Source organism: Diceros bicornis, chromosome X (assembly GCF_020826845.1).
Source record: "Diceros bicornis minor isolate mBicDic1 chromosome X, mDicBic1.mat.cur, whole genome shotgun sequence".
NCBI lineage: Eukaryota > Metazoa > Chordata > Mammalia > Perissodactyla > Rhinocerotidae > Diceros > Diceros bicornis.
Window position 1 is genome coordinate 126,465,835 of NC_080781.1, and position 243,793 is coordinate 126,709,627.

The following is a 243,793-nucleotide window of genomic DNA, read 5'->3' on the forward strand; positions in this document are numbered from 1 at the left end:
AGTTAATTCCAGTTGTAAAATGTACAGCCCAGTGGCCATGCATGCTGAATCCTCAGGGATAATAAGCTACGTTCTAGTATATCCAACCACTCTGGTTTCACCACTAGGCTGCATGCATACTAACTATAAGTTCCATTTATTCCCAAATCTGTTTATTCAAATTTTACTTATTATAATTATCAGATTTAATTAAAATATTATTTAAACTAAATAAAAAGAAATTCAGAAAAAAAGGTAAGCTGTTCTTTGTGTAAAAGTTAAGCCGAATAGCTCTGGGAAAGACAACGTCAAGAAGATGAGAAGACAAGCCACAGACTGGGAGAAAATATTTGCAAAGGACACATCTGATACAAGACTGTTATCCAAAATATACAAACAACCCTTAAAACTCAACAGTAAGAACACAAACAATCCAACTAAAAAATTGACCAAATACCTTAACAGATACCTCACCAAAGAAGATATACAGATGGCAAATAAGCATATGAAAAGATGCTCCACACCATATGTCATCAGGGAAATGAAAATTAAGACAATGATGAGATCTCACTACACACATATTAGGACGGCCAAAATCTGGAACTCTGACAACACCAATTGCTGGTGAAGATGTGAAGCAACAGGAACTCTCATTCATTGCTGGTAGGAATGCAAAATGGTACAGCCACTTTGGAAGACAGTTTGGCAGTTTCTTTCAAAAGTAAACATACTCATCACACGATCTAGTAATCATGCTCCTTGGTATTTACTCAAAGGAGTTGAAAACTTACATCTACACAAAGACTTACACATGGATATTTATAGCAGCTTTATTCATAATTCCTGAAACTTGGAAGCCACTAAGATGTCCTTCAGTAGGTAAATGGATAAATAAACTGTGGTACATCCAGACAATGGAATATTATTGAGAACTAAAAATAAATGAGCTTTCAAGCCATGAAAAGACATGGAAGAACCTTAAATGCATATTGCTAAGTGAAAGAAGTCAACCTGAGAAGGCTACATACTGTACGATTCCGACTATATGACATTCTGGAAAAGGCAAAACTATGGAGACTCTAAAAAGATCAGTAGGTGCCTGGGAAGAATAGGTAGAGCACAGAGGATTTTTAGGGCAATGAAAATATTCTGTATGAAACTATAATGATGGATACATGTCATTGTGTATTTGTCCAAACTCATAGAATGTACAACACCAAGACTGAACTGCAATGTAAACTACGGACTTTGGGTGATTATAATGTGTCAGTGGAGGTTTATCAGTTATAACAAATGTACCACTCTGGTGGGGGGGTGTTGATAATGGGGGAGACTATGCACATGTGGGGGCAGGGGGTAGATGGGAAATCTCTGTACCTACCACACAGTTTTGCTGTGAATCTGAAACTACTTGTAAAATAAAGTCTTAATTTAAAAAAAGTTACATTGAATACTTCAGAAAGACTTTATAAGTGTAAGTCACTGTAAAATTATATATGAGCATGACATCTGTGAAATAATGGAGAGAATCCTAGAAGGATTCTGCATGCAGTTGCACTGTAGTGTCATTATCAAACTCATTGCCCAGTTTAAAGAAATACAAACTGTAAATGTTAGAGGAGGTATGATCAGTGCAAGGAAAAAAACTCAACCAGATGTTAAATATAGATGAATAATGTACATTTTTTGTTTAAAATTAAAATGTTAGAATTTGTATGTAAACATTTTAATTAATCCCCATACCAACTGTCATTTAAAAATTAACTAGTCAAACCACACTTGAGTATATCATTTTCAAACTGATGAAAACCAAAGATGAAGAGATTCTTAAAAGCAAGAAGAGGAAAACGACACATAATATATAGGAGAACAATAATGCAAATGATACCCGGATTCTCCAATAAAAATAATGGAGGCCAGAAGACAAAGGAATAACATGTTTTAAGTGCTGAAAAAACATCACAAATGTTTCACTCAAAATTCTATATCCAGAAAAGCATACTTCAATAGTGAAAGTAAAAGGACACTAAGTTAAGTGAACTAAGTCAGAGAAGACAAATGCTGTATGATCTCACTTATATGTGGAATCTAAAATAAAAACCAAACTCATAGACACAGAGAACAGATTGGTGGTTGCCAGAGGTAGGGGGTGAGTGGGTGGATGAAATGGGTGAAGGTGGTTGAAAGATACAGACTTCTAGTTATAAGATGAGTAAGTCCTGAGGATGTAATGTACAGCATGGTGACTATAGTTAACAAGATTGTATTGTGTATTTGGAAGTTGCTAAGACAGTAGATCTCAGAAGTTCTCATCACAAGAAAAAAACATTATAACTATGTGTGGTGATGGATATTAATTAAACTATTGTGGTGATCATTTCACAACATACACATATATCAAAGCATTATGTTGAACACCTAAAACTAATATGTTATATGTCAATTTTATCTCAATAAAAAAATAAAAACGTTTAAAAAGAAAAAAAAGTGAAGGTAAAATAAAGATATTTTCATATTTAAAATAAAAAGTTGAGATTATATGTCACCATTAGACATATAGTTCCTCAGGCTGATGGGGAAGGGCACCAGATGGTAACTCACATCTACAGGATGTAATTAAGAGCACCTGAATTAGTAAATATGTGGGTAAATATAAAAACTATACATTTTTCTTCTCAAATTTTTAATTATTTTGTGGTGTTAACGTACATAGATGTAATATATATGAAAACTATAGGACAAAAGACATGAAGCTAAATGGAACTGGGCAAAGTTTCTTATATTTTATGTGAAATAATGCAGTATTAATTCTATCTAGATGACTATATGTTAAGGATGTATGTTGTAATCTGTAGAGCAATCATTGGAAAATAAGGAAAAGAGGTAAAATTTAAAAGTCAACAGAAAAATTAAAATGGAATACTGGAAATATTCAATTAATCTCCCAAAAGAAGGAAAGGAGAAATATATGGAGAAAAAGATAAAAGACAAATAGAAAACAAAAAGCAAAATGATAGACCTAAATCCAAATAGAGAAATAATTACATTAAACCAACCGTATTAATAAACACATTAAATGCAAATGGTCTAAACCTACCAAATAATAGTCAGAGGGGGACAGATTGTATAAAAAAAGCAAGACTCAACTATATGCTGTCCATAAGTAAATCACTTTGAATATAAAGACATAGTAGGGTTAAAAGTAAAATTATAGGGGCCAGCCCAGTGGTGTGGTGGTTAATTTTGCGCACTCTGCTTCAGCGGCCCAGGGTTCATGGGTTTGGATCCCAGGTGCAGACCTACACACCACTCATCAAGCCATGCTGTAGTGGCGTCCCATATACAAAAAATAGAGGAAGATTGGCACAGATGTTAGCTCAGGGACAATCTTCCATAAGCAAAAAGAGGAGGATTGGCAACAGATGTTAGCTCAGGGCCAATCTTCCTCACCAAAAAAAAAAAAAAGTAAAATTATAGAACAAGATATACCATTCAAACAGTAGTCAAATGAAAGATGGAGTGTCCATATTAATATCTGACAAAGTAGGCTTCCAAATAAGGAATATTATATAGTATGTGGGTGGGTGTGTGCATGTCCTGCAGATAGATATATATAGATCCAGAGAGATGTAGAGATAGAGAGAAATATAAGTAGATAATGATATCTATCTATGTCTCTCTCTCTCTCTCTCTCTCTCTCTCTCTCTCTCTGAGAGAGAGTGCAAGTACAAATGGGGCAAAATATAAACCGTTGATGGATCAGGGGAAAGGATACATTGTACATGGTAGTTCCTTGGACTATTCTTGCAACCATTTTGTATTTTAAAAATTTTCTCAAAATCAAAATTTAAATGAAATAACTGACCAAACTGCACACTCCCAATGCACTGGAGAAGAATGTTCCTACCACAAGTTCCCTTCTCGGGAGGTAAAGCACTAATATGAACATGAGCCACCATTTGAGAGTTACATTTTCACTGTAAATTAATAGATTGATTTCCTAATTCTCAGTCTGAGCTTTGGTGCCATAAACCAGCTTTCCTAGAGCTAAATCATTAAAGAATGAGCTGCTCAAGGAGATTGTGGATCTCATTCTTTACTCAAACATTTCCCGAGCACATTCTCTGTGCAATACGCTGTACTACTTTGGCTCTGAAGCCGTCATTCACCCATGAGGCAGGGCCTACGTTGCTTGGCATAATACATCCTACCAGTCTCAACCATCTTTACTAGACAGAATCCACCTCCTCACTCCATTTATTTGGCAAAAGACAAAGTGATATCTTGTCATTTGTGTTTCTCACGTCTTCAACTGGTTGCAAAAACAGGCTCTCCCAATTGGCAATTCTACAGTATCAATTGCCAAAATATTTTTTTGCCACATGCTCTGTGTTGTAATATGCTGCTGCAACTTTGTTTACTCACTGAGTGATTTCTCCTGTTACCACTCAGAAGCCCCAGAATTCTTTTTGAGATCACAAAACTCTCAGAGGAGTATCACACTATAAACCCTGAATTTCCTCCTTGTACATTTGTTAACCCTGAAACTAGTCCTTGTGTTTGAGAAAGCAGGCAGCAAATGACCAAATATACTAAACCTGTTTTGAGGAGAAAGGGGTGCGTGCATGTATGCACACATGTAATGACTTTTCCTCACCTGGCACAAAAATATGATTGTGCTGTGGGTGGCAATTTGTGAGAGATTGTGCTATGCCCTTGTCTTTGATTTTTTATATGCTTTACTCTTTTCTTCTTTAATTTCTAAACTGGTATGTGGGCCCATTGATTCCCAGATACTCTATCTAAAATAGTCCCATAGCTTATCATCCATTTTTCTCTATCTTCTTCACCTGTTGCATTTTTCTTTGTATCACTACCTAATATCATAAATATTTGTTTGTTGTCTTTCTCCTACCCAGTGGAATTAAAGCTCCATTATGGAAAGTAAATTGTTTTCACTGCTGTATCTCAGGACCTAGAAGAGTGTCCAATATATAGCCAGAACTCAATAAATATTTGTTAAATGAATGATTAGATAGTGATAGAGCCATACCTTATGTTATCACTGCATATTATAGGTCAAAATCATATCTTTGTCCAATACCTTATTTGATCCTTATAATAAGACCAAGAGGTAGACAGAAAGGGTGATGTTATCCTTATTTTATGAATCAGGAAGCTGAATTCATATACCATATAATACCAGAAAAACTAGTTATATGCCCAAGTTCATAGAGCAAGTCACAGGCAGAGTTGAAATACATACATATATATACATATATATATATATATATATATACATATATATATATATGTATGTATGTATATATATGTATATATATCATGGTTTTCCAAGCTTTGAGGCCAAGTTTTCTCTACCCATCTACTGTGCCTTGCATAGACATCTGTAATCTCAGGGTAAACCTGGAGGATGGGTGGAGATGAAGCAACCAGGAGCCCTAGGATAATTCTTCCTTCAAGTAACTAGGTTATACTATCCTCTTCCACCTGGGACCAAATTTCCCCCTCAAACAGGAGTGAAATGATGAAGTGATGGATGAGAAGGCCATGGCTTTTGCCTCAAATCTAAGCCATGGTGGTTTGTCTGATTAGAGGGGACTAGGGTTCCTTGGGAGAGATCAGGAGCTTAATTTTTTATTGAGTAGCAAGTTTGGGTACACCTACCATCTCAGAGCAAATTATTATGCCAGCAGAAGTGATTCCTAGGAGAATTGGTGTATATATTATGACAGACTCTTCTTTCGTCACAAATATAAAAAAATAAAAATTCAGAATATTTTATAACTGTATATGGTAACATCTCAATTATCCAACACTATCTAGAAATGACATATTCAAGATGGGCAAGTTTTCCACATAAGCAAATATGACTCCTTTAAACCTCAGTCTTAACTCTATCTAATCACAGTTTGACAGAAATAATTCCAACATCCATTGCATATTTTCAGGCACTCTTAAATTAACATAATTAGTGATTTATTAAAGAGCTACAATCATTATTATGTACAACATATTTCAATATTGCTGTAATTAGATTCATATAATAATAACAAAAATAGTAGTGACAACAATATTTTTGTTGAATGTCATATGATATGCCAGGTGCTATTCTAAGCACTTTACATGTATTAATTTATTTAGTTTTCACAGCAACCATATGTAGTAAGTGTCACTATTAGCACTATTTTACAAATGAGGAAACTGAAGAACAGAAATGTTAAAAAACTTGCCCAAGATTACAATAGGAAAGCCCCTGATTTAAATCCAGGTGTAAGGACAAAAGGCAAATACATGGCCACAATGTATAATTTCACGACCAAGTCCAAAAATATCTATTTAAAAAGAGCTATGTTTTTTAAATAGAGATTTAAAATATTTAGATAAAATATGAGATAAAAATGACACTGGCTATTCCCTTGTCAATAACACACACACACGCACGTACATACACACACACAGAGTTCACCTGTCCTGTCACTGATATCCTTTTCTTTCGGCATCATGCTGTCTTCACAAGTCAGGTTCCCCACTAGCACTGAGCTACTCACTGTTCCACTCTCCTGTGAGACTGTCTACCCTCCTCTTCCATGTTACTGCTTTTCATCTCTGCTATTGCCATTGGGCCCTCTAACTCCACAATGTAGAGCTTGCTGTCTACTGTTCTAGTCTCCCTTTTTTTGTGCACCTTTCTTTCTTCTTATCTCTTTTGTAGGCTGTGTTTTCCCCACATTTCTTAGGTTTTTCATGAAATAGCTTTGGGTTGATATTGCCAACCAACAGGGCCACTACTAGGGTGCAGCAAACAAGGCACTGAGGGCACAAATTCTAGGCACCTTGCTTGCCTCACCCTAGTTCTGGCCCAGCCACTCAATAAGAATGTTCCTTTCATCGTTATTAGGAAAAGGCATGAGCTCTGATTCTAATTTCTGATATTTATTTCATAATGAATCATCTCCATTTCTTTTCCTTCTGCTTCTAGCCCCAAAATTCCTGACACAATCATATTATAGCCCCATTTAGAAGGCTATAATCTATATAAAATTTCAAGAGGATGATCCAAGTGTTTAATCCGATTGTTAGATTTGGGGAACTCCTTTATTGGCTTGTGTTAAAGGGGCTGAAATAGAGCAGATACTGCCACTGGGTATGGTATAGAATTATACCTGGGATCACTGGGATGAGCCCCGGGCATCTCCATTTCTACTGAGCTGTAGTATTTTCTCCACTCACACATTATATATCTAGTGCATCTTGAATGGGTCCTACTTAACCCTCCAGTTCCTCTACTAGGACTAGAACCTTGTTCAAAGAGTCAGTCCACTTGATTGAGATCTGCCAAGTTCTTGCCAACCCCTCCTCCCTTGTGCCCCATATATCCAGCTCGTGACTCTCTGGGACTCTGTTAAAAATAGATGGGTCACCTAGAATTGTAACACTGATTGTAACTTCATATTGACTATTCCACTTCTTGAGATACCAGATGTCATGGTCACTGCTATTCCACAGAAGCTTGACCTCACAAAAGACTCTAGAACAGCGCAGACTGCACCTCTGGCTACTACCTTCCTTTCTGACCTTGCCCCAAGTTCCCTCAGCTCCAGCTTCCTATCCATCACTAAATTCCTGAGATGCCTCCTAGCTAAGCTCATCCAAGTTAAAGCAGTAAGCACCCTAAGAACACACTTGAGCACAGTTTGGAGCCACAAAAGGGCAATGCTGTGAAAGGAGAAAGTTTTATTCAAGCGCAAAATCATTAACTGAAGAAGCAATTTAATCTAAGCAGTTCAAGGTTTCTTAGACCTGTTAGCAAGTTATTACTTGTATTAGTCAGAGTCCTCCAGAGAAAGAGAACTAATATACATTAGATAAAGAGATTTATATGAATTATTGACTCACACGATTATGGAGATTGAGAAGTTCCAAGACCTGTAGTCAGCAAGCTGGAGACCCAGGAAAGCCAATGAGATAGTTCCAGTCTGAGTCTGAAGGCCTGAGATGCAGCAGACCCAATGGTATAAGTTCCAGTCCTAATTCAAGTCTGAAGGCAGGGGAAGACCAATGTCCCCGTTGGAAGACAGTCAGGCAGAGATAGTGAATTCTCCATTACTCAGCCTTTTAGTTCTATTCAAACCTTCAAAGATTTGGGGAGGGCAATCTGCTTTCTTCAGTGAAACTGGGGGCCAACTTGCTTTAACTATGCTCAGTTATCTGTTTCCAAAAGTAGTTAGATAACTCATTACTAAAACCCACCCTACAGATAACATCTCTGATGCTTAGGTCACTATGGTAACGAGTAGGGTACTTAAGTTTTTCAGGAACTGAGAGTTGACTCCTTGTCCATTGCAGACTAGTTAAGACCACTGACTCATCAACTGGTGACCCTTTGACATCAAGGAGCTGAAAACTCCACCTTCAGATCATGGTAACACCATCATTTTGTGAACATGTGTCCTAGGAACAGCCATGAAGCTTGACTATGCTTGTGCAGATCAGCAATTACCACACCTCTCCTCTCCTCTAATCATCTATCCCCACACTTCAGACCACCCCGCCCCTTTATCCCATAAATATCCCTAATCCCCATTTTTTGAGGAGGCAGATTTGAGATTGGTTCCCCCGTCTCCTCACTTGGCTGCCTTATGATTAAACCCTTTCTCTTTCCAAACTTGTTGTCTCGGTGATAGGCATAATCGTGCAGCGGGCAAACTGAACTTGGTTCAGTAACGTCAGTCTACCAATTCAAATGTTAATCTCATCCAGAAACACCCTAACAGATGCACCCAGAATAATGTTTAACAAATATCTAGACAACCTGTGGCCTAGTCCTGTTGACTGATAAAATTAACCATCACAAGTCCACCTCTTGTCAACCATATGTACCTCCTTAAACCACACTTAATCTCCAAATAAAGCCAATACCAAGGTCCTAACTCCGCCTAACATGATACAACTATTTGCATACAACTAAAAATGCACTAATCCCTTCCCCAGAAGAGAAGTTAAAGTCCTTGAGTGATGTTTACTCTTATCCATGATATTCCATAACTTAAATACTATGACGTAAAATTAACAAGAATAAATACTATGATACAAACTGAATATATTTTATGTTACATGATAAGGGAATAAGAGAAGGAAGAAAACAAAGATTATTTGCTTAGTGTATATATATGTATATACATATGTATGCACACACATATATACACATGTGTATATGTATACACATGTATACACATACAAACATATTCATAACAAAAAAAGGAGAAAATACTGATATAATTATAGTCCTCATTTCTGTAACTGGTCATGTGGTCATAACTGGTATTTATAACTACCTTCTTCCAGTACCCAATAACATTATACATTTTTACCAGTGTACCCAGGTCTTTCCTCAATGTGAATTGGCCTCCCCTTCATTGAAGAGAAGGGTCTGTAAACTGGCTCAAGTCTGGGAAATAATTGAGGGGCCATGACTCTGTTTTTATGATTCAGGTTAGACTTTTGTTCATTTGACCTAGAACTTTTCTGCTTATACAGATCAAGTAAGAATTTAGTAGGCTTCCACAAAATCTCAATGGCATATAACAAAAAGACTTTATTTCTTACTTATAAGAGTTTTCAGTCAGCTAGGGTGGTTTTTGTTACAAGCTACAGGTAAAGTACTGATATGTCGCGTGTGTTTCATTAGGGAGTCCAGGTTAGAGGGGAAGCAGCTACCTGGGTCATAATCTTCTCATGGCAGAAGCCAAAAGCTATCAAAACGGCAAGGAGAAACGTGCAATGCCTCTAAGTCTAGGCTTGGAGCTTCCACACTATCAAATTCACCCATATTCCATTGACCAAAGCATCAGGTGTGGAAGATGTTTGCCAAACATTGACCTAAACTACTACACACTGAATGGATTCCCACATCCATCTGTGATGGAGTAACAGAGAGGTATTTACACTCCTACTTGAAACAACTAAGAAATGGACAAAATATATGAAAAAAACTATTTCCAAAACATTGGAAATTAGGCAATAAAGAACAGTGATCTCTGCAATATGTAAAACAAATGATGAGCCCTATTATTTCCCTGAGTTGAAGAGACAGAGATAAAATCTGGGGAAGCCAAAAGGGCAAGTTCATAGGACACAGTAACAAAGAGGAGAGAGCTGCATAGAGAGAACTCTGAAGATCTGTTGAATCTTCAGCTGAGTATTCAGCAGCATGTGTGTGTAAGGAAACTATCCAAGACCAGAGAAGGAACCACTCAAAGCAATTAGAGGAAACAATCCGCAGTTCTCATACAGAGGTGATAATAGCTTCTATTCCCACAAGCCAGAGTGGAGACATAATTCATGGGGCATTGGGTAGAGTACTCAGAAAGGGTTTTCCTCAGTAGTAAGGCAAAATAAGCCTTAGACTAAATGCTGCTCTGGTCCTGCCTACCAAAACTTAAAAGCAAGCCCAAAAGGATCAAACTGTTTCTGATTAACTTAACTGTGTTCCAGTATAAAACTCAAGAATATTTACAGGAATATAAAAATATCCCACAATGAACAAAGTAAAATTCAAAATGTCTGTCACCTTTTCAAAAATTACCAGGCATGCAAGAAAGCAGGAAATCAAGACCCAAAATTAGAAGAAAAATCAATCAAAAACAAATGACACAGATGATAGAATTAGTAGATAAGGACATTAAAACAGGTGTTTTATAACTGTCTTTCACATATTCAAGTAGCTAGAGAAAATACTGAACGTGATAGTAGAGACATAGAAGATATTTTAAAAGACCCAAATCAAACTTATAGAAATGAAAACAATAATGTTTGAGATGAAAAATACACTGGAGTCAATTAAAAGCAGGTTAGGCATCACAGAAGGAAAGATCAGAGACTATGAAGAAATAGCAATAAAAACTACCATAAATGAAACACAGAGAGCAAAAAGATTGAAAAAAAATTGAACAGAGTGTCAGTGAGCTCTGGGACAACTTCAAGTAGCCTAATATATGTGTAATTTTAGTCTTTGAAGCAGGGAAAAGAGACAGGGACAGGAGGTAGAAGAAATATTTGAAGAAATAATGAGTGCAAATTTTCTAAATTTGATGGAAACTATAAACCAACAGATCCAAGAAGCTCAATAAATCCCAAATTCCAGAAACATGACAAAAACAACACCAATGCATATAACAGTCAAATTCCTTAAAAACAAAAAAATTCTTAAAAGCAGCAGGACAAAAAAATACACATTACTTACAGACAAGAATATAAAGATTACTGCAAATTTATTGTTGGAAACAATGTAAGGTAAAAGACAGTGAAGCAACATCTTTAAAGTAAAGAAAGTAAAAGGTTTTACCATAGATTTCTATACCCAGTTAAATTATCTTTCACAAATGAAGGTGAAATATAGACTTTGTCAGATGTACAAAAGATAAAAGAATTCATCATCAGCAGGCCCACACTATAAGAAATATTAAAGAAAGTCCTTCACACAGAAGGGAAATGATACCAGATGAAAATGTGACCTTACACAAGTAAATGAAGAGCAGTGGCAATGGTAACTATGTAGGTAAATAGGAAATTATTTTTCTTATTATCTAAATATTTCTTTAAATAACTTAAAGAAAAATAATAATACATATTTTACAGTTTATAACATATATAGAAGTAAAAAATATGGCAACATACTGGCAAGACAGGCCAGGAGGTGAAAAACTGAAGTACACTGTTATTAGGCTTTTATATTATGTACAAAGTAAAATAACATCACTTGAAGGTAGACTGTGACAAGTTAAAGATGTATACTACAAACTCTAACTCAACCACTTAAATAACAAAACAAAGAATCAAAGCTAATAAGTTGACAAAGGAGATAAAATGGAATCATAAAAAATACTCAGTTAATCCAAAAGAATGTAGATAAAAGAGATAAAAGGAATTGCTGGGAAGATGGTGTGTAGGACTCTGAACTCACCTCCTCCCATGTACACAACAAATTTACAACTACCTGTGGAACAACTACCTCTGAGAGAGAACAGGAAATTGGCTGAAAGAACACCCACAACAAGGGACAACACTGACAGAGGCAGAAGAGGCAGAAATACCTTTCTGCTGAGGAAAAAACCACGTTCTAGCAGTGGCACTTCACGGCCAAGAGCAATCTTAAGGTACTAAGCTTTCCCTAGAAGATCAGGGGATCTGAGTGGGAGATCTGTGCCACAATAAGCAGCCTTTGAATTCAGCATAACCAAGACGAGTACCATAATGCCTGGCTTTGTTAGCTATTAAAACCAACAGGGAATACCCCCAGAAAAGCTGTCAAATGTAAGAGAAAGAAAAGCCTGCTCTTAAAGGACCCACACACAGATTCACCCATTCCAAAACCAACACAAAATCACCATAAAGAAAAGTGCATAGTCCTTTGGTAAAAGAGACTCACTTGATAAGCTCTGAGCACATCTCAGAGAGGCAGGAGGCAGCTAGGCCCACCTCCCCAGGCACTGAGACACTGGCAGCAGCCATTATTGTGATCTAGTATAGGCATGCTGACACAGATGCTGGCAAACACCATCGGAGTTCTTCCTCTGGTCTGTTATCACAGGGGGTTTGCTCAGCCCACTAGAGCACCAATTTAGTCCAGCTCAGCCAGGGCAGGCAGCCCACTCTAGAGACTGGCCCTGCCCACCAGCAAGTCAGTAGGGAAGGGAACTTGTGGGCCTGCATAGATGGAGTGTGTGCAACCTCTGGAGTGGAGCAAGTGGGTCCACCTTGGCGGGGTGGGGCACACGCATGGGGCAGGACTGCATTGGCAGGATGTGTGGGCCCGTGGGCAGTGAGGCTGGTCAGCTGGAGCAGATTTGTGCCACCGGCCTTGTCAAACAGTCACATGGGGGAGCTGCCCCACCTTCCAAGGCATGAAACGAAAGTGTGCTGCCATACTTGGGGCCAGCACCACCTAGCTGCATTCCTAAGAGAGCTAACAACAGCCTCACAGGCTGGATGCCTATAGCAACTGTGAGCCCCTGAACTCTAGCAACCAGCCACACTGGGAGCTTACTCACTTAACAGAAAAACAGCAGCAGGAATGTGCTATTAGACCTTGCAGCCAGCTGTGCTGTGCTACCCACCTCCCACCAATAAAGTGACAAAAGTGACTTTAGCAGCCATACACAGCTGAGCCTTACAACCAGCTGGCCTGGGGGACAGCTTAACCTACCCATGCACCCATAGCAAAAGCAACCCTGCCGCAACAGAAAGACACACATAGCCTACACAGGGGATACTCCTGGAACATTTGGAACTGGTGATGAGAGGGAAGCACATTGCTGGGCCCCATACGGCATCTCTTACATAAGGCCACATCTCCAGGATCAGCAGATATAACTGATCTACCTAATACATAGCTATAATCACAGAAAGATAGGCAAAATGAGGAGGCAAAGGAATACGTTCCAAATAAGGGAACAGGATAAAACCTCAGAGAAAGAACTAAACAAAACAGAGATAAACAATCTACAAGACAAAGAGTACAAACTAATAGTCATAAGGATGCTCACTAATCTTGGGAGAAGAACAGATGAACACAGTGAGTACTTCAACAAATAATTGGAAAATACAAAAGAGAACCAATCAGAACTGAAGAATACAATAATGGAAATGAAAAATTCACTAAAGGGAATCAACAGCAGAGCAGATGACACAGAAGAATGGATCAGTGCACTGGACAAAAGAGTAAAGGAAATCACGCAAGCTGAACAAAAAAAAAAGAATTTAAAAAAATGAGTACAGTCTAAGGGACTTCTGGGACAACACCAAGTGTACTAACATTCACATTATAGGTGTCCCAGAAGGAGAAGAGAGAGACAAAGGGGTAGAGAATCTACTTGAAGAAATAATAGCTGAAAACTTTCCTAACCTAAGGAAGGAAAAAGACATCCAGATACAGGAAGCACAGAGAGCAACAAACAAGATGAACCCAGAGGCCTACACCAAGACACATTATAATTAAAATGTCAAGAATTAAAGATAAAGAGAGAGCCCTAAATGCTTCAAGAGAAAGGCAACAAGTTACATACAAAGGAAACCCCATAAGGCAATCAGCTGACTTCTCAGCAGAAACCTTATAAGCTAGAAGGGAGTGGCACCATATATTCAAAAAGTGCTGAAAGGAAGAAACCTACAGCCAAGAATACTCTACACAGCAAGGTTATCATTCAGAATGGAAGGAGAGATAAAAGAGTTTTCCAGAGAAGCAAAAACTAAAGGAGTTTATCACCAATAAACTGGCCCTACAAGAAATGTTAAAGGGACTTATTTAAGTGGAAAAGAAAAGACCACAAGTAGGAATAAGAAAATTATCAAAGAAAAAAAAACACTATTAAAGGTAAATATACAGTAAAGGTAGCAGATCAACCACTTATAAAGCCAATATAAAGGTCAAAAGACAAAAGTACTAAAATTATCTCTTTCCATGATAAGAAGTTAAGGGATACACACACCCAAAAAAGAGGTTAAATATGATATCAGAAACATAAAATGTAGGGGGAGGGGAGTAAAAGTGTAGGGCTTTTAGTAAGAAGTCAAACTTAAGAGACCATCAAATTAATATAGATTGCTATCTAATAAGTTATTATATATGAACCTCATGGTAATCACAAACCAGAAACCTATAACAAATACATAAAAAATTATGAGAGAGGGAACCAAACACAATACTAAAGAAATCCATCATATCACAAGGGAAGAGAGCAAAAGAAGAAAGGAACAGAGAAGAAGTATGAAAATACTCAGAAAAAAAGTAACAAAATGGCAGTAAGCACTTACTTATCAATAGCTACTTTAAATGTCAATGGACTAAATGCTGCAATCGAAAGACATAGGGTGGCTGAATGGATCAAAAACAAGACGCATATATATACTGCATATAAGAGACACACTTCAGACCTAAAGACACTCACAAACTGAAAGTGAAGGGATGGAAAAAGATACTCCACGCACATGGAAATGAAAAGAAAGTTGGTGTAGCAATATTTATATCGGACAAAATAGACTTTAAAACAAAAACTGTAACAAGAGACAAAATAGGGAACTACATAATGATAAAAGACACAATCCAACAAGAGGATATAACACTTGTAAAGATCTATGCACCCAACATGGCAGCACCTAAATATATGAAGCAATTATTAACAGACATAAAAGGAGAAATAGACAGTAATAGAATAATAATAGTAGGGGACTTTAATACTCCACTTACATCAATGGATAGATCATCCAAACGGAAGATCAATAAGGAAACACTGGCCTTAAATGACACATTAGACCAGATGCATTTAGATATATACAGAACATTCCATCCAAAAACCACAGAATACACATTCTTTTTGAATGCACATGGAACATTCTCCAGGATAGATCACATATTAGGTCACAAAACAAGTCTCCATAAATTTAAGAAGACTGAAATAATACCAAGCATCTTTTCTGACCACAATGGCATGAAACTAGAAATAAATCAATGACAAGAAGAAAATTGGAAAAGCCACGAATAAGTGGATATTAAACGAAATGCTACTGAACAACTATTGGGTCAACAAGGAAATCAAAGGAGAAATCAAAAAATACCTAGAGACAAACGAAAATGAAAATACAACATGCCAAAACTTACGACATGCAGCAAAAGCAGTACTAAGAGGGAAGTTTATAGCAATACAGGCCTACCTCTAGAAACAAGAAAAATTTCAAATAAACAATCTAACAGTGCACCTAAAGGAGCTAGAAGAAGAAGAACAAAGCCCCAAATCACCAGAAGGGAGTAAATAATAAAAATCAGAGCAGAAATAAATGAAATAGAGACAAAAAAAAAAATAGAAAAAAATCAATGAAACTGAGAGCTGGTTCTTTGAAAAGATAAACAAAATTAACAAACCTTTAGCTAGACTCAGCAAGAAGAAAAGAGATAAGGCTCAAATAAATAAAATCAGAGATAAAAGAGGACAAATTACAATGGACACCTCAGACATACAAAGGATTATAAGAGAATACTATGAAAAGCTAAATGCCAACAAATTGGATAATATAGAAGAAATGGATAAATTCTTAGAATCATACAACATTCCAAAACTGAATCAAGAAGAAATAGAGAATTTGAATAGACCAATCACCAGTAAGGAGATCAAAACAGTAATCAAAAACTTCCCAAAAAATAAATGTCCAGGCCCAGATAGCTTCCACAATGAATTCTACCAAACATTCAAAGAAGACTTAATACCTATCCTTCTCAAACTCTTCCAAAAATTGAAGAGGAGCAGAAGCTTCCTAACTCACTCTATGAGACCAACATTACCCTAATACCAACGCCAGATAGGGAAAACACAAAAAATCAAAATTACAGGCCAATATCACTAATGAACATAGATGCAAAAATCCTCAACAAAATACTAGCAAATCAAATACAACAATACATTAAAAGGATCATACACCATGATCAAGTGGGATTTATTCCAGGGAGGCACAGATGGTTCAACATCCACAAATCAATCAATGTGATAGACCACATTAACAAAATGAAGAATAAAAATCACATGACCATCAATAGATGCAGAGAAAGAATTCAACAAGATACAGCATTCACTTATGATAGAAACTCTGAATAAAATGGGTATAAAAGGAAAGTACTTCAACATAATAAAGGCCGTATATGACAAACCCACAACTAATATCATACTCAATGGTGAAAAACTGAAAGCTATCCCTTTAAGAACAGGAACCAGACAAGGATGACCACTTTTGCCACTCTTATTTAACATAGTATTAGAAGTACTAGCCAGAGCAATTAGGCAAGAAAAAGAAATAAAAGGGATCCATATTGGAAAGGAAGAGGTAAAACTGTCACTGTTTGCAGATGACATGATTTTATACATAGAATACCCGAAAGAACCCACCAAAAAACTATCCGAAATAAAAATCAATACAGACAGTAAAGTTGCAGGATACAAAATCAACACACAAAAATCAGTTTCATTTCTATACACTAACAACAAAATAGCAGAAAGAGAATCAAAACAGATAATAAAATCCAATTTACAAAAGCAGCAAAAAGAATAAAATACCTAGGAATAAATTTAATCAAAGAAGTGAAAGACCTGTACACTGAAAACTATAAAACATTGTTGAAAGAAATCAAAGAAGACACAAAGAAATAGAAAGATATTCTGTGTTCATGGATTGGAAGAATTAACACAGTTAAAATGTCCATACTTCCTAACACAGTCTACAGATTCGATGCAATCCCTATCAAAGTCCCAATGACAGTTTTTACAGAAATAGAACAAATAACCTTAAAATTTATATGGAACAACAGAAGACCCCAAATAGCCAAAGGAATCCTGACAAAAAAGAACAAAGTTGGAGGTATCATACTCCCTGATTTCAAAGTATACTGCAAAGCTATAGTAATTAAAACAGCTTGGTACTGGCACAAAAACAGATGCACAGATCAATGGAACAGAATTGAGGGCCCAGAAATAAACCCACAAATCTATGGACAGCTAATTTTCAACAAGAGATCCAAGAACATAAAACGGAGAAAGGAAAGTGTCTTCAATAAATGCTGCTGGGAAAACTGGACAGCCACATGCAAAAGAATGAAAGTAGACCATTATCTTACACCATACACAAAAATTAACTCAAACTGGATTAAAGATTTGAATGTAAGACCACAAAAATTCTACAAGAAAACATAGGCAGTATGCTCTTTGACAGTGGTCTTAGCAGCATCTTTTTGAATACCATGTATCAACAGGTAAGGGAAACAATAGAATAAATAAACAAATGGGACTATATCAAACTAAAATAATTCTGCACAGCAAAGGAAATTATCAACAAAATGAAAATACAACCTAACTATTGGGAGAAGATATTTGCAAACTATATATCTGATAAGGGGTTAATATCCAAAATATATAAAGAACTCACATATTTCAACAATAAAGGAACAAACAACCCAATTAAAAATGGGCAAAAGATCTGAACAGACATTTCTCCAAAGAAGATATACAGATGGCCAATAGGCACATGAAAAGATGTTCATCACCACTAATTATCAGGGAAATGCAAATCAAAACTACAATCAGATATCGCCTCATGACAAGAAATAACAAGTGTTGGAGAGGATGCGGAGAAAAGGGAACTCTCATACACCGCTGGTGGGAATGTAAACTGGTTCAGCCACCATGGAAAACAGTATGGCAACTCCTCAAAAAATTAAGACTACCATATGATCCAGCTACTCCACTTCTGGGTATTTATCCAAACAACATGAAAACATGAATGTGTAAATATATATACACCCCCATGTTCATTGCAACATTATTCACAATAGCCAAGACTTCGCATCAATCTAAGTGCAAATCAATGGATGAATGGATAAAGAAGATGTGGTGTATATGCACAACGGAATACTACTCAGCCATAAAAGAAGATGAACTCTTGCCATTTGCAATAACATGGATGGACCTTGAGGGTAGTATGCTAAGTGAAATAAGTCAGAAGGAGAAAGTCAAATACCATATGATTTCACTCATATGTAGAAGACAAAAACAACAACAACAAACAAACACATACTATACAGAGTTTAGATTGGTGGTTACCAGAGGGGAAGGGGGGAGAAGGGTGAAAGGGGTGACTGGGTACATGTGTATGGTGATGGATGGTAATTAGTCTTTGAGTGGTGAACATGCTGTAGTCTACACAGAAATCAAAATATAATGATGTACACCTGAAATTTATACAATTTTATAAGCCAACATTACCAAAACAAAAAAAAATTTTTTTAAAGGATAAAAGGAACAAAGAACAGATAAGACAAAGAGAAATCAAATAGCAAGATAGATTTAAACCCTACCATGTCACTAATCACATTAAATGTAAATGGTCTAAATCCCTCCCCCCCAACAAGGAAATAGAGCTTGTCATATTGGATAATAAAGTAAGACACAATTATATGCTACCTAAAATAACTCATTTTAAATATGAAGATACACATAGATTAAAATTAAATTAATGGAAAATAATACAGTCATGAATCAGTTAATGACAGGGATACATTCTGAGAAATGTGTCATTAGGCAATTTCGTTGTTATGCAAACTTCACAGAGTGTACTTACACAAACCTAGATGGTACAGCCTACTACACACCTAGGTTATATGGTCTAATCCTATGGGACCACTGTCGTATATGCAGTCTGTCATTAACCAAAACGTCACTATGTGGCACATGACTGTTTATCATGCTAACAATCATCAAACAATATATGGAATGGTTATATTATTATCTGACAATGTAGATTTCAGAGCAAAGAATATTACCCAAGATAATCATTTCATAATGAAAAAGGAGATCATTCATCGAGGACATAAAAATCCTATTTGTTTATACAAATAATAACAGACTTTCAAAATACATTAAGCAAAATTGATAGAACTGTCAGGAGAAGTAGACAAATGCATAATATTAGTCAGAGATGTTGACACCCTTCTCTCCATAATTCATAGAACAAGAAGAGAGAAAATCAGTAAAGCTCTAGACTTCAACAACACTATTAACCAACTTGACCAAACCAACATTTATAGAACTCCACTAAACAACTACAGACTACACATTCTTTTCAAGTGTACATGGAACATTTGTCACCCACTGCCTTAGTCCAGACCTTCGTCTTCTTACACTTGGGCTTTCATAATAGCCTTCTACCTGGTCTTCCGAATCCCAGGCTTTCATTCCCTTCCATTTTCCATATTACTAACAAAACTATGTTTCCAAAGCACTCACCTATTGTATGTTTTATGCTACTTCTCTGCACTGAAACCTTTTATGGCTCCCTAGTGCTTATAGGATGCAGTATAAACATTTTTAAAGAAATAGTATAACATAGTGGAATGAGGATAGGCTTTGGAATTAGACCTTGTTTTAACTCTCAGTTCACCACTTACTATCTGTGTAACCTTGGATCAGAAGTCTGATCTCTCCAATAAAACTCAATTTCTTCATTTGTAAAATGGGTAATAATATCTGACTTACGTGGCTGACATAAAGCTTATTGACAATGCATTGAAAATACTTAGCAGAGGGTGTAGCATATTATAGGAACCCCACAAATAAATTTTCTTATCACTATTTTTATTAATATTATTGATATTATTAACATAGCTTAAAAGAGTGTTCATAATCTTGCCCTGAGTTTCTATCAATCATTTTTCCCACATACATTTCTACACTCCAGCCACAGCAAGTTACTAACTATCCCCTAAGCATATCATGCAACTGTACGGTTTTATGCCTTTCCCTGAATTCTTAGCCCCTATGCCTATACTACAGCCCTGTTTTCTTGTGAGAAGATACCATCTCTTCTGTGAAGGTCTCCTATAACACTCCTAATAATGTTGTGACCCCCTCCCTGAGACTTCCATGGCACTTTGTACTTGGATCTATGATAACGCTTCTTAACCTGGGGTGCATGGATGGGCACATATATGTGCTTTATTGTGTGTGTGTGTGTGTATTTGTTTGAAAGAGAGCCATAGCTTTCCTTCGATTCTCAAAGAGATTTATCACCCAATAAAGATAGGAACCGATGATTACTAGATAGAGCACCTGCCACAGCAGATTTTAATTATTGGAAAGTTTGTGTGTGAGCTTCTCAGTGCTAAGAACCATTCCTTACCCATCTTTATGTCCCTAAATACCTAGCATGCTGCCTGGCACATTATCAGAGCTTAATAATTGTTGGCTAAAAATGAGTAGGAACATTCTTAAGCAGGTATAAGAGGTAACTTAAAATCTGAAGAATCTTTGATTACTTCCTTTCCCATGTCCATTCTTCCAATTCCCAAATCTAATAAATCACTTCTCCAAATCTGCCCTAGTCATAGCATTACATCAATCAACTCCTTTTTCTCCAAGTATCTTAGATTTTCAAAGTATTATGTAAATTTTCTACTTGGTTTCCCTTAGTCACACCTCTGAAAATACTGCTTTGCAAATATCATTCTCATGCTCAGCAGTTTCCTACAAGTAAGGTCAAAAGACCTATGTTAGACATTCAAGATCTTCCACAATCTAGCCTCCATTTGCTCCCCTTGAGGAACTTTCCAATTCAATCAACTGGATCCAGTTGTGGTCTCCTAAACATGATTAACGCATTCCCTCATCCAGGGTGTTGTTCACTATATTCCTTCTATCTGGAAGGAGATGTATTCTCCCACCATCTCCCCTTAAATAAGCTCTAACTATCTCCCATGGTTCAGCTCAAGTGCTGTCTCCTCCATGAAGTCGTTGTAGAGTGTACAATTCATTGCAAGCCTCTATCTCCCATCAACTCCTAGAATACTTACTGAGAGTTCATTCATTTGAATCTTAATATGCCACACTGTAATTTATTAGTTACTTCACATCTATATGTTCTACATTTCCAACTAGATTGTTAGCTCTTGAGAGCCAGGATACCATGCCTTATGCTCCTTTGCATTTCCAAGACATTAGCTGTTGCCATTTACACAGTAGGACCTATAAAGGTGGTCGTTGATGACGATGATGAATATGATCATGACAATGATGATGATGATGTTTAGGATCCTTTCTTCCTTGTGCCTGCCAACCTTGAAAACAAAGCAGTAGGTTTTTTACTTGTATGCAATTTAGGAAAACCATTCATATAATTTTTCCTGAAAAGACGACGTGATACTGAACAGAAAGAGGCACATTAATGTCAAAGAGATCAGCTTTGTCCCATAGAGTAAAGGGAGAATGTGAATGAATATGCTACAGACAGGGTTAGAGGAACCTAGGAACATGGCTTTATTTCTTCTTGCTTAATTTTGTTTAGACATGGAGTTAAACAGGGGTCCCTGATGTCTGTCTATATTGTAAAGAGCCCTCATAAGATTAGCACAACCTCTCTGCCCACTCCCCTATAGCTGGCAACCCTGCAGTGCAAGAGATACCTAGGGCTGACTAAACTGTCTGATTTTCCTGTGCCTATGAGTAAAGGTTATATTCTTCATTATAGGAAATCCTGGAACTTTGGTATCTCCAAGTTTAATTATGTTGCCTTTGCTCTAAAGCAGTGATTTCAAAGAGTGGATTGCACTTCATTGTCTCATTCACACAGATGCTGTAATCATCGCTATGGTACCAATTTGATTAGGAGACTTAGGGACTAAGAACCAGATGCCCAATATCATAAGATGAAATTGCTATGGGAAACCAGGTCCTCTCATTGAACATCAAATTCACTGAGGTCCCTTTCATATCTGCCCAACAATTTTTTGCTTGTTGTCTAAGCAAGGTAGGAAGCAACAAAACAGAGACAGTTGCCTTCTACTTCTGGAAAATATGCAGAGTTCCATAATTAGAGATTTATCAGACAATACACCTTGTTGCTTGTCAAATTATGCCTCCATGTAGGCAGTTTTAATGCACCTTAGATAGTTCTGCCCTGCCTGTTTTCCAGTAACTGTATCCATTTCCTAGGGCTGCCATAATGAAGTACCACAAATTGGGTGGCTTAAAATAACAGAAATTTATTCTCACCTAGTTCTGGAGGTCAGAAGTCTGAAATCAAGATGTTCACAAGGCCATGCTCCCTCTGAACCTTCTAGTAAAGGACCCTTCCTTGACTCTTCCAGCTTTTGGTAGCTCCAGGCATTCCTTGGTTTGTGGCAGCATAACTCCAATCTCTGCCTCTGTCTTTGCATGGCCATCTTCTCTCTATGTGTGTTAGTGTCCCTTCTCTTCTTATAAGGAAACCAGTCATACTGGAAAAGGGTCCGCTATGCTCCAGTATGACTTCATCTTAACACGATTACATCTGAAAATACCCTATTTCCAAATAAGGTCACATTTACAGGTACTGGGAGTTAGGACTTGAACATATCTTTTTGGGGGGCACAATTTAAACCATAACAGTAACTAAGATGTATATGCCTACCACTCTTTGCTGAGAAAAGTAAATCACAATTTTATAACCTGATTGCTATTTAACATGACCATGGCATTTTCCTTGAGACCCCCCCCGAGAGGAATATTTTTGTGTATAGGAAACTGTTTGGAGTCATTAAGAGTGTTTTACAACTGTAATGAAGTGCCAGATAACCATGTAGAAACAGGGTCCCAGGACCTTTTCAGCTTACTAAGAAAACACATCTGAGATAGAGGTTAGGACATAGCAAGAGAGAAAACAAATTAACCCAGAAAATAAGAATATTTCATTAATCCTTCAGTTTTAAAGTCCCAGTTCTTGTCCAAATAAACTTTTTAATAATATGTGTTTTTCTTCAGAATAAATGAATCTCCCCCTAGCTGAACACTTTTGACAGGTTAGTCAAATAAGATCAAAGATCAAAAGGCAAAAAAAGTGATGACTGCACCAATAAAAGTGTTTTCAGGATGAATTTTTTATATAAGTTGTAATGTCCACAGCAATATCTGTGATTCCCAAGCAGTACCAATAGCTGTCCGACATGAAGTTACTTTCTCTTAGACCTGATGAATATGAACAGTGCCCTTAAAAATCCATTTTTATAAATCCAAGGGATAAGAAATTCTGACAAATTTACCCTCCTCATTCTTTACCACTTGTCTCTTCACTTATACCCACAATATATACCTGGAAGAGATTCTAAGAGTGGAGATAGACTGCAATCATGCCAACTGCTGTTCCAAAACTTCCTTACCACTGAACACAATTTGTCCATCATGTTAATGCCATTTTACACTTAAAACTAAATATCCACTGCACTCCTTTGCAATGTTAAAAGGTAACCAACAGTCAGAATGGTCTATAGTCTTTGCAAGTTAGATCTGGCATCAGAAAATTACAGAGGATTGTAACAGAGTAACCCTGTAGGCACATACATGTTAAATGAGGAAAAGTCAATTGAGAAAAAAGTTAACAATGAGTTTAATTAGTTGGAAGCAATGTTGTTAACCATAAACACCCAAGTACATCTCCCCAGGAATTAAGTCAGGATTCAACTGCGAGTATTTGTTAAATGAAACATAGTACAAATACAAGTGTGCCAGACCAAAGGCAATGGCTTTACCCAGCAGGATGAGGGAAACTGCAATCTAAACATTGTTTTTCCAAACTAAAGCAATACTTTTTTGTTGAGTGAGTAATGTTCTAAATGGCTGATTATGAGCTCCAGACAGAATATTCAGACAGAAAACTGACTAAATGTGCCCTCTGAGCAGTCATTGTTGCTCTGCTAACTGGAAAGCAAGAAGATACTCATATTTCCCAGATGCCCAAGAATGCTCATGTCAGCAAAAGAAAACCCTTCATTGTGCAGAACAGGCTACGAGGATCAGTTCTCACAAATGAGGAAAGGAGCTGTGATCTGAATCTAAAGGAGCTAGTGTCTTACCTCTTCTCCTTGCTGAACACATAAAAGAAGAGTCGAGGGAAAGAATGAAGCCAAAATACAATGAAAAATAAAGAGATTATTTGGATCCATTGGGTGCTCTTATAATTTCTACATTCAGAAAATCTATTGTTTCATTTGTGAAGTCAGTGAATTCAATTCAACACATTTGAGTGCCTACTAGTGCCAGACCCTGCTAACATCTATCAGGATAGTCCAAGTAAAGGGCAACTGCAAGCACAGAGCCCATGGGTAAGAGTGTGCCTGGAATGTTTGAGAAACAGTGAGGAGGCTAAGGGGGCTGGCATGGAGTGATCGAGGGAAAGAACAGTAAACTATGATGTAAGAGAGGCAACAAGGAACCAGATCATGTAGGGCCTTGTGGGCCATTATAAGGAGGTGCCATTGTAGAGTTTCAGTAAAGGAGTGTACTAGTAAAACAATCACTCTGAGACTAGACTGAAGGGGGCAGGGTGGAAGAAGGGAGAACGGTGAGGAATCTAATACAATAATGTAGGTAAAAGATGATGGTGGCTTGGATGAGGATGATAGGATGAGTGATAGGAGTGAGAAAAAGTTGTCAGATTCCAGAATAAAAGAAAAAGAGAAAAGGGAAGGTGACAGGGAAGAAAGAATCAATCAATCAGGGTAAAGTCAACAGAATTTTCTGATGGACCAGATGTGCGGTATAAGAGGATATGAGGCAGAGAAGAATCAAGGTGAACTCCAAGGTTTTTGGCCTGATCTAATAAAAAGGAAGGGTAGAGTTGGTATTAAATGATATGTGAAAGACTGTTAGTGGAACAGGTATGAGGAGTGAGTGAAGATCAGGAGTCCTGTTTTCAACATGTTAGTTTTGAGATGGTTATTAGATATCCAAGTAGGAAATTGAATATGCAAGTATGGAGTTTAATGGAGAGATTCAGGCAAGAGATATACATGTGGTAGTTGAAAGCACATATAATGTATTTAAATCCATGAGACCAGATAAGATTACCAAGGGAGTGAGTACAAATAAAGAAAAAAAGGTCTAAGGACTAAGCCTGAGTCATGCCCAAGTCGAGAAGTCAGAAAATGATGTGGACCAAGCAAAGGAGACTGAGAAAAAGTGGCCAGTAAAGTAGGAGGAAAACAGAGAAAGCAGACTGTGTTGATCTAGAAGCTAACTGAAGAAAGTGTTCACAAGAGGAGGAGGTGATCAATTGCAGTAAATGCTGCTAATAGATCAACTGAAATGAGGACTGAGAATTGACCACTGAATTTGAAACAAGGAAATCATAATGACCTTGAGAAGGGCAGTTTAGTGGAGTGGTGGGGGTGAAAGCCTGTCTGGAGTGAGTTTAAGTGAGAATGGGAAGAGATGAATTAGAGTCAGCCACTGTAGACAACGCTATGAATTCTTACATAAATGGGAGACGGGAAATGGGATGGTAAGTGGGGTCAACAGAAGACTATTTTATACTGAGAGGACTAACAGTATGTCTTTATGCTGACGAAACTGATCTAGTAGAAAAGGAAAAATACATGAGGGACAGGGTAGAATTGTTGGAGTGATGTCCTTGAGTAGGTAAGAGTGGAGATAGGATCTAATGCAGAGCAGGAAGGGTTGGCTTTCAAAGCAATGTGAGTTCATCTTTAGTAATCACATAGAAGGCAGAGAATATGAGTGCACATGAATGTATGTGGGTAGATGTTTTGGTAGGAGTCTGCAGAAGTTTTCTTCTGATGGCTTCAATTTTCTCAATGGAATAGGAAATAGGAACACCATCTGAGAGAAAAGTTGAGGGAGGAGGTGTTAGGTGTTTGAAGAGAGAGGAGAATGTGTGAAACAATCATCTGGGATAGTGGGTGCACAAATGGACTAGGGAAAAGTAGTGAGATTGTTAGACAGCACTAAGGGCCCACTTGAGGTTCATGAAACCAGTCAGCAAAGCTGTGTGTTTTCTCAGCCATGTCCGGTTGCACAGGTGAATGCACAAAAAGGCAGAGTTGGACTTAGCCAGGATTGTGGTTTTGCTGCATGAGAGATGGAGGCAAGAAGATACTCCAGCACTGAGACTATAGAAACCAATAGCCAGAGCTCACACTGTACCTCAGCATGGAATTGGGATTTAAAAGATTTATCTAGAGGGGCCGGCCCGGTGGCGCAAGCGGTTAAGTGCGCGCGCTCCGCTGCGGCGGCCCGGGGTTCGCTGGTTCGGATCCCGGGCGCGCACCGACGCACTGCTTGGTAAGCCATGCTGTGGCGGCGTCCCATATAAAGTGGAGGAAGATAGGCACAGATGTTAGCCCAGGGCCGTCTTCCTCAGCAAAAAAAGAGGAGGATTGGCGGATGTTAGCTCAGGGCTGATCTCCTCACAAAAAAAAAAAAAAAAAAAAAAAAAAAAAAAAAAAAAGATTTATCTAGATAAAGTAGGAATGGTATCAAAAATCATCATCACTCACTACTGCAGAGCAATGAGAAGGGTTAGACAAAGCCACCAATAATCAGCAGGAGTGAGATGTAAAATTACAAAGCAACTATGCAAACATACTACTGTAGAAAAGGAGGAGGGGAGGAGAAAGAAGGGAAGTGGAATGGAGGGAAGACTCAGCAAGTCTGGAGGAAAACAAAACTTAAGAAACCAAAGCAGTTTTTTCTTTTCTTTCTTTTTTTTTTTTTTTGGAAAGAATTCATGCTAAAAAAAAAAAAGGAAATAAAACAGAAGTTAAAATACAAGATAATATCAGAGGAGAGAGACAGAGGAGCTAAAAAAAATAAAATGAAAACTAAAATGCTCCTAATACAGATTATAATAAATTGGAAATAGCAAGAAAATAGAATCAATTGAATGGAGGAAAGATTTGAGATAACGAAGGTGGAGAAAAGTATCCAGATCTCAATTCCCATTCATGGTGGGGAGGGATTTCCCCACCACCACCAAGCAATTCTTGAGACACCAACTGGGTGTCCTACAATTCAACTCAATTCTGACACTATCTACCTGGAGATAGTGTCAGATTCCCCAGGTTAAGGGCTCAGTCCTGTAAGACTGCTCCCACCCACTCCACTTCAGATGCCAGTTGAAAGTCCAGGTTGTTACCTTACTTCTGACTGACTGGCTATACATCAGCAGTTCCCACAACCCCCTCCTTTGGTTCGATTAATTTGCTAAAGTGGCTCACAGAACTCAGAGAAACATTTTACTTACTAGATTATTGCTTTATTATGAAAGGATATAACTCAGAAATAGCCAGATGGAAGAGATGCATAGGGCAAGTATGGGGAAAGGGCTCAGAGCTTCCATGCTGTCTCAGAGTGCCGTTCTCTTCAAATATCCATATGTTCACAGACCTGTAAGCACTCCAAAGGCCATCCTTTCAGGTTTTTATGGAGGCTTCATTACATAGGCATGACTGATTAAATCACTGGCCATTGGCAGTTGATTCAACCTCCAGCATCATGCCTCCCCGCCCCAAAAGTTCCAACCCTCTAATCAGTTGGTTGGTTCCTCTGGTGACCAGTCCCCATCCTTAGGTGATCTAAGGGCATACCAAAAGTTACCAATAACACAACAAAAGACGTCTTTATCACTCTCTTTACTTAAGAAATTCCAAGGATTTTAGGAGCTCTGTGCCAGAAGTGGGATGAAAACTAAGTATATATTTCTTATTATAAATCAAAATATCACAGTGTACGTACAGGAAAAAGACATTAAACGACTAAAGAAAAGCTAATAGATACAAAGGACAGATTAAAGATGACCCAAAAATTGAGTCTCTGAAATAAGGAATCTTTCCAAGCAGGAAGAGCTGGATCCTCCAGTCAAAAGGGCACACTATAGGGCCGGCCCCGTAGCTTAGCGGTTAAGTGCGCGCACTCCACTGCTGGCGGCCCGGGTTCGGATCCCGGGCGCACACGGACGCACCGCTTCTCCGGCTGTGCTGAGGCTGAGTCCCACATACAGCAACTAGAAGGATGTGCAACTATGACATACAACTATCTGCTGGGGCTTTGGGGGGAAAAATAAATAAATAATTTTAAAAAAGGGCACACTATATACCAATAAACATTGATGCAATGCAACCACCATCAAAACGTATTCTGGTTAAGTTATTAAACCTGAAGGATAAAGAAAAACTATTTAGGTCTCCAGGCAGAAAAAGCAAGTTATTTACAAGGCGGCAGGGGACGGGGGATTCTTGCTGGCCTGGAAACTGGCAGCACTAGAAGATATAGCAAAATACTAAAGGAAAGTACCTATGACTCCAAAATACTTTACCCAGATAAGTTGGTCAAGCATAAAAACAACAGGCAGATATTCTCAAACATGAATAAATTAAGCACTCAGGAAATGTAGTCCTAATGAGTTCCTCTTAAAATAAATACTACTTGATAATGAAATTCAGCCAACCAAGAGGGGAGTCTAATGAAGAACTCAGGACAAGATAAGATAAGGTAATGGGACAGTAAGCATTGAATCCAATTAAACAGAACTTAACTGAGAGAATGGTGATTGTAGACTAGCATGTAAATATTATAAGCCCTGATGACATAAAATCCAGACAAGCAACAAAAACTGAGAGGAGGAGGGGAAGGAAGTGAGAGAAATGGTAAAAGAACTACATAGCTGGTCTTTTAAGGTCATTCCTACTGGGAAAAATTGAAATATGGAGTTCTACAACAAATAATTAGCCAGCCCTGGTGGTCTAGTGGTTAAGATTTGGCGAACTCACTGCCGAGGCCCTGGTTCATGTCCTGGTCAGGGAACCACACCACCCCTCTGTTGGTTATCACACTGTGGTGGCTGCATATTGCTGTGATGCTGAAAGCTATGCCACGAGGATTTCAAATACCAACAGGGTCAACCACGGTGGACAGGTATCAGCAGAGCTTCCAGACTAAGACAGACTAGGAAGAAGGACCTGGCCACCCACTTCCGAAAAAATTGGCCATGAAAACCCTATGAATAGCAGTGGAGCATTGTCTGATATAGCGCCGGAAGGTGAGAGGATGGTGCAAAAAGACCAGGCAGGGTTCCCTTCTGCTGTACACAGGGGCACTAGGAGTCGGAATTGACTCAATGGCACTAACAAATAATTACTTCAGTCCCCTAATGCTCTTTAGAATCTGCTTTCTTAATCTTAAAGGGATCTTTTAGGAACCAATATCTCTTAACGGCAAAAAAAAAGTTTTATCTAATGTTCAGTGACTTCTTCAGCTCTATTTTCTTTTTCTTTTGCTAAATTCAAGAAAAATAAAATATTTTTATTATTAAAATAACATGCTTCTATATGATCCAATTCTTTTATATTTGTTTCTATCTGCACACTTACACATCCATTCATCCTTCTATCTTTATAGAGAAAGCTATCTATAATAATGGCCACAATTGTGATAATATCACTCATTTCTGAGATTGAGATTTGGGATATTTTTAAAATATATTCTTTGTACTTTTTTGTATTGCTTGAATTTATAGCTAGCTTATGTCATTTTTATAAAACTATTCATTCCTATTAAAATGAATTAGAGGGTCACTCTCGGACAAAGAAGAAAGGAAGAAAGAGAGCCAAATATTTATTTTTGACCTTAAAATGAGGCTTTAACTGTAAGTCTCATGTCAGAACTACTTTACGGGGTCATCACTTAGGGCAATTTCAAATTGATTTAAGTTATTGAATATGTGCTGCTTGTACTGTTCCAACACGTAATTCTTTCTCCCTCTGCTTGTGGTGAAACAAACCCTGGCCAAGAGAACACTAACAGAAGACATAAATTATCCTGGGAGTTAAAAGGGCAACCAAAGCTTTTATTGTCTGCAGCAGTGGTTTAGGAGCTGTTCCGAGATAGAAAGCAAAAGGATCCTGGTGGTAATAGCTCTGTGATACTCTATTGCAGGCTGCTGAAGACCATGGTAACTGTCCTGGCCTTCTGCCATTCAACATACAAGACCAGACCACATATCATTACATAGCCCAAAGCAGAGCCTGAAAGAGACAACCTCTATTTAGAAGCATGTAGAAACAGCGTAATTCTGAGGTTCTAGGTCAAGTGATACAGGATCATTTTTATTTATAGACTTATAAATCTGTAGATTAACTATTAGCCCACTGAAGACATAACTAATAAAAGTATATGTCCTATGGAAATATTCATTAGATTGAGAATCAAGTTCATCCCCTTGAAAACCAGGCAAGTCTTGCCCTCAGGGATGGGTCCAGAGATCTTCAGAATAGAACTTTCCCAGAAGAAAAGTTGCAAAAATAATAGAGAGTTCATGTCTACCCTTTATCCAGCTTCCCCTAATGTTAACATCTCACATAATCATAGTACAATCATCAAAACCAGGAAATTGACATTAATGAAATACTATTAACTACATGTCTTATTCAACTTTCACCCGTTTTTCCACAAATGTCCTTTTTCTATTCCAAGATCCACCTTGCACTCAGTTGTTATTTCTCTTTAGTCTTCTCCAATCTGCAACAACTCCTCAGTCTTCATTTGTCTTTCATGACCTGAACACTTTTAAAGAGTACTGAGCAGTTATTTTGCAGAATGGCCCTCAATATGGGTTTGTCTGATGTTTCCTCATAGCTAGATTGAGGTTATGTAGTGTTGGCATGAATGTCATAGAAGTCATGTCTTGCCCTTCTCAGTGCATCATGTCAGAAGGTACATCATGCCCATATGTCTTATTATCATTGATATTAATCCTGATTACTTGGTTTAGGTGGTATTTGATTGGTTTCTCCACTGTAAAGTTAATAGTTTTTCCCTTTGCAATTTGTAAACATCTTTGAGACATTTTGAGACTATGCCAATATCTTGTTTCTCCTCAAACTTTTACCTACTGTTTTTTTTAATTCATCAGTGGATCTTACTGTAAATAATTATCACTGTGGTGTTTAATGGTAATTTTGTATTTCGCTCATTCCTTCTACACATATTAATTGGCATTCTTCTGTAAGGAAGAGCTGCCCATTCTCTTCTGTTATGGACTGAATGTCTGTGTCCCTCTAAAATTCATATGTTAAAACTCTTCCCTCCAATGTGATAGTATTAGGAGGTGGGGCCTCTGAGAGGTAATTAGGATTAGTTGAGATCATAAGGGATTAGTGCCCTTATAAGAGAGTTTGCTGCTCTCTTTCTGCCATGTGAAGATACAACAAGTCAGCAGTCTGCAATCTGGAAGAGAGTCCTCACCAGAATTTGACCATGCTGGCACCGTGAGCTTGGACTTCAGCCTCCAGAACTATAAGAAATAAATTTCCATTGTTCATAAGCCACTCAGTTTATGGTACTTTGTTATAGCAGCCCAAACTAAGATATCTTCCATTTATTTATTCATGCAATCATTTATTTATATCAGTATGGACAAATTGATATTTATTTTATTCTATAGGTTATAATGCAATACAAATGGATATTTATTTTGTTCTATAGGTTATAATACAATATTATCATTATTTATTTTATTGCTCGACTTGTCCCAGATTTAGCCAGTAGGAGCCCCGTCAGATCGGATTCTGTCTCCTTTTGACATGTATTTTTTGTGTGAACATTTTATTTTTTGGTACCACAGGATGTTCCAGGTTCATCCTATATTTTCTATGCCCCAACTCTGGGATCAGTCACTTCTCTGAGGAGCCTTGTTTCCTTTTATTGGAAAATTATGTTTAGAAATCAAGTTCTGGGCACTATGCGTGCTTATTGCTAGTGGATTCTCATGATTCCTAGGTCCTCTCAGAGAACAAAGCTAGAAATATGGGTGTGTATACTAACCCATGTATAAGAAACATCAATATCTATTTATATATCTATCTCTCTGTATCTATACTAAAAGCCATGAGTTTATAGTGATACCTCTGAGTTCAATCCAACACCTCATTCTAGACCCCTCTTTCCTTATTTGTAACTTCTTTCTCCACCAATGAGAAAACTGGCTCTCATTATCTACAATAGATTCGTTTTATTTCTTGCATGTTGATCACATAAAGTTGTTACAGAATTGTTAAACAATACCCCTGTGAATAACAGAGTTACCAAAAGGAATACAGTATTTGTGTATAGTTTCTTATCTTTAACCTTACAATATCCAGTCAGAATGCTGTTTTCCAAAGTTACTATATTAGTTATCTATTGGTACATAACAAATTTCCCCAAAAATTTAGCAACTGAAAACCACAAACATTTTTCTCATAGTTTCTCTGGGTCAGAAATCTGAGGATAGCTTAGGTAGATGCCTTTGGCTCATGGCCTCTCACAAGGCTGCAATCAAGGTGTCAATCAGGGCTGCATTCATCTCAGGGCTCAACTGGGGGAGGACCCATTCCCAAACACACTAACATGGCTGTTGGCAGGCCTCAGTTCCTTGATTGCTGTCAATTGGAAACATCAATTCCCTGCCACATGGACCTCTCTATAGGGCAGCTCACAACATGGCAGCCAGCTCTGTCAGAATGAGCAAGCAAGGAAGAGAAGGTGCCCAAGACAGAAGCCCCCGTCTTTTTGTACTCTAATTTCAGAAGTGACATCCCATCACCACCGCCCCATTCTTTTCACTAGAAGCAATCACTAACTTCAGCACCGCTCAAGAAAGGATTACACAAGGGCATGAAAGTGTGGAGGCAGGGATCATTGGGGGTCAACTTAGAGACTTCCTACCACGGTTACTTAGGCCAGTCCTTTTCTCATCATCTCCTTCAATGTGGTTATGTTATTCATCTGAAATACAGTTAGGTTCACTTGTTACTAGTATTTGTATTCCAATTGGGTTCTCCTTCCCCCTTGGTTGATTTTAATTATCAATTCATTTTCGGTAGGGTATGTGGAACTTTACCACAGTTCTAAGTTCTACACAAAAAGATAAACTCTGAAAAGTGTCACTGCCTCCTCATCTCTACTACCTCATTTCCATTCTTCCCTTCATTCCATTCCCTTCTCATCTAGACCGTATAGGTAATCAGTCTCTTCAGTTTCTGGTTTATCCTTCCTGTATCTATGGTACAAATGAGCAGATACGTGTATATTTTCTTATATCCCTTTCTTCCTTACATGAAGGGTAGCATGGTATGGTCTTTTGCACTTCATTTTTTCATTTGAGTATATCCTTGAAATTATTCCAAATTAGTTCATTAGAAATCTCCCTCACTCTTTTTTAACAGCTACATAGTACTCCACCGTGTGGATGTGCTACAGTTCATTCAACCACTTGTGGAGAGGAATTTTTGACTATCCCTTTTTGACCAAGAAACACTCCCCCAATATTTGAGGATAATTTTCAAGTAATAACTAGAAAAATAAAAAGAAGATTTGCTTCCTCTAGGTTTCTCTGCAGATTAGAAAAGCAATGTTTTAATTCTCATTGTGTGATAAGACTCAAGTGGAACTAGAATCTCTACATACTGCTGGTGGCCTTGTGAATAGAAACATCATTTTGAAAGCAGCATAGCAATATGTAAGAGCCACCTCCTTTGACTAATTTAACTCATGAGAATTTACTCTAAGAAAATAATTTAACAGAGGGATAAATCTTGAAGCAGAAGGATGTTCATAGAAAGAAAATATGTAAGCCTCAAAACCAGAAAAATAATCCAAATGTCCAATAAGGGATGGTCTAATAAATTATGATTCATCAATACAATAGAATACTATATTATGACTAAAAATAATTATGCAAACTATGCAGATAGGAAAAGTTTTAATATATTAAGTGGAAAAGCAGGACACAAAATGATTATGATTGCAGTGATGCCAAATTGAAAACAGTAGCTGTGTGTAGCTGCACCAAAATGGGCTGATGCTGGGAAGTGGCTGCCCTGTCAGTTGGTACATTTCCTAGTTCCTCTTGCATCCTTCTAGAGCCATGTGGTTGAGTTCTGGCCAATAGAATTGTATAGAATTTATGTGAGCAACCTCCCTGCCTGGTTCATACACATCTCCCATGTGGCTTCTTTCCTTGTCTGCCAGCTGGATGTCAATACCAAGAAATCATGTGTTGAAGATGGCAGAATCTCTGTCAGTCTAAGTCTCTGAGTGTGGGACAGAGCCTCACCCCTACCATTGCCAACTGGGCTTTAATGAGCAAGGAACAAATATCTACTATAAGCATCTAAGAGATCAGGGTTTATCTGATTCAAAATTTTCTTTAATGCTAATATTTTACCATCTGTTGATAATAAAAAATAATATAACGCTTCAACCTGTAGGAAAAAATTAAAAATGAGCAAGTGAGTTATTAATATTCTTTCCAATGGTACTTCATCAGGAAGATGACCAACAGAAGCCAAATGTCTATTGTACAGCTGATTACTCTAAGCAGAGTCTTACAACACTCTTGGATAGTAGCTGGAAAGTGTATTTTTTGCTCCTTTGACTCTCAAAATGCTGTACTCACAGGGCTGCCACAGCCAACAGGAATACAATCATCTAGGAAGCCAAGAGTATCAGAGATTTGGGCATATAAAAGATGACTAGCAATATATCAAAACATCACCTTAATCCAATTGTTCAAGCCAAGATGTATTAGACAGAACAGCTGCCTTGGGCTTGTCAGAGATGAGCTGACCCAGCCCTTCAGACCCTGACAAAAGGAGGCCATGGGGCTGTATATCACCAACCTTAATATTTGCAACCACATCTAAGAACAGCATTGCTTCTCTTCTTAAAACTCCTGCTACCAGTTTGCCTCCTGTGCCTTTGTCCCGACAGTGCTGGTGGCTTACTACATATTCAGGAGTCAAAAATGTGGACAAGCCAAAATGAACAGCTAAAGAAGTATATTATAAATATTTTTAATTTTCTATATATTATGATGCTTTGACATCCTAAAAAACCTTTCTGGCTGGATAAAGTCTGCCCCTCCAGGGGCTAGCCCATTCTTAGAGATAACAAAGGCCCAGCCAGGAACATACCTTTGATATGCAAATCAACTCATTCAGAGTCATATCTCCTCTGTCTGGCCCCTACATCCCAGGAGATAATATTCCTCTGCCTTAATCATCCCAGGGTCAGGTGCCAGACAACTAGGGACCACCCTTATTGCCCAAAGTCCACAGAAATGATTCAAACTAGCCAATACAAAACTATTCACTCTGTTCTGCCTTGCCCTTCCCTCAGAAACCCCAATAAAGGCTGTGGCCTAAACCTTCCCCTCACTCCTGTCTTCTGCCTCCTGGCCACCCTGGTGTCTTTCCCACGTGGCCCTGTGTGGCCTACTGTGCCTCCTATCTCTAGCACCTGTGATTATAATAAACTGTGTTTCCCTGCGCCTCTCCTGTCTCCTCGTGTGGCCGTACCTGAACGACCATCTCATAAGAGAATACAAACAAGGAGTCTACATCCTTTAAAAGCCCAGATGAAAGCCCACTCCCTCCAGAATGCCACCCCCTCCACCTCTCTCCCATGACTACATCAAGGAAAAAAATACCCTGACTCTTATGAGCTCTTATAATTTGCTCAGTGTGTGTTATGCTTATTGTAGTGACTTAAGTATCCATCTCATCTCCCCTCCTGCAAGTTTCTTCAGAGCAGGGACCATGCATTTTTTATTCACCACCCACCTCATCCACCTTCTCATTTCAGAGCCTAGAAAAGGGCCCACAAGTCCTGTATAGTTATTTATTGAATTTGAAATAGATTTACAAACACCCAAATCGTCAACACATTTCAACGAGAGAATCCTTTCACTTTAGTAAGCCACCAATCTAAAGATGCTGGCATATTGGTAAACCCAATAAACTATTCATCTGTTTTAATTTAGGGAAATTTTCCACACAACTGTCTCTCCTGACTAAACTGACTACTCTGGTCAATTTAGCCTTTCTAATAAATAAAATACTATTTTTGGTATTTAGTACCAAATAACTGATTTTACTGGTTTTCTTTTCCATTAAGGTAACCAATCGTGCAAATAATCAGTTGTTCAGCCTTACCCTCTGCCTTATAGGAATATAATAAGAACTCTCCTTTACTGAATCTATTATAGCTTAGGTCACCTGTTAAGTGTTCCTAAACTTTCAACTCATATAATCTTCATAAAACTCTGAGATACAGATATTATGTCCATTTTACAGATAGAAAAACTCAGGATCAGAGAAGTTAATTGATTTTTCCTATGCCATATGGTAAGTAAATTACAATACCAGGATGTGAACCCAATTTTGTCTGCTTCCAAAATCCACTAGGCCAAGACTTGTCCAGGGAGTAAAAAAACAAACCTGCTCGTGAGTGGTTCTCTCTCTGTGTGGAGCAAATCTCCCCCTTTAACTGTAGCAGCGGAAACATCAGAGAATACAGTCTAGCAGGCTGGCATTAACACGGGGCATTAAGTCTGATGGTAGAGTGGTTGAGCAGATGAGGAAAGGACCTCATCAGTTCCTAGGAGGAGCTAAAAATGGTGTATGTTAGGAGACTTGCAGTTGTGGCAAACTGAACCACACATGGTTATATCTATTTCCTTCCCAAACGCTATAAAGTTAAGGTAAAGGAATAAAAACAGGATGAGTATAAAAGAACTCAATGCTATAAAGAAGAGGGACACTCGGAAAACAAGATGTACTCTTGTGGATTAAGAATTTATAGCAAAATTTGTTTTAAAGACCACAGAATGGTTGGAAGCTACTAACATTAAGACAATCTGATCTCCTTAATTGCAGATTGGCTGACTAGGTAGGTTGAGGAGGAAGCTTCAAATGGTCCACCTTTAAAATAGCAGAGGCACTCAAGTCAAAACAAATGACTACTGTCACGGGGCTCTCCTGGCTGCTAGCACAAGAGATTCTAGAGAGTAATACTATACTAATTCAAACACAGACGCTCAAAAGGATGATCTCTCTTCTCCCAGCTCCAATACATGGTTTACCTGGACGAGGTCAGTCTAACCACTGGCCAAATGCCATGATCTTAGTGAAGAACTTCTTAAGGCACAGACCAACAATATTTGGCATCACTATCTAGCCCCGGAAAGACAGTCTCCTACGAGAAACATATCCCTCTAAAATGGACATGTAAAATCCTGATATAATGCTAGTCTTGAAGGAGAATATTAATATCAATTTCAATATAGAGTTGTTATATCTGGGGTGTATGCTTTGGTCAGCAATATAACTGAATCTATGTTATAGAAAGGTTGGGTGTCAGGGAGATTTGTCTTACTCTACTCAGGCTGCTATTGACTGGGTGGCCTAAACAACAGGCATTATTTCCAACAGTTCCAGAGGCTGGGAAGTCCAAGATCAAGGTGCCAGCAGACTTGGTTCTTGGTGAGGGCTCCCTTCCTAGCTTGTAGATAGCCACCTTCTAGCTGTGTCCTCACATGGTGGAAAGAGGAAGATCTAGTGAATCTTCCTCTTCTTATAAGGGCACTAATCCTATCATGAGAGCTCTACTCTCATGACTTCATCTAATCCTAATCACCTCCCAAAGGCTCCACCTTCTAATACCATTCACATTGGGGGTTAGGGCTTCAACATATCAATTTTGAGGAGAGACAAACATTCAGTCCATAAGAGAGTTCTACTTCACTTAGTCTTGCAGAGGCAAATGAATCTCATCCTTTACTGTCCTTCTAGGATTGAGAACAGAAGACAAATTTATAGTCAAGATATTTTAATTCTAAGGGCTTGGGTTAAGCTAAAATTATTTTTGGAGAATATTCCACACTCTATCTCATACAGATCATCTAATTCAAGGAAGATTTATCTCTCTCCCTTCTTGATTCAATTATAACCAAGCAGCCAAGCTATCAAATTAAAATCCATAAGAATATGGATGACAATCCAAGAACTGAATGCTTTAGTTAGATTATCTTCATTGATCTTGCTTTGCAACATAATAATGGGGCCAGACCATGTATGTTAAGTGACCACACAGAAAGTTCATGTAGAGTCATGGTTCATTAGTTTCTGGCTTCTCTCCTAAAGTCTCAACCAGAGAACAGCTAGTTAAGAAGGTTGTGGAAGTTTTTGTTTGTGTGTTTTTGGTGAGATGCATTTTACATCTCTTAGAAAATGAAATTGGAAAGGAAAAATTCCCGTTAGTGTCTTCTCTATAAAGATGCTTCCCAAGGACCACAGCAGCTGCACTCACCAATACTGTCCTGAACACAGAGCCATTTGAGGGAGAGACTCACAAAGTGAAAAGAGGAATAATAAAGATTTTCATTATCTACTTACATTTATTGGAAATCTTCTCCCGCTTTTCAAGGCTTCAATGTTCGAACACAGTTGGCCATTATGGTGTTTTATTCTTCCATAATATAGGAAATAAATTACTCCTTTTAGTCTTTATTTGACTAGAATCAGACATAATATTCAAAATATTTAACAATCAGTACCCCACAGGCACTGAACAATCAGAAAAGAAGCAGACCCGAGGGCTCCAGCTAGTTATTGGATGTCCTCTGCTTCACTAGAACTTAACTCCTTAGTTGCTAGATTAGAGGCTGGGAGGGGGGGAGTGTAGGTTGAGAAGGGTTGTCCTTCCCTTACAAAGCAGCTAAATATAGCCCTGACTGGAACTGGAAGTTAGGCTATAGCAATCAAACTAACCTGGCCGACTTCAGCACAGCCAGAGAGTATAGAGATACCATTCCCACTGATAGAGGGGAAGGTCATGGCCAGAGCACTGGTAGTAATAGTAATTGTAGCAGTAGCAAAAGCAGCAGCAGCAATTGAGCAATTAAGCAATTGAGCAATTAAGCAAGTGAGCTAGGCTTACATTTATTATCTCTAATCATCAAAATAAACATGCCAAACAGGTATCGTCTACAGTCTGTAGATACGGACACAACATTTCAGAAACTTTAAGTAACTGACTCCACTTCACACAGCTAGTACATAATGGCCAAGATTGGGGCTCAGGACTCCCAATCCTATGCTATGTCTCATGCAATACTGGCTCCTCCTATGAAAAAAGAAAATCAAAGACTAATGCTATCTACCTGAAGTTCATATTTCTTGACTTAATTCTGACACGTGCTTATACAACTTATCATTCTATAACAAGCTGCCGCAATGAAAAAGAAAAACTGCATTTCACATGGAAAGGTTTATCTGCAAAGGACTAGTAAATTTCACCAGTAAAATTTTTAGAATGGGCAAAAATGATATAACCATTGTTTTGGATGCTAGGTCCCTCTACTTTTTTTCATTTAAAGATAGAGGATTCAACCACTTTAAGACAAAGTTCCCCTTTCTGCTAGCCTCTTACTATGCTGGACTTGATTGACAGTTAAGGTGACTAACACTCTTCTCATAAGTAATTCATGCTCATTTTTAAACTTTGGAAAACATAGAAAAATATAGAATATGAAAATCACCCACAATCCCACTGCCCTAGGATAATCAGTTAAAATTTTGATATGTTTTCTTCCAATCTTTTTGCTATGCATATATATACACACACAAATTGAGATCACTTATATATATATTTAAAAGCTAAATATGAGCATTTTGTAATGGTCATTAAAAATTCTGAGAAACAAAATTTAATTCTTTCTTAATACTCCAACATATAGATGAAGCATAATTTATTTAACCATTGCCCTATCTTTGGAGAACAGCAGGCCTTGGTCAGGAAATAAATGGTTATGTAAATAATAGGACCTGAATTAAATGTAGAAGATTAAGAACCCCAGGTTATTCCTTGGTCTCCACAAGTTAATAGAATCCAGGGAGGCAGGACAATCAAATACAATATTTTTAGCCTTTAGAGGGATCCATCCATATACGTATATATTTAGTCATTTTTGCTGATGTGTTACGCTGAAAGGTGACCCCAGAGAAAAGCGATTAAGACAAGGGCTCTTTACCAATGGTGAGAGTCACTCTCGAATCTGCATGGATCAGAAACCGGTACCAGAGAACACAACTCAGGCAACTCAACTGGGCCAGTCAAAATCCAGCTTTTGTCTAAGAAAAGTAAATTAAGGCTTTTATTCTCCAAATTCATGATATTTAACAAACATGAAAACTTGAGCTGAAATTATTGTCAAGAATTGAAGTTGGAATTTTTATCTTCTAAGTGATGGTCCAATTTTAATGGGGGGATTTCTGGTTCCAGAAAGCATACACAGTAAGATGTTATAACTATGCACACAAAGAGGTGTCCATTCTTCTCCAGATACATTATTTAAATTTTAAAAAAAGATTGCATTTCTTACTGGTGGTTTTGACTTGAGGAGGATTTTGTGATTACACATAGTTCAGCTGGAACAGGAAACAGAGCAGGTCGCTTAGGACTGAGGCACTCTCATGGAACAATGTTTTCAAAGGATGGTAAGAGAGAAACAGCCAGCAGTATACAAAGTGTACTGTTGCCATTGGGAAGTGACTGCCCAGCCAGAGACTACATTTCCCAGTCCCTCTTGCATCTATGTGGGGCTGTGTGACTAGTTCTGGCCAGTGGAATGAAAGCAGAAGTGGAGTACATATACTTCTTGACCAAGTATCAAGTATTCCATCCTTGCACTTTCTTTCCCTTCTGCAGTGACTGTGGAGGCTCATATTGAAGATGACAGCATCACAATGTAGAAGAAGGCTGCAACCTTGAGTCATCATTTAGAGGAGAGCTACCTCGGACAACTGACTAGCAAGGAACATCAACACTGGATTTTGCATGACCAAGAAATACTTATTGTGTTAAGCCCTTGACATTTGAGGGTTGTTTGTTAAATTAGCGTATCTTGATAGGGACTCACTAAAAAGGTCTCTGCTATCTGACAACTTGATTTCACAGAGACAGAGCCCGGGGAGAAAAGATAAGTGTGGAGCACTTCTTCAGGATGGAGAACATTATTTATCGATAAAACGGGGAGAAAAAAAGATGGAGAACACCACAAATGGGGGAAAGACAGGGCAAGGAGAGAACAAAGAACCAAGATTTATAGTCACAGGGAATCAAAGTTGAAGTTCCAGAAAATCAAAGTAGCTGAGGGAACTCTAAAATCAAATTTCTTTTTGATGTGACTTGGGCTCTTGATTTGTTCCATGGCCTACATGACCAATGAAACAATAGTTACAAGCATATATTTCTATCAACAAGCAATGTTTCTTTGGTATTCAAATCATTTCTGTTCCTCAAATAATTTCCTTTTTTGGTTGATGACTCTTATCTCTTGATTTTAGGTCACATTCTAATTCATTGAGTTCTCTTGAGATTTAGGTTACTGGTTGAAGCAACAATAAAGGCAGGAAAATAGTTCAAGATTTCATTACACTGATTAAAGATGTTAATGAAAGCTTTTTGATCCTAAGCAAGACCAATCAGGATTTTTCAATCAGCTATAGATTTTTCAGAGCTCTGAAAACCTTCACAGTGACATGCAGCTGCACCAGTCCGTCTACTGGTATCTTAAGTGTTAAATGCTCTTTGTATTACTCTCCAAGGAAAAAGGAGTGTTGAATTATTGTAAAGTGTTAGCCCTTGCCTTCTGCAGCCCCACTCTGCAGGGATTGCTGAGCTTCATTTCCATCCATCTACGTTTCTGTGTACCTATGTATCTATCCATCTATCTATCTATCTATCTATCTATCTATCTATCTATCTATCTATCTATAAATTTTAAGCTAGCTATAAATTTTTATCTATCTATCTATCTATCTATCTATCTATCTATCTATCTATCTATCCATCAATTTTAAGCTAGCCAGCTAGCTTGCTATAAATTTTAAGCCCTAATAATGAGATAGGCGGGGAATATACTAAATGCTAAAACCAATCCTGACTAAGGCAGAGAGTCTTATGGGAGCCCCAGCCACACCAAAAGATGGGACTAGACTGTGTCTTGTTCCTCTAGTATGATCCTAGGTTGGCCTCGTGCGTACTATATCCACAGGCCTCTCAGGTCCTTATAGTTTGTGAGCATTACATCTTCAATGAATCTGGCACATAGTAAATACTTGACAAATGCACACTGAGTAGAACTAAGCTCTAGAATTGTCAGAGTCATGATTTTCTTGGAACGCTTTCTGAACTGGTAAAGTCTGTTTGTGTGGGCTTCTGCCTCAGTCTTACTAGGGCTGAATATCAGCCTTGCAAAACAGCTATACCCCACCCCAACACTGATCAGGCCCCTCCTACAAGATTTTGACCCTGTTCTCAGCAGATCCATCTATTGCTTAAGGACTTTCTCCAAAAGAACCAAGAGACACTCTCCACTTGATTTAAGAGCATCACCCACTCTTACCACATGCCCTCATCCCACTCATGTACACACATACAAACTGGAACTTTGAAAATTCCCATATAAGCTTTGCTCAAGGAAGAGTTCACCTCACTCCATTGGATACCGCGTTTTCCATTGCTGGACAGCCATGCCTTGAGAACACAGCCTATCAGTCTGCCTTGTCTCTTAACTTGTCCCACTATTTCCACTGCTTTTCCCTCAACATCTCACTGCAGAGGCTCTAGTAAGTCCCTCAATAGAGTCCCCTCAATCGCCTAACCCCATGGTATGACCTAGAGCTAGTTGAAGGGACCTTTCAAACGATTTCCGATTTCCGCTACTTATCAGAGCTGAGGTTTGCTACATACAATTAACTACAAACATAATTAGAAACCCATAGAATGTGGTTGTGTTCTACCAATAACTCGTTGATCCAGGATTTACTGAAAGTGGAAGAACTCTATCTACTTACAAAAGGAATTGAAGTAACACATACCTGTGAATAATTATAGATAAAATAAATGGGGGAGGGAGGCATGGTTATAAAATAGTAACATGAGGAATCCTTGTGGGCATATAACTGCTCTGTGTGTTGACTATATCAATGTCAATATCTCAGATGTGATATTGTATTATAGTTTTGTAAAATGTCACCTTTGGGGAAAGTGGCTACAGTCTGTATTATTTCTTGCAACTGCGTATGAATCTACAATTATGTCAAAATAAAAAGCTTGATTAAAATATGGGAGTAAAAGAAGTTAGGCACTTTTGGAATTTGCCCTTAAAAGTCCTACGTACACATGCAGAAAGACAAATAAACTTCAGCTGAAAATGACAATTGTTTTGCTGTTAAGGAAAATTCAGATAAGACACAGATTAGTCAGGCAATTCTCAATGAGGAAAATGAAGAGCAAATAGAAAAACATAGTATCAGAATCTTCTAGAACTCACCAGGTTATGAACCATTCAAACTTCTGACAATAATAGAAAGAAAATTCCCCAGAGCAAAACATTTATTTTCAGTTCTGATACTGTGCATGCCATAGTGAGAGCTATAGGTGTAGAAGAATCGTCTTTCCTTTCTACCACATTCCATTTAGACGTCTAGCATATGAAATAAAATGAATCCCTCATTTTCTGTTATTAGTCATATGAGATAAACCATGATTAAAAATTGAGATGCCTGATGACCAGAGAAAGAAGCATTAGGCTGCAACCCAAAAGTCAATTAAATAAATCCATAGCATTAACTTGGAACTCTTCTTGACAATTACAACATAAATCAAATTATTAATGACATAATTGTTGATATGCTGCAGTCCTGTGGGTAGTGATGCTAAGTTATACTCCTCACATGTACATTCATTAGGAAATAATAATAATTACTTTTAGTACAGCCCTGAGCTATCATTAGTGATAAATAATGACAATGATTGCATTCAATGTTATTGACTACATGAATGATAATAGTATTAACTGTCTCCTATGAATACTGATGGTGTAAGTTGGATAACCCAAGAGGTGATAAGTCTCCAATTCAACAGACTCTCAAGCCCCTGTTCTGACTGAGAATGGAGGATATCCTTGTACTTCCCACTTGCATAATTAGCCAAGCCTTCCAGCTTCCTGGGGAGAGATCCAAAAAGCTGGCGCTGGAGGCACCCAATAAACTGGGAAAGATCCAGGTCTTCAAGTCAATATTAATAGAGTAGATATCTTGTCAGAAATGCCAAGTCACGGGGTAAGTCAGAACAGGAAGAGTTTGTACTCACCCCAACTGAAATCAGCCATCAGAGCAAGGGAGGGGCCAGGTTGAGAATGCATACTCAAGCTCACAGGACATAACCAAGGACAGGCATGTGCCCATTTTCCTTGCTCCACCTCCACCCCCAAAGCCTTCACTTATTTTTTATCCTATACTGTCTGTTGCATTGCAAGTCACCTCAAATCCTTTCTTGGATAAAATAGAAATGAAAGGATAAAAATATTCGTCAATAATACACTTGCCTTGTCTGCTGGCCTTTCTTGCTGCTCTTAAAGGCCTATACCAGCCTTCCTTCGTGGTGGCACCTTGGCTATCTAAAAGCAGCTTCAGTTTTGAGGTTGTGAGTCACCATTAATCAATGGTTGATTTGAACATGGGCATTTCTGGAGAACACTCCTGATCAGAACATAAGCCATCTGGTCCCAGCTAGCAGTGGTCTCTGAAGAGAGCGATGTCCTGCTTGGAGAACTAACCCTGTGCTCCTGGTTCCCAAAGACAGTCTCAGATTGTAAGAGTTGACCTGGACCAAACAGCGCCCCTACCGTTAAAAAGCCTATTAGGCATTCTCTTTTATCTTTTCAAGTATTTTGAACTAGAATCATGGAATATTCGAACTCTACCTATTTCCAAAAGGATTAAGCATGTTCAACACCTGTGACTAACTGTGGATAAAAATGGATGGGGGAAAAAAAAGATTAGTTGTTTTCGGAATTTTCTCTTAAAGTCCTGTCAACACATGCAGAAAGGTAAAGAAACTTCAGCTGAAAATGACTGAATTGATATAGTGAGAAGGAAAAATCATCCAAAGTATAGGCTACTCAGTCAATTTTCAGTGGGGTAAATGGGAGCTAGAGAGCAATGAAAAGAAACCCTAAGAACAGTGAGAAAGAATAGGTCATGTCCACCTACTCAGTGTCTTTATTTGTGTCATTTTTCCCACCTGGAAAACTCTTCCTTCAATTTTCACACCCACCATGGATGTGTCTCTATTGCTCATTAACTCTTTCCTATTTTCATTCCACACTCTCCTAGTGGTGATCCACTCCTTTTGTGACTAAAAGGAAATCAAGGCAAAGAAGACGAAGTGTTGGGAATAAGGGAATGGAAGTCAAGTACAGCTGAGCATTGACATGGTTTTCCCTGGCTGGTGATGGGAGATGCTGAGATGAGCAAGAGGGTCTGCAATCCAGTCTGGCCCCTACAGTGGAGGAGCAGAAGGAGGGATGACAAAGGTGAATAAGGTGGAATTCTCTTGCCTGGCTCCAGAAACATCTGGTGTGACACAAGGGCCCAAGCATGATGTCACCATGGGAGAAGAGAGCCAGGGAATAAGGAGTAGACCAAAAGAGACTTAACTTTGTGTGAGAGGAAAGAAACAGGGATGGCATCCAGGGGTTAACTCTTCCCATTATGCCCGCAGAAATACGGTTGCCAGATTTAGCAACTAAAAACATAGGACCTTCATATTTGGGACATACTTTTGCTAAAAATTATTCATTGTTTATCTGAAATTCAAATTTAACTGGATAACCCTTCTCGGGAGTGTTTAAGAACTCTAGCACTGGAGTCAGATAGACAGAACTGGGTTTGAATACGGCTCCATTGGGCAAGTCACTTAATTTTGTGTGTGTTTGTCTCAGTTTCCCAAACTGTAAAATGAGAATAATAGTAGTGCCTACTGCACAGGCCTATTGTGAGGATAAACGAGATAATTCATGTAAAACACTTATAATAATGCCTAGCACATCGTAATTCCTCAGAGAATGTTGGTTTATTATTATCTGGAAACATATCTAGGGCCACAATAACCGAATCAGAAAGGTGGTGGTAAAAAACTCGCTCAGCTTTGATTGCATCCTTTATAGAAATGAGCCCCAAAAGCATTATCTATAACAAACTCTTCTTCCACTGGCTGTTGATAGACCAACCTCTGCAGCATCTCAAACTGTCTAAGGCACATGCAGCATCTTGTTCAGAAGCTACAACTCCTCAAGACAACCTTGTGTCTGTTCATAGCACCACCTTTCTCTCAGGCTCAAAATCTAGAAGTCATCTCCGCCATTCCATCTCTCCCAACCCCACACCTAATATCTTTGGTTGAGTTAACTATTTGTAGGTTGCATGTTAATTTCTTTTCAATACTGTAAGACTATGAAATTTTGATTTGGCATTATAACCATGCTCTTCTTGGTGCACACACATGCTGCTTATCTGATCAACACTCCCTTCAGAAGCAGGAGGTATTTTTATTGATTTTGGTGTAAATCCCATAGTCAGGGCTTCCTTCATACAAGAAAACTATAATGTGAACCTTGTCTGTTGGGAAGGTCACAGACCTTGGATCTGAGCCAAAGGCCTGAGTTTTATTTGGTTGTTCCTCTTTAAGAAAAATCAATACATACAACACAGACTTAAAGACTCTTCCACAGTCTTACCCACATCATGCATGTTTACACACAATCAGACTTTAACTTCTTTTGCAACTGTACCCTATGCCAACATAGAATATCCACCAGTCCATAGACATACCCTTCATTTTCCACCTCCATGCTTCTTTGATTTTTGTTACTTGTTCAGATTCACATTTTTTGAACACTGCATCAGATGATGTAACATACCTTGTACCATCTCATCTAATCCTCATAACAAATCTGTCAAGTGATTGGTTTCATCATCCCCATTTTATGCATGAGGAAACTGAGGCTTTGAGAATTTTAGTGACTTGCCCAAGGATACATGTTAGCGAGTGGCAGACCTTGGATTTGAATTCAAGTCTTCTGACTCAAAGTCACATATTCTTCCCACTACACCACACAGCTTCTTTGGGATACAAAGTCCCTTCAACTGCATCCCATTCCAAATTTTCACCTGTGAAAATGCCTTTTGTTAAAGTCTGTTTCAAATACTAACTCCTCCATAAAGTCTTCACTGATCACCCAATCCAAAAATGAGTTCTCTTTACTCTTGATATTGTAGAGGTTCAGAACGAGTCTCTCCAAGATGTGCCACTCTGGCATTTGGATTATTTTGAGCTAAAAACAATCAAAGCCGAGAAGGCTTAGGAAAAAACTTTGCTCTTCCCCTCTACTGCCTAAAATAATTTAAAGATAGGGGACCTGTTCTGGGAAGAACTAACACCATAGATAGCTAAAGTAAAATATGAACTAGGTGTGATACACAGCAAGGAACCTAGCAAGGCCCATTTCATCCAAGTCCCCTCTGTGGCCCATTGTCTCAGCATGGTCCAGCGAACATTTGTTTACTAAACATTAACTCTTCTCATCTTCCTGTGAAGTGTCTTCTCTCCTTTTGAAATCCTAGACCTGAACCTTATTTCTCTTAGTTTAGAATGATATATATATATAAAATTTTATCTGACAGTCTTTGGAATTTTTCATGCTTATGTGAATTCCCCATGCACACACATTAAATTTGATTTTCTGCTGTTAACCTGCCTTATCTTATTTTAATTATTCAACCAGCCACAAGAAGCAAGAGGGGAAGGGAGGAAATGTTCCCCTCCCCCACAATTTCTTTAGCATGTTATCTGTCCATTCAGTCATTCAATAAACAAGTGAGCACCTAGTGTGTGCCAGTGTTTATGGTAGGTGTTAAAGAAACAGCAGTGAATGACACAGGAGGGACACTGATCTCATGGGTCATATATTTTTACACTATTTGTCATAAAATCATAGAATAATAATTTAAATTTCAAGTCATCTAAAGCCCTTATTTTACAGATGAGGAAACTCATACATATGAAGTTCAGTGTCATGCCTTCATAAGCAAAGCCCAGACTAGAGGCCTTCACCCATGCTTTTCATGAACATTGTGTCCATGGCTTCTTTTCTCTAATAGGCTGTCAGCAACTTGAGGGCAGGATCTGTGTCTTAATCATCTCTGTACATCCTTCAGCATTAGTACAGGCATTCCAAAAATGGGTGGAATTTGTGATAATGGTGGCAAACAGGGAAGATGAATTATCTACACTCTTAGATCCCAAATGGACAAAAGAGCTATATATTTAACATTTATAAAGTATGTTACAATTCAAAGCATTGTCTCACATCATTCCTCAGCAAAAGAGCTCTCATAAATTATGGATGTACACTGCAGAGCAAAGCTTGTGGAAAGGTTCACATATTTAAAAAATAGAAAATGTTGTTTTCTATAATAACCTATAATTTTTCATTGTTTCCTCCCTTCATTCAATCCCCAGAATTACAAATAGCATATTAATACCTAACTCATCTGAAGGCTACATACCTATCAACTTCAACCATGAAGAAGTCACCTAAAATAAAAAAGGAAGCATAAAATTCCTCTGAGCAGCCCAAATATATTTTACAAAGTATAGGCACTAAAGAAATATACTGCATTGATTCTTTAATGTTTGTTCATTCGACAGTTACTGAGTGCTCATGCTTTCTCTGTGCAAGGAACTCACTCTGGGACTCTTAACTCTTAGCAGAGTTAACTCCTAACTCTTGGGCACATTCACAGCAGGCATAGAAATCTAATTTTCACATGCCATAGTCAATGAAAAGCATCAGACAGAAGGTGGAAAAGGTTGGACAGAAGCAGGCTATTCCATCCCATTCTCCTGGTTCGCTGTAATTCCAATAGCCACAGGCATATGTCATAAATGCCAAAGAATGGATACAATAGGTCAGTCTATGGATTAGTATACTTCATAACATTTGTGAAATACGTTATATATAAATACAATGTGCATGGTACTTGGGTTCCTTGTTAGCAGCAGCCAGGTAATGATTAGACTGCAATGGCTAATAGAAGAAATATTCATTTTTCTGTATTTAGAAGACAGAATCACTAACTTTGTGTAGGTGAATGTATTTTGTTACCATGACACTCAAATTCCCTCCCCTTAAATTTTTCAGCTTCTGAACAGAATCTACATGGATTATTTTTCACCAGCAGGGGGAGGTTAAAACAAGGAAGTCCTAAAAGTGTCCAGGTCTTCGCCAGAGGGGCTGAGTCTTTTTGCAGTGTGACTGATTGGCTCCCTTTAGCAGCATGGTCTAATTTAGAAAGGTCAGGAAATAGTGCTTAACATTTATGGAGGCAACACATTTAGGAAAAACAAAAGTGGCAACATGGAAACACTCTCAACAGGACTGGCCCTTGCACAATGGCTTCAAGGAGAAGAGCAGAGGGAGAAACTTAGCAATGTCTGCATGATCCCACACTGACAAGAAATCTTTTTTGCCACAAAATCACACTAGGCATATTTTTACAGTGAGAAACCGTCTACACTTCACTTAGAGAGAGCTGAGCGCTTCCTCTTCATTGCAATGAAATTGATGATGTGAAGGCATTTGTTGTTGTTTTTGCGTGGAAATCATCATGGGCAAATCCGACTCCTTGGCAGGACCAGAGGGATGGGCAGAGGGCAACCCACTCCCTACTGCAGCTTCCACTGAGGTCCAGCAAAGATGGGCATGGGGGCCTGGGAGAGAACATACCACTTAGGATTCTCCCAGGAGGCTGAACAGTGACAAACTGTGAAGCTTACCTTCACCTTAGCACAACACAGGAGAAGCACCAGACAAAAATCACAACCAAGGAGAGAGGGAGTCATGCTTTGAAAAAGGCAAATTCTGCCAAATCATTTGCATCTCCTGAGAGACAAGGACAAGCACAGCAAATCCAGGGGAAGTCCAAGCTCTAATATGAACTTGCTGTGTGACCTTGAACAAGTCACAGCCACTCTCTTTACTTTAGTCCCTCTACCTGCAAACGGAGGAAGGAGTATGGACTAGAGACTCTTGAAAATAATCTCACTCAGTCCTAGCACCCTGGGTTCTATGATTCAACTGCCAGATCAAAAATACACGAGTGGCATTATCTTCCCAAACTAAAATTATCACATTTATTTGTTTATCCATCATAACAAATGTGGGCCAATTGTTGTAATTATAATGGGTCAACTCTCCCTCAGGATCTCTGCACAATATCTGGCTACATAACTGTATTGAAGAACAGGAACACTTGCTACTTTGAGTTGGCTGCAGAAATCCTCTCTGGGAGAGAATTGTTCTTATTTAGGACAAAGACCATGTTTGGTTACGAAGATGAGCCTCCTGGGCAGAGACTGAATGATCTGGGCTGAGATGAGCCTGACAGCTAAACTGCTCTCCATAAGAAATGAAAAAAATTGGGGTGGTTAGAAGGAAATGAGTTGGAAAGGGAAAGAGAAGAGATGGAAGGCAGGAGCAAGAGGCCATGCTGCACAATGGACGGCTGAATTACAAATATAAGGGACGTCTGAGAATATCTCCCAGTTAGGGTTAGGGATGCAGATTAAATTTAACTGGATAACTTGTATTTTAATTTCAGATGAACCAGGAAAAATTTTTACTATAAGTATGTCCCAAATATTGCTTGGAAGATAGTTATACTAAAAAAAAATAATTGTTTATCTGAAATTCAAATTTAACTGGGTGTCCTGTATTTTTATTTGCTAAATCTAACACTCCTACTAGGACAGAAATGACAAATATTTTAAGAATTTCAATCTGAGGTTGTTTAGTTGTACTAGGATGTAATCCCTCTCAGGGCTGCCACTAACCCATAAAGCACGTTTGTGTTAATTAGAAAAAGGTGCCCCTTCCTCCCATGACCCAGCTAGGGCACAAGGCTTGGTGAGTAGCTCATGGGCTAAAATTCAGCCCCCATTATCCCCTCAATCCTGCCTCCCTTCTAGGGGGGTTCAGAATTGGCCACTCCAAAATGTGTCTCTCTGGCTTGATTATTTTTAAGAACAAAAGACTCTGAAAGAAACTTTGACTCTCCCCCTAACTGCCTAAAAGACTTCAAGAGAGAAGGCCTGTCCCAGGAAGGAGCTATCACCATAGATAACTCTGGGTATGATAGACTGGGAGGATCCTTGTTAAGCCCATTTTTATTCAAGTTCTATCTCTCTCTCTGTCTTTAGCTGGAGATGGTATTTAAGGTAATAGCTTGTGACATTTTGGGGAGTTACTCAGTTTTCCTGGGTATCTTCCATGTGTACAAGAGGTATATATATTATTACACTTGTTTGTTTTTCTCCTGTTAATCTGTCTTTTATTATGGGAGTAGGGAGGGGGGTCTCAGCCAAGAACCTAGAAGGGTAGAGGGAAAATTATTTTTCCTCCCCTACAAGTTTTTTGTAAGCAAGGACTGATTTATTGACATTAATTTTATAACCCCAGTGACTGGCACATATTAGCCACTTGATACATTTGTGGAAAAGAGAAAAGATATTTTGAGTTTGAAATTAAGACTGTGGGACAATATAATAATAGTCTTCACATATACAAGGGTTTGTACAGTTGTTCTCTATGTCCATAGAGGGCAACACATGAGGATAGACATCTCAAATGCAAGATGAGGGAACTAGGCTAGTGATAAGGAAGAGCAGAAATGACTGAGTAATCAGCCTCTGATGTGGGCTTTTAAAAATAGAAAAAATTATTTTTAATTTACTTTAGTCTGTTTCATATGGTCCTAGATGCAAATCCAGAATCGTGTTTCTCATGACTTTGAACTGTAAGTACAGTGGAAGCAATAATATTACCATTTCCCTGACCCAGTGGGGTAATTCACTATTCAAATTGTAATGCTCTGCTAAAGGCCAGGAGAGCTGACACTTTGGGAACCTGCACAAGAAAACGCAGCCCAAAAAGGAAAACATCAAACTGCCAATCCCTAGGGGACCCTGAAATATCTGCTTTGATTCAACTCTGAATTTTATCTTTAAGATGGGAGAGATGTAATTGACTCTTGAATGCCCTGCTAATTTAGTCCTGTTGACTAATCGTCTTGGGTTAATTTTGGAAGTGCTGGAACTGTCTGAACTCTCATATGCAAGAATTGTAAATAGAATTCTGGAAAGGAGAAAGGAAGGACAGGTCAAGTCTCAGAATAATATTGCTAACAATGATGATGAGAATTTTTGTGCCACACAAAATCTCACAGAGGCTTCATTCTCCCTCTTTGGTTCACGTTTGACTCTAAGGAAGAAATGCATCCCTCATTTCCAAGGATAAGCCCACCCTAATGGGCGCTTTTGTGCCCATCCCTCTTCTAGGACTTTATCCTATTAATTCTCACTTTTTCTCACCCTCCTCCTTTCCCCTTTCATAGTCCTCTTCCTCTGGCACCTTTTTCTTGGCCTACACACATGCTCCGTTCACTCCCAGGCTAAAAACACTTTTCTGTTTCTCTGTTCCCTTCCAAGCAAACCTGATTCGTCCTCACCAATATCCAATTCTACTCTCCTCCCAGGCATATACAGTGTGCATTTCCCACTCCCTTGCAGTTAGGCAGGCTCACGTGACCAGTTCTAGCCAATGAACTGGGAGTGGAGGTAACATGTCATTTTGGGACAGAAGCTTAGAAGAGCAGGTGTGAAATATTCATGCATTTTTTCCTTGAAGCAGCAGCTAAGGAGATCTCATGTTCCAGAAGGTATAGCAGCAAGATGATTGAAGCCTCTGTCAGCCTGGGTCAAACAGAGACCTCTCCCCTGGCTTAGTATGAGTGAGAAATCAGCATTTGTCACTGAGAAATGGGTTAAAAACACTGAGATTTAGGGGTTTATTTGTTAGTACAATAATACCTTGCCAATCCTGATCAATACAGTCCTCTTTCTCTTGATACCAAACCTCTTAATCTCAAGTTCTTATGCCTGATGCGCAGTAAACCAATCACTGAGCCATCAGTGCTTGGAAATACAGAAAGATTTTATTTGAATTGGCCAAAATAAGAAGGTGGGAGGATGGGTTCTCTCAAATCCACCTTATAAAGAGAACAAAGCAAGGGGTTTTTATAAAGCTAAGGGCCTTGGCAGGAGGTGTTTCAGACGAAAAAAAGGGTAATCTTTCACTCCAGAGAAGCCCTTGGGAAATCTGACTTCTGGGCATCAACAGCAGCTGGGGGCTGGTTATCCAGTGATGGCAACTTCCCTGAAGGCATTCTCTTTCTTCTGCAAAACAAGCTCACAAATCCTCAAGACCCCTGAGTCACACCTCATGTTAAACCAAGAAAATTTATTGAATATCTACAGTAACTCTCAGGTACCTGGATTCAATCCCCACTGTCTTTTTTTCCCTTCATCATTCTTGAAGTAAGCAGGGCATTGACCACTCTGGCTACTTCCTGCTGATAGGGGGCGAAGATGGGGATACTGAGGAAGGAAATTTTTCAACCTGAGATTGAAAATATTCTCAGGTACCAGGTTATATTTTGCATTTTGCATTATCATTATTTGTCTTTATCTACAGTCTTAGAACAACCCTTTATTCCATATTTTATTAACCCAAATTTTCAGAACCCAAAATGCAAGAAGCCAATTCATTTTACTTATCTGACTGTTTGGTGTTGGCTGTTTTCACCTGCAACAGCAGCTTAAGGTCTTCAGTGGCTCACATGACCAGTTTTCTTTTTCTTTTCAGCTTCTGAGTGCTTTGGTCTAGGGGGCTAAGCCTCACTCAGGTGTGATGAATCCACGACTTGACTCTGGCCAATTTGACTGATGAATGGGTGGTCAGGAGGACTTCGTAAGGCCTGGTCCGCTTGGGGGTTAGTCGATCATCTGGTCCACACTCCTTCCAAGACTTAAGGAGAACGTGGTCACTTGCCTTGATGTGGTGGAGTGGAACTTCTGATGGGAACAGGGACCTGTGAGAGGCAAACTCATGAACAGAAGTTAGAATTTCATTTAAAAATTTTAAGTACTGCCTGATCGCTATTTCCTTCTGTTGTATATAATCCCCTGCACCCCCGCACCCCACATTGGTGAAGCCGAGAATGGTCTCCCAAACATCATTTCAAAGGGGCTCAACTGAAGCCTACTTCGGGGGGGCTACACGGATCCTCAACAGGGCAGAGGGCAACACCTTGTCCCAGGTTAAATTAGTTTCCCAACAAATTTTGGCAATCATCTCCTCAGGTTTGTATTTCCAAGATGACAGTACAAAGGTTGTAAAAAGAGGTGGGTCATTGTGCCCCTTGACACCCTGGTAACAACTACGGTTTCTTTTGAGTTGGGTGATAAACATGTGTTAACGACAGAGTAGGTAGCCCCTGTATCCAAGAGAAAGTCAATTAATTTGTTCCCCACTGTCATTTGAACCCTGGGCTCCTGTGGGGATATAATGATAGGTTGCTCCAGTCTAAGTGGAGCCCCTGGGCCTCTTTATTCTTCATCCGTATGTTCCCCTTCTATTTCCACCATCTGGGTCGTGGGGGTCTTACCTTCTTTTGCCATCTTCTGCAATTTGGGACAATCCTTCTTCCAATGTCCTTCTTCCTTGCAATATGCACACTGATATTTCACCAGGGTTGGGTGTTTTCCTCTTACCTTTCTCGGTCCCTTTTCTGATCCTCTCCCCATCTTCCCAATGGCAAGTTGATGGAGCACCACTGCCAGCAGAGATGCCTGTTGTTTCATTTTCCATTGTTCCTTTGCATCCTGGACTTGATACCATTTTCAGATTCTCTGGAGCCTCGGGATTAGTGTCTGCATACTTCCTATATGCCTGATATATCCGTTATAAGAACTGGGAAGGATCCTCCTACAGTTTTTGCTGAACTTCTTGAACTTTGTTTAAACTTTTAAGTTGTGGGACTCCTTTTCTTAATCCTTCCAGAATACAATTCCTATAGTGTTCCAGGCGGGGCATTCTCCTCCATTTATATCCCAACTTGGTTCAACTGTGGGGATGGCCTTGGTGGAATCAGGCTGATTGTTTCTATCCTTGAAATGGAGCCAATGGGCTTCCTCCCACACCTTCTCAATAACCATATGGTGTTCCTCGGCTCTGAGTAAAATATTCATTAAGGCTTGGATGTCAGCCCAAGTGGGATGGTATGTCAAAAAGATGGAGGAGAATAACTCAGTCATATAATTGGGGTCCTCCCTATAGGATGGATTATTATTCTTCCAATTAAAAAGATCTGAAGTAGAAAAGGGGGAATGCACCCATATCATGCCTGCCGGTTGGCCATTAGCATTCAGTCCTCCGATTGGCACCTGGCAGAGCGGAAACTGCCCTGCGTGAGGAGCCCCTGCTCCCTGGCTCATCTGTGTACCTTGCTGGGTAATGAGGGAGAAATCATATCCTGGCTTCCCTCAACTATTGGGGGTTGTGTGGCTCCCACGACATGCCCCCCATACGGGGGTGGGCTGGAGGTTGCCATGGGGGAAGAATCCACTGGTTGTGGAGCAGAAACCAGTGCAGAGGGTGCCAGCTGAAAAGGAGGTGGCACAGGAGCAGGCAGGAGAGCTGGGGGCACCGTAGGGGGATTTAAAGCACTGATCAAAATTTCATCATCCTCTATTGTGCCCTTGGATTCCAGCAGAACTGGCTTGGGCTTCTCAGCCCTTTGCACCATTAGATTGTACCTCCTTTGAGCTGACTCATTTTGATGCAATAGCGTAAAAGCCTGCACATACAGGATTTCATCCCATTTCCCTTCACTATTACAGAATAACTCCAATTGCAAGATGGTAACATAACTTAGATCCATTAATAGTCCACTTTTCTCCAGAGCCTAAAGAGTACTGTGGCCAGGCAACATTACAAAGGAAAATAATCTTTTCACGTTTCATAGGCTCATAACTAAAAGCCATCCAGTTTTGGAGTATGCATCCCAGGGTGCCACATTCAGGGATTGAATTAGTGTTCCCCATAGCTGACTCACACACAAGACAAACACAGCCACACAAAGACAATCCAACTCCTGCAGGACAAAAACAAAAAGAAGTCCAACAATCCCCTAGATCTCTCCCAAATGAGGATCCCTCCTTTCCAATCACACAAAATGCAAATGGAGAGACAGGAAATTCATGACTGCGCATGTCATGGCGACTCACCCGGCAAAAGCAAAACTGAAAGTACTCACATACGAGACAAACGCATCCACACAAGGACAAAAGCCAACTCTCAGCAAATGCAAAACTGAAAGTAGACCGAGATCCAAAGCATTTCTCCACTCTAAGCGAGCACTGAGCTGAGGGTAGCTGACGTTGGTGGGAAAGAGAGAGTGGCAGGGGAAGTCCCCTGGGCAAAGATGCCCAGGAAGTTGCTGGGAACCACCACTCACTCAAACTCTCACCAGGGCAGTCCAGCCACAGGCACAAGACACTGGCTGGCTCACCAAAATTGATACCGAACCTCTTAATCTCAAGTTCATGTGCGTGAAGCACAGTAAACCAACCACTGGGCCATCAGTGCTTGGAGATGGAGAAAGGTTTTATTCGAATTGGCCAAAACAAGAAGGCAGGAGGATGGGTTCTCTCAAATACACCTTAACAAGAGAAGAAAGCAGAGGGGTTCTATAGAGCTAAGGGGCTTGGCAAGAGGATTTTCAGAGAAACAAAGAGGTAATCTTTCACTCCAGAGAAGCCCCTGGGCGATCTGACTTCTGAGTGTCAACAGCAGCTAGGGACTGGTCATCCGGTGATTGCAACCTCCCTGAAGGCATTCTCTTTCTTCTGCAAAACAAGCTCACAAATCCTCCTGACCCCTAAGTCACCCCTCAGATTAAACAAGAATACTTATTGAATATCTACAGTAACCCTCAGGTACCCAGCTTCACTTCACTTCACTTTACTACCAATTTTTTTCAAATAATAGTCTAGTGGGTGGCTCTCAAATCTACCTGTGCATAAGAAACACCTGGAGTGCTTTTTAAGAAACCAGATTTCTAGACCTCACCCCAGACCTGATGACTTCAAATACAATTCTGGGGCTGAGGCCTGGAAATCCATCTTTTTGTATTCTCCCCTGTTGACTCTGAGGCAGCCAACCTGTACCATTCCTCACACATTTGATCATGAACAGACACCCGTAGTCTCCACTTCCTCACCTCCTATTTACTCATCAACATTCCAGAACCTGGCTTCTCCATCCCCTACCTCTTACCACTACTGAAAGTGTTTTCTCATAGACCACATAAGACTTCCAGGACCTCCTAATTGTAAAACCACTCAATCTCTGTTCTACTCAAATTTCGTATGGCATTTGGCACTATCTGCCACTCCCTTTTTTAAAATTCTTTCCACTCTTAGTTTTCATGACATGGCACTACTGTTGTTCTCCTTCCACCTCTATGACCAATACATTTTTGCTTTTTCTTATTTCCTCTCTTCATTCATCCTTGGCAGAAGTGATCCTATGCTTCAGCTTTAGTCCTCTGTTCTTTTCTCCATTGTATACTATCTCCCTTTATTAGTGTGCTAGAGCTGCCATAACAAATTACCACAAACTAGGTGGTTTAAACAACAGAAATTTGTCTCACAGTTCTGGAAGCTTGAAGTCCAAGGTCAAGGTGTGAGCAGGGTTCGTTCCTTCTGCGGCTGTGAGGGAAGGATCTGTTTCAGGCCTCTCTTCTTGGCTTGCAGGTGGCTGTCTTTTCCCTACATCTCTTCATATCATCTTCCTTTTAAGCGAAGGGGAGCAGAACATGTCACTCCACAATATGCCCTTTGGCAGAAGGATTATCTTGAGCTGGTTATTTCTAAGAAATATCAGACACTGGAGAAGGTCTGAAAACTGAGTAGAAGTTACCCATTCATAAGAGACATTTACATTTATAAGGGAAATCTCCATTTGTAAGAGTGTCTCCCTCTCTGTACCAGGAAAAGGAGGATGACTCTAAATCTCTAGAAACTCTTATCCATGGAGAAGGCAATGACCTCAATCTGCATAACAGCCTTACCCTTGTTTACTGCGCTTTGCCTGATGACCTCCCATAATTGGCTCCTCCCCACCTCACCCCTATATCTTCTTTTGTCTTTAGCTGGAGATGGTATTTAAGGTGGTGGCTTGGGCCATTTCAGAGAGCTGCTCAGTTTTCCTGGGTATCTTCCATGTATATAGGATGTATACATGTTATTAAACTTCTGTTTTCCTCCTGTTAACCTGTCTTTTTATTACGGGGGGGAGTCTCAGTCAAGAACTCAGAAGGATAGAGGGGAAATTATTTTTCCTCCCCTACATACACATGTCTGTCTCTATGTCCAAATTTTCCCTTTTTATAAGGACTCCAGTCATGTTGGATTAGGTCCCACCCTAATGACCTCATTTTAACTTGATTACCTCTGTAAAGACCCCATCTCCAAAAAGGTCACATTCCAAGATATTGGAAGTTAGGGCTTCAACATATGAATTTTGAGAGGATGCAATTCAACTCATAACACGGCCTCAGTGATTTCATCTACTCAGTGGCTTGAATGATCACTTCTGTGAATGTGACCCATCAGTCTTGGCCTTGACCTCTCTTCCAATGACTGGTTCAAGGATTTAGAAAAAAAAATAGCATGGTGAACCTATGACTTCTCAGTTACACTTTGAACAAGCAAAGTCCTTCTCCATACAGAGCTAACAGAAACTCATTACACAAATAGATGCAAGGGAAGGTGGTGAATGTAGAGGTAGTGAGAGTACAGGAATCTATGGGAACCTATGGCAGTGGGATCTATCCTAGTTTTGTTGCACATTTCCAACAGCCTTTTGGGTATCTCCATTTAGATATTCAACCAGCACCGCAAACACAACGTATTCAAAACCAAGCAAATCTCCTCTTTCAAATCAATGACTCCAGTTGATTTCTCTATTTCTGAGTGACTTTATTCATATAGTCACCCAGGCTTGCAAACTTGCTGTCATCTTTGTTTTTTCTCCACCTATTCCCAACAGTCAATCAGTCACCAAGTCAAAGCCAATTTAGCTCTCCAACATGTCTGTCAGTCTTGCTCCCTCTATTCTCTTCCCACTGCCACCAGAGTAAGTCAGCCCCACATCATCTCTACTTAGACCACCTCAGTAGCCTAACTGCCTTCCACACTTTCAAGATATTCTACACAGTACTATCCCAACTGGCATTCTAAGTAATAGCTGCTCTGTCCAGCAATGGGGTTTATCCCAACATACCTTTCCAGCCTCATTCTCTATCAATCCCTTACTTTACCTGCACTGTACCCAACCATGACCCATGTATTCTCATCTCTCTCCATGCCTTTATTATCTAAGATGAGACACTCTATATTTACTGAAAGCATGGAACGGAATACTCATCTCTATTCCCTCCTTACTCTAATGAGAATGTTTTACACTCAATAAATAAAGCTCAGTAAATATTTGTTGAATTAAAGTGTGTGGTGTTCTATGTTTCACAAAGGATACCGTATCATTAATCTTCAAATTAACCCTTCAATATAGGTACTGCATTTGGCCAGGGTCTATTAATCCCACTCCCATCGCAAAACATACAATTCTTCATGGATATCAGCCCTGGGCTAACCTGACTGGGCCAGGAAATGGGGATAGACAGCTGTTCTAGAGCTTTAAGAGCATGCTCCTTGCCCAGCAAAGCATACCAAGCCATGCAGAGGAAGGCTGTGTTCATTTACTTTTGGCAATTTACTTTTGGCACCAGTTTCAACTGCCTGCATCTTTCTCTCCTCTCCCTTATGCTTATCTGGCTTCCAGCTAGTACTGCCCTTCCAGTATGGTGACCTGTTTGATCAGTCTTGTGGCTCTTGACTCTCCTGCTTTCCTTCCCTGCTATAAATTGCTTTCTTCTTCCAGACTCAGAACTTTCTGAGTCTTACTTCCAAGATACCATTTGGTTGGGCCCCAGGACCTTATGACTAGGAAGAGCATAGCTCTATCTCGTTTCAGGAGGGATCATACAACTATGGAGCTGCTTTCAAATTTTGTGCTCAAGTCTGAAGTCTGAGAGCAATAACTGAAAACCACCTCCTATCTTGTCTTAGCATGAGCAGTATAGCTTGTAAATGCCTGGGTGCACCACCTTCCATCAATTATTCTTGAAATCCTGGGTCCTGTTGTGGAGGGATGTCAGGACCAAAGTTGATTAGTCTCTTAGCAAAATCCCTCTGTCACCATCATGTTTATTGACCACAGAGGGACTGTGCATTGATTTCCCATATTGTGTGTGGCATCCTTATCACCTCCCAGCATAAAGCTCCTTGTTGGTACTTTTTCCAGACTGAAAAGAGAAAGCATTATCTGCTTTTCCCCATTCTCACCTGCTGAAAATCCTGTCACGTGTTTACACTTCTGAGATGGGTGATAGGAAGGTCTTGTCTAAAAGGCTTCAGGACACTAATCTAGACAAATGGCAGATCTGGTATCAACGTGTTTGCTTGGCTTCTCACTTCATAGTTCCTGAACAAAAAGCATAAGCCATGAGGAAAATATTTACTCATTCATTCCACAAATATCTAAGAAGCACCAACTCTCTGCTAAGTGCAGGGAATCCAGAGGTTACCTCCCTTAAGTAGCTCACAATGCAGTAGGGAACAGCCAAATAGATCATTTCCTTTTTTATGATGATCATTCAAAGCAAGCATTTTCTCACATTTGGGAGGCCACTGTTCAAGCTTTTCTCATGAGTTTCTGCCTTTTTTTTTCCTTACGAGAGAAAAATGAGAGTTTTGCTTAGGGAATTACGCATATAGATACAGTGAGTAGAAGATAAAAGATTTGCATGGCAGTGGTTTATTATAGCCTTTTCTTTGCAGAGATTATCCAGCCATAGACAATATTACATTCACAGGAGAGTTTGCTTCATTTTCTCTTTACTTTGTCTTGCAGAAACCCTATCATCAGGTAACAGGAACTTGAAAATTCTCACCTCCACAAAGAGATCACTTCCACACATGTTGAGTAAAGCATAGGTAGAGGTGAGGCCATGCTGCTAAAGAAATAAGAGAGGCCAGGCCTGGCACCTGGCCCAGGCTGGGAAGTGGGGCAAAGGAAAGACTTCTTAGAGGTGATGCTTGAGCCAAATCCGAAGGATTGGGAGAATGGGAGAGGAGTGAGTCAGGCTAAGAGGACCTTGGTAGAGGAGGGCTTCATTCCAGGCAGAGCCGAGAGTGAGAACAGTGGCATAGGGTGAGGAACACAGCACCCAGAGATTACTGGACCATCAGCAAGAGACAGGAGATGAAGTTGGCATGGTGGACTGAAGCAAGTCACCAACGAGCTATCTTCATTTCCTTGGCAAATAGGAACAACAAAATATCTGCAAGTTATCTACCCCTGGTGTTTGGGAAATCTCTTCAGTCACTTTGGGAATAATTTCTCCCTACATTGCTATTTGAATTTCCCTCTCTCCCCTAACTGGATAATAATATATCATAAGTACCTGGGTGCCCATGTCATTTGAGAGCCTTTTTAAGTCACTACAGATATTTTAAAGGGTGGTGAAATTCACTGGGTCTCCTTTGAAAATACAGAGGCCCTAGGCAGCCATTAAGGCACTTTTGTGAATGTGTATTAAAAAATGTACAATAGCCAAAGAAAATTGGAGGACATGCTCTCAGCCTGGACCAAACAACACGTGCAGTCTATAGTGATAAAAATAAAGGTCTCAAAAATGAGAGCGAAGAGAAGACTGACAGGAAGGAGGAGGCACGTCAATTTGAAATGGACAGTGTGCTGACAACAGAACTCAGTGTGGCTCTTTGAAGATGGTGAACACAGTGATCCAGGGCTGAGGAGAGCCAGAGAAGATCCCGGTCAGATGTCCATGTAGAAGGAACAGCCAATGGGCTGGATGGCCCATTCTAGTATATGTTAGTTTCCTGTGGCTGCTGTAAAAAATTACCACAAACTTAAAACAACAGAAATTTATTTCCTCACAGTTCTAGAGGCCAAAAGTTCAAAATCAAGATGTTGGCAGGGCTATGCTCCCTCAGGAGGCTCTAGGGGTGAATCCTTCCTTGTCTCTTCAGGCTTCTGGTGGCTGTCAGTATTCCTTAGTTTATGGCCACATCACTCAAAACTCTGCCTCCATCTTTACATGGTTTTTCTCCTCTGTAGCTGTGTCTTCTCCTATTCTGACTTTTATAAAGACATCTGTTAGTGGATTTAACGCCCACAGGGATAATCCAGAATAATCTCATCTCAAGATCCTTAACTTAACTATATCTGCAACAACTTTTTCCAAATAAGGTCACATTCATAGGTTCCAGGGATTAGGACATGGACATATATTTTGGAGGGCCATCATTTAATCCTCTACAACAGTATTTACAAGGGGAAAAAGTATCCTCTCTTTTTCTTTTTAAAAAGCACAAAAATAAAACCTATCTTTAATTCCACAACCCAGAGACAGTCACTGTTAACAATTTGAAAAATTGTATTCCAGACTTCTATGAATATATGTACCTATTGTATTAGGCTCTTACTGTACTTACCATTGTGTAATTTGTTTTCTAATTATTGATATACTATGAACATCATCTCATGCCATTAAATCTCTCTTTACAAAATTTTTATCAGCTACATAACATGTCATCACGTGGCTGTATCATAGTTTAACCAGTTCTGTGCTATCTGACATTTGAGCTACTCCCAATTTTTCAGTGTTATAAGTAACATTGAGATGAAAACATGTATGCCAGGGTATTTATAAGAAGACTTGGGTTGTATGATACAAAAGGATATTGATTGTGTATGCCCTACATTCTCTGAGTTTTATAATAAAGTGTGCACTGGACTGCACTCAGTCAGGCCAGAGTTAGGCCAAGGATTTGGCCCGGAACTGAGAATCACTTTACTACTCCTTCTCTTTCTCAGAAAAATGTCTCACTATTCGGCTTCATCTCCTACCACTCTCTGCCTTATCCTTTTTATTTTCAAGGGTAGAGGTAACACCAACCATTGCCTCTTTTTAAATCTTATTAATATTTTATTAATGCTTACCATATTATCTAGCCAAGCAAACCTTCTTACTCCGTGAAGTATAAATATAGCTTTTTATTTTAAGCTCCATGATAAGGCCTGAAATGAATAGCACTAGAAAAATCTACCAGAATTTTTTTTCTTTCTACACCTGTGCTGAGAAATATTTCCATCGAGACTAGAATAAATGAAGGGTAGGAGAGGGGCCATAGGTAAACTGAGTAAAATACAGAGTTGTTTTAAAAAGCTATTCAGACTCCTGAATAACTAGAAAAGATAGCCCTCAGACTGATGTGAAAGGGAAGCTTATGTTTGAATTACAATAAAGTGAATACAAACCCATCTCAGAGTTTCATATAATAAGGAATACATAGAATCTCCAGACTGTTCATTAAAGAAAACTCGCATTTGCTGAGGAAGCCCATTTTTGTGCACAGCCAGATTACTTTTTTTTTTTTGAAATGACATAAGAACTAGCAAGTTCTGATCTACTTATATTTGTGATTTCTAGGATTACTGCCATAGAATTTTGGCCCATAAAGTGAATGCTCCTTCTGGTTTGGCATTCTGCATTCTTAAGGTGAGAAACTGCTTTTTTTTTTTTTTTAAAAGAAAAAAACATCAATCTGGATGTTATCTGTATATCTGAGTAGCACAAGTGCACAATTCTGATGATGAAATCACAGAATTGACAGCAATATACAATACTAGTATATAGTTTCAAAAAATATGTTGAAAGTGCATTTTCATCACTCACTCAGGTTGACTCCAGTAGTGATTTACCAAAAATATTTTTTTTTATCCCAGTCCTGGCAGAGGGGGTTGTTGAGAACTTCAGAAAAACACATTTTAGTCCAAACAATCAACCCATTAACAGCAGCTTCTGTCATCTTGCAGACTCATATCGCTCACTGCTTTCCACACTGAGCCTGATACAATGGCATGAACACTTAACCTTTGATTGGTCAAGAATATGCTTTCAGATTTGTCCCATTCAGTTATTTCTTCATTCACAAATATTTATTATGTCCACTACCAGTGACTTCCAAATCTAATAGGAGAGGAAATGCCCAAATGAAAGTACACAGCCTGCTAAGTACAGTAAGAAAGGTAAGAGCATGGAGGAGGAGTAAATACCCACCCTGGCTAAACCACCATCAAAAGTCTTGCTTCCAGGGTCCTACCATTTGACTTGGTATCTCAGCTGACCACTCAATGTCTGGGTTCTTCCAAGCTTGACTATAGAGCTAACATTTAGCTTTTATTTATATTGTGATTACTATATGACACACAGTTTACATGTATTATCTCATGTAATCCTTACAACTACCATAGGAGGCAGATACAAATTCTATTGCATGGATGTAGAGAAGATGAATTAAATTACCCAAGAATTTGAGCCCAGCTTGGCCTAACTCCAGAGCTCTGGTTTCTTCTACTTCACCATGCTGACTCTCAAATTTTAAAAAGGAAGGTGGCTAATGGGGTTAAAAAGTGCAGAGCGGTTGACCAGAGTGAGTAAGGAGGGGCTTTTGGAGTTGATCACTAGGAAATCATATTTGTGCGAAATCATATTGTGCCCAATGTACTAGTATGCTAGGGCTGCCATAACCATGTACCACAACTAGGTGGCTTAAACAACAGAAATGTATTGTTTCACAGTTCTGGAGGCTAGGAGTCTGAGATCAGGTGTTGGCAAGGTTGGTTCCTTCTGAGGACTGTGAGGGAGAATCTGTTCCATGCCCCTCTCCAAGCTTCTAGTAGCCTCAGGTGTTTATTGGCTTGTAGATGGTGTTCCCCCTGTATCTTCACATGGTCTTCCCTCTATATGTGTCTGTCTCTGTCCAAATTTCTCCTTTTTATATGGATACCAGTCATATTGGATTAGGGCCCACCTTAATGATGTCATTTTAACTTGATTGCCTCTATAAAAACTATTTCTAAATAAGCTCAGTCTGAGGCACTGAGGGTTAGGACTTCAACATACCTATTTGGGGGGGGACACAATTCAACCCACAACACCCACTGAATGAGGACTTTCAGCTCAGTAGTAACTACAGAAGGCAGACTGAAAGGGGATAAGGGCTGCCATATGATAAGGTCATGGGCGTTGGCTGGGGGCTAGAGGAGGCTTGAGAATGTGTTTCAGGTGAGAGAAAGATCCTAGGAGAAAGGGAGAACTTCAAGAACTATCGAGAATGGATAACTGATGGAACACAGTCTGGACGGGAATGGGAGGGGGTGTGAATCATCAGAAAGAAAGTAGGAAGCCACTTCTTTTGAAACAAAGGAGAAGGGAAGAGCAGATTTAAACAACTGATATGCGTGCATTTCTGGAGACATGTTCATCACCTCTGCCCAAATCTCACCCATGATTCTCCAGAAACCTGCCTCATATTTCTTCAGTAACTTGCAGTTGTAGCTTTATCACTTTATAACAGTTTTATTTGTAGCTTTATAATTCTCAAGTACTGTTTACCACTTCATACAAAGTATCACAGAAACCTTTCCATAGTTATTTCTAGAAAAATGTTTGAATGATTGAGTGAATAAATGAACACATAAATATAAAGAGGAGATGATATCACACAAAATAATCAGGTCTTGGCCCTCCTTAAACCTTAACTTAGCACACTGCTCTGCAAGGCTGAGATTAAGCAGTGAGGCAAAGGCCTGTGAGCACAGACAGGGAGAAAGCACTGAGCAAGGATGTCAACAAGGCAAACGTCTGTGCCAAGACACATGATGGAGAGGAGCCCTGCATTCACAGCTGTTCATCTTCCAGTAACAGGACACTCAGAGAAAACAACTACAAAATCCCTCCTCCTCATTTCCTGCTAGGGACAGCAGCAGTGAGTGTGGACCTGAAAATCTTATCAGAAAATGAGAAATTTTAATAAGAAGGATGTCTTATTGCCTATAACTTCAGTATTTCAACCCAGTTGTCAAAATCCGAAACTACTAGATCAGTGGTAAGTCCTACAAATTGGTGCAAGATGCGCATTTTTGAAAATGGCTATTTTGGACATGGTGACTGACCAGCCACCAGAGCTGCAGTGATTCTAGCAGTGCTTTGTGGAGTCGGCCCTGGTGCTGACCTGGGACTTGGTAAAGCATGGCTCTTGCCATCTTGTCATATTCATCTCCGCAAATTAAGAAAGACCATTAGAGAAAGTTGAAATGCTTTCCCCAGGATCTTCTAGCAAGTCAGTGCAAGGGTATAGAGTGTGACCCGAAAGGCCTCTGGGTACCCAGCTTATCTCCTAATCATAAACAACAGTGGCCTTAAGAATATAGTAGAACACAGAAGGCAAGTATGGCAGCGTTAGCAGTATTGCTCTCTCCCTTCACAATGTCTCTTGGAGTCATACACGTAGTATATATTTATGCAAAGAGTCTATATATAGCTTACCTGACTAGGAGCATGATTCATCCCATATAAAATGTGACATCTTATAATTGAGCACATACTCTACACTCTTTATTCTTTCACTAATTTGACAGTTCTCTTTTCAAACGAAACACTCTCATAAACCAGCACCCTTTGTTTGTGTGCGTGTGTATAATAACCAAGAGAATATTTCAGTATTTAAAGCAACAGGGGCCTAAATTTGATAAGCCTATCCGAAAAAGAAAATGAAGGTTTCAGAAAACCTGATAGGTTCAAACACTAAGCCATCTCCCTTCAAGGTATGATTCACAGAAACCGATTTTTAAAATTTTATATCAAATTATAAAAATTATTATGTAGTTCAACTGCTACACTACCTGCTTATAATTCAAATATTTTATTTTCAAAGTAGGGTTCACGTGAAGAAACAAACCACAGAAACAGTGCCCGTGGACTAATTCAGTCAGACCATTCACTGCTTTGCTTTCTTTTCTCCCTGCCCTCTTCTCCTTTGGGGAGCTAAGAGGCAATTAGTGCTGTCTCTGTGTGCTCTGGTTAACCACGGAAGAACTCAATTCAGAAAGTCCAACTGTTGCTCGCTCATGCCAATTAAAGGGCTCTGTGCTTAAATCTGCTCCAGGCCATCCTTTAGAAATGAGTCTTTGTGACCAAAATTCTCCGATGGGGAAAGGCACTCAAAATTAATTAGTCCTATTCCTAGGTACCAGCAAGAATGCTGCAGTGCACCTGTGCTTTAGGAAAGCTCACCTCGGACTTGAAGCTATGCTCAGAACTTGCACCTGCTCACCAATTTTCTAAATTGATTCTTACCAATGACAGATACTGGCAGGCAAGCTCAGGGAAGGTAAAATTCGAAGACCAAAGAACCAAAAGTTGGGCTGAGCATTCAATTCACAATACACATGGCCTTGACCTTCCCCTTCAGAAAATATTTGTATATCAAGGATGGCTCTTCAGACAAACATGGATATGGAATTAGCCTCCAAGCTGTCACTGGTGGCATGACATTTAATGGTGGCAGAGGGGGAAAACAGCTTTTGGGTCCTCTTTTGTGTGACCTGTTGTTGAATGTCACAATAAACGATGTCAAATGTTCAAATGGTTAGTCTCTCCCGCCTCATGCTGACCTTTACATCTCTGTCCTACCACACATTACCCCCCAAATTAAAAAAAAGAAAGAAATTGGCAAAGTACTAAATTGACCTGTCATGATGATGGAGTGAAACAATGTCTTAATTATAGCCCATTGTATTTGCTAGAATAAAAAGTGGTTCCGTTACAATGTTTGCTTTGCACATCTGTCACTGCCCAATATCTTTGCCATCTTGTAACAAAATTATGAGAGGATTATCTCTCACCAAACTTTTAAAATAAATGAGGAGTCCCTTTACATACAGTGTACTCTGAAGTCCGTCCAACCAGAGGAGGGTGTAAAGCCTAATAGAGCAATGGGATTCCTGGAAACAAATTTTGTTCTGCATTTACTCTGTCAGGCACACACTTAGGGTGTCTCAGATCACCTCACTGCCATCTCTATTTTAGTCACCTTTGCTAGGTCTTCCCCATCTCCCTGACCTTGAAATGTTAGAGGGACCCAGGGCCTAATCTATGGACATCTCCCCTTCCCTACACTTACTGCCTTGGTGATCTCATCGGTCCCATGTCTTTAAATTACATCTATATGTAGACAACTCCGAAATGTACATACATATATACATGTATATATATGTATACATATATGTATACATATATATGTATATCTTCTGAAGCCCAGATGTGTGTACTCAGCTGCCTCCTCAATAGCTCCATTTGAATTCCTAACAGGCATCTGGAATTTAACATGTCCAAAACCAAAACCCAGACTTTCCCCTAAAACCTGCTCCTCCTCAATTTTCCCCACCTAAGTCAGTAGCAATCCTATCCATCCTGTTGTTCAGGCCAAATCCTTAGAGACATCCTGACTCCTCCCATTCTCTCACACCCCCACCCCATCTGTAAGAAAATCCTATTGGCAATACCTTCAGAATACATCTAGAATCCCATCATTTCTCACCCTCTCCACTGTTTCCACCCTGGTCCAGCCACCATCATCTCTGCACTGCATTGCTGCAACAGCCTCCTCACAGGTCTGCTTCTGCCCGTGCTTCTTTAAGTGTGTTTTCAACACAGCAGGCAGAGTGATCCAGTTAACACACGTAAGATCATATCACTTATCCGTGCAAATCCTTCTACTGGCTGCCAACTTCTTTCAGAATCTAAGTTCAAATCCTTGCACTAGACTACAAAACTCTCCATGATCTGAACCTCCCTGTGATCTAAGACTTTGTCTCCTACCACACTCCGCCTCCTTCACTCAGCTCCAGTCACCTGGCATTTCACAGACCTGGCTATACACAGGCCCATCTGAGGGTCTTTGCACTTACTGTATTCCCTCTGCCTGGAATGTTCTTTCCCCCAGATGTCTGCATGCATCATTCACTCAACTCCTTTAAGTCTTTATTCAAAGGGCACCTTATCAGTGAGGCCTTCCCTCGACGCTCAATTCCAAATGGCACCCTCTCCCATATACCAGGGACACACTCCTTGTCCCTGTATCTTCCTTTATTTCACTCCATAGCACATATGACCAACATACTGTACATTTTATTTATTGTTTAATCCGGTCTCCCCTGACACTTGAATGTATATTCTGTGAAGTCAGAGATTTATTCCTGTCATATTCTCTGCTTTATCCTTAGAACCTAGAACAGCACCTAACACATAGTGGGTGCTCAAGAAATATTATTTGAATAAATGAATTAAAATCCCAAGGCAACTAGTCAATTCAGAACAAAAATAAGGCAAATCTATTAAAGTAGCTATAGTTCATCCAATTATTTGGGAAATATTTATATATATAGAGAGAGAGAGGGGGAGGGAGGGAGAGAGAGAGGAAGAGAGAGGGAGGGAGAGAGAGAGGAAGAGGGAGGGAGGGAGGAGAGAGAGAGGGAGAGGGAGAGAGAGAGAGAGGGAAAGAGGCAAAGAGAGACAGAGAGAACCTATACCAGTTAGCAATGAAGCAATAGAGACAGGAATGGGGGTAGGATGGCTGAGCAGAGGTGCTCCCAGCCCCTGGGGCACCACCAAGGCCAATGCCAATTTTGTAGGCCTAATGCTTTATAAAAATAACTTGCAAAGCCTATTATAAAATACTACTGACAATTCAATTAGCCATACAAAAAAGGCAGATTCAGCCAACCCCTGGCTGAAACCTTTTCATTCTGCTACATAAAATGGCTATAATCAGTTATAGATATAAACAGAATTACCAAGTCGAATTATTTTTTTATCTGATAGTTCATCATCAGTAAAAAAAACAGACTAGACTTAATAGAAGGAAAATGATAGATGTTACAGGAGAAAAATGTGGTTTACTAATGAATTAATAATAATGTTTGTCCTTTCTACTATAAAGCCTTGCCTTTCTCACCACTCATTTCTGTCATTTGAGTGGGAAAGCTATCTTTGCATGAATTTTTTTTTAAGTCAGGCAATTCATCTCAACCTGCATCTTTTTTTTTGCCTTTTGATATTTTTCTGCCCAGACATATTTTACTGTGACAGGATTTCTCAGATGAAAGTAGAGTTCAAGGTAGGTTACTATACTCAAGTCTAATTAAATATTTGAGAAAATAAGTCTTTTGATCCAGCAAGAATACGAAAATTTATTTATTCACTTCCTTTCTTGTATAATAAAAATTGAAATGTGAGGGTTTAAGATGTCAGAACAAATAATAACTAAGCTAGTCGGAACAAAAAATCAGCTTCTGGGATGGCAGAGTAGGATAAAGGCAAGAAAAATGGCCAGAACTAAGAGTCTTGGTTTCCATACCTGTAAGACAGTAACTTTTTTCCCTGTCTATCTCAAAGGATTACTGTGAGGCCCAAACATGAAAATGAATGGGAGTGGGCTCTGTCAATTTTAAAATGCTCTCCATGTTAAGTAAAACTACTGGGAGAACTAGGAGGAACTTGCTTCTACTTTATTCCCAAGATGAGAAAGCAAATGGAATTGTTAAAATGTAGAAACTTTTGGCTCCCAAAGAAAATGAAATGCTTTAAAAAGCAAAAGAACACTGTTGTGTTGAATCACTCAAAAATTCCTTTTATGTTTCATCTGCTATGATGTATTATCTTTGGAGGCAATATGATGCTTCTCTTCTAAAAATGTCACAGCTTTGAGGACAATAATTTAAGAATTTCAGATAAACCAATGAATTTCTCTTAAAACATCCTTTTCGAAAAATGACCAAGTATAAATCTTTTACCCTCAATTTGTGTCGTAATAATCTATAACCAGAGCGGCTGGCTGACTTATAATTGGCTATACCCTACCTATATGGCTCTTGATTCTAGAATGCAGGGAGGCAGCAACTACTTTTACCAGAACCTGAGATACATATTGAGAGCCAGCTACTTATATAGCATGATTTTCTTATATGTCAAAAACCTTATTATCTAACTGAGAATGGTGTTCTCTCTGCTCCTTTTATCCACACAGTCACATTATGCTGTACAATTGCACCTCATTTTCCCCGGGCTCTTTTGCTCATCTGTAGATTCTTACACAGAGAGGACACTAAGTGATTATCATCGCATCCTCCAGTTTGAATTCATAAATAGGTTAAGTACAACTTAACACATTTCTGCAGCTGAAATATGAGTGGTTACTTCACAAATCATCCACTAGTGCAACCCAAATCTCAAAACCATAAAATGAAACAAGTGAAATCCTCATGCTCTTAGTTACAAGACTGAGCTCTAGTAAACCTGTATAAGTAGGTCAGCCAGTTGTACCTCAACATCCCAGATCTGTAGCCTTCCCTGATGTTTTTTCTTGCTCCCTCTATTCAAAGGCAGGCAAAAATGACTGATGATAGGTGCAAATTTTAGTCCCCACCCTTGCATGATATATAGTTGACAGGAATCAAAGAGTTAGGAAAGAAAAGTACTATTGCTTTTATCAAGTATCTATCATGTGACCAGTAGTTTATAGACATTATCTCACTTAATCATTCATTCATTCATTTATTCACAAATAACCTATAAATGTCAGGCAACCCAAAATAAGCAGGGCAGACAACATTCCTACCTTCATGTAACATTCAATCAAGTTTAAGAAACAGACATTTAAAAATACTCACACAACTTCTGCTTCCAGGTAGAATGTAATAAATCACAGCAAATAAATACTCCTGCTGTAATAACTAATTAAATGTGGATACATTACAAAAATCATATTGTAAATGCCTGAGAGAGCTTCAGTAACAATTAGGACTAGATGAACTAAAATTCAAGAGTGTATACAACCATTCCAAGCCCTGCACTAAAACAAAAAATGGGAATCCTTGAGACAGAAGAAAAGGATCCCAGACAGAAATGTGGAAATGCAGGAAGGAATAAAGAACACAAGAATGGATTAATATGTGGGTAAATATAAATAAATATTGACTGCACAAAGTAATAATACCACCTAATAGAATTCACATTAAACGACAACAATAACAATAACAAAATGACAACAATAACAAAGAGGGTGGTACATGGAGTTTACAGGTTCTATTGGTTATGGGGATATGGCAAAATAATAATTTGTATTACAATGAAATAATTCATGAATGCATGTTATAATTTCTAGAGTAACCATTAAAGGATTGGAAAAGAATGTATAACTAACAAATTATCAGATGGAAAAAACAGCACAATATATTTTTATATTAATCCAAAAGAAAGCAAGAAACAGTGATAAAAGAGACATAAAATGGATGAGCCAAGAAGGAAATGAATGATAACATGATATATATACACTCGGTCATATCAGTAATTACAATAAATGTAAAGGGACTAAACGCTCCAAGTAAAAGACCAAGATTATAAAACTAGACAAAACAAAACAAAAACAAAAACAAAACACAACTATATACACTATTACCAAAACCAGAGAAAGACATCACAAGAAAATAAAGCTACAGACCAATATATCTTATGAATACAGATGCCAAAATTCTGAGTGGAATACTGGTAAATTAAATTCAACAACATATAAAAAGGACTATACACCATGACCATAGGAGATTTATCTCAGGAATTCTAAGTGATTTAACATATGAAGATCAATTAATGTAATATACCATTATTAATATAATAAAGGACAAAAATCACATGATCACCTCAAGAGATGCAAAAAAAGCATCTGACAAAATCCAACACTCTTTCCTGATAAAAACACACAACACACTAGGAATAGAAGAGAACTTTCTTAATGTGAAAAAGGACATCTACGAAAAACCTACAGCTAACATCATACTCATTAATGAAAAAATGAATGTTTTCCCCCTAACATCAGGAACAAGGGAAGGCTGGACACTCTCATTGCTTCTATTTAACATTTTACTGGAGATTCAAGCCATGGCAATTAGGCAAGAAAATGAAATAAAAGGTATCAAGTTGGAAAGGAAAAAATAAAACTATCTCTATTCACAGATGACACAATCTTATATATATAGGAAATCCTAAGGAATCATCCCCCTAAAAATACTATTAGAACTAATAAGAAAATTCAGCAAAGTTTAAGGTTAAAGATCAATATACAAAAATCAATTTTAGTTCTATATACTATCAATGCAAATTCTGAAAATAACAGAACAATTCCATTTTCAGTGGTATCAAAAAAATAAGATGGGGCCAGCCCTATGGTGTAGTGGTTAAGTTTGGCACACTCTGCTTCAGTGGCCTGGGTTCGTGGATTTGGATCCCAGTCATGGACCTACACCACTGGTCAGCCATGCTCTGGCAGTGATCCACATACAAAGTAGAGGAAGATTGGCACAGAAGTTAGCTCAGGGCTAATTTTCTTCAAGCAAATAAAGAGGAAGATTGGCAACAGATGTTAGCTCAGAGCAAATCTTCCTCAGGAAAAAGAAAAAAAGAATAAGATGCTCAGGAACAAATTTTTCAAAAGGAGTGCAAGACTTGTACACTGAAAACTATAAAACATTGTTGAAAGAAATTAAAGAAGACCCAAATAAATGGAAAGACATCCCATGTTCATGGATTGGAACAATTAATATTGTTAAGATAGCAATACTCCCCAAATTTATCTACAGATTCAATGCAATTCCTATCAAAATTGCAGCTGGCTTTTGCACAGAAACCGACAAGCTGATCAATGGAAATGCAAAGGACATAGAATAACAACAACAATCACAAAAAAGAACAAAGTTGGAAGACTCGTTCTTCTTGATTTCAAATTTCACTATGAAGCCACATTAATTAAAACACTGTGACATAAGAATAGACATATAGATCAATGGAATAGAATTGGGAGCCCAACAGTTTGACAGTTCTTCAAAATATTAAACATAGAGTTACCATATAACTCATCAATCCCACTTCTAAGTGTATACCCAAAAGAATTGAAAACATATGTCCACACAAAACCTTTACATGAATGATCATAGCAGCATTATTCATGAGAGCCAAAAAGCAGAAACATTCCAAATGTCAATCAACTAATAAATGGATAAACAAAATGTGGTATATAATACAATGGGATATTTTTTAGCCATAAAAAGGAATGAAGGATTAACAAATGTGACAACATGGATGAACCTTATAAATATTATGCTAAGTGAAAAAAGCCACACACAAAAGACATTTTATATGATTCTATTTATAAGAAATGTTCCCATTAGGCAAATCCATAGAGATAGAAAGAGCATTAATGTTTTCTAGAATCTTGGGGTGAGAAGAGAATTGGAAGACACTAACGGATGCAGTTTCTGTTTGGGGTGATGAAAATGTTCTAAAATTATTGGTGATGGTTTCACAACTCTGGATATGCTAAAAATCATTGAATTGTACACTTATACGCATGAGTATTATAGTATGTAAATTACATCTCAGTAAAGCTGTTCTAATTTTTTAAAGCTAACTATATATGCTTACAAAAACCACTTTAAAAAATATAAGGACACAGAAAGGTGTAAAGTAAAAGGATAGAAAGAATACATCATTCAAACATTAATGAAAAGAAGGCTAACATAACTACACTAATACTACGCAAAGTAAATTTTAAGTTGATAAGCATTATTAAAGAGCAACATTTTGCAGTGATAAAGAAGTCAATACCTCTCCAATATCTTTATAATGATAAGGAGGTCAATATCATCAATAAGAATATATCACTATCCTAAAACTGTATACACGTAATAATATAGCTTCTAAGTATATAACATAAAGCAAAAAAACTGAGAAAACTAACAAGAGAAATAGACAACTCCACAATCGTAAAGGAATACTAAGCCATCTATCTTAATAGCTGATAGAACAGGCAGACAAAAAAATCAGTACACATATACAAGTCCTAAAAAGCACAATTAACAAACTTGACGTAATATTCATTTATAGAGCTCTGCACCCAAAAAAGCCAGAATTCACAGTTTTTCAAAGGCACATGGAATAGTTCTTTTTTTGTTTGTTTGTTTTTTTATTGTGAAATTTTTGTTGTACATTATTATTTGTCAGTCACCATATAAATGCATCCCTTCACCTTTTGTGCCCACTCCCCCACCACCCTTGCCCCTGGTAACCACCAAACAGTTCTATCTGTCCGTGTGTTGGTTTATCTTCCATAAATGAGTGAAATCATGCAGTGTTTGTCTTTCTCTTTCTGGCTTATTTCGCTTAACATAATACCCTCCAGGTCCATCTATGTTGTTGCAAATGGGGCGGTTTTGTCTTTTTATGGCTGAATAGTATTCCATGGTGTATATATATATATGTATATATATATATACACACCACATCTTCTTTATCCAATCATCAGTCAAGGGAGACTTGGGTTGCTTCCATGTCTTGGCTATAGTGAACAATGCTGCGATGAACATAGGGGTGCATAGGCTTCTTTGGATTGTTGATTTCAGGTTCGTTGGGTAGATACCCAGTAGTGGGATAGCTGGATCATAAGGTATTCCTATTTTTAATTTTTTGAGGAATCTCCATACTGTTTTCCGTAGAGGCTGCACCAGTTTGCATTCCCACCAGCAGTGAATTAGGGTTTCCATTTCACCACAGCCTCTCCAGCATTTGTTGTTTTTTTGTCTTGGTGATTATACCCATTCTAACGGGTGTAAGATGATATCTTAGTGTGGTTTTGATTTGCATTTCCCTGATGATTAGTGATGTTGAGCATCTTTTCATGTGCCTATTCACCATCTGTATATCTTCTTTGGAGAAGTGTCTGTTCATTTTCTCTGCCCATGTTTTGATCGGGTTGTTTGGTTTTTTGTTGTTCAGTGTGTGAGTTCTTTATATATTATGGAGATTAATCCCTTGTCGCATACATGGTTTGCAAATATTTTCTCCCAGCTCGTTAGTTGCCTATTCATTTTGATCCTGGTTTCATTTGCCTTGTAGAAGCTCTTTAATCTGATGAAGTCCCACTTGTTTATTTTTTCTTTTGTTTCCTTTGTCTGAGTAGACATGGAATTTGAAAAGATCCCTTTATGGCTGATGATGAGTAGTGTACTACCTATATTTTCCTCCAGGTATTTTATAGTTTCAGGTCTCACCTTCAGGTCTTTGCTCCATTTTGAGTTAATTTTTGTGTATGGCGAAAGAAGATGGCCTACTTTCATTCTTTTGCAAGTGGCTGTCCAGTTTACCCAGCACCATTTATTGAAGAGATTTTCCTTTCTCCCTTGTATGTTCTTAGCTCCTTTGTCAAGGATTAGCTGCCCGTAGATGTAAGGTTTTATTTCTGGGCTTTCAATTCTGTTCCATTGATCTGTGTTTCTGTTTTCGTACCAGTACCATGCTGTTTTGATTACTATCGCTTTGTAGTATGTTTTGAAGTCAGAGATTGTGATGCCTCCAGCCTTGTTCTTTTTTCTCAGGATTGATTTAGCTATTCAGGGTCTTTTGTTGCCCCATATGAATTTTAGGATTCTTTGTTCCATTTCTATGAAGAATGTCCTTGGGATTCTGATTGAGATTGCACTGAATCTGTAGATTACTTTAGGTAGTTTGGACATGTTAACTATGTTTATTCATCCAACCAAGTGCATGTAATATTTTTCCATTTCTTTATGTCATCATTGATTTCACTCAATAATGTCTTATAGTTTTCATCGTATAGGTCTTTCACTTCCTTGGTTAAATTTATTGCTAGATATTTTATTCTTTTTGTTGCGATTGTAAATGGGATTGTCTTCTTGAGCTCTCTTTCTGTTAGTTCGTTGTTGGTATATAGAAATGCAGCTGATTTCTGTAAGTTGATTTTGTACCCTGCAACTTTGATGTAGCTGTTGATTATTTCTTTTTTGTTTTGTTTTTTTTGTGAGGAAGATCAGCCCTGAGCTAACGTCCATGCTAATCCTCCTCTTTTTGCTGAGGAAGACCAGCTCTGAGCTAACATCTATTGCCAATACTCCTCCTTTTTTCCCCCAAAGCTCCAGTAGATAGTTGTATGTCATAGTTGCTGTATGTGGGACGCAGCCTCAGCATGGCTGGAGAAGCAGTGTGTTGGTGCGTGCCCGGGATCTGAACCCGGGCCGCCAATAGCGGAGCGCACACACTTAACCACTAAGCCACGGGGCCGGCCCTTTTGTGTGTGTGTGTGAGGAAGATCAGCCCTGAGCTAACATCCATGCCACTCCTCCTCATTTTTTTTTTTTTGCTGATGAAGACCGGCTCTGAACTAACATCTATTGCCAATCCTCCTCCTTTTTTTCCCCAAAGCCCCAGTTAATAGTTGTATGTCATAGCTGCACATCCTTCTAGTTGCTGTATGTGGGACGCCGCCTCAGCATGGCTGGACAAGCGGTGCGTCGGTACGCGCCCGGGATCTGAACCCGGACTGCCAGCAGCGGAGCACGAGCACTTAACCACTAAGCCACGGGGCCGGCCTCCAGTTGTTGATTATTTCTAATAGTTTTTCAACGGATTCTTTAGGGTTTTCTCTATATAAGATCATGTCATCTGCAAACAGTGAGAGTTTCACTTCTTCATTGCCTATTTGTATTCCTTTTATTCCTTTTTCTTGCCTAATTTCTCTGGCCAGAACCTCCAGTATTGTGTTGAATAAGAGTGGCAAGAGTGGGCACCCTTGTCTTCTTCCTGTTTTCAGAGGGATGGCTTTCAGTTTTTCCCCATTGAGTATGGTGTTGGCTGTGGGTTTGTCACATATGGCCTTTATTATGTTAAGGTACTTTCCTTCTATACCCATTTTGTTGAGAGTTTTTATCATAAATGGATGTTGGATATTGTCAAATGCCTTCTCTGCATCTATTGTAATGATCATGTGATTTTTATTCCCCGTTTTGTTAATGTGGTGTATCACATTTATTGATTTGCGGATGTTGAACCATCCCTGTGTCCCTGGTATAAATCCCACTTGATCATGGTGTATGATCTTTTTAATGTATTGCTGTATTCAGTTTGTCAATATTTTCTTGAGGATTTTTGCATCTATGTTCATCAGGGATATTGGTCTGTAGTTTTCCTTCTTAGTATTGTCGTTGTCTGGCTTTGGTATCAGGGTGATGTTGGCATCGTAGAATGTGTTGGGAAGTGTTCCATCTTCCTCTATTTTCTGGAATAGTTTGAGAAGGATAGGTATTAAGTCTTCTTTGTAAGTTCGGTAAAATTCTCCAGAGAAGCCATCTGGTCCTGGACTTTTATCTTTTGGGAGGTTTTTGATTACTGTTTCAATATCTTTACTTGTGATTGGTCTATTCAGGTTCTCCATTTCTTCTTGATTCAGTTTTGGGAGGCAGTATGAGTCTAAGAATTTATCCATTTCTTCTAGATTGTCCAGTTTGTTGGCATATAGTTTTTCATAGTATTCTCTTATAATCTTTTGTATTTCTGTGGTATCCATTGTAATTTCTCCTTTTCCATTTCTAATTTTATTTATTTGAGCCTTCTCTCTTTTTTTCTTGGTGAGTCTGGCTAACAGTTTGTCAATTTTGTTTATCTTCTCAAAGAACCAGCTCTTTGTTTCATTGATCCTTTCTACTATTTTTTTATTTCAATTTCATTTATTTCTGCTCTGATTTTTATTATTTCCCTCCTCTTGCTGACTTAGGCTTTGTTTGTTCTTCTTTTTCTAATTCTGTTAGGCATAGTTTGAGATTGCTTATTTGGGCTTTTTCTTGTTTGTTAAGGTGGGCCTGTATTGCTATGATTTCCCTCTCAGGACAGCTTTTGCTGTATCTCATATGAGTTGGTATGATCTATTTTCATTTTCATTTGTCTCCAGATATGATTTGATTTCTCCTTTAATTTCATCGATGATCCATTGGTTGTTTAGTAGCATGTTGTTGAGTCTCGACAACTTTGTCTCTTTCCCGGTTTTTTTCTTGTAGTTGATTTCAAGCTTCATGGCGTTATGGTCAGAAAAGATGCTATTATGATTTCAATCTTAAATTTATAGAAGCATGCCTTGTTTCCCAACATATGGTCTATTCTTGAGAATGTTCCAGGCATGCTTGAGAAGAATGTGTAATCTGCTGTGTTTGGATGGAGTGCTCTATATACATCTATTAAGTCTATCTCTTCAAGTTATTCGTTTAAGTCCATTATTTCCTTATTGCCTTTCTATCTGGATGATCTATCCATTGATGAAAGTGGGGTGTTAAGATCCCCTACTATTATTGTGTTGTTGTTAATATCTCCTTTTAGGTTTGTTAATAGTTGCTTTATGTACCTTGGTGCTCCTGTATTGGGTGCATATATATTTAAAAGTGATATGTCTTCTTAGTGGAGTGTCACTTTTATCATTATATATTTCCCCTCTTTGTCTCTCATTGTCTTTTTTATCTTGAAGTATGCTTTGTCTGATATGAGTATGGCAACACCTGCTTTCTTTTGTTTGCCATTAGCTTGGAGTATTGTCTTCCATCCTTTCACTGTGAGCCTGTGTTTGTCTTTAGAGCTGAGATGTGTTTCTCAGAGGCAGCATATTGCTTTTTCTTGTTTTGTAATCCATCCCACCACTCTGTGGAGATGGATTAGAGAGTTCAGTCCATTTACATTGAGGGTAATTATTGATATATGAGGGCTTATTGTTGCTATTTTATTGCTCATTTTCCAGTTCTTTTGCATTTCTTTTGTTTCTTGTCCTGTGTGTTTTAGACTACCAATTCAGTTTGGTAGTTCTGTATGGGGGTTCTCTTAGTTTTCTATTTATTTATCATGTGTGACTCTGTTCTGATTATTTGGTTAGTGGTTACCATGAGGTTTGTATAAAAAATCTCATGGATGTGATAGACCATTTTTTGATGGCCTCTTATTCCCTTAGACTAAGTCGATTCGATCACTTTCCTCTTCCCCCTCTAAGTTATTGTTGTTACATCTTATTCCTTCTTGTGTTGTGAGTTTGTATTTAAAGTGATGAGGCTATATTTATTTTTGGTGTTTTCCTTCCCTTGATCTTTGGGTTTATAATTAAGTGTTTAATCTATTCTGAGAGAGAGCTGCCATTTTTCTTGTTTTGTCAACTTATTTTCCTCCTTTTTCAAAACTTTGAATCCCCTTTCTCTTTTTTCCCTCAGGCATGATGGCCTTCTTGAGCACTTCTTGTAGTGGGGGTCTTATGGCAATGAAATCCCTCAGCTTTTGTTTATCTGGGATAGTTATTATTTCTCCATCATATCTGAAGGATATTATTACTGGATAGAGTATTCTTGGCTGAAAGTTTTTGTCCTTCAGAATTTTGAATATATCGTTCCACTCTCTCCTAGCCTGTAAGGTTTCTGTCAAGAAATCGGCTGAGAGCCTGATAGGAATTCCTTTGTACATTATTTTTTTTTTTGTCTACCTGCCCTTAATATTTTTTCTTTATCATTGACTTTTGCCAGTACTACTATATGCCTTGGAGAGGCTCTTTTCATGTTGATATATTTAGGAAATCTATTTATTTCATTCACTGGCATTTCCAGCTCCTTCCCCAGGTTTGGAAAGTTCTCACCTATTATTTCTTTGAACAAGTTCTCTGCTCCTTTTTCCCTCTCTTCTCCCTCTGGAATACCTATAATCCTTATGTTGGATTTCCTAATTCAGTCGGATACTTCTTGGAGAGTTTCTTCATTTCTTTTTAGTCTTAGTTCTCTTTCCTCCTCCATCTGGGGCATTTCTGCATTGCTGAGCTCAATATTGCTAATTCTTTCCTCCATATTGTCAGCTCTGATGCTTAAGACTTCCAGATTTGTCTTTATCTCTTCTATTGTGTTTTTCATCTCTAAGATTTCTGATTGGTTTTTCTTTATAGTTTCAATCTCTTTTGTGAAGGAACTCCTGATTTCATTGAATAGTGTATCTGTGGTTTCTTGTATTTCATTGAGCTTTTTTATGATGGCTATTTTGAATTCTCTGTCATTAAGGTTATACATTTATGTGCTTTCAGGGTTTATTTCTGGGTGTTTGTCATTTTCCTTTTGGTCTGGAGATTTAATGTATTTTTGCATAGTGCCTGTTGGTGTTGACTTATTTTTCCTCATAGTGAAAATGCCTGGTCACAGTTTCCTCTTGCCACCACCGGGAGGGGGTCAAGGGCTGTGTATTCTGTGCCGGCCTCGATCTGCAGGTGCTCTGGTTGGCCCCCGGCTGAGCTAAGGTGTGGCTGAGCTGAAGCAGAGCTGATCTGAACCGCAGCTGGGCGGAGGTTGCTAGGGATAAAGTATGGGAACAGCTGGAGCATAGGAACAGCTGGGACTGGAGTGTGGCTAGGCTGAAGCAGCTGGGGCTTGGGTGCACGTGGGTTGAAGCAGCTGCAGCTGAAGAATGGCTGGGCTGAAGAAGCAGGAGCTGGAGCACCGCTGGGCTGAACAAGCTGGAACTGGAGTGCGGCTGGGCCGAAGTTGCTGGCACCAAGTCAGTCGGAGCCTGAGCACAGCCAAGCTGAGGCAGCTGGAGCCTGGGTGGGTCAGTCGAGCCAAAGGAGCTGGGGGTGGAGGGTGGTCTAGTGAGAGCAGCTGAGGCTGTGCCTCTGGTGTGGGTGTGCGGGCACAACCAGCTGCTCATGGGTCCAGGGTGCTGTGGGATCACCATCACTGATGCCCAGGCACCAGGGGGCCACTGCCTCTGGGGCTTGGGTGCAGGTGCGCTGCCACTGCTGGTGGGTCCCAGGCGCTGCGGGGCGTCACTGCCTCTGGGGCTTGGGTGCAGGCACACTGCCACTGCTGGTGGGGACCAGGCCCTGGGGGGTCACCACTGCTGGTGCCTGGGCTCCGGGGTTCCACTGCCTCTGGGTCCTGGGTGCGGGTGTGCTGCTGCCACCACTGGTGCTCAGGCACCTGGGGGCCGCTGCCTCTGGGGCCTGGGTGCAGGTGCACTGCCGCCGCTGGTGAGGCCTGCCTGGGTGCTTGGGGGTCAATGCTGCTGGTGCCCAGGTGCCAGGGGGCCGCTACCTCTGGGACCTGGGCATGGGTGTGCTGCTGCCACCACTGATGCCTGGGTGCCTAGGGGCCGCTGTCTCTGGGGGCGGTGCATGGGCATGCCACTGCTGCTGGTGGTGTTTGGGCACCAGGGGACGGCTGCCTCTGGGTGCGGGGCATGGGCATGCCACCCCCACTGGTGGGGCCTGGGCGCCTGGGGGCCACTGCCTCTGGGAGTGGGGCACAGCACACTGCCACTGCTGGTAGGGCCAGGGCACTGGGAGGTCACTGCTGCTGGTGCCTGGGCACCAGGGGACCACTGCTTCTGGGGCCTGGGTGCGGGCGTGCTGCTGCTGCCACTGGTGCCCGGGCACCTGGGGGGCGCTGCCTCTTGGGGTGGAGCACGGGCACGCCGCCGCTGCTGGTGGTACCCTGTTCCTGAGCAGGTTGCCACTGCTGGTACCCAGGTGCCTTGAGGCCACTGCCTCTGGGGCCAGGGTGTGGGTGCACCACCTTCACAGGTGCCAGGGCTTTGGGGAGCCACCGCCTCTGGGGCCAGGGCTGAGCTGAAGTGCCACTGTGCCGAGGCTGCAGGGCTGCTGTGCTGAAGCACCAGGCAGGTGGGTTGGGGAGGGAAGCTTACTTTCACCTCCCCAATCTCAGAGGTTTCTCACCTCACTGTCGCTCTCTGCTCTCCTGAGGGGCTAGCTTGTCGAAAGTGCCCTTGCAACAGTTCCACTCCCTCCATAGGGGGAATTCCCCATGGGCTGTGAGGGGTCTTGGAGAGTGCCAGTTTTCCTGCAGAGAGCCACCGCTCCACCCCCTCTCTGAGAGCCACGTGGTTTCAGTCTCTGGGTCGCAGTCCTTGGGGAATGAAGGGATCTCCTCTTAACTCCTTCCACTTAGTCTGGGCATTCCAGTACCTCAGCCCTTGGGCATACGGCTGCATGGTGCGTCAGACGTCCCCTGTGTTGTGTGCATAGCTTCTGTTGGAATATGAATGCCCTTTTTGTTGTGTCTTAGAGAGGGAGAGTTCAATGGGGGGAGCTCACTCGGCCATGATGCTGACATCACTCCCCAGGCCACTCTGGAACAGTTCTTAAAATCCACTATATGCTGAGCCATGAAGAAAACCTCAACACATTTTAAAATTATACAATACAAAACAGTAACCATGACCCATGGGTGATGGTGGTTTAAATATTAGATCAAGTCTTTAAGCCTTCACTCTGCTCCTTTGAGTCTGTTCTATAACTATATAGTTCAAGGGTCAGCCTGTGACTTGCATGGTGCTCATACACAGAATTAGGATATCCCTTTTTCCAGCTCTCTCCCCTCTGGGAATTATCCCTCACTTTCTAGTCATTGTTGCCTAGGTCTCTTTCCCTGGTTCTCCTAGCCAGAAAGACAGCACCATTCCTATATGAGTTGAAGCCGCCTTTGCTGCCCTGTATCACCGAACAACTGATACCTACCCTTGGGGAAAAACCACAAAAACAAAAACAAATAGCGCAAAACTCACATCCATGCTTGTTGCTTCTCCAAGTTTCAGCTCTCCTCCACAGTTTGTCAGCCTATATTTTTTCATCAGAATCCTCAGGTAGTCATTTTTGTACTTCATCAAGTGAACAGTTATCAGTGGGAGACTGGTCTATGGGGAGGTTAAATCACCATATCAGAAGCTAGAGGTCCCAGATTGTGATTTTAATTTGCATTTATCTGATGATAGTGAAGTGGGATGACCATAGATTTCTTATCAGAAAATATGAAGAATATAAAATAGTGGAATAGCATATTGAAAGTCATGAAAGAAAAAGGTCACAATAAAATGGTAAACCTAAATCTAACCATATCAATAATTACATTAAACAGTAATGATATAAGTACTTCAATTAATAGGAACAGATTGTCAGAGTGGATAAAAAAGCAAAATTGAACCATACGCTACCAACAAGAGACAAACTAAGTATGAAAACACTGAAAGGTCAAAAGTAAACGATTGGAAAAAGATATACCATGTAAACAGTAAGCATAAGATGGCTGGAGGTACAGAGGCATGGTAACCATATATAACCTATTTGCTTGGGACGGTCCTAGCTTAGGCCTGTTTTCCCAGCTTAATGATTATTATCACCTCCTTTCACTTTGAGAGCCCTGGCTTGGAGAATAAATTATGTGGTCACCATAGGCAGAATAATGACACAAATTCTAAGATGCAAAAGGTCCAGTGGATTCCAAGCAGGATAAAGGAAAAGAAATCCATGCCTACATACATCATAATGAAACCACACAGAGAGAGAGATGGGGGGAGGCAAAAAGGAGGAGAGAGGAGAGGACTCTGTGTGCTTGTGTGTGTGTGTGTGTGTGTGTGTGTGTGTGTTTGTGTGTGAGAGAGAGAGACAGCAAGAAAGCAAGAGAGAATGAATCTTAAAAATAGCCAGGAAAAAAAGACAGATTAATGGCAGAGGAATAACAATGGATAGCTGACCTCTCAATACCAACAACAGAAGCCAGAAGATAGTAGTCTATTTCAATGTGCTGAGCAAAAGTAACTGTTAACCTACAATTCTATACCCTACAAAAATACTTTTCAATGGGGCCGGCCCAGTGGCATAGAGGTTAAGTTCACATGCTCTGCTTCAGCGGCCTGGGGTTCACAGGTTCGGATCCCAAGCATGGACCTACACACTCTTCATCAAGCCATGCTGTGGCAGGTGTCCCAGATATAAAGTAGAGGAAGATGGGCACAGATGTTAGCCCAGGGCCAATCTTCTTTAGCAAAAAGAGGAGGATTGGCAACAGATGTTAGCTCAGGGCCAATCTTCCTCACCAAAAAAAATATATATATATATATATATATTATGGTCCTTGAAAATTTGCGGTCACAACCAAAACTCTGTTTAGTGGGAACTTTGGATGAATCCATATAAATTATGACCTAGTGCACAGAGGGTCTTATTTCTACAGTACAACATGTGGGTGAGGTACAGAAACAACCTCAGTAATTTGGTCTTACAACTACAAGGAGGCAGGAGGGTGGAGTGCAAAAAGCATAGGTTTGGGAATCAGACAAACCTGGACCCAAGTTCTCATTCTGCCATTTCCTAGCTGTGACTTCAGGCAAGTTATCTCATCTCTATGAGGCTCAGTCTGCTCATCTATAAAGTGGGGAGAGCAAAAATACCAACTTTACAATGTTGTCAGGATGAAAAGATAATAAAGAAGAAAACAACTTTAGAAAAGCCTCTGGCATATGGTTCACATTCAATAAATGAGCATCACTGATGTGGTTTAAAATATCTTAATTATTCACAGACTCTGCAGTGAGTTGTTCACACATCCTATATTCTAGCTAATCTCGACTACTTGGAAAGCAGAATGCTGGTGGTGGCGGTGGTGAAGGTGGTTATAGCAGTTACCCTTTATTGAGCTGCTTATGTATACGACTCTGCTAAGTACCTTACATGCATTGTCTTATTTAATCCTGACAACAAGGGGTAGGCGTCAACAGAGTAGCTAACCACAAGGGTTTTGAAATTAGAAAGTTCTGGATTTGAATTGTGGCTCCCTTACTTAATATCTGCAAGATCTTGGACAAGCTATAGAACTTGTCTAACTACTGAGCGTTAATTTCCCCATCTGTAACTAACATATCATTCATACTTCACTAGGCTGTTGCTAGGATTTAAAGGGATAGTGTATATAAAGTTCCTGGCACATAATAGGTGTTCAATGTTAGACTTTCTTCTTGCTTTATAGTTTAATAAGGGCAAATAAATGCGTGAGTTTATATATTACCTTATCGCTCCTTAAATCTAAAAATTAAACTGAGATTTGTAGGAAGCAACATAGTGGGGGAAAAAAGAATGAAAAATGAAGCTATCTTGGAAAAAGTGGGGGGAATGGCAAGAAAACTGAAAGGAGATTTATCTTAGCTTTTTCCAATATTAGTCCTGAAAATAGTGCTATTTTTATTTGAATGTGGTGTTATTTCTCAATTTTATTCACTTGACAAATGCTTCAATAGTTGTTCATTGGGGTCGTGGTTACTGGAAGAAAGCTTTTTGTGACATTTGAAAAAACCATTTTTAGAGGATCCATTTTGGCCAAATAGAGACAATGTAGATGTCAGGGAGGCAGAGTCAGAAATCAACCCAGTGGCTAACTATGTCTTAATGGTTATAAGCCACGATTGTCATTTCCCAGAAAGTTTCTAACTGGCCTTTTCCCAGAAAGATCCAGGGTGCAGCCCTGTGCAGAACTTGAACAAGCTGCTGCATGCCCAGCATGCACAAACTCATTTCCGCAACTGTCCACCCTCACTCACTCCCTACCTTTTTCCTCACTCTGACTCCCTTCACCCGCTGGCCCCTGACCATTCCAACTTTAAATCACTCCATCAACTGGGCAGATAATCTAGTCCATCCAAACTTTCGGCCTTGGCTTCCCGCCTGGCTGAATGTTTCTATCATCTCCCCTTCTGGCACATGCTGACAACCTGCAGGGTGGCGCCCTTCTTGAATAAATCTGGCTCCATAGAAAAATTCTGCCTATACACTGCCGCTGTATGCAGCTTCCTAAACCTGTTCTACCATAGCCTGTATACTGCCCTGGACTCACAGAGATGATGAAGAGAGGGGGATCAGCAACCCAAGAATCATCCCTGCAAAAAGCCTGAACTTGAGGGCAAATAGGATTCTTATGGAATAAAACTTCCTCTTAGGGCCCCTCCATCTCTGTTTTCACCCTTCCTCCTTGCATTGTACCAGTGCTAGTTTCTTTTAAGAGCAATCCCCCCTACCACCCAAACGTAATGCCTCCTCTCTAACTCTTCTTTTCAGCACCTAGCCATTTGGATCGGTATTCCCATTAGCCAAGGCAAGTGACTGCCACAAAAGAACTATCTTTCTGAGTCACTACTGAATACACCAGTATCTTCAGTAGGTTCAAATGGTTTAGCACAACATCTACCCTTCCATTTAAGAAAAATGCTTTGGTTTCTATGGGCACAGCTACAATGCTCGCTTTGAGACTTCTGCAGCATTCAAACAAGTTATTTATATTCCTCCTTGTTACCAACAGGATTTAAGATAGCTTACTATATAATATACTTTTATTTTATTTCATGATGAAATAAAAATTGTAAATTAGAAGATGAAAAGTCAGGAAATCAGGGCAAGGTAAAAAGAAAAAAAAAGGTAGAAAGGTAAACACAAGGCCAGCAGTAAGATTAGTACACAAAGTGTCTACTGAAAGTCTGGAACACTTGCTAGCAGTGAGCCACAAAACTGGCCAGTGTGAAGGGAGAAAAGAAGTTACTACATTACACCATCTATAGCAACACATTTCACACAGCTGTTTCTCGTATGTGATCCATAGGATCACTTGATGTAGGCTGATGACTTCAGGCCAAAGCACATCCCACCAAAGCACTTCTACAGGGAGCCAGAGCAATGGGATCCAGGTAAGCAGCTCTACAAAGGTCTGGCTTAGAGAGAGGTTTTAGAATTTCTGTAGGAATGGGTAGATGACATAACTTACAGGCAATTTTCCATAAATATGATTGCTACAACTGAGTTTTGGTTTTTAGTATCAGCAAGTCCTAGGAAATGTTCCCTGACAAGTCACTGAAATGGAGTTCCTTTAGACTACCAATTAAACACAGAGTCATGTGCTTTAGCAGTGAGTCTGGCTATAATAAATCAAATACTCATGTCAGTTATTTAAAAAACATAAAATAATCATGAAATGTCTAACCTAGGACAGCATAAATTCCTGGTGTACACTTTAAAATAAATCACAAGTGTGGGGGCCGGCCCAGTGGCGCAAGCGGTTGGGTGCGCACGCTCCGCTGCGGCGGCCCAGGGTTCGCTGGTTCGGATCCCGGGCGCGCACCGAAGTGCTGCTTGGTGGGCCATGCTGTGGCGGCGTCCCATATAAAGTGGAGGAAGATGGGCACCGATGTTAGCCCAGGGCCATCTTCCTCAGCAAAAAAAGAGGAGGATTGGCGGATGTTAGCTCAGGGCTGATCTCCTCACAAAAAATAAAAAATAAAAAAATAAATCACAAGTGTGGATGATAAATAAATCATAAGGTTCTTCATGATGCCCTCCTCCTGGTATCTACCTTCTTGTATAATACCTCCACCCTGAGTGTGGCCGGGACCTGTTTCTAAACAATACAAATGGCCAAAGTGATGGGATGTTACTCCTGTGATTAGGTTATGTTGTATAAGACTTCATTTTGTTAGCAGTCTGGCTTTAGGGACTCCTTGCTGTCTTGAAGTAAAAGGCCACATTGGGGAAACCCACATAGCAAGGAACTGTGGACAGATTCTAGGAACTGTGGGCAGCCAACAGCCAACATAAAGCCAGGTGGCCCTCCGTCCTCACAAGCCCAAAGGAATAAATTCTGAAAACTACCTGAGTGAGCTTGGAAGCAGATTCTTCCCCAGTGAAGTCTGCCAGTGACTATACAGCCTGGCTGGGACCTCGACTGTAGCCTTGTAGGACACTAAGCAGAGTACTCAGCTAAGGTATGCCTAGATTGCTGACCCACAAAACCCGTGAGAAAATAAATGTGTTGTTTTAAGCCATTAAGTTTGTGGTAATCTGTTGTGCAGAAATAGGTACCCAATATAACAAGATAGACTTGTTCTAAAATGTGTGCCAAAATAGTAGTTCATTTGTTAATTACAAAACAGGTAAATGGTGGGGAGCACCTGCCAAAAATAAAACCTTTAGTTTTAGAATAAAATACAGAAAATCTTTCTGGCTACAAATAGATAGCAGGGCTAGGTGATGATGAAAGTCTCTCCCGCTTTCTGCCAATACAACCATTTCATCTGCATCGGCTGTGTCCTTGCTGTGTGCAAAGCACCGTTACTAGGCTCTGGGAGAGCAAGAACAGGAATAAAAGCCAAGATCTCATGCCCTTGAAAAACTCACAAGCTGCTCAGGGACGCCAAACAAATACAAATGAAACAACTTTCAAACAAATGCCAAACAACGTATCACTTGTACTAACGCAAATGAACAAAGATGTGGGGAATTCAGTCAGAAAAACAGGCATTCTTAAATGCATTTCCATTCAGCTTTAAAGGTGTTTTGGGTGCTTACATTTGATTGTGGATGTGCCTGCTGCTCTGAGAGTTCACTTCAAAACAAACAGGAACACCACACTGAGCCCATTATCCCCCAATTCCTCCACTGTACTCTAGGAAAGGAGCAGGCTCATTCTTTCCTATCAATAATGCAAGGTTTGTCTTCCCTCACACTTGTCCTAGAGCAGAGGAGATAGGCAGGGGAAAAGCTAAGGTTTAATGGACTTTTCTACTTCCTCGGGGCCATTGTATCTGAGTACATAGGCTGCAGTAGTTTTATTCTTAAGAAAAATACATGCTCACTACAAAAAATTAAGAAATTATAAACAAGGAGAAAAAGAAAAACCTGTAACCTAGCCCCAGAAAAAAACCCTCTGAAAATTGTGGGGTAATCTACTATAACTGTAAGTGTGCATGTGTGTGTTAAAATCATTGACATACACATGAACACACATGTGAATATAATCATACTAACAGGCTGTTTTTTTCCTCCCCTAGCAATTGTGAGCCTCTTTCCATGTCAAATACACTTCTCCATCATTATTTTTTAAATTCAAGGCTTTGTTTAAGCTTTTGTGAAAATAAAACAAATGTTCCAGTTGAGAATCATTGTAAGTTGTATTGTTTTTTAGATTTACTTCATTCATTTTTATAAGTTGATTGAGATATAATTCACATACCATACTATCCACTAATTTAAAGTGTACAATTTAATGGTTTTTAGTATATTCTCAGAGTTGTGGAACCATCACTACAATCAATTTTAAGACATTTTGATCACCCCAAAAAGACACTCTGTACCCATTAGCAGTAACTCCCCACTTTCCCTCAACCCTTCTCCAAAGCCCTCAGCAACCACTAATTTACTTTCTGTTTCTATGCATTTACCTACTCTGGACATTTCATATAAATGGAATCATAAAATATGTGGCCTTTTGTAACTGGCTTCTCTCAGTTAGCATGTTTTCAAGGTTCATCCATGTTGTAACATGTATCAGTCCCTCATTTCTGTTTATGGCTGAATAATATTCCATTGTACAACTATACCACATTTTGCTTATCCATTCATCTGCTGATGGACACTTGAGTTGTTTCCACATTTGGCTATTATGAATAACACTGCTATTAACATTCATGTACAAGTTTTTGTGTAGACATAAGTTTTCACTTCTCTTGAGTATATATCTAGGAGTAGAATTCCCGGATCACATGGTAACTCTGTGTTTAACTTTTTGAGGAACCAACAAATTGTTTTCCACAGCAGCTGCACTATATTACATTGCCAAGAGCAATGTATGAGGATTCCAATTTCTCCACATCCTCACTAAGCCTATTTTCCCTTTTGTTTATATATAGCCATCCTAGTGGGTTTGAAGTAGTCTCTAATTGTGGTTTTAATTTGCATTTCCCTAATGACTAATGAAGTTGAGCATCTTTTCATGTGCTTATTGATCATTTGTATATCTTCTTTGGAGAAATGTCTACTCAGATCTTTTGCCAATTTTAAATCTGGTTATTTGTGTTTTTATTGTTGAGTTGTAAGAACTCTTTATATATTCTGTTAAAAAGTCCCTTATCAGGTATACAATTTACAAATTTTTTCTACTGTTCTATGGGTTGTGCTTTCACTCTCTTAATAGTGCCTTTTGATGCACAAAAGTTTTGAATTTTGAGGAGATTCAATTTGTCGATTTTTTTCCTTGGGTTGTTTGTGTTTTAGGTGTCATATCTAAGAAACCATCATCTAATTCAAGATCATGAAAATTTATACCTATGTTTTCTTCTAAGAGTTTTATAGTTTTAGTTCCTACATTGAGTTCTATGATCCATCTTTGAGTTAATTTTTATATATGGTGTGAAGTAGGGATTCAATTTCATTCTTTTGCATGTGGATATCCAATTGTCCCAGCACCACTTGTTGAAAAGACTGTTCTTTGCCCCATCAAATTGTCTTGATACCCTTGTCAAAATCAACAACCATAAATTTGAGGATTTATCTATGGACTCTCAAGTCTAATCCATTGATCTCTATGGTAGGCTGAATATTGGTCCCCCAAATACGCCTACATCCTAATCCCCAGAAACTATGAATATGTTGCCTTACATGGCAAAAGGGATTTTGCAGATGTGATCAAATTAAGGATCTTGAGATGGGGAGATTCTCCAGGATTATCCAATGAGCCCAAAGTAATTACAAGGATCCTTATAAGAGAGAGGCAGTAGGATCACAGTCAGTAGGAGATATGACGATGGAAGCAAGAAGTCGGATTAATGTGAGGAAGGGGCTATGAGCTAGAAATGCAGGCAGCTTCAGGAAGCTGAAAAAGGCAGAAAAATAGATTGTCCTCTCTGAGCTTCCAGAAATAACCAGCCCTGACAACACCTTGACTTTAGCCCAGTGAGACTGATTTTAAACTTCTGACCTCTTATGCTAAATAAATTTATAAAATAAGTTTTTTATTTTAACCCACTAAGTTTGTGGCAATTTGTTTCAGCAGTAATAGGAAACTATGCAATCTGTCTATCCTTATGCCAGCACTACATTTTCTTGATTACCGTAGCTTTGTAGTAAGTTTTAAAATCAGGATGCATGAGTCCTCCAACTTTGTTCTTTTTATTTTTTTATTTTTAATTATAGACATAATGTACAGAAAATCTCTAGAACTTATTCATCTTGCATAACTGAAACTTTATACCTTATATACTTTATACACTGAACAGCATCTCCCCATTGTTTTTGTATTCTGGCAAACTATGTCATATTAATAACTCAATATTCCATTGTTTGTTATTACCATAATTATTATTTTTGGATATTTGGGTTATTTTAAATATTTCACCATTATAATAACTGTGAAAACTATTCTTTGAGGCAAATACTTTTTATACATTTAAAATTATCTCCTTGGGGCCAGCCCGGTGGCACAAGCATTTAAGTGTGCGCGCTCTGCTGCAGCGACCGGGGGTTTGCTGGTTCGGATCCCGGGCGCGCACCAACGCACCTCTTGTCAAGCCATGCTGTGGCAGCATCCCATATAAAGTAGAGAAAGATGGGCATGGATGTTAGCCCAGGGCCAGTCTTCCTTAGCAAAAAAAGAGGAGGATTGGCAGATGTTAGCTCAGGGCTGATCTTCCTCATAAAAAATAAATAAATAAATAATAATAAAATAAAATAAAATTATCTCCTTAATTTCTGTGTCAAAAAGAATGCATTTTGAGGGTTTTGATAAGGCCTAAATGACCTCCAGAACTCTATAATCCCACCATCAGTATATGCGAGTACTCTTTCCACACACTCTCATCAACCCTGTTATCAAATTTTAGACTTAGATTATAGATTAGATTATACATTTAGATGTGAAAGATAAAGCTGTAAAGTTAGTATTAAAAAATGTAAGAGAATATATTTATGACCTAGGGCAGGGAAGTATGGCTTAAACAAAACTTTAAACACAGATTATAAAAGCAAAAACTGATGAATTTAATAAATTCAAATTGAGGACTTCTATTTAAGAAAGTATAAGAAAATCACAGACAAAGTAAACTGACATATGACAGAATGGGAAACATTATTTGCAATGTCTAAAACTGATAATGGATTAATATCTAGACTATTCAAAGAAAGTCTTCAAATTAACAACCCCAGTGGAAAAATGGGCAATGGTTATAAGCAGGCAATTTACAAAAGAATAAACCCAAAAGTATGAAAAGCATACAGAGACATGTTCTAACTCATAGTAATAAGGCAAACATTAATTAAAACAAGATAGCACTTTATCTCTTTTAAACTATCAAACATTATAAAGAAGGATAATGGTAACAATTGGCATGAATATGCAGTATAGAAATCTATATGTACCGCTGGTGGGAGTGTAGATTGGTGCAGCCAATCTGGAGAACAATCTGGCAGTGGTTAGACAAATCAGGAATATGAATACCCTAAGACCCAGGCATTCTGCTCCTGAATATATATCCCAAGTCAATTATCACATCATTCCCTAAGGCTACTCATAAGAAGGTGTCCATTATGGCAGTACCTGTGGAAGCAGGGTGTTTTAGGCAATCTAGATGTCAATCACTGGGAGAGAAGTTAGGAAAAAATGTGGTATATGTACACCAGGCAGCAGTTACAAGCATTAGACTAGATATGTACATAGCAATAAAAGTGGATCTTAAAATGATGGCACTAACTTTAAAAATTTAAGAAACACAATGAGATGCATAATACACTCCCATTCATATAAATTAAAATATAAGCAAACTGAACAGAATAGACAGCTCAATAATAAACTCACATGTATAAAGCAAATTCATTTTTGACAAAGTAGCAAGGTAATATGAAAAGGAAAGGATAGTCTTATAAATCAGTAGCACTGGAAAAAATCTGTATTCGTATAGAACAAAAAATTAACCTCAAATATTAACCTCATGTCATACACAAAATTTATTCATGACATATGATAGACTAAAACATAAAAGCTACAACTATACAGCTTTTATAAACTCAAATTAATGTTCTCAAGATAGTATGTGTTTACCCTCCCAGAGGTACCAACAATTCAAAAAGAAATTTAGGGAGAAAGCAATGCTTACCACAAATGAAACACTAATGATGGAGTCTTAGTTTTCTTTTGCCACATAACAAATTGCATCAAACTTAGTGGCTTAAAACAATACCCATTTATTTTATCACAGTTCTGTAAACAGAAGTGCAAGCGATCTCAAGTGAAATCTCAGCTTAGGGTCTTACAAGGCCAAAATCAAGGTATCAGCCAACTAGGCTCCTATCTAGAGGCTCTGGAGAATAATCCACTTTTAGACTCATTAAGTTGTTGACAATTAAATTCCATTTGGCTATTGGACTGCAATCCCTGATTTCTTGCTGGCTGTCACCCAGGGATGGCTCTCAGCTCCTAAAGACCATTCTTCAGTCCTTTCACATGTCCTCCTACCCCCACATCTTCAAAGCCACCAATGCTTCATCAAATCTGTGATGAACCTCTCCGGCTTCTCCTTCTATCAACTGGAGAAAATTCTCTGCTTTTAAAGGATGTACCTGATTGGGTCAGAGCCACTCAGATAATCTCCATATCGTAACATCAACTGACTTGCAACTTTAGTTACCAAAATAACACCATAAAGGGTCATAAAATTAAATTGGAATTAGAATCACAGCCCAGAAAAATAGGCCAGGATCTGTCTGCTAAGCCTAACAGGGTGACTGCCTGCTAAACAGGACACAGAGTCTACTCAGACAAAACGTCCAGTATACAATTGAAAACCACTTATCATAATAACAACCAGGAAAATCACAACTTGAATGAGAAAAGACAATCAAGTGACATCAACACTGAAATGAATTGGATGTTGGAATTATCTGACAAGGATATTAAAGCAGCCATCATAAAAATGTTTTGACAATTACAAATAATCTCAAAAAATTAAAAAGTAGAAAATCTCAGCAAAAGTGTAGAAGTTGTAAAAAAAAAAAGGAGAAAACGGAAATTATAAAGCTAAAAAAAACAATGAATATATTTTTAAAAAACACTCTAAATGGGTTCAATAGCAGAGTGGAGATGACAGAGGACAGAATCAGTGAACTTAAAGAGAGTTCAAAAGAACTCACCAAACAACAGTGAATTCATAGAATTTACTTGATAAGAGAGAAAATATAGACTAACACAAACGAAGAGAGACTCAGAGACCTGTGGGACAATAAAATAGATGCAACATTCGTGTCATCAGAATCCCAGATGGAGAGGAGAAAGAAAGTGGGACCAACAATAATAGCTCAAATTTTACCAATTTGGGCAAAAGACACAAATTTACAGGTTCAAGAAGCTGAGTGACCCCCAAACAGTATAAAGCCAAAGGAATCCATACCAAAACACATCATAACTAAACTCCTGAAAACTGAGGACAAAGAAAAAAATCTTGATAGCTGCCAGAGAAATTTGACACATTACGTATAGAGGACCAATTTGAATGACAGGAGATTTCTCATCTGAAACTGTAGAGGCCAGAAGGAAGTGGAGCAACATTTTTCAAGTACTGAGAAAAGAAAGAACTGTCAACCACAAATTCTATATCCAGTGAAACTATCCTTCAGGAATGAAGGGGAAATAAAGACATTTCAGACAAAGGAAAATGGAAAGAATTTGTTGCCAGCAGGCCTATCCTTAAAGAATGGCTAAAGGAAGTTCTTCAAAGAGAAGCAAATGATAAAAGAAAGAATTGAATAGGAAGTATTGTATAGGAAGATGAAGTAATGGAAAGAACCAAGATATGGATATATTCATTAGACTATCCCTCTCCTCATGAGTGTTATAAATCATATTTGGTAATTACAATAATAAAAAAATAACACTATCTGGTTATCAAGACAATGACATTTAAAAGTGGGGAAGGTTAAGAGACCAAAATCAAAGTAAGGCTTCATTCTTAACTTGAAGTGTTAAAATACTGATACTAGTCACATATGTATATTGTAAAACACAGAGCAACAGCTACAAAAATTATACAATAAGATACACTCAAAAAAATTATAAATAAATCAAGATGGAATTCTAAACATTTTTCAATAACCCTCAAAAAGGCATGTAAGGAGAACAGAGGAATGAGAACCAGAGGTGGGAAAAGAAAGAAAACAAATAATAAAATGGCAGACTTAAGCACTAAAATATCAATAGTTATCTTCAATATAAATGCTCTAAATACACGAATCAAAAGACAGAAATTGGCAGAGTGTTTAAACAAACATGACCCAACTAGATGCTGTTTACAAGAAATTCACTTCAAATTCAACAACATAGGTAAGATGAAAGTAAAAGGATAGAAAAATATACCTCATGCAATCATTAATAATAAAACAAGCAGGAGTGACTATAGTAATATCAGAAAAAGTACACATCAGAGCAAAAAAAAAAAAAAACCTGGAGATGAAGAGAGACGTACAACACTAAAGGGATCAATCCACAAGGAAATCACGATGACCCTAAATGTGTCACACCAAAAAGCAGAGCCTTAAAACACATGAAGCTAAAACTGATAGAGCTGAAAGGAGAAATAAGCAAATCCAAAATTATGGTTGGAGACTTCAACATCCCCCTGTGAGCAACTGATAGAACTGCTAGACAGAAAATTAGCAACACAGAAGAACAACTCAATCAACCAACAGGATCTAATTGACATATGTAGAACACTCCACCCAACAATAGCAGAATACACATTTTTTTTCAAGAGCCATGGAACATTCACAAATATAGACCATACTCTGGGCCATAAAACAAACTTCAACAAATTTAAAAGAACTTAAATCATACAGAGTATGTTCTCTGACAATAGTGGAATCAAACTAGAAATCAATAACAGAAAGACAATAGGAAAATATCTAAACACATGAAAATTAAACAACTACCTTTTAAATAAGCCATGTTTGAAAGAGGAAGTCTCAAGGGAAATCAAACAATATACCTGACTGAATAAAAATAAAAATATAATATATTAATTTTGTGGGGTGCAGCTAAAGCAGTGCCAAGAAAGAAATTAATAGCAGTAATGATTACATTAGAATGAAGAAAGATTTCAAATCAATAATCTAAGTTCCTACCTCAAAAAATTATAAGAAGAGAAAAATAAACACAAAGCAAGCAGAAGGAAGGAAATAATAAATATCAGAGCAGAAACCAATGAAATTAATAGCAAAACAATAGAGAAAATTAATGAAACAAAAAGATGGTTCTTTGAAAAAATCAATAAAATTGATAAACCTCTGGCAACACTGAAAGGAAAAAAAGAGAAGAAACAAATCACCAATATCAGGAACGAAATAGAGGCTATTACTCAGATCCTGCAACCATCAAATATAATAAGGAAATACTACAAACAACTTTATGCTCATAAATTCAACAACTTAGAAGAAATAGACAAATTCCTTGAAAATAGAAAACCAGCAAAACTCAAATAAGAAAAAGTAGATAATCTGAATAGCTCTACAACAATGAAAGAAATTGAATTTTTAATTAAAAAGCTCCCAAAAAAGAAATCCCCAGGCCCAGATTGTTTCACTGGAGAATTCTACCAAGCATATAAAGAATTAACATCAACTTTACATAACTGTTCCAGAAAATACAAGATGAGGGAGCATTTCCCAACTCATTTTAGGAAGCCATTATTACCATATACAAAAACCAGATAAAGATAGTACAAAAAAGAAAACTAAAGACCAATACCATTCATGAAATTACATGGAAATATCTTCAACAAAATAATAGCCAACTAACTCTAACAATGTATAAAAATATAAATATACTATGACCAAGTGGGATTTTTTCTAGGGCTGCAAGGCTGGTTCAACATTCAATAATCAATCACATAATCCACATTATCAAGAAACTAAAGAAGGAAAACTCTATGATCATATCGATTGACCCAGAAAAAGCATGATAAAATCCAGTACCCATTCATGATAAAAAAAAAAAATCCCAGCAAGTCAGGAAAGTGGGGTATTACCTCAACTCAATAAAGAACATCTACAAAAAGCCTACATCTAACACCATAGTTATTGCAGAAAAACTGAATGCTTTCCCCACTAAGATCAGGAACAAGGCAAGGAGATTTGATCTCACCACTGTGATTCAACGTAGTACTGAAAGTTCTAGCAACTATGGTAGGCAAAAAATATGTACAAAGGCATACAGATTGGAAATGAAGAAATAAAACTACACCTATTTGCAGATAACATAATTGTCTTCATAGAAAACCTCAAGCAATCTATAAAAAGAGAAAAAAACCTCCTAGAACTAAATAAGTGATTTCATCACGGTTAGAAGATACAAAATCAATGCACAAAACTCAATTGCATTCCTACTTACTAATAATTAATATGTGAAAACAGAAATTAAAAATACAATAGTATTTACAATTACTCCAAAGAAAATGAATACCTAGGTTTACAACTACCAAAATATGTATAAGATCTATACACTTAAAATTACAAAATGCTGATGAAAGAAATCAAAGACCTAAATAAATGGAGAGACATACATGTGCATACCATGTCCACGAATCAGAAAAGTCAACATAGTGAAGATGTCAGAGCCTCCAAATTTACAAACAGGTTTAATGCAATTCCTACCAAAACCCCAGCAAGAGTTTTTGTAGCTACAGATAAGATTATTTTTTTTAATTTATATGGAAAGTTACAGCCGTAGAATAATGAAAGCAATCTTGTCACAGAATATTAAAGTGGGAGGAATCACTCTACCTGATATAAAGCCTTACTATATAGCTTCATAATCAAGACAGTGTGATATTGGCAGAGGGATAAATGCATACAGCAATGGAACAGAATAGAGAACCTAGAAATATACTCAACTGATGTGTGAAAAAATTGCACAAGCAGTGCAATGGAAAGAATAGTCTGTTTAACAAATGGTGCTGGAGGAATCAGACATCCATAGACAAAAAAAAAATGAAGCTCAACCTAAATCTCATACCTTACACAAAAATTAACTCAAAATGGAACACAGGCATAAATCTAAATCTTAAAACTATAAAATATTTTTTAAAAAATAGGAAAAAGCTTCAGGATTAGTGTCAGTGGAAGAGTTCTAAATATGACACTAAAGGTGTAATCCATTAAAAAATGATAAATTGACCTATATCAAAATTCAAAATTTTGACTGTATGAAAGACCTAGTTACAAGGATGAAAAGACAATCTATGGTCTTGGAGACAATATTTGCAAACCATATATCGGACAAAAGATACGTATCTAGAATATATAAAGAACTCCAAAATCCAACAGTAAAAAATCAAACAGTCTAATTGGAAAATGGGCAAAAGACATGAACAGACATTTCACTGAAGAAGATATGCAGATGGTTAATAAGTAAATGATAAGGTGTTCAATATCATTAGCCATTAGGGAAATACAAATTAAAACAAAATGTGTTATCACTACACATCTATCAGAATGTCTAAAATAAAAAATAGTGACAATACCAAGTGCTTGCATGGATGCCTAGAAACTGGATCACTCATCCATTACTGGTGGGAATGTAAAGTGGTACAGCCATTCTGGAAAACAGTTTGGTGGTTTATATAAAAACTAAACATTCAAATACAATATGACCCAGAAATTGCATTCCTGGGCATTTATCCTGGAGAAATTAAAAAGTTACATCCACATAGAAACCTGTACATGAATTTTCATAGCACATTACTGCAATAGCAAAAAACTGGAAATAATCAAAATGTCCCTCAATAGATGGATAGTTAAACAAACTGTGGTACATCCACACCATGGAATACCAGTCAGCAATAAAAACGTATTAACTATTGAAACATGCAGCAACCTAGATGGATCTCAGAGACATTGTGCTGAATGAAAAAAGCCAATCTCAAAATGTCAAATACTCTATGATTCCATTTATACAACAGTCTCATTATAGAGACTGAAAACTGATTAGTAGTGCCAGGGGTTAGGAATAATTGGTAGGAGGGAGGTGGGTATGATTATAAAATAGTAGCACAAGGGACATCTTTGTGGTGATAGAATTGTTCTGTATATTGATTGTAGTGGTGGTTACATAAATCTACACATGTAATAAAATCACTTAGAATTATGCACATACATTATACCAATGTCCATTACCTGGTTTTGATAATGTACTAGACTTATGTAAGATGTAAACTTTGGGAGTCAATGGGTGAAAGGTATATGGGACCTCTCTGTACTGTTTTTGTAGTTTCCTGTGACTCTATAATTATTTCAAAACAAAATTTTAAAAAGTAAGGTCCAAAACCTTTCCTAATTTTAATAAAAATATCAAACCACAGATCCAAGAATCTCAATGAACTCCAAGAATACCTTGGCTTATTATAGTCAAATTGCTGAAAATCAATGATAAAAATATTCACTGCCTGCTCATCAGAAACAATGCATGCTAAAAGGCAATAGGATGACATTGTTAATGTGCTGACAGAAAGAAAAACACTGTCAATCTAGAATTGTATATGCAGCCAAATTACTTTGTAAAAATGAAGGTAAAATGGAGACATTTTCAAATAAACAAAAGGTGAAAAATTCATCATAAGAAAACCCACACTATCAAAACTATAAAAGAAAATTCTTCAGAGAGATGAAAAATTGTAACAGATTGAAACTTGGATCTATACAAAGAAATGAAGAATATCATAATGGTAAGTATGTGGCTAAATATAAAACATTTTTCCTCATTTTTAAATTTCTTTGAAAGACTGTTGACTTCTTAAAGCAAAAGTACTAATAAGGTAATATAGGGTTTATAACATATAGAAATAAAATCACAACAATGCAAAGAATGGTATGTAAATGTTAGTATACTGTTATGAGTTCTTTATATTATATGTGAAGTGGTATAATATATTAATATAAACTATTATATAATAATATTCATATTTAATTTATATACATAATATATAAGTATATATGCATAAATATACACTCACACATACATACATGTGCTCTGAAACAGGGTCCATATGTTTTACCATATGGTAGATGGCACAACAAAGTTTACAAACTCCTCATTATGAGGAGGAACATAAAGGATCTACCAAGTGACTCAAAGTATATAAGCATTGGGGGTGTTTTGAAGTGGGTGACCAAATCACTTTGTTCTTTCCATCTCTTTACCTTTTAATATGACATTAGTGCTCCCTGACAAGAATAAGATGGATCTCACTGACGAATTTTGCTGCCACAGCAACTGTAGCCATTATACCTATTCTGATGATGTGTCATTGCACGCTTCAGCTTCCAATCAGCCACGGTGGCAGAAGCCCATTGAATCAGAGGTGAAGTTTAATGATGGCCACTGCCTATTCTCTACACTTAACCCAAGAGGTCACTGGAAAGAGCCCAAAGACCCACTGAGGGAGATGGACATTGTTTCCCAGAAGTAAATACAGCTCAGCTTGTACTTTGGAACAATTGGTCAACCTTGCTACTTGCACAATTTACTAGCAAAGGTTATGCAGTGCCTGAACAAGATCATGGCAGAATCACTGGGCCTCGTCACCATCTGCCTTTTAGGATATCTACTCAGTGCTGAATGTACAGGTTTGTTTCCTTTTTAAAGATACATTAAGTATGCTTGTCTTTTAGATATAGAAATGTCTGGTGTTGTCTTCTTCACTAAATAATGATTATAGGATTTGACAGCAATGTTTAAGATTCTAGCAGTTAGCATGTGAGTTGATATGCACTGGTTCTTTGGTAGCTGTGTCTTCTTCATTTTTAAAACAAAATAGATTTACAATGCTCATGGTACATTTTTTTTTAATGGACACTGTTGGGCTTATGATTTGACAATGTAATTTCTCTTAGAAAACAGTCATCTCCTTGGTTAAAAAAATTAAAAGTGGGAAAATGTTTTAACAAAGAAACAGCAGAAATGGAGAAAAAATTAACTCTGTTATTTTGGGGGTTTTTTACGCACCACTTTGAAATCAAAATGGGAAACATTAAAGCTACAAACAATTGTTCTATTTACACAAAAAGTTTGATTTTAAGATATATAACGTGTTTCAAAATTTTAGAACTATGAGGCATGTCTCTATTTTTAAAAATCTGTAAAATTATATACCTTCAATTTAAAGTTTTAGTTAAAGCACAGACAAACTTTTCATTAGTAAGTTCTTATTTATCACCAAAGTTTTTCATGGATTAGGAAGAAATTATTTTCTCTCTGACTCTAAACATCTTAGAGTTAATATATGGGGATATTCAATACTCGAGCTCTTAAGGGAGCAAAAAAAGTCCAAGAATTGATGTAAATAGTAGGAACTTAGTTAGTGCAATGTATATCACTTTGTTTTTTCACAACTTCAGTCACTTTATGCATTCCCCAAAGGAAAGCACACAGGGAAGAAATTTCCCCATTCAGACAAACAGCATGTTCTCACAGGAAGCATTTATCACACTTAGTTGTCACCCTACTATAATCAAATCTAGTAGCTGACAGGAGCAGGAGCAGGGGTGCCAACCCTAAGTGTCCCCAGAAAGCAGACTGGCCCCGTGGTTCCCACTCCAGACATGATGTCAGTCTGAAATGCAGAAATAATGGTACGAGAACGCAAAGGTTAAATCAAACTAGCAAAGTGGGTATAGTCAAGGAATAAAGAAATTTATCTGGAAAACTCACAAAGTAGACATAAAGCTCAGTCTTTACATATAACTAATCAATGTGAGATCTAGGAGGACAAAGGATCCAATCCCTTCCTTCAAGATAAGTGGTAAGATGATGGAGGTTTTAAGAGGGGTACTGCCCCCTTGAAGACCTCAGATGTTGGAAAAAGGATAGACACAGAGAAAAAAAGAGGGACAAGGATTTCAGAGTGGGGGAAATAATGACTAGAAGAGATAAACCTGAAGAGAGGTTAAATATACGACCCACGGACAATACTGAGGAGAAAGGCAGTGTGATTCTGGAATCACTGTACTCAGAAATAATAGGCCCTTGAGGAGAGAGCCAGGGGCATTTCCCTAAGGATGGGCAGTATTGATGCAGCACTCTCTTTTGCTGTTAAACTGTCACTGGCTTCTAAAAGCAGTTTCGATGAATGATTTACTGAGATGTTGGATTTTCATGGCTGCTGCCCTTACGTATTATTGCATCAATTTGTAATTTTGAAGTCAAAACTGGTCTGGGAAACCAATTCAGTTTTGTAAAGTGTATGGACCGAAGCTGTCTTTCATTCATTCATTTCATTCATTCATTCTGAATGAAAGACAGCTTCGGTCCATACACTTTACAAAACTAAGTGACTACTATGGTGCCAGGTACCAGGGACATGAGGACTAACCAGACTCCCTCTTTGACCTAAAGCACCATGAGGTCAGGTGAGAGATTTCGATATAATGCGATAAAATCTGTACCAGGCGCTAAAGGAGCATAGAGAAAGGACTACATTATCTGGGAAACACTTGACAGAGAGACAATATTTTGAGTTGGGTATTAAAAGATGAGTAGATTCACTCTCCTTAAACGTCTTATCTAGGCCATTCTATGCAGAGAGTATCACTCATGTGCAAAGATCCAAATCCACGTAGAACGTGAGGTCTTTCAGGAACTCAGTATGTTTTGAATATTGAACACGACAAGTGAGGCAGAAGAGCTAGGCAGGATCAGGTCATCAGAGAATGAAGGCCCTAAACTAGGGAGTTTGGACAGTAGAACACAATGTGGAGTCATCAGAAGTGTAAACATGAACGCCACTGATGGCTGATTTAGGACGCTCAGTCCAGCAACATTCTAATGAATTGTTTGAGGAAGAGGTGGCAAGACTAACGGAAATCAGTCTTGAGGCCATTGCAATCATCCAGAGAAGGCACGAGGGCCTGAACCTGGACATCAGCTGTACAGACAGAGAAGAGGAAAAGGAATTCAAGTGACATTAAGGAAGCAGAAATGATATGACTTAACTCTCTGGGTATGGAAGGGGAACAGGTTTAGAGGAAGTGTATAGAGTATGTCTTGGGCATTTGATGTGATTGCGGGACATAGCACAGTGCCTAAGAGCACGGATTGTGCAGTCTCACTGCCAAAGTCTAAATCCTGGTTCTGACACTTTAGTATGTTACCTGGGGCAAATTACTTAACCTCTCTGAACCTCCATTTTTCTCATTTATAAAAATAAGATGACAGTACGTACCTCATGGGACTGCTGTGAGGATGGAATGAAATAATGGATGCAAAGCACTGAGCAGTGTCCAGCACATCAGAAGCATTAAATAAACATCAGCTCTCAGCTGCATTACGATGTACAGTTAGGCAGCTGGAAAGACGATCTGGAATTCAGAAGATACATTTGACTAGAGATGGCTATTTGGAACTCACTGTTGTATAAACATACTTACAACTATGGGTGTGTGAGGATCCAGGGAATGAGCATGGAAACCGTGGACCTAGTAGAGTGCCTGGCAGTAGTCAGTGCTCAGAAAATTGTGTTGAAAGAGTCAGGGCTGGACTAGGGTGAGACTAGCAAGGCACGTAGGGCATAAATGCACTTGCACACACGGAGATAGAGTGCCTCCTTAAATTTTGTGCCCTAAATGCCTTGTTTACCTCACCCTAGTCCAGGCCCTGGCAAGGATGTACGGAGAGAAAAGGGAAAAGGTGGAGGCTGAAGCCTGGGAGAACTCTGAACATTTAAGGGGAAGGCAGAAGAAGGGAAATTAATTGATTCAAGTGATGGATGAATAACACGAGTTAGAGCAAAGAGGAGAACCGGAATAGAGTGATTTCATGGAAAGAGTTGCCTGAAAAAGGAGAGATCAACAACCGGAAATGTTTCAGAGAAGTCAGGAAATACATAAACTCAAGATTATCCTTTAGGAAGTCATTGCTGATCTTGACAATAGTCATTTCATTAAACGGATGGGAATAAAAAAGGGAAAGAGCTACAGAAAAGTGCGTTAAAGAGCTAAAGGGAACTGAGAAAATCAGGAAGGCAGGCCAGCACGAGAGGAGTAAGGGGAAAGAGAGATAACCAACATACACCAGCCTACATATACTATCTCAGTGAGCCTGTCACAACGCTGTGAGGTACATATTCTTCTTATACTATTGTTATACCCATTTTTACATTTGACAAAGTTAAGCTTCACAGATTATGTGACTTGCCTGAGGTCTCACAGCCAATAGGTGGGAGATATGTGATTCAAATCCAGGTGTGTCTGATCTGACTCCAAACCGCTGTTTTTCCACTCAACCATACTGTAAATGGAGGCAGACACAGATGCTATTGTAGGAGTGTCCAGGGCCAAGCAAATGAATTGTCAAGCATAGAGGAGGGCCTGGTAGAGACTGGGAGACATTGATATGCAATGGCATCCCTCTACAGCTTGGTGATTTTCTCCCACAATGCTCAGCTGCCTGGAAAAGGAGGAAAGGCCACAGATGGCTGCACTGATCTAGTGGTTGGGATTGCAGGGTATTGTAGCACTGACGAAGGGGTAGAGAGAATTGAGAAAGTTGGCAAGTGAAGAGTTGAAGAGAAAAAGTCTAAGATAAATTCAGAGAAAAAAAGGTGAAGCCCACAGGGACTTGCAGAGCAAGAGAAAAGCAAGGTTGTCAAAGGACTAGAAGGCTCCGTAAAGTGAACAGCTGCAACGAAAACAAGGGAATGTAGTTTAGTTTGTTTCTTTTCCTTTTTTTTTTTTTCTGGAGTTAATGAGAAAACAGTCCCAAAATGCCCTGGAAAGTTTATTTTATAAGTACCTGGTCCTCTTGAGATAGTGTCAGATATACATGTTATTATATTATATGTTTTATACATTATATATATGAGAGAGAAACAGAGAGATTGAGATTTGAGAGTGGAGAGAGAGGGAGGGAGGGAGAGAATCAGGTTAGAGGCCTCAATCCTCCAAAGTTCAGGAGTATCCCTACAGGCTGGGCAGTCATAGCTAAAATAAACCATATCTTGAATCCTAGAGAAAGACTTACATCACTGAAATTCCTATAACACATGCTAACTGAAGGTGTTGTGAGTCTGAAGATAAAAAAATTAATGCAGTAGTTCTTCTTTAACATCTAGTGAGAGACACTGGGGTTGCATTTGCAGCTGGACTACAGTTAGGCTTCTGTTATTTCAGAGAAATTTGTTGCAAAGTCATTTGGGCACCTGCATCCTGAAAACACAGCCCAGTTAGGGTGATGGATCACCTTGCAAGGATCTGCAATTAGCTCTTTTCAAATGATGACAAAGTGTGAAGTTAACTGCTTATTTGAGAACTTTCTTTTTCATCCAAAGTAAATTCAAATACGATTGAAAATCTGACCTTGTAATACTGGAGCTCTCTTGACTAAAAGCAAAATTGAATTTTAATTCCTAAATCTCCACCTGTGTACAGTACCACGAGAACATCATAGATTTTGGCTCTATGCCCCAAAGATAAATTGGCTTTGAGATTACTTGAATTAAAAACAAAGCCTTTCTTAAGAGATGTATTTAATTTTCATGATATCTTCTTTTTTCTAAAGCTAAAGAATAGTTCTTTTAAATTTCAGTTTTTCTTGATCGTGAAAATGCCACCAAAATTCTGACTCGGCCAAAGAGGTATAATTCAGGTAAATTGGAAGAGTTTGTTCGAGGAAACCTTGAGAGAGAATGTATAGAAGAAAAGTGTAGTTTTGAAGAAGCACGAGAAGTCTTCGAAAACACTGAAAAAACTGTGAGTATTTCCACATAACATCCTTCAGATGCGGAGCAAAGAATAGAAAACCTAAAAAAAAAAGGAAACTTCTCTTTGGAATTTTAAAATATCTATACATATATGTGTGTTTTAAATGTTATAAAAGAGAAAGAATCAAATCCAAAGCATTTTAAATACTACCATTAACTTGTCCTCTTTTTCTTTACAGACTGAATTTTGGAAGCAATATGTTGGTAAGCAATGCATTTTATCCTCCGGTTGGTATATGAAACATTTGAGAATTGTGTATTTTTTTCTCTATGTAAATAGATAATACATTAAACTCTGTCAAAAGGGCTCCAAAAAATAGGTCCAACTCTTTTACCTAAGACTGAATGGTGATATATTACAGGTTTATGCCAGCATGGGAGATACCAGCTGGCAGATAAGCTTACTCCTCCCTAGGGCTTCAAAAAGAACATGGTTCCACCCCAGGAAGCTGGAAGAAAGAAACTGAGATGATTGCATCTGGGGACTGAATGAGAGTTTGCAATCCCCAGTAGAGAATAAGAGAATGCTGATGGACTTAAATGTTTATTACTTAAATGTCCTGCTCCTTATGACAGCCTACAAGGCCCTCCATGATTGCCCTCCCCCTTCCTTCCTACTCCCTCTCCGACCTCCCCTCCTACCGCTCTCCTTCTCATGTAGGCCATCCTGGCCTCCTTGCTGCTCCCTGCACATTCTAGGAATGTTCCCACTTGGGAGTCTTTGATCTGGCAGTTCTTTTAATGTGGAATGCTCTGTCAGGTTCCCCTAGGATTGCTCCCTCACCTCCTTCAGGTCTTCGCCCAAATGTCACTATCTTAATGAAGCTTACCTCGATCACCTATTAATACTTCCACCTGCCTTCCCATAACCCCATTACTCTAGACACCGTATCCTGCTCTACTTTTTTTTTTTTTTTTAGTGAGGAAGATCAGCCCTGTGCTAACATCTGCCAATCCTCCTCTTTTTTTGCTGAGGAAGACTGGCCCTGGGCTAACATCTGTGCCTCATCTTCCTCCACTTTATATGGGACGCCGCCACAGCATGGCCTGCCAAACGGTGCATCGGTGCACGCCCGGGACCCGAATCGGCGAACCCCGGGCCGCCGCAGCAGAGCACGCACACTTAACCACTTGCGCCACCGGGCCGGCCCCCACCTGCTCTATTTTTTATTTTATAGCACTTTTCACGATCTGAAAATGTTCTTACTTATACAATTTATTATTTATTTTTCCTTCCTCACTAGAATGCAAGCTTTACATTGGCAGGGGTAGTCAACTGTTTTGTTTATTGATGAATTCCTAGTACCTCAAACAATATCTGGTACAGAAGCACTGAGTAAATATTTGTTGAATGAATTGACCAAAGGAGGAAAAGGCAAAACTTTAATGACAACTCAGTTTTAAAACTAATTTAAAGTCCAGCAGAAGGATTTTGAGGGAGTGTAAGTTCCACAGGGTTGACTTACCTAAGACCATCTGCATGGACAGAAACAAATTAACCTGGTGAAACAAATTAACCAAGTTCACTGAGTTCCACGAATTTGAGATCCAGCTGTATTTTCCACAGTTTCTATTCTGGAGATATTATTGGACTTGTTCACACACTTGTAACTCAGAATTTCTCCACTTGTGTTTTTAAATCATGAGGGAATAAGAGGTCTGCTCTGTTACATTTGCTTTATCTGCCTTTCCTTGTTCGTAGTCGTGAATGCTGCCATGCCAATTCTTTACTGAAATATTCCCCTAGTTAGTCCAAACAAGTCTTTTTATTCTCTATTTCTACTACATTTACAACTTTGAATCTTGTGACATATTTTTTAAAGCAAACCAATTTCTACTTTTCCCCAAAAAATATTTTTGGCTATATTTAAACTCCCATGATCCCTTCATTGCCCACTCCCCAACTTGACCTCCCACCCCCTAGCAGGGGTTGGTCAGCACGTCTTAAGCACCATATTTTGCAGTTGGGCCCCTGCCTTCTAGGTCACAGGCTGCGTTGTTTACTGTATCTCGGGCAAAGCTACCCAGGAAACATCAAAGGCAAGGTTTTGTCACTACTGCTTTGTTTACCAAAAAATAAAAGAAAAACCAGAACAAAAAGAAAAAGTAAACAACTCCATGACTCTTTTCACTTGCAGCCAAGATTCCTAACCACCCCAAAATAGCCTATGCTATTTCTCACTGTATGGGCTGTCACACACAGCAGGGATGCAGGCCTCTCACTCCTGCCCTATTCTCGACCATCAGCTCACCACATAAAGAGCCTGGTTAAAGAAGAAATATCGTCCAACCACATTAACTAGCTTCTGTCAAGCACTTTACAGTTTGCAGAGGGCCTGTCACATTTAATGCTCACATCAACCCTGCAAGTAAAGCATTATTAACCTCTTTTTACAGAGGAGAAAACTGAGACTTAGGGAGATTATGAGACTTGCCAAAGGTCACTCAGCTGGGGAGTCATGGAGCCCAGAAGAGAACCCAAGTTCTCTAATGACCAACCCCTTGCTTTCACTATTACCCCTCCCGTCTTTCAAATCTAAATGCAGTTATTCATTAAACAGCAACCTAGTAGCCCAAACAGGAATCTCTCACTTAGCAAGGTCTTGTCCCTGTTGTCTTTGACCCCTACTGTCTGTGGCTTTGCCTCAGCCCAAAGTACACACCGACAAGCACCCAAAGGAGGACTAAATGCAGGATAAAATGACACTCATTTTAAAGATATGTCTCAGCAAATGAGTTGCTGTGTAGCTGGCTGCAAGCCCAGACCCTTTCAGTGAAACATCCTAAATAATTCAGATCCATTGGTCTATAATATAAAGTGCAAATGTAGCTCATTTTTTTGACCAGTTCTGAACATCAATAATAATAAACCAGAGATAAAGCATTTTGTTTTCATAGAATTGGAACAAATTGAAGTATCTGTGCAAAAGCACATCGGATCAAGGGGCAGAGGGGACAAGGTCTAATTTTTACAGCAAGCAGATTTTCCAGAGAGGGACTGTTTCTGAGAAAGGCATATTAGCCCTTTGTCAATGGGACCTGGATACATGCTACTGACGAGAGCATGACAGAGCTCCTATTGTTCTCCCTAGAGCAGGCAGGGATCTACACACTAGATGTCAGACAGTTTTGTCTAAAGTATAACTGATAATTAGAAATTTCTCTTTAATAGCCCCCTTTCCCTCATTCTTTTATTTTTATGTCATCTTTATCTCTTACTGTTTTGTTTCTCATATATCAAGTCTTGCTGATCTAGCTCCCATTTTTTCTTCAGGGCTATTTCTCTTGGCTCAAAGTACGTATTGGTCTCCTTTCTGGTTCTATTCGTTCCTTTCTCCTGAAGCTTCCTTAGAAGCATGGATGGAAGCAGAGCTCTAAGAAACCAGACTTAAAGGTTCCTTCTCATCCTAACCCGGCCGCTCTTGCCTATTCCTTCCTCCTGTTTTTTTTACCACCGGTGTCTTCAAAGGCTGTCAAGAACTCTATAAATGTAGAAACTTCAGGAAAGGCAGAAAGGAAACACAGCCAATCTATACAGAAATAAAGCACATTTTCAGAACCTTTTCTTTTTTAGTTCTTTGTACAGAAAGTTGTTTCTCACTCTACCTAGACCATTTGAGACCTAACTCATAGACAGCAGAATATCTTTAAGCAGAAACAGATACTTGGGGCATCTTTTCTGTTGTTTTGAACCATTACTGCATACTATACTTAAAAGTTAAATGATAATACAGGGAAGTAGATACATTTGCTCCATGCCTAGGCTGCCAGTTCCTTGAGTGGAAGTATCATGTTATCTAGCTCAGCTTGCTCTGCAAGACCTGTAATAGAGCGGGCCTTGTATGACATATAGATAATAATTGTTGAAGTGATGTGATTCGATTTAGAATTAACTCTGCCATCATCCTGTAAGGAAGGATTGAAGATTCTTCTCACCCTATGCTGATATAGTAACTTCTATACTCAGATGTGCTTCTCCCTCTTCCTCTTCCCTTGTGTTAAACTATGTGTATGCCTTCCTCAGGGAAATTTCTGAGGGCAGTGTTACCTTAAGAACATTCGTTTGGGTTGCTTTTAGAAACTCAGGAAGACAGGGGCATGCCATAAGCAGCTAGTTTCCAGGTCAGCAGTTCTGTTGTGACCCTAAAATCAGGCTCCCCTCCCCATGAGTCTCTGCAGGGAAGACTAGGAATTCTAAGCAGTTTATCTACTAACTCAACTTCTTAACCTGTCTCAAAGATGGAGATCAGTGTGAGTCCAATCCATGTTTAAATGGCGGTATGTGCAAGGATGACATTAATTCCTATGAATGTTGGTGTCAACCTGGATTTGAAGGAAAGAACTGTGAATTATGTAAGTAACTATTTTTGGATTACTCATGGTTCAGAGTTTCCCTTTGAAACCAGATGAAACTGGAAAATGCAATATTTATGTATCATAATTTTCTCTTAAAAACATATATAGTTTTATTGTGGTAAAGAATGCTTAACATGAGATCTACACTCTTAACAAAGTTTGAAGTGTATAATACAGTATTGTTAACTCTAGGTACTATGTTGTACAGCATATGTCTAGAACTTATTCATCTTGTATAGCTGAAACTTTATACATGTTGAACAGCAACTCCCCATTTTCCCCTCCTCCCAGCCCCCAACAAGCACAATTGTATTCTCTGCTTCTATGTGTTCGACTATTTTAGACACCTCATGTAAGTAGAATCATGCAGTATTTGCCCTTCTGTGACTGGCTGATTTCATTTAGCATAATGTACTCCAGGTTCATCCATGTTGTTGCATATGACAAGATTTCCTTCTTTTTCAAGGCTGAAAAATATTCCATTGCATAAAACATATACTTTCAAAGCTTATAAATATTCATTTTATCTAGAGTCATAGTTTCCAGGATGAGTTCAAGAAATTAGATTAAGAGCAATATTTGGTAGCTAATATTAAGTAGTGATGATGTTCCACTTACTTATTAATCCTCAATACAACCATATGTGGTCAGTACCATTATTAACCCCATTCTATGCAGATGAGGAAACTGCAGCTCAAACAGCTCAAAATCACAGAGGTAGTAAAGGATTAAGCCAGGACTTGAATTTCAGTTTTGACCAAAACCCATGCTTCTAATTACTATCCACAAGAGGTAAGGAAAACTGAACCCATAAAATTGAACTCATGACTAAATTACTATCAATATAAGCAGTAGAAGTCAATTAAGCCTAGAATTGGGGTATGGAAAGGCCAATTCTCCCATATAACAAGCACTTCTCCACACACACTTAACGTTAAATTTGTTGACAAAAATCAGCTCATTCCTGAATTTGACTATACTGATTACATTGAAAGAGTTACACAGCAGATCTAGGATCATTGTGCATTTTTTCTTCTCATAGCCTAGAATATGTTTTTTCCTGAGATTTTGGCAACGGAGTAAGTAGTAAACCCCAAAGTGCTTTACCTACTTGTTCATCACCTCTGGAAGCAACATTACTGGCATTGTGATTGCAAAAAGCACACAGTGCTAATAACGGATTCTCTTTCTACTCTGAAATTCCAGAAGAATAGAGATGCAATCCCAGGGAAAGAATTTAACACCACAGGCTACATGACTAAGGGCCAAGAGTAGAAAATTAGCAGGACTCTATTAAGGCGTTATAGCAATCCACCTGACACACAGATGAAAAAAGCATAAAACAAAATGAAATGCAGCGGCTGCTCTTGTCCTGTTGAGAAAGGAAAACGAGTCACCTGTAACCTTGCTCAGAAATCCTTTCAGTACCAAAGAGAAATCCATTGATCATCTTCCTTTGAGATCTAAAAGATAAAAAACAATAGAATAGAAGAAAAGGAAAAGGCGGTAGGGCAAAAACATTTAAAAAGAAAGAAAAGAGTGAATGAAGGTAGATGAACTGGTACACCTGGCTTGGACTCCCATTCCCTCAGATTTCTCAGTGTGGGGACAAACCAATGCCTGGGGTCCCTCTCCTGTGGGTGTGTTAATTGGTTCAACATCTCTGAAGTGCTACTTCCATCTGAAAGGTTATAATTTCAAATTCAAATTTACCTGGATAAATTTGATCCTGCTATTATGGAAACCTACAGAAATCTTTGGAGTAGTTATTCATTATCAGCTTAAATAATATAACTATTGGAGCTGAGGGAATGAATAACTCAATTAGTCTCAGTTAAGAATGAAGGACACATTGCAGTAAAGTATAACTGAAAATAGTGTTTAACATTAAATGTTTCTAAATGTCTTTAGTTTACAAATAAAGACACTTTAAAGGAGGAGAATAGCCCTGAGGAATGTAAATATAAGCACAAAACTTCTCTAACAGGTTTTGCTACATGTGTGAGGCTACGGTCCACAGAGCAAAAGTGCTAAGTCTACAACTGGCACCATCTCAGTCCTCTCGGGTTCCCCACACTTCGGTTTGGTCAGGGCTCTGCAGATGCACTGCATCCACCAACACACCTGGCCTCTAGGGTGTATTGATCTCCCCCAGCCCATCTGATCGAGGTTTAGAAAAATCCTTTCAGCCCAGTTAGTTCAGAAACCAAGTGGGAATTCTCTCAAAAAGCTCTTTATCGCAGATGCTAGAGGAAAGCAACAGCAAAAGCATATACAAACTCCTATTTAAGCTGTTGCTTCAAACTGAGCTAGAGACTAATCTCAAAAGCTTCCAGGTAGCAAGCACAGTTTATGGAGTATGTGGGCCCCCAGTCTCCTGCCTCACCCTGTCTTGGAAAGGGAAGGGAGATTTCCATTGTCAAGATCTTGTTGTTTCCCTTTTCCCTCGTTCAGCAAGCTCTTCTCCAGGAGAGAAAGGTGCAAACATTCAGGGCACACTTTCTAGTTAGAGGAATAACAATTCATTGGCTATTGCGTCCCTTTGGCTAGAATAAAGACCACTGTATGTTGCCAGCTACACATCACATCTGAGTCCTTTTCAGATAGATCAAGGTCTGTAAGAATGTGGTCATTCCTGTCCCTTCTAAGGAGTACAAGAGGCATTTCCCCACAGTAAGATAGGATAGCAAGAAAGAAAATCACAAGCACATAAACACTTGTTTCTTCATTTTGCTAACACGTCACAGACACTACTGTCTTATTTACTGTGTATTTCTGTGGAGTGGAGAAAAGAAAATATCTTGAGTTTAGCTGAATAACATCATATTCTGTGGTAAACTTGTTAAATAGAACATATTTTGTCTGAGCTTTGGTTTTCACATCAGTGAATATATGAGGGAAGATGAAGGCAGAATAAAATAAAGCAGAACATGGTAACTTTTGTAGTAGGTATGAGGGGAATTAGAAAGAGGTGCTATCATGGAGGGAGAAGAACAGATGCTTTGAGATGTTCTTCAACAGATATTCTATGCGCTGAGACCAGCCTCAGGACCAGGGAGAACCCATACCCAACACAGTGCCTGACATCCCAGTGCTCAATAAATGATTGAAGAATGAGTCCCATAGTGACTGTTCCTTAGATCCTGGACTATAGACCTCTCCACTAGAATTCCTTGTGCTATTATTCTATTTCCAGAATCTTGAGTCCTTTATCTGAGCGCAAAAGACTGCTGATTAGACAGCAATATGTCCCACTGTGTGCACAAACCAAGCCGGAGATCCACAGCAGCAACAACATACTGAGCCATAAAGAAAAATGACAGATGAGGAAAATAATGGGGAGGTCTAGTTACTTGGCCAAGGACACAGAATCAGAATTGGGAAAAGCACACTGAGTTTACTCATTCCCGTTGCGCATGCCCTGGACCCAACCAGGCTGCACCTTCCACCTACCTCTGTTAACTTATCCCAATCTCATATTGACTGAACACTTTCTACAGGTGGTATTTGATTTGGCTGAACACTTTAGTATTGCTTTGTAGCAACAAAATGATAGCTGGTAACATGAAAAGAGCCAGGGATGTAATCACCATGAGCGAGGAGAAAGGTCTTTAAAAAATAAATAAATAAAAAGGACCAAGTGCCATCTTTTTGGATCATGCACTTAATGGATTATTTGGTAGCAAAGGTTAAAGCTCAGGCTGGTTCCTTTGTCTACCTGGCAACAGCTGATTTGCCTTCCCTTATTTCCTAAAGTGTCAGTGAGGAACATGAGCTAATTATTACATTAGCTTATGTTAGTCTATGTAAAATATACTTAGAAAATTTAGACCTGTCCTTCAAAAATCCATAATATACTCCAAAATCATATAGTCACTCTGTTTGCCTGGATTCCCCCAGAAGAAAAGAGTCTGTGACACAAGCTTATTTATTAGGGTGCACAATCCTAGGGAGCAAGGGACACAGAGAGAGGCAATGAGGAAAGGAGAACCAATAATAGGATGAGTCATATCTCCTCATCTGCAACTCATTGCTTGAGCTCCTGGGGCTGTTTTCCAAGGAGCCAGATGAACTGGTCTCAGGATAGTCCACCTGGGAGCGGAGAAGAAGTGAAAGAATTTGTCCAACACCATCTGTCTCCCTATGGTCAAAAGTTCAGCCTATGGGGCATTACTCCCCCACATCTCCAGGTTGTACATGCTGGGGCACCCAGAGAGGTCATATGGCATCCCATGCCTCAGCATCAACAGGGAAGTAGATGAGATGAGGTAAGAGATGAGAGGCATATAGTACAGATACGAGCCAAGGCAATTGAAGGCTGCACCTGTATGAGGTCAGTGGAAGTTCATGCAGAGCTGATCACCACAGTGCTGGGAAAAGACACAGTGAGGTTGAGAGGAACTAAGGTGGTGCCTAGGAGGTGTCTAATACAGTCACTCATTTTCAAACTTGCCATGTTCTAACTGCACTGACAAGTGAGCATTCCTATTGAAAGTTGTACTGTGGTTGAGCACGTATGTAAGGGGGAAGGTGTCTTCTATTCATTGTGTTCCTGTGCTGCTCTCGAGACAGAAATAGGCCCAACAGCAGAGCCCGTTTCTCTTAACTCAGTAGGTCTCAGCTAGCAAGCCCTGAACCATGCTACTTCTTGTTATTGAGATTGCACAGGAGAAACAAAGGGAAATCACAGTAATTAGAAAATACAAAATAAGATGGCAGGAATAAGCCAAATATATCAGGAATCACAATTAATGTGAATTGGGTTAATGACAATTTTCAGTCTGGAGTTAAAAATCTAATTGTATGCTGTTGACAAAAGAGATACGTAAAATAAAATTACACCAGAGGGGCTAAAATAAAGGAATGTAATAAGATTTGTTAGGTAAATGCTAACAAAAAGAACCTGGCAAAGCAATCTTAATATCAGACAAAATAGAATCCAAGACAAAAAGCATTACAAGAGACAAAGAACAATAGTCTATATTAATAAGGGAGATTGTATAGGAGAGTAAAGAAAATGTGGGCTGCTAGAATGCTTATCATTGTCAACACGTAATGGCTTTGGCATTTAGCTACCTTAAAGAACCCTATTTCCTTCTCTTGTGTTGATACATACCCACCTCAGCCAGCTTCAAGTTTGCTTTGATAAATTGGATTATATTAAAACTATGAACTTCTATTCAGCAAAATACACTATTTAGGGTGAAAAGGCAAATCACAGAACAGGAGAAGATATCTGTAATACACATATCCAATAACCGGAACTCTCATACACTGATGGTGGAAATTTAAATTTGTATAATTATTTTAGAAAACAACTTGGCAGTATCTACTATACCTGAACATATGATCCAATAATTGCACTCATAAGTATATATCCAGTAAATATGCATGCATATGTTACCAAAAGATATGTATAAGAATGTTCATTACAGCATTCTACACAAGAGGCAGAAACTGGAAACTCAACTAAATATTCATAAACAGTAAAATGGATGAATAAAGGTAGTAATATTTATACAATGGAATACTACACAGCATATAAATGAACGACCACTATACAAAACAACATGGATGAATCGCACAGACAAAATGTGAAATGCAAGACACAGAAGAGTGCATATTGTGAGCTTCTATTTATACAAAGGTCATCAACAGGCAAAACTAATTCCCTATTAGAAGTTGGGGTAATGGTAACTTTGGAAAGGAGGAAGGGTGTAGTGATTGCAAGGGGGCATTAGGAGAGCTTTTGGGGTATTGATAATGTCCTATGTATTGATCTGGTTAGTGTTTAAACAGACGCATTCACTTTGTGAAAATTCATACTAAAGTTTTGGGTACTTTTCTGAATATACATTATACTTTAATAAACAGGTTTTTTAAATTGCAGTCCATGATTTAGTGAAAACAGAGTATCCAAACCTTCAGTTTTATGCCAAATCAAATATATTACTGCCACCATTTTTATGCCTTATTAAGAATTTTATTTTATCTTTCTTTCTACTTTTAGCTCAAGGCTCCCAAGCTTCTCTCCATGAATGCCCCCAGCTTATATCTGACCTAGACATGAGTCAGTAGCTTCATGTATGTTTTAGAAATGGATGCCAAATGATGCTATTACTACTGTTAATTTTGCTTTCTTTCAGACGCAACATGCAGCATTAAGAATGGCAGATGCAAGCAGTTTTGTAAAAACAGCGCTGATAACAAGGTGATTTGTTCCTGTACTGCAGGATACCGGCTTGCAGAAGACCAAAAGTCCTGTGAACCAGCAGGTCAAAATCTAAATAAGTTATTTTTAAAGCTCAGTAGATACATTCTGCAAATCTATATTTGAACTTTCAGCATATTAACTAGTCTACACAACTTTAATCCCTACGTTTTTGTACTTCCTTTTGAAATCATAGAAAGGATTAGTAGCTTGAATTGGACAAATTAATTTTCCAAATTGCATCATCATTTTAAATAGAAATTCTGTAATTGTCTTCATTCTGAATTCTTTTTGGTGTCTGATTTTTTTCTGTTTTATAGCATGAAGCAATTGATTTGTATGATTTCTGTATACATATCTGTAATTCATCAAGTCAAATTAACATAGTAATCCTATACCATAAAAGATATATAAATGATTGACTGATAGGCTTCTAGTACAAGGACTGTGAATTTTTAGCATGATTTTGTCAGAGTGTGGCTGGTTTACTCTGAGAAAGTTATTTCCTATCCTGAGTCTCAGGCTTTTACACACTTGGCATCAAAATAGTTCCGACAACCATCTGTTTTAAGTCGTGCCAGGCTGATCAGCACAGTAAATCTATACAGCAGTGGACAAAGCAACGTTTCCCAGTCATGTCAACCATGGCTGGGAACCATGTTGACAGCTAACTGGTATATTCAGAACATCTCAACTCCACACTCACTTTGCTCTTCTCTGAAAATGAAAGCAGTAGAAACTTTGATTAAAAAAATAAGTAGGCTCCTCAGGATCAATTATATTTGATAAAGAAGGGCCTTTTGGAAGCAAACTAGATATAATTTCTTTTGTATTTCCAAAGCCTGGTATCTTATTAAATTGGTACATTAACTCATGCACTATTCCTCTGTAACTGGGTTTGATACCTATCTCAGCAATGCACCCAGCAAAGGAAATTAAAGAAAGGACCAGAAGCCAAGAGCATACATGCTGCAACTAAAATGAAGAGTCTCTAATGCTTGAAGGGCCTGCCTGCCTGTCCTTCTACCTGGTTCTTCATATACACTGCTTCAAAGCTAGCCTACCTTGGGGGGAGAATATATTCCTGTTTTAACCTTCAAAACCTAACTTCCAGTGTAGACAGATGGCATAGTAGCTAAACTCTTATAAGTCCTTCTATGTTATGGGAGAAAAAAAAAGAATTGAGAACCACCTCCAACTATTAAGTGTTATATTTGAATATAGCCTCAGCTTTAGCAGAATAAGTAGGCCAAACCTAAAATAAGCTTTTCTGCCTTTCAATAGTAATGGTCCCTTTTCTCTAGCCATTGTTGATGATTTATATTTATACATAAGTATTTTGAGCTAATTTCCTGTTTTCCCAACCACATGCTGTCTTCATGACACTTTGCCGCAGCTGGTTGCTATAGAAATGTCTGTTATAAGGAACGTGGCTAGAAGGAAAGTGAAAACTGAAAATGAAATGTGAGGTGACTTTGCTTGACTACAAATTTCCATTCTGGTTGTACCCAGTGTATCAGTAGATGATTTCTTTTCTTTAGGAAATAAACCAACCCAAGGTAAAAAGGTGGCTAGTTCCCAGGTGGATGTGGCTGTGATAATCATATTAGTAATTTATTCGGCTAATACCTGACAGCCAGGTAATTAAATCACAACGATCTCTCCCCAACAGATACCTAAAATCTACCTTGGAATCTAGAAGGCATTCTAGGCTACAAAAGAAATCCTGTTCACAATAAGCAGCAGAAGTCCCATTTACCTAATTCTAAAGTTAAATTTACATGGATCAGTCATCAACCTTCCATCCAAGGACAGTACTTGGGAGTAAGGCTTTTTAGTAGAGAACCTAAACAGAAAGCCATTAGACTTTATAAAAGTCTTATAAAATTTGATTCTGGAATACCTGTTTCCGTAAAGATGATGGATTCCTGAGCCAAATGTTCTTTTCATGAAGGGTTTGAAAACGTTCCATGAAAATAACGCAATTAACCTTTTAGTTTGAGACTATATTCATTGATTACATGTTTTAAAATATTGATAGGCCTGCTTCTCAGAAGTGACAAGGATGGGCCTCATTCTTGATTTTTGTAATACATGTTCTGCTTGCCAATGAGAAATATCAGAATACTAAATATTTTTTCCATTTTTATAGTGCCATTCCCATGTGGAAGAGTTTCTGTCTCACATGCTTCTCTGAAGCCCACCCGTGCTGAGACTATTTTTTCCAATATGGATTCTGAAAACTCTACTGAAGTTGGAACAATTTGGGATAACATCACTCGAGTTGTTGGTGGAGAAAACGCCAAACCAGGTCAATTCCCTTGGCAGGTACTCTCCACTGATGGTGTGTCAAAACTGGAGCTCAGCGGGCAAGGGACGGGCCAGGGGGGAGGCTGAGGCTAGGACAACAGACAGACCTATCAGAGTAAGGGAAGTGTGTAGGCAAGTTTCAGCACTAAGTAATATGAGGAAGCCCCCATAGGTGGGGAGCTGGTGAAAGAGAAGTCCAGGGACAGCTACCATACAAGGTCAAGGAGAGTTTGGCATCAAGGAAATAGAATAGCAGGAATCCAGACAAGCAGTAGGGAGGTCTGGAAGTGAGGTCACAGGTACTGGATGCAGGGTACTACTTCAGCTTCAGCCCCTGGGAGAACTGGTGAGAGAGTCTCCAGGTCCAGAGAAACTGGGTTATTTCAAAGGGATTTAAAAAAGGACTCACATAGGAAGGATGAAGGTAAGAACTGGGTTACTGGAACCAGGGTATGAGATAGGGCTTGGTCCAAGGCTGTGGTTCTCCAAGTGTGGCAGCATCAGAATCACCTGGGAACTTGTTAAGAATGCAAATTTTCATGCTACACCCCAGACCTACTGAATCACAATCTCTGCGGGTGGGGCCCTGCAATCTGAATGCTAACAAGCCCTTCAGGTGATTCTGATGCACAGTATAATTTGAAACCCACAATTTTTTTCCAAAGTAACCAAACTTGTTATAGAAGCTAGGGTCAAAAACACGGAAGAGTGGACTCATGGTACTTAGTCCCACATTTCTGCAGGTGTGATCTGCAGACAACCCACATGAGAATCACCTGTGTACATTTTTGAGGTAACAACCAAGAGCTAGATTTGTAGCAAAACCTGGGTTGTAACTGAGCCTACAGCTAAAGCCTCAATTATTCCATCTGAGAGGAGGAGTAGGCCCCAGAGGCAAGGAGCCAGGCTGGTTCTTATATAAAGCTAGGCTGTCTAATAAGGTAACTACTAGCCACTAAATTTAAATTAAGTACCATTAAATAAAATTAAAAATTCATTTCCTCAGTCACACCTGCCACATATGGCTAGTGGCTACTGTATTGGACAGCGCGGATACAGAACATTTCCATCACTGCAGAAAGTTCTATTGGTGAGCACTTATAGTAGTTTAGTCTAACATAAAACTCCCTAGTGGCTACAATCATATGACTTCGTAGTAATTTCAAGGATGGTTCACTTCAAAATATTTTCTCTACTGAGATTTAAATTTTTGCCATCAGAGATCAATAGCCTTAAAGACTTTTTAATCATCAAACAGGTAACAATTTAAACCAGGATCAGGTAAATGTCCCCAGGTATAACACCACTGGAATTTTCTGCTGCTAGCTATGTATCTATTCAGAATTCTTCAGATTGCCTGCCATTTTCCAATATAGTAGGTGTAGGATACTGAACATATACCTGGGAGGTAGGGATGGTACTGAAGGGTGGCAGACCATGATAACCAAGACTTTATATTTTCGTTTGCTTTTAACAATATTTGTTGGACTTGATATTATAGCCAACAAAATACACTGTATGTTCCTTTACACCCCCTCTGTCTCCTACTTAAGCATCCTACCATGCTGCTTCCCTCACCCACCAGACCCCTTCCTTCACTCATCCACATCTTTACTCTCCTTCACGACTCTTCATAACATTGACCTTCTCCATCGACCTTTCCTTGAACCATCCCTCTTGGGTCAAGCCACTCTAATTATGCTTTCATTCTATTTAACATTCACGTATATAATTCTCTCTATCTAATTTTACTATCTGTGTTCTTGGTGCATTTTCATTCATCATGTATCCAACTTGAATAAGGTGGTTAGAACAAAAGATCCTACTTCATAATTATTATCTTCCTTGGGCTTATGGGAGATAAAGCAGTGCCTAGAGTGGCGGATCCAGGAACCTAGGGGTGTTTTATTAGCTAAGAAGACGACTTCCCTTTAAAAAAAAACCCCAGGATTAAAACAAAACCCCAGGATGCATCCATTGTGGGCTTAGCATTGTCCCCTTGTGGGTTTAGCATTGTCCCCTTGTCATCCTAGCAATGAAATGGCAAATAGACTTCAATGAGAGCTAAAAAAGAAAACAAAAACAAAAACAAAAGGGGGGGTTATAAAGTCTCAATTTAGTTGCATAATCTCTGTTCCCCACCCACCCCTTTAAGCCAGATGCTTGCCAATGTTTTAACAATCCAAGTTTTTCCCAATAGAAATTTTAGTAACTCTAGCAAGCTATTTTTTATTTTAAGCAGAAGAAACTATTAGATGATGGTTGTAGTTGTACTGTGAGGGAGGAGATATAAATGACACACATCATTTCAAATCTTTTCATGTCCTCCTCACTGCACAGGTATAGTTAGTGTACATGTTGTCTCTTTCCTATCAAGCCTAGCTAAGATCATTTGGAATGTTCAAGATCACTCACCCACATATGTGCACCGATGCACACGCGCACCTTCAATCCCTATTTCACCCATATGAAGTAAGATTACTGACTGTAGAGGTACAAAGGTTTTAGTCTTTCGCAGAGGTGAAGAGCTAAGCTACTTTCTAGGAGACTTGATAAAGATCCTGTCATACTTCTGCACTGTTTCTTTCCTCACCAGAGAACTGTCTCTCCACACCCACCTCCATCCAGTTTCTCACGAAAGGTTACTGGTTTTCAAAACTATGAGATAAACTGAGTGCACAGAAGTCACTTTTAAACAAAGATGAAACCGGAAATGAAACAAACCAGAATCTCTCCTCGTTTGTGGATGAGCCAGCTCCACGCATCACAGTTAATCTGCAGGGTGGAAATACTTGATTTGATTGCAAACAAGCCTGCTACCTGCTGTAGCCAAGGCATCAAGAGAAAGCAAGCAACGGCTGGGGTTTCAATGGCCAAAATAGCGTATCTGTGGCTCTGAAATATGAAATACTGTTTAGCAATGCCACCTAGAAGAGAGTGATTCAAAATGCTGATGCTTCATAAAAGAGGATAGGGGGATAAAGCGACCAGTTGGGTGAAGAAATCCCACAAAGAAGAACATAGGGAGTTCACTTTCATCTGGAGTAAGGAACAGTTTGATCAAACTAGAAATGTTTAATAGTCTGTTAAAGAAAAGGTTCAGGTGAGCTGTTTGCAAGAGCTAACGGGCCACAGGGGAAAGGGGCCGACAACTTTGTCTTTGTGGACTTTCGGGTGCAAGTTACAGGCAGGCAGGCAGATTCTGGCCCCTGCTAAGAAAGCTCTTTCCAACCACAGGGTCGGTTACGTGGGCTGGGCAGCTTGGGGGGAAATGGTTGAACAAATGTTTGTCGAATTGTTGACTTGAGAAGCTGTTCTGTCACTAAGGACAGCACCGGCCTGGTAACCCCATCCGGGGAGAGTGTCGAGGGCACTGGTTCACCTGGTGAGAGATTAGAGCAGGCTAGGGGACCGCTGCGAGCCGGTCCAGCTTTGAGACTCTAAGGCGAGAGGTTCACCTTCCACATAGCTCGTCCACAGCCGCGTTTATTTCTTACCCTATTCTAGGGCTTTCACGTCAGCTTCTGGGCTGCAGGGAAGGGCGCCCGAGCCGCGCTGAGCCCGCCACAGGCGCCTCCCAGAAGCCCCTGCTTCCACCAGGCCGGCGCGGCCCGCCGCATCCCCGCCCCGACCGCTAAGGCCAAAGGCGCAGGCGGGCTTGCCCGACGTCTAAGCCCGCGTTGCGGTGACAGAAGGCCTGAGAGAGGAGCGGAGCGGGGCGTGACGCCAGTTTCCTTTATTTTCCCTCCAGATGCCCAGCGGTGGGCTCGGAGCCCCTTGAGAACTCGGGAAAAGGAAGCAGGGACACTTCAGGAGGGGAGAGAGGAAGCTAGAGGGTCAAGTGCGCTATATAGGACCAGAAAGGAAATTTCTTAGAGTCAGTATATCCTTAGCGGAGTGGGAAACTAAAACAAGACTCGAATTTCATACAGCTAGATAGGGAAGAAATGAAAACTTTTGAACATTAGAGAAAAAAGGGAAATCGCAATGCCTGTACTACCAGACCACCTTCATCAACAGCATAAAAGTGAGAAATTTGAGGAAGCAACACCGTGTTTCAGCTTTCTAAGGCTTTAATTTGTTTTTTTGTTTTGTTTCATTTATTTTATTGCAGTAACGTTGGTTTATAGCATTGTATAAATTTCAGGTGTACATCATTATATACTTTTATTTCTGCATAGATTACGTCATGTTCACCACCCAAATACTAATTACAATCCATCACCACACACATGTGCTGAATTATCCCTTTCACCCTCCTCCCTCCCCACTTCCCCTCTGGTAACCACCAATCCAATCTCTGTCTCTATGTGTTTGTTTGTTGTTGTTTTTATCTTCTGCTTATGAGTGAGATCATACGGTATTTGACCTCCCTCTGACTTATTTCACTTAGCATAATACCCTCAATGTCCATCCATGTTGTCACAAATGGCTGGATTTCATTGTTTTTTTATGGCTGAATAGTATTCCATTGTGTACATACCACATCTTCTTCATCCATTCGTCCCTTGACTCTGGGAGTGCAAACTGGTGCAGCCACTATGGAAAACAGTATGGAGATTCCTCAAAAAATTAAGGACAGAACTACCATACAATCCAGCTATTCCACTGCTGGGTATTTATCCAAAGAACGTAAAAACACCAATGCGTAAAGATACATGCACCCCTCTGTTCATTGCAGCATTATTTAATTTGGTTTTTGTCCCATGTCCTTGACCCTGCCAGTCAACAATGCTGAGCATGCGCAAACTTACCCCAAGAGCTCCTCCCACCTCTTCTGCTTTGGGTTAGCGTCTGTCCTGCCCTGTATATGAAGTACCGTGTCTTTCTATTTTCCCTTTTATCATGGGCCTCAGTTCTCAATTGCCAATATTTAACCATTTAATGGGCAAAATATATCTTGAGAAGCAGTCTGTCTATTATTATTCTATCCTTGGCCTAAACGATCTTTAAAATGTCTTAGCATTTTCCCCAGGCTTGGCTTTCCTCAGCTTTGGCGTGAAGCTATCCTTAAAGGTACCTGAGCTCTTGACCTATATAGCTACTTACACACACCCAATCCTTTCCATTCGATTAGGACACACCCCCATGGCAGACAGCATGCAGTTACCATATGTATGAACCAGAACTTTCTCTTTCTTTTTCTGGGGGGTCGGGGGGCATTGGGAGGAAGATGTTATATGAAGGTCCTAAGACTATAGAAATATCTCCCCCTGCAAAAGGGAACCCTCTACTTTTCCTAGCTCAAATGATAAAGTTCCAATTAGGAGAAATAAAAACATGACATATGTAATCCCACCTGGCCCCACAAAACTATTTTGGAAAAAACACTTAGACTATTATTCTCTAGGATGGTTTGATGAAATCTACTTCAATGATTAGTCTAGTTAACCATTAGAAACCAAAAGTGGGGGCCGGCTCAGTGGTGTAGTGTTTAAGTTCGCATGCTCCACTTGAGCGGCCAGGGTTCGCAGGTTTGAATCCCGGGTGCAGACATACGCACCGCTCATCAAGCCATGTGTGGCAGCATCCCACATATAAAATAGAGGAAGATGGATACAGATGTTTGCTCAGAGCCAATCCCCCCCGCCAAAAGAAAAAGAAAAACCAAAAGTGAACATCCCTTCTGTGCCCAAAAAAATGAAGAAGGGCCAAAGGCTGAGCGAATCACACCTGTGGGCATAACAAGCTGTGCATCATGCTTTTTACATGGTTTTGCTTTTTACATGAGAGACAACAAGTATGCAAACATAGAAAAAATGTTATTGTAAAGCTGGAGGTGGCTAGGTAGGGAGAATAAGGGTTTACTGAAATCACAGGGAAAGGCCAGGTTGGAGTTAAAAGGTTAGGAAGAGAACAGGGTAACAGCTATTACTCTGGATTGTCATTGTCAATGAAGAGCATCAGAACAGATATGTGAATGTGTATTTTGTAGATGCACATGGGTGTGTTTGGTGTATACCTGTGTGTGTGTCTGAAAGAGAGAAAACAGGCTTCTGTTACGATATGACAAACGTGAAAACGTTTGAAAGATCCGAACTTGAATGCCTTGCTCAGAGCATATGTTTTTCCATCATTCTCCAAAATGATGTCTTATAAGAACTTGTCCTTGGCCAAGCAGACAGCTCATCCCCAAATAGCCAATATTTAGATAGCTGTGATCCTGAGGTAGTCTAGCAAACATTCTAAAACCAAGTCGTTTGTAATATCTTTAAATAAAAAAATATTTTAGGGCTCTTTCTTGGCAAAGAAGTTTGCTAAAATTTCTAATACCAATCAGGGATTGGCAAAAAATGCTCTTCAGTCTTAACACAACCGTATTTCTCAGCTGCCCACCAGAAAGGAGTAGAAGCTCCAGGCAGCAAGTCTTTGGCAGGAGTCAGACAAGCTACATCACAGTCTCTGTGCCCAAGGGCTGTGGATAGCATTCAGTCTTGCCTAACTAGCCCATTAAGCTGAAAGATGTCCAATTCACCTCTAATACAAAGGAGAAGCACTATTATATCATTGCATGTGAATTCTTAACTCCAGTTACTGGAACAGATGTATTTGGTTGTAACCATTTGGACCGGTATAGAACAGTGTTACCCAAATCCGCTTGGTGATGAAAATCACTTGGAGTCAGAGCCAGCTTTATGAGCTTGTGACCAGTGCACTTGCACAGGACCCTGCATTCAGAAGGGTCCCACATTTGGACTTCAATGCTTTGCATTGTGTTTTGTAACTCAAGTTTGATGAGACAACGGAGCATGCACGGACTGGGGACTTGGAACATTGAATCACTGCAGCCTCATCTCTCGCCACCTCCCGGGGGTGAATTCTTGACCTCCCACTTCCCTGTCCCCTGGTGCCTCCTCCTCCCCACACCTGCCTGATGACCACTGCTAGCCCCCAACCCATGTCACACAGACATACTCTCCCTCCTCATCCCCAGCAGCTACTGTTGTCAACCTCCTCCTGCAGAGGTGCAGGGAGGGTTGAAGTTGGGTGCCTACACTCTGTGCCATTTTGGGAGGGTATACAGCATCTCGGGACCAGAAATGTGTCACAGCACATTTGGAGGGTGAATTGTGGGGGCGAGCTTCTTGCCCACCTCCATTCCAGGCACTGAGCACATCCTGGCTTGAAAGTTGCAATCCCTTGGGAAGCAACCCTCCACCGTGGATTGCTGCAGTGGGCCAGTGGGAAGGGAAGATTGACTTACCCTTCCCCCTGCTGGGGCACAGGGCTTCAGTTTGGTGCCTGGTGGGAGAGGGGACCTGGCAGCTGGAGGGCGCATTCGTGCTTGCATGTTAAATTGCAGAGTGCAGCCCTTGGGCACCTGTGAGTATCTGTGCTCTCCCAGCAAATGTCCCCTATGCCTGAGGGAGCACAATGTTAAATAGTAAATTAAATACACCGTGATAGGTTGCCAGCGAGACTACAGAGGAAAGGAAAAAGTTTTGTATTTTAGTATCTGCGATGTTTTTAGTTTTTTTCCTGGCTTTTGAAAAAGGAGTCCCGCATTTTCATTTTGCACTGAGCCCCACAAATTATGTAGCCAGCTCTGCCTGGAGTGAGCACTTTTAAAACATAAAGGTCACCAGGCCTTGGAAATTCTGAAACAGAATTTCTCAAACTTAATTATGCATAACGATATTCCGGAGATCTTCATTTTCTCCATTCTCACCCACAAAATATCTTAAGTCTGGGTGGGCCCCGCAATCTGCATTTTACAAGCATCTCAGATGGTTCTACCATAGTTGGCCCACTCACCACACTTGGAGAAATACTGGGTGCTGAGGAGCGTAGATTCTGAAGCTAGGCAGACTAGGGTTTGCATCCTAGCTTCACCACTAACTCTCCTTAGGGGAGTTAATGTGCATATATAAACCTCAGTTTGCTCACCTATAAATGGATATAGTAACATCACTCCACAAAGTGTTGTATTAAATGTACACAACACACTTAGCACAATGATTATCCATAGTAAGCAATCAATAAATGTTGAAAATAATGAGATTATTAAGTCTGGGTGGTGGGTACACTGGTGTTTATTATATTATTACGTGAGTTTTCCTATATTTTTACAACTTTTCAAAATAAAAAGCAACAGTTAGAATGAGAGGGAAAGCTAGAGTATGGAAAAGGGGGTCAGAGGCTTGCGATGAGTCAGCCCCATAGGCTCCAGGTAGGAGGCTAGTGCTTCAGTGTCTAGGACTTAGTAGGTGTTCAGTAAATTGAACTCAGGACAAAAGGAATCTTCACTAGAACATGCCCCAAGGACCTTCTGACTCACACTTAAAGGGATTGACTACTCCTTTTCCCTAGGTTATGAAGGGGTTTATGCCTGGGGCTATGTGTGCTTTAGTAAAAGTGCATCAGCTCACAACAGCTAGTAAGCACCCACAAAGGGTTTACCAAATGTTGAGTGTGCCCTCTAGTGTTAATACTTCTCAGCTTTCTTCCTGAGGAGGTGGATCAAGGCCCTTGCATACATTGGACGTGAAATTCTCCAAGTTGATCTAGACATTGAGGTGGTAAAAGTATTCATTGTCCACTCTGGTATGTACAGATGAAAGAATGGATTGGCCTCTTATGTAATAATGCCCAGGCTCAAAGCAGTGCCCAAACATCTTTGTCCACTTTGCCTAAAAATCAAGCACATCTAAGTAGACCTTTTATGATAAAGGCAGCTTACATATCCAGCCAGGGGAAGTCGAATATGGTTAGGGGCGAATGGAAGGAGTGCATGAGTCCTGCTGTTCCTCACTGCCTGGATGGCCATAAGCACAGCCCTTATGGAGGCCATAGGTCTCATTTCATATTATTCCAGTTTGGAAAAGGCTTGAAAAAGCCTCTTGGAAAAACCAGTGTTTTCTTTTTCAAATGACCTATAGCAAGGTTTCCTCATGCAGAGACAGGAGACTCAATCAGTATTGATCTCGAGGAGTTGTCAGTGCATTTCTGAATGTACCTGCTGTATCCCCATGAAGCAATTTGTGCTATCAGAGAATCTGACTCACCTGGAAAAGGAATCCAAGGGCCCCAAATCACCAAAAGAAGCCATTCCCTCATAGTCACCTCACCTAGAGCTCCCCCTGGCTCTCATTGCACATGTCTTCAAGATAGTTACAGAAATGGCTTTGTTGATTGTGCTCCAGAAACACTAATTTATCTTCAAAGCCGACACTTTCCAGAAACACTCCGGTTCTGCCAGCACCTAGAAGCCAACTTTTTGCCCACACGTATAAGCAGCACATGTATTTATTTTGTTTCGGATCAAATGTTATGTCATAAGATTCATAATTTTGTTTCCACAGGTCCTTTTGAATGGTAAAATTGATGCATTCTGTGGAGGTTCCATCATTAATGAAAAATGGGTCGTAACTGCAGCCCACTGTATTGAACCTGGTGTTAAAATTACCGTTGTTGCAGGTAAAGAAACCAAAAAGCTTAGTAATCTGCAGCATCACTAGATCTTCTATATGACTGGTATATCATATTTTACTAAGGTCTAATAAGATCATTGCTAAATAAGTTGGGCTAGTGGTAAAAGGGCCATGTTTTCAAAACCCAACTTGTTCCATCCTCCAAACCCCCCATACTTCTTTGGTGTACCTTTATTAGCACTCATCTCAGCGGGGTACAATTATTTATTGATGTGGCCATTTCTCCACCAGACTGAGCCTTCCCAAAAGCTGTGTCATATCACTGAACTTTGTATCTCTGGTTCCTGGCACAACCTGTAGAGGGCCCTCAGCTAACATTTGAGTGAAGGACCAAATGAGTGTTTTATCTGTGCTCAAAAAAGGGGTCAAAATATTTGAAATTGGGAAAGTCTGGGATAATTCGTAACAAGTAGATTCATTCATACCTGTAAACAATGAAAGACTTGTAAGAGCATGGGTGAATGGAACCATCTCTATGATGGTCCTGAATGGATTTTTGGTCTAAAAAGTATGCATTTGCCCTCATTATGTTTTACCAAATTCATAACAACACAAGATTGAAATCTTTGATTCTTGGATGCCAGTTAATTCAGTGATACCGAGTAGACACTTGGAAAATCTCTTTATGTGAAAGACTATTTGTGATTGAAGAGAAATTTATTTTCAATGGGTGAACATAAGCTGCCAGTTATGTGAGTTACGCTAGGTGGACACTTGGAAAACGTGTTTCTTTATGGAAAAGACCGTGACTGAAAAATTTATTTTCAATAGGTGAACATAATACTGAGGAGACAGATCATACAGAGCAGACGCGAAATGTGATTCGTGCTATTCCTCACCACAGCTACAATGCAACTGTTAACAAATACAACCATGACATTGCCCTTCTGGAACTGGATAAACCCTTAACACTAAATAGCTATGTAACACCTATTTGCATTGCTGACAGGGAATACACGACCATCTTCCTCAAATTTGGATCTGGCTATGTGAGTGGCTGGGGGAGAGTCTTCCACAGAGGGAGATCAGCTTCAATTCTTCAGTACCTTAAAGTTCCACTTGTTGATCGAGCCACGTGCCTTCGGTCCACAAAGTTCACCATCTATAATAACATGTTCTGTGCTGGCTTCCATGAGGGAGGTAAAGATTCATGCCAAGGAGACAGTGGTGGACCCCATGTTACTGAAGTGGAAGGCACCAGTTTCTTAACTGGAATTATTAGCTGGGGTGAAGAGTGTGCAGTGAAAGGAAAATACGGAATATATACCAAGGTATCCCGATATGTCAACTGGATTAAGGAAAAAACAAAGCTCACTTAAAGAAAAATGTATGTCCAAGGTTGACATATTTGGGATTGAAAATGGACGAGGTCCTTTACTAACAAATCACTTTCCCATCTCATTAGATTTGAACATATACATTCTATGAATATTGCTTTTTCTCTTTACGGGGAGAAGTCTATCTAGAATTCATGTTTTACTAGAATAAGTAGATTAGAAAATGTAATCACTAGAGAAATATACTGTGAAAGGAAATTGTGACCATTCCTACAGGTCCAGCCCTTGACAAAATTGTGAAGTTAAAAGTTCTTCCTCCTGCCCATCAGGCATTGTTTCTCTACTGGGGCAACTTCCTGATTTTCCCTCCTTAGCAGCATTCCATGTTCCAGATCTTTCTTACATCTCCCACCAAAACATCAAAATTTATTAGATCTGTATCCAGCATATTTGGTCTAGTCCATCACAAGGCCAGCACCACACTCAGATAGGAAGAACACAGGAGCAGCTGACAGGTTAAAACTCATCAGAAACATTACTTTTTGTGTATCCTTATTCCTGTATCTTTCCTGCATCTGCATCTTTTCCAGCTCCTAATCTCCAAATCAGTTTTTCTCTTTCTGTCTCCTCTCTCCACTTTTCCCTACACAAGTATTTCAATTTGGTCTTAGACTTGCTTTTCAGAGCATAGGGATGAAGTAAGGTCCCTGAAGAACTTGGGGGAAAAGTTCCTCACAGAGAGTCAAGTTATTGAAATACATAATGGAAGGAATGACCCATCACAATAGTTCCCTAAGAGCTTGTAATTGTGTTTTTATGGAGATCTGACTAGAGATGGGTCCATGAAGGCAAACTGGCATGTCATTGTAACTAAGAAAGCTGAGATCAACCCAGGTATATCGTACCCCATCTAAAATCATGTTAACAGAAAGAGGAGAACAGTCAGTTTGCAATCTAGAACTAGTAGAGTCTTCAAGGAAGAATTCGTCAGTGTGTCTCCAGTATTGTCCAGGGCTAAAGAAGAAGTTGCCCAGTCCAGAGAACATGAGCATCATGTCTCCTTAACTGGTGTATCCCCACAGTGGAGAAGGGTGCACCAAGTTCACAGATATAGCTCATTCCAATGAGCCAACTAACTCCACCTTTTCTGCTTCCATGCTCACCAAGCAACTTTCGATTATAGTTAGGCCTTCTATACATATTGAATTTTCTAGAGGGTTGCTGACCAACCAACACATGTACTTCGATCTGTTAGAATATTTCCTTCTATGAATTAATAAACTGATGTTCTGGTTCAGACCTCGGCTTTTTGTGAATTTGGTTGATGTGAATCAGTTACCCTGTATTTGATTACATGTGCAACTACTGACAAAATCATGTTTTGGACCACTCTGACCCACCACGCTGCTGCTATCCCTGCCCTCACCTCACCCCCAGCCAGGCCTCATTCTTGCTGATTTCTTTCGAGTTACTCTAGTTAATACATTTTTACTTTAGTCTTTCAAACATAAGTATCAATAAATGTATTTTTAAATTTCTCAAAAAGTGTTTCTTGTTGAATCATTCAAACACTACATTCAGGAAAACAGTCAGAAGAATGGGTCCAAGTGCAATACAACACAGCAGAAATGTGGTGCTCTGCTATCACCTAGCTTTCATAGGAGGCAATGTGTGCTGGGTCCTGGAGGGGACAGTGGTCCAGATCCACCTGGGACAGAATTGAGTCTAAATAGCTGTGACTATGGCCTTGGATAAGTCATTCCACATTTTGGCTTTGATTTCTCCATTATTATAATGAGAGAGTTTAACAGGATGCTGACCTTGATACCCTGTGAGTTCATGTTCTTTCATTCCTTTATCCAATAAATATTCAAGGAATGATTATTGTATGCCAAACACCAATAGTCTTCATTAAATTGGAATCCACATTTATATATCTTGCGAGTTAACTAAAATAATGTACGTAAATTGCCTTGTCAGTGCCTACTACATTACTGCACAATAGATGCTCAGTAAATTTAGCTGAATCTGAATCCATGTTTATTCCAGAGTAGGAATTAGTCTTGTATTGAGTATCATGAAAGGAGGCCATATTAAATAAAAATGATGAGTGGGATGGAGGTTTCCTCAACAAACAAAAGAAATCAGTTCTGTTGTTGTTGCCTAACGGAGGGAAAGAGAGAGGAGACACTGGAATCGTCCGCTGTAGGTTTAAGGAGAATACTAATTCATACATGGAAATATGTTACTTCAAATTTGAATGACTTAAGGTCTTTAGCCCCAACACTCTGCGATTGGTAAAAGGGAGCCACTCTGGCCCTGTTACCATGGAGACCACCCCTTACAAAGGCAGCAATGGGGGAGTGGCCTTACACCTGCTATGATTGGTCTTTCCTGTGGTAGAGGGAGGAGCTCCTGGGCCCATAAATCTCCGAGCCACAGTTATCCTTTTGCCCATGAGCTCAAAAATGACTGAATTCATTAGGAGCCACCTGTGGCATGTTGCCACCGCTAAATGTGTGGGGCCTTTAAGCCCACCTAAGAGCCAGCAGCTTCAGAGCCAGGCTCTGGCTAGATTCTACCTAGGGCATTTGCAGTCGCCACATAAGAATCATTAGTGCTTTCAAAATCACTGTAGCTACTTAACCTAACTGGGCTGAAACATGCTGCTGCAATATTGGAAGTGATAGATTGAAACAGAACTCTTGCTGAGTGAAGAAAAGTGTGTTAATGTAGTGCAGCCATTTTAACTTGCTGTTTAAGTATGATTGTTTTGGGTTCTTTTGAATATTAGTTGCTTTATGGTGATAGGAACAAAATACTGTCCAATTTTCTCTGCCAAGGGAAAAAGAGAGGGTTTTCTCCCCTACTCTCCTAAACCATGACAGGCCAGTTCACAAAATTACTTAATTATAATTTCTAAACAACTTCTGAATGCTTACAGTCCAAACTAAGAATGTCAGAGCTGAAAACCATCCAAACCACTCTGCCCATTTAACAGATGAGGAAATTGAGGCCAAGACCAAAGTAACACAATGGTAGAGCCAAGACTAGAACTTAGGTCTCCCACTCCATACAATGAAAGTATAGTGCTTTCGACTGGAGCACTGTCTATATTTATAGGACAGCTGGAGCATTCTGTATTGGTGGCAATCCTTTCAGCAAACTGGGACTATAAACTGCCTGGAATTCTCACTTGTGATGCTCTAATTGAGTGAGGCTCAAGTGACCAAATCAAGAAGACCAACAGGTAGCCTGGGAGGCAGAGTGGCAGTCAACAAACTGGAGGTGCAGTCCCCGACTCATAGCAGGCACTCAGTAAATACATGTGGAATGAATCTGGGGAGCTGGTGTCTGGCTTTCAGCCCAACTGTGAGCGCTGGGCCTTGCAGATGTGACATTTGACATTTAGAGCAAGTTCGTCAGTGTCATCTGGCACACAGTAATTCCAGCAACATTTCAACTAGATTCATTGCAGCTGTGCTGGGTAAGACATACACAGCACACCAAGACAGCAGGCTACTCTAGAAGCTGTTGTTTGAGGGTTGAAGGAAGGCTTCAAAGGCTCACTGAAGCTGGGATTGTAACAATGCAGTGCAGCCGTGGGTGACTGGGAAACAGACTTCAGCTGTTGACAGGCCTGTCTGAACAAAGCACTCAGCAATCAGGGCTCTTTTTGAATCTGAAGCTTGCGTCATCTAGAAATCTCATGGTTAAAGCCACAAAAATCAACATGTTCTGCAAACTATGGAAGCTGCTGGAATCACAGCAGCCAAAAGACTGTGGGACTCTTGCCCTTTTCAACCAATCCAGATACACAGATCACTCTACTCATTTTCTCCAATAGTATTTTCAAGGCTGACATTTTTCACCCCGTCCTTGGGGTTATGTTTTGCCTTGAGAGTTCCAGAGTTAACCTCAATCTCTAGAATGGGTAAAGGTATCAGAAGAGAAGGACAGCAGGCAGACCCTTTCTTATATATATAAAGAGGCAACGGCTTCTGGAACAGGGCCAAGACATTCCCTCCACATCCTCACAGAATGACAGTAGTATCTCGAATTCCTGGCCAGATCATTTCACTCTGGTAGGAGAGTTACCTTCTTGGTTGAGAGAAGGATGGAAATAGGAACAGAGGTAGTCCTGATTCTGAAGACTTCCTTTCAAAAGGTTGCTTCATTGCAATGTTAAATATAAGATCCTAATCTATAAAAATTTGCCAATACAGTAAATCTCCTGGATGCTGTCACTCAAACTTTTAGAAATGCTGTGGTATATAGCTTCTCCAGATCAATAGCTGTAAAGAGGCTTAAGCGCTGACCTCATAAAGATAAAGGGGTCCCATGATTTACACATGACATGCTTTAGTGAAGATCTATATACAAAAATCTATTTTCCTCTTGGAATATATTACGAAAATAAGCATGCATTTTCATGACAAAACTCAGCTCTAAATGTAAGAGGCAAAATTAAGAATGCAACAAGTCTCTGAGAAGCTCGGCATATGCTTGTTAAATGAATGAACCAATGTATGAATGAAATAGAAGAGAAAAAGCTATTACTGACTACATCAGTGCAAAACTCACGGTCATTTAAGGTAGGAATGAGATATGTATCCTGAACACGAGGCAATATGCCATAGAAAGGAAGACAGGCAAATACAGAAAAACAGGCCTCCTACATTCATTTCCTTCCAAGGATATAGAGGAGTTACCACTAATTTCCAGGAAATGTGAAAAAAGATTAGCCTGGAAGATATGGTTATAGCCCTGGCCTTTTCCTCTCCTGTTAACATTTATTGTTTTGTGTTTGTGTTCTCCAGAAGCTGTATTTACCTCTCTTGTCTGTGCTTTATATCTCATTTAGGTAGCTATTTTTTTGTTGTACATTGTTTTTACAGAGTCAGTTCTTGGCTTCCATAGTTTTATATCCGAATCAAACTGTTGTTCTTGGCCACAGGGATTTAATTTCTCCCAACACGCCTCCAACATTTTTCATTGTCCATACTCTTTTCCATAAGCTCTATTTCTAGTCCTAGATGATCACGCTTCAGATCAGAATCTCTGTTTCCTTAGTTTAGAAAATGTAAATTTGGGTAACAGATATGCTAAAAAGATGGCTACCCATTACCTAATGATGGGTTATAATTCAGAAATCTTAGAACATTCTAATAAGGAATTTTACTGGGCCTAGCACTGTATCTGTTTCATAAGACAAAATCAGCTGGAACTGGCTTATGCCAACTCACAAATGCCAATTTTGCACATCTCTTTCCAACTTCCAGTTCAGTGACTTCATGTCAGTAGCTTGAAATCCGCCATGGTAGGGATATTTACACCATGGATATCGACAAAAGCTACAAATAAGCTTTTGTTCTTTTTTTTAAAGAGACCCAGTTGTTTAACATTTACTAACAAACACAATTACACATACATAATTACACACACACTAACATAATTACACAATGTAATTATCTGACTAAAAGTTCATCATTTTTGCAGTCTTGCTATTCAATTATTGCTATGAGTGAGCATGAAATACACTGTAAATTAAAATGTAAAAGTTGTTTAAGGAAGCAGAATGTTCATGAGCTAGAAATATTGAAAAATCAGACCTTTAACGTTGTTCTCAGATGGCAACAGGTAGTTATTTGACGTGCTAATTCATGCATGCGAAAAGGAGGTGATCAAGAAATATTAGGTAGGCCCTCACCAAGTGCAAGGAAAACTTAAGACCTGACTATGTCATGAGCTTTAATATAGAAATTGCATTTCGAACTAAAAAGGAATTACTAAAAAAAAAAAAAAAAAAAGCCCATTGGCACTTCTATTAATTTCCTTTTGAACAATATAAAGAATTTAGGTTTTGTCTTGAACACTGGTTTGTTCCTAAGCATTTTGCTGCCCTTGGACAGGCCCCATAAGACCAATTACAAACTGACCATTCCAAATCAATGCAGGGCAGTGTACTAAAATGTAACAAAATTATTTGTTTTGACAATTAATTGCTTGACACTTGATTCATTAAGCACTCTAGAGTCTACTGTCCCCATGGGAAGCAGGTTCCTATGTTCTAGTACTTACTAATAATAAGCATTTTTCTCCGAGAAAACCTGTTGAGCGAAACTGGATTGATTTCTGACTAAATCCAAAAAAAATCACTGACCTAATTTCTCTTCAAGTGGAACATTTCTTATACTCCCTTACACTTTCAAAAATGTACTCTGAAATTTTCTCTCTTCTTAACAGAATATTGTAGCCCAGATATCAGAGTGGCTTTTATAACAACTATATATTTTCTACTGTAAGATTCATACATAATTTTGGCAATGTCAACAATAACATTTACTCCTCAGCCGATAGAAATAAAAACTTGAATACACATTTTAATTTTCAAGGAGTTCTTTGGAAAGGGATTAATTTATTGATGAACTAGTTCACTGATGGTGCTTCCTCAAAAGAATTCAAAATTAATTTAAAGACAAAAGAAATAGTTGATCCTGTGATGGGAATCTGAAACAATCTTAGTTTTTAAAAAATGGAAGATTCAATCAAACCAATTTGATGTTTTTGTCCCCGATTTATATTAAGGCACAAGTTCTAGATCCCTAATAGGCTGTGGAAGAGATCATTAAGTCTGGCAAACCCAACTAAGGGCCCTTTGCAAAAGCAAACAATGGTTCAGAAAACAGCAGGTATCTAGATGCTTTCCAGGTTTCCCTGGGCTCCATTATATGGAAGCAAATTTTTTCAGTGTGTGAAAATATCCACTCACAAACAGGGCTATCTCACCCCTGAAACCTCATTTATTGCTATCCTACAGGCTTGGGTGAAGAAACTTTTTGAGCAAAACATTTAACCCTAGTTCTGGTCAGATCTCTCAGTCTGTCTCTGTCTCTCTGTGTCTCTGTCTCTCTCAGAGAATCATGAAGCAAGGCTGAAAGTAAACTAACTCTAAATACTTATGGTGCCTTTAGGGTACCACTAATAAATGAGAGGAAAGGAGTTTTTCAATGTATAATTGATACTATACTAAATTGAAAAAAATATATGAATGGATTTAAGGTTGGATATTTTTAATGTGGAATTAACGCAAGTACATTTACGTTGTAAGTACATTTACAATCTAATTAAATTTTGCAGACTTAAAGGGAAATTGCTCCTATGTTTTATAGTTACACACATTTATAGCCCAATAAAATTAATACAATGCAGTTACATATACAAATACATATACAAATATAGCATTCATTGTACAGTGATTAAAACATTAAAAGACTATAACTGTATGTTTGAATCTATAGAACTCAGTATTGTCTTAAATGATTAAAATCCCTAGTTTAACACCATGAAATTAACACGCTTTGTGCAGAGGGACATGATTATTCAAAAATTTTATCTCCTAATTCTGTCTTCTAACCACAAGATCAGCACACAAAATAATGTATTTTAATTTTGTTTTGTTGTTATGGTTATTGTTGCAGAAGCACTAATTAAGTATCAAATATATGGACATTTTCATGAGTGAATTATAAATCAACCACCATAAATTCCAGCAACCAGACATTAGAAGATTTATAATTGGCAGGTATCTTTGAATAAAATACAACTCATTTGTCATATAAATTGTTACATCAAATGATACCACTGGCATAAACTATAATCTTTATATGATACACAAACCTATTTAAAAGATAAAATATTTATGTATTATATAGTTATTGTGTTTACTGTTTATTGTAAAACAATTAATCAAAAAACATGCACCTAATATGCCAACTTGATAGTAAAACTCACAATCCGTGATTCAAAAGGCAGCAATTTCAAACCATTGTCTTCAGTGGTCCATAATATAAAATACTCCAAGCATAAATTCAACACAGCATGCAACAACTTGGCCCTGTGCTTTAAAACAAGTGATCACACTGTTTACATATTGAAAAAAAGACATCTATACATGTATTATCAAAGAAAAATCCTAGGAAGAAACACAATATAACTTAAGAAAACTTTTACTAGAATAGATTTTTCTAGAAAATTCAAAAGCAAGTAAAGACACTGGAAAGTAGAGCTTTGTTACAGGAACACCTCTTGTGCAAATATGAACATTTAACTTAAAGCTGTGGCATGTGTATCTAAATTTCAATGCATAAAATGTAAACTTTAACACATCCTAACTATAGGATTTTTACCTTTGGATCTTTTTAGAACCATAAGACAACTCTGAAAACCCAAAATACCAGTCAAAGTGCAAAAGAGGTCCTTCAGAACATATCCCTTTGGTACATTATAGTCACAAAGATAGAATTAAATAATAAAATAAACCAGCAATTAACAAAGGGGTTAAAATCTCTGATTATCTCTCCTCCCTGGATTTTTGTTTTGTTTTGTTACTGAAAAGTTACCAACAAAATTACAGGTAAAGCTTTTACCTGTAAATGTTCAAAATAATTGGTTTCTGGTTTTTAGATGGAATCTGAATGCATGCCATGAAAAACCTTAATTTGGAAACAAAATAACACTGCACTTTTCACCTGGGGGAAATGGAAGGTGTCAAGATGGCTTCTTGCAAGAATGAGACAAACTGTGAATGACGAAGTCCACCTCAGTCCTGAGGAAATTCTGTGAATGTCATGGGCAGCATAGGCTCATCCTGACTCTTGTGCTGTTTATCTGTAACACTTTTAAGAAATATAATCTAGTTCACACTTCCAAAGGAAATCTTATTTTTAAAAGTCTATTCATTCTCCTTTAATTCAAGGGGAACTTAGTTTCCTTGTATTTACTCAGGGCAGCATCTACAAAATAATGAAGAATGATGTTAATACTCAAGTGACTTTTAAGGCCAAAAATGCAGTCTGTGCTATGATTTCTAAAACTAAATGTGAGGATTCAAAAGGTCCATCATAAATTCAAAGGTGATGTCTTTTGGTTGTTTATTTTAATATGAAAGTTGTTATTCTGTTCCATAATTATTTATTAAAGGCATCTATTTTATGAACGGCATAACTTCACTGGAAGCAAAATAAAATACAGTCATGCATCGTTTAACGACAGGGATACGTTCTGAGAAATGTGTTGTTAGGCGATTTCGTCATTGTGCGAACATCATAGAGTGTACTTACACAAACCTAGATGGTATAGCCTACTACACACCTAGGCTATGTGGTACTAATCTTATGGGACCACTGTCGTATATGAGGTTCGTCGTTGACCAAAACATCACTATGTGGCATATGACTGTAAACAGAATTCACATCTCCTGCAACCAGATTTCATAAATATTGTATGAATTATCCTGGGTGCATACAGATCATATGAAACATGTTAAGCACATAAGTATCAGAGAGACCTTTACATTCTATTTTCCAGATTTCAAATAAGATACTCTTAATATATATTTTTAAACCTTAATGCTATTGACAATTGCATATGTGGTCAATTGTAATTTCCTAATCCACTAACTGACACACATTACAATATATTTTTGTAGGCCACAATATACTATTTTGCTCTATGCAATGTAATATGCAGGTAGATCTCAATCAAGACCACTTGATATTATAGCATTCAACCAAAATCTACTGATAAGTACTAATTTGTCAATTCAACATGTCATAAATGCATGTTATTTGAAAGTAATGTATATTTTTAAAATATCTTAAGTCAGAACTTTGTAGAGAATGGGACCAAAGGGACCTTGTCATCTTATCTAGTAGTATGCCACACTGAGAAGACAGTAATAAATGCTTTAAATGCTGATGATATATCAATACATTACACTTCAACTCTCCCAATGGCACTGCAAAAAAGAAAAGGATATTGAAAAAGTATACTGATGGTAGAAAACAAAAATGACTAGAAAGGAATAATGTGATTTTTTTCCAAATAAAGTGTATGTATGTTAACAAATGTAAGCCCTTTACTGCCTGAAAAATAAGCAAAAGCCCAAAGTAGATTTAAGTTGTTTTGCCATGCACTTTTCTTTCTTTTTTTTTTTTTTTGGTGAGGAAGATCAGCCCTGAGCTAACATCCATGCTAATCCTCCTCTTTTTTGCCGAGGAAGACAGGCTCTGAGCTAACATCTATTGCCAATCCTCCTTCCCCCTCCCCCAAAGCCCCAGTTGATAGTTGTATGTCATAGTTGCACATCCTTCTAGTTGCTGTATGTGGGATACGGCCTCAGCATGGCCGGAGAAGCAGTGTGTCGGTGCGCGCCCGGGATCCAAACCCGGGCCGCCAGTAGCGGAGCGCACGCACTTAACCGCTAAGCCATGGGGCTGGCCCGGCCATGCACTTTTCAAAGAGTGGTAATATGCCCTAAATCTACTGCAATTAGTTAATGGAATCACTTCAAATTAAAACTAATCAAATATGTAATTTTACATGCCCTGCATTAGAGTTAGCTAAAATTTAATCTAATTAACTTTGTCCCGAATTAAGTATGAGGACATCTGGCTCTACATTTAAAATGATGATGATAAAAGTTATGGAAAATCCTAGCTCTTCCTAACGTTGAATACAAGGGTCAACATTACACGGAAATTAGATGAACACACTTGATGTTTCTCCTTTTGAATCTTGGAGACCTGAGCACAAGAAAGGCCATTATTTTCTAGTATAAACGTTGCACTGTTATTTCATGGCTTTGTTGGATTTTTTAATTGCTTCATTAAAAAAATGATTTATAAAGAATTATTTATGTGTTAATTTAAACAGCTCTTTGAAAACATATTTTAAGCGACTCGTGTTTCTTCTGTCCATCCGTCTGTCTCTCATTAACCATTTAAATAAGCATAAAGAAATTGGGAGGAAGTTAGCCATATTTATTTTCAAACTTAACTCTTCAATGTATAAGATGGAATCAGTTAATTTGGGGGAAAATGGGATTCATTACAACTAATTGGCTTTTTTTTTTTAATTTTTTGTTTATTGCAGTAACATTGGTTTATAACATTGTAAAAATTTCAGGTGTACATCGCAGTGTTATTCACAATAGCCAAGACTTGGAAGCAACCTAAGTGCCCATCAAGGGACGAATGGATAAAGAAGATGTGGTATATATACACAATGGAATACTACTCAGCCATAAGAAACGATGAAATCCAGCCATTTGTGACAACATGGATGTACATTGAGGGTATAATGCAAAGTGAAATAAGTCAGAGGGAGAAGGTCAAATACCGTATGATTTCCTTCATTAAGTAATAGATAATAACAACAACTAATTGGCTTTTGAAAGTGTTTAAAATGTTTGTTGTTGTTAGTGCCATCAAGTCCATTCTGATGTTACTATCTTAGGTTTTATCTTACTCTAAAAGGCATAAAATTTTAAAGTTGTAAGGTACTCAATTCAGCATGTTTCTTTGTATTTGTCTAATACTCTTCTATTGTTAGTGTTTTTTCAGCCCTGTATAAGAAATTGTCAACTACTCAAAGTCATGAAGACACTGTCCTGTGTTTGCTTTTAGAAGCTTTATGATTCTAGCTTTTATGTTTAGGTCTATGATCCAATTCAAATTAATTTTTGTGTATGGAGTGAGATGTAGGGATGAAGGTTCATTCCTTTTTCCACATGGATACCCAGTTACTCCAGCACCATTTGTTAAAACAACTTTCCTTTCCCCATTCAGTTGACTTGGCACCTTGATTGAACACTAATCAATTATATATATGTGGATCTATTTCTGAAATCTCTATTTTTCTACACTTACACCAATACCACATTGTATTCATTACTGTAGCCTAACAGTAGGTCTTGAAGTCAGCTATGTAAGTCCTCCAAATTCTTGAGAGTCTTCTGTTCTAGATTCTTTGCCGTTCCATATACATTTTAGAATAAACTTGTCTTTATTTTTTTTCCAAAAGGGCCTGCTGAGATTTTGATTGCATTAACTCTATAGGTCAATTTGGGGACAACGGATTTCTTAACAATATTGAGATTTCCAATCCTTGAACATGGTATATCTCTCCCTTTATTAGGTCATCTTAAATATGTCTCAGCAATGATTTGTGGTCATCAGTATAGAAGCCTTAGACATCTGTTGTTAGATTTATTCCTATTTATTTTATATTACTAATGTAAATGGTGTTTTTTTTGAAATTACATTTTTTCAATTCTTTGTTGCTAGGATGCAGAATTACAATTTAGTTTTGTATAATGACTTTGTATCAAATGGCCTTAAAAAATTCACTTATTACTTCTAGTAGGGTCTTTTTGTGTGTAGATTCCTAATGGTTTTGTTCATACACATGATCTGCTAAGAATGACAGTGTTGCCTCTTCTTTTCTAATCTTTTTATATCTCTTTATCTTGAGTTATGGCACTGGCTAGGACTTCCAGTATAATGTTGAATAGAAATGGTGACAGCGAATATACTTGGCTTGTTCCCAATCTTAGAGGAAAAGCTTCCAATTTCACCATAAAGTATGATGTTATCTATGGTTTTTCACGTGTATATTATTGGATTGAGGAAATTCCCTTTATTCCTAGTTTGATGAGGGTTTTTATCATGAATGAGTATGGAGTTTTGTCAATTGCTTTTCTGCATCTATTGAAATGACTACATAATTTTCCCCTTCATTATGTTAATATGGGTAATACGAGTATATAAAGCTATACATTTCCCTACATTTCTTTCCCTCTTTAGGTGCATTCACAAATTTTGATATGTTGCATTTTCATTTTCATCCAATTGGAAATAATTCTAATTTCTCTTGTGCTTTCTTCTTTGTCTCAGGTGCTGTTTAGATGTGTGTCATTTAATACCCAAATATTGAGGGATTATTGATTTCTTTTTTTTTTTTAAAGATTTTATTTATTTATTTTTTCCCCCCAAAGCCCCAGTAGATAGTTGTATGTCATAGCTGCACATCCTTCTAGTTGCTGTATGTGGGACTCGGCCTCAGGATGGATGGAGAAGTGGTGCCTCGGTGTGCGCCCGGGATCCGAACCCAGGCCACCAGCATCGGAGCGCGCGCACTTAACCACCAAGCCACGGGGCCGGCCCTAGGGATTATTGATTTCTAATATAATACCTTTTGAGACTTTATATGATTCCATCTTCTGAAATTTATTGAGACTTGTTTTATGACCCACTATATGGTCTATTTTGGTGAATGTTCCACGTATACTTAAAAATAACGGTGTATTCTGCAGTTGTTGGTGTAGATTTTAAATAAATGTCAATTAGTTCAGGTTCTTGGCATATCAGACTCTTCTGATTACTAATTATCTAAATAATTCAGTAATTATCTAAATAATTAGACAATTAGTGCAGAAACCCTTTGAAAGGTGACCTAGGTTTGGAGTACTCAAAAAAACAAACAAAAAGTGAGTCTATTTGTGGGGTTCCCATGTGATCCAATATTTATATTGAGTCTATCACCCTTAGATTTTGTTTCATGTTATAAATAAAATTCGGAACCAAATAAGTTATTCCTGGTCTATTAGATTCATTTAAACACAATGTACCATTACCTTGGAAATCAAATATAAGTCCAAAACTAGGAATTCAAAGGAAATATGTGCATATAATAATAATCTTGTTCACAAACAGGTCTGTTTTCTTTTTTTGTGCTGCCTTTTTATAGATAATTCAGTATCACTTTGGGGAAAAATCAAAAAGAATACTGGTGGGACGGCCCCGTGGCTTAGCGGTTAAGTGCGCGCACTCTGCTACTGGCGGCCCAGGTTCGGATCCTGGGTGCGCACCGACGCACTGCTTCTCTGGCCATGCTGAGGCCGCGTCCCACGTACAGCAACTCGAAGGCTGTGGAACTATGACATACAACTATCTACTGGGGCTTCGGGGGGAAAAAAGGAGGAGTACTGGCAATAGATGTTAGCTCAGAGCTGGTCTTCCTCAGCAAAAAGAGGAGGATTAGCATGGATGTTAGCTCAGGGCTGATCTCCCTCAAAAAAAAAAAAAGAAAAAAAGAATACTGGTTTGTATACAGAAATTTTACGTAATAGAAAGGAACATCAGGTTAGTTCTCCTTCCTTCATACTACCTTCATACATTAAGTCTTAGGCACAGACACAGGTTTTGTGTGTGTGTATGTACGCGTGTGTGTGGGCATGTGTATTTAGCAGAAACCTACCATAAGGAAATATACCGTACTCTTAGAACTGAGTAAAAACACACTGGTAAAGCATTCTTGGACAGTAAGGCTAGTACTTTAAAGCATATCATCAGTATTTAGTTCTGAAGGATCTCTTACAAGACACCACAATATCTGAAACTCTCTGTCAAACCTATCAACCTTACAGGGAAAAGTTGAACATGTTTAAAAAATCTTTCTTTGTTCATGAATTTAAAACTATTAGAGGAAAACATTAAATCCTTTCTAGCATAATATGCTTGCAGCTTTATTTCTAAGTGTAGAAAGGTTCTTACCCTATGCCAATTACGTATTTGGTGGAGCTTTAAAACTTTTAGTCTTTAAACAAATAGTATACATTCTGTTCATATTATACCTGTAACTTTGGCATTCCGAAACCTATAGTCACTGGTTAAAATCTGCAAACTGTTCCCTGGAATCAGACCTTCTTTTCTTCTGTTTAGATTTTTCACCAACCTAAATAATAAATGAATTAGTAGCCAACAATGGTAATATAAGATGATAAACAAATACATTACATTGCAGCTCAAATCTTCCCAAAGCTATTGCGTATATTCAAAGACCTTCATGACGCTGTGCTTGAGTCCTTTGAGTAACCTACAAAGGACTTAGGTTACTAGCAAAAATGGTTATTACTTTAATGATCTATCATTAATTTTCACCTTCACATGCACACTTTTCCACCTTTAGGGTCAGCGTACACAATCAATGCAGCATTTCAGTTAAAGTTATTGACACAATGAAGATAGAATTATTTCACATAAAATTTCCAAAAGAATTATGGAAGCTTCATTCAGTCCTCTTCCAAACAATATTTCCTTATTGCTTTGGGTTCTCTATAATTAAATAGTATATTTGGCAGAACCATCTTTGCAATCAGTGCTATATGAAGTCAAATGCATAAGGATAGAACGATAAGGCTAAAATGTCAATATTTGAACTAATAAAGAGAAGTGTGGCTATGTTGTAAAGTAGCAAAGCGTGGTCCCTGGCACATAGCAGGCATTCATTAAATATGTGATGAATTAATGAATGACTTAAATGACCAAACGTAATGCAATCTGTAGCCATTACAAAGCCACATGTGTCAGAGCGAAAGGTAAACCACAAAAGAGCATGCAGACCCATCGCATTTCATTCTTTCAAAGCATTTTTCACTCACCAAAGGTTAACATTCCTTTCAGTGAGCTATATAGACATGGCTGAAGCAATGAAAATGAAACACTGATAAGAAATGTGATATTTCTGCTTCTTGAGACTGTATAACAAAGATACAAGTAAAGCAGAACATTTGGTTAGATATCCATGTGCCCCAGGCAGAGGTCATCACAGGCATGGAGAGCGCACCTACCATTGACCCTCAGCATCCTCATGGAGAAGCTGAATGACATCTCCATTTCTAACCAGGAGGTCTTCTGAGCCTCTCTTCCTGCAATCTGCTAGGGCTTTATATCTGCCTGGAGACTGTAAGGTTGTTTTGAAAAATTACATTACAAACTTGATTGCAAAATCACTTGTATAACTGCATGCTCTGTGACATAAAGAATTCACTCTTTACTTCAATGGTAAATGCAGTGGCTGCAGCAGCTTTACAGGAACAAACATGAAACAGTTTGTAATGGGGAAAAAAAGGCAGAACATGTATTTATTTAACCTGAAGAATTCATTTTTAGCAGCAAAAAGAAAATTACAGCATGAACTACACAGAAAATAACAGAGCACAACTAATTTAAGTTACATGAATTATAAGCATAAATCCAGAAAAAAACATGGAAATAATTTTTAAATACTGTTATTTGTAAACTACTCTAATGAAAATTTTATCTTGGCACAGACAAAAGGCAAAGGCCCTGAACAAAGATTTAGTAATGCCCCCAGGAGGATTTCCGGGCTTTGTATCATTTTGCACAGGTAAAAATAATGGGCACAAAAGCTCTGGGTCCAATAAAAGCATGCTAAATCATAATGTTGTGCTTTACTTGGGCTTAACTGTTTTGCAGCTATAATTTCAACTTGACTCATTAATAAGCTAAATATAATCCAAGGCACACCAACTATATTGGGTTACAAAGTAGATAGAGAAGAAATAATAATTTGCAAGTCCAAAAGTATTCTGAAATGAGAATTTTTCTGGCACGACATCTTACACATTGAATACATGATTTTACGAAGTAAGAGTACCATAATTAAATTTTTTTAATGAAAGAAAAGAAATAATTATGTGGTGTCAATTCCTTGCATGTTCACAAGAATTAACCTGAAAAACAATGTCCGCATCACTTGGGGTGAACGTCTTTTGAGCAGTACTTTTATCAAATGGGCAGAGCAGCAGGCAGGAAAGAGCTCCTTGCCATTGAACATAGGAGCTTCATCAAAATAGGAGAGCCATCGCCAACATGGGCCTCTACAAGGGAAGCAGCACCCATTATGTCTTACTTTTTGACTTGGTAACGTGAGACTAAAAGAGCAATTCATTCCAACTTTGTGCTCTTTGTTTTCTGGGCTGTCTTTTTTTTTTTTTTTTTTTTTTTTTTTTGGTATGTGGAATGCATTGTATTGCTCTTTTGTATGTTTTCCTTAGTAGCACAACTCAGGGAATTATTGGGAAAAGAGAGGAGAACTAATAGGTTTTTCCATATTCCCATCCCCTATGATTAAAGCATTAATCAATTTTGCATATTTGCTTTCTTTTCTGACACTATAGCTGGAAAAATGCTTACTGAAGACTGTCAGTTCTTGACAATCTCTTCATAGAGCATCTACAACAAACGTTTAAACCTAAACTGGCTTCCCCTGACTTTTTGCTCACATCTGAACTACCCCTCTCATCCTCAGATAATATTAATTAAGGAAATGGAAGTTCTTTTTATTATTAATCTAAACCAGTGGTTCCCAAAGTTTGGGAGGTTGACTGCTTGGGGTTCAAGGGTCTGCAAGGGTCAAACCTATATCAAGACATTATTTGCCTTTTTCACCCTCATCCTCTCATAAGTATACAGTGGAGTTTTCTAGAGGCTACTTGATGTGTGATAGCACAACAGATTGAATGCAAAAGCAGATATGAGAATCCAGCTGTCTTTTCTGAAGCCAGATCTTAAAGAGATCTTCAAAAATATTAAATTTGCCACTCTTCCCAGTAAATTTTTTGGTTTGAAAATGTACATTTTTAATAAAAATGTTATTCATATAAATGTATAATGGGTTTGTTAATATTTTAAAAAATGAATAAATAATTTTATATTTCTCAGTTTTAATTTATAATATGGTAAACATCAATAAAGCTAGCCCTGGTCGTCTAGTGGTTAAGATTTAGCACTCTTACCACCACGGCCCAGGTTCATTTCCCCGTCAGGGAACCACACCACCATCTGTTGGTTGTCATCCTGGGGCGGCTGCATGTTGCTGTGATACTAAAAGCTCTGCCACCGGTGTTTCAAATACCAGGAGGGTCACCCATGGTGGACAGGTGTCAGCAGAGCTTCCAGACTAGACAGACTAGGAATAAGAACCTGGCCACCCACTTCTGAAAAAACTGGCCATGAAAACCCTCTGAATAGCAACAGAGCATTGTCTGATATAGCACTGGAAGGTGAGAGGATGGCACCAAAAGACCAGGCAGGGTTCCCCTCTGCTATACACAGAGTCACTAGAAGTCAGAATCGACTCGACGGCACTAACAACAAAAATATCAATAGATGTAACCTACAAAAACAAGAGCTCTTTGGAGTTATCAATAATTTCTAAGAATGTAAAGGGTTCCTACATTAAAAATTTTGAGCACTTCTGGTCTAGACAATTAACTCTGGACAAATTTCTTACCAGCTCTGAGCCTCAGTTTCCTCCTTTGTCAATCAGAGATAATAAAGCCTGCCTTTTATCTCACTAACACTGTGAATATTAAATGTGAAATCATATTGTAAACTGTAAACTACCATACAAATATGTATTATGGCTATTATAGTATTAGTATAAAGAATATTCTGTTACTTTTGTAAAGGAAGAATTCCAGAGTCGATGCCATGCAGCTTTGTGATTATCTATGCCATTACTCCCTTACCCCAACATTAGAACTGCCAAATTGGAGTTTTCCTCTGAAGGGCACCAAGGAGAAGTCCACTACAAAGCATCATTCCCACCCTCCAAGCTGATGACTTCAGAAAATTGGAGCTTTACCCTAAACAGTCCTAACTCCCCTCTAATAATCCACTGGGATCCTAACAACATTGCAAACTACTTTTCTATAAAATACTTACTTTTCCTCTAAAGCAACCTCCTTTGGTTTTATGGGGTGCCCTCTTGCTCTAATATGCTGAGATTTAGTAAAATTAGCACAGTTTTTGACAGCCCACTAAAATATATTCCCCAGATGTTATCAGTTTTTAATGTGTAACATTTATTTCACATATTTTCCAATCTGGAATCTAAACTGATATTTAAAGTATACTTGGCCCTCCTTTGTCCTGTGAGTTTATCTCACATACCTAGATTGAAAACACAGTGGTGAAGTTTAATTAAAGATAAAACTGGTCAATGTATAGAAACTTGGAATGATTGGCTACTTATCTCATCAACTTCAGTAGGATCTCCACATATAGCTCAAACAAGTTCTACTTACAAAGAGAAGTACTTACTGAATGTTCATAATAAGACTTGTTTCAAATCTTTTGGCCGTGGAATACACCTAATGATCTCAAGGTCATTATACTGACAGAAGACCACCCCTACGTGCCTCATCTATTTCATCAGTAAAACCGCCTCAAGAGTTTTTATCTATTTCTTTTAATATGTCATTACTAACCATTAGGGGCCTTTGTCCTTCTTCATTATCATCATAAGAAGAGTAGAAATAATTGGTTGACCATTCCTCAGGTTCTTCAGAGATTTCTGCAGGTGATGACATCTCGGTCCAAACTATAACAAAAGGGCCTGGAATGTCATACACTTCTTTTACTTTTTAGGATGGTTTCAACTTGGGGTTGGTGGGAGAGTTATTACAAATAATAATAAGTTAAATAACATTCCAGAGAACATTTACCCCTTCTTACAGAAAATCATCTCTTCCCCAAAGTTTTTCTATAGCATTTTTACTGATCCCACTCGAATAGCACTTATAATATTCTACCTGGTAATATTATTATTTTTGACTTGTCTTATCTCTCTTATTAGCAGAGACCATGTGTTATACATTGTACGTCTCACAAGAGCCTTGCATGTAAGAGGCACTTAATTAATAAAATATACTGAAATGATATGGATTAAGCAATCTAATGTAGGCAGAGAATTAACAGAATCTCATCTTGGCCATACTATGCTATTAATGTAACCTTGAAAAAGTCACATCAATCTTCTCTGACTTGGTTTCCTCATCTGTCAAATGAAAGCACTGATACTAGGCTCTCTCCTGACTGCTCAGGAGGCCACGGCATGGATGACCTGAGGGAAGTGATCTTTAAATGGATAACTAAAATTTGAGCAAGGTTGTCAAACTTGTTTCTCCTCAACTAGTAGAGAACTCTTCCAGAATACGGACCATCATACTTAAGTATTGAGTATCAGGCACTCTGTTAGGCATTTCTCCTGGAAAGTCTACACTGTTGATTCCAGAGCTGCTTAGGTGACCCTGCCTGATGTTTCTACAGCACCTTGTACTTCCCTGTTACAACACTTATCACATTTAATTTTAATTGCTTGTTGAATTATCTTTCCACCCTCCTAGCTTTGTGGGGATGGCAGCTAAGTGTATCTTAATTAGACTGTGTACCCAGAGCTTTGCACAATTCCTGGCACACAGGCTGTGTTATACTTGTTGAATTAAACAAATTGTTTGAAATCTGTTTAAATGACACAATTTGCGAAAGAAAAAATAAATATTCCAGCTGTAAACAACTCTTTCTCTATTTACTAAATCTGTGGTAAGTGAAGTGTGCATTCCTTGAAGCTAGCATATGTGTTTTATTCATCTCTGTATCCTGTGTAGCAGGAGTTCCCAAACTTGAGCATACATGGGAAAGAATCACATGGAGAACTTGTTAAATCACGGTTGACTGGGTCTCACTCCCTGAGTTTCTGATTCAGAAGGTCCAGGGTGGAGCTAAAGAATTTGCCTTCCTTAAAAGTTCCTAGGTGATGCTGATGCTACTGGTCCAGGGACTACTTTGACAACCACCGCTCTGCAGCGCCAACAGAGTGTGTTGTGTATGCAAGACATAAGAGCCTTATAAAAATGGGTTAACTTGGTTTTCTTTACACAAAGATAATAGACGGGTAGATTTTTCAAATTAACAATAGGATAAAAATAATTGCACAGCCATGAATCTTACCTTTGGATGACCATTACACATACCTGTATTTGCTTCTGCCTGAACTGACGCCATCGCCTCACTGACCTCCACCACACTGCTGGGGTGTTCTGACTCAGTTTCTTCAGTGTCTATAAAAGCTCTCTGTTGTCTTCTGAAATAGTACATAAGTGTGAGCTTCATATAACTGAGCTTTTGTACAGTCTAAGAGTAACAAGAAATTAAAATTGGTATTTCCTCCACTGATACCATGTGTTAAGAACATGCTCTGAGAATCCATTCAAACAGAGCTGATTTCCCCCTTATTTAAGCCTATATGATAATAGTTCATAATATACAAAAGTTTAATTCCTAGGATCCAAGCCAGCAGGATCTCTCTTTAATATTCAAGGAAAAAACTACTCCTTTCTGGACCCAAGGCAGATATATGGTTGAAAATCCCTGTTGCATATTGTATAGCATACTTGAAATTTGCTAAGGGGTAGATCTTAAGTGTTCTCACCACACACACAAAAAAGGAAACTATGGGAGGTAATGGGTATGTTAATTAGCTTGATTGTGGTGAATATTTCACAATGTGTACGTATATCAAATCATCAAGTTGTACTTTTAAAAATATACATTTTAGGGCCGGCCCCATGGCTTAGCGGTTAAGTGTGCGCGCTCCGCTGCCGGCGGCCCGGGTTCGGATCCTGGGCGCGCACCGATGCACCGCTTCTCCGGCCATGCTGAGGCCGCGTCCCACATACAGCAACTAGAAGGATGTGCAGCTGTGACATACAACTATCTACTGGGGCTTTGGGGGAAAAATAAATAAATTAAAAAAAATTAAAAAATAAAAATCTACAATTTTAATTGTCAACTATAACTCAAGAAGTCAGAAAAAACATAAACAAAAAATCTCTGTTGCTCTATGAACTTTTAAGCTTAATGAATTAGGTAAGGTTTATATAAATGATGATGAAACCTTAATCTGATTAATACTGTTGAGTTGTAGCAGCTACTATAAAGTCAATTACAACATGAAATCTAAAGACTTTACTTCCATAATATATGACAAAAGATTGAATATTGTGAATCCTGAAAGATAAAGACTTCTACTATGATTTTTAAATGGTTCTCCTAAAGCAACCAATACATTTTGCACCTGATTTTAGCTACCTCTGAAAGATGATGTATAACAAAGAGAAAATGGTATTTTTAATAAGTCATTCAATGATCACTACATCATGGAGATGCTGCCTGGTGAACTTCTGTGTCAAGGCTTTGATATCAGTGTGGGGATTCTTTCTGCATACATGCAACTGTTCTATGGAAACTCCACCTTTTAAGATTCCTAGAGGAAGAATACAAGGACCTCATCTCTAAACCAGCAGTGTTATCATTTAGGACCGCTATCTTCCTCCAAGACTTCATGGTTGTGTCGGGCACAGCTCCCTCCCAGGATCCATATCTCCTCTCTAACTATATAGAACGAGAGGCCAAGTCACCAGCAAGTGGTCTCCATCAAGCGACCACAAAGCTGTGGGCCAGTAGCGGCTGCCAGTCCTTCATCATTCTTACAACTCTCTGTCTTCAATCAGATCGAAGGTGACCAAAAATATTCTGAAGAGAAAGCCATGAATGCAGCCAGTTTTACTGTAAGCCTGCATGCAACTCCCTCCAGGATATACTGAGAACAAAGCATTTGTAATCGTGTTTAAAAATTAGCCCAAACTATCGTATTATTTTTAACATCAAGAACAATGAGATAACTATTAAGGACTATCAGGCTCCAAGTATGAGGATAGAAATGAGAAAATTATGTGTTCATGGAATTTGATGAGTTATGGCTAACAAGGTGGGTAGTTTTTATCTGAGGTACTTTAATTACACTGTTTCATGTTACATAGATTACAGGAGTGATATTTGTTAAAGAATAATCACTTACGCATCATTCTGCTGCAAAGAAAGCTGATCTCGTTCTGTTAACTGATTATGTTGCTCTTGTCTTTTAACTGTGAAATACAACAAAGTTTATATAAGCATCATTCAGAAGCCACATTTCTTACTTCCTTGAAGACCAATGACTTTCACATGCACACACACACAAACACACACATGCGCGCACACACACACAAACACACACATACCATTCCCATTAGAGTAAACCTTCACAGACTTGCAATAACCAGAGAGAAGTCCAGTATTAATTTGGAACATGGAAAAGGACTGAACCATGTAATATTTTATTTAAGAAATTCAAGTTTATAGTAGAACTATCCCCATGCCAACATTACCAAGCACTGATTACTCGAGGTCTTAAGCAGAGTTACCTCATGGGAAGGACTCAGAATTAACACAGTGAGTTTGCTATATTACTTCGCAACTGCTTCTCAAGCACTAAAGTTCGTTTTCCAGTGTAAAGTTCATTCGCCAAAATAGTTTAAACAACCCCCCAGAATCTTGACCTCCTATTAAATTAGCTTAACAAATCCTTTCATTATAAATAGTATAGAGTAAATATCAGCCCCATTCCCTGTAAAAATTATCACAAAATCTGAGTCAATGAGCTGTTACTGTACTTCTTGTTCTGAAGAATGCATGCTTGAATTTACCTGTCATAAGTTCCTGTTGCTTCAACAAAATATTTCGTATTTCTTTTAACCATATCATCTTCACATCCACATTTGGAGCCTAAAGATTTTAAAAAGGGGGAAGGAGAGGACATGTTTCCTTTTAAAAAGGACACTTTATAATAAAACAAATATGATTAAGTATATCAAACATGGGCTACAACCTGAATCAACATATTCAAACTTTTGATACTTAAAACTTCTAAGAAGCAAATAACTAGCCGTCAGATTAGATCAAATAATAGTCAAAACCATTTTGAAATCACCCATAAGTAATAACGCTCAGAGAAAATGTGAAATATAATCTCACCTATTTTTTCTTTGTAGGAGGATTCTTCTAAAAATATAAATGTTTTTATATTTAATTTTGGTAAAATAAAACAAGTTCTACTGTTTCTGAAAAAATCTATTGCAGAATAATCTTGATAACCGATGACAGCACGAAAGCGTCCTTAAATATTCTCCCATTACTTACAAGGTAAGTTTGTTAAAAGATAGCAAGAAGTCATACATTTAAACCAAACCAAGAAAACGTTCTTTTATGAATTGTAATCACCTAATACAGAATTAAAACAAAGAAAAAACACTGAACCCTTTCAACAGATAACAGCACATTCACCTGTCACAAATCGTGATACAAATACTTATTGAAATGACAACATCCTCTTGAAATGTTCTCATTCCTCTCCCCTTCCCTTAAACAGGATGGACATTATAGCACATCTGGCCAGAACTTTACCATATTCTTTAGAAACAACAATCAAATCTGAACTGTCACATGTGTCTCATGATCAGGTACTCTCTGAATGCCGAGCACAAGAGAACGCAGAACTGTTATAAATCTGTAACTTTAGAAACTTGATGGGGACAGAGAAGCACCTGCCACGTTCTTGGCAATCAGCCCTAGTTGATAAGTCTCCTGGTGTAGTTGGGACAACTTAAAGCCCTAGCAAGCACCACAGGCATATCTCAAGTTAAAAAAAACACGTGCTACTGAAAAATGTTTAACTACATCACAGAGAGTAATTCAATAATATTTAAGTGACCTACATGAAAGGAATGAGAACTTTTGTAATGTAACCAAAATTATTTTTGTTTGCAAATTCAAACTTTTGTGTCTTAATGCAGGTTGTAGTTTCTAGAATAATTTTTAAATGACCAACCTGGACAATATAAACTTCTTCCTTCCCAGCATACCAGATTTCAAACTTGCGGTTATCGCCTTTCACATATTCAGTGATTCCAACTTCATCCATCTACAATACATAGGTCAACATTTTCAGGAGCATTTTATTTGGAATGTGAAATTACATTAAACCTACCCTCATTATACTGTAAATGAAACAGAATTTCTCATTTGGACAAAATAAATATTTTATATTCAAAGAATATGAAATGATAAATACAATCATAGACCTGAGTAGTTAATTGTTTTCATTGAACTATGTACTTATAGTACAGATTACATTCTCCATGTCAGTGATCGAAACAAATGTTATAAATCTAAACATCCAAGTAGTCCATCTAAGATTGAACTCTGTTATATATTAACTGTACACTATTAAAAGAAATTATTGTCAAACACAGAAGTATTTAAACATCAGTGAAAAAGATCATCCAAAATTAATTTAAATGGTTATTTTTAATAATCATTTTCCAGATAAATTAATCTGACAAATTATTACTTATCTCTATAGAAGCCCTACAAGTTGTAAACATCCAGTTTATGGGGCGGGGGAGAACCAGCCAGAAACACAAGGATCCCCTCTATTTCCACTAACCTCTCAGTTTCTCTAGAAAACAAATGATCTGTCATAGGAGAGTGATGTCTTCTTGTAGCCAGTGAAATTTTACATGCAATCTCTCTTCCTTACCACAGTTTTTCTTCTCCTTCATATGATTGTCAAAGCACAAACTCTTCCATTTTCTTTCATCCTGTGCTGCTAATAGCCTGGTTAATTCCATTTTGAGCAATTTTCTCCCTTGTACACACATTCTCTTTTAGTCCCCTTCTGTCTTCTCTTTTCTTTCAATTCCTGCCTAATTACCTAGAGGAATATCTCACTCTCTGTTCCATTTACGAACCCCCCAAATGACCCTAATTACAGCTGATAAGCATTAAAAGTAGTGCTTCAGAGATCCCCATACCAAGGAAAAGAAAAGGGATTATGCTTAGAAATGAAATGTGACATTTAATGAAAGAGCCTGTGACATCCACCCTGAATGTAGTCAGAAGTCACTTTCAGATCTCCGAAAATATCTTTATATTCCTACTCAACCACTCTAACTAATCTAATTTTGCTCAAACATTGGGATTTAAGATAAATAATAATTGCATGTTCAGTCTCTATTTAAACTGATTTTGTTTCAATACATGGTTTTGTCTTAATAGCATGATAACATTGAAAGCACATGAGCTTTGGAGTCCAAGAGGCCTGCGTTGGAATTCCATCTCTAGCACTCACTAGCTATGTGTCTTGGTGCAAGTTGCTTAACCTTTCTGAACTTTAGTTTCCTCACCTATAAAATGGGAAGAATATCTATTTCATAGAGTTAATATAGGATTAAATAGCATGCATTAAATGCTTACATCATATAATGAGCTTTTTTAAGTGTGAGTTTGCTTTCCAAACTTTCCCTTATTTGAATTGCAATAGTTTTGTTATTTTTCATTGCATAAATATAGAATATCATTATAGATGAAATGAGCCTTTTCAAGTTACCCTGGGAATCTAACCATTATGTCTATCATACAATACTGTTTTCAGTTCCAAACAACTCACTTACAAATGATCCACTGGAATACAATCCATTTGTAATTTGTGGATTGTATATATTTTCTCAAATAACAAAATATAAAGGTTTTATTGAAAGGTTTCTACTCTACTTATTAAATGTTCACTATATCATGAAAATTTACTCAGTTTTAGAATCTGGAGGCAGAGTTAAAGGTCTAAATATATGAGTATAATTATATAATATACTATATTATAATAATAATATACATATTAAATAGTGAGGCTGATTCTATGGTTTCACCCTGTGGTCTCTGCTGTATCCTTCATATTTTAATTGATGATTTCTTGTAGCTATAAACATATTTTCTTTATTATAAAGCATTTTATCTGAAGACATCTTGCGGTGGTAAGTGTTCAGGGCCTCAACTTTTAACCTAATTTTCTATCTTCAGGGTAGTGTGAAGATGTCAACTACCTTGTTAAAAGTCATCCAGTGGGTCAAGAACTCTGGGATTATAACCAATAACTACCAATCTTAAGACTTTTATTTATGTCTTAAGGATAGAGTTTAATTACTTCTTGGGTCCGTATTATTAAAACATTGATCTTGAATCACATTAACAAAAAATGTAGCTAGGCTGAAGCGCTATGAAGCAGTTAGAAGGAAGATACTGGGTATAAAACAGTAACATGGCTGTATCTTGAAAACAGTTTCTGAGACCAAAACAAAAAGGAAAAGAATGAGAATTACAACAAAATACAATTTATATAAAGTAAAACTAGATGTGCACAGAACATTAGCATATATTTAACAAGAACACACAAACTGAAGGATATACATCAAATAAATTAGAATGGTTGCTACAGGGGTAGAGAGGAGATTAAGTATGGAGAATGGGGATAAAAAGGAATGAATGAAAGAATGAATGAACAAGAACAAGGCCCTCCAGCATGGTGCAGTGATTGAGAGCATGGACTCTGGAGCCATCTGCCTGGGTTTGAATCTGCGCTATACCACTTACTAGCTATGTGCTCTTGGACAAACTACTCATCTCTCTAGAACTTGGCGTTCCTATCTTCAAAATGGGAATCATGAGTTAATAATAGCCCCTACTTCATATAAAATTGCTACATGGATTAAATGAGTTAAAATTGATATACGTAAAATCTTAGGATAGTTCCTAGCACATAGTAAGCAGTATGCGCATGTTTGTTAAATTTAAAAAAATGATAATAATAAATGCATGAACTGAGGAATCTGAAGAACTCAAATCTCTCCATTTGACTAACTGAACTTAGGGCCTTTCCTTTGCACAGAAGTGGCGAACTTAAAATATAGCACACGATCGTTAGAAAGTGCATTGTCAGGCCATGGAATTCCAGCTTGATATGATGAAGTCAAGGTAACAGTCCATGGACAGTGAGGGAGAAGTTGCTCAGCAGTAGAGAGCATCTGCATTGATCCTCTCTACCAAAGGGAAGACTTTGAAACCAGTAACCCAAATTGTTATGTAGCACACTGATTAGTAACGCTAGCAATTATTTAACTCTGGATTCTCATGATAGGTAAGTAAGAGGGAGTAAGCATAGTAAGGCTTAAGAAACAGCCTAACTTCCATCTGTCAGCGGTATCACCATCTTCCTAGTAATCCTGGTCTAAATCCTTGCAGGCATCACTGACCAATCTCTTATTAAGGAAGCTAGGCATTACCGGCGAACCAAAGAAAAATCAGACTGCATTTTTCCCTTCAAATGTCAGGTATTATTTATTTCCTGTATCTAGTAAGTCAACAAGCCTGTCTGCCTACCTTCCATTGAAATGTTTCTTGCATCTATCCCACCCTCTGTTTCCATGGTAACCATTGTAGTTTGAATGCTCACGACTTTGTTACCTGACACCAGTCCCTCCTTACTCGAACGTACTCTAGAAATATTCTGTTGGTGTGCCCATCATTGTGACAAATTAAAGGTAAAATGGAAAATCAATACAAACCAAAAATACATTAGGTATTAACTAGGTCACCCCACAAATAAAAAGTGAACCAAATGGATTTGGGTCCAATATGCCTATGAAGGTAAAGTACCTCCCCACGGAATAGATATACAGACAGCAAGAGATCTGAACCCTGGCTGAGATCAGTCATAAATTCTTGGTTCTCAACCAATGTTTATTAGAGACATAAAAGACTCTTGGAGATTTTGAGGGCTTGGAGGTATGTTGCTAATATCAAAGGAGCAACTAGGCATTTGTTATGAAAACAGCAAGAGTTTTAAAGAAGTTGTGATGCTGCTGCGGATTCAGAAGTGAATCAGGGAAAGTAGACAGTAGGAAGAAATCAGAGACCTGGCCCTGGGTAGGAACCTTGTTAGGAACAGCTTGAGGTTGCTGACCCTATGGGAAGAATCAAAAGCACGGCCTGCTTATCTGGTAGCCTCCTGACACAAACACCTCAGGCCTATCTCAGGACACACTGCCTGTCCTCTTTATTACTGCTGCTGAAAGTTTTATCAATTCTCAAATACTGGTGTTGACAACTATGAAAGACCATGCTCGTGAAAAATGACTACAACGATAGTGGTTGGGGAATCAAGGGTGATAATTTTCTCTATTTTCCAAATTTTCTATAACAAATGCTATATTGATTTTACAATTTAAAACTTGAAAGATAAAATTAATTATAAAATCAAATTCACCAATTACAGACTCATGTGAATTGGAAGTTCCTCTTGTCAAATGTCAAAACCAGTTGGGAGTATCATTGGATCGCCAGTGACTTCCTCAAACAATACTGCTCACGTTTTAATACCAGACTAGTATTAGGACAGAATGGCAGTTTGGGTTACAGGAGAGAAGAATAATTTCAAAGGATAGGACAGGACAGATGTGGGCAGGATTCAGCTGCAGGTGGCTTTGGACATCCAGGAAGGGAGGAGGTGCTAGGGAATGGACGAGGGATACAAAAAGGACGGTGGGGATATGATGAACAGAAAAGTTATCTTTTTTAAATTGCATTGAGAAAAAGGAAGAAACTCATTCCTCCTTGTTACCACGACCAAAACTCCACCCAACTAAAAACTAGACTATTGGTGGTGAGCACGATGCAATCTATATAGAAACTGATATATAATAATGTACACCTGAAATTACACAATGTTATAAACCAACATGACCTCAATAAAATAATTTAAAAAAAAATTCCCCCCACTACCATTGGTGAGAGAGTGCTCATGGGGGAGCCTGGGTCACTTACTATAATTTCAAATTGTGTTCTGCAGGACACTAGGGAGCCCCCTTGGGGACTGCCTAGGACTGGAGCGAGAGAGGAAAGGATGGAGGCAAAGCTCTGCCCTCCCTCACTCTCATTTCAGGCAAAGAAGTTCTGATTTATCTGACTTCTATATAAGACTTCTACTTAAGATTTCAAGGGTGGGAGTAGGTGAATTGGATGAAGGGGGTCAAAGGGTACAAATTTTCAGTTATAAAATAAATTAGTCCTGGAGATGTAATGTATAGCATGTCAACTATAGTTAATAACACTGTGTTAAAGGGCTGGCCCGGTGGCGTAGTGGTTAAGTTTGCATGCTCCGCTTCGACGGCCCGGGGTTCGCCAGTTCAGATCCTGGGTGCGGACCTATACACTGCTCATCAAGCCATGATGTGGTGGCATCCCACATACAAAATAGAGGAAGATTGGCATAGATGTTAGCTCAGTGACAATCTTCCTCAAGCAAAAAGAGGAAGATTGGCAATAGATGTTAGCTCCGGGTCAACTTTCCTCACCAAAAAAAATAAAAATAAAAAATAATACCGTGTTGCATATTTGCAAGTTGCTAAGAGAGTAGATCTTAAAAGTTCTCGTCACAAGAAAAAAAATTTCATAACTGTGTAGTGATGAATGTTAAATAGACTTATTGTGGTGATCATTTCACAATATATACAAATATCAAATCATTATGTTGTACATCTGAAACTAATATAATGTTGTATGTCAATTATACCTTAATTTAAAAAAAAGATTTCAGTGAGGCAGCTTAGCACATGGTTAAAAAAAAGATTTCATTTAAACAAAGGGATGTGCAACTAAAGTATAAAACCCACTCATTTGAACTGAAAAAGTATACAAATCTGAATATGTATATATGAAAGAATATTACATTGACAATTCAAATTGTCTTACTTTCAAACAGTGCTTAAAACTGTATGACGGGTATCTATCAGAGCCTTCTCCGCTTTCAACACGCCTTTTACAAAAAACAATGGCTTTTTCATACAAGAAAAGGTGCCGCTGCATTGGTTTGAATCTAGCAAAATCCTTCATTTTTGTAGTGCCTTTCTTGTGTCCAATCCAAACACTGAATGCACCCTGAGTTATCATCTTGCCCAGCTCATTTAAGTTTCCCTAGAATGGAAAATCAAAACACATTAGTACAAGGCAGAGCTATGTTCAGATCTCTGACATCAACATTATAGTGTTTAGCTCTAGCTACTAAAACCCTAAAGCGTAATTTATAGTTTTTAAAATTTTATTCATCATAACTTTTTACATTAAAACTTGCCAGGTGTCACATAGGTACCAAATTACTATGGGAGTGGGAGATATAAGAAACCTCCTTTTCCCTGGCTTCGTGTCTCCATGTAGAGGTATTTCAGCCAGGGTAACTCTCCCCATCTCTTCCTCAGTCCTGATTGGCGAACGACATCTACCAGTCCCAGTTTCCCCACTGGGTGGAGCTAACAGTAAACATTTGATCTTTTTCTTCCCTATCTATCCTAGGGTAGGGCAAGGAGCAATTCTGGGACAACAGAAGACCCAACATTCCTTCAAGCGGGATCTCCCAACGTCTAGACTCAGGGGTAGGTTGTTAGGGACAAGGGGAATGTCGCAAATCCATTTGGCTGCGGATCTGAAGCCAATTCTCCACTTAGCATTATCAATAATAATGCCGACATTTGGATCTCCACTTGTCTGCCTCTTACTTCTTATTTCTCAATTGATTCCAGGAGAGGAAGAAAGGGATGTTAACACGCTTACCCCCTAAAACTGCAACAATCATTAAAATCTACTTACAATATAGCCATTTATTGCAATCTGATGCATGGAGTCATTAACTGACTTCAGTAAATCCAGCACTGTGTCAAGTGCCTCCTTTAATTGTTCAGATCCTTCACAGTCCTTGCTATATTTTAACAGCTCCTGTAATTAGAAGTCAAGAATTAAACTTAATATTAGGCAGATATTAATAGCTGGAGAAAATGAATAAATTTTTGGCTAACATGCTTTCAAGGAGGAATCCAAAGATAACGCCAGTTTTTTGAGTAATTTCTTTCAAATGCTATTTTGTCACATTAATACCATATTTAATAGCAATGTCAAAATTGGGGAAGAAATGGAATATCGACTAAACAATATAAAGCAAAGGGCATTTAATGGTTTTGGAGCTGAAGAACAATAGCTATTAGGACACATCAGAGATTAGTTTTTATTTTATTTTTTATTTTTATTTTTTAGATTGCAACCTTCGAGCTTTGGGGCTTTTTGGGGGTGGGGGGGATAGGAAGATTGGCCTTGTGCTAACATCTGTTGCCAATCTTCCTCTTTTTCTCTTATTTCTCCCCAAAGCCCCAGTACATAGTTGTGTATCATAGTTGTAGAGTTGTAGCTCTTCTATATGGGAGGCTGCCTCAGCATGGCTTGATGAGTGGTGAGTAGGTCTGCGCCCAGGATCCGAACCAGCGAACCCCGGGCTGCTGAAGCAGAATGAGCGAACTTAATCACTACGCCACCAGGCTGGTACCCCCAGAGATTGGTTTTTAAAGCAATTACACATTTTGGGGGGCCTCTACGTACAACAATTTGTTTTATTCATTATGCATATATACCATAGCACATTGTAAAAGTACATTGTAAGACAGGCTATGCTGCATTTATACTTAACAAAACATTTTAGTAATCCTTTCACATTACATGAGGGGTGTGCTATCTTCATTTTTCACTGAGAAGACTCATATGAAATACAGTCTCAAAACTATACAAAATATTTGCTTAGTTCTTCTTAACAACAGTAAAAGTTCTGCAGTAAACTCTATACATACATCAATGTAACTGGTATGGATAACTAAATAGCTAAAAAGACTCCCAATATTCTCAGCTTTACATCTATGCCTCCAGCCGATGGAGCACACCGCATTGATTCTACTGCTAAATCCAGCCTTCTCAGTCACGGAGCCTACCTATTGCTAGTGCTTCCTAGTCAGCTACTTATTTTTTTTTTTAATTTTTCCAGGAAACGTTTTTATTTTCTTTGTGAGGAAAATCAGCCCTGAACTAACATCTGTTGCCAGTCCTCCTCTTTTGCTGAGGAAGATTGGCCCTGGGCTAACGTCTGTGCCCATCTTCCTCTACTTTATATGGGACGCCACAAGCAGTGCGTCGGTGTGCGCCCAGGATGCGAACCTGCAAACCCTGGGCTGCAGAAGTGGAGCACTTGCACTTAACCGCAGCGCCACCGGGCGGCCCCCACTACTTCCTTTTTAATGGCTTTGCCACATCTGACCCAAAGCAGTAAGTAAAGAAAGAAACAAATGCTTCATGTAATTACCTTCAATAGTAACTGATATTTAGTGATTCGTTGCACTGGTTTGAGTAAATAGGAATCCAGGCCAAGTCTGTGTTTTAATTTTCTTTGACATTCCTGTCATTAAAATATAATTATCAATAAATTTAAATTAAGACATATACCTGTGAAAATGCCAAGTGTTCATTCATTAGACCCAACGCATTCAGGTTTCTCACATCTCAAGAAAAATTTACCAGAAAAATAGCTGTTACATATGGTATAGAAATTATAAGAGGCAGTATATCTGTAAACCTATAGTAAACATTATTTCAAGAATTTGAGAAAGAGAAAATTCAAAAATTTCAAAGACTAAAAAGCATTTACATATAAATTCACATTGATGCGGAATGCTTAAAAGGTGAGAAAGCAATGAATGACCATAGATGAACATGACTAAAAAGTTCTTCAATATATCCAAGAAAATTAACAAAAGGCTCAGTTCCACAGGCCAAGACCCAAAAAAGAAATAGATTGTAAAAAAAAAAAAAAAAAAAAGTTGTACTGAATATAAATCAGACTGAGTATGAGAAAATTTTTTTTAATATCACAAGAAAAATACAGCCCTCATCAACTGGTGCTATATTTCACTTGATTGTTGGCTCACTGCCACTATAAATTTAAGGGTTATGACTTTGGGTCCTGGGAACATTGTAGGGTCCATAATTAGGGCAAGATGGGGCCGATTAGGATGAAATGTACATATAGGAAGTGCAGAACACAAGGGAGTAAGAGAGGATATACCCATGTAAGACCCAGGACCCTCCTCTGGATATGGATAAAATCCAATATATAATCCAATTCAAATAATTATCAACTTACAGTTAAAGATGGTGGACTGATACATGCATTTGGCTCTCCTCACTCATGAAAATCAACTAAAATGATGGAAAAGTTATTTTTACAAAGCAAAACCCAAAAGTACAAAGATGGGAGAGGAAAAAATATTGTCAAAATTTGGAAACTGGAAACCAAACGGACAAGTAGTAAATAACTGAGCACACTAGAGAAAAGTGAATCTTAAGTTGGCAGAGGGAAAAACCAAGGAACAACTCAACTTATGTTGTAGAACACACTTTCCCCCTCTCCACAGAGAATTGCAGACATCAAGTACCTCTGAAAGTGGGAGATGAAGGTGGGGTTTGAAAAAAGATGGCCGTTGAAAGTCTGAAAAAGTAATCAGATACTAACAAGTGTTGGTGAGGGTGTGGACCAATCAGTACCCTCACACACTGTTGGTAGGAATGTAAAATGGTGCAGCGACTTTGGAAAACAATCCAACAGTTCTTCGAAAAGTTAAACAGAATTACTATATTAACCAACAATTTCACGCCCAGGCCAAGAGAGATGAAAATATATGTCCACACAAAAACTTGTACTCAAGAAGTGGAAACAACCCAAATATCCATCAAATGATGAATGGGTAAATTAAAATGTGGAATATCCATATAATGGAATAATATTCGGCCATAAAATGGAAGGAAGTACTTGATACATGCTACAACATGGATGAACCTCGAAAACACTACCCTAAGTGAAATCAAGTGTTAGGGTAGAATAAAGACATTTGCAAACATGTAAGTTCTCAAAAATGTTTACCTACAATGTGCACTTTCTCAGTAAAACTACTGGAGGATGTGTTCTACCAAACAAGTGAGTAAATCCAGGAAGGGAAAGATACGGCACCTGGGAAACCATGAGAGCCTACGCAAGAGACAGGTGAACAGAATCTCAAAAATGACATTCACCAACATCCCAAGATGACAGCTGTGCAACAGCCTAGTGAGTCTAGCTGAGCAGGTCAGAAGACTCCAGGAGAGACTTATTGAAGATAAAATTCAGAGAAAATATAATGTGTTTAAATGTACTGAGAAGAGATTTATGTAACTCTCACAACTGGGAGAGTTGGGGCTGGAATAAGGCTAAGTACCTAGAAAATTAAGTGAGGAAAAAAGATAATTGCAAGAGAAACAAAAGGGAAGGAAAAGCAACCATCTTATGCCACACGATTCATCTGAGCATAGAAATGATATGGTCTTAATGATTTAACACTGTATATCAATCCAACCAAAATTACAATATAACTATATTGGACCATTTGGAGGAAAAGAAGTATGTGTGTGTATGGGGGGGGAGGGGGGACAGGAGCAGTGAAGGAGAGGGAAATTCTCATCTTCCATGGTGGGAAGGAGCAATATAAACATGATATTTGGAAACATGGAGGTAAACACCAAAAGAAGTAGTTAAAAGAGCTGAAAGTGGTCGCCTCTAGGGAGCAGCACACAGTCATGTGCCGCATAACGATGTTTCGGTCAATGACAGAGCGCATATTACGATGGTGGTCCCATAAGATTAGTACCATATAGCCCAGGTGTGTAGCAGGCTATACCATCTAGGTTGGTGTAAGTACACTCTATGATGTTCGCACGATGATGAAATCACCTAACGATGCATTTCTCAGAACATATCCCCGTCGTTAAGCAATGCATGACTGTATACATTCGTGTGCATTTTTATTTGTGTGCATGTGTGTGTGTTTTGGGGATGGTCAAATTGCTCTTTAATCTCTACATATATATAACTTACTTAAAGTAGAAAATGAATTTATAAATAAGAAATATCCCAGTCTCTTCCAGAAAGAGTATATCCAATATCTGAATAATTACTATACCTGGAAAAAGGCACATTCCGAATACTTCTTCCAAATTGCCTCTGATCTGGGCTTATTCTGACAATATTTTGCATACATCTGAAAATCATCTTTCTGTGATAAAAAGCAAATTCAAACATATCAATTTGTGAACATGCACTTTTCCTATCAAGAAATGCTCAGCAAGAGTGAGTGTGGCCAAGCATCATGGGAAATGTGGCCTAAAGGGCCTGCCACACTGACAGCTGGTCAGGAGCCCTCTTTGTATTCCAAGAACAGCATGCCCATCAGACTGTGTAGAGGGACACATAATTATCCAAGTAATTTCATAACTTCTACTTACCAAGTTTGAGAGTTAGAGGAGAAAAGCCTTCTCTGAATGAAGTATAAAAACAGACTAACTTTTTCATAACTATGAGCTAATAGGGTACCAAGAAATAAGCTCTTTCTATGCTATTAGTCTCTCAGTTCCCTAGTGAATGAACTAGTAAGCTAACTTCCAGCATCCTTGGTTGATCACAGAGACATCATCATTGTGCCATAACCCTGCTAGGCATCTGCCCATGCTATTCTCTCTCTCTGGAATCATCTTTGTTTGACTCTCATCGAATGGGTTACCTCCTCCTCACTCTTTAATATTCATCTCATGAGTCATCTCTTCTATAAAGCCATCATTTCTATCATCAGCTGGTGCAACACACACCTCTTCCTGGCTCTTACAGGACCTTTTTTATACCTCTAATATAGCACAACTCACACTGTACATAATGGACTCCCTGTTTTTCTACGTGAATAGTCTTGGGTTTGGTATCCAGATTGCCTAGCACAGTGCCTGGCACATAGTAGGTGTTCAGGAGACGGCTGTTGAATGAATGAACCTATCGATAGGCATTTATTAAACCACTACTGGTTGCCAAGAACTCTGCTAACCTTGTGAGAGGTACAAAGATATATACGATATGGACTCTGCCTCAAAGAGTTTTCCACCTAGTTGGAGAAAGAATTCATGAATATGCGTAAAGATGCATAGTAAATATAAAATCCCCAATGAGTAGCAGAGACATTAAGTACTAAAGAAGTCCACAGGAAAGAGAGACTGCTGTTGCTTAGAGAAGTTGGGGAAGAATTTGGCCATAGTTTAAACGTGTTTAAAGTTAGGATATATGGAGAAAGGTAATAACACATAGTTCTTTCTTAACTTTATTATCTTCTCAGTCCATAAACACTTTCTGAGATAAGATATCTTTTTGGAAGCTTTCAATGATCACCTCTATTAAATTGACTCTCAAATCAAAGATCACAGAACTGATCTTACAGGAAGAGGAGGAACTAGATAAGCAAAGAACATTCTGAGAGAAAACTCTAATGGAGGAGAGTATGATTACAAAGCCTGGGAAGTCAATTGTACTAAGTACACTCTTGGGACACAGAGAAATGAGCCTCCCTGAATGATCTTGTAGAATAAAAAGAAGAGACGGCTCTCTGTTTTGCAAAGTTCCTGTAATAGATGCCTTGGTATCTGAAAGCCAGGCTACGTTGGATTCTAAGACTTTACACGTATTCGACAGGAAAACCAAGGCATCTTTTAGGCTAAAAATTAACCAAGTCAAGAATGCTTGTGCTAAGATGGTCCCAACTCTCAGATCTTCATAGCCAGGATGGTCCTTGGACTCCTGGGATCACCCAGGGGTCAGTGGTCACAAGCTGAGCCATTGAAGCATTTGATACCACAGAATACAATGGTTGTTTACATGCTTTGCACACCCCATTGCATCAGTTTCTCCAACAAAGCTCAGTTTAGCATTAAATACTTACTGGAGAGATGTGTCTCCTCCAAAAGCAGAAAAACAAAAAAACAATATCTACTTGTCTCTAAATCTGTTCTTATAAAATGAGCTGCTATTTTGCTGGTCCATATTTATATATTTTTAAACAATAATTGAACTAACCCTTTCCAGGAAACAAGGTCCCACTCTTTCTGGAGCGTCAACGCAATTTTCCAGACTGCTCATGAAAATGCTGTGAAAATTTCAGAGAAAAACATGATATAATTTTATGTTAAATGTAATAAATTGGTCAATAACCCTTTAAATAATATGAAAAAGAAAATTCAATTCAGCAATTACATACTTGTTATGAAATTCATATATTTCTGCCATATTTCCAAAGAGAATATCCTTTTTATTTCTCAGGAGAGGTGGCATAAGATCAAACATCTCTGGATTATCCATCTCCGCTCTATAGCCCTACCCAAAATAAATAATTTATTCACTTAAAAAAGTATTCACATTAATATTTGATTGGGCCACCAAAGGTGGAGATACAGCAGAATGTATAGGGGACTATGGGTGAAGCTGTTTGTAATTTTAACATTCAAATCTTCTAGCTTCCAAAGTTATCCATTATTATTTTTTTTTTTTTTAGAAAGCAGGACAGGAAAGTCAAGGTTTTCTACTCAATAGGTGGAATACAGTGACAGCTCTTTGGCCTTCTGAGTAGCTTGTAGTGTAGGAAACAAAATAGAAACCAAATATGAAAACTTATATTATAGGTCATTAATTTCTCCTTAAACTGGCAATAAGTGTTTAGATTTTTTCAGACCAAATTAATATTATGACATTTGTATCAAATGAAGATTTTTCTCCCATTTTTAGTTCTTTACATCACAATCTCTAAATAGCACCCTGGGAATAATTATAACAATCTGCTGTATCCCTAAGAGAACAGCTTATCTCTTCTGTAATAAATTCTGAATCCACAATTCTCACTACTGAGGGAGAACCTGAATATGCACATTTAACAAACATGCAGCCTCAAACAATGAGAGAAATACCCACTGCTGCAAAATGACAATCAAGGAAGGAGACAGAAACATAAGACTGCCCTAAACACTTCCTAACGAATGCAGCAGGGGAGCATTGTGCAGGGGTGAAGATGGGAAAATATAATTTGAGTCACTTACCAACAAAACAGTAAACAGCTCGCGAACATATACCCTCTCTGTCTGGATCAGCTCATTTAGGACATGGCTAAAATGAAAAGACCATATTTATCAGTTATTTTATTCCTTTAGAATTGTACTGCAACGTTTCAACTATTATCATTATAAATTGTCTAAGGTAAAAATTGTTATTTTTATAATGCATAGGAACTACCGGTAGTTTCGGTTTTATCATCAAAGTATAAAATTAATTCTATGGTTTCTAGAATAAGTACCACTCACAAGACTCTTTAAAATATATTTAAAAGAAAGGAGAGCGGGGCTCAGGAGTTATTTTTAAATGAAAGAAAAAATTAATTTCTAACTCACTAAGCTTAAGAGTCAATTTACTAAAAACTCACAAAAGCTATTCCTAAAAATCCAGGGAATATTTTTTTGGATAGCACAGTTTCTGAGCTCTTTCTCTTTCACTCTCTCTCAAAATAAAAAGATATGAGCATTTTAGGCATCATTTTTCCTTTTTCCCAGTAATGTTCTGAAATTTTCAAAGACACAAAGTGGATTTATTACACTGGTTTTCCCAAGTATAGATCATACTTAAGTTTCTATAGTAATTTTGTTTACTGTCTCTTTAAAATAAAATGTATTTTCCTTCTAGTATGATTTCCCATTGACATCATATTTAAAATTCATTTCCTCACTCCCCAAAATAAGTAACCCATTTAATTTAATTTCTACCTTTGGCATCTTTTTTTTTATCTTTACATTTTTAAGCATTACTTAAAATATATATATATATACACATATTCATACAATTTGTTCCAAAATACTGGCTACTTTCTCACAACTCTGTGAAATAAAACTTAAAAGATGAATATTGTTATGTCTGGAATATTAACATAATATTATAAAAGTGAAAAAAGCAATGATTATTGTTAACATCTAAAAAATAACATTGTATATCTACATAATCCTTTGTAGTTTTTGAAACACTGTCCCATTCACTCTCACCTCTTTTACAAAAGAGGAGATTCAGATTCTGAAAAGGTCTAGTTAATTTTCAAGTCACATAAACAGAGCATAGGTTAGCCATGCCTAAATCTAGAACTTCTGACAGCTCATCTAGTGCTGTTTATGTCACAGCCAGTTGAACCCTATTCTGTGAACTCAAAATTCCAAGCACATTCGCCTTGAACGCTGAATCAGAGATTCCTACTGGTAGATGTGTATATGAGTGTATGGTAATAAATAAAAGATACTTCTGTAAAACATCCAAGCTATTGTCATTGTCCAAACTGGAGGATTGACCAGAACTTCTCTTCTCCCGACATTCATGCACCACTTCAATCTGAAATGATGAAAATAAAAGTTAAATTAGCATCTATGTAGGTATAGTTCTCCTTCAAGGAAATCTAGCTCAAATTAAGTTTTCTCTAGGTCTTAACTGTGAATAAACTGAAAAATAACACTATGATTATTATTTGTCCAGAAATAACTTTGACATGTACTAGTAAAAAAATGATTTGAGGGGCCGGCCCCATGGCGTAGTGGTTAAGTGCGCGAACTCCGCTGCTGGTGACCCGTGTTCAGATCCCGGGCACGCACCAATGCACCGCTTGTCAGGCCATGCTGTGGCGGCGTCCCATATAAAGTGGAGGAAGATGGGCACAGATGTTAGCCCAGGGCCAGTCTTCCTCAGCAAAAAAAAGAGGACTGGCATGGATGTTAGCTCAGGGCTGATCTTCCTCACACACACACACACACAAAAATGATTTGAGTTGCCTAAGAGGACAGATTTAAGAAATTTATTTTATATATTAAGTAACATTTTATTTATTTGGCACTTTGGAAAAATGAGTTTAATTCATAAAAAGTTGATTGTCCAGATAACTAAAGATGGAAACCTTTCTAGGAAATATTACATGAATTCTTGAATTCTTGAACCAAAGATACACAACATCATTGACTGACCCTTTTCCTAATGACTCAGTGGCATCCTCATGAACATGAACGATATGATAAAATCTAATGATACACTCCAGGGCTAATAAGATGTGCAGAACTTTCTGTTGTTTCTTGAAATGGCTGTAACCTATTTATCTCTCTCTGCTCTCTGCCACATATCAGTTGTTGCTACAAGTGACCTCTCTGATCATAAACTGCTGCCTTATTTTGCAGACTCCACAGGACTTGGACTGCCCTACTGAGTCAACTGCATGAGATCTGTGATGGTTATGTGCTCTTCAGAAGCATGTGAAGTACATTCCAGGGATCCTGGCTATATTGGACAGCTGAGCTTGCAAAAGGCCTAACCTCCAAGTAAATGTAGCATTACTTCGTAACAACTAGAAGCCAAAATGAAGTACGGGATCTATTTCATAAAAGCATTTTCACAAAATATGACGTACTCATTACAAATACACGTGGAAAAGAAGAAACATTTATTGACTACTTTCTATACATTGTGCCGGCACAGTCCTAGGTACTTACCACACATCATTATATCTAATCCCCACAGCAATTCAGCAAACTATGGCATATTTATCCCCATTTTACAGATGGGAAAACTGAGGCTCAGAGAGGTTTAGCAACCGGGCCAAGGTTGCATACTTAATAAGTGAAACAGAGTCAAGCCACCATTATCATGCTCCCTCTTTAAGCGTGTGCTTTGATTTACATCTTCTCAATGTACCAACTGTTATCATCTTTTTAATACTATAATAAGACTGAAAATACTGCATGCTCCACTTATCAGAGAGGTATGCACCATTTATTCCTAACAGGTTTCTGAAATACAAGTTTGGAAAGTTCTGAAACATAAATTTATACTTTTAAATTCCTAAAGATTGTTCAAATTGACTTGAATTGGAAGAACATGTGCACTTTGTAACTGGGTTCACCAGCTACAAATCTCTCCAAGAAAATGTACAGAGCCACAGCTTTCTGTTTTTTCCTGGTGATATGCAAATGAATAAATACACATAGTGGAATGCTAAGGTAGTCATGAGTTGAAACTCAAAAGACATGTAAGACTATGGAATTCAGCATTGAGCCTGTTTCCTTCTTGAAACCAGAAGTTAAGGCTGTACAATATGATAACCAGGCAGAGTATATCAGTATAGGCCATCCACTAGCCTGCTAATAACTGCATAAAACACTTAGAACACTACCATATGCCACACATTATTCAAAGTACTTCACAAATATTAGATTATGTTATCTTTACACTAACTCCATGATGAGGGTGTTCTACTATTATCCCCATTTCATAGATAAAGAAACTGAGTTCCAGAGAACTTACCCAAGGTTATACAGCCAGTAAGTGATGGAGCTGGGATTAAAAGCCAGGCAGTGCACTCTACAGTCTGTATCACTATGCCACACTGCCTATGGGAGATATGTTCTTGTCCTTACTTACCATCAAGAACACATAAAGAAATGTAGAGTGCTGCAGTTATGATGAGGCTACTCTCTGCAGACACCAGAATATCATGGATAACTGAGATGGAATCTTCTATCTATCAAGAAACGAACAGATGTCTTTTGTGAACCTAGAGTATGGTTCATTAGAACCTGTCCTCTGTTCATGCTTCCTACTTACAGGACTGGAATAACTTATGAAAGAAATCTCCTTTGTAGAAAGGTGCAACGTTTATTTAGATTTACCAAGGTGGGGATGGGGGAAAGAGAAGCTAGAACTCATGAGATGTTCTACAGAAATTATTCTGAACTTGAGCCAAGACTTGAGAAACTGCTCATACACCTGGGGACATGCCAGTACTGCAATTAGACACAATGCAGCAGCAGCGTTTTCTTTTAGATTAAATAGGCTTTCAAATGCACAATATCGGTTTAGTGAATTAAAAATATGGTTTAAGTCCCCATACCGATTCTGCAACTATAGCAATAAAGGCAATTTTTAATTAACTAATGATATTTACTTTTAAGTTGCTCTGATTTTGTCTCCAACTCTTCTTCCCTGGTAGAGAAATAGGAAAGAAAAATTTCAAACCAGAATTAAAATCAACACTTTTAATAAAAAATCCATGCACGTTTATTAAATAAAGAGATAATATTCCAACGTATTTGGAATATTATTATTTTTAAATCAGACTATACGAAACAGTTGATTGATTAGACTTATCTATATGATTTCAACTTCTTATTGAGCATGATTTTGCTATGTATTCACCCATTCTCTCACTCATCAAACATTCACTCGATCGCCAAGCGAGCATGAAGCTAGGTGTTCATACTCATAATTATTTGCAGATTTAGTGTTCATTCTGACACATAAGCATTTAATCAGATTTTAGCTCGCTGATTAACTGGATCAAAAAGAGTTTTGAAAAAATCTAAATTTAACTAATAATTATAGCATCTAAAAGTTATTTGGCACTTAGTACATGCCAGGTACTGTTCTAAGCCCTACCCATGCATTTTCTTTTTTAATCCTCAAATCAACCCCAAGATATAGGTGCTACTTCTATCCCCATTTCATAGATAAGTAACTAAAGTTAGTATCTTGTCCAAGAAGCAGAGGTGATATTCAAATCCATATAGTCTACTGTCAGAAGACATGTTTCTAACCACTATATAAAACATTTCCGAAGCAAATTAAAATGCTAAAACAAAACAAAAAACAACTTCATCAAAATTCCAAACTTTAATCTTTCTGTCCTTCCTGTTTAAGCTTTCTTTTTCTTTCTGGTTAATCTTTCTGTTCTGTTTACAAAGAGTGAGCCCCTATATTATTAAGCAAGGAGTCCAGATGTTCCTACAAAGCCCAGGGCATGGTCCAGTCAAAGACTAGGTCAAGTTCCTAATTCTCAGGGCTGCTGAAAAGGCTGCCACCCACACAGGCTGCGTGGATCTCTTCTCTCCATGGAAGGAACATACTTTCTTTCCTTTCCTCCTGGGCAGGAGGCACTGCAAGGCACACTCAGGGAAAGTCTACACTATTATGTTCTCTAAATTTTATACTTCACTTTCATTTACTTAAAAATATATTTTACATACAAATTTATGTTTATATAATCATATATGTAAATATATAAATATCAATTAGACTTAGTGGCAATTACTATATAAAATCAATTTCTTAATAAATACTGATGTCCGCCACTTAAAGACACCTGATATACAGAGATCCGAACTTATTCATAAAGGTAACTTAGGGAGCTTCACTAATTAGGTTTACAAATTAATTCTTTGCAAATACATTAAGAGATGAAAAAGGAATATATACATAACTTACGAGGAATGCATCTTTTTCTGAAAAGCAAGGTAGATGTATTCATTCTTTTAACAATGTAAATATATACAAAACTATTGAGTTCCTATACTATATGCTAAGTCTTGTGTTTGGTGCTGGGGATACAAACACGAATTGTACACAGTCCCTGCCCTTACAGAGCTTACGGTCTAGCAAGAGAGACAGAAAACAGGCAATTACACTAAATCTGAGAACAAATGAAGGGAGGGGCTTGTTATCACATAGCGTGAACACCTAATGGAACTGGGGTGCACAGGAGGAGAAAAGGCAGGAAGGAAAAGCTTACCTGAAGGAAGTGGCCTAGAGACAGGGAATCTGATGAAGGGGTAGGAGCCAGCAAAGGGAAAAGGGAAAGAGAAGGGAATAACGTTCCAGAGAGAGAACAGTATAGTAAAGTCTAAAAGGCAAGACGATTATAAGCATCTGAGAAGGGAAAGTGGGGAGACAGGGAGACTGTTGCAGTGGTCAAGGCAATAGATGCTGTTAGCTTGGAATAGGGAAAGCAGCAGTGAGGGATAACAGTGGGGATGGAAAGAAGTGGATTTTTTGACTGATTAGAGGTGAGGTATGAGTGAGAAAGGGGAGCCAAAGTCCCAGGTTTGGGCCACTGGGGGAATCACAGTGCTAGCCACTGAGATGAGGAACACGGGAAGAGGAGAAGGTTCACAGGAGAACTGCGATCAGTTTGGAGTATGCTGAGTCTGAGTTGCCTACAGGAAATTCAAGGAGGCAAATTGTAAACACAGGTCTAAAGCTTAGGAGAAAGATCTAGACAGGATCTACAGTTTTGGAGCTCTAACTACATTTTAGCCCTCACAGACAATGTTCTTCCATAACTTTCCTCTGTATTAAATGTTAATTCAACAAATATTTTTTACATCCTGCTAGGTGCCAGGCACTGCGGTAGGTACAGGATTCTATTAGATGCAAATTAATAAACAAATAAAAACAAAGGAAAAAAAAACAGTTTGACTTATTTTATGAAAAAGTAACACATGTTTTGATTTGACCAAATCTTATATATTTGGCTTAGCAATTACAAGTCTTGAAGAATTATTTGGAACTGATTGTTATAATCCCCATTACTCACAGAGCAATCAGGTAAAATGAACAAAGTTTGTAGCATAAATAATGCTTTAATTTAATTTATAAGCCATAACACATAATGGATAAAATCATTTATCCATCCATGTCATTTATTCAGTAAGCCGCCTTCTTCCTTATAAATACACTAGGCAGTCTTAAATTGAAGCAAACCCAAGCTACTCCCAACAAATAGTTCTACTGTGGATGACACATGAGTCTCTAAAATGAAAAAAAGCTGGATTCATTTTAAGATTGCCAATTGTTTTTCTTGTTTTCTTTTTATGAATGGTCATTCAATGAAAGAGATCGAGTTTAGAAGTATAGTCTACTTTTTATATAGTCATTTTCCAAGGTAAGTTTAATACTGAGAGAATAAGGGATGGTTATTATGAAAAAAGGGAGAAAGTTAATTGTAGGCAGAATGCAAGAATGAATTGTTGCTGGTTTTAGATGCCAAACTGGTTTTTCACAAGTACACAAACTCAGAAAATGTACTGACGAAAAGTAATAAAGATGGGTACCTTTTGAAAAAAGTTTACATGCTTGAAAGAAAGAGTATCCAACTCCCACTGCAGAAAGAAAGTGTAACGCCATTAAATAAGAATATCAGAAAGAAAAAAATGAAACAACACAAAACAAAATGTACTTTCAGTGACTAAGGCCTTGAGGGGCTCTTGGACAGTCTCTTCAAGAACACTGGCCCTCAACCCAAGGTGTGCCACTTCCGAAACCCCTTTAGAAGAGTTGAGCTTTTAGAGGACTATAAAGCAAGAAGCCTTAGTCAGAGGGAAGGGATGTTCTAGTTTATTGAGTACTTCTTATATTCTATAATTTTTTTTAACTTTGTCTTCACAACAACCCTTTGAAGTCATTAGGTATTATTATTGCTATTCTACAGACAAGGACACTGAGGCTAAAAGAGGTTAAGTGAACTGCCCAAGGTCACAAAGCCAGTAAATGGAGCCAGAAATATAACCGAGGTCTGTCTTCTGCTTAGGAATATCAACCTATTCTATTTTAATTCTCATAGCTGTTGGTTTTTAATCCCATATTGGTTTTTTGTTCTCTTTACTTGTTTTTCCCAGTATCTTCCTAATCAATATTATTCATTATGGCATTGTTTATAGTTTTATCTGTGAGTATATTTTTATATTTAATAACTATTAACTGCATAACTTTTATCATCTTAGCCTAGTTACCTGCTTTCATCACCTCTTTTTAATCTGAGCCATGCTGGGGCTGAACTGGAGTTTTATACTCATTATGCTTGGTTCAAGCTTTCTCTGAATTTCAAAGCAGTTCCCATACATTAATGAAGTCTGATTCTCTCAGATGAGAGAGACTGAATTTAGTCCCATGTTCACTCATTCAACTAACTTAAGGCCTCAGAGGCCAAATGACTCTCCCAGAGGAGGCCCCAGGGGCAGCTCAAGGGAAACCCTGGGGCAAATGGAGTCATCTTATTTCCAGAGTAGTTCAACACCACAGTGAAGACAATTATTTTATCCCATAGAAACAAGAAAGGAAATGGATATTACATGGTTAAAACTAGTCTACAAAGATTAAAACGAGAAAATGGACTCTGTAACAGTTAATTACTAGCAAAATTATTCTATTTACCTGCACCTATTTGGAAAAGGCAATCCATTCTATTATCTAAGCCATTCACTAGAAGCTAATAAGAACCAGGTAGTAGTTTATCCAGATAAGTAGCAAACGTGTGTGTGCACACAACCATGCATGTGTATACCAATTCCTCCACCTGCTGAAGAAAAGGGTGAGTTTGATGCTGGTAAAATGTTCATACTCATCTCAAGGCAGGACAATCAGTCCAGACTTTCATCATCCTGTACTATACTACATTACTACTATGTTTTACTATTGTATGATAATCTCAACCATGACTCCTGCCTTGTGCAATATAATTTAAACATGACCAAAGATGTTTAAATAAAATTTCGATTTATCAGGATTGAAGAACGAATTTAGTATTTACAACAAGAATAACAAAGTAAACAATAGCAGGAAAAGAAGAGATAGAAAAGGTGAATGTAAGATACTTTACCATGTTTAGGTGAAAAAAATGATGCTCTAGATCTTATCAAATTGTCAGAAGCAGGTACCACAAATCGGACTGGCCTCACATGTTTATCTGTCAGGTTCCTAAAACCAGCTTGTTGGTTCTCAAATATACTTCGAATGTTTTCAAGCTTGAGTTGTACAGTCTGCATTTGAACCTGTAAGTTGCATAAGAATTCTACAAAATAGTTTCTGAAATGACGTCATTACAAATCCTATTACATCTCTCAGACTCAGACAGTCAAAAAATTAATTTAGAGTTTAAAATATAACTAGAAAAAATTTAGGAAAGTAACGGAAAACAGATTAATGTATCATCTTCACATGGTTATAAAACCAGAAGATCTCAACCAAAACAACTTGAAGAAGAAATTTATCAAGCATTCATGAAATAGGTCACTGCATAAAGTGATTTACCCCTTCATTGGCTGGAAGGGATAATGGCTGGAAAAGAAGGCATGTTTTGCATGAGAAAGCCACCAAGTTAAGCACTGTCATAATAGTTTTATCTTTTAGCCCTCAGGACATTCTATAGTTCTCCATGTTGTAAAAGGCTCCTCAGAGCCACTGATGGATAATATACTCTGCTGCCCCTTCTAGATAATTTGAGGCAGTTAGAGTTAAGCTTCATTGCTTCCAGAGAATCCCTTGGTTATGGTCATGGCCACATTTCTGATTTTCTGGGGCATCCCCTAAGATCTTCAGCTAAGCATGGATTTAGATACTGCTCCAAACTTAGCGTCAACTACACATTTTAGCAGCAAATAGCATCACAAATGCTCTTATCTACAATGTGGACAGAGTGCTTCATGACATCTCCAACTGAGTGGTACTGAACTAACCCATAGCTCTCCACCCTGCTAACACCAACTTCTGCCTGATCCTCTTCCCCAAGAAGCCCCAGATCCTTTCTTTATCCCTTCATCCTCAAACTGAGTAGGAAAGCCAGATCTGGGTTCACAGAGCATCTGTTGGTGGTCACAGCAGCACAAAGGAAAGATGTTTAGAGTAGAGTGCTCTTGACATGGGCCCATATTCTCCTAGGACAGCTTTAGGTCTTTCTCCAAGGATGCACAGGAAAATGTATGTGAGAGCTCCTAGTATGTGAAAAGAGTTTAAAAATAATGGAGTCAGAGCTCAAAAGGGGAATTACTCTATTACACAGCAAGCATAAGCCTTTGGATTCTTTGATGCTTAACAGTGGCACTAATATCACCCCTAATCCTTAAGAGAACTGGGTAATTGCAATCTGACATAGAGTTAGCAGGGAAGTAGTAAAACTCTTACCAACACTACTGCAATTATGGTTTTTTAAAATTTGTGAATTTGAAAAAAACAGCCTCTTACCTTGAGTTCAGGAGATAAAATTACATCAAATTCATACTGTAGGGTTTCAGGATCATAATTTATAAAGGGCAGAGCCATTTCAAGAAAATTTTCGATGTCTTGGAGGGCTTTCTGAGTATCTTCTTTAGACTGAAACTTATCTACTTCCTGATTAGCTAGAAGACATTCTCCTTCATCACAGCACTGACGAGCCTGGTGAGCAAATCATACACATACATACACAAAACAAACCATGAATGAAGAAAGAAGAAATATGTTTGTCCCTTAAGAGAGTGTTTACCACCCCTGGCTTCTGTGAATCAGAGTTGCTTTCAGAGCTGTTAAAAAATAAAGATATCTGGGTTCTGCCCCCAGAAATTATGATTCAGTAGCTCTGGGCCATAAGCCAGGCATTTAGATTTTTAGAGAGCTCCACAGGTATTTCTGATGCACAGCCAAGGTTGGGAAGCGCTGTACTTATTTCATATCAAGGAATTCACTCTGCAGCAGGAGTCTGGCCATTCTCTCAACAGTAACATTTCAGCTGTATGCTATTTTCTCAAAATCAATAACTGAAATATGAATCTCCTAGCAAAATATAAAGTGTGATATAAATGCATAATGATTGCCGAGGACAAGGATAAAAGTTTTCTTGCCAGAAAAGGAGATGTACAGATTAAAATTTTCATGTTCAGATACAATGCCTATAAGTGATACTCCTATTTTCCATTCCACTGCCAAGACCAGATCTTCTCTTCACTGCCTAATCAAGCAAGGGGTCAGACCCACAAGCCATGGAGGAATATTTTCCAGTCACTGTTTAATTTTTTTATTGCTGTAACTAGGAAATGTGGAATGAGTTTCAGGCTCTAGCAAAATGCCCCCAGGGCTTTTAAAAGTGTCCTGAGTGCAAACTATCACCAGAGTGGAGGCTTCAGAGATGTATCCAAAATAGAAAGGAAGCCATCACAGCCATGATTTCAATATAACAGAGGCCAAAATTCTTACAATAATAGCCCTGCTATGATACTGCAGAAGTAGATGGATTAAATAAGCATAACCAAACTCAGTCCTCCAGACTTCTTACAAATTTAATTCCAAAGCTCTACCGGACCCAACCCTATAACCGCTGAGAGGGACCCAGGAAAAAAATGATCTTCTTTTTCAAAAATGCATCATGTTCCATGACACTACCTGTTGCAGGAGTTTATGCATTTTGAAGATCCTGCTCAGCTGTATCCGTTTGGCTTTGATCTCATCAACCAAAATATCAGATAGGTAACGGAGCTCGTTGCACCTCTGGCAGATCAAATCAAGCGCATAATGGTGACTTGCTGCAAGTCTGTGTCCGTGTAATATCACAAACCGAGCCTTTGCTAACAGATCCTGATTTTGAGAAAGAAGTAAAACAATAACTGCATGATCTCTGTTCAAATAGAGGGGAAAAAAAGAAAGTAACTAAGAAGCAAATCGGTTGAGCAAGGGAGATATATCGCCAAAAATATGATTTGACGTCATACTTCTGCAGGCTACAAAAAGCCTTCGTTACAGTAATTAGCTACAGCAGTGATGTCATCAGAAGCTCACGTATTTCTGGTAACAGCAGCAGAAAATTAACCAGCCGCCTAGAATGTGGATGAGATTTGCTTCTCCTGGTATGTACAGATTTAGAACAGAACCGCTTCTATTAAATGAGGTACCATCAGGGCTGGCCCCATGGCTTAGTGGTTAAGTGCATGCACTCCGCTGCTGGTGGCCCGGGTTCGGATCCTGGGCGTGCACCGACGCACCGCTTCTCGGGCCATGCTGAGGCCGCGTCCCACATACAGCAACTAGAAGAATGTGCAGCTATGACATACAACTATGTACTGGGGCTTTGGGGGGAAATAAAATAAATAAAATCTTAAAAAAAAAAAAATGAGGGGGCCGGCCCCATGGCTTAGCGGTTAAGTGCGCGCACTCCACTACTGGTGGCCCGGGTTCAGATCCCGGGCGCACCCACGCACCGCTTCTCCAGCCACACTGAGGCCGCATCCCACGTACAGCAACTAGAAGGATGTGCAACTATGACATACAACTATCTACTGGGGCTTTGGGGGAAAAACAAAGGAGGAGGATTGGCAATAGACATTAGCTCAGAGCTGGTCTTCCTCAGCAAAAAAAAAAAAAAAATGAGGTACCATCAGCCAAATGAAAGTGAATGGATTTCATATCATCTCAGCCTTGGAAATCTTATTAGAGTTGTCATCTACCTGACTACTTTACATATCTGAAGTGAATGTCACAGAGTTTCCATGTAAAAGGGATCTTAGCAGCCTTGTCTCCAATCTGTCACATACTGACTCTCGCAGTATAGTGACTGAAACGTAGCAGGAACACAGGAAACGTTTGTCGAGGTAAAATAAAGAAAACTGAAGCCCAGAATGAAGAAGTGACTAGCCTACCTAGCTAGTGGGAAAACCAAGTTAAAATAGGGAGTTGTTGTTTAATAGATATAGAGTTTCAGTTTTGCAAGATGAAAAAGTTCTGGAGATCTGTTGCACAACAATGTGAATATACTTAGCACTACTGAACAGTGCACTTAAAAATGGTGCAAGATGGTAAATTTTATGTTATGTGTCTGTTACCACAATTAAAACTAAAAATTATTAAAAACAAAACAAAATGAAAACAAACAAAACAAAAACAAACAAACAAAAAAGTCAAAGACCCCTAGTTTCCAAGCCAGTTTGCCTTCTCTTTCTTGTGTACCATAGAGACTTGTAAATGGTCCCACAATCACAAAGATCTACAAGCGTAATTCCAGAACTGATCACCATACCTGCTGCCTCTCAATTTTTGTTTTTAGATTCTTGTGGTTCACCCATAGATCTGTTTGCTGAGAATGCACTTAAAAACCATGGCCTTGCTCTCACATACAAGACAGATGAGCAAAGCTAAGTATTTGCTCTTCATTTGCTAAGTATTCAAGTTATGAATCCAAGCTTTTTTTTTTTTTGAGGAAGACTGGCCTTGCACTAACATCTGTTGCCAATCTTCCTCTTTTTTCTTTTCTTCTCCCAAAGCCCCAGTACATAGTTGTGTATCGTAGTTGTAGAGTGGTAGCTCTTCTATATGGGACACCGCCCCCGCATGGCTTGATGAGCGGTGAGTAGGTCCGCGCCCAGGATCTGAACCAGCGAACCCCCGGCTGCAGACCACTGAAGCGGAACGCGTGAACTTAACTGCTACTCCACCGGCCGGCCCCAGTCCAAGCTTTAAGAACAGTAGAATAATGACAGCTGGCTCTTTGGAGAACTTACTGCATATCCATATATCCCAGATACTGTGCTAAATGTTTTATCTACAACATCTTAATGAATCCTCATGATCACTCTGCAAAGCAGGTTATTTCATCCCCAATTAATAGATGAGGACATTGAGGCTGAGGAAATTGAATCAATTTACCCAAGATCACACAGCTAGTAAGACTAAGTAGATCTATCTGTATGAATCTATGTTTGGTTCAACTGCATATATCTCATGATGGATATTTAAGGAATTATGATCTTGTATGTTTCAATCATTTTCAAGGACCAAGTACCATTTTTGATAGACATTTTTCTAGCTTATTCCCATTGGTGGGTCTGAAACAGTTCACATCATTGTCTCAGAGACCTCCTATTACAACTACATGACATATCTGCAGTGTCACCTCAGGCTCACATTGAACAGAACAGAATACAGGCCAATATTATTAAACCAATTATACATATTGCTGCTATGAGAGATTAATCAGAATAAGGGTTTATACCACTAAAAACCATCAAAATGTAACTATTATACTCCATTAATATAGAGAACATCTGAAATGTAATCTTACCTGAGAATTCTCATCTAAGTTTTCCAACTTTTTTATTTTTTGTTTTACTTGAGCTATATTCCCTGTTACATCTGCCAACTCTGCTTGTTGGTTTAACAGAAGTTCAACGTCACTCACCAGCTAAAAATAGGAAAAAATAAGTCTTAAAAGCACACAAATCATTAAGCATTTTCCCTTAATAATTAAATTTTGTAGGAAATGCCATTAAATAAGAACATCAATATGGAAAAATTGCGCATATGGAAAATATCTTCAGTTATTTTATTCACAGAAATTGATATAATCTGTTAAAATTTAACCTCCTAGACATCAGTGTGTTCTGATGATTCATATATCACTATCAACATGTGAGGGCATGTATATGTGGACGTGTATGGAAGTATGTATATGTGTATATACATGCATATATATATTCCCTATCTCTATGGTGAATGGTTCTAGAAACAAAGACCCTTCAGTAGCAATGAGCACACCTAGCACCCAGATCTTGGTCTTTAATATAATTTCCCAGAAAGAAAACAGAGCTTCTCAGGAAAATCGCTGGTTCCAGGGCTCAGGCAGAGTAGGAATAAGATGAGCTTGGAACATCTCTTTGTGCCAGAAAGTAATGAAGTCATAAAAATAATGTTTGGACATGTCACAGGGACACAGTAGCCAGTTTGAAACAACAAAATAGTAATGATTAGGGGCCGGCCCCATGGCTTAGTGGTTAAGTGCATGTGCTCTGCTACTGGTGGCCCGGGTTTGGATCCCAGGCGCATACTGACGCACCGCTTGTCAGGCCATGCTGAGGCGGTGTCCCACATACAGCAACTAGCAGGATGTGCAACTATGACATACAACTATCTACTGGGGCTTTGGGGAGAAAAAAGGGGAAAAAAAGGAGGAAGATTGGCAATAGATGTTAGCTCATGGCCGGTCTTCCTCAGCAAAAAGAGGAGGATTGGCATGGATGTTAGCTCAGGGCTGATCTTCCTCACAAAAAAATAAAAAATAGTAATGATTATAAACCGTTGAAAAACTAGAAAGCCATGAACCCAATAAATAGATAAATAAATAAATGGGGAGAAGGGAAGGCCCTTGCTTACAGTGGCATGACTACGTGGACTGGTAAATGTGGATGGGACACCAGAGTTGGAAAATCAGCATCTCACAACCACCATAGTAAAGATTGGTTGAAGCAAGAATCATCAATTGATGCTAAATCTATGTGGATCAATTGATGAGGAACGAGATATTTGTATGGCCTTAAATTTTCTCCCCACATATTTCCTACTAGTTACAAGGGAAAAAAGAAACTAAAGAAACTGTACAGTGGAGAAATTCAACAGCACCCTGACTGGGTGATCCAAATCCACATCAACAATGAGGGGCTGGTGGACTTCATTTATCTCCATATCTGATACTCTCAGAAGGACACATCACTTATGTAGTATTCTTGTTGGTCATATACAGATTAATCTAATCGTGAGAAAATGTCAGACAAACTCAAAATGAAGAACATTTGATTTTAAAAAGGACTGTATTCTTGAAAAACATCAGTGTCATACAAGACAAAGCAAGGCTATGGAAATGTTCTAGATTAAAGGAAGCTAAAGAGACATGACAATTTAATGCAATACCCAACCATCTAGACTGGATCCTGTACTGGAGGGAGGAAAATGATATAAAGGACATTAGTGAGTCAATTGACAAAATTGGAATACTGATGGTAGATCGGCAAAAGTATTGCATGATTGTTAAATGTACTGAATTTGATAACTGTAGTGCGATTATGCAAGAGAATATTCCTATTTTCTCTATATATTCAAGAATATCTCAAGTTTGAGAATATTCAGACTTTTCTGTAAGTCTGAATTTCCAAATAAGTTTGTTTTTAAGCTAAACTCCTAAATATATAGAACCTATCTGCATGTCACTATGAGATACACATCGTGTTAGTGAGATTACAATCTAAGAAATGACAACAATACTGATTAGAGGCAACAATGACTTGAAGAAACAGAATATAACCACAGGACAAGAATTCAGTAGGGATGCAAATTAACATATAAATAGAGACATAATGGGTATGTTCAGGAAAAGTGCTATCTTTGCATGCATTCGACTGGGGAGGAGGGAGAGACACAAATATCTGGAAGGACCAAGAGCAATTCGACCTTTTCTTACTTTAAGGAAGGGTTCATTAAGAGCATGGCATTTCAAAATCTATTTAAATCACAGGAGGGAAAAGGCTGGGAGTAACTGAGCCGTGTGTCCAGAATGCAGTGCCCCTCCCAAACCTAATTCTGCTGGACCAAATGAAATATCAAGCAAGTAAGCCACTCATGGGTAGAAAACAAACTGGCCACAGGCAAGAGAGAAAAGAAGTGATTTTTCCTTGGATCCTCCAGTAAAGTACTATGAAAGTCTGACTGCAAAGAAAAGAAGAAACCAAACCTATGTCTCTTGACCATATACGATAGATTTTCCAAAAGGATCTAACTAGAATATACTTTAAATAAAGGGTAACAAAACATGATTTAATTTTATCCATCAGGCTTTTCACAGAAATAAATTGCTGGATCAAAAAAATGGTTTTAGATCATATGAAATATGGTTGGCCTAGGTCTATGGTATTTTAAACAATCAAGAAGGAAGCTAGTATTATTTCTTTGGAAAGCTATCCCAGAGTCTGAAAGCATTTTATATCCCAATAAATTTGAATAACAAACATCAAGGTAGATAGCAACTTTGTCCCCATCACATATGTGAGCACTAAAGTGCTTTTTTGTAGGAAATGAGTAAGCCAAAGAAGTAGAAGTCTTGGCTTTTTAGTAATTGTTTTCGCCATTCAAGGTCAAGTTGCACTCACAGTTGCCTCCTTTTCATCTCTCTCTGGGTATAAATGGGCATCTTCTGTGACTGTATTTCTGATGATCAAGGAATAAGAACCTCTGGCAGAATGAAAAGAAATATATAAAGGAATGTTTTAACTGACCTCTTGAAAATCCTGCTCAAACTTCCATAGCTGTAGATACTGCTCCATTTTTAGTTGGTGTTTTTCCCAAAATCCATCAAAAGCTGTTTCCATATCATGTACTTGAGTCAGCAATCTTAACAAAGAAAAGTCATAGAATTCCTTAAAAACAACGATTTGTTCTGTAGGTATGTAGATAAATCTGGTTTGGACATTAAGAATTATAGGCAAAGTCATAGCCCACGACACTTGGCCAGGTAGAGACCATCAATGTCCACAATGACGTCTACAATGTCCTCTTCTACAAGCAAACTAAACTCTGTGAGATGAGTCAGGAAGGAGTTCTCAGATTTCCAGGGGTCCAGGAAAACTTTCACACTTAACAGATTGCAGCGAAAAATGTATAATTCCCTTTCAAAAGTATAAAATAAGTAACTCTAAACCAAAAAGAGAATACTCACTTATTAATAGTTTGCCAGTCACCACTTATTTGCTCATGATGGTCAAGTCTTGAACTAATAGCTTTTTCAGTGTGAGGCACTTCCAGATTTGTTAGCAGAATTTTTCCTTCTTTGGTTACAGCTGTAATATCATTCTGTACAAAGGCACAATAGGATCTATCAGCCTGCTAGTAAGCTAATCTGAATGACCTGAAGAGAAGGAAGCATACACCTATAGCATGCAGAACAGAAATGGCAGTTCTGGAATGGCCTTTGCTTTCACCACTGAAAAATCAAGGAATACTTCAGTACCACAGAATCCAAAAGCTGCAAGGATCTCCAAGGAGCCTCTGCCTATTAAATGGATGTTGCAATCAGTATTTTGTGTGTGTGTGTGAGGAAGATCAGCCCTGAGCCAACATCCATGCCAATCCTCCTCTTTTTGCTGAGGAAGACTGGCCCTGGGCTAACATCTGTGCCCATCTTCCTCCACTTTATATGGGACGCCGCCACAGCATGGCCTGACAAGCGGTACGTCAGTGCGCGCCCCGGATCCGAACCCGGGCCGCCAGCAGCGGAGCACGCGCACTTAACCGCTACGCCACGGGGCCGGCCCCAACAATCACTATTTTTATAAGATCTTTCCAGGCAGAAGTACCCCATGCTCCATTTGTAGCCTCCTCCTCTTACTGATAGAAAGTTCTAATTTATTCTGTTCTATTCTGCTAATATGTTTAATGTGCTCCAATAAAGTAGTAGTAGCATAATAAAGTTACAAATAATATTTAATGCATGTTCAGATAGAGTTAGATGCCTTTCCTACTAATCCTTAATTGTTACCAATCACTACCTGCCATAAGTATTATGTTACTTCACATTTGGATTAATTAATTCCTCATAAGGCATATGCTTCTATTTAGAAGGTCTTAACCTTGGAGGGTGGATTCTTCAGGCATCTAAGAGTGATCTATAACTTCCTTCAGGAGATCCAAGGGCGTTCTGAAATTTTAAGCAAAAATCTGGGTGTACATGTATTTTTCTAGAAACAGGTTCCATGACACCACCACTAATATGAATAAGAAGATAAACATTAAGAGCTAATACTTTTGAAGTGCCAACTATGTGTCAAACACTGTTGTACATACATCACATACTTTACTTCATTTCATCCTCACAATCACCCTATAAGGTATGCAAGTGTCATCACCATCATCATCACCTTCATTGTACATATAAGGAAACTAAAACTCAGAGAAGGTAAGCAAATTACCCAATCACACAGTTTCTGAGGGACAGAACTTTCTTTCCTTGAACAGAGTTTTGCTTTTAGATTATGATTCAAAATTTCAGCATCTTTCCTCTTCTGAATTTAAAAATGTCACCTCTCCTGAGAGTTTGTATCTGTCAGTGCCCGCAGCATGCCTATTATCACATGAAGGACATGAGTCATACAGGGATGCTTGGTGCTTGTTCAGATCATTCTTAAACTTTTTGAGGAAAGTGAATCTAAAAATACTCAGTAATTGTCTGAATTGTGACTCAGAATCCTTCACAACACAACACTCCAGACAATTGGTTAGGAAAGCAAAATCCACATGCCATCTGTGGTCTACTGTAGAAAACATCAAGAACTAGTATTCTGTGGAAAAGAAAGCTTGTAATCAATTTACCAATGTTTGCCTTGGTCACAATGCTAGTATATGGCAGAGTTGGGACAAGAAATCAAACCTGCTAACTTCCATCAAGCTCTCCTCCATTTCACATTGTACTGTATTGTAAGGTCTGTGGCAGACCTTAAAATAAAACACCTGTCTTCCTCTTGATTCTCACTCTAGCTTTCCAAATGAGAGGGCCTTTCCATAAGATAAAGAATATCTGACACGGGCTGGCCCCATGGCGTAGCGGTTAAGTGCGCGCGCTCTGCTGCTAGCAGCCCGGGTTCAGATCCCAGGCGCGCACCGATGCACCACTTGTCAGGCCATGCTGTGGCAGCATCCCATATAAAGTAGAGGAAGATGGGCACGGATGTTAGCTCAGAGTCGGTCTTCCTCAGCAAAAAGAGGAGGATTGGCATGGATGTTAGCTCAGGGCTGATCTTCCTCACAAAAAAAAAAAAAAAAGAATACCTGATAACAGAAATGACTGTGGATTTCTTATTCTGGAGCATTTATAAACTATTCTATTTACAAATAAACAACTTCTCAAGAGAATGCACCATTTACAAAGGGGACACAGATTCAACATATCCAGGACATTCTCCTCTTGTAAAGTATTCTTACTTTTTAATAGTGTGCTTTATAACATATACATATGTCTTTAGTCTCTCTACTCACCAATTAGTGTGAAATGGACACACTGAACACCTCTCTAGAAAAAGAAAGACCATGGAAAACTTTTGTTTGTTCACTCTATCGGACATACCTTTAACAAGTGATACCTTTCAGCACGAATTGCAAGAATTTCTTCTATGGAAGGAATATCATCTGGTAGTTCTGTCTCAGCCAGTTCAGTTCCAAAGGACTGTAACATCTGAGCCATTTCTTTCACTGTGAGGGCAAAATTTTCTATAGCCTGCAAAGACCCAGTGATTCTTTTAATTCTATGGAAACTCTGCCAGTGTATCAAAACTTGGATCAGTAATTGTATTTAATTTTCTTTAGGTATGGCAGCAAACACATACACTATGAACTCTCTTTTCCTAAGGAAAGCTGGCATTGCCCTTGGCAATCAACTCTAACTTTGCATCTAAGCCTCTAAGAAACTAAAGTGAGGTGAAGACTCTTCTTGAATGTCTTTTATCCAAATTTCTGTACTTATTTCTTGGATACAAATGAAAACCATTTCTTAAAGGTGCCATGTACTGAGTAATTTGTTTTATGCCCTTGAAAAACACAGTGTTTTCCTTATTCTAGTAAACTCTGCAACTATAAAATTGCTTCGTAATAACTTTACTTCTGAAGAGAGATGAGAACACCAAAGCCACTTCATACTTGTTTATTATCGTTTATGAACAACCATTAGCATTCCAAGCAAGGTGACAGACTAAAGTGAAGAGGGGACATCTAGTCACAACAATGCATTTCAGGTTCTGTTGCCCTAAAATGTCAAGTAAGGTTTTGTTGTTTCTTTTGTTTCCAAAATCAATTATTCAGAGAAAGAAGGGCAACATATAGAGACCATATAAACCCTCTGTTTACCACGCAGCTCAAGGTATCTGTTCTTTTTTTAATAGCTTTTTAGGTTATTTAAGGCTAGACACTGCTAATTTTGACACTACACCTTCATGTGAGTGAATAGGACTGCTGAATGAAGAATAACAGTGAGTAAAATAGAATCCTTATTTAATCAAACATCATTACTTCCTTCAGAAGAGTTCCCACATCGCTGGGATTTGGAGTAGAGATTCTCATACCACAGACTCACACTTGCGAGGCACAGGGCCCTCGCCTGTTTGTAAATTTCTAGAACAGAAAAAATCTTTGCTACAAATCTAATTGCTTCAGGAGCATCACTAGGATGAGATTAATAATATTACTTGCATTTTGTGAGGGCTTGTCATATGCCAGGCACTGTGCCAAACATTTCACATTTGCTATCTCATTTAATCTTCCCAATATCCCTGAGATAAAGTATTATTGTTCCCATTTTATAATTGGGAAAACTGAGACTGAGAAAGGTTCTACAACTTGTCCAAGGTCATATAGCTAAAAGTCAGTAGTGCCAGGATTTGAACGCAAACCCTCTGTCTTTTCAAGTTACTACATGGCCACAGGAGGGGGTGGGTGGAGTATGACCTCCTTATTCCCTAAGCCTCGCCTTCAGTTGTCATCCTCAGGGACTCTTCATCATTTCTAGATATTTCCTATGGAAGAAAATCAAGATGTTGAATTATATATGTATTTGAAAAGTAGGAGCCCCAGAAAAGCTGTTTTTCCCAAAGAGGAAAAAATTCTAGAACTAGATTTAAAGGCTAACATGAACTATAGGCTCTACAGTAAGGGCAAAAGAAACATACATTTCTGAAGATGATCCATTCACTGTGGCAGTACTGCAAGGTGCCGCCTAACTCAGGGGTTAACTGCTTGTCATCAATGTATGTCAGCAAATCACTAACTGAGCTCAGCATAACAACCTATATAAATAAGCAAGAAAGATACTGTTAACTGCCCTCTGTGGCATCCCTCCATTCAACTGTACAATGAACTTTAGCATTCAGATAGCAGAAAGTTATCTTTTATAAATGGTTCTGGCAATTCTCTCCTGTACAATCTCCCCCCATATGTATGCACTACCCTCTTCATGTAATAACAGTCTTCATTTACAAAACATTTCTCCGTAAAGCAAAATTAACCTCCTTAGAAACCAAAACACCTAATTCTCCTTGATCTAAAATTTTGCACTGTTAATGGTCAACCTTCTGAAAGAATGTTATGCCTACAACAAAATAAAAGGGCTTTATGTAGTAAGTTATAAGTTATCAGCAGGGACTGATCTTTGCAAAAGCATTTGCAAAATTTATGAGCACTCTGTTCCTAACCCTAATGTATAAAAATATCTTTAAAAAAAAGAACATAGTACTCTGAACGAGCTCAGGATGTAAGTTCAAGGGAGTTCAAATACATAAAACACACACTCATTTTTACTAAAAATAAAATGTCCTGATTTTTAAACACACCCACACATACATATATATACACATAAATATAACATATTTGACATCTATCTTTTTCAAAAGGAATTGCTTTTTTACGAATTTATTAATCTATTCCTTTATTTTAACAGTAGAAGTAGAAGATGTCTAGGCACTTCAAATTCACATTTTTGGAAGACAAATTCTATTTTTTTCTTTTAAATGTTTTGTGAGCACGTGTAAAACATAAACAACATGGTACAAAGTCTTCTTGAGAATTAAAGGGACAAAACATTTAAATAATATACTCTTACCGGTAATTTGAGCATGAAATCTTCCTGACTAAATCGAAATCCAATGTCCGTGAAAGTTCGTTGAAGAAAACTGGTAGGACGTAGAACCAAAACCAAGTGCAAGTTCCCAGGGAAGGAAGCCTGTAGAAAAAAAGAAAACAGGAAAGAAAGAAAAAAATTGTCCAAACATGCACTCAACTGAGCATATATCAGAAAATATGTAACTAAAGGAAGCAAATTTTAAAGTCATAAAAGCCACTAAAAGGACAAAACTTTAAAAATTGATATTGATAAAATCTAAAAACATGGAAATAGAAATAAAACTAATGTAAGGTCATCAGGTCAGATCTTTGCAATGCTCATGTGATGGAATTTTCTCACACTAAAGTAAACCCCAACTTACAAAGAAGTATACTCTTAAGCTTCACTGTAAAACAGAATTAGAAGGCAGCTTCCCAGGATTGCCCTAAAAGCCAAAAGGAGTTGAAATACTGTGTATTTGCACTAAACAATGGAATAAAATTATATTATGGAATCCTATTTTTATTTTCATCCAGTGAATATCTTCTATGTGTTCACTCCATGTATTTAAGTGAAGGATTATCTGGCACTGTTAGCATTCAGTGTACACACATTAATCTAATATAGTCCCTACCCAGCTTGTAAGAAAGTGACAGTCTAATAGTGGAGTCCATTAGTAATCACTAACTCTATAGCACAAGCTGATAAGTGAAATGAAGGAATTAGAATAACATGCAACAGGAAGTTGTAGCACAGAGTATGTTGGACCTAAGAAAGTCAAAAAAGTCTCAAAGCATAAAGAGGAATTAATTAGATCAGCACGTCGTTCTGGTGCACCTAAGTTTCCCCAGCTTCGAGAATACTGGCACATAGTAGGTGGTCAAGAAATAATTGCTAAACGAAAGAGTGCAAAAGACAAGGGCACTATGAAAAATTATGAGGGATGGAACAGTATGGCCCAATATTAATAATAAACCACCACATAAATGCTTACTCTATGCCAAGTATTTTGCCAACATTATCGTAGTTCCTCTTCACAATAATCCTGTGAAGTGGTTAGGCTATCCTCTTTTACAACTATAGAAAGTGAGGCTCAGAGAGTTTAAGTATAACTTGCCCCAGCTGGTGAAGCCTTAATTTGCACCTGAGTCTGTGCTTTTAATCACTATACTACCCCACCTCTTCAAGAGGTTCCAGTCTGGAAAACTAGAGGAAAATGATGCTGGGGGGTGTGGCAATGGGAGACGGTGCTAGAAAGAAGGGCAGGAGCCAGATCAGGAAAGACTTTGGGGTTTTTTCTGAAGGCCAGGGAAGAATCTAAGAGGTTTTAAGCAGCAGAATGGATTTGCATTTTAGAAGGATCAGCTTGGCTTTGGGAAAGGAGTGGATTTGGACAAGAGTGGAAGCAGACAGATGAGCTAGGAGGCTGGTACAGTAATCCAAGCCAGGGATGATGAGTTTCAGAACTGGAGCAACAAAGCAGGGATGAGGATAGAATTTAGGAGGTACAATCTGCATGACACGATGATTGAATGTGTCCGGTGAGAAAGGAGAGACTAGGACCATCAGTCTCCAGATTTCTGGCTTGAGTAACTGGGTGGGAGGTTCAACCCTCACTGACATGGGGAACACAAGAGAAGCAGGTTTTAGGGAGGGGATAAGATACTGACTCCCATTCTTGGACATGTTGGGTTGGAAGGGTCAGCAGGACATCCAGATGATGTCCATCAGACAAATGTATGCACAAGGAGTGAGGGAAAGAAGTCTAGACTGGGCATGTAGAGTTGGGAGTCATCAGCCTCAAAACAACAGATTAAAGCATAATAAAGCAAAACGTCAAAAATGTTTAAAATACATTTTAATGTTTAAAAAACAATAAAATAAATATTTCAGGCATGTTGAAATAGTAGTAACTGAACAAAAGTATAAAACAAAAATTCATAAGATATTATGGGGGCAAGGTCTATGGGAACTCCATACTTCCTGCTCAATTTGCTGTGAACCTAAATCTGCTCTAACAAATGAAGTCTATTCTTAAAAAAGGGTAACTTTCACTGAGGTATAAGACCTGGACTCTAAGGGAAATGACATTTAAAACTGGGGATTTTTAGGGCCGGCCCCATGGCTTAGCGGTTAAGTGCACGCGCTCCGCTACTGGTGGCCCGGGTTCGGATCCCAGGTACACACCGACGCACCGCTTCTCCGGCCATGCAGAGGCGGCGTCCCACATACAGCAACTAGAAGGATGTGCAGCTATGACATACAACTATCTACTGGGGCTGTGGGAACAAAAAGGAGGAGGATTGGCAATAGATGTTAGCTCAGAGCCGGTCTTCCTCAGCAAAAAGAGGAGGATTGGCATGGATGTTAGCTCAGGGCTGATCTTCCTCACAAAAAAAAAAAAAAAACCTGGGGATTTTTAAAATTCAATTTGAGATGGTGATAAAACATAAACAATTAAGTGACAATGAGAACTAGAGTGAGGGAAACAAAACTGAGTGTGATACTCACAAATAGATAAAACAAAAGAGCACAAAATTAAATCAGTAAATTAAACAATGATTATAAATAAAACACAAATTGGGATGGCTGTCCAACTCATAACTCCCCCAGATGGCCATGTCTGTGCTATCCTCTCCTTTCATGAGAAACTACTTTCTCTCTGCTATACTCTGACTATTTATGTCCCCCCCAAATTCTTATGTTGAAACCTAATTCCCGATGTGATGGAATTAAGAGGTGAGGCCTTTGGGAGGTGATTAGGTAATGAGGGCGGAGCCCTACTGAATGGGATTAGTGCCCTTATAAAAGAGACCCCAGAGGGCTGGCCCTGTGGCTTAGCAGTTAAGTGCGCACACTCTGCTGCTGGTGGCTCGGGTTCGGATCCTGGGCGCGCACCGACGCACCGCTTCTCCAGCCATGCTGAGGCCGAGTCCCACATACAGCAACTAGAAGGATGTGCAACTATGACATACAATTATCTACTGGGGCTTGGGGGGGGGAATAAATAAATAAAGTTTAAAAAAAAAAAGAGACCCCAGAGAGCTCCCTCACCCCTTCTGCCACGTGAGAACCCAGAGAAAAGACAGCTGTATATGAACTAGGAAGCAGGCTCTCACCAGACACCGAATTTGCCTGCACTTTGATCTTGTACTTCCAGCCCCCAGAACTGTGAGAAATAAATTTCTGTTGTTTATAAGCCACCCAGCCTATGGTATTCTGTTATAGCCCCCTGAACTAAGACAGCCTCTTATTATTCTTAATATTGATTCCCAAGGCGAACTGTTATCTTTCTGCACGACTTTGCCCTCCCAACACACAATGATTAGCAGTGGGATGACAATTTGATGTAAGCAGAAGCAAAGTTCTGCTCTAGGACTTTTCAAACCAGTGCTGACGGAAGGACACTTTGAGGATGCAGTTTCAGAGCTACTGGAAGCCGTGATCCCTGCTGCTGGAGAAGGTTATTTCAAAGAACAAAGCCATCATGTAGAGTAACCAGAAGTAGAGACAGAGAGTCCCAATGATAATGTATATCCTACTCTCTATTATGTACATAATGTATATTTTATTTTATGCTAAGCATGGCGCATACTTCCCACAGTTACTGTAAGAATTAAAAGAAATAATAAATATAAGGGCATTTTTGTAAACTTTAAAAAAAAAATTACTAAGATAGTTTTTTAAATTTTCCTTGGATTCTTGGCCCTAAGGACAAGCAGGTTTAGGTAGAAAACTTTCTGGATATGCATAAGGGCTTGCTTAAGGGGAGACTCTGACAGGGACTTGTGAGAACTCTGGACCTGTTTTTAGATTGGGAGCACTGATTCTATTTCTACCCCATTCACTTCAGGAGTTAAGCCTTTCCTTCTCCTTCACCTGGGTAAATTACCAGTATAATTATTATTATACTTACCTGCCTTGACCCAGCTTATTTTTTCACTTTTAAATGAAATTGAAAGCACCCTACTTTTGCCAACACTTAAAGCAAAATTACTTTTATTCTTTCATGGATTCTACGCTAATCTGGTCTCATCACCTTTGTCTCTCTGACTTTCCTTAATATTATATTCTCTGGTATTGCGTGGGAAATCTCTAGATGCAAGACCCTAGGGCTGACCAATGTAAAGCCTGGAATACTCACCCACCTCCAAAACTGTGGGGGTGTTGTGGGGGAGAAGAGGGAAGATACTATGGGAATAGAGAGAGGGCCATGTGGCAACTCTCTGCCTGAGGTAAGGCCATGGTCTCTACCCTAGGAGAGCAAAGTTGTCCCAGCAGCCAGGTCCAGGGACAGCTGATCACACAGCAGGGCACAAAATAGAAAGGAGAGAGAAGCAGAATCACTGTCCACAGAATCCGTTGGGAAGCCAGTTCAGGCAGGGTTGGGGGTATTCAGCCACTCATAAGTCAGGGATTTTCTGTTGGTTGTTTATTAAATCAGTTATTGCCTCCATTTGACAAAGTGGTTTATCCCAAACATTGAAAGCCGTATAAAATGCTTCTAAAGATAATTCTACATTCTAATCAGATCATTCTTAAGTAAAACTTGGTGATTATTTTATCATACATTCTTCTTCCTTAATTCCTTCAAAATGTTTAGTCATTTGCTTGTCACAAAAAGCTCACAAAAACTTGCATTTTTAAAGAAAATGCACTATCAAGGATGAAAACTTCATTTACTACCTGTATAATTACATTTACAATGTTTTTCATTATAGGATAATTTTAGGATCTTTATTGAGCTACCATGCAAATCCCCTAGAACACATGGATTCTGTTAACCCAATAGCTACTCTCAAATTGAATAGCCATTTGGAGGAATAAATAACTTGTAGACAATAGCCACACAACTACTAAACAACTGAGTGGCACTCAAACAATTCATTTGGTTTGTTAGAGTAATTTTTTTAGAAGATGAAATCATACAGTTCACATCACCTACATTGTTTCTATCCTTCACGCCCATTAAATCCCACATATGACTCAGATACACTGGATTTTTCAATCCCGGTCCCATTTACTTATGTCAAACCTAAATAGGCACTTACCATACTGTCTAACTATAGCAAATCCACAACCTCACGTAAATGACCACTTTTCATAGCTTCTCTCTAGCAAAAAAAATATATATATATACATACATTTATAAATATTCAAGACCTCTTGAAGCTCTAAGGTAGGGAAAAGAGATTGGCTAGCTGGCCATGGGTGGGAGTGTTGCTTTTTATTGAACAACTATTACGAGAATTATACCCATCATAAGCATTATTATGACATTGTGCTAAGTACTTTACATGCAGTAAGTTCTCTTTTTATCCTCATTTCACAACTAGAGAAAGTGAGTGTGGCAGGCAGAATAATGATTCCCCAAAGACATCCACTTCCTAATCCCTGAAACCCATAAATATGTTACCTTACGAGGCAAAAGGGACCTTGTAAATATGATTAAGTTAAGGATCTTGAGATGGGGAGATGATCCTGGATTATTAGAATGGGAACAATGAAATTACAAGGATCCTTATTAGACAAAGAGGGAGGCAGGAGAGTCAGAGAAGGAGATGTGATGACAGAGGTGGAGGTCGGAGTGAACTGCGGCCATGGGCCAAGGAATGCAGGCAGCCTCTAGAAGCTGGAAAAGTCAAGGAGACGGATTCTCCTCTAGAGCCTCCAGAAGAACACAGCCCTGCTGACACCTTTCTTTTAGCCTAGTGAGACTAATTTTGGACTTCTGACCTCCAGAACTTTAACAGAATACAGTTGTGTTTTTTTAAGCTACTAAGTTTGTGGTAATTTGTTACAGCAGCAATAGGGAACTAATACACTGAGGTTTCGTGAGGTTAAGTAATTTTTCAAGAACTTCTAGCTCGTAAGTGGCAGAATTAAAACCCACCTTCACCTGACTGCAGAGCCAGACTCTTAAGCAAGATATAACTGAAAAATAAAAGGAATATATATTTTTCCATTTCAGCTTTCCTTCCTCTGGAGAAACTACTAATGGATAGAAAAAAGATCAACAGGAGGAACTTGGAGAAGCATAGCAAAGATGGTACAAGGATCAGGTTCAAGGTTAAGTGTCTAAACAAGAAACCTAAAGCAAAGTGGACAAACTTGAATGCCCACCGTGCGTTGGGGGATAATGTAAATGAGTGAAGTAGGCAGGGTTTAATTAAAACACAGCCTGAATGAGGTGGAAAATGGCAACTCACACTGTTCCTAGATGATGCGGAGTAACAAGAAACAGTGTGGATTGTGGCGAACTGGAAAGCATGGGGGAGGGGCGCTTAACCCATCAGTTCCAGCTAAATGTTGTCATGTGAGAAGGTGGGCCCAGCTTTGCCAGATCTTTGACTTCTCAAAAGAAGCCAGAAATCCAGATTTCTGTGTGAAACTTCAAGATTTTTAAAGATGGGAAACAAATTGAAAGTTTGTTAAAGCACTGTATGGTCTAAACAAAACACATCTATGGACTACCAGGTGGCAACCTCTGAACTAAAGCTTCAATATACCTGAACATGGACCAATATCAATAATATGTACACTTCTCTCTCTGTGATCGCTGGCTGTGAGAATCTGGATGGGACAGAACGCTCTTGAGAAATTTTAACCTGAAAGGCCATATGGATTTAAGATCGGTTCGCGTGTTTGCCTGTGACTATACATACAGGTATAGAGAGAGTGCTTTTTCTCTATATACAGATATTTGTATAACTAAGAGTTTCGAGATAATCTATTTCAAAGCTAGTACTTAAATGAACAATTAAACAGCATATCATATATCATAAACAGTATCAGATGCACATATCTTACAGCAAATATAGCTCAAGACTATTGAACTTTTCCATTTCGGTTTGGGAATACTACATTTCTAAATTCTTGTGTATGTTGCTTTAAGGATATCTAATCTGTATGGTTATATAAACATGAAAAAGCACAATTTCTATTTTCTCCAAAATCAAACCCTAGATTAAAACTATAAATCGTTTTTGAGAACTTGGCAAAAAAGCAAAAGGATGGGGGCAAGGGTCAGCCTTGTTTTATTTTGTGGTTTTTTTTCTTTACAAAAAAACATAAAGACAGCACGAGAGAGGAAACAGCATTGGTTTTAGGTTCTTGCAGCCATTTTTTTGGAGTTCCGACATATGACTGCTTAAAGGCACCTCAGTAAAAATGAATATGTTGCCCACCTTCATAGAGCTCAGAGCCATCTCTCCAATCTGTGCACAGCTGCACCCCAGCCCTCTGCAGCAGCTCTCATGGGCTCTTCAAGTCAATGGGCCCAGAATTAGCTTTCTCTCACCTTTCCCACCTAGAGAAGAGACTTACTCCCTTCTCCTCACGCCTACGCTCAGATCGCCCAGTTCTATGGCCTTCCAGCAGTTAAGGGCAGCAATAACAACAAAAGGCATAAACTTTATACATCATTTCACTACTAAAGTCTGGAAATTACCCTGTTTAATGTTCTTTTGTATGGTATCTAAGAGAGGCAATCCATACACCCTATGCACACTTTCCAGTTATTCTAGTTATTTCTTTAAAAATGGTTAAAGGGACTTATACAATATAAGTTTGGTTACTATAAAAACAATTTTTATTCCTATAGCTTTTCTTTTTTTAATCTTTAGGGCAAAGAAATGCAGTAATAATAAGAGGGAGCCCTTGACTGAAAGCCTATTACATATGTGCCAGGCTTGTTACATATATTATCCTATTTAGCCTTTGTAACATCACAGTGAAGTAGGCATTATGGCCTTCATACAGATGAGAAAACTGAAGCAGAGAGTGGTACAGAAACTTGCCCAAGGTTATAGCTAGTGAGCAGTGGCACCCACGCCTATCTGAATCCTAAAGGCAAGCTCTTTCCAGGACACTTAACACTTTTCAGGATGCGTACTTGACAATGCATAGACTGAATGCACACTCAGACTTGCTGCCTAGCATTTAGGAATGAGTTGACCTTGACATTTACAAAATGGGACAAATATTAACAGTCGAAACAAATTGTTGGAAGCAATTTAGCATCATGGAGCCCACTGAATAGAAACAATTATAATCTAATATCGTAACAGAATATAATGTTGAGTTGTTGGCATGTGATTAACTTTGATTAGGTCCGAACTCTTTCTTTAGCATATGCTGCAGAAAATCTCATGACCTTAAGCTATAGAGAAGAGTTTCCAACGCCATGAGCTACTTTCTCACTCTTCCCCCACACCCTACCCTTAGAGAGTACAGAAAGTATGAGTTACTACACAGATCACCAAACAACTTGCCAAGTGACCTCAGAGGTGAGACAGTCCTGAGCAATACTCCTTCCTTGTGGTTTGCCCTTCTTGTCACATATCTAGTCTCATCTCCTCCCTCTCACTCAGCCACAGTCATTGCAATTTCCACCAAATAATCAGTTTAATTCTCTCTTTGGACTTTAAATCCATTGTGCCATCCTTTCAGGTGCTACCGAGCACAGCCTCCAGAATCAGCTCAACTCCAGAGATCCTTCAAGACCAAGCAACTGTGTCACCAGCTGAGTTTCCAATTTTTTACTCTGGTCAAGCCCTAACCATGTAAGCAGAACAAATTTGTCTTCTACTATAGTTCTGGGCTTCGGACTTAATTCAGTCAATTTCATTTCAAGATATCTGTTCCTAGGGGCCACTTAAAATAATTAATTTAAGAGAAAAATGGAGGAAAGAAACAAAGAAAGGTAACAGAAACAGATGCTCTTGCTTAAGGTCCAAACAAATGTCATCTCCTTTATGAGGCCTTTCCCCCCCAGCAAGAAGTTCTTTCACAATAGTTATTTATGAACATGTCCTACCTTCTCTACAGATTGAGAGCCCCTCCAGCTCAGAAGCCAGTCCATTACCTCTGTAACCTGTACTGTGTGTAGTACAGTACTAGATATGTCTATTCAATGAGTACTTGTGTGCTGTATTTATTTGTGTGTATATTAATGTATGTGTATATACACTAAGTTTGGCACTGAGAAAACATGTATGTATATAAAGGAATTAGGAACTTTCTGAAAGCTTAAGTCAGTTACTTTTGATAACAACAGTACTAATGTCAGTTGCACCCAATACTGCAAAGCACATACACGGGCATTTCTTGTGCACCATAAATTGTTAAAAAGTCTGAAGCTATTATTCCTATAATACAAAATCACGTGTAGAGCTGAAGACACAATATTGTCAAAATAAAAAGATTCATATCCCAAACTGTAATCTTTAAAATATGATTGTATGCTAAGAGATTTATTAGAAAATAAATCATTTACTCACCCATTGATGTTCACTGTCATTCAACAATAAAATTCTTAACTGGTTTATTTCCCTTATCTTACTTTTGATTCCAATGTCATTTTTTTCTATGTACGATTTTTACTTTCTTACTTTTTTGTGTGTTCATTCAATTTTTATAATGAGCAAGTATTATGTTATAAATCATAACATCAATAACATTATCTTAGGTTTTGAAAGAAAAAGAGTGGTATTTAAAACCTTGTTGATGACCAGTTAGTTATCAAATTAGCTACTGGTATTTCACATTTCTCCAAAATACATCTAAATACCACTTTAGAAATTTGCTGGGAATTTAGTATACAAGTGAACCAATGAAGGGAAAATTTTAGCTAGAAAAGTGTTTGAAACGTATCTGAAAGGAGAGATTTCTAAATTCTAATATAAAATGAGAAATGAGTCACTTTTTTTCCTTAAAAAAAAATATGTTGTCAACAGGCTAGAATTCTACATCTTTAAAGTTTGAATTTGGAGAAGAATTGAAATCACAAAGATTTCAAATCATTAGACGTTTAAAATTTTTCACTTGTACAGTAACACTCAGGAAGCTGCCTTTTTAAATGCTGATGAAGTCATCTCTAGACCTGTCCATATCATACTCTACTTGACCATGGTGAAAGACAGGATGAATCCTTCTGTTATGTATTATTTTAACTAATGATTTAAAACTACTCTGCCAAATGATTCAAAATTGTGCATAGAGTCTCAAACAAATAACATGACTAACGACACTTCCTCATAAACTTGATCACATTTAGATTCTGAAATTACATTCTACCTCGTCGACTCCTTTACGTTTCCCTATGTCAATATCACAGTAATCACATCAATGCAATCCATGCAAATACAAGTCTCCATTCTCTCCATCTCCCCAAAAGCCTCATTCAGCAGTTTGTGCTATAGCACCATGCTGCAGCATCCCTGCACTTGAACTTGGGAATAGGCTTTACAGGACTGCAGGCAGAGCCCTTACCGCATTCCTTCTGAACCTCATCTTGCCTCTCGGGGGATTCGCTTCTGCCATCTCGCCTATACACAATAACACTCTTCTTTTCCAATTGTCAATGCAACATTGATGAAATATGAGCTACTTCTTGGGTAGTATTTAAAAGCGGCAGCCAAAAATCTCTATCAAACAAAGCTATCGTAGCTGCTTCCATTACCACCGTGGCAGCACTGCAAAAAACCCACTAGCCCTGAGTAGTCAGCTGACAGAGCCTCCCCTGCTGCTCATTGTAATTCAGAGTTGACACATTCCTCCAATTACTTAGCCTGATTGAACCTCATGGATTAGCTTGTGCTGGACTGCTCAAGAAGATCAGGCATGTCCTAAGAGTGGAGGAAGGGAAAAAAAATAGCGACTCTCCTCCTAGGGGCTTGATGGGACTGCTTTCTCCTCTGCGCAGTTTGATTTTTAAGGTGGAATGCTAAGAATCTTTGTGAAGGTAGTATTAACTGATACTTCTATTCTTGCCCTACCCTGGTCTGTAACTTAAAATTCGAAATTGTTTTTTAACTAAATTCTAGTCTGGGTTTAAGCCTTGTGAAAGTTAAACAGTTTGTGAAATTTTGTCCTGATGAAAATTCTAACGATATAGAAAGAACATAGCATGCAAACTTTCTAAGATGGGTAAGACTCTCTCCCAAATTAACATTTCCCCAAAATGTGTAACTGAAAAAGAAAATCTGTGTCCCCTCTCATTAATTATGAAGTATAACCCAACCGCATAGTTTATTTTGGAATCTACAAATTAAGGTCTTCAAATTGAATTGTACACTTATTTCATAGGCACTCATTTAAAATAATATACCAAAGATAGTTACACCTATCTATACAACAGCAATTTGCATCAGAAATCCTTCCTGAATGCCAATTTTTACTCTTGAAGTTAGCTTGTATTCAATATTTAACTTTATTGCAAACTGTGACCCAATGGCTATTAATGGTTGAGATATAACTAATGCGCTCTTAAAGCCTGGGTATAGAAACTATTCCACAAGCAGAAACATTTAAAATGTTAAAAAAAACAACACAATCTATGGCCAGTTACATGTATCATCACCTGTACCCCCACTCCTGCCCAGCACCACCAATACGGCAGTTATGAGAATGAAGGGACCCTGACTGCTGAGCTCTTTGCTGAGCATGGTTCATACTTCCCCACTGAGAGAGCATCCCTAGGAAAACAGAAGAGTGTCGCCTCCCAAAAAACAAGTCATTATGCCTCTGTTGACCCCAAACCAATAGGATCAAGACCGAATCTTATATTTCTCTTTTAGGAAAAATAGACCTCTGTTCCAAGCAATCCATTTGATTAATAAAAATAAAACTTTACCAGGGCCGGCCCCGTGGCTTAGCGGTTAAGTGCGCGCGCTCCGCTGCTGGCGGCCCGGGTTCGGATCCCAGGCGCGCACCAACGCACTGCTTCTCCAGCCATGCTGAGGCCGTGTCCCACATACAGCAACTAGAAGGATGTGCAGCTATGACATACAACTATCTACTGGGGCTTTGCGGGGGAAAAATAAATAAATAAATAAAATCTTTCAAAAAAAAAATAAAACTTTACCAAAATGATGCCATGTGCCAAACAGTCACTCAATGAAAATTAATTTAATCAAGCAGGTAGTTTTGGCCAAAAGAAAAAAGCTGGGCTGCGTGATAAAAAAATGTTTTATTGTAAGAAGTGTTAAATTTAGTTTAAAATAATTGATTACTGTCATAAACTGGAGTCTGCTCAACAAGCCCAAGGACTGACTCTAAAAGACTGGAGCAAGGTAAATAGCTTTCACTTCATGTAGCCCCACTGATAGGGCTCAATAGTATATGGAGGGCAGATTTACCTTCTCCAAAGGAATTTTACCTTTTTCTAAAAAACATTAAATTTATTTGTCTATCCACAAGTCATTTGGAAAATGAAAGAAAGCTGCAGATGGAAAGGGCACCGACTGGAATTCATGAAAATTCAATTCCTCCTCTGACTTTTTTTGTTACTTAGCTATTTGACCTTAGAGTTATCAAATAATCTTCCCAAAGCGTATGTATCAATGTAATTCCCTCATCTATAAGACAATTATAATGACATCTGCCTGCAGTACTTAATCAAGGAATAAAGAGAATCAATACTACTCACTAAGTATGAACGCTTTTGAAAAAGCAAAAATATATGAAGTCAAAGTTTTACTATTTTATCTTAGTCATGTGAATCTGGTATTAATTCTTCTCTCCATTGCTTAAGATTAAACACCTCTGTTATAAGAAGTAAACAGAAAACCACTTGCTGACTCACCCAAGATGAGGAATAATTCATACTGGGCATGAAAAGAATTATGATCTCATTTATTTTATTTTATTTTATTTATTTATTTATTTTTTTGCTGAGGAAGATTCACCCTGAGCTAACATCCATTGGTAATCTTCCTCTTTTTTCTGCTTGAGGAATATTTGCCGTGAGCTAACATCTGTGCCAATCTTCCTCCATTTTGCATGTGGGTCACCACCACAGCATGGCTGGCAAGTGGTGTAGGTCTGCACCTGGGATCCGAACCCGCAAACCCAGGCCGCTGAAGCAGAGCATGTGGAACTCAACCACTATGCCAAGGGGCCAGCCCCATGATCTCATTTATTTTACCATGTGAGTGCCAGAGTATTTTTCACACTCATTAGTAAGTTGGTATAGTAAAAAGAACACTGGCTCAGAAATCCAACAACCTAGAATTTTGTCTTGCCTTCACAATTAAATCAACTTCCTCTGGTAGAAGTGGCCTCCTGTGTCAATCAGGAGATAAAGTAAGAATTTCAGATAGTTGGTGATGTTGGACACTCAAAGAAAAAAAAAATATATTGACTCCCAGCTACCCTGGTCTGATAGAGGAAGTTGGCCACATGGTGCTTCTGCAGACAGCCCCAATCTTGCCAGCTCAGTGGTTTATGGGTTCCTCATCTCCTTCCTCTTCTATGAAAGAGAAGTGGCAGACAATGAAGCTATATCCAGGTGAGCCTAACTAATAATGTAAAAGGTCATTTTGGTTGTGGGCAGGATTGCATCTCTCATATTGTTTCCTTTAGGGAAACTGTTTTCTCTATCTGGATCTTGGAAAGCTGGAGACTAGATTCTAATAGGGAAGGTGACTCACTATCCCAGGGGAAAAAAAGTCTAGAAAGATACACACCTAAATGTTAAAAAATGTTTATTTCTGGATGGTTGGATTATTGACTATTGTTTTAAACTTTCTTCTTTATACTTTATATGAATATAAAAAATAGCTATTTTCATTAAAAAAAAAAGTTCCTATAAAAATTTACCTTGCTCTGAAAGGCATAGAGAACCGTGAGTCTCTTCTCATTCATAATGTGAACCATTGACTACTCATTCTTTCCCATTATGTTTGATTTTGGGTGGAGTTGTTTAGCTCAATATCCTGTACCAAATCTTCTTCAAGATACTTTCTCACCTCACCATCCCATCTATCTTTATTTTCTCCATCAGTATTTTTATTGCCTCCATCAGTATCAAAATAATCTGTACTCCCAATATGGAAAGTATAATGTAAAACAAAAATAAGAAGCTACTGTTGAATGCATTGGTACTTACTGAGATTTTTTGGAGAGAGATTTTGAGAGAAGACCAAGTATCCAATCTTCGATCAACAATAATGGTAAATCGGGAGTCAGATCCATTTTGCCTGCAAGATAAGGAAAAAGAATATGTTTTTCTTATTAATAACCCAAATTTGCTAGATATGTCCTTACTTCTGATTATTTCATTTACATTTGATGTCTTGACTGAGGACAAATTTGGATTTGGAAAGCTATCACAAAGTGCTACATTGGAAAACCAATTTGACTCCATGCCCCATTACTCACTACTCAAAATTTCTTTTTTGGCACTAATGTCAATCTTTTAAATAAGGCAAGTGATTAACCAGCCTTATTGTGATCAATTTACAACATATACAAATATTGATTCATTACGTTATACACCTGAAACTGATATTATGTTATATGATAATTATACCTGAATAAAAAAAATAGGCAAGTGATAGCGTAATGCAGATAGGTCACTAAAATGGATTTCGAACACTGTGATCTTGGGTATGGGAAAACCTTATAGAAAGCTGGCCTTCGTGAAATCAGATTTAACTTTTCATGGCAGTCCATCACGAGCCAATGATCCATTTATTCATTCAGAAAAACACTACTTTCTTTCTTTCTTTCATTTAAATATATGTTTCTATCTCTTGTCTGCTCCTTGAGAGAAGGCAATTTAATGGATAATAGAAATTTTATTTACCATAAAAAGACCACTTTCCAGCTTTAAGGGATGCACTGTGAATTTAGTTTTCTAGGATTTGATTTTTGTTCATAAGACTCTTCACAATTTTAGCGTCCTGGATTTGTGCCCTCTTAGTCTTCAGAGTTAGTAACTGGAAAATGTTTCCTTTAAAAAATTTGTCTTCAACCTAAATAAAATCTTTAAGGAAGCTTTTGAAACTTTCTCTTTTAAAGAATTCTATTCTCAAATGATTTCTAATATCAAGAAGTTCCTCCAAATATATTACAATATCATTTTTGTGTCTATTTAACATTCAGTCTTCTTTTTTTTTTTCTTTTTTTTTTTTGCTGAGGAAGATTTGCCCTGAGCTAACATCTGTTGCCAATCTTCCTCTTTTTGCTTCAGGAAGATTTGCCCTGAGCTAACGTCTGTGCCAATCTTCCTCTATTTTGTATGTGGGTCACTGCCACAGCATGATTGCTGACGAGTGGTACAGGTCCACACCCGGGAACCAAACCCAGGCTGCAGAAGCGGAACACGCCAAACTTAACCACTAGGCCACAGAGCTGGCCCCCTCACTCTTCTTATTTTATTCTTGGAAGAAATGAAGAACAGCCTCCTCACTCTTAGCTAGTAAGATTTCCTTTTAGACAAATGAAAGTCTTTATGCATGATCATCATTCTCAACCTATGTTCTTCTTCATGGGGACAAATACTTCTAGACCCTCAATTTTCTTTTCACAGATCCTCAGCATAATTTTTATAGCAATTTAGGTAGCTGTCAGCTTCCCCTTCTAAATTATATTTCTTATCTACTCTGAAGGTGAGTCTTATGATCATTTACAATAATAATAATAGCCACGCTAAAAAGCCAATTGCCCATTATTATATTCAAATGGGTATCTGATATAAAACAAATTGGAAAAAATGTAATAAAATGCTATACCTCGCAATAGATGTCAAGTAAGTCAGCACTTTTGCTATCACTTCTTCTGGTATACATCTGAAATTACAGTTTTCTGGAAACGTAATGATCCAAGCATTGTCCTTTCCCCGGCCACCTAAAATAGTATTTAAATATCAACTGAATTAAGATTTTATGTGACAACAATGCAAGAAAAGGAATTTTAGATTTGAGAAGGGCACTTAGAAGACAGTTTTGGGCAACTGTAACTTTTATAAGGATGATGATCTCCACATTAACCAAAATAGCACCATGCTCCTGACAAAGTTTAAAAAGTGGCAGAGTGAGAAAGAAAGAAAGAAAGCAGGCAAAATGGGTGAATATACTCAGAAGAAAAATTGATGAAATGTGTATAATAAATGTAGTTGAAAACATAGCTGACCCCTCAAATTGGACCACCAAGGGTATTGGGAAGTAACTGTTGCTATACCAATGCTATGAGCCTAAATTCAAAATGGGTAATTAATGGCTTGACAGCAAGGGAAAATCTTGATATAACTGACCACTTAGAGTCATGGTGAGCATGAAAGAATACAGGATACAAACTGTAGGAAATAAGTAATGTTCTAATGGATTTGTAGAAGAAACAACGTAAGCTGTAATAGCAATAATGGTATAGGAATCTTACTAATGCCAAGAAAGAAAGACCACAATTTCTCTGTAGAATTCAGAGAAAAATTCAGTGTGCATTCCACTCCATAGTCCTCTATGCAGCCTGGAGGATGAGGAACACTGAGGATGAACACCACCTAAGTGCAGGGATGAGCCTTACACATGTTTAAGGCTTCACTCTACAGTCAGCCTAACACCTGGGCACAGAGTAGGTGCTCAGCAAGTATTTAGTGCTAAATGGAAGTTGAAGAATCATTTTAGAAAGAAAGGTGAAAGATAGCCTTTGAATTTAGCTTGCTAATAGAAATATTTCTAGAGGTTTAGTTGTAATTCTTATTTGGCTGAATTTAAGTGACTAAATTTAAGATATAAAAACAAAAAAATTCATTGTGCAATAAAAATATGACAGTGGCAAAGGAGTTAAAATGGAATGATAAAAATACTCAATCCGAAAGAAAGCAGAGGGCCAGCCCCGTGGCTTACTGGGTTCGGATCCTAGGCGCGCACCGACACACCGCTTCTCCGGCCATGCTGAGGCCATGTCCCACAAACAGCAACTAGAAGGATGTGCAGCTATGACATACAACTATCTACTGGGGCTTTGGGGGAAAAAATAAATAAAAAAGAAAAAAGAAAGCAGAAATGGAGGGAAAAAAACAAACAACTAATGAAACAAACAAAAAACAAATAGTAAGATGATAGAGTTAAACTCAGTCATGTGAATAGTCACATTAAATGTAAATGATCTTGACATCCCGATTAAAAGTCAGAGATTATCAAACTGGATAAAATAGAAATCAAGACCCAACTATAGACTGCCTACAAGAAACACACTTTAAATATAAAGGCACAAATGCATTAAAAGCAAAAAGATGGAAAAAGATAAACCATGCTAATATTAGTCAAAAGGAAGCTGTCTAATTTTAGACAAAGTCAATTTCAGAGTCAAGAATATTACTAGATATTAAGATAATCATTTGATAATGAAACAGCAGTAAATTCATCAAAAGGACATAATCTTAAATTCTTATGCACCTAATAACAGACTTTCAAAATACATGAAACAAAAACTGATAGAGCTGCAAGGAGAAATAGACAAATCCACAATTCTAGTTAGAAATTTCACCACCCTTCTCTCAATAATTGATAGAACAAGTAGACAGGAAATTTGCAAGGATACAGTACACCTGAACAACAACCTTAACCAACATGACCTAATTGATGTTTATAGAACACTCTACCCAATAAAAGCAGAATACACATTCTTCTCTAGCACACTTGGAAAAAGATCAAATTCATTCCTTGCCTTAATCTTTATCAAGGGAAACTTGAGGGAAAGTCCAAAGTCCCCATTCCCAAATTATCTTGATTCAAACTAGTTCCAAGTATTAAATCAAATGATAGTAAATTTTCACTTTGTAATATTCTATACTTAAAGAGCAGGATGAAGATATTCATGGAGAATGATGGCATCCACCCAAGAGCTTTAAAGGAACTCAAAAGTTTTAAGCTGTACAACTCTGAACCAAGAGATTTAGCGAATCATTAAACAAAGGGCCTCTATCAATAGGGTATACTGTAGAAGCAGCAAAATATAAATAATATATAATACAACACATATATTATATATGTTATAACTTAGTCTTGCCAAGCAAGCTGGTAAGCACTCTAGTTAAGGACAGAACAATTTAGCACTTAGGCAAATGATACCTATCAAAGGAAAGAATACAAAGTTCTTATAAGGGTAAATTATCATCAACTAATCTATAAACTGTTATTACCACTAAGCACCTACAAGTGTTACACTAGGTAGTAAATTTATGAGTAAAGAATAAAAGAAATATTTATATTCTAAAGTGAGCGGTTTTAATTATTTTTCCCTGGGAATCCTTTTTTCAAAAGAAACCATATGCAGAAGCATTCTGAAAACAACTACAAAAAGCAGATAAGGAAGGAAATTGTGGAGAGGGGTCTTGGGGGAATAAGCCCTGAGGGTGATTCTATTCAGAACACAGTTTGAAAAACACTGATTAGTTTCAGTAAAATCCCTGAATCTCAAGAGTGACAGTATGTCACACATTTATACAACTTATAAGATAAAACATAAAACCACATTAATTAAGTCAGCACTAATTCATAATTACTGCTAATTATAATCATTAAAGCAGAGGCCAGATTTAAGTGTCCAATTAGGATCATCTATAAAGTAAATGCTTGTTTAGTAAACTGAGCATGTAAGTAACATTTTAATAAATTAAACTACTTAGAAGGAGTAAGATCATTTCTTGTACTCTCAATACCTAAGAAGCATTCATTTTCATGCAGACAATGCATATACTCATAAATTTTTCTTATCTGTTTAATATAATAAATATAATGTTTAATGGTATAGTTCAAATTACTCTAATACCTGAAAGTAATTTGCTTGTCTTTATGCAAAACTTTGCCTAGATATCTGATCAAGTCAAAAAGAGAGGGGTGGTTTACCATAGTTACATCTCTAAAAATATGTAATGCTATTGGGCAGCATTACTCACAATAGCCAAAGGTGGAAGCAACCCAAGTATCCATCAATGGATGAATGGACGAACAAAATATGGTATATACATACAATGGAATATTATTCAGCCTTAAAAAGGAAGGAAATTCTGACTCATGCTACATGGATAGACCTTGAGGGCATTATGCTAAGTAAATAAGCCAGTCAGAAAAAGACAAATACTGAATGATTCCACTTATGTGAGGGACCTAGAATAGTCAAATACCTAAAGACAGAAAGTAGAATGCTGACTGCTAGGGACTAGGAGCAGAGAGAATGGGGAGTTATTTTTTAATGGGTACAGAGTTTCAGTTTTGCAAGATCAAAAGAGTTCTGAAGATGGATGGTGGTGATGGTTACACAGCAATGTGAATATATTATTTAATGCCACTGAAGTGCACACTTAAAAATGGTTAAGATGGTAAATTTTATGTTATGTGCATCTTATCACAATTTTTTAAAATTACAGTCATGCGTCGCTTAACAAAAGGGATACCTTCTGAGAAATGCATTGTTAGGCGATTTTGTCATTGTGCGAACATCATAGAGTGTACTTACACAAACCTAGATGGTATAGCCTACTACACACCTGGGCTATATGGTACTAATCTTATGGGACCACCACCATATATGTGGTTCATCGTTGACGGAAACGTCGTTATGCGGCACATGACGCATTACAAATGCCTATGCAAATACATACACATATTTTAGAAAAGTAAACTTTATCATGTGTAGACAAAATCCTAAAAAAAAAGACTTAGTACGTGCTGCTTAATTAGCGTGACTTGACAGCATTTGTAATAAACACTTAAGTAATCAGAGCTATGGTGGAGGAGAAAATCTCAAAGAAGCCACCTCAGTTGCCACCTTCTCACTTGGCCTGCACCCACCCAAGAGATATCTTCTACTTTCGCCTATCACGGATTTCTAAAGACTTGCCTGAAAGTCAAATGTACAAGGGTGGTAAGATTGGTTTTAATCACATAACTAAACATATTTAAAATCTCTAATTATTCTCAAAATGTCCATTTGTTTAGCAACTACACGCACAACGCATAAATGTTTATTAAAATAATGCTTCTCAAACTATATATTTAACTACTTACATAGTAAAGACCAAGCTAACCTTGCTAATTGATTCACACATTTATCTGGTCTAAATACATGAAAAAGTCTGCTTACCAGACAAGAAGGCGATGTCTTGCATTAAGAAATGACTGATGTCCTTTACACGAAGGAGCACCTCAGTTTCTATGACAAACGAGAAAGGGAGAGAAAGGACATACATGTTAGAGTACAGCTAGAAACATACACATGATTTCTCATTGTGCTAAAAAGGACTCTGGGGGTCCCACAGATCTGTGTCAACAGACACGCTGCTGATCTTCTCCTCTTTACTCCTCTCAGCTACATGGCAAGGAAATCACACTCTTGAAAAAATCACTGGGTAAGTAGGACCAGTGTCCTAGTTCTCAGAATCTATGTCCAGGACAAAAACTACTCTCACTCATCAGAAAGCCTGGGGCAAAGGTCCAAACTCCAGGACATCCAGATTTATTTAAAGGGTAGATCCTCATGTAGAGACACTGTAGCAGCTTGTCTTCTAGTTCTGATAATGCCTTTCATTCTGCAAAGCTCTACTAGCAATTACAAAGCACTTTCAGATCTTTTATTTTATTGAATCCTTAAAACAACACAGGGGAAGGTATTATTATCCCATTTTAAATCAGGAAAAGAGTTGGAAAGAGAGTACAGTGTAGTGGTCAAGCATGTGTGGTTTTTGAGTCAGATAGATCTGGATTCAAATCCCAGCTAGTTGCATTTTCTGGATGTGCAAACACGTGCAAGTTACTTAGCCTCTCTGAGCCTCAAGTTTTCTTACCTGTAAACTGAGTATAATAATATCTACCTCACAGAGTGTTGTGCCAACTAAATGCAAAATAATTGGCATAATACTTGGTGTTCAATAACTGGTAGCCTATTAACTTATCTTTGATCATTATAGGTGGAACAACATCCATGCATTGTTCAATATGTTTCAGTTGTCCCAGATCTTAAGTGCTAATTTGTAATGTTCAATTCTAGTGAACTCTACAGGGGCCAAAAATCAAAGACCACAATCTGTCTCTGGTCCATGAGCAAGGATAACTTTTTAAAAGAAAACGGGTCATCAGACTAAGCTATTTTGGATTGTTAGTTTTAATGCCTGTGGTTCCACATCTCTTATAGAAGCCATATTTTCCACTTGCTCTCTTATTCAAAGGGCCTTCAAAGACCTAGTCTCTGGTGGTGTCAGGCTGATGACACATTACCCTTCTTAGTGATCCTCAAATCATACCATATGGATGTGGTTTAACAGGGCCAATCCTGATCAAGGGCATTACAAAAACAAGTTCTCAATAGGTCCACACTAGACAGTGGAATCTGTTACTGAATGACACACCCCACACACACACACACCCAATTTAAAACAAAAGGAAACTAATAGACAAATTTATTTTCATAAGACACGTGCCATTAAGAATCTGCCATTCGTCAGGACTTAAAAATCAATTCCTAAAAATGTCTTGTAATTAAAAAAAATTAGGCTCCTGCTATGTCCCTGACCAAGGCACATGCGTTTAAATTTTTGTGTTTTCACTTCCAGATGCCGAATGTGGTTGTTTTTTTCAATGCTACGTGTTTCCTCAAATTAAAAAAAAAATGTGTTTATGACAGCCACAGACGTGTCACACATTGACATTTTTAGGCATGGAGACATGGAGGAAGGGTGACAAGGGGGATAATGCAAAGAGGACTAGAGCTCTCTCTGCCTACAAAAGTGGCAATGCCCCAAATACGTTCTACCGTTTAAATGAGAGAGCATTAGACATTAAAATATTCCTACATAATAAGACCCAAATTTCTCCCCTGCTTTGATCAGTAGGAATATCTATCAAGATAAATTGATGAATTTTATGGCAGATGGCAGATCTAGTGCTAATATCTGCAACTTGATTCCTCCCATACCATTCAGGCTCTTGAATAGTTACAGCAACTATGTCCACTTACTCTACAATTTTTTAATCCTTCCGTGTAACACAAGAGGCACCAGGACATAAAATAAAAGGCCAAGGGCTAGGAATGGGAGGACCTGGGCCTAGTGCTGGCTCGGCCACTGAGCAGCTCTGTGATCTTGAGCAAGTCACTCCCCACCCCTCACCTCACTACCCCAATTTTAGAAGTGAGCGCAAACAACAAATGCTTTCGAAGACCCCTTACATGCTACGAGATTCAACAACAGGTAAAATCCATTGATATAAGAAAAACATACCGGGGCCGGCCCGGTGGCGCAAGTGGTTAAGTGCGCGCGCTCCGCTGCGGCGGCCCGGGGTTCGCTGGTTCGGATCCCGGGCGCGCACCGACGCACTGCTTGGCAAGCCATGCTGTGGCGGCGTCCCATATAAAGTGGAGGAAGATGGGCATAGATGTTAGCCCAGGGCCGTCTTCCTCAGCAAAAAAAGAGGAGGATTGGCGAATGTTAGCACAGGGCTGATCTCCTCACAAAAAAAAAAAAAAAAAAAAAAAAAAAAAAAAAAAAAAAGAAAAACATACCAATGTTTCCATTGTAAAATATCTCCCACAATTGTGCCAACAAATTAACATTCCCATACTAATGAAAAAGGATGAAATAATGGGTAAAAGAGAAGATGTTACTACTTTAAGAAATGATCAAGTTCTGGGTTGGAAACTGAAGGGAGAGGAGATAACACAGGAAAGGAAACAGAAGACCACACGGGGTTATCATTGAGCAGCCACAAAAGACAAGGTGAGACTGTTGCTGAGAACAAAGAGATAGAGAGAGTACTGACTTTGGAGAAAGCTGACACTGAGTTACACCCAACTTTGTATCTGACTCTCCCGAATTTCCACACAAATCTCCTCTTGAAATATAAAAGTGATTTTTATCACTTTTTTAATCATAAATGTGATTTATAATGTTCCTCTTGCTGACTCTTTAAACTCTTTCACTCCAGAGCATGAGAAATGAAAAGCCTGGATCACCAAAGCTGGATCAAGTCCACATTACAGCATGTTCCTTGTTGACCAGATCCACATTTGATAGGAGGCTTGTCAAGCTGTCCCATGTAGAAAGCTCAATTACTCACAATGAAAGGCATACATTCTCCTTACCTCGGACTAGTTGCTAAACCCAAAAAGGGCTGGTTGGGAAGCCAAAAAAAGGGCACTAACTCAATAGGTAATCTGACAAATCCTTAAAAACACCCTGATGGAGCAGCTCTTCATTTAAGAATCCTGCTTAAGAACCCTGTGCTTGTACAATCAAACACAATCAGGCACAAACTGAAAACCAAAGGCAAGAAAAGTGCTTGCCAATTCATTCATTCCATACGTTTGCTTAGGAAGCAAAAGAGACAAGCTTTTTACTGCCTTGACCATACACTGCAAACTCATCACTAATATTTCTTTTATAATATAAAAGGTAGTTGTGCAAATGAGGATACAAGCTCATAATTAAAATACGAAGAATTTTTAAAGTCCTAAAAGGTGTGGAAATAAATAATATATTTAGGATGGTCCACAGAGGAGGAAGGTACACCCATTCAATTAGTTGATCCATTTTGATTATGTCACGTGCAGAGATGGAGAACATTTGTCACCTTGATACAGGATGCCCTTTATAGTTTTCAAAGACTTATTTTGCATTCATTCACTTTTTTAAACAAAGACTCATTGAGCACCTACTATGTGCCAGATACTGTTCTAAATTGTGGATAGATGTTCTGGGTAAAAGTAAAGGTTCCCAATTAAATAAATTTGTGAAATATTGGGAGATAAGCATACTGCAACATTCCCCAGCAAATACACATACACACGTTGCAAGTGTTTGAGTATGGGCTATGTATGCAGTCTTTCCCAAACCTACATGATCAGGTACTCCTTTGGTTGGTTGGGTGAGTGGTTTTTCCCATCAGAGAAAGGGAGAGAAGACAAACAGAAAGCCACAGAGAGAGCTATACAGACTCCATGTGAAAAAGCACTTTGTTCTAAAAGTCAGAACCATCTGTAGATGAAATGACTGCCATGGTAGGTAGAGCAGCCCTTCCCTATCACAAATAGCATTAGAACAAAGGCCAAGCAGCTCTGTGGCAAGGAGGCTAGAGAGGGCAATTGAGCATGTAGTTGGGTTGGAATAAATGATCTTTCATGTCCTACATCTCCAAGAGGCTCTGCCTCCATGATTTGAGTATGCATTACCATTCCAAGGAATTTAAATTCTACTGAGTTTATTAACTCCTTATAGACAAAATGATAGTTTAGAAAGTTAAGTAAATTGGTATCTACAAGAATTCTCATTTAAAGAAAGCGGTTTTACTCCAGATTTTGGTGTATAACAGCAATAATTCCAACCCTTGAGCTTTATTTCACAGTGGCACTCTCTCGTGTACATTTATCCCTTCTCTGGGGTTTCTGTTCATACACAATAGAAGAATACGAGTTCTGAACCATGCTGCACACACATGCCATTTTGTCCAAGCACTACAGAGCCATGGCAAATAAACCGTTTAAAAGAGCAAATACCTCTATTCTCATGTTTTCCTAAAAATAAAAAGGCAAAAATGGAGCACAAATTAAAATAGAAAGGAAAATAAAGGAAATGTCAACCAGAAAGATACAGTCTTTTCCATGGCAATGAACCCACTGCCACTGCCAATATGAAAACAGAGGGGAAAAGTGTAGTAAATGATTAACAATAGGTACCATTTGCCGAGCACCGAGTATTTGCCAGGCACTGCATAAAGTACTTCGTATGCATTTTCTCTGTCTTAACAACGATCCCCCAAGGTGGACATTAAAACTCTCATCTTACAGATGAGAAAACAGGCTCAGAGAGGCTGCCATTCATGCACTTACTTATTCAAGAAATTTATACTGAACAATTGCCAGGCACCAGGCACTGTTCAGACCCAAGGCAGAATCTAGTAAAGGATTTACGTGTCATCTATTTGGTTCCCTAACCTTCAGATAGGCAATCTAAAATCTGCACACAGAAGAATACACTCAATTAGCTCTAATGCAAATTACTAACTAGATATGGCTCCATAACCTCCCATTTTCTTCCAGGAAGAGTTTTGTCCCAAATCACATCAAGAATGTTTATAAACAATTTTTTGCAAGAAACTCCATTACTTTTACAGCCTGAAATTCTTAACAATGGTGTTTACTTTTAGCAATCATTTCTTTGAAAGGTCGCTATTGCTGACGTGCAGGACTCAGATAAAATTCGGTTTTGTTTTGAGACCTAAATCCCACTGTGAGGCAGATGGGACTCTATGAGTGTAATTTTCCCCTTTCAATATGAACATCAGATACACTATACCATCTGTAAACAGTAATGTCTTAGCATATGCAACAAATTGAAGTGCTGTCTTGACAAGTGTTATGCTTTAAAAGGTGGAACAAATAAAAGGGTAGTTTTGAAATCATTACAAAATGAATTCCCATTAGACTACAGTAGCACAAACTATGCAGTACTTTGTTCTACAGTAAAGGTACAGTATGAAACACTCGCATAATTCTGTACTAACAAAAGAAAACCAAAATTCTTCTCAAATCCTTCTTCTGCTAACAACCTACTGTAGCCTCCTTCCAACCCACTGTAATTCAATTCACCAAACATCTACTGGGTTTCTTTTTTTTTTTTTTAATTCTTATTTATTTTTCCCCCAAAGCCCTAGTAGATAGTTGCATGTCATAGCCGCACATCCTTCCAGCCGCTGTATGTGGGACGCGGCCTCAGCATGGCCGGAGAAGCAGTGCGTCGGTGCGCGCCCGGGATCCGAACCCAGGCCGCCAGCAGTGGAGCACGCGCACCCAACCGCTAAGCCACGGGGCCGGCCCTCTACTGGGTTTCTGTTTGTTCCTCTCTGCTAAGTGCTGTGGCCCATTCAAATATAAACAGAGTTTCTCACCTTAAAAAGCTCAAAAATCAACAGAAGACATGACATACAAACAACTGGCCATAATAGATAGTACAGTATGTGCTATAATAGAAATACACAATATAGGGTATAGGGATGGGAGAGATTATTACATTTAAATTGAGAGAGTGAGAAAAAGAAGGTTTCATAGACAATGTGACATCTGAGCTGGGCCTCAAAAATTGATTAGGATCCAAATACATGGACAGGGGAATAGAGAAGGAGATTCCAGGTGAAAGAAACAAGGCATCAACGCAGGAGTAGGTGAAGGAATCAGGAACAGTATATGGTCTGAAGTGGTTTGAGTTTAGAGGATGGGACAGTCTAGCTAAAGCTAGAAAGCAAGACTAGAAGCAAAAAGTGGAGAACTTTGCATGCCTCCAGAGGAGAGCAGGCTTCTGGAATGCTTCTGATCCAAGATCCCTGACTTAGCACAAAGGTATTTTCCAAGCAGGCATCTCCTGCAACACAATGGCAAGGATATAGAAACTGGTGGACTCTACAATAGATAAGCTACCAACTTTTAGTATAACCTCAGGCAATTCACTGAAGAAGGTTCCCTATGACTGGAGGTTGTTTATAAGCACCTATACAACAAAATGTGTGGCAAGGAAATGAAAACAGAAAGTCCCTCTTTCATGTGTTATAAACTCCAAATAAAACTGGGCTTGAGTACTATTCTAAGACTCCTACTTTTTTTCAAATTACATTTCTGAAATCTGGAAGTATCTTAGATTCACCATCACATTTGATTCAGTTTTTCATTTTTCCATCCAACACTCTATATTAAGTACCTTAGAACAAATCAATTACAATCATATAAAGGAAAAATATGATATTAAAAAAATAACTCCCCAATCTCTTTGTAGTTGACATATACATATATATATACACACATACGTATATATATGTATATGTACATATACATATATATGTCATCAGATTTCATAACTCTCATTTGAGATGTCATATAGTACAAGATAATGTAGCATGAAAAAAGCAGGATACAAAACTGTCTATTCAGTATGATATCAACTATATAATGTATCTATTTAACCAAAAAAAAAATGTAAGAAATATACTTCAATATTAATAGTGTTTTTCCTCTGGGCCATAAAATTCATTTTTTGGTATATTTTCCATGGTTTTTTTTGCAATTATCATGTTCACTTTTTTTAAGATTGCTTTTTTTAGAGCAGTTTTAGGTTTACAGCAAAACTGGGGGGAAGGTACAGAGATTTCCCATATACACTTTGCCCTTACATATGCATAGCCTTTCCCATTGTCAACATCTCCCACCAGAGTGCTACATGTTACAATTGATAAACTTACATTGACACATCATTTATCACCCAAAGTCCATAGTTTACATTAGGGTTCACTCTTGGAGTTGTACATCCTATGGGTTTGGACGAATGCATAATGACACGTATCCACCATTATAATATCATACAGAATAGCTTCACTGCCCTAAAAATCCTCTATGTTCCGTCTATTCATCACTCCTCCACACAACCCCTGGCAACCACCAATCTTTTTACTGTCCCCATAGTTTTGCCTTTCCAAGAACGTCATATAGTTGGAATCACACAGTATCTATAGCCTTTTCAGGTTGGCTTCTTTCACTTAGTCATATGCATTGAAGGCTCCTCCATGTCTTTTCATGGCTTGATAGCTCATTTCTTTTTAGTGCTGAATAATATTCCATTGTCTAGATGTACCACAGTTCATTTATCCATTCTTTCTTTCTTTTTTGATAAGTTGTTTTCATTTTCGTTTAATGCAAAATGTTTTTTTAATTTCTCTTAAGATTTCTTCTTTGACCCATGTGTTATTTAGAAGTATGTTGTTTAATCTCCATGTATTTTGGGATTTTCCAGTTACCTTTTTATTATTAATTCCTAATTTAATTCCACTGTGGTCTGAGAGCAGACATTCCATGATTTCTGTTCCTTTAAATTTGTTAAGGTGGTCCATCTTGATGAACGTTCCATGTGAGCCTGAGAACAAATGCTTTTTATTATATATTTATTTATATTTATTGAGATATAATTCATATACCAAAAACTCATCCTTTTAATGTGTACAATTCAATAGATTCTAGTATATTCAAAAGGTTGTACGACCACCACCACTATCTAATTCCAGAACATTTGTATCACTTCAAAAAGAAATCCTGTAGCATTAGAAGTCGGTACAGAAAAAGAGTTAACATAGCAGTTCTAGATTGCTCATCCTTAGAAAGGCCTGGTTGCAAAGTCAGCCCTTGGCTGACACCTGGGAACTTGGACTCAGGAGGTAAATAATGTGGATTATGCTAAGCATCTGCTTTCTTTCTGGGAGCATGGAAATTTTGGTACCTGCTAGGGATAGGGTGCCTATGTGACTACCCACCAATATAAATCCTGCACTCAGCCTCTAAAGAGAGTCCCTAGTAGGCAACATTTCCAATGTGTCAGAACTTGTTGCTAGGGGAATTAAGAACGTTCTTTGTGACTCCACTGGGAGAGAAGCCTTGTGCCTGGTTTTCTCCAGACTTCATTTCATGTGCCTTTTCTCTTTGCTGATTTTGCTTTGTATCTGTTTGTTGCAATAAATACTAACTACGAGTGTGACTATACGTTGAGTCCTGTGAGTCCACCTAGTAAGTCATGAAACCTGGGGTGGTCTTGTGGATCCCCAACACACAGCCACTTCCCCAAAGGAAGAAATAAAACTATCTCTATTTGCAATGACATGATCTTGTACATAGAAAATACTAAGGAATTCACACACAGAGACACACACATACACTAAAACCTGTTAGTACTAATAAACAAGTTCAGCAAGGGTGTAGTATATTAGATCAATATACAAAAATCAATTGTATTTCTATTGTGCAAAGTATAAGTGTAAAACTTATACTCTGAAAACTACAAAACACTACTGAAAGAAATTAAAGATCATCTAAATAAATGGAAAGCCATCCCACATGCATGGACTGGAAGACTTAATATTATGGTGGCAATACTCCCCTAATTGATACTTCCCTAATTGACAGATTCAAAGCAACCCCTATCAAAATCCTAGCTGGCTTTTTTTTTTTTTTTGCAGAAATTGACAAGTTGATTCTACACTTCATATGGAAATGCATGGGAGGCAGACTAACCAAAACAATCTTGAGAAAAAGAATAAAGTTGGAGGACTCACACTTCCCGATTTCAAAACTTACTACACAAAGCTACAATAAACAAGACAGTGTGTTACTGGCATAACGATAGACATAAAAATCAATGGAATAGAATTGCAAGTCCAGAAATTATCCATATATCTAGAGTTGATTGATTTTTGACAAAGACAAGACAATTCAATGAAGAAAGAATAGTCTTTTCAACAAATGGTGATGGAACAACAGGACGTCTACATTCAGAAGAATGAAGTTGTACCCCTACCTTACACCATATACAAAAATTAACTCAAAATGGATCAAACATTGAAATATAAGAGCTAAAACAATAAAATTCTTAAAATAAAATACAGGCATAAATCTTCGCGACCTTGCATTAAGCAAAGCCTTCACATACATTAAATCAAAAGCACAAGCAACAAAAGAAAAAATAGATAAATTTGACTGTGTCAAACTTTAAACTTTTGTGCTTCCAAAGGCACTAACAAGAAAGTGAAAAGACAATCCACAGAAAGGAAGGATATACTTGCAAATCATTTATCTGTTAAGGACTATATATCTAGAATACATAAAGAACACTTACTAGTCAATAATAAAAAGGCAAATAACACAACAAAAATGGGTAAAGGATTTGAATAGACACATCTCCAAAGAAGATATAAAAATTGCCAATAAGCACATGTAAAGATGCTCAACATCATTTAGTCATTATGGAAATGCATATCAAGACCATAATGAGATACCACTTCACACTCAGGGGGATGCCTATAATCAAAAAGATGGACAATAACAAGTGTCAACAAGTATGTGGGCAAATTTGAACCCTCATACACTGTTCATGGGAATGTAAAATGGTTCAGCTCCTGTGAAAACTAGTTGTGCAATTCCTCAAAAAGTTAAATGGAGAGTTACCATATGACCCAGCAATTCTACTTCTAGGTAGCTAGCCAAAAGAAATGAAAACATAACATCGACACAAAAACATGGACAGGAATGTTTACAGCATTATTCATAATACCCAAAAGGTGGAAACAACGTAAATGTCCATCAACTGAAGAATGGATAAACAAAATGTGGTATGTCCATACTGTGGAATATTATTTGGCATAAAAAGTAATGAAGGACTGATACATGCTACAACATGGATGGATCTTGAAAATATTTTGCTAAGTGAAAGAAGCCACAAATTATATGACTCCACTTATATGAAATATCCAGAACAGGCATATAGAGAGAGACAGAAAGTAGATTAATGGTTGCTTATGGCTAGGAGAATGGGGGAATCGGGGGATGATAGCTGAAGGGTACAGGGCTTCTTTTAGGAATGATGATATGTCCTACAACTGATTGCAGTGATGGTTACACAACTTTGTGAATGTGCTAAAAACATCAAATTTTACATTTTAAATGGGTAAATTGTATTGTATGTGAATTATATCTCAATAAGGCTGTTACAAAAAAAAATCAAGGAAAGAATTGGTGTTTGTAAGAAAAAGTTCATTTGAGCAAAGGATGCACTTTTTCCACTTCTCCTTCCAAAGGAATTTAATCATGAAAAACAAATAGAAGTGGGCTCAACTTTTGGAAATGTATGTTAAGGAAAAAAAGATGAAGGTTGTGCATAAAGATAAACCATGATGACACCACAGAACTAACAAGTTAACACAGTGGTTATATTGGAGTGTTAAATCTTGAGTGATGTATACCTGCAAAATTCTGATGTTTTCACACAAATAAGTATTTCTTATAGAGGTAACATAGCATAGTACTTTTGAGCGCGTGCTCCAGAGACAGATTGCCTGGATTCCCATTCCAGCTCTACCACTTGACAAGCTGCTTAAACTCTGTGTCCCAGTTTCCTTTACTGGTAAAATGAGGGAAATGATAGTACCTATTTCACAGGGTTATTGTAATGAGCAAAGTTGTTAACACACGCAAAGACTTGGAACAGTGCCTAGTATATGGTAAGTGGTAAATAAGTGTTGGCCATTGTTATAGAATAAAGAAAAAATAACATTATAATTTAAAACGTTTAGTGTACAAGTGAACATTCAGGCGGTGGCAGATGACGACTGGGTTAGCATTATGCTTCTGCAAAGATTTTAATTCTCACCTTCCCCAAACAGCCACACTGCTTCAGGGCCAGAAGACCACTCTCATCTTTCAGTTCATCTGCAAATAGGGGACTAGGTCATGGTTCCTTATCCATATCTCAGGTCTTGTATACAAGGTAAACTCTTAGATGATACCATGTGTGAATATAAAAATTGAACTTTCAAGTTTGAAAGACATGGAGGAGCTTCCCTTATTGGTCACATGAGGACTAAATTTCCTGAAAAACCTTCCTGTTACAAAACACAGGAACGACAAGGAAATCCTCAGAAGCCTAAACCATTACTAGGCCAATTCCCAGGTGACTTAGAACTTGATTTTAATGGTCAGGCATTGGTGAAGATTCAAAGCCTACAGCATTGGCAATCAGATCTGAGAAAATATAGGAGAATATCTGTATAACCAGTGGGTAGGATAGAATTTTTTAAACAGGATACAAGAAGCACAAGGCACAAAGGAAAAGATTGACAATTTAGACTACATTAAATTTAAACTTTTTTCGTCAAAAAACATCATAAAGAAAATGATGAGACAAGCCACAAATTGGGTGCAGATATTTGCAACACATATAAGTGACAAATAAATAGTATCAAGGATATATAAAAGATCGTAAGTCAATAAAAAGGCAAACCACCTGACAGAAAAGTGGAAAAAACTAACACAAACAGGCATTTCACAGAGGAGGAAATAGGAACAATCAATAAACATTTGAAAAGATCCTCAACTGCATTTGTAATGCGCAATTGCAAATTTCAAGGCCAGTAAGATAACCTTTTATACCCATCACTTGAGCAACAATTCAAAACATCAACATTAGCAAGCACCTATATGCGCAACAACATAATGATTATAGATACATTTTGGGTTTTGCCTTGGCTCTTACCATACATTTCTTTTTTCATGAAGCATCCATTTTGAAAGACCACTTTAAAAATTGTTTTAGTGATAACTGAAAGATAATATATCAGGTAGAGTTTTACCCTGATAGAGCTGAAGGGTAAATACAGTGACTTGACACAGTCTAAAATGGAAAACAATCAGTTAGATGTGGCAAAAAAGGTCAAACGAACTCGGAGGTTGCACTAAAGACATGTATAATAGCAAATCAAACATTCCGAAGTGTTGCCTGAGTACCTACTGTGCATTCAACGTGGTTTTACCACTCGTTTACAACAACACATAATAATAAGTAAGTTCCAATTCGAGGAAGAATTTCCACAGATCTAGCTGTCCTCAGATCCTCAACCCTTTAGTTGTGCTTTGAAGGAAGGAACGGTGGGATGATTTTACCCACATAGCAGGAAGTGGAATTCTAGGGGAAGACAGGAAATGGAAGGGAGGAATGAGAGGATGGAAGGAAAGAATAAGAATACAAAACGGGGCCGGCCTGGTGGCGCAAGTGGTTAAGTGAGCGTGCTCCGCTGCGGCGGCCCAGGGTTCGGCGGTTCGGATCCTGGGCGCGCACCAATGCACCGCTTGGCAAGCTGTGCTGTGGCGGCGTCCCATATAAAGTGGAGGAAGATGGGCACAGATGTTAGCCCAGGGCCAGTCTTCCTCAGCAAAAAAAGAAGAGGATTGGCAGATGTTAGCTCTGGGCCGATCTTCCTCACACACGAATACAAAAAAGGAATCCACATTTCAACACAACTTTAAGTGTCTTTTTCATTCATCTATCAGCCACTCTAATCATCTATGTATTTCTTCTTTCAAGAAACCTTTGGTAGACTTCCATCTTATGCCAGGCCCTGTGCAGTGCTGGGGACACAGAAACCAGTTAAAACACTGGCCGGGATCTCATGGGGCTATTCATGTAGGAGCAGGAGGCAGTTACAGCCCAGAGTGCTAAGTGTTACAGTAGTGTAGAGCCCAGGATGCCGTGAACACATAGAGAAAGGACATCTAGCACCAAACTGATAAAATAGATGATGCATAAAAAATAGGGGGAAAAAACAGTTTTATGGCCTAATCTATGCTGAATACCTCCTGGGACTTGCTTTCAGCATATGACTTTCAGAGCGTCGCTCAATGTTATACTAAGTTCGATGGACTCTGATCTGCTTCCAAGGAGCGAGGGCCCTTATCTTTTCATGGATCAGACATATTTGCGTGTGCTGCAAATGAAGGGGAACTATGCATTTCTATAACTTTTGCAACCAATGTTTATGTGTTTACGTGCATGCATATAGTGCATAAATATGGAAATATTAAATATGGTAATTAAAATGGGTGGTTTTGTTCTACGAAGCTGACATTACCCTGATACCAAAACCAGACAAGGACAACACAAAAAAAGAAAATTACAGGCCAATATCACTGATGAACATCGATGCAAAAATCCTCAACAAAATACTAGCAAATCACATACAACAATATGTTAAAAAGATTATACACCATCATCAAGTAGGATTTATTCCAGGGATGCAGGGATGGTTTAACATTCGCAAATCAATCAACGTAATACACCACATTAATAAAATGAAGAATAAAAATCACATGATCATCTCAATAGATGCAGAGAAAGCATTTCACAAGATACAGCATCCATTTATGATAAAAACTCTGAATAAAATGGGTATAAAAGGAAAGTATCTCAACATAATAAAGACCATATATGAGAAACCCACAGCTAATATCATCCTCAATGGTGAAAAACTGAAAGCCATCCCTCTAAGAACAGGAACCAGACAAGGATGCCCACTGTCACCACTCCTATTTAACATAGTACTGGAAGTCCTAGCCAGAGCAATCAGGCAAGAGAAAGAAATAAAAGGGATCCAAATTGTAAAGGAAGAAGTGAAACTGTCACTATTTGCAGATGACATGATTTTATATATAGAAAACCCTAAAGAATCCACCAGAAAACTTTTAGAAGTAATAAACGAATATGGTAAAGTTGCAGGATACAAAATCAACATACAAAAATCAGTTGCATTTCTGTACACTAACAACGAAGTAGCAGAAAGAGAAATTAAGAATACCCTTCCGTTTACAATTGCAACAAAAAGAATAAAATACCTAGGAATTAACTTAACCAAAGAGGTGAAAGATCTGTACACCGAAAACTATAAAACATTTCTGAAAGAAATTGAAGAAGACACAAAGAAATGGAAAGATATTCCGTGCTCTTGGACTGGAAGAATTAACATAGTTAAGATGTCCATACTTCCTAAAGCCATCTATAGATTCAGTGCAATCCCTATCAAAATTCCAACAACATTTTTCACAGAAATAGAACAAAGAATCCTAAAATTTATATGGAACAACAAAAGACCCCGAATAGCTAAAGGAATCCTGAGAAAAAAGAACAAAGCTGGAGGTATCACACTCCCTGATTTCAAAATATACTACAAAGCTATAGTAACCAAAACAGCATGGTACTGGCACAAAAACAGACACACAGATCAATGGAATAGAATCGAAAGCCCAGAAATAAACCCACACATCTATGGACAGCTAATCTTTGACAAAGGAGCCAAGAACATACAATGGGGAAAAGAAAATCTCTTCAACAAATGGTGTTGGGAAAACTGGATAGCCATATGCAAAAAAATGAAAGTAGACTCTTACCTTACACCATACACAAAAATTAACTCCAAATGGATTAAAGACTTGAATGTAAGACCTGAAACTGTGAAACTTCTAGAAGAAAACATAGGCAGTACGCTCTTCGACATCGGTCTTAGCAACATCTTTTCAAACACCACGTCTGACCGGGGAAGAGAAACAATAGAAAAAATAAACAAATGGGACTACATCAAACTAAAAAGCTTCTGCACAGCAAAGGAAACCATCAACAAAACGAAAAGACAACCTAACAATTGGGAGAAGATATTTGCAAACCATATTTCTGATAAGGGCTTAATCTCCAAAATATATAAAGAACTCATGCATCTCAACAACAAAAAAACTACCAACCCAATTAAAAAATGGGCAAAAGACCTGAACAGACATTTCTCCAAAGAAGATATACAGATGGCCAACAGACACATGAAAAGATGTTCAAAATCACTAACTATCAGGGAAATGCAAATCAAAACTGCAATGAGATATCACCTCACACCCATCAGAATGGCTATAATTAACAAGACAGAAAACAACATGTGTTGGAGAGGATGTGGACAGAAGGGAACTCTCATACACTGCTGGTGGGAGTGCAAACTGGTGCAGCCACTATGGAAAACAGTATGGAGATTCCTCAAAAAATCAAGCATAGAACTACCATATGATCCAGCTATTCCACTGTTGGGTATTTATCCAAAGAACTTGAAAACACCAATTTGTAAAGGTACATGCACCCCTGTGTTCATTGCAGCGTTATTCACAATAGCCAAGACTTGGAAGCAACCTAAGTGCCCATCAAGGGACGAATGGATAAAGAAGATGTGGTATATATACACAATGGAATACTACTCAGCCATAAGAAACGATGAAATCCAGCCATTTGTGACAACATGGATGGACATTGAGGGTATAATGCAAAGTGAAATAAGTCAGAGGGAGAAGGTCAAATACCGTATGATTTCCTTCATTAAGCAGTAGATAATAACAACAATAAACAAACACATAGGGACAGAGATTGGATTGGTGGTTACCAGAGGGGAAGGGGGGAGGGAGGAGGGTGAAAGGGATAATTCGGTACATGTGTGTGGTGATGGGTTGTAATTAGTATTTGGGTGGTGAACACGATGTAATCTATGCAGAAATAGAAGTACAATGATGTACACCTGAAATTTTTACAATGTCATAAACCAATGTTACTGCAATAAACAAAAAATTTAAAAAAAAATAAAATAAAATGAGTGGTTTTGAAAGTTTACTCTTCTACCTTTAAAAATCACTTGTAGGGGGGCCGGCCCGGTGGCGCAAGCGGTTAAGTGCGCGCGCTCCGCTGCGGCGGCCCGGGGTTCGCTGGTTCGGATCCCGGGCGCGCACCGACGCACTGCTTGGTAAGCCATGCTGTGGCGGCGTCCCATATAAAGTGGAGGAAGATGGGCACGGATGTTAGCCCAGGGCCGTCTTCCTCAGCAAAAAAAAAAGAGGAGGATTGGCGGATGTTAGCTCAGGGCTGATCTCCTCACAAAAAAAAAAAAAAAAAAAAAAAAAAAAAAAAAAAAAAAAAAAAAAAAAATCACTTGTAGGGCCGGCCTCGTGGCTTAGCGGTTAAGTGCGCGTGCTCCACTACCAGCGGCCGGGGTTGAGATCCTGGGCGCGCACCGATGCACCGCTTCTCCGGCCATGCTGAGGCCGCGTCCCACATAGGGCAACTAGAAGGTTACGCAGCTATGACATACAACTATCTACTGGGGCTTTGGGGGGAAAATAAATAAATAAAATTATTAAAAAAATAAAAATAAAAATAAAAAATAAAAATCACTTGTAAAGTCAATATGCAACATGAAGATGCTCACACTGAAAGGAAAAGGTAAAAACTACAAAATGGAGCTTTTTCTTTTTTTTCACCAGTGCTAAAACTCTTCTGTGACTTGATTATGTGTCTTTTAAAATTTACATTCCATAAAAATTGACAAAATCGTTGCTAAATGCAGAACTATGGTAAAAAGACTTTTAAAACTGTATCAGTATCATCTTGAAAACTATACATTACCTGTTGTGAAAATAAATGTCTTTGAGAACTAGCTTCCTTGGGTACTTCTGAAAGCACAGTTAAAAACTCTTTATTACACAATTTTGAATGTTCCAGATTATTCCTTAACAGTAGAAATTTGGGAAAAAGGCATGTAAACCAAAGGGGCATCACTTTATTCATCCAAATCATCCTCATCCAGTACCCAAAGTGCAAATGAGCAGGCACATGTTTGAACATGAGCTTACAGACAAAATGATAGTCCCCAATCAGCAGAGCCACAGCCATCACTAGATAATTCTAAACATATTAGCTTAGCAATAGGTAAATATTAGCATTAGCCTCTTTTTTCTTTTCTTTTTTTTTCTGAGGAAGATTCGCCCTGAGCTAACATCTGTTGCCAATCTTTCTCTATTTTGTACGTGGGCCACCACCACAGCATGGCCACCGATGAGTGGCGTAGGTCTGGGTCGAACTTAACCACTAGGCCACCAGGGCTGGCCCGAACGTTAGCCTCTTTTTAATTTTTATTATAATATCTGGGCTTTCAAGAGCAGCTATTTAAAGCATAAGCTATAAAAGTATACAAGATGACCCACTAACGTCACAACTCATAACATCCACGTAGACATATGACTAAATGCCAGATCTCCTATTCCGTGGCTATTCATCTCTTCTTGGGTTCAGAAAATCTAATTTTGAAATACACAGCATCTGCAACAGTAAATACGATTAAAATAACTTACTTTAGCTTATAAGGCATGCAGAAGAACACACGACATCTGTTAATGGTCCTTGGAATGTGTTAACTAAGGAGGCAAAACTGACCCTCCTTTGTAAACTGCCAAGCGCGAAATAGCAAATAAAAACAGGGCTGCTGCTTTTGCTCTTTGATTAATAACATGATCCGGCTTGCAATTGCAAACTCAAAGATGTCCCTCAAATACACATATTACTTTTAAGTATCATCAAAGAGTCCAAGAATACCTAATCACACCATTTCAGTTTAAATAGAGTAAATATATTTAAAATAACTCCCTAAGGTTTTTCTTGTCATCAGACTGTATATTGAACAGCTAACGCTTCAACTTAACTGACAGTGGCACAAGAGTGCTCATGAAGGCTTGATGAACAGAGAGCCCACAGTATCCCAGAATGTGAGGAACACTCCTGGATGACAGCAGAAGCTGATGCTGACCCAGCCAAAGTATATATGAAAGGGCAGCTCCATCACTACCAGACCCTCTGGCCACAAAGTTATTCAAAATTAATATTCCTGTAGCATCTACAGCTTTCTATTTTGCCTAGAAGCTTTACAAAGAGGGTCATTAGCAACTCATTAAAAATGAAGTCAGTATACAGTTGTATGTAATATATATGAAATATGTATATAATACATACACATACACATATAAAGTATATATGTAACTTGATTTTAAAATTTGATTTCCAGTGAAGAGAATGTTGTTTTTATGGAACTGTTTGGGGGGAGGGGTGGGAAGTGATAACTAGATTTTTTAAAGTTCAAACTTCCACCTTTTATACTTGAGTAAGAGATCATTTGAATATCAATAAATTAAAGTAATAATGGTGACACTAAAATTATATTTTCAAGTCATTGGCTCTTTTCATCCATAAATATATTTCAGACATTGACCCATTTCTTAAATAATGTATATATTAGAATCTCATTGTAATATTAACTAATTTCCTGAGTAGCTGGACGTGGTCTCAATATGAAATGGTCCAGTCTCTATCAAGGAAATACGAAAGGAAAGATTAAATAAAATTGTATCTACTTATTCAGATGTAAGCAGTGTAAACGACTGGAAAGAATGCATCATTCTCAAGTACACCAGCTTCTCCACGGGTTTATTTAAACTATAAGCCACTAAGAGAAAACTGGGCAAATGTTTTCTTTGTGCTGAAAAGATGCAGTAGCCTCTTTGTGAGGAAAATTTTTAAATACCATAGCTAAATGATTTTCTATTGTATATTTTATGTTTCCTGTACTCTTCTGTGTCTCAAAAATTTCATAATGAAGACATTTTTAAATAAACACATTCTAATGCAAGCCATACATCAACACATGGGGTATGATCCCAGTTTGGTAAAATACCTAGATGTACGTGGATTCTTTATTGTCATTCTTACCAGTTAAAAATAAGCTCCCTGAAGGCAGGGATTTTGATCTCTTTTGTTCACTGAAATATCTCAACAGTGTCTAGCACATAGGAGGGGATCAATAAACGTTTGTTGAATTGAATTGATACATCTATATCCAGAGAAAAGTTCCTATGGCCACAAACCGAACTGTAAGCAGTGTTTTCCTCCAGAGAGTAGGACTGGGCTAGGCACAGGGGTTACCTTTACGTATTGGTTTACGCACACGTGTATTGTTTAGATGGTTTACAAAGATCATACATAAATAATTTAATTTAAAAATATAAGAAAATGGGAAAATAAAAAATACTTCCTAACCAAAAGCAAAAACACACACACACACACAGAAAAAAGTACCTAAGGCACTCGGCAAGCAGGATACAAATAAAGAAGAAGAGAAACCAAGAAGAAAGGGATTAAAAAGAGAGGGCCAAAACGTACATGACAGAAATGAGGTGCAGCAGGCAGGAAGTGACAGGCTGAAGACCTCCACCCAAGAGCTTGGTGTCCCAGGCTACTGGGCCGCCCTGTGTCTCTTGTAGGTATTTAACCAAGAGCATGGCTATGGAAAACTTTTCCTTTCTCTCCCCTTCAGATTAAAAACTACCCAATGGAGACAGCAAGTTTTCCCTGTATAGCAGCAGGAGCTGCCACTGTCATGGGAACCTGCCTAACTATTATGGCCTAATGAACTCATTACTCAGAAACTCAATACATGCAGGTAAATCTTGAGAGGGACTGAATCATTCCATAAAGAGAACTACGTATGTGGTGATTGACTGTTGTAAAAATATGGATAAGTAAATGTTTTTTTTTCCTGCTGAAAGCATCAGCAAATCCACAGCAGAGCTGGCCTAAGCTTATCTGTGTAGCCACTGTAATCTATTTTCCTAAAAGACATCTCCTGCCACAGGGAGGTGGATTACACACTTGATTGACAAATGGTCTTGTCCAGCCTGGAAAGGTCTTGGCAGATTCCTGGTCAATGTGGCATCAAAACACGTGCTTCTCATTTGCCCTGTGTTATCCCGCCTAGTCCCACAGAGACTTGCATACCAACTGCTGAATCACAAACACCAAGGCAACTGAGTTAGTGATTACATTTTGTTGTTGTTTTTGTCTTCATTTGTGCTTTTGTTTTTCCCTGGGAGAAACTCTTGTGGATGTTAACTTTTTTGCCTTTTAAGCTTTTAGCAGGGTCTCTAGAATAATTCTCATGATAGAAATGAATTAATATATTGTAATCCTTCTAAACTCATAAAAAACTACAGATGAATAACCTATTCAACATGAGCACTGATGGGCCAGAATGCATTCTAGTAAATAATTCCCAAAAACCTAAATGTGAATACCTCATATTTGGGGAAACCTCAATCTGTACAACTATAAAAATGAAGTTCAAACATTCCCTAAACTGATCTACAGATTCAATTTAATCCTTAACAAAATCCCAGCTAGTTTTTTATGCAGAAAATGACAAGTTAATCCTAAAATTAATATGGAAATGCAAGGGTCTCAGAATAGCCAAAACAATCTTGGAAAAGAAGAAAAAAATTGGAAAATTCATACTTCCTCATTTCAAAATTTAGTACAAAGCTACAGTAACCAAGATAGTGTGATACAGGTATGATGAGAGACTTATAGGTAGATCAGTGGAATGGAATTGAGAGTCCAGAAATACACCCTTACATCTACGGTCAATTGATTTTAAACCAGGATGCCAAGACACTTCAGTGGGCAAAGGATATTCTTGTCAACAATTGGTGCTGGGAACACTTACATATTTGCACATGCAAAAGAATGAAGTTAGACCCCTAACTCACAACATACACAAAAATCAACTCAAAATGAATCAAAGACCTAAATGTAAGAGCTAAATCTATAAAACTCAGATGTAAACAGGTGTAATTCTTTGTGACCTTGGATTAGGCAATCTTTTCTTATATATAACACTAAAAGCATAGGAGATAGAAAAAAACAGGCCAACAAGATGAAAAGATGCTCAACATCACTAATCATCAGGGAAATGCAAATGAAAACCACAATGAGATATCACCACACACCTGTCAGAATGGCTATTATCAAAAAGACAATAAATAACAAGAGTTGTCAAGGATGTGGAGAAGAGGGAACCCTTGTGCACTGTTGGTGGGAATGTAAATTGTTGCAGCCACTATGGAAAACAGTACGGAGGTTCCTCAAAAAATTAAAACTATCATATGATCCAACAATTCTACTTCTGGGTATTATCTGAAGAAAATGAAAACACTAACTTGAAAAGATATATGCACACTCCAATGCAGCATTATTTACAATAGCCAAGATATGGAAACAACCTAGATGTCCATCGATGGATGAATGGATAAAGAAGCTATGATATATGTATATATATATACAATGGAATACTATTCAGCCATAGAAAAGAAAGAAGTCTTGTCATTTGCAACAACATGGATGGACCTTGAGGGAATTATGCTACGTGAAATAAGTTAGACAGAGAAAGACAAATATCATATGATCTCACTTATATGTGGAATCTAAAAAAGCTCAAAGAACAGACTGGTGGTTTCCTGGGGGGGGGGGGGTCAGTAGGTAGAAACTTCCAATTATAAAATAAGTCATGGGATGTAAGGTACAGCATGGTGACTACAGTTAATAATACTGCATTGCATATTTGAAACTTGCTGAGAGTAAATCTTAAAATTTCTCTTCGCAAGGAAAAAAATGTTGTAACTATGTATGGTGACAGATTTTAACTAGATTTATTGTGGTGATTATTTTGCAATATATATACAAATATCAAATCATTATGTTGTACATCTGAAAATACTATGTTACAAGTCAAATTATACCTCAATAAAAACAGAATTGAAAACAGAGACCAAAAAAAAAAGAGAAAAAAATAGGTAAATTTGACCTCAAAGTTAAAAACATTTGTGCTTCGAATGAAACCATTAAAAAAATTAAAAGACAACCCACAGATTGGGAGAAAATATTTGCAAATCAAATATCTGATAAGGATCTTGAATCCACACTATATCATGTACTCTTACAACTAAACAGTAAAAAGAAGAATAGCTCGATTTAAAAACGGGCAAAGAATCTGTATAGACATTTCTCCAAAGAAGACATACAAATGGCCAATAAGCACATGAAAAGGTGCTCAACACCACTAGTCATTCGGGAAACGCAAATCAAAACCACAATGAGGAACCACTTCACACCCACTAGGATGGCTGGAATCAACAAAACAGAGATTAACAAGCCCTGGGAAGGATGTGGAGAAACTGGAACCCTCATACAATGATGGTGGGAATGTAAAATGGTACAGCTGCTTTGGAAAATAGTCTGGGAGTTCCTCAAAAGCTTATGACCTAACAATTCCACTCCTAGATATATACTCAAAAGAAATGAAAACATATGTCCACACAAAAACTTGTGTAAGAATTCTCATAGCAACATTATTCATAAAAACCAAAAGGCAGAAACAACTCAAATGTCCATCAACTGAAGAATGGATAATTAAAACGTCGTATGTATCTATACAATGCAGTAATATTCAGCCATATAAAAGAATGCAGTACTGATACCTGCTACAATATGGATGAACTTGAAAAACATTATGCCAATTGAAAGAAGCCAGTCACAACAGATCACATGTTATATGAATCTATTTATCTGAAAAGTCCAGAATAGGCACATCTATAGAGATAGAAAGTATATTATTACCTGCCAGGGGCTGGTGGGAAGGGCTGGTTGGGAGGAAATGGGGAGTGACAGCTAGTGGGAACGGGGGTTTCTTTTGGGGGTGATGGGAATGTTCTAAACTTGTGGTAATGATTGCACAACTCTGTGATTATATTAAAAACCATTGAAATGTACACTTTAAATGGGTTAATTGTATAGTATGTGAATTATATCTCAACAAAGCTGTTTAACAAATGTTGGAGAGGATGTGGAGAAAAGGGAACCCTCATATACTGCTGGTGGGAATGCAAACTGGTGCAGCAACTATGGAAAACAGTATGGCGATTTCTCAAAAAGTTAAAAATAGAAATACCATAGGACCCAGCTATCCCACTACCGGGTATGTGTCCAAAGAACTTGAAATCGACAATTCAAAGAGACTTATGCACCCTTATGTTCATTGCAGCATTATTCACAACAGCCAAGATGTGGAAGCAACCCAAGTGCCCATCAACTGATGAATGGATAAAGAAGATGTGGTATATATATACATACAATGGAATAGTACTCAGCCATAAAGAGACAAAATCGTCCCATTTGCAACAACATGGATGGACCTTGAGGGTACGATGTTAAGCGAAATAAGCCAGAGAGAGAAAGACAAACACCTCATGATTTCTCTCATATATGGAAGATAAACAAACACATGGATAAAGAGAACAGATTAATGGCTACCAGAGAGGAAGGGGTTGGGGGGTGGGTGAAAGGGGTAAAGGGGCACATATATATGGTGACGGATAAAAATTAGACTACTGGTGGTGAGCACGATGCAGTCTATACAGAAACTGATAAATAAGAACGTACACCTGAAATTACACAATGTTATAGACCATTATGACCTCAATAAAATAACTGAAAAATAAATAAATAAAGCTGTTTAAAAAAACTAGAATGGGATCCTGTTTCTCCCATTTGCCCTCTTGTTAACAAAACTCTTTTCTGCTCCTCCTTGCTAGGAATGGCTCTCCTTTCCTTTTCAGATTAATGCAAAAAATTATCTGAAAACAGAGCAGACAAATCCCCATAAAATTGCTGGCTTATAATTTTCCAGAGACAGGATACATATCTGTAAATTATAATTTCGGCTAAAAAGTCTGCTTTCCCAGCATCTGCAGGGTTAACAGCCAACTTAAATTCTTCATGGCAGAAGTGACAATATCATTAATAAATATTTAAAAGAAAGTCAGAGAGAAGATCATCTACCTTTTAAGAGTAAATTTCATTATATTAAAATGTCACTATATTTACTAACTCAATTATTTCATAAGCCTCAAGCTTTATTGTGAGTGTAAAATGGTCCTTCTTTCCAGTTTGCTATTAGCCTTTGGTTTTTCCATTAAAATACGATTTTTTTTAAGAAAAATATACCATGTGTTGAAAATGATACGAGGTAACTGAATAAAGGGCTTCTCAATTGGAAAGCAATAGTGGCTGCTTACAATTCCTACTGAGGAAAGAATAAGATGGGAAGGGATCATCTGCAGCATGATTTTAAACTATAAATGACTAACCTACAGATTTCTTGTATCCATAAAGATGGATCAGTTACCACAGTTGTAGTTTCTCTCTTTGGAGAGTTTCAAACATAGACCTCTTCTTCACCCCCGGGCAGAGATTACCTTGGTTCCAAACTGGGAGCAAAGAACATGAGTCAAAGTGACCGGTGAGCAAATCTGACAGCATAAACATTTGAACAACAAACCAGAGAAATGATGTGTCTTTTTGAGCATTGCTTCGCTTCTATTTGGTGCTTTCCTTCCTCCCCAAATAAGCGTTGCTTTGGGGAAGAGCCATAGGTCATCGACAAGTCTTCGCTGGTGGCACACCAACAACTGTCTCTTCTGGCTGATCTCTATCTATACTCTCTCATCCAGGCTTTACATACCACCTATAAGGCCGATGACTCCCAAATTTATATCCGCAGCCGAGATCCCTTCCTTGAACACCATATTCCTATATCCAGTTGCCTACTTGACATCTCCACATGGATATCTAATAGGAACCTCAAAGTTAACAGGTCCCAGGGCCAGCACGATGGCACAGTGGTTAAGCTTGCACACTCCACTTTGGCAGCCCAGGGCTTTGCAGGTTCAGATACGGGGCGCAGACCTATGTACCCCTTACCAAGCCATGCTTTGGCAGGCGTCCCACATATAAAGTAGAGGAAGCTTGGCATGGATGTTAGCCCAGGGCCAATCTTCCTTAGCAAAAAGTGGAGGCTTGGCAACAGATGTTAGCTCATGGCTAATCTTCCCCAGCAAAAAAAAAAAAAAAAAAAAGTTAACAAGTCCCAAACTGAACTTCTGATCCTCATGATTTCCCCCACAAGCCTGTTCCTCCTGCAGGCATCTCCATCTCCACTGATAATTCCTGCCATCCACTTGCACAGGCCAAAATTCTTAAGAGTCATCCCTGACTCTTCTCTTTCTCTCATACCCCATATACAAACCATTAGCAAATCCTTTTGGGTCTACCTTCAAAATTTATCCAGAATCTGACCACTGCTCACCACCTCCATTATTACCTCTCCAGTTCATCACGATCATCAATCCTAATAACATTCTAATTGGTCTCCCTGCTTCTACCTCTGTCCTACCTGTAGCCTATTCTCCAAATAGCATCCAGAGAGATGCTGCTAAAACATAAGATGCTGTTAAAAAGTAAGTCCCTCCTTTGCTCAAAACCTTCTGCTAGCTCCTCATCTGACTCAGGGTAAAAGTTAAAGTCTTTACCAAGCTCTATATGATCCAGACCCGTTACCTCTCTGGTTTCGTCACACACACACCATACACATAAATACGAATGCAGACACAAAGCTTCAGCCACACTGGTCCCCTTCCTGTCCCTTGAACTTGTCAGTACTCTCTCATCTTAGGGCCTTTACATCGACTGTCCCCTCTGCCTGGAATACTCTCCCTCTGATACCCCTGATGATTTCCTCACCTCCTTTAGGTCTTTGCTCAATGTCACCTTCCTAGCGCTGAAAGTAACAAGAAGTCAGTCAGATCCTGACATTTGTCATACATATACAATGAAGGGAGGGCTTGGGTGAAAAATAAATGGGAGGAAGTGCTATGACACTGGCCTCTTGCCAGGAGCTAACTGCCTCCAGGACAAGACCTTGGCAGCAATAGAAAGGGAAACCCACTTTGTCAGCGCTCAGATGGGAGGCATCTCCCCTCATGGGTTGACCTCTGCATCTGCCCTGGGGCAGGTGAGGTGCAGGTTTTTTACTGAGCCTTCAGAGGTTGCTTGCTTGAGAAGATACTGTACAGGGACATTTACTTCCAATACTTGGGAGCACCTTCTAAGACTGAAGTCCCTCCTAGTGCCAAGCACTTACAAGCATGCCCAAGAAATGCAACGAATAAAACGTGTCTTGATTTTCTGATAGATTTTGAACACACTTACTTGTTTGTTTGTTTTACAAGAAAGTAAAATATTACAAGTTCACATATTGTAATACCTCCATTTATAAGAGAACACAGGTTTTACTGATGAGTTATTTAACAGCATCAACCCTCCAGAACACAACTAAGAACTAGAAAAAAAAGGAAAAAAAAGCTTTTATGCCATCAGAATAGACATCACCGAGTCCATGTACTAAAGTTCACCTACATTATTAGAATTAGACTCCCCAGAGCCCTACTCATAGTCTATTTACTCATAGTTTACAGACAATTCTGACAAGTTTGGTTATCTCGTTTCCTAGCTGACAACAACACATCAGAAAGAGCAATGGAGGAGAGGACACGTCGAGGACTAGGCAGTAAGTGCTTGTTGGTAGAAACAGTTAAAATAACAGCAGCAAGAGATGACAGCTAACAGAGAGGGGATCCATGGAAAGATTAGAAAAACAGGCATTACAAATTAAGAGGCAGAACAATCTGTGCCCAATTTCACGTAGGGACAAACAGCCCTCCACAGTCAGGAGCCCTTGAGGCAACACTATATACAGCACATTAAAATAACTAATGCTATTATAAGGATAATCTTGAGTCATCAAGAAAGGATGCAATTTCTTACAATTATTTCCAGGTTCAGAAATCAGGAAAGTAAATAATCTTTTTGAAAAGCTTTCCATCCAAAATGGTTAGAGATTTGGAGGGGGGAAATCAAGCACTAAAAGTGCTGAACCTCAGTTACCCAGAAAAATCAGTTACGTGGAACAACTTGGAGTACGGTGTTGCCCGGTAAATGACCCATCATCATTGGAACACATGTTTATACCAGACTGCAATGTACATTGAGTAATTAACTTTGTTTGTGATTTACACATCTTCTTGAGCTAAACTCTGACAAAATAAAATTTGCAGTAAACAGGCTTTCACAACTACTTGTTTGAGTTATCTGAGGTTACCTTAGATCAGTGTAGTTTGCATTCTTTTGTCCTGCAAGGAATGCAAAACATTTCTTTCTTTTTTCCTTCTTTTTTTCCCCATCATCAGGTACGGAAAGTGTGAAGGGAGAAAAATAACCTTTATTTACGGGCAAGTTCAGAAGATAATTTTATAATAAATGTGGCTAATTACATGTTAGACTTTCTGAGTTATCAAGATAACCCATATAAGTAGATTTAATGAAAGAACTTCAGTGCTAAGAGTTGTTTAATGGACATCACAGATGAGAGTAAGAAATAAGATTTGCTTCTTCCCAGCTCCAGGCCTACTGGTCAACTCTCCCGGACTGTTCCACAGAAACCACATACCCAAAATTGAACCCCAAATTTGCTCTTCCTCTGGGTGGGGAGAGATGTGTTAATGACATCTCTCCCCACCCAGTCACACTTACTAGAAACCTGGAATTAACCTAGTCTCCTTCCCTGTCCCTCAAACCTCACAACTAGTCACCGAGTCAAATCAATTCTACCCTCTCAGTTCTTCTCCCCGTTCCCCGAACTGACTCAATCCGTACCTTCATCCACTCTTGCCCAGCTTTCTACAACTGCTTTCTAACTGGCCGCCCACTTCCAGTCTTCTTCCTCTCTGCTGCATACTCCACACACTGTCTCCCCCACTCAACCGCCAGAGTAACATCTGTAAAATCAAGAAGTCCCACCATGCACGGCCTCTGTGGACCACTGTGCACATTGTGCGCTGTACAACCCTGGCAGGGGCATCATTCGCGGAACCATCTGTGTGAATGGAGCCCCTCAGCGTTTTGTAGTGCACAACCTATACGACCATATGCAGCAGCCTTGGTCCCTCCCCCTACTTACAACACTCCAATGGCTCCCCATTGCCCTACAAATAAAGTAAAGCCCTTTAATATGCCTCACAAGGCTCTGCCTGATCCAGCCCCTGCCTACTTCTCCAAATTTATCTCTCTCCTGTATTTTCCACACTTTACACTCCAATCATTTTACAAAAACCAACAATTCCTCAAACCTACTATGCTGTCCCCTTTCTGCTTGTTTTTGCACATCTTACTTCCTTTGCCTAGAAATACCCGTCTCCCTACCTATCCCTATCACACTTCATCCCCATCCCCAGTCCACCCAGAAATTTGTAGGCATCCCTGAAGAGTCACTTCACGCATCACCCATCACCCTCTCCCTGCAGTCTTCCCTAAGTAGAGTCAATCATTCCCTCTGTGGTGCATCACAGCAGATCCTGCATGAGCATGTGTATTAGCTTCTCACACCGTAGCATGTTCCTGGTAGTGAGCAGGCTATAAATGGTCATTACTAAAATGGTCTTCCAGAAAGTTGTGTACCACAATGAAAGGCTTTGTAAACAAATGTTTTAAATATATGAATATTTGTAAAATATATGAAATCCTTTTCACACGTAAAATTAACATACTACAGTGTGTGTTCTAACAGCATAGGTACAGACCACTTCCAGGACACTCTGGCGGTCCATAAGAAGGTAGACGTTACTGATGAAAATGCCGAAAGGCAGAAAAGTACTGCAAGCCCGTGAAAAACACAGCACAGCAACTGGTGTCATTTAGGTACTGTGGTGCGTCATAATGCCGAGGCGACTCGGGCCTGACAGCATGTGGTAGCCTTCAAAGGTACAGAAAGATGAAACATCACACGACTATAGAAATCAGAGAAATCACCGGCTGTAGAAATGTCGACATATTTCACAGCATAGCTAATTTAATTTTTGTGCTAAAGCATCCATTTCTCCTATGGAGATTTTTTAAACTCTCCGGAAGATGCAGGGGGTAAATGAGCACAAGACACAAAGTACTTTCCACTTGCCACTGAGCTGTACAGGTTTCGAGGAGATTCTTTTGTAGCGTCCAAAAACCATTTCAATCACTGAAGACCTGAAGGAGTTGGTGCTCCATCACCACACTGCCCTTAATGATTTATTACATTCGGAAAATACTGACCACCTCAAAAACAAAGCAGGCAAGACCAACGAGCTCTACGTGATGAAAATGCATGGACTGCATGGACGGCAGCCTTGACTTACTCACTCTGGTCTAACTAAAGGGGTTTGCATGGCCGCCTTCCGATTTGTGGATAGCCCTGAAGGAGGGGTATTTGGAACGTGTGTTGTGGCTACCTGATTTGCGGAAAAGTGTCACCAAGTCTACTTTTTGGATGCCAAATTCCCGTTACAAGGCTTAACACCTGCTAAAACAAAACTACAATGGGAGCCGAGGAACACATGTCCATCAATCGCAGTGCCTGTCTGAACAGCCCTGGCTCAACTTAAGGTCCCGGGGTTGCACTCTGTTCTCAGGGTTGCTCCTGCACCCCAGTCTACACAGTCCCCCAGGAACCTATCTCCTCGCAGCCCCAGAGCCTGCTGCACCTTTCCAGCTGTACCAACCCCAAAGCTTGGCATCTCCGGCTGGGTAAACGCGTGTGCATCATGGCCGGCAAGTGACCAAGCCCATGTTACACCACTCACACTCCTTACCCAAACCGCGGCAGAAGTAAAGGTTTTGAGAGTTTGTTGGCTTTGTTTGTTTGTTTGTCCCGTCAGTCAAACAAAAACTTCAGCTTTGTAGTGAGGACTCCAGGAGGCTGGAAGCTTGTGGACCAAGCTGGAAAGATGCACTCGTCTGGCGGCGGCACTGTTTCTCCACAAGTCCTCCTGCAACTGCGGTGCCGCCGGCCTCAGAATTCGAGCGCCTTGTGGTACTTGGTTTCCCCCACACGTGTTACTCTAAAGCCCCCTCGTTTTTCCAGCATTCAGGGAATATTACAAGGGAAGGCTGTACCCTCGGGGAGGCTGGCTTCTGGTCTGCGGGATGCGGAGTTGGAAGAAATCGTCTATCCCCACCTCTCCGATGACACAGAGAAGCGGGTGAGGAGTGGATCGGGGACCTGAACCACCAACGGTGGAGACATCCTCACACGGCCTCCCGGACTTTCTCACGGTCCGCCTGCCGCGTCCGAACGGAGCCGAGGGGCGCACGCCCGCAGCGCGGCAGCCGCCCAGAGGAACAACGGCCCGGAGCGCCACTGCAGTGTGGAAGGGGGCGCGTGTGCGGGGTGTGAGGGAGGACAAAGTGTGCCCACCGGCCCGGGCGGCCGGGGAGGGAGCGGGTGAGGAGAGGAGAGAGCGAACCAGGCGGGAGCCGGAGGCCGCCGGGCGGCGTGCGCGAGGGACCTTACCTGCGACGAAGACCGCTTGCAGGAGGCAGAGGTAGCTCTTGCCGTACTTCTCGGAAATCCTCACGCGCTGCAGGGCCATGGCCATGTCCACCTGCAGAGGGATAGCATGGGCGATCGGCACGAACGAGCAGCCGTCCCGGTCCTGGGGCAGGCCCGGGGTTCTGCCGCACAGCACGGGGGTCTGCGGCACCGCGGCCTGGGGCACGTGCCGGGCCGCCAGCGTGGGCGAGCCCAGGTGGGGCCGGGAGCCTGCCGTCGCCATCCTCACGCGCGAGCCGGGGCTGGGACCACCACCCCGGCCGGCCGCCGCCGGACTCCGCCCCGCGCCCGCCCCTACGCGTCCAGGCACCGCCGGAGGGGTGCTGCCGCCGGCCCCGCTCGGCCCAGCCGCGCCGCCGCCCCGGCCCGCCCGCCCGCCCGCCCGAGCCCGCTGCGGGGAACGGAGGCGCCGGAGGCCAGAGAGCGCGGCGCGCCCGGAGCCCGGGAACTTGCTCGGAGTTTGGGGCTCCGGTGGAGTGCTTCTGGCCACAGCCGCCGCGAGGACAACTCCTCCAGGGTGCGCACACACGCCCCCGCTTAGCTTCCTGGAGGATGGGAGGAGGCGGGGGATGTGGAGGAGGGACTCAAGTAGCCCAAAGGGAGAACCCCTGCAGGGACGCCCATTGTCAGGAGAGGGAAGGCCGGGCTAGGCGAGCACACGTGGTGGGAGGAGACGGCCCGGCCTCGCACTCCCATGGCAACTCTTGCAAGTCTTGGCGGTTCCTTACCATCCCGGACCGCAATGGCCAAGGCAAAGATTCGCCGCGCGGGGGAGTTGCTCAGTGGGGGCACATGCAGGTGGCCCTGCCGGGACTGCTGTCCTCGCCGGCGCCAAGAGGAGACTAGCCCTGGAGAGACTGAAAGGATCTGTGCTGAAGCCACAATATGCCCTCCCCACCCCCAACCCAAGCACACATGCACACACACACACACGCACGCACACACACACACACACTTTCTCTCTCCCTCTCTCCTCTCTGTCTCCCTCCCTCTCTCTCTCTCCCTCACTCCCTCCCCCCTCTCTCTCTCTCTCTCCCTCTCCGATCTCTCCCTCTCCAATCTCTTGCGGATGCTAAGCCCCCTGCCCTCCAGATCTCTGATTCTCAAACGCTGGGGTCCTAGGAAGCAGCCTGTATAGACACCTGGGCTGCCATCCCTCTGGGGCTTGGGAAACTCGACACATCTTAGAGAAGGCACAAGAATATAGAGGGCGCAGGAAAACAGAAAGGCAAGAGGAGGCGACCCTTTAAAGACGCCAAGTGGGAAAGGAAAGGGGCTGGAGCTCTTTTCCCCAAATCCCCCAGGGATGGGTCCGAATACAGAAGGGGCTCTGCAGTGCCTGGAAAGAAAGGAGCAGAGCAGGGCCTGCGGGAGCCCTGCCCAGGAAGCTGCAGGCAGCTGAAGAGAGGCCAGGGGATGTCAGCATAAAAGCTGTGCAAGTCTGAAACCAAGTCAGTGCCATGGGGATTCACCCCAATTTTGCTCCAGTGCTAGAAGTCTTTATGGGAATTGCAAGTGCCAGTTCTTTCTTAATCCTTATCCTTTTCAAAATTGTTTGTCAGGAGAGTGGTCTGATGTTATATAGGCCAATCATTCCAAGTGGATCTTTTAACCATTCTATGGAGAATCACTGATTCACACCTGAGGAGAATGGGTGCAGGCAGGTACAAAAGGCAAGAGTGAGTAGGGGAGGAAAACACACACACACACACTCACTCCTCTTCCTCTAGCCAGTTTAAGCTCTGTCTGGATGTGTCATGTCAACAGGCAGAATGTTTGCCAGCCCCTCTCTTGAATATGTGCGGAGGGGAGGGGAGCAATGGCTTATAACTGTCCCCTCTGTTGTCCACAAGACGTTAAGAATTCCAGCGATGCTACAGTTGTCGTTCTTTTACAACTTTGTTTTATTTTAATTTACCAACTTCATTTTAAGGTAAAAATAAGAATAGCAGTCTATAAAAGTACTATATGACTATTTAGGAGGATATTTTTATAATCATGGGCTTTACTTTACTTAGCATAATAAAAAAAGTATGCAATTGATCCACATATGGAAAGATGCCCTGCTGTATGGTCAAGTGAAAAAAGTAAGATGCAAAACAATATTTATAGTCTGATCCTACTTGTAAACACTATACATATGTATATGCATAGAAAATGGTTGGGAAGGGTGCAAACTGCTCAGTGATGATCTCCGGAGAGTGAAATCCCCCACTTGGCTATGGGGGAGCTCTCACTTTTTGTTTATTAGTAATTTTGTGAAATTTTTTACAATGGGTAATTTTTTTTGTAACTCTTTTTAAATAAACAAGGAAATAAGTAGATAAAATGAGTTTAGGTTCAGAAAGCCATTAGAAAATTAACATTGAAAAAGAATTTTCTAAATATAAAAGCAATAGAAAAATCAAAAAGAAAAAGATCAATAAACTGACAAAATTTTAAAACTGTATAATTAAAACTCATAAAGTCAAACCACAAATAGGAAGTCATTTGTGAAGAAATATAGTGATCAAAAACTAATATCCTTGGGCGGGCTTGGTGGCGCAAGAAGTTAAGTGCGAGAGCTCTGCTGTGGCACCCCGGGGTTCGCCGGTTCAGATCCCCGGCACGCACCAGCGCACGGCTTGGCAAGCCATGCTGTGGCGGCATCTCATATAAAGTGAAGGAAGATGGGCACAGATGTTAGCCCAGGGCCAGTCTTCCGCAGCAAAAAAAAAAAAAGAGAGAGAGAGAAGGATTGGCAGATGTTAGCACAGGGCTGATCTTCCTCACAAAAAAAAATAATAATAATATCCTTCGAGGGACCCAGAATAGCCAAAACAATCTTGAAAAAAACAAAGTTGGAGAACTTACACTTCTTGATATCAAAACTTGCTACAAAGCTGCAATAATCAAAACAATGTGATACTGACATAAGAATAGACTTAGAGATCAATGGAATATAATTGACAGTCCAGAAACAAACCCTTACATCTACAGTTAATTATTTTTTGACCAGAGTGCCAAGATAATTAATGGAGAAAGAATATTCTTTTCAACATATGGTACTGGGCCAACTGGATATCCATATGCAAAAGAATGAAATGGGACTCTTACCTTACCTCATATGCAAAAATTACTCAAAGTGGATCAATGATGTAAATGTAAGAGTTAAAATTATAAAACTATTACAAGAAAACAGAGGCATAAATCTTCATGACCTTGAATTAAGCAATGGTTTCCTAGGTATAACACCAAAAGCACAGGCAACAAAAGAAAAACTCGATAAACTGGATATCATACAAAATTTTTAAAAATTGTGCCTCAAAGGACACTATCAGGAAAATTAAAAGACAACTCACAGAATGGGAGAAAATGTTTGGAAACTAATTATATATCTGACAAGAGTCTAGTGTCCAGAATATATAAAGAACTCTTACAACTCAGATAAGAAGACAAACCAATTTAAAAATGGGTAAAGGATTTAAATAGATAGTGCTCCAAAGAAGACGCACAAACAGTCAAGAAGTGTGTGGAAAGATGCTCAACATCATTAGCCATCAGGTAAATGCAAGTCAAAACCAAAATGTGATACCACTTCACATCCACTAGAATGGTTATAATCAAAAAGACAGGCATTAGCAAGAATGTAGAGAAAATGGAACCCTCACTCATTGATGGGAGTATAACATACGGCAGCCACTGTGGAAAATAGTCTGGCATTTCCTCAAAAAGTTAAATAGAGAGTTACCACATAAACCCAACATTTCCACTCCCAGGTATCTACCCAAAAGGAATGAAAACATGTCGACACAGAGACTTGTACATGAATGTTCACAGCAGCATTATTAATAATAGACAAGGGCCGGCCCCGTGGCTTGGCAGTTGAGTGTGCGCGCTCCGCTGCTGGCGGCCCCGGTTCGGATCCCGGGCGCGCGCCGGTGCACCGCTTCTCCGGCCATGCTGGGGCCGCGTCCCACGTGCAGCGACT

At 38.7% G+C, this 243,793-nt stretch overlaps 2 protein-coding genes across 11 annotated transcripts; one reads left to right on the forward strand and one right to left on the reverse strand.

The window, feature by feature from the left end:
- Positions 1-101,005: 101,005 nt before the first annotated feature.
- F9 (coagulation factor IX) lies at positions 101,006-129,849 on the forward strand. 2 transcript variants are annotated; one of them, XM_058535323.1, is made up of 8 exons: positions 101,006-101,093; positions 106,048-106,211; positions 106,402-106,426; positions 110,462-110,575; positions 116,725-116,853; positions 118,942-119,117; positions 128,402-128,516; positions 129,302-129,849. In XM_058535323.1, exons 1-8 carry the CDS (start codon positions 101,006-101,008, stop codon positions 129,847-129,849), a joined length of 1,359 nt encoding a protein of 452 aa, XP_058391306.1. The 2 variants fall into 2 exon arrangements, with proteins under 2 accessions (XP_058391306.1, XP_058391307.1); XM_058535324.1 differs by lacking the exon at positions 110,462-110,575.
- Positions 129,850-136,865: 7,016 nt separating this feature from the next.
- On the reverse strand, positions 136,866-240,569 carry MCF2 (MCF.2 cell line derived transforming sequence). 9 transcript variants are annotated; one of them, XM_058536861.1, is made up of 32 exons: positions 240,552-240,569; positions 239,785-239,875; positions 209,630-209,698; positions 205,276-205,390; positions 203,649-203,739; positions 189,758-189,877; positions 188,829-188,945; positions 187,235-187,384; positions 184,835-184,968; positions 184,395-184,509; positions 181,415-181,534; positions 178,747-178,938; positions 177,574-177,765; positions 176,213-176,384; positions 174,669-174,716; positions 171,728-171,765; positions 169,046-169,134; positions 167,808-167,874; positions 166,976-167,091; positions 166,795-166,864; positions 164,867-164,959; positions 162,181-162,273; positions 160,650-160,775; positions 159,759-159,980; positions 154,006-154,098; positions 152,825-152,903; positions 152,158-152,224; positions 150,272-150,381; positions 148,727-148,839; positions 145,280-145,392; positions 144,284-144,384; positions 136,866-137,709 (listed from the first exon to the last, which is right to left on the reverse strand). In XM_058536861.1, exons 1-32 carry the CDS (start codon positions 240,552-240,554, stop codon positions 137,642-137,644), a joined length of 3,387 nt encoding a protein of 1,128 aa, XP_058392844.1. In that variant the 5' UTR covers positions 240,555-240,569; the 3' UTR covers positions 136,866-137,641. The 9 variants fall into 9 exon arrangements, with proteins under 9 accessions (XP_058392844.1, XP_058392845.1, XP_058392841.1 ...); XM_058536862.1 differs by lacking the exon at positions 240,552-240,569 and adding an exon at positions 240,277-240,343; XM_058536858.1 differs by lacking the exon at positions 240,552-240,569 and having other exon boundaries at positions 239,785-240,120.
- Positions 240,570-243,793: the final 3,224 nt, after the last annotated feature.

Excerpts from the sequence above, each read along its gene's own strand:
- F9 (XM_058535323.1), top strand. The coding sequence starts at position 101,006 with ATGCAGTGCCTGAACAAGATCATGGCAGAATCACTGGGCCTCGTCACC. Across the intron at positions 101,094-106,047 it reads ACTCAGTGCTGAATGTACAG|TTTTTCTTGATCGTGAAAAT; the intron begins GTTTGTTTCCTT and ends TTTAAATTTCAG. Across the intron at positions 106,212-106,401 it reads TCGAAAACACTGAAAAAACT|ACTGAATTTTGGAAGCAATA; the intron begins GTGAGTATTTCC and ends TTTTCTTTACAG.
- MCF2 (XM_058536858.1), bottom strand. The coding sequence starts at position 240,046 with ATGGCGACGGCAGGCTCCCGGCCCCACCTGGGCTCGCCCACGCTGGCG. Across the intron at positions 169,135-171,727 it reads AAAATCAGAGCAACTTAAAA|ATTGAAGTGGTGCATGAATG; the intron begins GTAAATATCATT and ends TCATCATTTCAG. Across the intron at positions 144,385-145,279 it reads GAGGATGCTGAGGGTCAATG|GTTGGTGAAAAATCTAAACA; the intron begins GTAGGTGCGCTC and ends TTTATTATTTAG.